Source organism: Ischnura elegans, chromosome 12 (genome assembly GCF_921293095.1).
Source record: "Ischnura elegans chromosome 12, ioIscEleg1.1, whole genome shotgun sequence".
Classification (NCBI taxonomy): Eukaryota; Metazoa; Arthropoda; class Insecta; order Odonata; family Coenagrionidae; genus Ischnura; species Ischnura elegans.
In genome coordinates this window covers 81,946,491-82,234,848 of record NC_060257.1, presented here as the reverse complement: position 1 = coordinate 82,234,848, position 288,358 = coordinate 81,946,491, and the positions used below count along the sequence as shown (strand labels likewise).

Here is a 288,358-nt window from a genome sequence, read left to right as displayed (position 1 = left end):
TCTGGTGGGGTCACCAATGACAGATGAGTTGGAAGTGAAGGAGCCATATGAAAGGTAGTCTAAATGATGGCTTCATCTTAATAACACTTAAAATGGATATGGGAAACATCACCTACGATCTCTTCTATAAACGCATGGAGCATACTCAAATGAGCCTTGAAAACTAATGAATTGGCTGTTAATGGGTGGATGTTCAAAGAATTGAGGCAAGCGATGTCCTTGAGGTCCATATCATGCTGAACCTTTCAGAAGACTTATTAGCAGCTACCAAGAAAGAAGTTGGGGAGAAGAAGCCAGTAATGAATGTAAGGAAATGGCAGTGGCACAGCGAGGGGGGGTTTTTGGGGGATACCCCCCAGAGCTCAGAAACGTTTTTAAGTTTAATCCATTTTACTTAATTGGATTCATATTACTTACAGGATAGTGTAAATATTATCAATATATTATAAAATATCCCTCCGAAAGTCTTAAAAACTCACCATTTTGAACTATTTATCTCTAAAATTTTCTGAAGGAATGTCCCCGCACCTCCCGCTTACCCTAGCGGGTATTCCACACCCCCAGACACCCCAGTATTAGTTGTGCCTAAAACCTCCCCTAGCCTTAATTTCTAGCTGCGCCCCAGGGACATGGTATGTTATGTTCACAAATATTACAATGGAAGATTCCCTAGTCCACCTCTAAACCTGTGTTGTTACGCACAGGGGCGGATCCAGGATTTCTTTCTGGGAGGGGCACAAGCAAGGCCGTATCCAGGATTTTGTTCAGGGGGGGGCACAAGGATACCTTGTTATACAAAACGAACGAAATTATAATGGGACCGTATTAAAAATCTATCATATTTTTAAGGGTCTGGGGGGGGCACGTGCCCCCGTGCCCCCCCCCTGGATCCGCCTATGGTTACGCACAGCACATTAAAATGGGTCAACGAAAGACGCCACTCACATCGCTCAAAGGCAGAGTGATCCAAGTTTTTTCTCTGAGAAATGAACTATAATTAGTGCTACTAACCAAAATTAACTCTCATGATGATATGATCGAACAAATCCATAACTTTTTGATGCTAAACCTTATAATTGTAACTTTATGTAGTAAATTTTGCGAATATGTGAATTTCACTGCACTCAACACCTCACTGTTATTATTTTTGAAAAATGCAGCTGAAGTGGCAACAAAAACCAAGCCTCAAAGGGGCGGACTGGTGTTGGAGGTTCAGGTTTACATGGTGACTAGCAACCATTTAGATGAAGTAGTAGATATAAGTAGGGTATAAGAGAAAGTATTTACGGTAATGCCTAGTAAAAAAAATTAAAATTGAAGAGGAATTGAACACCCAAGAAGGAAAAATGAGGAATAGAAAAGGAATGGGGGGCTTAGAATGTGAAATTAATGGGAATTACATGTAAAACAGCAAAATTTAGCCGCAGGAAGAGTTATATTTGTAAAGACACACATGGTGCAATAGTGACTATGGATAGAGATCCACTCGGAAAAGTCGCGGGGATGCAGTGAGATTACATCATGGTGAGACAGAGGCTTAGGAATTGTGTAAAAACTTCACTTGCCATTTCTTGCATAAGTTGCAGATTCAGACCATAGCCTAGTCATAATGGTATATAACTCGCATAGGTGGATTTACGGTGGTGCATGGGGGCACTAGCCCCCCCCTCCCAGACACTTAAAAATGGGCGAAAATACAGTCCCTTTATCATGGCGTTTGTTTTGTTTTGTGCATCATGGGGTACCCTTGTGCCCCCCCAAAAAAAATCCTGGATCCGGCCTTGGTAACAAGTATCAAAAGAGACAGTAAATTAGAGGAGAGGGATGCAGAGTTGATGCTCTATAGGGGATAAAGTAGAAGGAATAACAGCATAGGTGGATCCAGGGGGGGGGGGGCACGGGGGCACATGCCCCCCCTCAAGACTTGAGAGAAAAAACTTGAGCAGCCTCATGAAAACCTTAACAAGAATACGGAACAACCTTATAGGCCACATCTTGAGACATGATGGCTTGATGAAGACCATCATCGAGGGACAAGTGGAAGGCAAGAACGGAAAAGGAAGACCTCGAACAAAATATATGGAACAAGTAAAGAAGGAAGTGAAAGAGAAGAAATACGTAGGTGTGAAAAGATTAGCTGATAGGAGAACTGAGTGGAGAGCTGCGTCTAACCAATCCCATACGCAATCTACGCCCTACTCTATGTTGAGGTTTCATTGTGACGATTAAAATTTTAATGTTGGCATAAATGGGTAATTGTATGTTCGTTTATTTCGAGACAACAACTTTATGATATCGTAGCATTTCATAAATTTTAATCCCGGATATGATGATTTTAAGTTAATTCATATTTTTGTTTCACTGAAACCAGAATTCTCTTCTTTGGATTCCTGTCATACTCGGGTACACCCACGAAGCTGCAAGATTGACTTCAAGTTAGGCAAAAATACCATACTACTAGGCGAAATTTACAAATCCTGATGGATCGAGGCGATATCGCGATATATATTAGGCACCTACCCCTGACGCCACTACCAGTAGCTTCTTGAGGGCGATAAGAGATCAGCGACAAGTTTTGTACGGGTGGCAATCTTGGTGAAAAAATCTTTCAGCTGGTTTGCGCTATATACGTCTTGTTTTGTTTAGATTCAAGCACAACATTGGTGGGCGAGTGTTGTTTTGAACTGTACACGATTTAGTATTGAGTCGTGTGTTTATTTTCCTCTCATTGCCAATGAATTCGGATTGAGCTCATACTATGGACTTTATATGTTTTTATAATTAATATATTTGAGAAGTATAAAATGATCAGGATGAAGGGTGGTTTGGGTGTCATAATCATCTTGCTATTTTTTAAGCTTCGAGTCTTGGGTGAAGAAGTAAACGTTGAAGGTAACAACGGGTAACTCACGGTAGTAGCTGTATTAAGTATGGAAAATTTTTTGACTCCCTTCCTTTCAGGTGAAGATGAAGTTGATCTGAAAGACTCAAGGGAGAAAAATGGAAGTGATATCCTGTCGTCTTCTCTCTCAAGTGTGAGCTGGAATATACTTCTGTGAATTCTATTTGTTTAAAGGTGTATTAAGTTAGGGCCATTTCAATATAAATCTTATTTTCGTTCCAGGCCGAAGAGCATAACTGTCCTACGGATGTGGAGTGTTATAAACTTGGTGATCAGTGTGTTAGCTGTGATTATAATTACAGTTGTGTTTATGGGGAGAAGATGAATGTTACTTGTCATGCTCGAGTCGACTGTATTGTAAGTGCTGACATTAAATAGTATCCACTGGTGACTTGGAATAAAAGATAGGTATGCATATGTAATTAATCGCCTTTTTGCAGGGAAACAAGAAGTTCCAGGTTCCTATGATGTGCCGATATTGCTACCAAACTGATCCGTGGGAGCACAGATGTGTTATGAAGACGAATTGTGTGTCGGTTGACACCCCTCTGGCGTATTATAAGTGAGTATTATCCATTTAACATTTTTTACTAGCGATTGGAAAACCGTTGTTGCTTTGAGTACTTTATGAGAAATGAAGATCTTTTAAGATTTAAGAGGAACCAAAGGTGGGAATTTGGCCCTTCACGTCGCAAGGTGTGTCCCTCCAAGCATGTTCTCGACTCTACTAATACTAATAATTTATTGGTATTGAGACAATGGCGTGGGGGGGGGGGGGGGGGTCAAAAACTAGGAGGGGAAAATTTTGAAAAACAGGGTTCTAAGTACAGGGTTTTAAACTAATTTTTACTCTTTTCATAATCGAATAAACTTCATTTGTCAAAGTGTTGTCGACACCATAAGAAGGGGTCCAGCTCGGGCCTAATAATGTCATATTGCATCATGAAAGGAAACCAAGTAGTGGAACCCGGGCCGGAACGGGGTAAGCGATTTTTAAGTGCGTATAAAAGCGGCAATAACTATAACTAGTCCAGATTGGTGTTGTTTAACTTATAAGCAACACCAATCTGGATTAGATATAGTTATTGCTGCTTGCGCAGCATCTTTATTTGCACTTTAAAAAATTGCTTACCCCATTCCGCCCCACCACCCCGGGTTCCCATGTAGTACATGTGTCTTGTAAAAATGCTTTGAGTTGTGAAATGGACATAGCATCTTTCAAAGTAGGCTTCAATGTGAAAGAAATGGGAAAACAATAAACATGGAATTTTTTTCCATGAAGAAATTATGGAGAGTAGCAGGCCTATGTTAAAGAAGATAAATAGAAAGAATTTAAGAAGAAAAAATGCCGCCAACAAAATTTGATCCAGGGACGTTGGAAGTTGTCATCACTGGACTACAGCTCACATGTCATGACTAGGCTTCTATTTGGGAATAAATTTAACCTGTAAATGTTTAACCTTTTCCCTACTAAAGATGTATATATATGTGGGGATGTTTCGTGACGAAAGCCGTATATTTCTGTCTGAGATTTTCCTGGCCAGGAGAACGAAAGCCGTGTATATACGTTTTCTAGCTCTCCCCCTTTTATGACGGTCGCGGGTTTACGTCGTCTTTGTCTCAGGACCCAACGCTGTGGGGGTTTAGAGTTTACCCTCGGAATCTGGGAGCAGGAACCCTGACCCCTCGTCTTTTATTACCCCTCAAAGCGGTCATACAATTGTTTATCCAGTCAGTTTTCGAAATAAATATTTGTTCATTTCTCAAGAAATGTAAACCAAGAATTGAATTATTTGTCTTTTGAGCAGCGTTATCAATTTTTAAACGAAATTCTACGATAAATATCAACTTATATCTCGATTTCAATCTAAATATCATATTACAATTGATAATGCATACCCGAATTAGATTTTTCAATATGTTGTTGCAAAATTTGTTGAATTTTATTAAAGTATTCTTCAAAAATACTTCCTATAAAGTTTATTTCCATTTTGTTGTTCCACCATTTGCCACCACTAAATAATATTTCCCATCCTTCTTTCATATCCGGGCTTTGGACCGGCATTGGCGAAGTTAAAAATATTTTTTTTTGTTTTATATATTTTTTAACTTTTTTTTTCATTATTTTATATTTTGCTGTGGAGGGGATATTTTTATTGTGAATGAACCAATCCATTACCAACTAATAGTTTAGTTTGTGTGAAATATCTTAAAGCAAGGTACATCACAAAATCCTACATCACATATACAGTAGAAGATCGATAATCCGGAATGCGTGGGACCAGACCCTTTCCGGATTAAAGATATTTCCGGTAAATAGATCTGTTCCCTGGATGCAGGCAACACTGCAATACGGAAAATATTTTTTTCCGGAACGTGCATTGGCATCAACAGAAATGATGTATTGCTGAGTAAGGGATCAAGAAAAACTCAATAAAATTCATGATGAAAGGCGTGAGAATCTTGGATATTTATTGAATATATATTATGGTGAGAATCTTGGATATCTATTTGCCATCTGTGATTAAAAAAAGGTTCAAAACATTTGAAAATATTCTTCGTCCGTAAATCGCAGAGGTACTCTTGATAAGGCCAACTGTAAATGAAATAAATATGACAAATAATATTTTTACAATCCGACTGGAATATCAACATTTTGCCTCTCCGTATTTTTCAACATGCAGCTATCGCAAATTCCATGTCGTTTTCACGACTACTAGCATACATTTATCGGTAATTATCAAATCCTCCGATCGGAGGTAATCCCACTTCGAGTACGTTACCGTAAATAACAATCGAATTTGAATGTTAATTCTTCAATTTAATATTAATAGTCGCAGCTAATCTTTTAAGGGCGGAAAACGCGAGTATTTTGGAAAATCTACTTGGCATTAACTTCATAAACAACGCGTTCCCTAGCGGCATGAATCCCGAAAAATTGAAAAAATTGCTTACCATTACGTCCATTGGATATTTATTTGCCATGGGTGGAGTGGCACGCAGTATCTGTGGCAGCAACATCCGCGCACTTGGTTGTTGGTGCGTTCTTCATGAGGTCGGTAAGTTTGACCTGTTTCCAGCGGCTGCGTCTCTCTTGTATTAAATTGTTTTTCAACCTATGCATGTGTAATACCTCCATATCGTTGGAAGAAGAGGGCCTCTGCTCCAAGTACTTTATGAGTTTTTCTGCATAAGTGATTGCGTCCGACGTAGTAATTTTCTCCTCATCAGAGCTGCAGTCACTGTCGGTCACGTCTTCATCAACTGTCGAACCCGTGACTGCATCCATTATCTCTGCATCGGTCAAGCTTTGGTACACTGGGGCATTATTGTCGCAGGCATTCCATTCTTTTAGATCTTCATCACTTATGTCGGCATCCAGCTCTTTCACAAAATTTATAAAATGAGAAACGGGATCATTTCTGTATATCTGGATTCGTGTCTTTTTCCATTCTTGCTGCAGACAACACACTTCCTAATGGGAGCTGTTTTTGTTGAAGTCCGGGAAATGTCTCTTCAAGTCTTCCTGGGTAATTTTCGCTTGAACTCCTTCCCATTGGTTTGTAAGTTTTTGTGTGGTATTTCCCTAGTAATAGTTGGATCAGTGTAAGTTGAAGTTTTTCAAGTGGTATGTCCTTTTTCTTAACTAGCTTGTACAATGAATGCACATTTAGCACTGAAACATCCAGTATATGAAAAAATTTTTTTATACCACTTCACCGATAGACTCAATTGAACTGAGCATCATGTCCACTCTGTCAACAGCACCCATGGAAGCATTGTAGTCAATGACACATCTTGGTTTTCTATTGACACTCCTGTTATACTGTCTTTCTTTCCTCTCTTAACTAACTTAGCAGTGTGGAATGAGGAGAGCATCCACACCTCTCTCTTGTCGCACCATTTCATCGCGAGCAGTTTTTCTGTAGACTTAAACTGCATCATGCCTTTTTTCAATTTTTCCTCCAGCTTCGGCATCTCTTTTCTGTTTTTTTCACAGGTTCCACGTACATTTGTTGTGTTGTCATGGAGCCAGGAAAATAACATAATAACAAATAACAGTGGGCTTGAATACCAATTATCAACAAACAATTTATGACCTTATCCTAAATATGGCCCATTAGGGTGCGAACAATATCCCCTGATTTCCCCAAAATCATCATTTTGCGGCAAAGTGTCAGTGCTTGCTCCCGTGTACACTAAAAAATCAAGGACATAGCCTGTTTCATAGTCACAAAGGATGAAAGACTTTATGCCGAACCGGCTTCTCTTGGAAGGAATATATTGTTTAAAAGATAGCCATCCTTTGAATAACAACAAGCTTTTGTCAATGCACAAATTAGAGAATGGGGGAAACACTTCCTTGAATGTCTTTCTAAGGCGATCCACGACAGGGTGAATTTTGGAGAGTCTGTCACCTTGACTTGATTGCCTGTTGTCTGAAAAATGCAACATTCGCAGGATCATCAGATATCTATTTCTAGACATTAATTTGCCAAATATTGGTGAACCAAGAAGAGTCTTTTGACTAGTACTCATGTATGTATTGCCAGTTTTTTATTGCGCGGCATAAGCAAGGTAATCGCCAAAAAACAATACATTTCTGCCACTTCGATGTCTTTCCAGCTCATCAGGTGATGAAAACGATCAGAGGAATTGTCTAGTCTATACCTCCAAAAGTTATTGGTTTCCAGACAAATTAACTGCACTAAATTTTCGGAAAAGAAAATTTCAAAAAATGCTAAAATTGGCGAGTTTTCAGATACATCTGCCTTACAGCCAGAGGAGGAAGAATCAAAATTGTATATCTTCGGCGATAAATCTTTGGCTCGCCAAACAGTGCCTTTTCCACTTATCTTCCTTTTCTTGGGAGGATTTTCCTCCGCATCGGATGACGAATCGTCAGACGTAGCCTCAGAGAAGCGCAGCTCCCGCGATATCCTGGATAGCGATATAGATGTCAATTCACCGGCAAACTCTGTTCCCAGATCATCGTCCTTGGAATCGAGGCACAGGTCTCCATCCTCACTACCACTCCGGGTCAAAATCTCCAATATCTGTTGATCCGATTTCAATCTCTTTGCCATGATTCCAGCTGCGGCAAACAGAGATTAAAACACTGGCGGTCCACTGCCAATTTCTCACGACGAATATAATAAAGTTATCACTTGCAGAATGAGAACGTCAAACGTCTGAACGACTTAGACAGAAGTGAAGGGAAACTTTATAATCAAAAAGAATTGTGGGTATGTGAACAAGAATGAACTTTACCCATTCTGAGAAATACGTTTCTATACTGATGGGTGGAATTCCAGAGAAGCTCTTCAGGAGTTATTTCAGCCCGTGGTGGAGTGTATTTTCCAAACAAAGTGAGGGATTTAAAAAATTCTGAGAAAAGCATAATTATACTGATGGATGCAATTCCAGAGAAGTTCCACAGGTGTTCTGAATGCCTGTGTGGAGCATACTTTCCATGCGATACCAAGGTTGCCCTGTGACAGACAAAGAGCTTTTCTTGCGAGGATTTTTTTATCATGAGTAATGCATTTTGAAGAAATAGTTAATGAGATTTTTGGAAGGGTTTGAATTCGATAAGAAAAATTTTAGGAGCATTTATTTGGGATTGAAATGATTGCTGCATTAATTCCGTTAATATTGACCTTAGAACTTCGTTTAAAATTTGACAGTGCACAGAAATAAATGAGGAATTTAATTTAAAGTCTGCAATTTACGTGCAAGCAACAATTATCCATGTGCCAAATACTTATAAGCAATCCATAAGTTGACCGCAAACCAATGCCGCAGGTATGGTTGTAAACGCGGAAAGAAGGGATCACATCCACCCTCGTAGTCCGAGATAATGTGGAATACCCGCTGTGAGGGGTCGAAAAGGGTTGGGGCTGAGAGGGTGTAATTATCCGAGAGACTCTTCTTAGCGAATGCCGTCCAATAATGCTCTGTACCACGAGAAAGAAGAGTCTCTTGTGGTTCAGTACAGCAGTCATGCTAAGACGAAAACTCCGCCATCTCGAAAGGGTTAAATGCATTTTTTGTTTAGGCAATTGGTTATGTAATCCCATATGGAAGGTTATTCGGGGACAGCTCCTGATGATCTATAGCACTACTAAGTTTGATTGAACCTTGAGACACGCTTTTCAGATGCTGCCCTTGTTAGTAATTATTGTTCTAGGCATTGAAGGCTGAAAGTATGACACAAAGCAAATGTGAACAAAGCTTGTATTACTTGCAGTGATTGTCAGCAAGGCGTATGTAAGCCACTAAATTGTGAGAATGGCTACCTTCATTTCAAAGAACGATATGAAGTAGTGGCGTAGCCACAGGGTTTCCCGGGTTGCAACCAACCAGACACCCAAAACTTTATATGCTTTATTTAACAAATACTTGAAAAAAAATTACTGCTTGTAGTCCGGAAAGTCACATTTTCAACATCAGAAATCCCAAACTTTTCTGGAGATTTTAAAATTTTAATACTGAATGGTATGAGGCATATCAGGGCAAAAGTTTTTATGAACAGAGTCTAAAATATTTTTTGCAACTGTTTCCAAAAACTGTGCAAATATGTATTTCATTATTTTCAGTGCAGTTGGATTAATTTTTTTCTTTTCCAGCTCTAAATTATTTGATGGCACAATAAGATCATCCCTTTTCAAATTTCTTGTGCAAAAACCATTTTGAATTTGAGTGTTAAATTTATTCCATTTTATGTACAGAACCAACTGCACAGTGAGAAGTGAGATCAGATGCCTAGGACGTAGAAGGTTTCTTAAAAAGTTACGTTGCAACTGGACTGGTGGCTACCGGTGGAGTACCGCCTTGATTCTAAGTGTCACCTTAGGAGGATTTGGTGCTGACAGGTATGGTTCTTTCATATTTTGTGCTCATGGTTTCTAATGTGCAAACTTGTGTTTTTTTAGTAACCTGATTTTTATTTCATATCAGGTTTTACCTTGGTCATTGGCAAGAAGGCATTGGTAAACTCTTCAGTTTCGGTGGTCTTGGGGTATGGACTCTGGTGGATGTGATGCTGATTTCAATACATTACTTGGGTCCTGCTGATGGGTCGTTGTATATTTAAAATGAAAAATCATCGATTTGGTGTTTTAATTAACTTCTGAGAAGTCATATTGTACAAAAAATAAACTTTATAAAATTATTTTGCATTCATGATGTCCTCCTCTATTTGGAGCAGTATTTCATCCTTGTGGCTTTCATAGTTGCTGGCATTTATCTGAAAGGAAGACGAAGAGCATTTATTAATTTTTTGACATTTAAAATGATGTTAAAATGCCATTTTTACTAAATTCTAAGGTGGCTCCAGGTAATACATTATCATTTTACAAAAAGAAATGTCTCACTTTAAACAAAATTGAAATATCATAATTAAAAAAAAAATATTGATGTGGTGTATTTATGAGTGTATTTTCATTTGGATAAAATCCATTTCAGTTTGTGTAATTATAAAGTTAAAATAATTGATTCTTTGATTCAATTCAATATTGATTCTTTGAATTACAAAGCTGCTTACCACCACAACTTTGCGTCCCAATTTTCTCAGCAGCCTCAGTTTTAACATCATCAAACCATTAGGTATTTCACTTTCATGGAGGCAGTTAGAGCCATCAAGAACTTCAATGTGCACCATATTCCTGAAAATGTCACAAAGTCAGTCAAGTACTAAGAGAGCCATGCCTTCCTTGGTATAAAAAAAATATGTTCTTCTTATTTTGAAAAGAATATGTATAATAAATGGTGGTCAGATGGGAATGGCAGCTAGTGTGTTGGCTCCCCATCCCATGGCCTGGAGTTCAACTCCAGCTGGCGGTGGAGAGTCATGAAGGTCAGCTGATTCTTGCTAGGGGTACTTCGTGGTGGGCAATTCAAGTTAAGTACTCAGTCAGTAAGATGGCACATGAGGCTGTGGTCTTCTCAGTGTGTTTTCTCAAGAGCAGGATGATTCCAGGCTTATTTCCCTTCCCTGTGGAGGAAGGAATATTAGCTGCTGGTTGCATCCCGCAAAAAAATGCCCTTGTCCAACAAAGACCCGGTACATTTATGAGCTATAAGCTTAACGCACTTAGCCACCATTCTCACCCAGAATATAACCAGAGCTCTATATTTCCTGAGCACACTAGATGGGAGATTGTTCTTGGGATAAGTATAGACTCAAATATACTGAGAGGAGATTACCTTTCATTACGAGAGGCTGACAGCACCACTCCTGGAATAGTTAGGAAGGGCAATGAGTTCCCACATTTAATGTTAATGCCACCAGGTAAGATTACAGCATTTTTCACATCTTGGATAACTCTCCTGAAGAAAGGTCTTTGCCTAAGTATTACTTCTTCATCAGGATTATATGGGCGCAGCAGAAAAAAATTTTTCAAGTCGACATCGTGCATAACTCTAGGAGTTTCTATGGATATACAAGTTGAAAGGAGCTGAAGACGTGCCTTATAGCGCACTTGGTGGGTCTCTGAAAAGAAAATTTCCCTTAAAAATAAGGTAATATGGCATACTTGAGCACAAAAGCATTACTTACCTAGTAAATACTTCTTAATTTCTTTAGTGAATACATGTGGAATTAGATTCACCGGTTTATAGCCCATTATCCAGAGAGATAATATAGTATCAATTAAAACATTTTGTTGGTTTTTGTACACTCCACTTTTTATCTTTTCTTCAATGGTTGGTATGATATTTCCTTCTATCACATTTTCACTAATTTGAATGCCAAGATAGCCAGCTGCCCACAGAAGCCTTGCTATATCTTTAGCTCTTCCTTTACCTTTTTCATTGAATGGGTTGTACGAATCAGGAGCATCAAAACTCACTATTGCACCATCAATCAGATAATTCAAAAAGTTTTGATCTGAATACAAAGCATCTGCATAAAGAGCTATAAGGTGGGTTAATCCAGCAAAGTTGTACCTACTAAGAATTTGATTATCTTCAATGAAGCACTTTTGCATGCTTCTGAGGAAGTTCCTATCATGGCTTCTATTGTGACGCAAGGCTTTCACCACCACCACTAAATGGGCTGGGTCTTTGACTAACTTAAGGATATCTTCTGAAACACTGCTGATCAGGTGATCAAGGAATACCGGATTGTTTATTTTCAAACCAGTTTTGAATGCTACTTCGGATATTAGGATCATTTCCGTGTCCGATAATTCGTTTATATGATTCTTGTCTTCGAAAATGTGGTTTAATCCCAGAGCAACAACCTCTTTGGCTCTTTGATGTTTCCGACCAACACCAGAGAGAAATAATATTGAAATGACAGTGGGAATTTGGACACTCTTCTTGAACACTTTCATAGAAATGTCTATGAGAGCTTTGTATGAGTTTAGAAACTTCAATTGGGGTCCAACCAAACCCAACCAGCAATAATTAACTCGTATTGCATCTTCGACGGAGATTCTTGGTATTTTTTCGCAACATACTCTATCTATGGCTCTCATCAGCACTTTACCACGATCTGAATGCTTACGCTTACCTTCTCCAAGGTAAACAATGAATTGCAATAGCTCGCTCAAAGGCAATGACTTTAGTTGGTTTACGAGCTGGCGACTATCATTGGCTTTAAAATTATTTTCCTCATCCTCTGACCACATGCCATAGTTCGCGATGGATTTCTCGCCTGGAACTTGAAAACTGGCGGGATCTACAGTCAGTTTTTTATATTTTTCACTAGATCCCAGAAATTTGTAAAATCTAAACATTAATGTATCAGGCACAATCCCTTGATGCACGGATAACACTTGCATAAAACTACATGACACTGAAATCCCATTAAAATATTTGATCAAGGCAGTATGAGGCCCACGCGTCCTTAATAACCACATATCTGCTTCAAATTTCCATGAGCATAAAGAGCTAAAAACAGGTAATATTTAACAAAACAAGTAGCCCTCCATCATCTCTCACCCCCCGCCATCTGAAAGAGTGACAAATGAATAACAAATTTCGTTGAGACGGAGGCGAGCGGGTCGTTTCTTCCCGTTGCTTTGAGGGCTTTGAGCAAAGAATGCCTCGAAGATGAGGAGTGCTGACAAAAGATTCCCACGAAAAACAAATCAAATTTTTAAACTATGGTTTATGGCTCTTCTACCGAATGGATGGCGAACGTGGGAGACTGGGTAAGAGAGGAATGAATGAGAACCTAATTCAATGAATCCTGTGCTAATATGTGTGTATACATCTGCACTATGCATCGTCATTTTCCAGTGCGTAAAATTAATTCTGTAGCTGGTCATGAGATTGTATGAACTGGTTATAGCGAGAGAGAGGTACATGGGGAACAAAATTTCTCTGTTGATGCATTTACACCCATTTATGAACTTTTTTCATAACCGTGTAAACTGGTATTAATAGCTACTGGGTATGTATATGAGTATTGGTATCAGGTTGACCTTTCCTGAGCTGGAGTTGATGCAGAGATTTAACATCTAAAGCTATTTGGAGATACTTGAACTGCGTTGAACTTTCATGTCTCGAACGCTATTGCAAGCTGTGGTTAAGGAACTGCAAAGCCAGTCTTGAAGTCTTAACCTCTCTCGATTTTGGATGTGTTGCACATCTTTGAATACCAAGGAATTAGTAACTGTCGCCGCGCAACGAAGCTTAAAGTGAAACAGGGTTGGAAATTCCGTTGCATGGATTTGCACCTGTATGTAATGCTGGATTCCACTGTTTTACACCTAAGATTTTGTTTTTCTCAGAGTTTTGTTATACAAAAGTCCTTTGGGGTCAGCTATCTGGACTTGTTATTTAATGCTGTTGACCTTTCAGTGTCTAACTCAGAGCTGAGAATAGTAGGAATAATGACCTGATACTGGTGTAAAACCTTGAATAGATTCATTCACTCAGAATGCTAGTATAGTATGTATATCAGTAAAGGGAAAGCTTCTACATATCTATTTAGGTCCATTGTGATGGAATCAACTTTACCAGTGTTTCTATATTTGGTTAAAATGACTGTCAACGTATGCCAATGAGTTAACGACGTTAGAATTAGTTCTTGAAGTAGTTTGAAAAAAATCATTTCAAGGCAGTTTTAACACCAATTCTTCATTTTGCTGTTAGAATTGCCGTGCATGTATAAATGTAACCCTGTCATATAGCATCATACAAGATCTGAGTCTTTAATGATGTTTGGTGAATTTATTCACTTGCCTCCATCTTATTTTGATTCTAGACAGCTCTTGCAATTGAGATTTGTTTTATTTTGCTCGTCTCAATGAAAATACACTCGGTCTGCCCTCCTTAGCAATTCTGGGAGCCACAGCACTTATGCTGGACATGCTTATGGAGTCCAGAGTCTCCCTGTTCATGTTAGACATAGCATTGCGAAGTCTAAAATGTGTTATGTGCTTAATGAGCACTTTGTGAGAGAAGGAGGAAAAGTGTGACCACTGTGAGTGGTGGTAGTTATTGGTGTTAATAGCAAATCCTACTTCCTCCTTGTGATTTCCAAAAGGTTTGTGCATGCTTTGGGCTCATGCAAATGTGTATCTGAGGGTTTTCTGGATTTGACTGTATGTATTTCATTATAAGTATGTCCTGAAAATGATGCCATTCCCTCGAAATTGTTTTTTAATGTCTCTTCATTTTAAGGTGTTTTGCTAGGTGAGTTTTTTTTTAACTTCATGTTGCGTATCTTCAATGGTTTGCAAGTTTGCTTTGCAGAACTTTGAGTTCATGGGTAAATAAATAAATATTGAAAACTTTGTCAATTCCTAACAGCTTAATTCTGTAAAGCCATTGCTTCTTTCAGCTTGTGCACATGTATTTCTTCTTGAGAATTATGTGGGAATGTTTTAACTGGTCAAAGTTTCACTGGATTGCATGGAATTGACAAAGTTTCCAATGCATGCTTATTTAGCCATTGACATATATGTATATACTAGTTGATTTGATAAGGGCGCTGCTAGGAATTAAGGCTTGGGGGGGTTTTAGGCGCAAAACAGTGGGGTCTGAGGGTGTGTGGAATACCCACCAGGGTAAGCAGGAGGTGCGAGAGGGCCCTCCCCTCGAAAATTTTTCAGATAAATGGTCTAATTGTAAAAATGGTGAGTTTTACAGCCTTCTGAGGGATATTTTATTAATATTTACACTTTTCTTCAAGTAATATTAATCCAATTAAGTGAAATGGATTAAACTTAAAAATTTTCTGAGCTCAGGGGGGATTTTATCCCCCATAAGCCCCCCTCGCTGCACCACTGGATTTGATAAGTGCATAAAGTATGTTGTTCATTTTTTCTTTGGTGTGTGTTGAATGATATTTATTGGAGTAAAACTGAGGAGGAACTGTCATGCGAGACAGAGAGTGCTCGGGTAATGTGGTTGCATGTTTTAAAAATAGGTTTCTCATTGGTCTCCTATTTTTATGGAATAGTCTTCTTTTATATGAATTCAATGAGCTAAAATTGAATGTATTGTATTTTCAAATAATTCTGGAAGGATTTCTCATTGCATTTTTGTCATTTCTTCAGAATTCATTCTTTTTAAGAATGGGTTATTGCTGTAATTATGCCGTAAATTTTCATTAATTTCACAAGTAGCAATTATTACAGTTTAATTTATTCCAACAAAGTTCGTACCCTGTGGGTGGCATCAGGGATGGCCCAGACAGTAACGACGGATACAGAATAAGCTCAGGGGGGGGGGGGGGGTGCAAAAAGATATTTTGAGCTACCTACCTTGTACTAGAATTGTAATGAAAATAATCAGTTACATGCAAAGTTTAAGAATTTTTTTTTTAAACTGATTATACATTTATGCAAGACTGTGTCATCTTATGATATGAAAAGTTTCAATTATGGTTTTGCAATGTCTGGCAATGCGGGTGGCCCCACAAGGGGGGGGGTCCCTTCCTATGCTCCTTCTGCAGCCCCCATTTGTATCTGGCACTCGGCCCAGGGTAGGCTTGGGTCCACCCAAAGAAGATAGACAAATTTCAGAATCGAATTCTATAGTTAAAATTTATTTTACAAAGAAAACGATTCTGAATCTGAGGCATAATTTTTTTTGTTGTATGGCTTGTCAGGAAAGAGGCGCCAATAAATAAATGTATTATACTATATTTTATCCTTTTGTAGATATCCACGTTAAGTCGAGGTTAGCCTCACTAATTTTATAATCTGGCCCACCCATGTGATACATGTGAGAGCCACTGCTGTATATAGTAAAATGTACACACTTTGCCTTTGTATTTTGATTAACATTTTACAGCCATGTAAACATACATGTTTAACTGCTCTCTGAGATTTCACTATTTGAGACAATTCAGCGCATCGACTCATAATAGTTAGATATGTTAAATAGCAAGGGCACAGCTAGGAATTAATGCTGGGTGGGAGGGTTTAGGTGCAACTAAATACCGGGGTGTGTGGGGGTATGGAATACCCACCAGGATAAGCGTTATGTGCAAGATTAATAAATTGCGGAATTTTAAGATAAATGGTTCAAAATGGTGAGTTCTATGGCTTTCTGAGGGATATTTTATTAATCCTTGCACTACTCTTTTAGTAATATCAATCCAAATAAGTAAAAGGGATTAAACTTATCAAGTTCTCTGAGCTCTGGGGGGGGAGGGATTATCCCTCAAAACCCCCCCTTTGCTGCGCCACTGTTAAATAGGTCAAATAGTTTTTAACTAATCATTAAGTTAATAATACCATATTATTAATTCTTTATGATATTTACGATTTTCATATTGAGTTTCTATTTCTAAAAATGTACCAGGAATAATACTGCATCTTTTTTTCGAGGAAACTGATACCCAAACTTATATTTACAGCTGTAAATTTAGCGCGTTGCTTTCATTTGCGTGTAAGTTTTGGAATCCGTCACTAGGTGGTGTGGGGATGCATTTGTGGCGTCAGATATGAAAAATGGTGTTGGATTCGATGTTTCTCATTCGTTAACGATAGGGGGCCTAAACAATTTCACTTCATCAGAGACAGTATTCGCGCGCTAGATAATTCAATGAGTAGATAACCTTATTTAAGTGTTTCGTACGTCTTGCGAGTCAAACTGGGTTCTGCGACGAGTGCATCTTCGAAGTAGAGCATGGCACACTTCACGCCACGGGAAAAGTTAAACTTGTCGTCGTAATTGATACTAGAAACATCGGATTCAAGGAATAAGAAAGGACATTCGTTTGATGCGGCTAAAACTAGAATACCATTTGTGAACCTGTGTCAGAGTTGGAATTCATCTGGAGAGGGAAGCTGCAGCCACTCCTGTTACTGGTGAGGCGAGATACTTTCTCTTAGCCCTTTTCTGAGTGCAAGGCATTCGTTGTCGTTGGAAATCTCACCAGCGTAACAATTTGAAATTTGATGTGTAACAAGTCCACGAATGCCTGACCTTTAATTACCTACAATTAACTAAGCGGCAGTATTGTGCGCCCTTGGATTAGTATGTGGTGTTAATTGAGAGGAAGGCATTGACTGCAGGTACAGGTTTGGTTGTCGCAGATCTTCGCATGAAGTCTCGCAATCAGCTCCCGTAGAAGATGTATGTTTATCCCACGGACTTTTTTCTTTATCTTTAATATCAACTCCACACTCTTCACATAAATGTCAGCTTAACTAAAAATTATTTTGTACCATCAGGGAAGTGATGATGTTGGGGCAGTGTTATCCTTCCCATTTGTTTACTTAAATTTGAGGTACCGAACAGTGCTGGTTTCGTCGACTAGAATTTTAATTTAATTATCCTTGTTGGTCTGCTAAGACCTCCAGATCTTGCGGCTGGGTAGGCTTTAAATTAATATTGGAGCTGAAAGTATTCGTAATTAAGTTATCGATCGCATTAATTCTTCACCGTGGCATTTTAGTGCGAGATGAAAAATTGCTTTTCTTGTCTGATTTAGTGAATATTCGTACTGTCATTGGTCAAGCATAGACGTTTAAATTGATTTTTTTTTATTTCCGCCAAATATTCGAGGAATGTAGAAAAGTAGTCGATTTTCTCTGAATTTCGCGGGCGTTCAGCGTTTGCCGTCGTAATGTTTGCGGTTGCAAGATATGTTCAAGCTAATTTTACTTACAAGAATCATCTTAAGGAAGTAGTAAATTGTCTTAAAAGGACGATAGCAACTCATCCGAAGTTTCATAACCGAATTCTTCTCTTAATTTTCTTAGTGGACGAGCTTATTAACAAGTTTTCTCTAATGAACTGTCAATCCTGATCGTCTACATGGGCCATGATTCTTATTTACCATGCCAGCGTTCACTTATCGTCATCAATATTACTTAACTCGGAGGTGATCATTGTCTCAGGTACACAGTCGTGGTATGCGTTAGTCGTGCTGGAAGTAGAGAAGGAACTTTTTATGTCAGAAGTTCTAGATTCGTGGTCTGGAGTTCTAAATTCGAAGTTGACCGGGTTCCTATTTCATCTAATCCACGGGTATAAGGCTATACCTTTGTAAACGATGTGTGTGTGTGCAACTGGTTAATAAATACAATTCATAAAACCTTGGTAACCATTCAACCATATTTTAAAACTCTTCATTTTGTCGTTCTAGCAGCTCTTCCGTTAGTCGCGGTGGGCGTAGCATATAGTTGCTTTCCATTTCAGTGGGAAGCTGTCTGTATCATTTATTTTTACACGTGACTTTCTGAATGAAAAGTTTCGGAGTGCCTCATTGATCTTGAATCTCATAAATTGGCGCTAACATTCGTATCCAATCTCTGAGACTCCTTTGGTCGTATAGTGATCCTTAGAAGTATTTCCTCGTATTTCAAGAAGATCGCCTTCGTTTGATCGCCCACTGTGGCGGTTATCGATCGTCGAGGATCGAACCGTCGGCCCAAGTGGATGCACTGACCCGGTGGACGACCCGAGTAATCTTCTCGAAGCAGATAGCACCAAATCCAAATGCCTTGTTCTCTTCGATTATGCTTGTGTTCAGGACCGGATAAAGGTCGAGTTGAGGTTATAGGTTCACTACTTTTCTCGGCGCCTGGGGGGTAAGCAACATACTTCATCGATAGCTACACTTTGAAGAATTACAATTGTAATGTTCACTTTTAAATTTACTTATCAAATGAGCACACTTTTCCAGGAGAAGTACTCTGGAAGAAAATCGGGAGCGACTGCGCGTACTGTTACTTCTTTTATTCAAATTACCACAAATATAGACAATAGGGTGGTTTCCTATCATTTTTTTATTTCCTAAATCGAAAGATTATCCCTCCTGGAGTACGCATTTCACGCTTTTAGATTTTTAAATGACGATTTCTATTTTTCGCGATTAAATGCTATTAGCCGCGGATTGCTTTGAAGGGGGCGTGGTCCCTCCCTTGATGGAGCTGGCTTCCGAACTGCGGCAAAGTGTGCAACTTTGCTACGAGTCGAATTGATCATTACGGCTTGGAATGCCACTGCTACACTAAAGCTTGATTCACTAGACCATTTGTTCCGTCCATTTAATGGAAGAACTACAGTTTCACGCAATCATTTTCCGCGATGGCTCCACGCATGGAAATCCCGCCCTTTTTCCATCGCCAATACCATCGCTGGGACTGTCTTTTAGCCAATCAGAACACACAGCCCCTAACAGTGATTGTAACTCCACGCTTTTAATTCAACGACAATAGGGTAGTTTCCTATTATTTTTTACTGCCTAAGTCGAAAGATTATTACTCCTGGAGTACGTATTTCACGCTTTTAGATTTTTAAATGACGATATCTATTTTTCGTGATAAAATGAAAAGTGAAAAATTTCAAGCACGCGAAAACGCGACGGCTAAGTGTGAATGCGGGGAAAATCGCGTGTGACGTCGTTCTGGTTCCCGATGCCGCCAAGTGAGGTGACCTTGGGGCGAGGCTTGAGCGCTGATACGACGCAGGCTGCAGAGTACCCTGCTAGCAGGTAGCGCTTGGCTTAAATAAGGATTATTGATACTTTATCAAACGAAGAAAACTTTCCGACCTTAGCCAGTTTTAATAGGTGATTATTAAGACATGTTTCCCTGATCTCTGTGCCTCATGCATGCATTGGTAACCTCAGACGATGTAAAACTCATATCTACTCGTATAGAAACTAGGTCCCTGTGACGTCACGTGGAGTGGCATCGCATGGGCGCCAATCTGGCCTTTTTCAAATGAGGATAAAATTGACCATTGCCATTCGTTTGAACTGAGGATTCTAAAACCAAATAGTTTGTTTATTATGAATAGAGTAATGGTGGGTAAGGAATCGCAATCAATGCCTTTCGTTTTCTTTGATGAAGGAAACTACCCTATTGTCGAGGGTTATTACTCACGAAAAAAATCCGGGAGCGACAACACTTACCTTGCTTCACAAATCAAATTACACACACATTGCGAACACAATTAATGAGTACTAATTTGGCGAAAAATCGGGAGTGACGTCGCGTACAGCCGAACGCCACTATTTTTATTACAATGCTTAGTGATGGGTCGATCATGAACGATTCGATCAAAAAGATTGAATCACTAGGTGAATCAAATGACTCATGATTCATTTCGTTAAACAAGTCGATCATCAATCATCAATCACTCCGACTTCCGGTTTCATATCAATCATCTCGGTTTCCGGTTTGATTCAAAATTTGGAACGACCGATGCTTAATCTCTTTTCGTCAGGGCAGAAATAGTTGTGATAAAATTAAATACTATGTTATGGAGAACTGAATACTTGTGTAATCTTTTTCTTAAATGTTTTCCAGCAGTTATCAGTATTAATAACACCAATACACGTAAAAGGAAAATATTAAGATGACTCCTGTAGGAGAACGTTAAGAAGTAGAAGTTAAAGCTGGTTATATTTTATTGTGCCGTTCATAAAATTATCCTGCAGATCAGATTCATGCATAGTGTGTGGTGTATTTTGTGTTATATTTTGATCAACTATAGTTAGAAATTATTTTATTAGTGTTAAGAAACTGTGGCAGTTTCGCCTTCCCAAATATTTTCATGACACTGCTTCCTTCATTTTTGCAATCTAATTTACTCATCTAGGAATTCACAATTAAAATAGTATATGAAATGATAATATGGATAGCAATCAGCGTTACCAATGCTCTTCGCAGATGAGGCAGTATTTATTCGATTATTCAAAGTGATTTATTACATCCATTGATTGAGTCTTTTCGATCTTGATTCCTTTTGAGTCTTTTCGATCATGATTCCTTTTGAGTCTTTTCAATCATGACTCCTTTGAGTCTTTTCGATCATAGTGATTGAATCTTGATTTGAGTCTTTTCGATCATAGTGATTGAATCTTGATTTGAGTCTTTTCGATCATAGTGATTGAATCAATTGATTGAATCACTTATGTGACTCGAGTCAAAATGATTGAATCACTAAAATGATCGACTTTGCCCATCACTAATAATGCTTCGTTTTTGTTTATTTCGCTCGTTTACAACGATTGTTGTCCATTATCTCGTGACTTATTGTTTCATCACATCATCAACAGGAATTGTTACACTTTACATACATAAATTCCCGAAAAGCTTAAATAAGTGTGTTGAATTAGTGAAGCATTAAGGGCCCCCGCGCACTGGCAACTTTTACAAAGCAACTATTTAGTTGCTTTGAGGAAGTCCCTATGGAACACACGGCAGTTGCGGCAACTAAAAAGTTGCCCGTGCGCGGGGCCACAGTCAATTTCGTCAATCTAAATAGTTGCTTTGTAAAAGTTGCCAGTGCGCGGGGGCCGTAACTAGCAGTGAGTACGTAAGTGGTTGCCAATTTTTTCGGTTCTTAATCCCTCTCATCTTCTGCCTCACGGAAATCTAGTATGCGAATATTGACGTTCACAGTTTGTATGGAAAGTGATGAATAAATGTACGATCTGACGTATTTGCTTCACGAGAAACAATTAAAAGATTCTTTCATTGTCTCATTTCCTTTTTGAATACATCTTACCGGAGTCCTCGTCATACTCGAGTGTATTCTTATTATGATGAAAAAATAAGTCTTAAAGTTTATTCCCATGGCAATGTTACTGAGGTTCTACGTTGCTGGATGTCACATCCATGCGGTCCATCAAGGATGACAGCGCAAGGCAATATGGGCTTCCGAGAAGCACTACCGAAAGGTGAACTCCATTCCATCGGTATCGCCGCGCTTGGCGGGTAATGTGGTTTATTTCGTAACCTGCCGCGTGAACGGCGGTGATTGCCATGAGAAAAAATCTCCTCACTGGGAATCGAACACCCAAAGCCAAAAGACCCTGGTTCGATTCCCGGTTCAGGGGAGTTTCTTCTCATGGCAATTAATTTGAATTTCTCCGCCGTTCACGCGGCTGGCATGAAATAAATCTCAGCCATTCGAGATGCAAGGGATGGCGTAATTTCTGTACGCTGGTGTGGAGGTGAGGGAGAGAAATTTCCCCCTACCTTCCAAATTTAAGAGAAGTATGAAAATGGCAAAATTACCTTAGTGGTCCCTGAAAAAATTAATTGTTGAAATTGCCTGGATTTATAAGAACATTTTTTTTCTAAGAAATAATTCATTATAATTTGAAATCTCTAAAGTTTCACCACATTCATGTATCTAAACCAATCGACGAGCGAAAGTATTAGAATTCCTTTACGGTCCACGGATTACGAGACTTGTTCTGAAATTGCTGCCATAAAGTTGGCGCTCGTGTATAAATGTCTATTATTAACGCCACCAACAGTCAGGTTCGGTCGTATGAGGTCAGTGACCCTTAATTGTTTACCGCGTATCATTCCACTCAACACGTGTGTGAATTTTTGTTTTTTCAAATCTTTTCAAATTACTCTTTTGCTGTAGGTAATGATTTGGTTGTGCGACATGTATGTTGTCATTTTTTGATTGAATGTATCCCAACACTAATGGCTATGATTGTGGGTTGATTTTTCTTATCGGAGGCGCGAAAAATGGCAAATGACTAACTATACCTTATCAGGAGAAGTCTAGTTGATTGCATTTGAGAAGCTATTTTTTGTACAGTTGACGCACTTGGGAGACAGGAAACACGGCGATTTTTAAAATCCCATGGTGGTAAACAATAGTTTTGCATCTCTTACATCGGATCAATGGAATAAGGCAGCTCGATAGGTTTGAGTATTGAGACGAGGGGAAAGTCAATCACTTTCACTGTATGTTTTCTGCCTCTTTCATTCCGCGGGCATGGTCGCTATTCCCGCCTAGCGTCCCGCTAACCAGTTCGTCATGTATACGTGAGAGGTCGTTTTTAACCTTTCTAAGTTCCATTCTTTGGATCCAGTTTTACTAACAGACGTTACTTGTTAGTTATGACTCAGGATTGCAATTCCAGTGAATTAAAAAAAAATACCCTTGGCGAATTTTTTACTCTCGGTCTAAGAGTAAAATATTAAGAATGTACACTTTTTTTCGGGATAATTTCAAAATATGCGATATTTATCTGTTGGATAACTTTTATCTAAAAGATTTTATGACCATAAAATTTGGTGTTGCTTCCCCCAGCCCTCGAGAAGATAAGGAGACTCTACCTTAATTCTCTAATTTAAATTTTATTTATTGCATGCATCAACTTATTTAATATCGCTGTGGAAGTCAGAAGCTGACTAATTGGAGGAGGAGGGGGAGCGTTGTCAGCATGAGAGCGACGTATACTTTTATGGGTTTTACAATATTTAATGAAGATTTTTTAAATGCTCATTGTATTAAAAAAAAATGTTTTTGGATTTTTTCATTGCCGTGGGAATTTTGGCGCGAACGTAGTTGGACCCCCTTGTCGGTGCACGATAAACTTTTCGAAAAATATGTAAAATTACTGCAAAAATACATAATTTTATTTGTACTTACACCAAAAAGAAATAATTAATAAGAAATTTATAATTTTACAGAAAAATCAATGAATTTGACTTCAATTTTGGACAATGAAACCTTCTTTCCCTTCTTTCATACACCAATCTAACACATACTTTTGACCTTATACATGCAACAATGCGAAATATCCGCTAGAATGTTTCTCCTCTTTCAAAAAATATTCATCCAAATTCTACTTATAATCCACAGATTCTATCGAAATCATGCTCGAACGTTTTATAATTGGGTCACTTCGATAATAAATCCGGGGTTTGTTGAAAAAAATGAGGTAACCATAACGCGCGGGATATGAAGCTTTAAAATTAGTCAATCACAGAGAAGAAAACTATCCAGAAAATAGTTCTAGAAACCGCCGCCAATCCGCCAATTGGCGAAAAAAGGGTTCCAACTCCGGTTCACCCGGGAATTTTTGCCTAAGTATTCAATTCTTGGCCCTGCAATTTATTTTTTAATTCCGAGAGAAATATTGCCGTATCTCGCCGGGATCTGCCTCAGATTGGATTAAATCAGAAATTGAAAGAATTTGGAGGTTTTTCGGCAGGATTGTCATCAGTCATCACACAGTACAGTAAAAGGTTCCTACTCAGAATCATATCTTATTATGATTCGTGGTTAATTAATTATGAAAACGCAACCGAAATAGTGTAAATATTTTTTGATAAAATTGGGGAATTAGATTATTGCGAGGGAGAGGTACCTCACTGAAATATTTTTCACACACTTCCGTACGTTTTCGGACTAACTTTTATTTCACTCGAGTTGTGCTCTTAGGGATTTGTTTATCTGTAATATATGTCGCTCACAGCTACCGGGGATTTTGCTGAAAATACCGGTGACACTTTTTACAAATTTCCAAAATCAGGGAAATATCCATTTATTTGAAAGAATGTCAATCCTTATTGTTATAGAATTCAAAATATGTTTCCAAAACTTACCAAATGCTATTGGTAGATGTTTACTTATCCTGACACTTCTTATCCTCGTCCATATTCAGCTGATAAATTTGTGGAACAATTATCTCGAGTCTGAAATGGCTCGAAGATTTGTTTGTGTTTGAACTTGAAGTAAATCGTACCTCAAAGTGCACGATATGCCACACGAATCAGTAATTATTAGGGATGGACGGATCCAGGACTTTTTTCGGATCGGATCCTTAATTTTTGGAGCCGAATCTTTCGGATCGGATATTGTCGGATCCAAATGCATTTTCAAATTCCTGACGCTGGGATTCCCCCGATGATTGTTCAATCTCTTGGGAAGAGTCACACTATGTGCCAGTCGTATTTTGCCTTTTTTTATTTTCCACGGGTGAAATTCTCCTACGTAACCTCTGCGAGAGCTTTCAAACAAAACGGTTCATGAGTAGGACAAGAATCGCATGCGACGGCGCATTCGAAGATAGAATCGGAACTCTTTCCACCCTTATGGGGCGTTGCATTCACTGGAGGTATTACTTTAAATTTCGGATCCAGATCCGATGTCTTCCGCGACATTTGATTCGATGTATCCGATGAAGGGCAATATCCGCGGATATTTGGATCCGAGGTATCCGATCCGAACATCCCTAGTAATTATCATAGCGATTTCGTACGAAGTTTAATCTAGAACACTGGATAGTATTTAAAAACAGTGATACTAAATTCTACAGCCTCACTTAGCCATTCTCTGGGTCTCATAACCGCTAATAACTAATCATAACAAAGTCGCGAATGATTATTTATTCCTGAAATTCTCGATGGCGATACGGTTTTGTTTCGTAGGCTAGACGACCGCTTGAAAACTTCTCCGTCAACTTTCCCCCGACAAAGATTACAACGACCCACCTGTTGCTAGGATCTCTGGTTTCCTTTTCACTCGGAAGTCACGTACGGAATTGTGGGAAAAGAGAGAAGGAAAAAATATTTCGTCACCCCAATAATATTTATACCACCACCGGCTCAGTCATTTTTGCGAAGAATATGCGAATTATAGCTCTTGCGGGGTAAATTTTTCATTATAGAATGCTGAACTCATGTTTCTCCTGTTATGGGAATGTGAGTGCAGCTCGTTTTCTTTAATTAGTGCACTGTTTTAATGTAGGCTTTACATTGTTGTCTTATTTTAACGGCTAAAAGTTAGGAGAGACCACCCGTTACGAAATTTGAGTGCAGTTTATTTTATTAGTGAATTGTTTTTTTTATGAATCTTTGTTGTTGGCTTATTTTAATCGGTAGACGCAGGTGCAAGTTAGTGTAGGGTCGTGATACATTAAAAAAATAAACGTTGTGTTATTGATTGATTTTTGAATCCATCATGTCACTAGCCACTGTGATTCTTTTACAACATAGAAAATGAAAAAATACAGTCATTGTCTATCATATGTCAGGTGTGTTGAAATTCACAATGTCATACTTATATTCCCCTGCTCGAATAATAGGATACATATGAGCAGTGATTAAGCAGGAAGTTATTGCTCGTTCAGAAGAAAAACCAGCTACAGATCTATCTTCACGACTATTATCCTCATAGCACAATAACAGTATCGCAAATAAACTTCTTTAAAAAAAAAATAAACGTTGCTTTATTGATTGATTTTTGAATCCATCATGTCACTATTTTCACGAAGTGAACTCGCGAACCATTGATTTGATGGTATAGTATCTTCCGTTTTAAAATTAAGGTAAATGATATTGTGAAATGCTTGGTGAGGCGGGCCTCGAAGTCCTTCAATCACCTCTTGAATCAAAAGTCATTTATGAAACAATAATGTGCGATTTAAATTATATATATTAAACTATAAGCCACATGCTATTGATATTTTTCGGATAATTTATTACTACGTTTATCCTGACTTTTTCCTTGCTTCAACATTTGTAAGACCGCGATCAAGAGCCTAGTTTGGGTCCTGGGATAAGCCGCCGTGATCTCCCTCTGGTCATTGCCTCGTATAATCTTCAGGTTGATTGACTGTAGCTTTCATTACTACCATCTGCCCTGCACACTTCTTAGAGTTTTTGTGACAATATCGTGTCATATCCCGTTACACCTGACCTTTCTCTTTATCTCTTGGTCTTCCCGTAGATTATAGGAGATGAGACACGAGATTATCTGTACGGCTTTATGAGAAGTTATTATTTTTTGGAGGTGGGGATGATGACATGATCGTATTTCGCCCCCCCCCCCTGGGAAGGTGTACCCTAGGGTATTGCGGGACTTAGGTAGGTTCTTCGACTATGCCGCGTTTAATAAAACCGTAGTTTTTGTACTTTCAGAAGTGCAGCTACCGGAAGGTTAAGTATTATCTCCAGGATTCACCACGCTTCATCATTTTGGTTGGAATTTTTTTTGTTTCTAATTAATTTGTACGACATTGACGCGGTCATCGACGGCATTGACGGCATCACTCAAGTTGTTTGGTTAAAATATTTCCTATTGCTTTTGTCCCGATAAATTTTCCACTTAATTCGTAAGGTTAAAGCGTGAACAATACCTCGTGCGTGAAAGTGTCCCGTACAAACAGCTGTAAGTGAATTTGTGACCCTCTTAGCTGGGGCGGATCCAGGATTTCTTTCTAGGGGTGGCACAAGCAAGGCCGTATTCAGGATTTTGATCCTGAGGGGGGGAGGGGGGGGGGGGCACAAGGATACCTCGTAATACAAAACAAACGCAATGATAATGGGACTGTATTACAAATCTTGCATATTTTTAAGGGTCTGCCTATGCCTCTTAGTATTCGCACTTAGAAAAAGCTTGGGGAGTTTGAAGACTCATGATATTGTATAAATGATTGAAGCTTTTGTGGATCATAGATTAAAAATGAACTAATTGTTTCGTTTATTTCCTGAGAAAGACGGAAGGCTGGGATAAATAAGAAACTGCGGGAGTTCTCCAGGTCGCTTGTAAAACTTGAAAGCGAAGTTATATCGGCGAAACGGGAAGAAACATAGAAGTCGGAATAGGAGAACACATACCGGCTACTAGCTTCAGAAATGTTATTCGCTCCGTCATCCCTGAACATGATGCTGAAGGTTATCATTTTCAGATGGAAATCAAACCATTTTATTCATAGAAAAACACTTAAACATCCGTATGGTCCGGGAGGTGATTGAAATCCTAAAACTAGCGAAACGTGGTGACCCTTAATTTCAAAATTATCCATTTTCGGAAATTATTTTAACTAAACTCCTTTAGAACCATCTCCCGTGACTACAATAAATGGGTAATCGTTACAATCCGGGGTAGCCGCTATTATGGAAAGGGGAACTGTGGTGAAAGTGATTTAAATACGCGGAGTTTCGGTCAGTCAACCTGAAGATTATACGAGGCAATGACCACAGGGAGATCACGGCGGCTTATCCCTTAGCGACCGCCGCTAAATACAGTCGAGAGAGCAGTTGGAAATTAAAAAAAATATCAATACCCATCATTTTCCCTTATTCTGGCATCCGTTTTAAAATTCATCTCCTCTTCCGTTACTTAACTGAGGTTACAACAACAAGACAAATATATAGTAATTTAAGCCTAAAGCCTGAATCACACGATCATTTTTTTTCGTCGCGAAAGTGATCACTATCGCGATCACTTTTCCCGTCGCGAAAAGCGATCGCTCTAGTGATCATTTTTCTGAATCACACGGTCACTCCCGCCGTCGCTTTTCGCATCATTTCCAATATCGTAGCTCGTTATCATAGGACCCACATCACGAAATTAAATAGCGTGTTTGTTTATTTATGTCGTTCCCACAATTGTCAAACGTTGCGCTGCAATCGCTCCATAGGGGAATGCGTTCCGATTGGCTGATATGGGGTTTTAGTGACGGTTTTAGCGATGGAAAAAGCGTGGGAAAAAGCGACCGGACGAGTGATGAAAAATAGCGATGGGAATCCTCATAGCGATCGCGATCGCGAAAAACAATTGCCGGCGACGATCATTTCGCGCAGTGATCGCGATAGTAATCACTTACGCGACGAAAAAAAATGATCGTGCGATCCAGGCTTTATTGATAATGATTATTAATACAAATCCGGGTGTCTTTGTTAAAAAAGTGGTATAAGTATTAATTATCCATCCTATAAACACTGTAAGATCTCGTGATTTTGATTTTCCCTCGCGAAGTTAATGGGAGGAAAAATTAATCTTCAAGGATGAAATGAGAGGGAGGGATTAAAGTATAAGAAAGTTTTATTGAAGTGAAGGTTAAAGTTTGTTGGGTACGAAGAAAGTCTGACGAAAGCTGATAAAATGTCGAATGTGAGAAAACGAAGGATAAATATCGGCAATGGAAAAATAAATGCCTTAGAACACAATTATTAGGGAATTGAGATTGCTAAAATAGATGGTAAAGAGCAGGCGTGATTCTTGTTAGTTGACGACTCTAGTTGGGTTTAGCTCGAAATAAATGGTTTCAATATTATTTTAATACTTTTAGTATGTTTTAACGATTAAAACATTTTACATATTTTACAAAGCTCAGTCAATTGGTAAAAACAACAAATCATCTAGTTTTGACCGACTTGACAGCTTTTTCAGTGTTACCAACTCATGTAACAATACTCCCATGGTCTAAATTAATTTTTTCGTGAACTTAGATGTTTTAATATTAATTCTGTCATCCGGGACTGAGACGAATCCAAAAAACCAAATGTCATTAAAATCGGTGCAGTCGCACTCGAGTTATAATTGGTGTAACTAACAGGATTTTCGACTTAGTTTTTTATTTGTATTGTAAAGTTTTTATTATCACACCTTAAAACACAAACGTTACTGACACAAATTTAAAACATTTTTATAAGCTTCCACGGCAAAACTCTCGGCAGCGAAGAGACACCCGCACGCCACAACTTTTACAACCATACTCTCCTCCGCCGTCCGCAACAATCTCCGTCCCCCATCATTTGCCTCATTGTTCCTCTCCCACCAATAGGGTTGTTCAAGCCTATCAGAACGGTCTAAAAAAACGAATGTATATCACTTCTGATGTAATTTCATTTTGATTGGGATGAATGACAGATGCGTTGAAAAATTAATGATGGAATTATTAGCAATCAAAATTCGAACAATTTTAAACGCCGCCAAAAACGGTCCGCCATCTTGAAATAGAGGTGATGACGAAACAAGCCTGTACGGCTGGCCTGTACCCTCGATTGCTCGATGCCAAGCTGAGCACTCTGCATGCCGACTGGGCATTTGCCAAGGTTATTCCTTATTTTGAAATGGCCTATGTTGTGCATGAAACTTCCGGATAGATCAAGGCGACATGAAATCCATTCTTCAAGTTAGGCAGGCAACGTATGTAGTGTAATTGTTGACAGGAATTGAAAGTTTTGTATAGCTGCATTTGCAAGGAAACTACCTACGTGCAGTGAACTTTCATTTTGCCGCTAGTGAAAGTGAACAAAATTTGTGCCCTTAATGTACCCCTGAGTGAATTGATTGCATATAGACGATGAAGTAAAGAGTGAAGCGACAAGTGAAGTGAGTTGTGAATGTAACATCTTCGACGAAATTATTTATTTCTTCCATGCTGGTTCAATCAACCCTATACATTTCGATCTAAGGTATCTAACTATTGCGAAGGATATGTTTCATATTTGAGCTAGTTGTACTTAGAGGATACATCGAACGTATATTAATTTTCATTCGTTTGTTCGCCTCTAAGTTCTGTTTGATTTTAATACCTATTGCCAATTCATTTGGAGCATTCGTCAGTGTTTACATTTCACGAATTTCGTTGCGCTGTTGTTTGTTTTGGTCATATTTTGGTTACGGTCATAGTGAAAGTGAAATTCGAAGTTTTTTGATGTTACAATAACTGGTTTAGCTAGTTTAATAATTTGTTTCAGCCTATTCATTTCATTGTCTTCGTAATGTCAATGTAAAATAACGTAAACTGATTCTAAGTCGTTAGTGATGAGTGGTAAGTGAGGTGTGGAGAATCCTTTCGAACTTCAAGGAGTGCAAATTCTTTTGTGTGTGCAGAGTGATTGGAAAACCGATTGTCATGTTTTATTAGTGTTACATAATAGTGTTTTATATTTATTGTGAGCCAAATTTTTTATTGAATCAGTTGATTTGGAATATACTGATTATACGTATCAAAAAGACAGCTCGTGAAATGTGTGCGTTGTAGTGCTATTTGTGATATGATGAGCAATAAATATGTACAAGTAAGGGTAATTTTGCTTATTATTACTCTTATTAAAGGATAAATTTGGATTTTCTTTAAACACTGATCTGGCGGCAGACGCTGGAGATCTTAAAAAAAAAAAGTGGAATAACCCTGCTGAGCCACTTCAAACACTGCAGTAGGGCATCTACAGGCTTGTGACGTCACACATCAATTCAAGATGGAAGTAGGACTTTTTGGCGTAACGTAAAATTTGTCACTGTTTAAAGCCTTCTCTAAACATGTACAATGAAGAAAATAGCGTAATATAATTGTCATTGCTCCTTCTGAAGCACGATCTTTCAATTTCTTAAATAAAAAAAATATGGTGAACAACCCTATTGTCACATCAACACTTAACTCACACATAACTCAAAATTAATTGTTACAATATAGATATATTGGTGTAAACATTATAACTTAAATTACATATTCAAATAAATAAAATTGAATTTCATAAATGAATAAAATACTGGCAAGAATTTGGCTCCACATTATACCCCTGAAGATGACGGCAGATTGAGCCTTCGAAATGTTGGGACCAATTTCCCAAAACCACACCTGGTGGGAAACCCGATAATTAATCCTTCATACGTATGGATAAAAAGGCCGCAAAAAGCACTTCATGGGGAAAATCAATAATTTTCTCTGGTTAAGTGTAAATGGGGATGTTTAGTTGTTCTTGGAAATAGGGCCTTTTTTTCCCGTTACTCAAAATCAAATGCTCCTCACCCTCTCGATGAGCGCCTATCCTGAAACCCCATTAAACTTGAAACGTTGTTAGATATTCCTTATCCTACCCTATTACATCCCTTGAAATACCTTTTCTCTGTTCTCAATCCTTGGCGGTTTGCATTCAATTACCTCTCAATTTCAGTCAGCTTTTGTATGACTGAAGTGCCGAAGCAGGGAAAAGATAAAAAATATGGTTGTAAAAGTACCAGTTCCTCTAGCTTTTACGAGGGCAGGCCACCACACTGCGAAGCTATAAATCATATGAATAATAATAATATAATTATTGAATATTTTTATGAATTTTTGCTTATAAAACGTCTCATTCATTCGTGACAATCGAGTGTTTCCTGCCATGATTGATGTGTGAATTTATTTTTAAAAATCTTTGAAATTAAAGCATACTACAATGCAATAAGTGCTATAAAATGTATGGTACAATAAATATTCTATCATATAAATTTATGCTATTGGAAATATTTACCCTGATTTTGTGCAGTTTCGTGCAAAACTTACTCACTAATTGAAGAACATAATTAATCCATGCCAACTCAGGTTTGCGAACTAATATAAGCGTTACTCAAATGTCATAATTGCGTCCGTCACTTGGCTGAAATGTTAATTTTCTCTCGTTTTGAATGCAATGCTGTTAAGTTATGATCCGCTTAAATGTAGAACATAATACAAAACATTAAAAATTGAACCTAACTCGGTTTTTGTAGGTCGAAGTGGTTTTAAGGATACTCGGGTTAAAATCTAACGGTATAAAAATTTCAATAAATAATGGATTGGCGTCTTAAAAATTAATGTTATTGATGGAACGGTTGGAAGAAAATAATGAGGTGTGTCTATCGTGGTGATATCTCGTCGAAGATAATATGATCGGCGAGTAAATGAGAAATTGAGCTTTCGTTCATGAATTAACTAAAATAATCTTAGTAAATGCATTTTAAGTGATAAATTTGAGGTTATTTTCTATTGTTAAAATTATTTTATCATGTGATCATCTGAAATCAGCATGAGAGAGCATAAAAAATATAAGGAGAGAGATCAATACGAATGATTTTTGTTATGTTTTAGGGTACTACTATTTTATTAATTAGTAAGTTTTTCAGTCGTCACATTGGATACGAGGTTTGACGAATCTTGAAACTAATGTTGTTATTATGGCATAAAAAATAAGTGCCAGTTTGTTGACAAGGTTTTTTTTTACGTATTTCCATAATGCAAGTTAGAATGTGACAGTTTTCGCGTATCCACTAACATAACGGCCTCGGAGGCGGCGGGGTAAAGTTCTCCCATTCCAAACGAGAGGTCGCTGGTGCGTGTTCCGCCTCCGCCGTCGGCAGGTTGCTCCTATTGACAGCGTGGTTTTTTGTGTCTTGAAAGTCTAAGGTTGACCCCCTCTAAAATTGTCTGAAACCTTAGGAAAAATTGTCGAAACACAAAATTTCCTATTTTTTAAATGTATCTATTCATTTAAAATTCAGTATGAGGATTAGTTCAAACAATAGCCACCAATATCTGGTGGCGGCGCTGCGATCAGATCGTCATATTGACAAAATTGTTTATGCAAAAAAAAGAGCAGAATTGAAAAATGAAAAGTGGAAAAGAAGAAGCAGGAGCTACAACGAAAAGATAAAAAAATACATGAGGCAGAAAATTTACAAAGCAATTTTTGAGAAGTCAAATTCTCCATGGCTTGTTACCATATGAACAAAAATGTGTTTACATCAAAGAGTATTCGAACGAGAAAAGGAGAAATATAAGGTAGGAAATTACATACCATTTTTTATAAATTAAATTATATTTCTAAAATTTCGGTGTGATCAAAATGGAGAGTGTGGTTGTTATTAATTGCAAGATTAACAAGTGCAAATAACTTGTTATGTCATTTTTAAAAGGTGATATTATGTGATGTGACTGTAGTTCCTGTCTTGTTGCCGATGTACGAATGCAGTTGAAAGGTTCCTAAACAAACTGTCCTTATAAGAGAGGTAGGAACAATGATTTTATTTTCATTGTTTGTGATGGCGAGACCGTTTTAATTTTGTTAACGTTCATTTATCTGCTACTTTCCGTTTTTTGTATACAATGCTATTCGTAAGCTGGTGCGTAAAAGACAATGAATACTGGAAATAATTGCAATTATAGGTATTTCATTCAGATCACTTCTTTAAATTACGAATATCCCGTTCCACTCACAATCAGTGACTAATTTTAAAATATTTAGCAGTTAACATATTCGAAATCATAACTTTTGTATGGTTGAAGTAAAATCTGATGCTTTCCCGGCGAATATATTCAAAAAAGGCTATTCGGGCTTACAGCCGGGTGGTCTCCCTCCATTCTGCCGACGTTTCGGAACACGAGTCGGGTTCCATCCTCAGGGCTAATGGTGAGTGGATGAAGTTTGCCAGCTTATATACTCTTCAATTGGTTGTCAATTGTCAATTGTTGGACATGCAATCAGGGAATGAGTTTGGCGAGGAAATTCTCAAATCATTAAACATCGAGGAAAATAACTAATGTCATGGAACACCCATTACGTTACAGTTAGTCCCCTCATCGAGTATTTTTGTAGGAAATTAATCTTGTAAAAATATTTGCCTATAGGTACTCACGTACGTTACATATATATTCATTATGCTCTCTAATTCTTAAAACAATTCCATATTTGTACATAAAAATTTTATACCATTCACCATGCACAATCACTATGTGCATTTCATACTATTTTCATTTTTGGTTGTCAATTCCCGTTGATAATAATTCTAGAATACTTTCAACGTGTTATTTTTATTTATTCGTGATGCCTACACGTTATCTTAGAAGTTCCGTACACATGATGTCTCTTTTAGAGAACGTATTACATTTTTTATACTTCATAGATTTAAAAAAATATTTTTGTCTGCTTATGTTTTCTTTCTTTGTTTTAGTCATGGATTTAAAGGGTTTTTAACCTTTTTTTGAATTGATGAATAAAAAAAATGTGTGGAGTCGATATACTTCGAGCGAGTAATCGAAATGGAAAAATCGAAACTTTTAAGCGAAATTAATGGCATATAGTGAAATTTGAGATTTTATTTTTCGTCAGAAGCCGGTGATTCAACGTTTAAAATGATACCTCATTTATCACTTTAGGTGTAGTGTTAACGGAGCATGTAGGGGATGACAGAAAAATATCTCTCTGTAATAAAGTATATGATGATAAAGTATTTGCATATAGCGTAACCGAAGATTCTGCTGCATTGTTGATGTAAGGCAGCCGGTGTCTTAAAGGAAAAAGGGGAGCGTTGAAGAAGGAAATAGCGTGTCTTCTCTATTGTTTCACTGCCTCTTAAAAATTCGGGACGAATGAGTTTCTGTCCTCTTGTTTCCGGCCGGAGATTGATCCCTAGAAATGCTTTTCGTCGAGTAGCGGGACAAGCGTACTCTCTCCAGACACAATGACTGATTTTTCGAGTTTTCACCCGTCTTCTCTTGTTAGTTACCTACTCTTTTTTTAAGATGCGGGGGATCAGATTTTGTTGACAGATGTTTTACAAAAAATTTTGGTGATTTACTCGGAATATTATGAGAATTTCTTGCTTCTTGTATTAAATTTATGTACCAAATTAACTTTAATTTCATTTCCCCTCTTCACTCACAATTTGATATCACTTCGTTAATAAAAAACGTATTAATTTACGATGCATTTTTTTTCTTTTACTAGGTTTTCATTTACGCCTTAAAATGTAATAATGCTCTAAATTAGGTAAAAAATAGCGTCGTGTTCTTTACGGTTTCTTCGTCACGAAGATATCTTATCATGCTCAAGTGCGTGGTTACTCGATTCCGTGGAAAATTGTAATGTTTAAAATGATCCATATGAGATTCATTTAGCTCTGAGGACGTGGAAACTGCTTGGCACTCCGTTTGGGTAATTTACAATTGTATATTCCATTTTTTGGTATAATTTCTATTGTCTTGGTAGTGGAAGAAGTGACGATCCTTTACCTAAGAAGTGTATTGGTATCCTTTAAATTCATTTTTTGTCGGTCACTCAATTTCGCAGTATTTCTCCTACTTCTTTGAGTTGCAAAAAACCCTTGAAAATATATTACAATCATTGGCTTATTTTTCCGTCCCGTTAAAAATTATAACCCATTAAAATATTGTGATAAATCATTTAGTTGAATATAATTTGTCATCTTCGGCGGTAGTGAGGTATAGTCCTTGCTGTCTAATGTGTAGGCCGCGAGTTCATGGCCAGCCGGGTAGGAAAGGGCCTTCTCAAAGATTGGGTGTTTGAGGTCGTCCTTTATTTTTTCATTTAAGTAAAACCAGATGGGGATCACTATATTCAAATCGAATGCATATTTAACTCAGACATTTAAGGAATCTTATGAGGAAGGATAGGTGATGGATCGAAACGTTACAAAGCGGTTGTTCATAGGTATTAAAAGAGACCATTTTTATGCGTACAGCCCCTTCGAATCGTTCCTCAAACTTGGTCGGATTCGCAGTGGTGCTTGGACCCTTGCCATCCTCGCGTTGGTGGCCTGCTGGGTGTCCATTAACGTCGGTGTCGTTGAGTGTTGATGGGTGGCCATTTGACGCTGTCCTTGGGCAATTTCCTCGCTCGGGCCTCTTTACGACTACGTACGAGGTTTATAGGTGTCAATTACGGCAAGATTTTTATTTCACGCCACTGAATATACCTATATTTATCCCATTTATTAACCATGGAAATAAATGGAGTAAGTGGCGAGTATTATCCGATAAAAGACTGACATTATGAAGTAGGCAATGGGCGATTTTTCGAAATGGTAGATGAATTACTTTGATTTGATTAGAATTATTGACTGAAGCTTCTGTAAATATTTACGGATTTATATTGCATTATAAATATGTATACGTCATCAGCCTTCTTTTCAGCCAATATTTACCTTTTAAATTTAACGAAAAAAAAAGAATATTAGCATCTTTTAGCAAATACTAGGTAAATTAAGAGTTTTGCGACTAATTATTTAAATTCTGTTTTTTTCCACGACATAAAATAGGTGGACATTTATAACAAAATCAGAACTATTTTACCGAGAAATAAAATTATGTATTAATAATGATCTATTCATAGCATTTCAGTATTTAAAAATATAATGAATCATTCTATGGTTTGTATATGTACTAATAACCCAATCATTATTATATTGTGAAGTTTATATAAAATTTTCATAAGTTAACATCTTACAGTATGAGACCGCACCATAAAAATAATTTTAAATTGTGCTTTGTATTTTTTCGTGCCCGCTACGTATTGATATCCATTAAAATAAGGCCAAAAGTTGAAGTCGAACCAGTGAATCACAGATGTTGGGAGACTAATATTCATGGCAAATATCATTTTTCGTCAGAACTGGTCAAAAAAAGAAGTGTTGGTATAGTGGTGGTCGGATTTCATTGGCTGCCAATTTATTAGTGATCATAAACAATATCCAACAGTAGTACGTGCTTATTCAAAACGTAACGGATTCAATTTGTGAAAAGCCACATTGTTGTCTTAAGGGGGTTTCACACTGTCAAATTCTCGTCAAATTACGTTCGAGACTCGTTGAACAATCTTTATCGAATCTATATGACGTCATGTCAATCGTCATGACTGCGGACATTTGGTCTTGAATGCTCTTGAATCACTTCGTTTCCATCAAATTCGTCTTGTCTTGAACGGTTCTAATTTCTATTGAATCTCGAATGGTATTGAAGCGTTTCGACCAATCAGTGAACGATACATAACTTTCCGAGCCTTGCCAACGCGACCTTGGAGATAACTATTGACATCATGGCCGTTTGGGAGAGGAACGCTGTGGAAGCCCTCATTAGTTTTTACGAGGAAAAAAGGTGTTTGTACGAAGTAAGCTCCCCAGATTATCACTTGAAGCAGAAGAGAAGTTCGGCGCTGCAAGACATAGCCACTAATCTGTTGCCTGTAAGTAAAATTATAATTATAATTGTTTTGGTTAACCTTGACCTATACCTACCTCGTGAAGATATTAACTAATGCAATATTTATATAAATATATATCACGTATATATTATATGTGATATCGGAATGCTTCGATAATTGTCGTGATAATATTTTGTACGTTTATTTCCTTAAAATTATAATTTCATTCACAAATATACATTTCTGGAGCTAGGGCTTGTTTCGTTCAAATGGTGTTGGATATGCTTTTATTTAGATAAGTGGTGGTCCCGTAGTGGCCTTTATATTGAGTTTTTTGTAATACGAGGTTTCAATGAATCCTACAAAGAATTATTTTGTGGTTACCGCCGATATGGTCTTTTAAAATATATGTGTACTCGATACTCCCAACAGTTTCGACCTGGTACCACATCGGAGGACGTGAAAACGAAGATAAATGGCCTCCGCACACAATACATGGCTGAAAAAAACAAATTAATCAGGTCGAAGAAGAGTGGAGCAGGAGTGGAAGAGGTTTTAAGGCCAAAATTGTGGTGCTACAACAATTTAAGTTTCCTTGAAAGGCATACGGCACCCAGGAAGAGCGTATCAAACTTGGATCCCGTGGAGCTTAACAAGGTATGCCGATGACACTTGCAAATAAATTCGTCTTTATTACGTATAATTTGTTTTGCTGGAATGTGCATTGTTTGCTTCTGGCATGAAGTAATAACATGAAAAGTCAAATTCAAGGGGCATGTTTGGAACGAGTCTATTGTTTGAGATCGTCCATTGACTCCGTTATTTACCATTGTTGATCATCTATTTTGGTTTACTGTTTACGGAAATTTGTGATCTTACGTTGAGTGCCCACTTCAACGCAGTTACTTCTGCGATATTTATGTTTTAGCTACACTTGAATTCACGAAGGGACTTCTTTGCACTTCTGAACATTACATTATTTTTTTTTGTCTGTAGGAAACGCCCATTGAAATACAATCAGGAGAGTTATCAGATGTCATGGCAGAAGAGCAGCATGAAATTGGTACCATCCCAGTCCCCTTACTCAGTGAAGAGTCCACCTCTGCCAGCGCTGACCACTGCAACATCTCCTCAAGAAGCGGGTCATCAAGAGGAGTACCGACCCCCAAGAGGAGAAGGACTGAGGAAGCAGACATAACTACCTTCCTCTCAAAGGCTTCGTCAGCCCTTGAGCAAGGGACACTGCGGAAAAACACAAAATTTGAAAATTTCGGCCTATTTGTAGGGCAAGAAATTGCCGATATTAGTGACGAAAAAAAACAGAAAGCTGCAATGCAGAAAATTTTTGATATAGTAATGAAAGCTAAAGATGATGAGAATGAAAGTTAACTATTTTGTATGTTTTTTATTTTATAATTTTAATTTACATTTTGTTACATTGAATTTGATTGTAAAATAATTGTTAATTATATAATTTGCTTGGTGGAATCACTGTTGTTTGGTCATTTCTTCAACCCTCAATGGCCATTAGTTAAAAAATCTTGAGTATATTGCATGATTTAAGAATTTGTTTCTACTATCATACCAAATAATCGTATAACATCAGGTAGTACGTAAGCTATATTAGTTGTTCAATTATTATTATTATTCAATTTCTGACAAGGTTGCAAACTAACTTAATTTGAAGAAGTTCTGGAATAAACTTTGGTTTCTGAATCTTAACTTATTATAGCATTTTAGCCAATAATCCTTCTATTTCCATGCGATGCAAGGACGCAAATGAGTGCTCTCCTTCTTAACACGATTCATTCCAGCAATTTCCTATTTATTAACCATAGGTAGATAAACCATCATCATAGATTTTTTAATATTGGTTCATTATGGCATAGTAGGCCACTATCACACAAAAAAGTCTTGATTTGGTTCAAATATAAAAAGCTTTATAGCGCAAGAAGGTTGTGAGTCATCAATAAAGCCAATAGCACAAATGAAAAGTGGAATAATTTTTCATAGAACTGCAGAAATATTACAATCTTTACTACCACAAAAATCACCAATAACAAAAGGGGGAATGAAATAGAGGAATTCATTAACACTACCACAACCTACATGCCATTTCCCAATGGTAGTATTCCATCAGTCACAAAATATTCGCAAAATTCATCCCTAATAGCTCTCGCATCGTTATTGTGCCTATTTCCACCCTGTCTTACCAATTGACCGTCAAGTATTGGGCCCTCCCTCCACACTCCAGGAATTACCCTTCCATCACTCATCACTCTATCTACCAGACCTTGAGGCAAGTAATTAGCGTCCTTCTTTGATCTCAAAAAGTTGTGTAGTACTATACAGGCTAGTGTCACAATTTCCACTTTTTCAACAGAGAGATTGATACAGTTTAATAGTATTCTGAAGCGGTTCGCTAAAATACCGAAAGCATTCTCTGATGTCCGCCTTGCCCGGCTAAGGCGATAATTAAAATTTCTCTTCTGCAAACTCAGTCCCCTATCTGGATATGGTTTCATTATGTTATATTGTAGAGGAAAAGCATCATCTGCCACAATCACATGAGGGACACCGAGTACACGGCCAGGCAAAGCTATGTTCGGGGGTATATGCAAAGAATTTTGGCGCAGTGCCTCAGCAAGGGTGCTCTCACGAAAAACACCGTCATCACTCACTCTACCATTCACCCCGACATCGATGTATAAAAATTTATATCTGGCATCTACTAATGCTAACAGCACAATACTGTGTGAGCCTTTATAATTGAAATAGAAAGACCCGTCTGCTCTTGAGGATCTAAAATGTATATGCTTCCCATCAAGAGCACCAATGCAATTGGGAAAATTCCATTTTTCCTGAAATTCCCTTGCTATTTCCTCCCATTCGTCAACACTTCTCGGCATCTGAAATGAAAGATAATACATTAAAAATTCAAATCGAGGAATGCTATACTTATGTTCATATTAAATGGAGTATATTGTACAAATTTTATCTAATTGGCTCGTTTCAAACAACTTACCTTCAAGAAATTCTGTTTCAGAACTTCATAAATAGCTCTGCATACTTGAGGTACAAAGAGAGAAATAGTATTGTGAGCAATCCTCGTGGAGTACTGTAGACTTTTGTAAGACTCCCCAGTGGCTAAAAATCTCAGAGTCACCGCCAACCTATGTTTTGCCGAGATACATTCCCGTAAAATTGTGTCTCTTTTAGATATGAGAGGCGACACCAACTCCAGTAACTCTCTAAAATTGTTGTTATCCATCCGGAGGAAGTTGGTGAAAGATTCCGGATCCTCCGTTTCCAATTCCCGGTACAGCAAGTTCATGCTACCAGCGGCATACCTCCGGCTTAGCCATTCTCTTGACCAAAGCCTTCGACGATTTCTCCTCCGACCTTGCAGTACTGCTGCCACTACTCCTACGCAAAATGCCACTCTTGCTATATTTGCGTTGTCATTATCCATCGTCGGACGCAAAACCAGATTTAATAATTGTAATGATGTATCAAATGATGATATCAAAACGTTGTTATGAGTACGGGTTTCTACGCGCTTTATCAGAGAATAGAACGCTATACGTTTTTCCTTTGTCGATCATGTTGACTATCGGTATTCAAGTCAATTCAAGCTTTCTGGAACAGTCTGAAAGAACGTTCAACTCGATTCAATGTGTGTTGAACAATCACTCTTGAAAGACCGTCTCGAATGGTCTTGAATCTTCATTTAGCGTTCAAGACGACTTGTTCAACGTTCCTTGTTCAAGACATCTCGAATAGTGTGAAAGAGGCTTTATAATAATTTGTTGTAAGAAATATCTAAATGTTCTTTTTTGGTGGTGAATATCTTCAATTTGTCTTTAATGATGGTTTTGGGGTCACAGGAGTTTTTATTTGATTAATTTTTCGCCATTGTCGCGTTCGAACCATTTAATCTTCTTTGAGTAACTACCGAAATTTTTTTTGAGTTAGTTACAAAGGATATGGTGGATGAAGATTAAATACAGTGCAAGAATATTTTTAGGGTTTGATTCCTACCCGGCGAATCTGCTTCAAGAAGTTTTCCCGGGGAGGGGAGTCTCTTTCGGTCAACTTTTTGATCCTTGAGTCATGTCCAATTTTGGATTCATTCTTTTGTTAGACGAACTCTCTGCCTTGATCATCTTATCCTTATTCGCTGTCCTCTCCCATCAGAAATATGCGGAAAGAGAGAGTTCGGCAGAACTTTTCCGACAGGTGAACAGTGTAAGTAGATTGTTCCGTCGGAGCAGTAGTTCGGGCCACTCATCAGACTCGTTTTGGGATCTAAACTGAACCGATTCCAGGCTCCTCTGCTCCTCTGCATACTCGTTCATCTTCCCATGCTACTTCACTCGTGTTGAGATTTAAGAATCAAAATATCCCTTACATTATTATTTACTTCGTGGATATAAAGAAATAGTTACAAACACTTTGAGAAATTTGATATTTTAAATTTAATATTGACAATAATGTAAGGCAATATAATAGCTCATAAATTTGACGTATGTTATAAATGATAGAGATATCCCTCAATAACTTATCAAATCACGTATCAAAGTTGCCACTGAAAAAACAATAATGAGTTGTTGATTTTGACAGGAAAACATAGAACACGGAAGTTCATAATTTTTGTTCATCAAATATGAAGAGGACATTAAAGAAAGAAAAATAATAAACTGTAAGCAGTGGTAAAAAAAATTGATTATATTGCTGCATTACGATAAATTACATAATAAAAAATTATAGTGTATTCAAAAATTTGATTGAAAATTTAATTGAAAACAGAGTAGGTAGTATAACGAGCAAAAATACAACTATGTATTTAAGTATCCCAAAAATATGTGTGTTTGCGTTCAAAAAACCATTTGTTGTACATATGTTTTGATGACATAAAGTGTTAAACAGGGACAACCTTTGGAGTCGCAATCGCTGGAGTTGTTGGATTCTTGTTACTAGAGTACAATACCTCAGCATACCGGCCGCTCCATTAAGAGTCGGAAGAGCTATTTGTCGCAAGTTTTTCCGGAGCGGAGCTGCTCCGCTCGCGAACTAGATCCGATTAGATTGTTCCTTTATTTCGGGCACATCTCCCATCAATCTGTCCGCTTACCGAACACACTTTTAGTGCTCTCCGCGTGTGTAATTTTCATTTTAAATGAACCGTCTCTAATATACTTTATAAACATCGACTCGAAACAAAAGGTAGATGGTAAAAATTGTCCCAAAATTTTCATCACCCAAAGCAATCGCATAAGTTTTTGAATTCTATTTGGACGATCCTATAGCTGTTTCTGATCATCTACTCAGTGGTCTATTTACGGCTGTACATATATTTGGTGGACTGCTGTACAGGGTGGAGAAAAATGGTGTCACGAAATTTTAACCCTGAATAGCTGATTCTATTAGGAACCAAAATTACGTATGATGTTTAGGTCAAAAATGAACCATTTTTAAAACACAGAAACTTTGAACCGAGTACTTTGATTGGCCATGAGTTTGCCCTGTTGCCGGATGCTCTGGAAAACTCATGACTTCGAATGCTTTTCCTGCCGGAGATCGCGATGTATCCAAGGGATCTGGCAACAGAGCAAACTCGCGGTCAATTGGAGCGCTTTACTCATAGTTTCTGTAGTTTAAAAATCGTGCGTTTTCGACCTAAAAATCATCAGTAATATTGGATCCCACTGGCATCAGCTTGACGGAGTTGAATTTTTTTGACACAATTTTTCTCCACCCTGTATATTTGTTAGCCGCCTAATATTGCAGGGGAATTATCTGATCCTCATGAGTCAGTCGTGTAAATACATTACATCTTATGGAGAAGATCGGAAAGACTTCGATGGAATATTAGGTGTATCAGTTTGAAATAAGGACACACTGTGATATTTTATATTAAAAATTAATTGAAATTAAAAATAGAATGATGATAGTCCTAATAGACGGATAGGAAGTTCTATTATTACTCTAAGCGGTGTGCGGTAGACTTCTAAATATTTTCCTCATTTCGGGGGGTGAAGGTGGGGGTGAACCTCCCCCATTACATACACTCCTATGGTTGAATTGAAAGAATATTCGTAAATACTTGCAATTTTCAGCGATTTTAAAATTATTCCGACCTAGATTTCCATAATACTAAACCATCTTCAAAGTATTTCGATGTAGTTACATCGAAACTTAGGTCGGAATAAATTTTATAATCGTGGAAATTTGCAGGTGTTTATTTCAATATTTAAATATTCCACTCCATCACGCTTGGATGTTAATAGAGTTAAAAGATTTTATATAATGCTTTGGATGGAAATAGTACATTTTCAGTGCTCAGACGATTCTACGCTTGCTATTTTGGGTGTCAGTGGGGAATTTTCGTGTATCAGCAGATGGAAGTTGTGTGATCGATAAGTATGAGGTGAATATCTGTTCGTTGGCCAGCCTAAAGGTCATAAATGGGCCATAAAAGATTTTGGTTGCTGGTGGTCTCGTTTAGGTTGGGGTGGTGTGATGGCTCCATTGTAAACCTTGATGTTGTGGTCGGGAGATGTGCTTTAGTCTTGCTGTGGGCAAGGTGGCGTTTGTTACGCGCAGTTGAGGCGATCAAAGCTGGTGTTTTACACCTCGTTTTAGTGGCTACTTCCGTGGGCACATTAAGCGGTTTTTTGACCTCCATTAATGGTCCAACCCCGTGTTCATCTTCCACATCGCGCCTACTCAGTCTGTTCATCGTTTCTTCCCCTCGAAAGCCCGCACGAAATTCACTTAAGGTATGAGTTCATCACCTTCCATCTTCCAACCCTGATGATCATCCATACACCCTCGCCAACATGTGCGTCCATACTATATTTTATTCTTATGCAAAGAATGGAATTAGGAAGATTTGAGATCCCCTTTCCAAATTATATTAATCGTTAACTCAGCCTTCAATCCAATATTTCTTGGAAAGGTTTGTAAATTTTAGGTCACAAAATATCTATGAAAAGGTAAATGGTGGAATTATAACTAAAATTCATTCACTTATCTCACGCTCCTTGAAATATGCAACAAGTTGCGCCGTATATTTTAATATTATCCGGCTAATATCATCGCTGTAAATGATTTAATTTAAATTTGACATATTATTGGGAACAATATTTTAAAATGTTCACGAAATTAATCAGTAATTATTCTTGGCATTAGCAAGTTTGAATAAAAATATTAATATTAATTAGGAAGAGTGGTAATAGTTTTTGATCATATTTGACATATATAAATATGTATTGTTGGTAATTTTGAAGTAATTACGGCGTGTTTTCGAATTTTTCTGATGACTAATACGTCTATTGGGTATAAAAAATGTATGTTTTTCTACGCGGTGATGTCAGGGCGAAAAGTTTCGATTTCTTCACGAAAATTGGGTTATTAAATAACAATTGGGGTGAACAAAAATTGGATTTAATAATTCGAAACTACAATAATTGGGTTTTGACAATTGGAAAGCACAACAATTGTTGAATGTAACAATGTCAATTTAAAAATACCATATAGCAAGAAGTTGGTGCATGTTCATTCACGTTTTATAATAACCAATGGTCAGATTCTTCCTATCCTTTATGATGCATCTAGACCCTTCATTAGAGGAATTGCCCTTCCAGATTCCTTAAAATTTTAAAATTTCGTGGCACAATGTTTCTCCACCTTGTATGGAACACACCTTTTTTAATATTTACCTCTACCTCAAATGTATAACTTTTACCTTAGTTTTTCTCGTATATGAAATTTTCGTATTTGCGACAAATGTCTTTATAAACCGTCTGAAATTTTCAAGTTGATATTTCAACTTAGAGAAAAGTATTTCTTCTCTAGTAAAGAAAATATGTGACCTGTTGATGCGCCCTCTGAATCAAAATATTTCGTATGCTTAAAAAAGTATAGTTACAAGTTAGACTAATATGGCTTTTTGATCCTGCATAAGCATGTGCATTTTCAAAAACTATTGCGTGGCAGGTTAGCATGAAACGCCTATTTTTAAATTAGACGTTGCCATTAATTTTAACTCCCCCCTCATCGTTCCGCATATCATACAACAGGAAAATGCTATCAATGAATAAAAATTTTGAGTTAACCCGCGTCTTATGTCTAAAAAGTCAACTTTTCTTCTCCTCGGGCGGGACCTCTTCAGGATTAATGAGGCACGATTCCACATTGGTCTTGAAGAAATCCCCGGCGGAGGGGATGAAATGTTGACCCTTGAGCAATAAGGCGTGGGTTAACCCAAAATTTTTATTCATTGACAACATAATGTGACCGTGAAGGTTTAAGCAACTGCGGGAAAAGCCTTATTCATTGGCAGTTAGTGGATGAAGTAGAATTAGAGGAGCGTGTTTTGATACTTTAATGAAAAAGACAATGTGGCGACCGTAAGTGGTGCCATCATGTTTCGTGTCGTTGCCAAGGAGGCCGGAATGTTTGTTTAAGTGTATAACAAGGGAAGTCCCTTAAGTGTAACCATAAGATCTTGTTCAAATTTTGCTTGGAGATAGAAAATGGATACCCATGAGGTGTAGTTTTTGTTTCAGCCGCCAACACTCAATACTTTTCGAGAAATTTGCGACGAAAGTACCAGAAAAAAGGCCTTCCCTGATACTCCGTTGCTATGACGAAGAGCTTGTACAATGTACAGTGTATTGTTGTGACGTGAGTTGCATAAATTTAGGCGTTTGCCCTTTCCATCGCTAATATCTATATTGATGGCTAATTGTAAGTTCTAACAACACGTATATGAAATTCGGCCGGTTTTAGCCAGGCATATTAAACAAATTGTAATAAAATTTAAAAAAATGCAAACAAATAACAACTCTTTGTTTGTTAATGAGTCCTTATTTATCAGCATTATTAACTTTTGGTTTTTAATTTCAGTGTAGGTACAATTAAAAATATTAATCGTTTTTTTGCTCTCCGAAAAAGTTGCAATTTTTTGAGATACGTGTTGTTAGAAGTTAACCATCGATATAAGTATTAAAGCCTAAATTACACGATAATTTTTTTCGTCGCGAAAAGTGATCACTATCGCGATAACTTTTCCCGTCGCCAAAAGCGATCGCTCTAGTGATCATTTTTCTGAATCACACGATCCCTCCCGCCGTCGCTTTTCGCATCATTTCCGATATCACAGCTCGTTGTCATGGGACCCGCATAACGAAAATATACAGCGTGTTTGTTTATCAATGTCGTTCCCACGATTGTCAAACATTGCGCTGCAATCGCTACATACGGGCATGCGTTCTGATTGGCTGATATGGGGTTTTATTGACGGTTTTAGCGACGGAAAAAGCGACCGGACGAGTGATGAAAAATAGCGATGGGAATCCTCATCGCGATCGCGAAAAACAAATGCCGACGACGATCATTTGCGAGTGATCACTCTAGCGATCGCGATAGTGATCACTTTTCGCGACGAAAAAAATGATCGTATGATTCAGGCTTAAGCGTTGGCGGCCGAAGCAAAGGGTACATTTCATGGGTATCCATTTTATGTCACCTATCAATATTATATTTGGACGAGATCTAGTGGTGACACCTGGGGGGCTTTCATTGTAAATCAGAGGACTGTGAATTTAAAGGTCCTTGCTTAACTCTCCGTTGGTCGCGTGGCGTCTACCAGGCTCATTGTTATTTTTTCATAGTTATGAAACTCATATTCCTTGTATCTTATTATTTTATGATTCTGAAATAGGCACCAATATAATCATAAGTTTTGTCTTACTTATGGAATAAAATTTGATATTTTGTTATTTTTGGAGTCTGGTCGACGCCACGTGACGACTTAAGTTACAATACGTTACATGGTAATAGCTTCCTGATATTTATCGATATGTTTTTAAATACGTTTATAATTTAAACTAATAACTTTCTAAAGCATAACCAATTTTAATTCCTCGAATTTGCTATAGAAATCAATTTGATATAATTTATATGAAAGAAAAACTGCAAGAGACGTCAAAATAAGTAGTATTCAGTGTTATATTAATATAAATATCTCCATCAATAATATGCATAATTTTGTTGTCCATTCCTGAAATTTAGTATTCAATGAATGACGTATTGTAGTTAAAACAGGTATTTCAACTTTCATGCATTTTGCTTGACATTTCCAAAATGGCGTCTGTGAGACGCCGCGCGACAAATAGCGGTCCAAAATGTGACGCCAAAGGTTTGTCTTGTTTTTGGCAAATAAAACACACCTGTAAATCACAAATTCAATTCTATATTTCTACCACAAAAAGCAAAGTTGATTACATAAGTTATTTTATATCGCACGGATACTTTCAGGAAATTACTAACATTCAATGCATCAACAGAATCTGGAGGTACACATCATATAAACATAGTAGGCAAAGTCTTAACGGAACCTGAATCTATTAACATTGTCATTATATTATCACATTTCGTATCTGATGTCAAATAATTGACATTTTTAAAATACTTTTTTGAACCTGGTAAAAGAATAATTTTACCACTCACAGATCTACTATATATAGAATTATCAATGTCACTATACGACCCAACAGCGATAGCAGGAGGGACCTTATCAGAATCATAGTCTTCGGCATTATTTTCTCTCGAAATGAATTTCATGAAGACAGCTTTCGCATCTTTTTCAATAAGACGGATGCTAGCGTTTGGATCCGGAACGGGCAATTTATTGCCGCTCGCAAGATGTGACGCCACTGACGCGGCACCAATTTAATTGGTTAAAGGTTAACGAGCACCAATAATGAATTATATAAACGCGGAGAAGTTCCGATTTATCCCTCTCCACAACCTTTCCTTAATTTCTCGGACTCCTCACAATCCCTTTTGCTAACTGTTTTGTAGGTCACCTTGGTCCACGTCGTCGGAGGATCTTTCGTCGTGGGACGGAGAGAGAGGCCGCCGGCGACCCCCCTGGGGGCCTCGGGGGGAAGGGGGTCATGCGAGTGATTGCCCCGGGGGACGGCTGAGCCTTGCGCCCGGGGCCTGGCATGGGCTGCGCCAACAGCCTCCGACCGGTGTCCGTCTCCTCGTGGGGGGCGGTGCCGCGGGGGGGCGAAGAGGGGGCCGGGGGCAAGGAGGGCTCGCGGGGGCGGAACGGAGGGGCGGAGGAGGAGGAGAGGTGGTGGCGGAAGACAGGTGAGTGTCGCCCCCACCTCCCGCCAATCCCACGGCGCCAACTTTCCTCTTCAACGCGTGTGCCGTTGCTAAATATACGCACACAAACACACACACACTCGGCGTTTGGAAGTCGGCTTCGAAAGTCCGTCGCTTGGATTCTGTGTTTCCGAATTAAAATGACCACAATGGAAGAGCTGTCGGATCCTCAAGTGGACCGTTCGATTAGTAATGCATTGCTAGGCTCAACAGCAATTGAAAAATAATCCTCAAATTTGGTGTATCGAAGAGACAAGTTGACGCTTTGTTTCTAGATTTTAAGAAAGCTTTCGACATGGTGCCCAATAACGAACTTTTATACTGGGTTAAACGAAGCAGTTGCAAACTGGATACCCGACTTTCTGAGTGGTTGTAATCAAAAAGTAGTTTTGCGCGGAATAAGCTCTGATGTAGTTTAAGTGACATCAGGTGTCCCACTAGGAAGCGCAATCGGCCCCCTTTAGTTCATTATATTCATAAATGACCAATTGTCTCGAATTAGCTGTAAAATACGCTTATTTGCTGACAACGCTGTCATCTATCTAAAAATTAGTGATCACTGTGAACAATCAACTTTCCTCTTCAACGCTTGTGCCGTTGCTTAATATTATATATATGCACACACACAGCGTTTGATAGTCGGCTTCAAAAGCTCGTCACTTGGATTCTGTTTCCGAATGAAAGTGGCCACAATCGGAGGGCTTTCGGGACTTTAATGAACTCCAGTTAAAAATTGTATAAATTGAGTGGTCTATACACAATTTTTGCCTTGAATATGATGTTGTAACATCGAAATCTTGGTCGTAATAATTTTTATTATCGTGGAAAATCACAAATATTTATTACAATATGGAAAAATTCCACTCCATCTCGCTTGAGTCTTCGTATTAAAACGAAGAGACAAGATGACGCCCACCGGTACAGCGGAGTAAACGCGCCTTCTGCGCGGACAATCAGTGAATGGTTTGTTTCAAGATTTAAGAAAACTATCGACACAGTACCTAATAACGAACTTTTATACCAATTGCAGTCATGCTGGTTAAACGAAACAGTTGTAAACTGGATACGCGACTTTCTGAGTGATCATAAGCAACAGGTAGTCTTGACGGAATTAGCTCTGGCATAGTTAACGTGTCATCAATCGTCCCACAGGCCCCATATTGTTCACTATATACGTTAATGACTAGGGATGGAGGGATCCAGGATTTTTTTCGGATCCGGATTCGGATCGGATCCTTGATTTTCGGAGCCGGATCGGATATTTTCGCATCCAAATGTATTTTCCTGCAATTCCTGCTATTAAACGAAGTAATTATTCAAGTTTATTCTGGGTACGTACAATCGAAGGAATGCATTTCATATTTTCATACACATTTTAATATTTATATAAATTAAAAATAATTTTTATAGGCTTTCAAGTTGTTTTTTGAACATCTTTACATGCTCAGGACCTAAACTGTTACGCTTGGGTTTGGAAATGAAAATAGGAAAAATCTTCGAATAAACCACTGACCAGTGGCGTAGGATAAGAATCGGATGCGACAGCACATTCGAAGAGAGAATCGGAACTCTTTCCACCATTATCGGGTGTTGCATTCACTGAAGCTATTATTTAAAATTTCGGATCCAGATCCGATGTCTTCCGCGACCTTGGATCCGATGTATCCGATGAAGGGCAATATCCGCGGATATTTGGATCCGAGGTATTCGATCCGACCATCCCGATATTAATGACCCCTGCTCCCGATTTAGCAGCAAATTACGTTGATTTGCTGTCAACGCTGTCATCCATAGCGAAATTGGTTATCACTCTGACTATGAAATTCAATCCTCGGACTTAAAAACGTTCGTCTGTGGAGCCAAAAATTGATGTTTGCAATAGAGCATTTGCACGAAGAATTTTGAAAGCCGATTAAAAGCGCTCTATAGTTGCATCATTTAAGTTTCTATTTGGCGGATTGGGACCTACTGTAGTTAATAGTTTTTCTGTCTTCTTTCCCCGATCCAACTTAATTAATGAGCAATAGGGGGCCTATTACGCTACCTTGTGGGACACCTGATGACAGTTAAACTTCATGAGAGCTAATTCCTCCTAGAACTACTTGTTGCTTACGATCTCTCAGAAAATCACGTATCAAGCTTAACAACTGCTTCGTTTAACCCGCATATTCGAATCCAATATCAATCGAATAGTTTTCCTGTCGTCTGCCTCCGATACAGCTTTTCAGTTAATTTATAAAGTTAACAGAAGACGCAGTTAATCGAGGGCCCAAATGCCACGAATTCGCACAGACGAATACGTACTGACAGTTGGGGACCTTGCTTTCGTAGCAAACCATGATCGGCTGTCACACTGCTGTTCAGGTTCACTGGTGATTAAAAACTCCGCGGTCTTCGATATTTATGTGTGAAACTTCTCTATATTTAGTGTGTTCGGTGACCGGGAGAATCCATAGCAATGCGTGAATTTGTAGTCCCTCCAATAATGCAGGAATTATCCATGAATTTTTATTTCCACACAATGGAATGCTGGAATTTCAAAATCTTTTATTTCAAACATTTCACGTAAAATGTTGCCAATTTAACACCCAATTTCTGGCTTAAAATGCGTTTTTCGTAATTTTAAGCTCATTTTCTAGTTGAATTTTCACTTAGTATGAAAAGATATGTATATGTATCGACATAGTTCGGGTATTGTATTGTGTATTCGTATTGTGACGAATATCTTGAGGTGCCAAGTTAGCCATTCATAATTTAGGTGTGCAATTTTTATTCCTAAGTGTAAGTATTTGAGTTAGGAACGTAAAATAAAAGATGAATATAATATTATTTAAAAGTATTGAAGTAGTTTTGGCTGTTTTAAAATTCTCATCAATCGCTTGTGCTATCGCTGTAATCGCGTAAGATTAATCTGGAATTTTGTAAATTTTCCCTTGAAAACCAGGAGTTATGCATGAATTTTTCTGTTTTGATTGTTTGGAACTCTGGATATTACATTTGCACGTCTCAAGGCATAGCATTTTCCATCCCTTCCGTCTGTTATTTCTTGCTTCTGGACCGTTTCTCTTCAGAGAGGTGTCATGTTCCCTAGAAACCACATCGCGGTTTCTTTCTCCGCATAACCTTGTTCCGCCATATATCCATCTATATTTAATCTCGCCTTTTGCCAATCGATGTTCTCTTCGAAGATCAAGGGCGATAATGAACATCCGTCCCGTGATTCTCTCTGTCTTCCATTCAACTCATTCCTGCGTTGGTTTCCTCGATTTCGATTGACCTTTGATGTCCGCTCGCTTCGTGGATCTTTTAATGGTGTCCGACGGTTTGATTGTTCTTTTCATTCTCTCAGACTGCATTCAATTAAGCTCCTTTTCATTTCATTTTATATTCTATAGACTCGAGAGACAATGAAGGATTTCAAGATCGACTTCGTTGTAGTTGCTCATGGGTAATCCACGGAGGCGTATTTAGGGGAGCACCAAGTATAAATATTAGTTTTCTATAAATAAGTTTAAATGGTAAAATTGATGGTTTGAGGCGTAACTTGGTGAAAGCGATTCATTATTAAAATTAAAAAGAAGAACTTTGTGCTTTCACATTAATATGTATTCACAAATTTACGACCATGGTTTCAACGTTAGACGTCATCATCAACGTTAAACGTCATCATCAACGTTAGACGTCATCATCATCAACAACCTGATGATGACGTCTAACGTAGAAACCATGGTCGTAAATTTGTGAATAAATATGAATGTGAAAGCACAAATTTCTTTAATTTAAAATGGTAATTACAGCTTGTCAAGACATTAACTCCTCACGATTAAAAAGATTCAACTCGTTTTAACGTAAGTTAAAAATACCTGCAATACAATGGAATCATCATCGTCATCATTGGTCAACAATCCTAAGGTTCATTTGAAGCAGCTCTCCGCTCAATTCTCATGTTGCCTAATATTTGCCACCTGCCACCTTAATTCATCTCTGTCAGTTTAAGGGGCATCCATTAATTACGTGAGGCGTTTAGGGGAGTGGAGGGGGTCTAGCGGATTCTCACCCTGTCTCCCGTGGTGAAGAGGGGAGGTCCTGGCAAATATCGCGTAATTTTTTCCGCAAGAAACAAATGTAAAATATTATTTTAGACTACAATCTTAGTACCTAATATTAAAATGCTTGTATGAACTATTCTTTAATAAAAATAATTTTAAAAAATGTTGTTTTAATAAACCCAACGCAATGAAGCATAAGTTAACGTATTTACACTGAAAATACGTATTTTGAATCATTCGCGTGAGATTAGAGATAGGGGGGTCGAGCTAAATCTCAAGACATCTTACTAAGCGGGAAGGGGGATCCAAAAATCGCGAAAATCACCTCTCGTAATTAATGGACGCCCCCTTACGACAAAATATGCTATTATCAAACTGTTATACCATGATGATGACATAACTCGTCGATACTTAGGTCGGTTAGCTCTATTACTGCCCGTCTAACAGAATATCACTAAGTATTTTTCTTTTCTGCCGGACCAATAAATATAATAATAATGATATGCCTTTATTCGGGCGAGGTTGAGACTAAAAAGTGCCCTCTTCCACCTAACCCCTCGAAAGTGTCAATGCAAACATTAAAAAATGGTAAATAAACCTTTACAATACAAAAGATATACAATATAAACTATCAGTGAAATGTCAAAAAAGATAAAAAAGTATGTGTGAAATTTTTGTGTAAAAAAAGATTTCTATTTGTGGGAAAAAAACATGAGGATATCCTTCAGCGAAAAAACCCACCGCAGGAAAACGCCCACACATGTAAATATGTAGACGCTGGGATGGCAATCCACACTAAACGCAAGTCAAAACCAGTAAAATTTCATTACGTATAAAATCGTTTCATGCTTGATTTTGTGGAAGTATTGCTATATCCATGATGAAGAACACAAATGGTAATTTCCACACTTTTTCATTCAACACTAAAAAACCGAGCATTGTGTCATTTTCAAGGTGGCAAAAAATGGAAAATGAAACCTCCTTGAAAATGACACATTGTGTTGAAACTATGGTCGGTTGTTGAGTGTTGAATTAAAAAGTGTGGAAATTACCATTTGTGTTCTTCATCATGAAAATTTCAACAGTTTCGTTCCTGGGAGCGAAATGTAGAAACGGGTATGGTGCGAAATGGATTTAATCCCGAGGAACTAAACTGAGGATCGAAATGAAATCGGCGTCAAAACTACTTAGGGTCGAAACTAAACTAAACCTCTGGGACAAAGCGATACAAAAATTATGTTTCGCACCAGAGGGACTACGTGCTTCACCATCGAAGAATTTAGTTTCGACCCACACACTGAGTAACAAGTATGGTTGAATGAAGTAGAGGTCCGGCCTACCCCCATTAGATAGATGGGGCACTCATATTTTGACCGCTAACAGGAGAACGGCGAACGAAAACACTCTGTCATGAAATGGGTCGAAACTATTCCCTATTATCCCCTCCACATATTTTCTGGGATCGAAACTTAACAATGAGCAGCGAAGTTTCAATTAATTTAGTTTCGTTCCCGGGAGTAAAGTTTCGTCTTGGGTCGAAAAAAACTCCTTTGTGATTTTAATTTCGTGCTGGAACGAAACTAAACGTAGGCCTTGTATTTTCGTTTCCCTCCAGGTCGAAAGGAAATATTTTCGTCGAAAGGAAATATTTTCGTTTCGACCTGCTCAACACCTGACGGGGCACGGTGACAGAATTTGGGATACTAATTGCGCAGCATAGTAGAGTCATTAGTTGTTTCAACCTCTCTGCGCGTATGTCAAACGTAATAGGTGGAAACTATTCCCTCTTATCCCCCTCCACTCAACTTCTGGGATCGAAACTTAATTATGAGCAGCGGAGTTTCGATTAATTTAGTTTCGTTCCCGGGAGTAAAGTTTCGTCCCGGGTCGAAACTAAACTCCTTTGTGATTTTAATTTCGTGCTGGAACGAAACTAAACTTAGGCCTTGTATTTTCGTTTCCCTTCGGGTCGAAACGAAGCATTTTCGTTTCGTTTTAATTGCGATCCTTGGTTCTAAAGGCCGTTTTACACGGTACACGGAATTGCGCAATCTCACGTACGTGCGAAGGCGCAATCAAAATTGCGTCGTGTAAAGCGGGGTATTGCTTGAACACATGCGAGAATGCGTGGATGCGAGACGGCAAAATAGCCCCTGTTCTAATTTCGTTCATGCATTCGCGCAATTCCACGCCATTTTAGAAATTAATGCAGCTCTAACCTGCGCAATTCCGTGCCCCGTGTAAAACGGCCCTAAGATTATGTTCTGCGTTTCGCTTCCTATCTCTGCGGGCAGGCCCATGACGCATTCACTCCTCACGACCGAAACGCGAGCTTGCGAGGTGCTTGGCATTCCGCATGACGACAAGGCGTTTGGGGCATCAAAAATTCATCTCCGTTCGTCATCGTCACTTTTCCCGCGACTAATCACGAATGCGTCGCTCCCCGTGGTGCTGGCTTATAACGGCCTAGTTGGCTCGCGGCTGCGATATCCACAAGGCCCCGTGCCGAGAGAGTTGCTCGCCTAGGTGAGGCCAGCATCGCATTTGCCGACTCGATCTCTTCAGCGCTAAATGCGGCCTCTGTGAGGAACGCGTCTCTTTGACTGCCGACGGATTCCGCGAGCCAAGAGCGAAAGCGACCTCCGGAGAAAAAAAGTGACTCGCGTCGATGCGAGATCAAGAAGCGATTTGAAAAAGCATAGATTAGTAATGCGTTCGATGGCGCTTTCCATTGCCTGTAAATCTACGTGATACCGCGTGCTATTTGGCAAGTATGTTGCTCGGCGTTCCAAGTCTTGAAATTGTCGAGCTCTCATTTTTATTTTTCTGTGAATATCTCCGAGTGAATGTTACCGTAATAATCAAGTCGGCCGCGCTGTAGACAAAATCTGAGGATTATATTATGCATCCAGGTTTAATATCACCATGGGGAATGGTAAAATTTAGTAAAATGAATAATTATAAATAGATTTTTAAAATCCTACCTCTCTTTCTTCATGAGTGTTTAATTGTATGGTCATTAGGTTTAATATCACTCTAGAGAATGGTAAAATTTAGTAAAACAAATACAAATAAATAGATACTACTGCTACCTTTGTTTTTTTATGAGCGTTAAATTTTATGGAAATTATATTTTCAATCGAAATTAAGTAGGTACATATGAGCAAATTCTGTCTTCGAAATCTGCCATCTTCCCAGACACAAAGGGTAAGGTATTGGCAGAGAGGAGTATCGGGGATCACGTGCTCTCGTATTTTGCCATTTCAATATTGGTTGCATGCGCAGAAGACAGAAATCAGTGGTGAAGCGCACCTTGCTAGTCGTGTTCCGCGGCGCGACTGCAATGATGAACGCAACGGAAAGGTTATTGAGCATGCCCATTTCACCGGTGAAATCTCCACCCAAGAGGGTGACCCATCCCGTCTTCTCTTTCATGTCGTCGTACTCCCTCTATTTGTTCACGGTCTATGAACGAATGAAATTTATTAATTGCCCTTAGGCTATGCCCTTGAAGAACAAAAATTCTTAAAAAATGCGACGTAAATAGAAAAATCAAAAATTTAGAATTAACGTGGTGAAATAATCCTATGTAATTCAATAGAAAATTCACAAATTAAAGGGCTGAATGCTAAGTATTTAGGAAATTATTCTACAAAATTCATGTGCATACTTTTAAAAGTTGACAATAGGAGAGCTGCACTAAAATAATATTATTAAATATGCAAGCACAACTACTACAAGCAAAATAATAACAAAATTGAGTTGTCAGAAATAAATATTTCATCTTAAAACTAGCAACAGAAGAAATTTATTCTATGTTTTTGGGTAGGGTGTTCCAGAGATGACACTCAGTTACCAAGAAAGAATGTTGGAACTTCGTTGTGCGATGATTAGGAAAATAAGATACCCATTGGATCACATCGAGTGCACGTATCCATAGTGGAAGGTTTCACAGAAAACATGTCGTATAAATAGTCTATTGCCGAAAGCGCACGGCGATGGATCGCGGATCCGTGCTGGAGTTGGGAAATTCGTAAAATTTTCACGGTCATATGCGTTTCTTTCTTTCTGTTCCATTGCGGAGTTTTCCATGATTTGTGGTCGTGAAAATTTAAGATGCCATAAAGTGGAGAGTGGTGTCTGATTAAGAGATTCCACCCTGAAACAAAGTAATTGCTATTTTCGCGAAATATTCCTAGTTTGCTCTAATGGTGGTGTTGTATCGATTGTTAACCATGCAGCTCAAGGGGTTACCTCACTTTAGTTTCTGTACTTTGATTTAGAATGTACCTGTTTGGAGTGCTAGTATTTGGTATCATTTCTTGCCAGTATGTGCTAAACGTTTTGGATTGGTATTCTTCACTTTTCAAAATATATGATAAGTGTGATTTTTCAAACATCTTAATGGGAGAAGTTCTTGATAGTCGCTGTTGTTAACAGATGAAGAAAAGCGTCACCAATTTTGTTTTGAACTGCTGTTCAAAATTAAGTTCATATTCTCTTGGAGTCATTTAAAATATTTTGCTTTGCTCACTCAATATCGTGGAAGTTGAAATTTTATACAGGCTATGGTGGTGAAGATTATCTGTGCGTAGTAAAAATGTTGATTGCAACATTAGTATGAATATCATATCGATAAAAATGATAGTATATAATAATAGCATCATAATAATGTATTGTTTATCATCAAAGCATCTTAAATCCCTATAGCATCATAGTATACTCATAATATTAGATAAATGATAAAACGGAAAAGTGTGTAACTAAAAATTCTCTTTTTTGCACTCTTTGCGAATTAATGCTCAGAAAGGAGTCAAAATATTTTCATATATCGATATCGTCCAAGAGACTCATGAAATGGAAGGCAAGTTTATTTCAACAAAATTTTCAGAATATAACCGCATATTGTGATTGTGATTACAATCGTTTTGACGCATAGAAATCGATCAACACTGGGGAATTCTGGTTGGTATTGAAAGGCGGTATAGGCATGCCCATTGCACCGGTGAAATCTTCCTCCAAGTGGGTGACCCATCCCGTCTTCTCGGTATGAGGATGACATTATGATATTTTTAGCTGAAAATCAATTAATTTCTCGCTCAATCAGGAAATTTCCTCCTTTTATCTTATTATTGTCTGTTTGTCCAGCCACCTCGATCTTTCCGACCATTTTTCTGCGTCGACGTACTTGCTCTTTACGTAAAATGGCTTGAGGAAAGCGGTTTATCATCTCATCCTAAAGCCTGAGTAGTGTGCATAGTTGCTTGCGGTGCTCTCCACATCGTACCCTGGTCTGAATCATATCCTCAGTAAAATGTAAGCTTTTGTTGGGGTTTATTCGCTGGGCGACCCAAGTGTGGTAGGGTAATAGGAGGAGGCGACCGACAGCTGTGGGCATTTACGCCATAAGGGAAGGGTATGGTAAGAAGTAGGGATGGTCGGATCGGATATCCAAATATCCTCGGATATTACCCTTCATCGGATACATCGGATCCAAAGTCGCGGAAGACATCGGATCTGGATCCGAAATTTTAAATAATAGCTTCAGTGATTGAAACGCCCCATAAGGGTGGAAAGTAGGGCGGATCGCAAAAATCGATTTTTTTCAAATCCATCTGGCCCAATGAAAAAAAAGTTGTGGGACCGATCAAAAATAAGGCCTGAAAAATTTGAGACCTGTACGTGAACCCCTGACCCTCGCTCAAATGCAATTTAGGGGGGGAGGGTCAAAATTCGAAAAATATAATATTTTATGGTCATTTCCTATAGATTTTGCCGAGTTACTGGCCTTTTCGGGCAAAAATGTCGTGCATTTTGACGTATCTGCCACCGTTTAGCCACAAAATGCCTACTTTGAGTCCGCGTCCGCGAAGAAAATATTCCAACGCCCACGCAGCGTCGCGGATACAAGAGCCGCAGGCCGATCCCCTCCCCTCCCCGATCGCTTCTACCCCTCCCACGCCTCCAATACAGCAAAATTCATCCCGCGCATGTTGTTAGGAGGTCGTTTATCTTTGATAATATAAATCAGAAGATGGTAGAAGGTAAAAAACGATGCGTAGTGAGATGACTTGTCCCGTATTTGGCGCCTCGTCAGCGTTAAACAAATCGATGTTACCAACTTTCAGAGAAGTGATGAAATATTTTTAGATCTGCGCACGCAGGAAAGGAGACTACGGTCTATGAAGACGCCTCTCGAGTGGCTATGAAGGTGTACGAACTATGGTGACGCGCTTCTCTTCCATTATGAATGTAACTAAATGGATTTAGCGGTACCACAGGAAGTACTAAAACTTACGGAAAATCGTAATAGGCCAAAAGTAGGGTTTTACGTATTGAAGTATAAGACTCAAACAATTTTAAAGGAACCTTTTAAATTATGCGATATTTTTGCGTGCATTTTTTAAGTGCATGGAGGAGCATAAGGTTCCCCCAATGAAGAAATATTTTGAGAAATAATCTGACGAAAAGAAAGATGGTGGCTGCTGGATTGAACCCTAAAGAAACTCGACAACTGAGGAAAAAAGGGAATCGTAGGAGAGCTTTGAATCATCATCGTCAAAACTCTTACGGGAAAATAGTATCAAATATTTTCTTCATCAATTCATCCGAAGAAAATTAAACTAGCGAGAAATTAGCCGATTTGTATCTCTACTTTCCGCATGAAATAAACATTAAGGAATATAAACTCAAATTGGAACTTCTTCGGGGAAAATGCGTCTGCCAACTGTGATAGAGGTATACGCAAGAACCAAGAAACAGCTATGACCTTTCCCGCAACTTTAGCTGACGCAAAAGTCATAACTTCGTAAGATATATCAAAGCTAGTGTACCAGAATTACTTACGTACCCAGGCGAAACGGAAGTGTTGAGGAAGTGTTGGGGAAGCGTCGGACGGAGTGTTCGGGAAGTGGCGGGCAAGTGTTGGGGTAGCGTTGAGGAGGTGTCGCGGAAGTGTTCGGGAAGCAGATTATGGCCCACTTGGAACGCTTCCGCGGAAGTGTTTCGGAAGCGTTCGGGGAGTGTCGACAACGGTCGCGGTCGAGTGTCGGGGAAACGTCCAGCGAGCGTCGAGGAAGTGTTTCCCACGCTTCGGAAGCGTTCCGGGAGTGTCGGGGAAACGTCCGGGAAGTGTTTCAACCACGAAGTGGCGAGGAAGTGTTCGGCAAGCGAAGGGTCGACAGTCAGGTAGTGTTGAGGAAGTGTTCGGGAAGCTGCCGGGAAGCGTTCACGTACCGTTAAACGCTTCCTGAACACTCCCGCAACACTACCCGGACACTTCCCCGAACGCTTCCTTTTCGACAGGGTAGACAGAAAAAGATTCTAATTACTGTGAATAAGAAAAGAGAGGTGTCATCAAAGGGCCTTATTTTATTGGAATGAAAGAAGGGAGGGAAAGAATTTACTCTTGTCTGATGAAAAAAGGGAAGAGGACTTATCAATACAAGTTTAGAGGGGAATGTGTGGTGTTAGTTGAAGAAACAGGGTCCCCTTTTTGGAGATTTGCCTCCCCCGTCGGAGGATTAGCAAAAGTTATAAAATCTGCGATTATCGATTCCTTTCCGAGTGAAAATTAGATGCACAGAATCAAAAAGGATTTGATTATGATGGTACCAAGCGAATACCGCCCAAAAAGGAGGCATCATACCTTTGCTATAAGCATAATTCCAGCACCCCTTGCAGTGTGGGTAGACTCTTCTCGGGATTCCCACCGGGTTAATTTTTCCATAATGACCAAAATTTCAAGCTCCGACGGAGCTCATCATAACGGATAAATTTTGTTGAACCCGAAAAGAGTTTACCCACATCATTCACCGGGAAAGCATCAAGTCGTATTTCATCCCTTACAGTGGTCTATTTGCTAATTGCACTATGTTGACTTGGATTTGCGACATAAACGTTGGGAGGGTAATATAGGGACCCAATTTGCGTTTCTTCAAGGATGCGTTTGGCGACCAATCCGAGATTTTTTTAATTGCTGGATTTTAATATCGTCGTAAAGGACTACCCGCTGATGATATATTAGAGAGAGACTCCGGTTCCTTCGGCTATATCTGAGCTTAGCGCTATGGAATTAAAAACTCTATTGATGAAAGTTCAAATTTGAATTTCAATATTCCTTTTATTATACATACGGACGAGAGATTCGAGAATAAATTTACCAAAACTTTGTTGACAGCAGCAATAGACGAGGAATGACACTTACATAAGAAATACAGACTGGAAAGCAGGTAATTGAGTAATTCTTTCGTGATTGTTCCTCACTGGACGATGCTGATACATCAAATATAAGTAAGACTAACGAAGAAAGACGCACTTGGTGTGAATTTTGGTGCATCTGGGGCGTTCGAGAGGGGGGCGAGGAGGGTACGCCGGCGGCCTTCACCCTTATTCATCCATTTAGTCACAGCTGTCGGACAATACCGGAATAGAAGTGCATAACCTAAGTTCGTACACCTTCATAGCCACTCGAGAGGCGTCTTCATAGACCGTAGTCTCCTTTCCTGCGTGCGCAGATCTAAAAATATTTCATCACTTCTCTGAAAGTTGGTAACATCGATTTGTTTAACGCCGACGAGGCGCCAAATACGGGACAAGTCATCTCACTACGCATCGTTTTTTACCTTCTACCATCTTCTGATTTATATTATCAAAGATAAACGACCTCCTAACAACATGCGCGGGATGAATTTTGCTGTATTGGAGGCGTGGGAGGGGTAGAAGCGATCGGGGAGGGGAGGGGATCAGCCTGCGGCTCTTGTATCCGCGACGCTGCGTGGGCGTTGGAATATTTTCTTCGCGGACGCGGACTCAAAGTAGGCATTTTGTGGCTAAACGGTGGCAGATACGTCAAAATGCACGACATTTTTGCCCGTAAAGGCCAGTAACTCGGCAAAATCTATAGGAAATGACCATAAAATATTATATTTTTCGAATTTTGACCCTCCCCCCCTAAATTGCATTTGAGCGAGGGTCAGGGGTTCACGTACAGGTCTCAAATTTTTCAGGCCTTATTTTTGATCGGTCCCACAACTTTTTTTCATTGGGCCAGATGGATTTGAAAAAAATCGATTTTTGCGATCCGCCCTAGTGGAAAGGGTTCCGATTCTCTCTTCAAATGCGCCGTCGCATGCGATTCTTGTCCTACTCATGAACCGTTTCGTTTGAAAGCTCTCGCAGAGGTTACGTAGGAGAATTTCAGCCGTGGAAAATAAAAATGGCAAAATACGACTAGCAGATAGTTGACTTTTCCCAAGAGATTGAACAATCATCGGGAGAATCTTAGCGTCAGGAATTTGAAAATGCATTTGGATCCGAAAATATCCGATCCGAAAGATCCGGCTCCGAAAATCAAGGATCCGATCCGGATCAGGGGCCGTATTCTGTAACTCCAAACCGATCGGTGCGGCACCGATTCGTCGGGTGCGACGTCACACCGACTCCCGGTAAGAAGTCGTGCGATTCTGTACGAACCCGGTCGGTGCGGCACCGACGAGAGGACGGGAGATCGTCGGTAGCCGTACCGACAGCAAAGAGGTGTCGGTACGGCCACCGACTAGTGGGTTTCATGAATTCCCCGGTGCGCATTGTACGTTTTATTTTGTTTTTACCTCATCACCGAGTAAATAATGAGGTTTTCTCCAATGTTATCTTTTTCTGCCCCTTCGAATACGCCTCTATAATTCATTGTGTCATCATCTATATTAATTACCTTGACATAAATATAAGATAATGGTTAATAAAAATGAGGTTTGCTAACATATAATGACTTTCTCTCATTTATATTACCGCACTTTCACTCGCTTGTAATAGGCTTTATTTCTCTCTATCATCATTTATTTGCTCCTTTGACATAAAAAAGATATTTTTGATTAAATATGAGTTTTGCCGCTATGTTATCACTTTATATTACTCTGAATAGGCGACTGTTATTTCACTCAATCATCAATTTGGCGTTTCTCTCGGCATAGAAATAAGATCTTTTTATTTAAGTATGAAGTTTGCCACAACGGTATCAGTTTCTTTCATTTGTAACGGGCAACTATATTTCATTTCATCGTTAGCCATTGATTCCCTTGACGATAAAAGAAGATATTTGTTAATAAGTATGAGGTTTACCGCAATATTATCATTTTCTCTCACTTGGAATGCGCAACTTATACATATATATTTCACCCAATCACAATTTATTTATTTCCTCGTGATTACACTTCTTTTAATTGCACCCAGATCCATATTTTTATAACAATTTCCTAACTTGTTCCTCTAATATTACATTTGCATTTGAATCCTACGTTCACGTTCCATGGTATGCTATTTTCGTCTGCTACGGTGCCAATGGCATAACCTTCCGTTGATAACATTTATACGGAACTTACTTAATGACAACTATATTACCAAATCATGAATAAATAGCATTATATGGAACCAATATTTAAAAAAAGAAACTACGATCTCAAGGATAGTTTCAATAATTCATTCCAGCAACAACAATCTCCATCACATACAAACTTTATTGTGATGATGTAATATTGTTTCCTTCGATTCTGTAGGTACAGCATTACTACCACACATTATATAAGCATTGTTAACAACTTATCCAATATCGTTTATCTTAATCTAGCAATAAGTCGTAATTTCCGCAAATAAAAAGATTGAGAATGACGACAACAAACTGTGCTAATGAGTCTTCCCTTGTTTTTACCCTTCTTTCATTGGTGGAGAAACGTGAAACTTCGGATATATTCGGATTTTCCCTGTTTGGGAAGGAAGGGGAACCGTACCGACTGGTTTGAAACCGACGACCTTACAGAATCGCTGAAAGTGTCGTTGTCGGTGCGGAATCCGTTGTTGGTACGGTTTGATGTCCAGTCGGTAGGCTTGAAAGGGAAACCGACCGGTGCGGCACCGACGAAATACAGAATACGGCCCCAGGATCCGAAAAAAATCCTGGATCCGTTCATCCCTAGTAAGAAGGGTGGAGAGAAACCCGGCATCGGCATTAGTCTACTTTTAACGGAAGGGGACCACGGCTTAGCGACCCATCCGACGGACGGAGTGCTACGCTTGAAATGTCCTTAACAAAACACTGTAGCAGGGATCTGGCAGTCTCTGAAAATACTCTGCTACCCCCTGGGAGTTGAACCCGAGCCCACGGGGTAGGAAGCCAACACTCTAGCCACCGCTTCAACCCGATTCCCTTTCATCAAATCAATTCGATCCTAGTGGGTTATTTCTCCCGTCTTTGCTCATTGGAATGCACTATGTTCTATCTCTACAGGGTTGGAAAGACCTGTGCTCCGCCGGCACAGACAACTTACGCACACCGCTATGCCAAAGCAGAGTCGGCTCAAAACAAAATCATGAATCTTCCAAAATTTACTTAGTTAAGGGTGCATAACCAATATTTTTACGTTGCCTTTAATAACGATTAGACCTTAATTTTCAGTCGTCAGTGACCATTTCTTGCCCCAGAGACTGTCCGCGTGGACATAGAGAAAATTAACTCCGGACACCACTGACAGCGAATTTCATACTAATCGCAGAGGTCTAGCTGGAACGAATCTTGGAAGTTAAGTCATCATCATCGCTGGCCAACAAGCCTAAGATTGGTTTGACGCAGCTCTCCACTAAATGCTCCTATCAGCTAATATTTTCACATCTAGGTATTTCCTCTCTTTCACATCCTTCTTTACCTGATCCATATATTTCATTCGAGGTCTTCCTTTTCCGTTCTTGCCTTCCACTTGTCCCTCGACGATTGTCTTCATCAGGCCATCATGCCTCAAAATATGGCCTTTAAGGTTATTCAGTCTTCTAATCAAGGTTTTCATCAGACTTCTCTTCTACTCTTCTTTACTTATTCGGTCGAAAGTGAGGTTGCTGAAAACTTACGAAGGAAAAAATGATGCGCAATGAATTTTGGCTTGCTGTTCATCCTTTACAATTGACCTTCTTCGACCGGTTGACAACCCGAGAAAATTTAATGAGCTCAGTTTTTACTGAATAGCAGAGAATCTCTCTTGCAGGTTGTTGCAACCTTTCCTGCGGTTCATAGGAAACGCTTGGCATCTAGCTACTAGTAGTAGTGGCGCTGGTCGCGTGCGATAGCTTTCATGGATGGTCGAGGTCTCCGCTGACGGTGGACGCTTCGACGTGATCCTGTGTCGTAGGGACGTGCCCAATCGGACAAATTGGAAAACGGAGACGGGGGAATTCCTGTGCGTCGACCACGACGCGCTCTGGCGTCAACGCTTCCTCTCTATGCGATTGGCAGCCGTAGATAACCGCGAAATCAATGGAGAGACAATCGGAAGGACGCCCCGTACTACTTTTCTAAATAAATACAATGTACGCATTGATAACTAACAAGCATGGACATTGATACGCCTTCCTTGGGTCTTCAGCACGAGGAGATTTAATTCCCGGGATTTACCACTTTAAGACAAAAAAATAGTGATGTAATGAAGCGGTTGATTATTGATGTATGTGAAACTACACATTTAAAACCGGTACTGTCAAAATTGTGTGGTGCAAAGCTGTGCTTGTTAGAAATATTTGTAAAATCAGGAAGCTGTTCTACCTCCAATGCGTCACATGTGAATATATATTCCTTGTTATAACTTATTTTTGGCAACGCATGTTATTAGTGTCGCAGTATGGTTACTATTCAATGTAATGCATCGTTTTGTTTACGGGAGGATAATGACTCGTGTATTAGTAATTTTATAGCAGAATTTTCACCTGTAGCATCAAAAGAGGGGACATAGGAATGAAGCAATTGCAATGATGCAGAATAACTAATGTAATCTCGGAAACAATTCTTGGAAAAGATGGAATTAAATGAATTATCCACAACATATTATTAGCATAATAGTCTGTGCAAAATTAAAGTTGGTTTTATGATTTCAAAATGAAAATAGATGAATATCCTTTGGAATTGTCGCATGCCATGCATTTTTCTGTTCGTAGTGCTCGAATATAAGTATAGGGTATAGTATCAAAATAAAAAACCCTCTTTTATCCTCGCCTTCGCTTCCAATTTCTCTATATTCATCGACGGAGCCACTATTAAACACGTTATCTTTTAAATGACATCAATTTGCTATTATATTTTCAAATGTGCTTCACAAAAGTTACCTTGATGCAAGGAGTCGCTTCATGGGGAAAATTGTAGAATTAAGTGCTGTTAATATTTCATTTAGTACATAAATGCACCGGTCATTAACCCCAAGTTCTAACATAGACAGCGATGATATGATACACTTAGTTAAATTTTTCTGCGATTTTAACGAGAATATGTGCAGTAACATAGTCTCGAGCTCATAATGGAATGGGTAAAATATTCTAATGAATGTGTCATCGTGTTAATTTTTTATGGGGTGTTCCCCCCTGGAAAATAATTAATTAGAATTTTTTTCGTCAGATTTCTCCAGAAAGTGATTGATCGGCTAAGTTAACTTTTTCCTTTTCAAGAGACATTCCCCTTCTCTGGCAATGGGAGCATTTACAAGCGATGACTAAAAGCTAAGGTTTTTAAGGCTAGTACATGCATCGACATCCATTTATGTCCTCGCTTCCAACGTATAGGGATATTAATGGAGTGGGAACTGCGTGCAGTTCATCATGTAACAGTTTTGGTCTGATTGAGCCACCACGGTGATCAGCAGTCACGATTTGATGATGGAAGCTTGTCGCGCATAATAAAATAATGGGGCATTCATTTTTTCTATTACGTCACAGCGTCGGACGTCAGTCGGGTTAAGTTCACCTGTGATGGCTCCGTTACCAAGTGTAGCTGTTGGAATCCCATTAACTGGTCATCGGTTAATTTATGCAGCTTCAATCTTGAGTGTGCGAATTAGCCTAGATTTTGCGGCGACTATTTAACCTTTCCTTTCCAAACTTAAGCTTTTTTACCCTTATTATTCGACTTGTTGTATCTTTACCGACGATAATTCTTTTTTCTTTCTATCATATGCCTGAAATGCGAGAAAAAATTCTCTTTATTAAAATTTTATTTTAAGTAAGCTATCTAAACCATTTTGAGGACATTCCCTCAAGGCTTAGGGTTATTCATTCAACGACATGCGTTGCATGAAGCATCATGAAGTGCTTTTATACAATGATTTTTTTATATACAGACTTGCTTTCAGACCAATTTACACCGACCCATTACGTTCAGGCAGAAGGGTGCCGAGTCCGCCTGAGCCTGTTGACTCGTCAGGGTGTGCTTTATGAAGTTAAATTTTACATAACCCGTATTTTACATAAAAATAAACATCGTGTAAAAATTAAAAATGAGAAGAATAGGTAAATATCTTAACGTATTAGTTAACTTACAAGGTTATGATATTAAAGTCACTAACTTGCCACCGTAATTTTCAGTAAAAATGAAAACATTAGTTAACAATTAAAGTTCGAACAATAGGTAAAAGTTTAAATTTATCACAAAACTTAAGAAGTCAAGGAAAATTAAAATCACCATCAAAACCGCAATCGATAAAAATACAATTAAAAAGTCTGAACATTTCACACATTGATTGATTTACGCTTCTTACAAATTTCCTTTATAATACCCTTCACTTAACGCCGTTTTACACGGTACACGGAATTGCGCAGTCTGACGTACGTGTAATGGCGCAATGAAAATTGCGTCGTGTAAGGCGGTGAATTGCTAGAACACATGCGAGAATGCGTGGATGCGAGACGGCAAAATAGCCCCTGTTCTAATTTCGTTCATGCATTCGCGCAATTCCACGCCATTTTAGAAATTAATGCAGCTCTAACCTGCGCAATTCCGTGTACCGTGTAAAACGGCCTTTAGACAACTTCTCACATGCAATTTTAATCATGAAACCTTTTCCATCCAATGTTATATAGCGGTAATTGGTTTAAAAGTCTCAGATCAGACAGTAATATAGGGTTTCCATTATTGTATTTCGGAACAAAATATTTTTATACATGTAAAATTCCTATATTATGCTCTATTTTCCTCTCGGTCTTAAACTTTTGGCTAAATTAACTGTCACAGATTCATTTATATTTAAATAGTTACGTACTTGGTAGTGAATTTAGTGTCGATTAGATAGTATACACATTCTTATCGGATGGATCCAAATACTCTATCGTTACCCGGGAACTCGGGACTCCTCGAACAGGAGCCAAACGCTCTACCCACTATGCTACCACTCCGTTTATCATGCTATCATGAATATTAATGTCGGTTTAGAGCCCATGGAAAGTTTTTTCCTCGTGGATCGGATCGCTTTGGCTGTCAGCGACGCGAGTGGCGACTTAGGTAAACCCGTTTTAACGCGCGGTGAGTGACAGTACATCTCGAGGTCGACTGGTGAATCCTCTCCTGTGATATTCGTGGGCTAACCGTCGCTTCTAGAAATCTTTACGAGTAATATTGCCGAGATGCGAGGGGCATACTGAGGCAGAGACTTCAACGACCGACACACTCTTATGGGATTGTAAGGTGCCCGCTATGCCCAACAGAAATAATTTTAATTTGAATATTATTCTTCTTATTTGTGTTTTGTACTTACCCTTTCTCGCCAAATTATCGCATTCGTGACGAATATTTCTTGGGTTCTCAGCCAGGTCAATGCTTTTATATAAGCCGACGTTTCGGGAGACGACTTGTCTCCAATCCTCAAGGCCGTGTTACTTTATGGAAGTCCAGTTTCTCACTGAACCGGATCGACCGTTTACCGAGAACAACAATGCGGCTCAGGTGTCGTCCGATTGGCTGTAGGTCTTTTGAAATTCTTCACCTTCAACCCTTATAAGACATAATACATTTACAGCTGATTACTGGTCTCTATGTATTGATAAGATGAAAGCCGGTGTCCCGATTGAAATTTTTGGGATTGAGGCGGATCTCTATTGATTCCTTAATTATGCGGTCCCAGTAACGTTGTGCGTGGCAAAGGATTTTTGTATCTTCCCATCTGATAGTATGGTCTTCATTAATGCTGTGTTCCGCTACGGCCGATTTTCTCTGAATACGCCTGGAACGAGACACCAGGGCGGGATCGCAGGGTTACACTCCCGGGACGGGTCTTCAAGTTTTCGTTTTTCACTCCTTCACCGCGGATGGGGGGAGGACAAGGAAGGAAAAAAGATGAAGGCGCCGCCGCGATAGGAGCCCGACGACTCCTCCAAGGAGTGGATAGGGACGGAAGGGAAGAGATGAGGAATCCCATACCGTGAGGCGAAGGGACCCACTACTAGCGAAACCATTTCTTGCTGTTTCTACAGAAAAGAAAACAATGAGGAAGGTAATAGGGTGGTTTCCTATTATTTTTTTATTGCCTAAATCGAAATATTATTACTCCTGGAGTACGCATTTCACGCTTTTAGATTTTTAAATGACGATATCTATTTTTCGCGATTAAATGAAAAGTGAAAATTTTCAAGCGCGCGAAAACGCGACGGCTAAGCATGAATGCTGGGAAATCTCCGCGTGACGTCGTTCTGGTTCCCGCTGCCGCAAGTGAGGTGACCTTGGGGCGAGGATATTGTGCGCCGCTGCGATGCTGGCTGCTAGCAGGTAGCGCTTGGCTTAAATAAGGATTATTAATACCTTATCAAACGAAGGAAACTTACCGACCTTAGGCAGTTATAATAGGTGATTATGAAGACATGTTTCCCTGAGCTCTGTGCCTCATGCATGCATTGTGCATCAAACGATGCAAAAATCCTATCAGTCCTTTCTTCTCGTATTGAAACTAGGTCCCTGTGACGTCACGTGGAGTGGCATCGTATGGGCGCCAATCTGGCCTTTTTCAAATGCAGTTAAAATTGACCATTGCCATTCGTCTAAACTTAGAATTCTAAAACCAAATAATTTGTATATTATGAATACACTAATGGTGGGTAACGAATCGCAATCGATGCCTTTCGTTTTCTTTGATGAAGGAAACTACCCTATTTCTATGATTTTCTGTTGGTAGCCCATCGAAGACAGTGTCTATTCGTCGATATAAGCCTGCGGTTACCAATCGGTGTTACGCGTACTCCTTGGGGGTATGCGACGAACCAGTTGGGAACGCCGAAAATAATCGGTAATGACGGACGCCAGGAACTTTTAATCAGGAAACATGTAAACATATTATATGGGGTATTTAAAATAAAGTATCTTAAACTTCCATACTCTTCCTGCTGTACATGCACTGGCGTAAACATGTAACTTCTTGCACATATTGGTATTCTCACTCGAGCGCTTACATTTTATATCTCATTATCCTGTGTCCTGTCGCAGTTCAAAATTATGTCCTAGTCTTTGATAAGTATCGAAGCTGAAGTTTATATTTTAAGCTCCATTTTTTTACTTCAGCAGTCGTGAAGGAAATATGAGACAGAAACGGAGTATAACCAAGAAAATCCTCAATAACATAAACCACTGTCAGAATCATAACCCTGCCGTGTCCTAAATATTGGTGCAAAATTTACGAACATAACCTTGGTACTTGACGTACGATGTCTGATTTAAAAAAAATGGTAGAGGATTCTTAGATTCGTGTTAAATTCTTTAAGAGCGCAACAGAGAACATCTTATTAAAGCCGCACTAAAGTTCCAGGTCCGACAGAAGCGATAAATTAAGAGAGATGTTTTGTCGCACGGGTAGATATGGGAATTCGTTTTTCTCCCAAACAGTAAAGGACTAATAAATGCCAGTCGCAATTTTGTTTGATAATTTCCTTTTTATTTGTTAAGGCTGGTGTCTTAACACCCCCTGCCACACGCCTTTTTAGGCAGTTTGCGGGGTAGTATGTAGAAGAAGATTTTTCCCTTCAATGATAAGGTTGTTGCAACTGAGTCATGAATGAGCGGTTGTTTTTCCGAGTTTTACTTGTGAAATTATTTCAAATTCATTCATATGCATACAGAAGTCACATATGCCATTTCTCACCTTTCGTAATGACAGTAAAAGTAGGCTACAGCATTGCGTATACTGCAGTATTACTCTTTCTATTTTTCTGCTGTTCCTGCTCATACCTCAAAAGTCGAATCCGTCCTATTCTGTCAACGAGATTTACGAAAAGAAGCCCGTATATTATTTCCTAAGAGATTGTATTACAGGTAGTATAGTAGCGTTCAAAAAACTGTGCACCATTTTCCATAATAGGTAACTTCGGATAATATACGGAAATTATTAGCTTATGCAGTTTTATTCTCTTATATTAACTGCGTTGACTCTATAGCCGCAGTAGGGTGGTTTCCTATTATTTTTTTATTGCCTAAATTGAGAGATTATTACTCCTGGAGTACGCATTTCACGCTTTTAGATTTTTAAATGACGATATCTATTTTTCGCGATTAAATGAAAAGTGAAAAATTTCAAGCGCGCTAAAACGCGACGGCTAAGTATGAAAAAGCCCGTGTGACGTCAGTCTGGTTCCCGCTGCCGCATTGTAAGGTGACCTTGGTGCGAGGATGTGTGCACTGCTGGTTGCTAGCAGGTAGCAGAGAATCCTGCTAGCAGGTAGTGCTTGGCTTAAATAAGGATTATGAATACCCTATCAAACGAAGGAAACTTACCGACCTTAGGCAGTTTTAATAGGTGATTATGAAGACATGTTTCCCTGAGCTCTGTGCCTCATGCATGCATTGGTAATCTCAGACGATGTAAAACTCTTATCTACTCGTATAGAAACTAGGTCCCTGTGACGTCACGTGGAGTGGCATCGCATGGGCGCCAATCTGGCCTTTTTCAAATGCAGTTAAAATTGACCATTGCCATTCGTTTAAACTGGAAATTCTAAAATCAAATAATTCGTATATTATGAATACACTAATGGTGGGTGACGAATCGCAATCAATGCCTTTCTTTTTCTTTGATGAAGGAAACTACCTTGTTATGGTCGCCACCCTCGAGTTGTACAATCCCTAGATAGTGCCTTCAGGCGAAATTGAATGCTAGAATGATAGTTGCCTATCAACATGGGGAATATGAGTATCCAGTTTCAGTTGTTCCTGTTTAGTGTGTATTTGAATTGTGTCATTTATAAACATGAGGTACTTCCCGTATGGAATAGCGTCCCAGGCCCCCTATAGAGTTGGTAATACGCCTCGACAGGTAATGCCACATTTTACCTCATATAGAACCCCTTCCCGTCCCCTACTCTTAGCAGGAGACGCCAGAATTTTATTTATAGAACAAATTAGTCGAAAATTAATGTCTTATTGTGACGCTCAGGCATTAATTATGATTTTTTGCCCCTCTGTAGCTCATTAAGGGTATCAGTTGTCATCAAATTCTTTGTTTTAATTAGGTAGATAATGAAGGGTATACATCTCCTGCTAAGTGTGAAGGAGGATGAGGCTTCCAGGAGGAAGATGATGATTTTTTCTCTGTGGACGATGAGGGGGTTTAGGAATTTAGTCTATTTAAGTTTTATATTTACTGTGTAGAATATTCACATTCTTTTACATTATTGGTATTTTCTGGCGTAAGGATATTCAAGCAGCCTGGATTCCACGTAATAAATGTCCCTGCACTGCTCGAATGTTCTTAAAGATTTCGTAAGAAAAAAATTCTTTCGCGTTTTAATCGATTCTCCATTAGTGTGTCTTCAACTTAATACTTTATTCGTGTGGTATTCTTTTAAGAGAGATTTATTTTTACGAATGCTTTTTGGAAAACTTATGGAATCTGTAAATTCTATAGGATATTCATGGGAACAGATCGATCCCCTCAGGCTGCTACCGGAAATAATTCTAAGGAATGGAGGCCTTCGTAGATTCTCCGAGTGCTAGTTTTCAAGGAATTCCATTTAACATGTATTTACTTATATTTCTCTAATTCCTGCAAAGTTATGAAAGAAGTTCTAGGGAAAGTCTTGGGAAGAGTGATGCCACATTTTACTCGATATAGAACCCCTTCCCGAGAACCCCTTACCCAAGAGGGTAGAGAGTTGGGCTGTTGACGTGAGTCCCGCGTTCGTATCTCGGTTGAAACCTGATCGAAAAAAATCTTCGCTGTGCGAACTTGCCCTGGAAAATTCAATGCCCCCTCTCTTATTGAGTAATATTAACGTTTGTGTGGGTTAATTTTAGGGGAGATCTTCCCTCGCCTATTCAAAAATGTCTTAGGTTGTTGGACTGAGTCGGTGAGGAAGATAGGGTATGATGGTAGTGGGTTTCATGGTGTGAAAATACCACGGAGAAAAAAATCAATCGCTTTGACCGGGAGCCCGGGCAAGGCGAATGAGTTTTTCTCTGTGTATTTTCGTAAATTTTTTGCATTTCGGGTGAATCCGTAAGGCTATCACCGTGTGCTAGTCCTGGTTTACTTAAATTGTGGTAAGTAAAGAAAGATCTGAGGTTTTCCCGGCGTATGATGATGTTGAAGTTGTTGCGGGATTCCCACCGGATGAGGTTCTCCATATCTGCCGACGCACAGTGGGCTGAAATCGAAAAAAGCTGGCCAAAAATGATTTTTTTCACTTTTTAATTTGGAAAAAACTATTACATTTTCAAATTATAGAATGATCAGTGACCACATTACTGAAATAATTTTATTTATAACTAATTTTTTAAAAGTAGGAGACATCTGTCAAATTAATGAAAAATGATCGCAAAATTTTTTCCCCATTTTTTGAAAAAATTGACTGAAGTTTTTTTTCTACTGTTGCGTTAAGTTTAAAAATGCCTAAATTTTAATCATTACATAATATAAATTAACATTTTTAGAATCCATTTTAGTGAAAGTTTTAATTTTAGCGATAATATTCATAAGTTTTTTTTAAACAATTAAAATGTCCTATTTTTCACGTATTTTTAACATAATGTAGAGAAAAACTTGATGTTTTTCACTTTGCTTCACGAAGTGTTTAGCACCACATTATAAAATGAAGTGTCAACTTTAGTTATCAATTGAAAAATCCTGCCCCAATTTGCCACCCCGCCTCTCCCATCAAGTTACGTGCATGAATGTCCAACCGCCCGACGCGGTGGTTAGATGCTAACCTTTGTTCAGACTTAGCTGTAGTCGACGATAATTCGCCAAAAGTGAGGCGAAATTACAGTTGTCTACAATTATATACTCTGTATACATTAAGCATGCCATATTAGTCTTATTGTTCCAATTTTTCCAAGGGCACATTACGATTTCCTTCATAAGTCATATAATGGACTCAACGATTGCGCCGGTAAGTCAGATTCTTGTCCCGGGAAGCAGGCGGCTGCAAAGAATTATATATTAATTCTTGGAAAGCCCAATTCTTAACACTATACACTTGCATATTCTGCTATCCGTACTCTTCTAGACCTTTTATAACTCCCATCAGCTCAAAGACTGGAAAGGGCACACGTGTGGCGGAGCGCCGCCCGCGCAGTGGTGGCGGGCACTATCCTGCCGACCGCGTTAATCCCTATTGTACCCGAAAACCCAACCACCGTGTTATGATTCTTATCTGGCGTTAAAGAAGTTCTGTACTCGTTTCATAACTGTCCCTTTGTAGAAATGCCGCTTATTGCTTTATTGCCTCGATCTATGAAAGGGTTATTGCACTGTTGAGGATCGCTTCCCTTCGCACGGGATTTTCCACAAATGCTTCTCCCCAATTGGTTGAAAACTATTCTCTTCCACAATTTTACCGAGAAAATTAGTCAGTTTGTCTTCATGAGTGCGAAAGGATGTGCGTGCTTGTGCTATGGAAGCGAAGAACGAGGATTTTTTTCCCTATATCGTGAAATTTCACAGTTGAGGCCGAACTGCCACTAGTGAAGGATATCTCGGAACGATAAAAAGGTACGTTTTCCAAGTAAAATATCTCTGTGATCGTGAGTATTATTTAGGGAAATATGTTCTAATTTCGCTTTCCTAACGCGGTGATTTAGATTGCTAATATTTCGGGTGACAGAAAATGGAGTGCTTGAAAGTAACCCGCAAAGAAATACATGACGTTATTGTTAATGAAAGTGGAAATTCGCTGTCGTCAAAACGTGAATTGGCCCTTCAATATCTTTAAGATAAGTTAAAATTGGGGAAACACGAGAAGACAAAGGAAATGTTAAAGAATATCATGGATAAATACGTTTTCAATGGGTACATCCAGATATGGAAATAATGCAAGAGAACCAGTGTCAGGTTTGTAGTAAAATTTCGATGTTGTTTAGAGAAGTATAAACCGCTCCCAACAGATATGCATGAATCTCCTCTTGAGACTCCTTGTTAAAGCATGGTCAAGACACGACTAATGATGGGAACACTACCCGACGTTTTTTTCTGAACCTAAGCTAACATCAGAAATTACCGGTATGTTTACCATCAAAAAGTCATATTATATAGATTTTTATTTATTTATTCCAAAATTTGTTATGAATATTTAAAATTTTTTGGAAGAAAGATTTGGTGAGGACTTTTTTTCCTTTTTAAATAGGCATTAGCGAGGAACTCATCTCAAGGTTTGCCTCTATTTTAAAAGGTCTGACATCTGGACTTGAGATAGATTACGCCAATTTCAGCGAGTACTGCTCAGAAACCTCATCCCTTTTTGTGGATATGTATCCGTGATACTACATGCCTCCCACGGTGCACAAAGTGCAGTTTCATGCAGCATCACTTGCCAAGGCAGCAGTGCTTCCAATTGGCCAATTTTCTTAGGAGGGCTTTGGAATCTCTCCACAAATATATCAGAAGATTCGGAGCGCGCCACACGCGAAAAATTTTGCGCTTAGAAGAAATGGGAGATCTTTTCCGAAGGCTCCTCCTTACTTCGGATTATCTAATATCCAATAGTTATGCATGTATAAATGCTAAAAGAAATGTTACAAAGGATATACGAAACTTACTTGTATTAGAGGAATCAACTTCTGATGAGGACAGTGACGGCTGGGAATCCGATGAAAACTGGTAGTGGGCTGGTAAATTTATCCCTAATGTTTTCTTATGTTTTATATATTTATGTTAATATATTATGGTTCATAAATAATTTTATGTGGCATTTTGGTTTATGGTATAAATGTTTTGCCAGGTGATTTCTTATGTGTGTCCTTTCAAAGTGTTAACGCAAAATTAGTTGACTAAATCATAAATAATGTTTAAAAAATAATTTATGTATTTTATATGAACATTTTTATTTAAATTATTAAATTTCATGTTAAACTACTTACTTTTTTATTCCTAACTATTAATTTCAATTAAAAGTTCCCTCTTAACTGAAGCCGTCCAAATAGTCGATTTTTGGTTTTTTTCCGTCTCCGCGAATTTGTTTAAAAAATTTCCCAGGATCAATTTTTCGTCAAAATATCTTTATATTCATGTTATATAACCCAAATATGAATAGTAGGAAAAATTTCCTCGAGCTAATTATAAAAATATGGAAGATATGATTTTTGGCCAGCTTTTTTCGATTTCAGCCCACTGTGCGACGTTTCGATGGTCATGTCGTCCATCGTCATCAGGGCTTGATGCCGATGACAATGCCCTGATGATGATGGACGACACGACCATCGAAACGTCGGCTGAGATGGAGAACCTCATCTTGTGGTACAGTACTTTTTGCTCGCTTAACACTGGAAGGACAGGACCCATAATTTTGACGGGTAACCTCTACTTACTGAATAATAGTGCCTAGAATTTTTTCTGTCAAGAGTGAACACCTCTGTGTTCAAAGTTCACGCTTTGCTCTCCGGTTGTTGCGCAGTGCGCACGGCTTGGACTTCTTGTCACATCATATGCTCAATAGCCCACACTATCTTGTCCGGTATCGTCCACTGAGGGGAATGGCGCCTCTGCAGCTTAACGGGCTGAAGCAAACGACCGGAAATCGGGGGATTCGGGTTCGTATCCCGGTTAAGGTGAATGATTTTTTTCTCTTTGGAATATACGCACATTTTGTGCATTGCTGGTGGCTCTGTTAAGTTATCACCGTGGCCAATCCCGGTACTTTTGAATTGGTTTCATGATGGTTGAAATGCCACTGTCATTTTAAGGTGCCGAATAGGTGCTGGATGGATTAAAGATTCTTTTCGCTCAATAAGTACGAAGAGAATATAGAGAATAAAGAAAATTATAACCATTAGATGCACGAGGCACTCATATTTTTACCACTAACAGAAAAACGGTGAACGCAAACTTGCCATTCGATTTTTAAGCTCGATGCTTTAATTTCTCTACGTTCTGTCATGAAATGGGTCAAAATTATTCCCTCTTATGCCCCTCCACTTAACTTCTGGGATCGAAACTTAACTATGAGCAGCGGAGTTTCGATTGTTTCGTCCCGTGTCGATTCCAAATTCCTTGGTGATTTTAATTTCGTACAGGAACGAAACTAAACCTATGCCTCGTATTTTCGTTTCCCTCCGGGTCGAAACGAAACAATTTCGTTTCGTTTCACTTGCCATCCCTGGTCAGAAGGCCGCAATACAAGGATCTCAAAATAGTTGAAAATTGAAGATTTAGCTCTTCTCCTACCTTTTAAAAATTATTTTTTTAACGTTATTTCATGTGAAGACTGCATCCGAAACTAAAAGATAACATTCAAAGGTATGGGGTGATATAAAAATATGCAGTGATGGGACGAACATTGGATCAGGACGTGGATGGAGGCGTGGGAGTGATGTGATCATGTAGGGTGGATGTGGGGCGGGGCGATAAGGTGGCTTCAGATCAGAAGTGCGGGCGTAATGAGGAAAGGCGGGGATTTGGAAGATTGGGTTGAGGGAAAAGGGCAAACGGCACAGCAGTAGGTCAAGTTTTGGGAGTGAGATGATAAAGCCGTTGGAAACGGTGTGGACTGTTAAGTAAAATCTGATGCTTTCCCGGCGAATATATTCGAAAAAGGCTATTCGGGCTTCCAGCCGGGTGGTCTCCCTCCATTCTGCCGACGTTTCGGAACACGAGTCGGGTTCCATCATGAGGGCTAATGGTGAGTGGATGAAGTTTGCCAGCTTATATACTCTTCAATTGGTTGTAAGGTCTTACGGAATTGGCCAGGAGGCAGCTAATCTTATTTTCCTAAATGCCGGTTTCCATACATAACTTATTGTTAGTGAATTCCCGGCGTCACGGTTGAGGGTGTTACTTGTCAGCCTCATGTCACTTGTTATGGTGTGGACTGTTGTTCACGCTCAACGTTTTTCTGACTCTTTCATTTTGATGATTTTGTTTGTTAATAAGTTTTTATTTTAAGTTTTTTTTCGGGGTTGACGTTGGTATACTACCCTTTTATTTTCAAAAATTACGTAAAAAGTGTAGGTGTAAATGTGTGGGAAGGTGCAAGGGGAGAGAATGCAATGGTTCGGTCATATTTTAAGAGGGGATGAGGAGTTTTGCGGGGAACAGAATTCGAAATTTATTATGTAGAAGGGAAGAAAGTGAGGAGCAGACCAAAGAGAACATTGTGTTGAGATCGATTTGAAGGAGAAGAGTTTCACTGAAAGGGATGCATGCTCATAATATCACAATGATTCTTGGTGACGACTAATCAGGAACAGTAACAAAAAACGGGAATAACTGCAGGCTAAGGAAAAGAAAAAGACGTAGAGTGTAATTGCGCTGAGGTCCTCGTAAAAGTTAGGCTTCCGTTGTAGAAAAATTGCGGTTATTTTCGGCTATGCTTTGCAGAAAGTTTTTCTTTTTTAATGGATGAATGGTTTTATTAATACTTAGGGAAACCCTTAAGAGCAAAAAACGTAAGTACAGGTAACATTGTGTTCAAATTACAGTAATTATGAAATAAGAATAACATAAAGACAAAAGTAATTGAATGCAAAGGTTAGAAAAATCAGTGCAAACGTATTTAAATTTCAAAACAATAATGCTAATTTTTTTAATATTCGTTCAATTTCCTCTTCAAATATTCCGGGGTGGAGGCGCATTTTATTGAGGGGGTAATGAATTCCGAAACTTGAATGCTATAATCGGGAAGGAATTTAGGTACTGGTTGGATAGTGCTAAGGGTATGTGGAGTAGGTTTACGTCTGCCAGGGTTCTACTGAAGGAAACAGTAGTTCTGAGGGCGAGTAGGTTGTAGATGTATTGTAGATGTACATATATGTAGAGGTATTCTGAAATATTAGTTTGAAAAATGGGGTACAGAGTACTTTTTGACCGTTACTAACATGTTTATACCAATTATTAAATACGTGATTATTTTCCAATATTAAAGTGGATATCTATTAAACTCACGGTCGTTAGAGGAGGCGAGGGAGTTTTAAACTACCAGCGGTACCCAAATCAGCTAATTTGAACGATTAATTGAAAGTTTTTTTCTTACTTGTGACTACGTATCCATTCTTCACTGGACAGCCCATGATTGCTTCTATTATCATAAAGCATGCTTAGTGATATTGAAAAAATAACTCATTACACAAGTTGACGTGCTTTAATAATTGGGTAAACAAATGGTGAATCTTGAAAGCCATTAGAAAGAAATTTGGGCAGTATCTTTATTTATTCCAAAAGAATTGTGATCGACTGTGTAAGTGCGACTCTGCAATAATTGTACCTTTGTCCGCAATAACCATGTGATTTCAATTTTGGAGTGTTTTCCATCATTGTTTTTCCAGTCATAGCATCTGGGAAATATATCTATATATTTTCCTTTCGGTCAGTATTTGTACGTTATAAGAACCCATTATTTTAATATCTTGTTCTTGCCGTGCATATGATATATAGTATCTTTGACATTATTAAAGTCTCATGTACTGTCTCTGGGTTTTCCCTAATTACTGCGAGAAGTGATTGTGCTCGATTACTATTTTAAGTCAAAATGCAAATGATGTTTAGAAGGTCAAATGTGGAGTTATTTTTTAATTCTGCGCAAAATTATTTATTCTAATTTTTCAATGTTCCACTTTAACGTTAATACTGCGGTTTAGTTGGCATGAGCATAGCATTAATTTTGTCCATAAATACGTGGGATTTCTCTTGATGTACTCTATCAATGACGTTCTGGGAAAATGAAATCCCTCCGATGCCAATGATAGTGAGCGAAAAGTCAGTTGCCGACAAAATTAACGATTACATTGATGTAGCGATTTCTCACAGACGTCGATGAAAACCACTTACTCATGAAAAGTACCGATTCATAATAAGAGTATCTCCGATCGGTAATCCCAAGAGAAATACATAGAGGAGGCCCAATTCCATACCATAGAAGGCTGATTTCTGTTATCGCCACTTCGGTCGAATTTTCATCGGTTTTCAAAAATATCCGCGGCGCTGTGAGAAGTGCTATGCGATGCACTTTTCCCCCCAATATTATGCAGTATAATGCTTAGATAATTAGTTTTTTTCTTCTTATATTGACCTTCTTTAATTAATAGTTAAATAGGTCTTGGAGTATAGGTCCAGTATATATGGTGCAAAAAAGTTGTAGCCAACCTTTCAGTTTATTTTAAACTATCATCAGGGCTAAGAATGAAAAAATGAAAACAATTTAAAATGCAATGATATAAAATATTTTTACATCAATAAATGTTACGATAGTTTTTTACAATAATCTCATTAAAAAAATATGAATGAATAAAAACAAAGTACACAAATTTTTTTGGACATACCTTAGCTTTACGCATATTTACTGATATTACGTCACTAAGCTATTACCAAACCTGATTACCATTAATTTTGATTTAAAAAACTATCGTAACATTTATTTATGTAAAAATATTGTATATATCTTTGTAGTTTATATTTTTCTCATGTTTTCATGCATAGCCTAGATGATAGTTTAAAATAAACTGAGACGTTGGCTACAACTTTTTTGTTTCATATATAATGGACCTATACTCCAAGAACTATTTAACCATTAGTATAATGTATGATCTTAGGTTTTCCCGGCGTATCAGTTGCAGAAAAGTTTCTCGGGTTTTCCACCGTTTGATGTCGTCCATGTCTCCCGACGTTTCGATCCTCGACCTGCTGATCATCCTCTGGGGATCTTCCGAATGGGAGATTCGGAGATGGGGTTCGGAAGATCCCCTGAGGATGATCAGCAAGTCGCGGATCGAAACGTCGGGAGACATGGACGACATCAACCGGTGGAAAACCCGAGAAACTTTTCTGCATTATTATTATGTTTGTAATTGCGTGTAACAGCATTGAAGAGTTATGAATTTGATAAATCACATCGCCATGAATTTAAATTTCAGTCGGCACCCCTAATTATTCCTAATTTCCTCGTGAAACTCGGATCAACTTGACCGTCATCGACGCGAGTGGCGACCTCTGTAAACCCATTTAAATGCGCGGTGGGCGACTGCACATCATGTGGCCGACTCTTAATTGTAATATGTGGGTAATCCGATTACCTGAGCTCGTTTACCAACCATTACAGATTTCCTCTTATCGTTCTTGGTGTAATCGTTCAGTGTTAGGTTTGCAAGGGTTCGTGTTCACGAAGCAGTGCAATGCACGTGCGCTAAATTTTACTTCAAGTTAATGCAAACATATGCAGATAAATACGCTTGTTTTTTTTTCGTGAACGCGCATAATAATAAATCCCTGCTAGCATACTGTCATTTTTTTAATTTTTGTTGTTTATTTTTCTCCTTTCCAGGTGGTGTAGTTTGTGTTCCCGGATTTCCCGAGCAGTCGCAGGGTGAGGAATCTTCGGACAACAGACAGGTAAGCCCCGGATCTAATATTCTGTTCACGAAATCCTGTTTTTATCCCTGGCGTGAGATAAAACTGTCTGATTGGGGAGTGACACAGCATTCGTTGCTCAGCTGTGGATTTCAGTGCCGGAACTGTCGTGGAGATACAGCTTGAACCTATCTTAATCTCCTGAAGTCCGTGATTAAGACGGAATGATTGGTGTGCACGATATTTAGAGTTGAATCATCATTGTCATAGCCATTTTGTTTAATTCGTCATTGTTTTCCAAGTTTATTTCTTTTTTACCTGCAGAGCAGGTCGGTCGGGGGTCACGTGTGGAAAAACTATTTTCTCGTAAACGAGGTGTTTCAAATGGCCAGAATCGCGTATTTTTTGTTTAAAACTGATAGAATAATGTGTGACATGATAGAGGGTAACAATTTTTTTATGTTATTATCTCATTTATCCTTGAGTATTTATATTATCTCTTAGTTTTATTGCTCACTTCAAGAAAAACTTATCCGCGTAGCTAATCCCATTTCCATTCTGCAGGATCTCTTCATATTATTTATCGCAATCTCATTTCCTATTCGTGCATGTTGAAGGAGAAATACTCGTTGGATTGCATAATGGTGCATAATAGTTTCCCAAACTACCAATGTGGGCTGTTGTTTATGTTAAATCATCGTGTTAGGTATCCTTTAGACGAAAACTATGATATTAGAATAGAAATAAAAAACCTTGCATGACCAATATTTATTTTGTTTGACTTCTTGTGTAGATTGATAACAATTGTCATGGGAAGCATTGCTAACGTCAATCCATATATGTTCAGTTGCTAATCTATTTTGTCATTCAAGGTGAAACTAACTTTTTTTAAAGTGTAGGTAAAACACCTACATTTAATTTGGCTTTCTACTCATGATTTGATCAGCTTAGCGGATTAAAATTATCAGACACATTCACAAGAATTTTATTTTCTAAGCTTAAAAACGGACGAAATTATACTCATGCATGTGTTTCAATGGTTACGGAGGAATCTAAATCTGCAGGAAAAATCATAGGGTGGTAAAAGTGCGCGGTAATAGTATGGAAAAGAAATTAAAGATGGATTGGTAGCGTTAGCTAATCTTTGAAGGGTTGGTGCTGGTAGAATGAAGTCGGGGGTGAAGCAAGATATCAGGTGAGCTTGAGAAGGATTTTAGGTTGGAAAGATAAATAGTTTTATGAGGGAGGTATAAATGTTAGTAAATCCTCAATGTTGAGTTTAGACACCGAGGTGATACGTGCCAGCAATCAATCATTGAATGCTCAATGATAAATCTAACACAGCTGTTTTTATGTTTATCTGAGGCTGTTTTTACCAAGTGGGTTGAGTATCAGGCGGTAGACGCGCGAGTCCGGAGTTCAACACCTGGGAGGCTTTTGGAGCCTATCACAATTGAATTTTCCTTGCGGTTGTCTGCTTGTTAGAACATCGTGGTCGATGGTGGCTCAGGGAAAGGAACCCTTACCCTGTGTGTTATTCACTCATCAACACTAGATATCGGGTTAAGGTTTACCTTTATGTACCAAAACCAATCTTTGAGTTGAAGCAGTGAGCGAGTTTATTTACTTATTATTTCACACACCTTATTTACCTAATAATACTATTACTATTTTGTGAGTCTTTTTGGCTCGCACCTTTTGGCTCCCCACTTCTCTGTTATCGTGCGAACCACCTATAGGTTTTTTTTAATAGTTTCATTTACCCAGAATGAACTTCGCCACATGCTACATATGTTTAGGAGCCACCTCAAAGACACGTGCACGTATGTGATAGGGGTAAAGGCTCTCCGAGCGTGAACCATTCATTGCGCTACTGAAGCATTTAGATCCAGTGATACTTGAATCCCAATCTAAGGGCATACTAGAAAAGTTGTGTACCTATTTTAGAGAAGACTATGCGGTATTTAGAGTTTAGAATGGACTAAGTAGATAGACTGCCTAGACGAAACACCAGGTTTTGAATCGCGGTGAAACCTGTTGTTATATTTTATCGCTAGCGGAAAAAATAAAAATTTTATACTCTACGTTCTGGATGTGCTTTCCTAAATTTGTTGTCTTCATTCCATCTACCATAGGTAGGTTAAGTATCTAATAATGCCATTTCTATTTTCTTACTTCCGTTAATTCGAGTTAACACTCGGCAAACCTTTCTTCCATGGCAATCATGAAAGAATCGACCTCGGACTAGAATTAAAATCACGTCATGTGAGTGACATAGTTCCAGCCACCGTACATCCGGCCAAAACTTCCGTTGCGCTATCGCAATACTGTTCATGAATCACTGTTGCCAAAGAATCTTCAGTTGTTAAGTCTCTCGATTATACGCGTGTTGTTCACACTGTGGTGGCCAGGAATTTCGTTCGGAGGGGGAGTCCATAATCAGGCGGAATTTTTTTGAAAAACAGGGTGCTAACTAGAGGGTTTTAAACTAATTTTAACATTTTTCATAATCAAAAAACTTTTATTTGTCAAAGAAATCTTTTGTGAATTCATGATTTTTTAATATTATGTTTTCTTGTATGAAACTAAGTAATTGTGTTTCTATATTTCGGGGTGAGGGTTTCGGACCCCCGCACCTCCCTCCTGGCTACGGCACTGGTTACATTGTTGAATTAACATGGCTTGCCTGCCCACCGAGGGCCGCTGGTTTCAAATCCCGCTTGAAGCCTTCGGACACTTTCTAATAAACTTCTCTCAGTGCGAGTTGACACAGGGAAAGGAACTGCCCTCTCTACCATGAATGTATGGAATTCATACGCCTTTGACTTAGTTAGGGGTGAGCTCTACCCTCACTTATTTAAATCAATCTTCGGGAAAGACTCGCTGAGTGATTCATAACTCATATTTCAGTCGGACTATACGACGTCCCCGCAACGTTGTATGGATATCTGTCAAATATCCAGAGGACCCCCAAAGAACGTTGAAGTGATGTCCAACAGTGAATATGGAGGTCCATATTACAATATCTCTTCGATATCTTCGCAACATCTAATGAGTAGTGTAGGTATTTGGTGCTTCCCCGGCTAATCTTACTGATGAAGTCTTCTCGGGAAATCAGCCGGGTAGGGATGGACATTGCTGCCAACGTTTTGACGGCCTTCTCTGCCGTCGTCATCAGGGAGAATGATGGGCGTGGTTTGGTGCCGGGCTTATATACACATTTGGGGCGGTCAAGTCTTCTCCGATTGATCCGTTTTTGCTGTCCTTCTTCCTCTTAGCTTACTCATTCGTTTAATGATGGGATTCCATTATTTGCTCAGCTTGAGACCCGCGTCTCTATTCATTGTATTATTTGCGAGTCTAATTTCCATCGCCTACTTTGTAAGTAGTATCTAATGGGTGTGCTTATTAAGGATGTTTTTTTTTAATCCCCAGACGTATAAATAAACATCTGTGATCTTCAATTCTATTCATACGCTGCACCAGCATGGATTGGTGTTACAAGCAAATCTGCTAAGCATATCCTGGAAGTAGCAGAGAGAAAATCGCTTCGGGTTGCTCTTTGTCTCGGATGGACACCACATAACGACGCCCTATGGCCGTTAGCGCGGATGGAGCCACTGGAGGAGACTATTCGTTCCCACACACAGAAATTTTTCCAGTAAGTCGCGGAATCTAAGTTTCCGGAGCTGCGACGGATAGCAGAATTCCCTGTCCGGCCCTGGGACAAATGCAGAAGACCCTGCGCATGAACCGGTCACACTGAACATCTTCCTCCGAGGGAACGAAAGAACGCGGTCCCGTAACGGGATTTACCGCCTCAACACTAGAGGCTTTACAGGGAATAAGTCCCTTGACGATTTGGAACACGAAACGAATCATAATCTTAAGAGCCCAGGAGTGCTGAGCAGATTAATACCAATATAAGATCGGTATGAAGTACCACTCGTCTATTCTATTCAGAACATATGCTACCAATGGATACTGTTTGGATCAACAATTTCTCAATATCAAGGATATCACAATTTGGATGTCTATGTAAAGTTATTTTTACAACTCGTCGTGAACGTTACATTTTGTTTATCTCTGTACCGTTGTCAAAATATCAATCGTGTAATAAAAACGTGTTATGGATGTATCAACCTTATTTAGATATCCGATAGATATCGCCTGCTGCTTGGGCATATTATCGATATTATCCGGTTTACGGTGGGCTAAAAATTTGACGGCCATTGATCCCGGATCTTCACGACTCGCGACTGTTATCTCCTCGGCTAGATAAGGGAAAAGGTGGCGCTCCGTAATTCCTATGCCGACTCCCCCCCATTATGAGTTTTCTGTAATTGTGCCATTAGCCAATTAGCAAACTAAAAGAAGTCGGAACCAGAGTTCTCGAAGAGACATGATTCACCGCTTGGAAGAAGATGGCGACAGCTTAGCGGAAGGTTGGCCGGATGCGGGGTGGCTGGGATTATGTCTTATCACTAGAGATGCGTGAAAATCGCAAATGCGATATAGATGCGATGTGCGCAAATAAATGCGACATTGATGCGATGACTGGAATTTTATGATGTTTTTACGCGAATTTGCCTTTTCGACGGCGAAATTCGTACATTTTGTGCCGAGCGCAGTTTAAATGCTCCGCCGACACTCATCGCTTAAAGCATGTGAGCGACTGGCCAGCTGCTAGTTGGCTCGGACTCTACGTGGCCGCGAACTACAAGTGGGCGCGGGCAAACTACACCTCCGCCACTTTGTCTTATACCTTAATTTATTATTGTTCTACAACATAATTATTTAAAATATTCTGTATTTTGTCATATAACTGTGTTTCACTACATTTTATCGTCATCTAACTCATTATGAAAATAAAAAATAGACGCTACAAAATGCGGTGAACTGTTATTGAAAGTGCGATAGAGTAAAAATGAAAGAGCGATTTTCACGTATCTCTACTTATCACTCCTGTGACGCCATTTAAATTCTCGGTCGAGCTCTATTTTTCAGCTGAATTCTCATTTCTTCATATGTGGCGTGTTGAAAGCACCTTCTTATTCGTTCCCTGCGGCTTTTCTGTCATTTTTTTCGATTTCGACATGCTTTCTGATTACAGAAGCAATCACGGGCTGTCCAGCGGAGAACGGATACGTAGTCACCAGCAAGTACAAAAATTTCAACACCGATCACTCACACTAGCTCAGTTGGATGCCACAGGTAGTTTAAAATTCATCCACCTCCGCAAAAGACTGTGCGTTTAATAAATATCCACTTTAATATTTGAAAATAAACACGTATTCAATTATTGGTGTACGCGTGTTAATTACGGTAAAAAATAAATCTTTTCTGTCAAGCGCCACCGGAAATAACAGCATTTTTTTACAACGGAAGCCTAATTTTCACGGGCACCTCAGCGAAATCACTTCTACACTCTTCTTTCTCTGCAGCTATTCCCGTTAAGGGTCGCTGTTCCTGACTAGGTGCCTCCAAGAATCACTCTAATATCCTGGGCATGTATTTCTTTTAGTGAGACCTTTCTCCCTCAAATCATTCTCGACACAATCTTCTCTTTGGTTTACCTCGTTCTCTTCCCTTCTACATTCTAAATTTCGAATTCTGTTCCCCACGAAACGTCTCTTCCCTTCTTAAGATAGGACCGGAGCATTGCGTCTTGCCCTCTTAATATTTCCTTAAGATTTCAACCACTCCCATATTGTCTTAATCTTAATCCTAATTTTCTGCGTGTTTTCCCCATAACCTATTTCAGCCCTCTCATCTCTGCCACATACAATTTCTTTTCGTGGGCTTTTTCGGCCAGTGCCATACGACAGTGCTGGCCGCACAACGATTTTACATATTTTTCCCTTGTCCCTGATCCCAATCCTGCTATCACACAACATCCCTGATACTTTTTTGTAGTTTCTCCTCGCTTCATGCATTCTGTGGTTGGCCTTTTTTTCCAAGCTCTGCAGGAACAAGAGACTTTGTACGCAGTCACGCGCACGGTTGCAAAGTTAAATACACGAAAGGATTAAGTTCGCCATGAAAAAATATTTGACTCAGCCGGGATTCGAACCCGGATCTCCCGATTACCGGTCAGGCGTGTTAACCAGTTCCACCACCAAGCCATTTCCTCAGAGCGAAATTCGGGATGGGTTTTACCGAACAAGATGTTGACATCACTTGTTCCTGCAGTGCTTTGAAATCCGTCATCGCAGACCAACGACAAAATGAAGGGTTTTTCACCCCGACAGTGGCTTAGTACGCACGACCCTCGCCACATATGCCACAGTGTGGACTTGTGACGTCTTGTTCGTTAAAACCCATCCCGAAGTTCGCTCTGAATAAATGGCTTGGTGGTGGAAATGGTTAACACGCCTGACCGGCAATCGGTAGATCCGGGTTCGAATCCCGACTGAGTCAAATATTTTTTCATGGCAAACTTCATCCTTTGGTGTATTTAACTTTTTTTTCCAGTCCACCACCGTCAGTTTGATGGGAGCCAAGATATTTAAACTACCCCAGCGTCGGTCCAGGATGAGTACAAAGGGGGAGCTAGGTAGGGGGTACCTTGGGGGGTAACTTCCCAGCAATAGTGGGGTTTCGAACAAAATTACTATTTTATCTAGTGTAAATAGGATACCCATGGTGGGGGAGGAGGCTATAGACCTCCCTAGCTCCTCTCTGGATCCGCCAATGAATTACCCTACTGTCTTCAACCTCTCTCGTAATATCTCCACATCCCCGATGTTTCCTTTTCCTCCAAACTACTGGTACTTGGTCTTCAATCTGCTAATCTTGAGCCATCCACCTTCATTACATATTAAGAGGCGCTTAAGTGTAGTATTCCTACCGCCAGAGATCATCATTAGGTAGTCCATTTGGCATCTTTCTTTGAGGAAAGACTTACTTAATTTCGCAGTCTTCGTTATCCTTACTAGATATTTCCCAGTTTTACAGAAAAACTAAGCAATTTTCAATTTCATGAAACTCTCAAAGATAAACCACCGCCAATGAACTACCCTACTGTCTTCAACCTCTCTCGTAATATCTTCACATCCCCGATGTTTCCTTTTCCTCCAAACTACAGGCACTTAGTCTTCAATCTGCTAATCTTGAGCCATCCACCTTCAATACATATTAAGAGGCGCTTAAGTGTAGTATTCCTACCGCCAGAGATCATTATTAGGTAGTGAAAAATGGGGTGTCATGTCGTGAAAAATGGGGTTTTCTCGTTATGTAATCGACGAATAGCATTTTAAAATATGATTACTGCAGTGGACTTCTAATACTGTGTACGTGTATTCGTTGAAAAAGTTTACTCTGAACGTAATGCTGATATTGTTTGGAAAAAAATGTATTAGGTGCATCTTCATGTGAGATACATGATTATAATAAAGCGTGGGTACGTTATCATACCAAATTTTGAGTATTCAGCAATATAATACTATCCCAAATTTTCAGTGTGAAAAGCTCTCATTTATATGAAGATGTCTCGTAATAATGCTTATATTTGGCGGAGAGACTTTCATGGTTTAAAAAATCATAATTCAAATACCCTTAGAAACTCATATTTTCTGAATAAAACTCAAGTAAATTTCATTCAATTTTTAACACAAATATGAATACAGTTTTTTCATCTTAGAAGGTGCCACATAAATGCTGCTGATTCCAATGCGAATGTCTTTCACTGTTTCCTTGAGGTTATCTTGCGTTCACGATTTTGTAAACTAACCGTCTATTCCTTGGGAAAAAAGTATTCATCAAGAAGAAGAGTAAGAGTGTTGAAGGACCTGCAGCTAACTAGTGTTCTCTAAGGAAGTGTAGCGACTCACCATACGTGTGGTAATTTAGTATCGCATTGACGGATTGGTAAATTCTCAGCAGAATATCCTAGACGAAGAGATCATTCCACCAGAAGAAACTTCTACTCGCAGCGGGAAATTTAAGCATAGAAGTAGGGAAACAATTTATCAGAACTTATGTTTGGAGTATGCTTCTCGACGGAAGGGAGACATGAAAAATGACAGCAGCGGAGAAATCGAGGGATGAGGCCTTCGAAATGTGGTGCTACAGAAGAATGATGAGGATCAAATGGATCTGCTGAGTTTGTAATGCGGAAGTGCTAAGAGGAGTGGGAGAGAAGAGATGCTTCATGAAAACCTTAATAAGAAGACAAAACAACCTTAGAGGTCACATCTTGAGACATGATGGCCTGATGAAGACAATCGTCGAGGGACAAGTGGAAGGCAAGAACGGAAAAGGAAGACCTCGAACACACTATATGGAACAGGTAAAGACAGATGCGAAAGAATTACGCAGATGTGAAAAGATTAGCTGATAGGAGAACTGAGTGGAGAGCTGCATCAAACCAATCTTAGGAATAAAAATCACTAACTCTTGATTAACTTTGTGGTATTCGATTATAAGTTTTCCTGGATATCACACAATTACTTATACCACTTATTTTTTACATAGCGCGACCCGGGTTTCAATGAATTATCATCATCTTCAGGCGCAAATTATGATATGTTAACAAATTTAAGGAAAGTGTACTTAATTTTGCGTTATTTTTGTTAATACATTGTTAACAAATCATAATTTGCGCCTGAAGATGATTGTAATTAATTGAAACCCGGGTCGCGCTTTGTAAAAAAGATGTGAATAGGCAATTGTGTGATATCCAAGAAAACTTAATCTTGGGATTATTTACCAGTGGTGGTAATGATGATTGACGAACGAATGTCATTACAGTTTAAATTTGTAGTATCTCTAGGTTATGACTTACATGATTATACTGTGATTATGATAAATTTTACCCTAGACTGGTCTTTTATTTACGGAACATAAAGTTAAATTTTTTGCTTTGCCATATAAATAATTTCTTTTCTTTTCGGACGCTATGTGGAACCAGGATGTATATCTATCTTTGAGTAGGAGCTTATCATTTAACTTTATCTTCACCCAAAATTCCGGGTAGAACCTTCACAATCGAATCTTGCGATGTGGTGCGGAATGCTTTGGCGTCATCCTTCACCCATTACCGCCCACTGTGGCCATATTATGGCTACGTCCTATCAATCTGAGCATATGAGGATATTGAAGAAAACCCGCATTCTTTTTTTACTGTCGAATTGTCAGCAAAGCTTTGTCTTTTGTCGAAGCTTGCAAAAAGTTGATCTACTTGGGTTATTTTTTGTCGAAAATCTTATGCCTCCATTCCTGGTTAAACGTGCCAGCAACTCGATATGTTTCGCAGGAATAGAAGGATCAACAACTTTGCTATTTCCACATAGTAATTTATTGACACCGACCATGGTTTCGTTACATAGTAACATTAGTTCACCTTGATAATCTTACTCTGTAACGAAACCATGGTCGGTATCAATAAATTACTATGTGGAAATAGCAAAGTTGTTGATCCTTCTATTCCTGCGATTATGGATTTCCACCAAGTTACGCCCGCTACTTTTAATCGATATGTTTCGTTGGAAGCGTCCCATGGAGAAACCTACTTTAGCACATTGCTTAGACATCCGATACAAGGATGCATAGCTATGGGCGTGTCAAGCCACATTATTTCTAGTTTGGCCATGGGCATATGGGTGGGTCATTCTGCAGTGCTCTTTCCACATTGCGCAATCCCTTACCGCTCTAGAGAAACTCAGAGGTGTTCACTGGACCCAATCCCCACACACGTTCTGTTCCGGCAATGGTATACGGTATTATTGTAATTTTAATTATTTAACCTCTTCCACTTCGATTTATTTTCCGAATGTCGCGCACCTATTCTCTATTTATTTTTTCTGTGGTTTCTTTTTCAAATGGTAGGTAATGAAATGATATTTTATAATTTGTAATCAACGTAGAACCGTGAAATAAAACATGATTACTAAACATGGAGAACACAGCTATCGCTACTCGAATAAAATCATTTTAACCCTTCCAATGCCTCATGTTTCATGAAATATGAATTATTTATGTATACTAGGTATGTTTTAACATTGTTAAGCTTTCAAAATAACTATATTGTTCCTCTAAATAGTGCTCTAATTATGAAAATCCGATGACGAGATACACTTGTCACTGCGCGGTTTGGCATCGCAAGTTCATGACGAGCTACACTCGTCCCTACAGCGCAAAGGTTTAAGCAGCTGTCTTGCTGTCATGTAATTGATACGCTGCCTTTTTTCTCATGCATTACCTTAAAATAATTTATTTATTTATTCATTCTTATGCCACAAAATACAGCTCATATTGGCCATTTTACATAGGGGTTTTCAACAAATTTAACAGTTACACGTGCACGAAATAATCATGTCCCGAATAGGAACAACCTATCCTAGCGGTACTTGAACCGCGACCTCTTGTTTGGCTGGCGAGAATTTTACCCCGCCTCCAGCAGGCCGGTAATAATTCCATATCCCATTTAGCATTAGTACCATAAGATCACCATCATCAACAGTTATCAAATCGAAGATTGGTTTTACGCAGCTCTCCACTCAAATTTCCCGTCATCTAGCACCTTTTAGCACTTGAATTAGTCCTGCTTCATCTTCTTTTCATATCTCACCCGAGACCTTTCTATGCGGTTCTTCCCTCCCAACCATACTTCAACAAAAATTTATATCAGATCATCTTGTCTCATGACGTGCCCGATTAAATTGTTCCGTAAAAGACTTTTCTCTTATTATCTTCATAGAACTTTCACATTAATAGCACGATCTATTCGTTTAGATAAAATTGTTGTTGGCAACCGAAGTATAAATTCCGTGACTATAATTTAACATAAAGTTCGTTGTGGTGAATAAATTATGATGAATATTATTTGTGAGCGTATAACCATACTAATTAATTCATTATCAGCTAACAATTGTTCCGTAAAAGACTTTTCTCTTATTATCTTCATAGAACTTTCACATTAATAGCACGATCTATTCGTTTAGATAAAATTGTTGATGGCAACCGAAGTATAAATTCCGTGACTATAATTTAACATAAAGTTCGTTGTGGTGAATAAATTATGATGAATATTATTTGTGAGCGTATAAACATACTAATTAATTCATTATCAGCTAACAATTGTTGTAATCGAAGTGAAATACCTTTAGTTACATTATAATACTGCTCCTGTTAGCTCATAGATTTTGATTTAGCATAATTTTATTAGTAATCGTTGAATTGTCCGCTTTATTTTTATATAATTTGGATTTTGAATACCAACGGATCTATGAAAGAAACGCATTTTTTTTTCTTTTACAAAAGATGCGAAATGTTTTAGCTTGAGTCGTTCAGCCATGGTACGTAAAATAATTCTTACAATAGTTGAATACACATATTACAAGGGGTCGCGTTTTTATTTTTATATTCATGTACTGCTCAGTTAAGTCACCAAGGGTCTTCAATCGAGGCCAGAAAACTCTGAACACCAAGTATGAATATCACTTGTTCATACCGAAATATTAGATCGTCAAGAAATTCTCCTCGTGTCAAATTAGAATGGACATCTTATTAATGTAACCAACAACCGTGTGTGTTGTGGCCCTATTCGTTTTCCCAGCCGTATACATTGAGCGAGTTGGCTGGCCTTACGAGCGGAGAATTTTTGATGGGCTGTCAGAATAGTTTTGAAGTGTGAGCCTATTAATAAAACTTGAATGGAAACCGCTTTGATGTGTGAGGATATTCTCTGGGTAGGAGATGGATGTGAAGTCCAGAATGCTACCTCGCAAAATTTATAGTTCGGCGTTCTGAATTTTTTTGCGGGTATAACAATCAATCCAGGTATATAATCTGTTTTTGTTGGTGATAGGTGGTGGTAATACAGCTGACTGATATCAAACAATTTTCATGCGTAATGAGTGTTAGCCAAGGGAAATCAATTGTCTTAATGATTTTCCTAACGCAGTGAAAGGAGATGGCTTTTCCTCACGGATTATATTCTGTCGTCGCTGAAATAATTGTTACATCTCAGATATAGTGGCGAATTGTTAAAATGAAAAAAATACAGAAACATATCTTATGAACTCATGATTTATGTTCCTGTTCAGGCTAAATTTTTATTTAAGAAATTCATTCTTTTTTTAAATGAAGTACTTGCTCGTTTTTGTGGACGCTTCAGAAAAGCACTGACTTTGATAATATAATACAAGAAAACTCGTCATTTTGTTTCTCTACCAAAGTTTAAAATCTGTTAGCTTGGTATCTCTGTAAGATGTATGATACATCTTTTACTCGCATCTGATTCTTAAATAGAGCTAACATTCATTTTGATAAATGTGAGAAGATCAAAACTACGGCGGAGGTGGGTTTTATAAAACCGAAGTTTACTATGGTGCATGTTACATTTTGTTGCCGTTTCCACTATAACTTGTTCATTTTCATACGTATGGAAAGGCCTGGCTCTCATCAAGAATGCACCGTAATTTTTTATGGAAAAGCATTCTAGACTACAGGATAACGTTTCATCGTCATCTATTGTCATCGTATTCAGTGAACTACTTGGCCATCATACCGACCGGAAGGCTTAATTTTATGCCCAGGCAATATAGGTGATCTGTTAGCGCTTGTGGGTAATGGAAATGCTTATTTTTATTGTGACTTTATTTTTCTGTTATTTTGTTTCTATCCTACACGAGGGGTGTTGCAGTATTTACTTATCTGTGGTTGACTTTTAATTTTTGTATTGATATTCTTGTACCATTATAATTTATTCGAATATATTTTAGTTTTATTTTTTTACTTTTGGTCACTTCTCTTTTGGTTAGTGGAATTGGGTGATTTTTCTCGTAAGCGCAGAATTTTCTTTTACTAAGTATAAAGGTTTTGGAGATATGTATAAGCATCGTCTTCTATTTGTACTGGTGCAATCGGTAGCGAACACGGTATCGATTATTTTATTTCTGTTTTATATAAGTTATTTAAGGTTTTGTTTAAAGTATTTTCTTAAATGGTTAAATTTTAGCGTTCATAAGTTATTATTATTGAATACGTTTCTCTTGGGCGGTCACAAACATCGAATTAGCAATAGCGTTTTTGCTAGTATTTTAAAATTATAATTGCTGTGTTCTGCATGAAAATACTCTATTCAATGGATTTTACCAATGACTGTTAATGTTGATAACGATTTAGCTCTCGATGAGTTTACTCAGAACTAATGGGAAATTTTGTGATTCCCTTGGTGGCCAAATTTTTGAATCACTCGATATGAAAGGGAGAGTATGTTTTGTACTGCTGCTGATATGCCATGCGATCTAGCGGCCGGAGGACGAATTCCTCGAAGTGTTTTTTTTTCACCATGACGCTCCTTTGCCTTTTTTCAACTTTTCATTTGTACTTATCGCAAACGAATGCTTTTTACCGTGGAACGCACGCAATTGGGAACAGAAATGAGATTGCTCACCGATACGATAAGGCGTGCAATGCCGGAATGATAAGACAAGTTGATGATGTTATGTGGAAGAACGAAGGTTTTGATTGCGACTATTACTCGATATTCTCTTGCTCGACAGCAATTTATTCAATCAGACACTTCAAATGTCGATATCGTGAAACTGGAAACGACGGGATCGTGGACATTGCTGTTTAGATTTAATCGTGTGAGGACGTTGATCATATTTGTGATCGAATTCCTCCAAAAAGTCGCAATGAAAATTATTTTTGCCATTTTATACGATTTTAGTGCCCTCAACTTGTTTGAATGCGAGAATAATATTAGTTATCTAACCCTGAAAATGTGGTATATATTTTCAACTATCCCATCACAGGACGACTAAAATCCATTAAGCGATTTTCAATTGTTATTTCAATTACTTCAATCAAATACGTCCCGTGATTTTATAATGAATCGATTGATGTAGGTATCAATGGCGACTATTTTAATGGAATATTTCGCTCATTTTGGATTGATAATGTTCGGGACTGTTATTTTGTATTTTTATACATTAACTGATTTAATATCAATTATGCTTGGACACTTTAAGTCAGTGCTGTTTTCACCTTTTTCGTGGTGCATGTGTTGGAAAATCTTTCATTGAATCGGTCGTGAAGAGTGAATGGGTATTTCTTTTTCCGGAAAGTACAGAAACTTTATAAATACCTATAGCAGTGGCTGTACAATACTCAATTTTTTTCTGGATGCATGTAATGTTCATCTTGAATCCTCGGTCCGTGATTTGGCGTGATGAATTATCGGGGTATATCGCTAGAAACCTGGCAAATTCCGCGATTAAAGTTACAAATTACTTCGTTATTTATTTTTTCATCACCGATGGAATCACTTTATTCCTAAGTGAAAGTGTAATCAGAAGTGAATAGGCGACCAAAAATACGTAACCCGCCTCTATTTCCGTTGATCATTTTAAATTAAATTTAGATAGTCAAAATACCGAATAACAATTTTTAAAGGAAACTATTTGCAGGTAAATGTAGTTAGAAAATAAGAAAGAAAACGTGCGATTAAATATAAATCGAAGATGGACTACATTAATATAGTATTTTATAGATTTATTCACTCTTAGTCTTTTCCTTAATTTCCTGTGAAAAAAATCGTTTCGGGGCTGTTCGGATTAAGCATATGTTCGGATTAAAAGTGTTCAGATTATCGGGACTCCTCTGTTCAATGCTTTGCAACCTCGGGTGTACGCGATAACAGAGGCCCTTTTATACCCATGATGGAAGAAAACAAATGGTAATTTCCACATTTCAATGGTAGTTTGTGTCATTTTCAAGGATGGACCTTGAAAATGACACAAAGTGTTGAAACCATGGTCGGTCGTTGAGTGTTAAATTAAATAGTGTGGAAATTACCATTTGTCTTCTGTCATCATGGATGTATCGAACTTCCTCCAAATCAAGCCAGAAACGATGTTGTACGCCCTTTTATACACTTCAATATTGAGGCATGTAGTTCCAACCTCTACCCGGAATACAGACGTTACGTTGCTTATATTTTCACCTGAGGAATCCACTGGCGACGTTTTCATTCGTATGTGCATTGTTCATGCATCTAATGAGTCTCGCTGGTCCAGATGAAGCTTCTCATGATCCTCGTGAATTAGTTTTGGTGGTGAAACCAATTTTAAGCCCTAGCAATCCATTTGTCATTTGCACGGTCGAAGGCTTGCTCAATAAACCAACGAAATACGTAAGGCGTTCCCAGATTTAAATGTAAAAGTCAATTTTAGTGCTACATGTATTGAAGGACTGTAATTTGACTCAATTGTTAATTTATTTTGACGGAAATATCCCCAGAAATCACCGATATCGTTGGCTCAGTCACCGTTAAGACGATATTCTCAATCTGTGATTCGAAATTACGCTCGTATCCGAGTCTACCCGGCCAATAACTACCCAATATATATCGACATTGGTTGATCTCATTGGTGTTGCCTGCCTCTTAAAACGTTTCTGATCGAAGCAGTTGGGAAACTCGATCTATCGAGCCAGCTCCGAAGGTTTCTAACCTCTATTATTTTAGTGACCCAAATATCCGCCCCGGGTTTATACAACACTCGCTTATCCGGTCTTCGGCCAGGTTCTCCGTCGATTGCGTCCTGCTGCTCGTGAGAAGTGGAAAGAGAGGCTAGCTCACTGCCTCTACCGCTTAAGTTTTTCATTCCGAAGGTTTTTTTAAGGTTAGGGTAGAGCTCACCCGAACTAAGCAGTTGGTGTGTGAATCGTATACATTTTTAGGACTTGTCTCTTGAGACTAATGTTGGCATTATTATGGCATAATCTTGTATACATCGGGAGTTAATCAACTCGATCGATTCTTAAATTTTAATGCTAGAAGGACCGGGGTTGTATGGCTACCTAAAAGGACCATTTTGAAGGGCAGTAATTATTATAAGTATTTCTTCGTTTATGTTAAAATTATTTGATAACTTCATTAAATATGACCTTTTTATTTACTTATTAATGCCACTGAGTATTTTTTCAAATCATTTTACGATGTTTAAAAAAAAAATGAACTGCGATCACGTGACTCCTGCTTCCCCTGCCCTGTTATACCTCACGCCACTCGGTATGGTAGATATGCTGCTTATTTCCATGCAAAGTGTAATAAATAATGTTAAATGCATAAATGTGCTAACTGAAACATCAAAATGGCCAGACGCAATAAAAAGTAGTGATTTCCTGGATAAAACACGCGATACCGCTACAAATAAAATTGAAACGCTTAACCCGTCATTGTGATGGGTGTTGATCTTTTAAGATAAATAATTCTCTAATAAAACTCAATCTCTATGAGGAAACATTTAATTAATTTGGAACAGAATACGTACCATAAAAGTAAAAAAATCATAAAAAACTAAGACGAAAGAAGAAATTCTAGGTACTATGATTAAGTAAGTAGAAGTTATCTGTCAAAATGACGATTCTGGTCCTTCTAGTGTTAAGTGAGCAAAAAGTACTGTATCACAATTAAAGATACCGGAATTAGCCACGGTGATAACTTTTACGGGAGTCACCCGCAATGCACAGATTGTGCGAAAAATCCACAGAGAAAAAATCATTCACCATGACCAGGATCCTGATCAAGGCGAATGATTTTTTCTCTGTGGATTTTTAGCACTACTGTATCACAATTCTTAAGGTTGGTTTATCGAATAAGTAACGATATATTCAGGGCCGTTTTAAGGTCATTGCATGCCCTAGGCACTTTCAAAGTCGGAGGCCCTCCCCGACTTCATTTTTAATTTTTCAAGAATGCACCCACACTTATTTGCGATTTGAAATCTAAATAAAATTTCCGCATTGTTAATTTTTCTATGCCGACTCTATGCAGTGATGATGTAGTAATTCCGGCGTTACATCATGCGCTTCGCATTCGTTGTTTATCGTTAATCGTGTACTACAGAATAGGTTGGTGACAACTTATCCAAATGTAAATATTGCAGTCCGGATCTATCTTTCAATTTTTGGAACAAGTGCTGAAGGGGAACGTTCCTTTTCTAAACTCAAATTGATAAAAACGTATCTTCGGTCAACGATGGGACAAACACGACTATCCTCCCTGGCATTACTTTAAATTGAAAAGGATTTGATGAGGGAAATGACATTTGAGGACGTCATATGTGACTTTGCTATGACAAAGAGCCGAAAAGTTAACATACTGTAATTCACAGATCTACACCACTGCAGCTTGACTTTTTCAGGTGCTCATCTCACGCGGTTATATATAGTTACTTTCATACAAACACTATTAAATTTTACTGGCATTCTGAACTTGTTTTCACTTTATGTTCTGGCTTTCGTAGGCCCTTGAAAAATCCGTAGGCCCTAGGCACAGTGCCTACTGTGCGTAGTTGATAAAGCGACCCTGGATATATTAAACGAAGACTTTGCACGAAACAAAAATACCCTAAGGTCGGTGGCGTTTTCTTAGGGAAAAATGTCGTGAAATTGGGATAAATTAACGCCGTTGCCATAAAGATTCTCCAATTTCATATTAAAGGGGTCATTTCCTTTCCTAGCTCCTTCCCCAAGTTCGTACGAAGTGATATTTCTCACGATATTAAATCGAAACTTGAAGCTTTTACGTGGTGGAAGGGCTCCATATTAATAATGAAAAACACTTTGTTCCAAGTGACTTCCACAAAATTCTTCAGAATTCAGAATTTTGTGGAAGTACAAAGTGTTTTTCATTATTAATATTCTCACGATATGATTATGTTGTTGCTTTTTAATACATGATTTTCTCATTGCCATCTGGCCTTAAAATGTTGAATGAGTGACACTAATGCGGCCCGTACCCTATAGACTTTACCATGGGCCTCTTAACTTTTAGCTGTGGATGCGTATTTAAATTTATGTTGAATCATCATTCATGGTAATGTGCATCTCAGGTTGGTTGATAGTTTTAATGTTGAACGGCAATTCTTAATCACTCCGTTGTTCAGCGTAAAGATTGGTGTGGAATCAACCCACATAGTCAGTTGTAATTTGGGAACGAAGCTACATATTTCGTGTGACTATATTATTAAGGATAGGGGACCTGTTTCTTTCCTCGGGACACTTGTGGTTAATCTTGGAGTCATGGATCGCTGAAAGCCACATCGTGAGAGCTTTTATAATCCTGGATTTCTAAGGTTTCACCCGGGTTTGTGAACCCGGGACTTACCGGTTCGCTGCTCAAGTCTCTACCCGCTAGGCCACAAGACCTTCAGAAAATGGCGTGTGCTAGAATCAAACACACGTCCCTTACTTCTTTAGCCCATTAACTTCGTAGCCCCTTGTTAATTAGGAGGATGTGAAAGACAAGACTTTGTGTTCGAAATCAAGGTCTGTATTCATCGAGGATTTATCGTGATGGAGCTGCGAAATTGTCATGTGGTATCTCTCCGTTGGATAAACCTCAGCTTCTGATATAATTTAAAGAAATGTAGAGCCTCTGATATCAAAGTTAAGCCTTTTCGTGACTCATAGTAATGTATCTACTTAATACTTCCGAGCCATGTTAAGGATGTTAAATAGAAGGTGTGCTTTCTTTCCACACGCTACGCTATACAGTTCATCGACATAACGGGAAATATTATCGTGCTCATGAATTTATTTCGGCTACTATAATCACTCATCAAGCTTGCATGTTTCCGTGTATAAACCTCAAAGAACTGATGGATGAACTGCTGTGTACATAAAAGGTAAGACAAAAACTAAAAAGGGCAATTTTCGCAAGGCTAGTGATGTGTGTTCACGTTCATAGAATGAAAAGAAAAAATTGAAAGCATATGATGGATTACTGACTGGCGAATGGTATTCAGATTGACGTTTATGTGTTAAGCCTCCATTATATCTCTTTACCTCGGTATTTTTGTGAGCGTGACGACTTCAATTTGATGAATATCATCTTTTTGAGTAGCATTATCTGATTTTATCGAGATGATGTCGTCAGAACCTCGTCATTATTCTGCCAAAAAAATTGAGGACTCAATGATTAGGCCCCATAGCCGAAATCAGGTATAGAGTGAGGACTTAACTTGGCAGAGTCACGATATTTTTTTGAGCTTAACGTCTTAATTCGATGATTTGCAACATTTGCATTGTCATATTTGAAAATATCGCGGTCGTGGCGTATCATGTTAAATTGGCTCAAAAGCCGTGGCCTTACCAAATTGGATCCCGGAGACGTGTCAGCTTAGATATTTTGCCTTGGCGTAGTCGAGAAATTTTATTGAGCTTGAATTCTCTACGTTTGAGAATCCGTTCTTAATATTCTTTGAATTTTAGAAGCCTGGACTTCAACATTATATCACTTTCGTGGGTCGCTACGTCCGCGAAAAATCATAAGCGTTGCCAAATAGGTCCTCGAAGCCGTATTCATGAAGATATTTTATCTTTGAGCGGTGTTGAAATTTTCGTGAGCTTGGCGTCTCGTCGTCTAAGAATCTATCCTTGATATTCTTTGAACATAAAGGTATGAATTTCAAGATGCCGCTGTTGTGACTGGAAGTTTTCGCGAAATTATTCTTACGGAATCTCAGAGTAAATATGAAGAAGAGCGGTCAAGGTGACTGCGCATTTAGTAAAAGCGAAGGCTAAACATGGGAACCCATAAATAGGGTAGTTTCCTTCATCAAAGAAAACGAAAGGCATTGATTGCGATTCGTCACCCACCATTAGTGTATTCATAATATACAAATTATTTGGTTTTACAAATCCCAGTTTAGACGAATGGCAATGGTCAATTTTATCCTCATTTGAAAAAGGCCAGATTGGCCCCCATGCGATGCCACTCCACGTGACGTCACAGGAACCTAGTTTCTATATGAGTAGATAGGAGTTTTACATCGTCTGAGATTACCAATGCATGCATGAGGCACAGAGCTCAGGGAAACATCTCTTGATAATCACCTATTAAAACTGCCTATGGTCGAAAAGTTTTCTTCGTTTGATAAGGTATAAATAATCCTTATTTAACCCAAGCGCTACCTGCTAGCTGGGTACTCTGCTACATGCTGGCAGCCAGCATCGCAGCGGCGCACAATATCCTCGCCTCAAGGTCACCTCACACGGCGAAAGCGGGATCCAGAATGACGTCACACGGGCTTTTACCAGCAATCATACCAATTCATACTTAGCCGTCGCGTTTTCGCGCGCTTGAAAATTTTCACTTTTCAATTAATCGCGAAAAATAGATATCTTCATTTAAAAATCTAAAAGAGTGAAATGCGTACTCCAGGAGTAATAATCTTTCGATTTAGACAATGAAATAATAATGGGAAACCACCCTATTGATAAGGCAGGCATTAACTTGGAAAATCGAGACGCCATTGAAGAACTGGTAAATAGATTTTATTTAGGTCCTTATACTTCTTCTTCTTTTATTAATCCTTATATTTCATCTACGTCTACATCTACACAATACCCCGAAAGCCGCCTAAAAGGCGTGTGGCAGGGGGTGTTAGGACACTAGCCGTCTACGCATAAAAAATGAAGTGCTCTACGAAGTTGGGACTAGCATTTATTAAAGTCCTTTATGGTTCGGGGGAAAAACGAATTCTCATATCCATCCGTTCGGCAAAAACATCTCTCTTAATTTATCGCTTCTATCGGGCCTGGAAATATAATGTGGCTCTAATATTATGTTCTCCGTATCGCTCTTAAAGGTATCCATTCTCAATTGTTCAAGCAGTCTAAGCCTAGCGCGACTTCTCCCTGTTCGAATTATTGGAAAATAAATTTCCATTCGAAATGAACAACATTTATACAAACGATATCATCGGAATCAGCCTATCAGTCCAATCAGGGATGGCTTGATCTGGGACTTTACCATTTAAACCACTGTCGCATGCGCAAAGCCAAGTATTGCGGTAATCGGGTTGGTGGGCGTAGCTTATATAATGCCTTCCCACATCGTAATCCTGGGTTCAAATCCCAGTGATGGCCGAGATTTTTCACAGACCTACCGAGCCCTAATGGAATGCCTCGTTACAATCTGCTTCGTGGAAAACTTCAAGGAAATGTAAAACTTCGCGCGGCGGATGGGACGTCAAGCCGTGGTGACTCGTGCGTCTTTCGTTAAGAGCAAGCTATTGCCTGCACCAGGTTTCTCTCCATCCTGCCTTCCCTACCTTTCCCCCATGGCGCTAATGTCTTGAACTCTCATTCGCAAATTCGAAAATCAAGGATCCGATCCGAATCCGGAACAAAAAAAAACCCTGGATCCGTCCATCCCTAGTTACTTTTCTTCCTCTTGTTGTAGTAGAGCTGTGAGTATTATTTTCTTCAACCCATGACCTCTTCTGTGGGTTGGTTAACGCATCTTCAGTGGTGAATGGGGTATATTTATTTGTAATTTTCAGTTGTGTTCTATATTCACTTCTTTATGGCTCATGTTTTGTTCTCGTTGGTTGGCGACCAAACATATTTATTTATGTACTCTCATCAGCAATGCCTTTATATTTGATGTTCTTTAAATAAAGTGTCAATCGATCTCAGTTGAAGTAATATTATTCATTTACGCTATAACCAGTGTCTTCCGGCGGGAATATAAGTTTACGTTAAGAAACTAAGATCTCGTCTCCGAGTAACTGCCTCCATACCCCGAAAATCGTTCTTGTTTTTATTTGATCCAAGGACCACATAGGTCGTCCGAACCCGAAAAATGGCTGTTGCTAAGTCAGTGGCGCCGACTCCATGTGGCCTGAGGGGGCCCGAGCCCCCTCGAAAATTCGTTATGGGTGAGAGGAAAAAATGTGTCTGGCTTGTCGATTTTCCCCGAAGTGTCCAGATATCGAGATTCGAGTTATCAGGATTCTAATGATGATCATATGGCTCTTCTAAAATGCTTAAAAAACTTAAAACTCACTACGTATAAAATTTGCCGGGGCAAGATTCCCGGTTTGGGCCTCCCCAATATTATTTGTAAGTCGGCATCCCTGTGCTAAGTACATATTAAGTTGCGTATTCTTCTGGTTCATGTGCGACGACGTCCTTCCTTTCATTACACCCGGGACTTATCTTTCTTTTCCTCTCCTGCCGCCCACCTTTCTTATCTGATCGGAGGCGGGAGAGAGGGGGTGATCCCGATAGTTCCCTCCCCACCTTTCCCCCACCCCTAGCGTCGCTTGCTCCCGATAGCGCGAGCGGCCGGCCTCGGGAAAGTCCGACGCGTCGCCCGCCAGCTCCTCGTGGTCGGCCGCCACCCCACTCGAGCGGGGAGCCTTCGTTCGGATGGGCCGAGGTAGTCGCGCTCCGACTTCGTCCCGCGGCGGCAGCGGCACCGGCATGAGCGGGGACTCTGCCGGTCAGCTGTGGCGCTGCCTCCGGCGCGTGCTGGTATGCGGCGCAGAGGAGCCCGGCGGCGAGGAATACTGCCGGAAGAGGTGCTCGTGCGACGCCGACACCGAAGTGGAAGAGGGCGTGGCGAGGTGCGGCGGCGCCGGCGGGTGGACGGCCAACTCAAGGGAAGCGACGACGGTAGGTGACGCCAAAGCAGCTGTTTGTGCCCGGTTCAACCGCGAGCAGTTGTGACTTGGTCCCTATCCTCAGTGCTGTCAAAAGAGGTTCGAAGCAAATTGACGGGGTCACGTAGGCAACTGTGAAGCTGGAATGCCCGATAAGTCTCTCAGTGTTGTCAAAGTATGTGGCAAGTAAATGCCCGGTGCGACCGTGACGTCAGGGCGAGGTGTTGGTCCCTATCCTCAGTGCTGTCAAAAGAGGTTCGAAGCAAATTGATGGGGTCACGTAGGCAACTGTGAAGCTGGAATTCCCGATAAGTCTCTCAGTGTTGTCAACGTAGGTGGAAAGTAAATGCCCGGTTCGACCGTGACGTCAGGGCAAGGTGTTGGTCCCTGTCTTCAGTGCAGTCAAAGGAGGTTCGAAGCAAATTGACGGGGTCTTGTTGGCCACCTTGAAATAGGAATGCTGGATAGGTCTCTCAGTGTTGTCAAAGTAGGGTGCAAGTAAATGCCCGGTTCGACCGTGACGTCAGGGTGAGGTGTTGGTCCCTATCGTCAGTGCTGTCAAAAGAGGTTTGAAGCAAATTGACGGGGTCTCGTAAGCGACTATGAAGTAGGGCTGCCCGATAGGTGTCTTACGGTCTCGTCTGTGGCTCTCTCCGCAGTGCTGTCAAAGTAGGTGGCAAGTAAATAGATGGGGCATGACCCTTGGTCTAGTATGCGACTGTGAAGCAGGCGTGGGGTGAATGTGAAGGAATTACCGATGACCTCCTACACATCATTCCACATTCATAATTACACATCCACATTATTAACCCTACCTCACATTATGATAATGAAACTGACTGTCCCTTATCGTTTTTCGGTTTAACCTCTGTCTCGCTGTCCACCTATTCCGCAAGAAAACCGAAGCAGCTGGCCAACGAAGGATTCAGATATTGGTTTGAAGCATCGGCGAATCCTTTTTTTTTTTTTACTTTGAACATCCTTGGTACTGTTATATCGCCCCTCATCGTAATCTCTGTTTCGGTTTTCTTTAGTATTCTGTTGGAAACGTTCGGGAAGGTATCCTTATCCTGAATGGGTGGACTGAGTTAGAAGTCATGGAAACAAGGGATTGTCTATTCACTTGCGGATGTCAAATCTCAATTCCATCTCAACGGTGTTGTGGTCATGTTGAAGAGCCTAATGGATTAGTGCATAATTGGAGCAGCGTCTCATAACGCGAGTTATTTTCTTTAAAGACCCATTCAGAGCATGGCAAAACCAGGATTATGAACGCCCCTAAGAAAATGCCAAATCGCGCGTGGTTTCTGGTTGGTTTGGTTGGCTACCTATGATCGCGCATTGGAAAAAAGCGCCATTTTACATATGTCCGATGTATGTATGTCATCGGATCGGTGACAGCCTTTGTGCCCTGTTAGTGCCGAGTCGTCAGTGACGTCAGGACTGACTGTTATTCTTTTCTCATTCCTGTTAGGTCAGTGGCGAATACAGGAGAACACAATACCCCTCATAACCTCCGAGATATGGAGCCCCATGCTCCTGAGGCTTGGAAGAAAGCGAGTCCTTTGTGTTAACATTAGGAGAAACGCATTCATTGTTTTTTGTTTTTCTGTTACATATTTCTAACGTGTGTTACCCTAGCAGTTTCGAAAAATTGAATCACTCTAAAGATGCATCGATAGATTTCTCTCGTTATGGGAGGGGATGAAATTCAATGAAAGACATTCAATGAAATTCGTCCCCGATCCTTCTTTGACTGGGATTTTCAGCACTTACATTGTTTGTGCTGCTCCTGTGCGACTTAAGACCACATCTTCAGCATTTTTTACTGTGCCCATGGCACTAAGAAAGCATTGGAGAAAATAAAATTCTCGACATAGGGGTCATGCCATTTCAAGCGTGTAAGGGACCATTGTATACGTTTCCAGTGTAAGTGAAGGGGAAATGGAAAGAAAGCCTACTAGTGAACGTCTAAATTGCACTCTACATTGCAAGGTTTAGGAAGAATAAAACTAAAATACATGGTAAAAATGAAATTATTCCCTTAGATATTCTAATTCTAAAAAACAAAAAAAAACTTAAATCTAAGCGGCTATACACGGCGCTGGCATGTGGCCAAATATCGATCCACTGCAGTTACCTATTGTTATTATTAGTATAATATATATTTTTTGTTATGAAAGGATTTACTTTATTTCTGATTTTGTCTTCTTTCTTTGGTTGGGAAGCAATTTAAATATATAAAAGAAGTTGACCCTCTGCCAGAAATACACACTACATGTGGCTTGTTTGGGTAACATTCCATTTCTTGGTAAAATAGTTCTCGGAGTATAGGTCAATGTATGTGATGCAAAAATGTTTTAGCCAACGTTTCAGTTTATTTTAAACTATCATCAGGGCTACGAAAGAAAGCATGAGAACAATATAAAATACAATGATATACAATATTTTACATAAATAAATGCTCCGATAGAGTTTTTTACAATAATATAATTAAAAAAATATGTATATATAAGAACAGAATGCACAAAAAATTGTGACATACCTTAGCTTTGACCTATGCTCCGAGAACTATTTTACCATTAATTAAACGAGGTCAAGATAAGGAGGTAAAAAATCAATTATTCCGTTTCATTTCACTCATATTTTAAAACTTACAAGAAAATGGCAAGCACTTGACTTCGCGGCCCGGGTTTAAAGGCATTTGAGATCCGGTTAGTGAGGATGTTTACCTTTCTTTTGCGGCTTATGTAATCTACATTGTGTATAATAAAAATGGTCACCCCCCCCCCTCCGTAAGCCCGACGTTTGGATCTGCGTCTGCAGCGAGATGCCCCTCCTCCATGTTTTGGTTTTCTCTCTCGCACAAACGCCCGGGGAGGGAAGGTTCGACCACACCGTGGCTTTTCTCGATGTGCCTCTAATTAGTGGCGAGCAGCGTTGTCGTCATGGAGCCAGTGACGTCTCAGCCGTCTGCCGGCCAAGAGGGAGGCGTGGGGTCGTCCTAAGCTGAAATTATTTCGCGCCAGGATGTGCCGGGTCGGGTGAATCACGTGGTCTCATCAAGATGGGTTGTCTGATGTCGAAGCTGGTAGGTAGTTGAAAGGAGCAGTGGAACAGGGCGTGGGCCTTGGTCAACCTTTTGTACTTCTCGATGCATTTCTATACTTATCGTATCTCCTTCTGTAAGGTTCCAAAGTCTTGACTTCCTCGGATCGTGACGTCAATATGTTACCTAACAAGCCACCTGTGGTGTGTATGTTTGGCAGAGGGTCGACTTCGATTATTTATTCAAGCGTATCAAGCTTAACTTTTGCGAAGATTGATCATTTGTGTACCCCACATCGTACTCTGTTATGCGTGACTCAGTGTTGTGTTTTATAATTTATATAATCAGTTATTTGTGGCGTCACTTGGTGAAGTTGCGTCCTTTTACATAGAAAACTTTGTAAATTTCTCTTAAAAACTTTGTAAATAAAAGTTGATGCCACAATAATACTTGCACAAGTACGAAAGAGATCAGATCTTACCAAGATTGGACATAGTCGCCAGAATACATTTTATCGTCGGCAAAGCTGCCTTCTGGGCGGCTCTGTGCGCACAGAATGCATTCTGTGACAAAAGTATTACGGATTGAGTTAATCGGATAGAGCTGTACACTATAGGAAGCCACGGATAAGCAAAACATTCGTGAGGGACCGTGCGAAACATGGACCGATTCGATCGCTTGACGGTTTGTCGAGACTTGTAAAAAAATTGCTATACATTCGGCTTAGCATTGTCCAATGAAGTGGTCGTTGAAGTGCAAGTGTGTTATGCGTATAAGTGAGCGAGAGATTCCAGCAGCTGCTTTCGCACCACCGAATGAAACGACTTGCGAAGGGAAAGAGATATCCTGTTTTGCCCGCGAGGTGAGTTCCCGCGAGATAAGAAGAGTTTATTTTTGTCCCGTAAAAAACGTGTGCCCACATTATAAGAGAACATGATTTTAGGATTGCGTAGTTCTTGGCGTCGGGTACCTTGTATCGTATAAAAGTTTCTGAATCCTGTTATTCATATTTCCGTAAATTAAGCGTATTTTAAACTTATTTGTGAATTAGTGAAAAGTAATGTACGTTTTTAGTGACCTAATTGACGTAAATGGTTGGCGCTGAAGATATCGCCTTGTTATAGCGTACCATTTTAGCTGTAGTGTATTAATTTTCGGGTTAAATGCATCGAACTACATTTTAGTTTATCGTGAGTTATTAAGAATTTGAGTATTTTATTGCCTGTGCCTCGTTTTCATCGTTCGGTATGTAATTGAATAATCATCAGAGCTCTTAAATGGTAGACTCAGTATTATTGACCTCTGAAATCGAATGTTTCTTCATCGTCTTGGGCTCATAATCTTTTGCATTCACGTCATTCCTTCATACTTCTTTCCGTTCACGTCGGACCCCACCGTTGTCCTCGACACTTTATCGTGCGTTGCGATTTGCCCCGTGCATTTATGCCATCTCCCCTTTAAGTTTAGTCAATCGACGCGATTCTTCGCCTTCTCGTTGGACTCCATCATGTCCAGTCACTTGAGTTTGAGGAATAAATTCGCTTAATTTTGTCGGAACATTAATTATTTTATACGTTAATGATCTTACCTATTCTATTAGGTGTTTTTGAACATTATTTCATGTGAGAAAAAACTGCCTTTAGTATTCTGAGCTTGCATTTCGCTACCTTGGTTTGACAAGGTTCTAACTGACCATCAGCTGGTTTTGAGAAAAACCTTGCCAAAGTTTTAAACTGCTCTATTTCTATTATTAATAGGAATTTATTTTTGATTCTTGGCACATACACTAGTGATCCACTAGATACACTAGTAATTATTACTTTAAGAAAATATGTTATTTATTTTATTTTTTTACATGTTTATATGAGTAATAAAATAATTAAAATGCAGTTAGAACCTTGTCACACCAAATATTAGTTTTTTCTCCTTGCAGTGGGAACTTTGTCACTGTTCTAAATCTGTTATTATTTTACATAGAGGAATAAAAACCGGTGCAGCACACAGAGAAACATAAACTTAGTTATCTTGAGTGAAAACACCAAATTTTGCAAAAATGTCAGTTTGAACCTTGTCAAACCAAGGTAGCGATTTGTTCAACTGTTAGATGCGTCGAAAGTTGACCCAGCGGGTCAAGTCTGTAAATGTCAAAGGTAATCAAAATCTATTGTTGTAATGAAGCGGTCGTCGAACCAGTTGGCGATTGAGGAATTAGAGTACATATAAGACTCTTTTGAGTGACGATTGAGGCGTATCACGACTACTAAATTCATGTACTAACTTACAGGTAGTTCTTAGCGTCCTGTGTTTTTTTTACTGTGTGGAGCTTACTTATAAACCGAGTGTTATCTTCATTCGTTAATAATACATTTAAATCCGAAATAATTTTGTGCTGGGAGTTGTCATTCCTGGTAGTAATTTTCTTAGGCATACACATTTTACTGATCTGTCCGTTTTAATCTCGCATGTTAGCATTTTTTTGTCCTAGTATCCCAGGAATTTTAACCATTTATCCAGTAATCAATGCTAAACTCTTCCAATCAAGGCTCTCGCGTTGATTTCTGGGTTGACATGAGTCATTCTACGTCACACTATTATCTAGAATTTTATAATCTTCGGATGTGTGATCTTTATCGGCGCATGTGAATCACTTTTATGTTTCCATTTTAACGGATTGTCGATTTCACCTTTTTTACTTCTTTGAAATACATTTTCTTACAACTTAATCTTGTATTTTTCCATTATTGTAGAACGATATTCCGGCATAAAAAATAAATTGTAATCGGGGTTACTCGATTTCCTTCATACTTTACTCACGGATCTTAATTTCCAGCTGCTTTTATGAAATTGTATCTATTCCTTCGTCAAAATTACGTCATCAGATTGCTGATGATAATGCAGATTCAGCGGAGAAGGGATAACTATATCTAATCTTTGTTTTAGTAAAACGAAAAAGCATGACGGCTGGTACATCATACCACCTATATTTGACATTAGACATGTCTTGATAATGACGTGTAAATGTTGAAACCGGTGGAGTAAACTGAAATAGTGTGCAAAATTACTACAGATGTTTGTATCATTACTATCGATGAATTTCCTCCGAGTGAACTCGTCAATAATCGATCACGCCTGTATTGATCGATTGTAAAAATTCAAAGTGCATGCATAGTTTCGTAGTTGAGGCAGAACGTTATTGTGAGAATGGAAAATCATGCAATGACTTTTCATGATGCGATATACTTCCACGGATTGACGTCGGATATCTGCGCCGCCCTTGTCTTGTTCAGCATTCAATGTATCCCTTTGCGGGCTCCTCTTATCTCTCTTTGTGGGTCCTTTTGAGAGCGAGAAGAAAAGACCAAAATTTACGGCACAGAATCCGCGTCCCTAGACAGCGGCGGCGGCGGGTTTTGAGCGCACGACCAATGAGTTGGCCGGTGATACCTCGGGACTTGCGAGCTCGCTGCTCACGACCAGATCGCGCGCGGCCTTGACCCATTGGGAACTAGTATTGGAGTGTCCCGCAGACGTGTCAGACCTCTACCGGTGGTGGGCGAATATTATCCTCCGTGGTTCGGTTGAAAACTCTTCGACTCCTTCAGTTGCAGGTAGTCATTCGAAGAGAATGATGCTAAAACTATACTCGGCGTTATTTGTACACTGCGATCTCGGTAATGCGACACTTATGCAGCCCTGGCATAGCCGGATTATTGGAAACGTGCAGGAAACAGGCACAATGCATAATAAAATTTTTAAGGTATAATTTTGCAATTAAATAGTAGTGTATAACACAGTAGCACATAAAACACATAGCTACAATAATATACTGAAGTTAACTCTTCCTACTGCTTAGTGCGCGTGTCATGATAGATAGAACAAATTGATAATAACGATTATGGTCGATAAAGGTAGAATAAACCCTGGACACCGCTGTGACTCTGCAATGAACACCCACATTCCAGTGGCGTATCTAAGGGAGGGGGGGCAAAGGGGTATACCCCCCATTTGGTCGAAAAACACACCAGATAAAATCGAAATTTTTGGAGAAATGCTACTTTGTACATGAGTATTTAATTATGTTTTCCGATATGTTTACGCACTTTAACGAGTAGAAATACAAATTAGCTCTATTATACACGGGGTTATAGTACCACTTGGGTATCCAAATTACGCTAGGTTGAAAGGTAAATTTTTTCGGACCCCCAGGACTGCTGGGAGGTTAACTCCTACTTAGCCCTCTCATTGTCTGCATCCTGGATTCTCCACACATACATGCATAATAATAAAACAAATACTAAGTATCGAAAAATCTTTTATTTAAAAATTACGAAATTATATTAGCCGGAGGGAGGTCGCCAGCCCTGCACGCCGGATTACTGGACGTGTCGGAATACCTCAATGCCGGATTACAGAGATTGTACTGTGTTTTAGTACACTTCGTTGTACGCACTTAATTTCTGCTGCTTTCTGCACTCGCTGCTTATTTTCGGCCCTTTTGGTCATTTAACAGTGGATACCATTAAATACTATTTTACCAAACTACTATGAAACGATATTTTCAATAAAATTGCCTGAATCTTTCGTTTATTTCCTTGGCTAACATTTAGCGGTGAACTTTTTTTAAGGTCAATTTATGGCTTCATAGGTATTTCCCCTATATATTAGTCTCAAGTTTTCTAAAATGATTTATACGAATGCATGCCTTAATATTTCTCAATTCAAATTTGCTGTGTGTTAAAAAACAGTTTTTAAGATAAAAAGATTTAAGATAAAAAACCATCCTTGGATAGAATGTCTTCCCATTCCATCATTAATTGAAGTTCCCTAATTTCTGAGATATGCATTATTAAACAATGTAGAAAGTAATAAAATATTGGAAATGTGATATCATTATACTATTTTTAGTGAGTTACAAAGTGCCAGTCGTTGCTTGCACAATTAATTTATAGAAAAACACAGCTAGACTATGGTCACTTTCAAGTTAGAACTCGCCATCTAAGGCATAAGCGACAATGGCTTAGGGTAATCCGATATTTGCTAAATCTGACAAATTGATCATTTTCTCTAGGGTTATGTTTCCATCCAGTCAACTCGTCGACTTTTCATTTCATGTAAGATTACTGTAGTATTAGAGCGATGGATCGTTCCTTAATACACAATCCTTTAATTTCGATTACGTTTCCGATCAAATCGACTTCAAAAATAGTACATTTTATTCCCAGTCCTCTAGATATCTACGAATGACGGCTCGCTGTGTGGAGGAATCACTTTGCACAAAGAATTATGATAAATATTCGATTAAACTACGAATAAATACTCATTTCCACGACAGAGAATTCTTAAACGGAGTATTAATCGCATAAATCAACATAAGTATCACAAATATTTCATCACAAATATATTTTTTCATAGATATTTCCTCAATAGATTTCCTTTAGTTTTCTAATGAGATTTTTGTGATTGCATGCCTTAATTTTAGACAATAAACGCGTATTGCATATCGTAGATAGAAAACGTGTTATGCATCTCGTATCCTTCATGCATGCAACTAAGGCGTTTTATACATTTGTGTCTCTATGTAGATTATGTGGCGCTGAAGTGTAAGTGAAGGCGAGCACAGTTCATGGTTTCCATAATGAACGATATCGATGTTATGCCTTTTGAAGTGCTCCATTACTCATGTTGGCGGGAAATCGATTGGAATTCGATAAATTATTATAAATAATAACTATGATGACCTCTCTATGCTAGGAATCAATAGTTGCACAATTTCTGAGAAATAATCTTTGGTAGCCTCGAAGAAATGGAATGTTTTACGGTATTAGGCCTCTAATGAGATAGCACCCTAACACCGTACCATAGCTTTTAGTTACCTTAGTTTCCCTCGGTATTGATTTTGTCAATTAATATCACCATGCTCATAGGCTAAGTCTCCGCTTCTATGAATGAATGTCACTCAGTCAGTGATTCAACTCGACGGTTAGCTTATATCGTTGAGGGTAGAACTCATCCCAAACTAAGCCTCAGACATGTGGATTACATGTAGGGTTTCATAAAATTGGTAGAAATGCGAGCTATTAAATTCTGTATCTCTTGTTTTTAACAAAATTTCAGTGAATAAAATCTCGCATATCTAGTCGTATCCGTAATTTACTAATAACTAATGGGTGTTATTGAGTGCACTATAAACATATCGAGAAGACGCTTTGGACTATTTATTTCCATGCTCATTAGTTTCAACGTTTACTTTCCAATTTCGGCGTATTAATTCATGGTGAACCTTATTCAAAGGGTGTAAACATTTGTTCTACGTATTTGCAGCCATAAGTTCACGGATTTTTCCTCCAAAGAAATTATTTTGAATAGAAAAAATATTCTGCTTAACTCACTCCTCCTAACGCATTGAATAAATTTAAATCTACTTTCCAGAGCATGAGTATGGCCGCATGCAATCTATTGTGTTGCATTGATTACTCGTAGTTTCCTCAGAAATCATTGCGTGCACGTACAAGGAAATTTTGCCAGCTGACACCGAATTTTTTCCAATTACCTCTGCCTTAAAACATGCTTGAGGCCTGCTGGACACGATGAAATTTCGTTTCAATATGTAAGAAAAGAGCACTAATGTTTTTCAATTGATATTCTGATTGTAACTCGTCTAAAGAGCTCTTTGAGTTTCCCTCGAGTCGATCGTAATCGAATAAGACCGCAATGCCGTGACATTTTAACTGTCTTTGTTTTGAAGAAATGGTTACTTTCATTGAAATTCTTCTCTGATAAGATTACCGCTTGTGATAGCATGTTGAGGAAGTAGCGTTAATCTCAGTCCATGTGTGAACCTTATTTTATCTGCCGTAATCTTTGCTCCTTTCGTATATAACCGACGACTCGGGTGCAGAATGATGATAAGAAAAGCAGTGGTGAAGGCTATTAATCATTCCACCAACCTAAGGAGTCTTATTGCTCAAGTTTTTATCGAAACCTGGAATGATTGAAGAGTCGTTGATATGAGCGTTGTCGGTAGGAAGGCAATTTTTCCTCATGACGTTACGAATATTAAATGCATACCCTAATAGCTTGATAAAATTCGAAGGTTAAGGTTGAGTGTGAAATCATTTATGACCCATGCTATTCTAACTTTGTTCGGATTGAAATCAGCGTGAGTGATTAATCATGGGGCATTTTCCTTGGGCCTTAATAATTAGCCATGGAAACTCTTCTTATTATGCTTGCATTTTTGGGCAGTTTTTGTTTTATTTTAATATTTGTTGCCAGTTTCAAATCTCGTAACTGATGAAACGAGAGTAAAATATAAATTCTTCCTTTATATTCACTTCATCCATCAAGTAGCTGGAATCTCCACATTTTATTAATATTCTTATCAAAGATTTTATCCACAACAGTTTAATTTAAATTTAATTTGAAATTGGAAACTTGGAAATTGAAATTAAGAACTTGGAATCCATTGGATACTAATGTTGTTATTTTGAAGTTATTTAAATGCGCGATAGCTGTGTAACCATTGTGATTAATATTGATTGAAAAGGTAATTATATCATTCCTGTCGTTGTTATTGATGGTGAATGGGGTAATAACTCCTAACATGCATTCATAAATTCGAAGATATTATTGCCTCGTCCCCAAATAAACAATTGTTGATCTACTTCTGTGTACTACCTCGTAAAAAATTATTTGCAAGCAATTAGAGGAATGTGCAAACATGTTTCTTTCTTACTTTTACAAAAACATTTGTACTATGCACAGATATGGGCTACTTTATTGTTGTCAACTTTTTACCTGCATTTTAGCACGCCGACATTTACTGCCTTTTCTGTCTAAATCTACTCTTCATGTGCGAAGAGTACTCGTAACTGGTACAAGTGAATGTAGCATCTATATAGGATTCGAGTCGTCGGTTAATGATTTAGGATCTAATCACAATTGATATATACTCTGCTATTAAAGAATATTCCCAAACCTGTTATTTTCAAAAGTATAATATAAGCTCAATATGAATCTGCGATTTTCCCTGGGGAGCACAATTTTACAATGGAGAGGTTAAGCCTATGGAACACGTTGTCTGTGAAATCAAGTCTGAATTCCCGAAAGAGTGGTACAAATTACGTAAAATTTTCTCGGGATTGCCACCGGGTCAGGGCTGTGAGTGCCTCACAGCCTTGAGGACGATGGCCGAGTCGGACATCGAAACGTCGGCAGTTATGCAGTTCCTGACCCGGTGGCGATCCCGAGAACATTTTACGAAGTATATTCGCCGGGATAGCACTAAATCTTTCGTGGTACAAAGTAGTTTTGTCATTTGGTTGATTTAATCCTTTTCATAAAAAAATAATGGCAGATACAATAATGAATAGTTAGATTATTCGTAAGAAAAGCCGTTTAAGAAAACAGTTGGCACTCGCGAAAACGTAATATTTATGATTAGTATCGGTAAATTATACTAGTTTTTTTTGCACTCGGGCTAACGCCTTATCATTGAAAACCAAGAGCTTGCTTATTTTTGGATGGATACGCAAATAAAGCGTACATGTTGGTGTTAAAAAATTTGAGCAATTGCTTTACTTTATGCCGTAAGCATTCCAATAGATCTGTGAAGGCTTCAATCATTTTCCGTTTGGTGAAATGAATATGCATTCATGTAGATAGTGTACATACGAGCGTGATTGACATTTGAACGTCATTCTTATCTCCAGGACTTTGTTTAATTTAATGAAATCACTAAAGAAAATTTTATGCCAGCCGTAATATGTTTTGATACGTTTTTCAATATTGTTGTAGATGTTTCGGCATGAATTGGAGTTTGAATGTGCTGAAAATAGATTTTCGGTGGAGCTCGGAATGTGTGGATGAAGCTAATTCTTATTGGCAATTGTGGTTTTATTTTCTTGATATGATATAGGAAGCTGAGACCAATATTTTTTTTTAGCAAATGATTAATATTCTTTTTCCAAGAAAAATATCCGTTGCTTTTCCACCGTGAAACCGGCATGAAAGTTGAAAATTAACTAAATGTCGGCCAGACTAATGACTTGTGGAATGCTGAGTGGATCTGCTGCCTCAAGATTGATGATAAGAAAATCACAAATGAATGCTTGACGAATAGCCTGGTTGATAATTACATTTCCCACTCAATGAATCATATTCTGGTCCGCATGGAGGATGATTTTTCTCTCAATTAAAGCGCGGTTAAATATCTATTACGCCCGGTTCATCGACTGGCAGGGCTTCTGGTCTGTGACCTCGAAAATAAATTACGCTTTCGAATTCAATATTGGAATAGCTTAATGGCCCCTATAAGGGCGTCGATTGGGTGATTATAAATTAGACCGTTCTGGTTTGATTCGTGATGATTAACGTGTTATTGTAACCTATTATTGGTATGGTTTATCGATGATTTTTTCTAGTTATAAGTTGCTGGGCTTTAACAATTACTCACGGCGAGGTAGATTTGTCATAAAATAAAATAAATTACTTTGTTCTATTCCACACTTTATTTTGAATAGCACGACCCGGATTTCTGCATTTTATGCTATCATCTGATGATTTACTCTACTCGTATTTTCGTTGAAGGGTTAAATCCGGAGTGAATTTAATGTGGGGAACGGTTGATGCTATTATCTCGCATTGCTCCAGGTATCGTGGTTTCATACGGGAAGTTATTATTTCACATTTAATATTTGTAACTATTTTTAAGTGTTATTTTTAATATCAATGCTACTTATATCACTCGCCAGAAATGGGGAGTATCTTAGCGTCGGAATATTTCCTTCTTTTCTTTTGCGGGTTGTATTCAAAGGAAATTCGTTTATGGTGCTTAACTGGAGTGTTTGAAAGATTTTGCAATGGGAGTAACGTCCTCTGTTATTTATATTTTTCTGAAGATTTCAATCTTTCGTTTCACGTCGGCCTGTGACACGCTCCTGTCTAATTTAGTTTTGCCTGCTTTTTTCATGAATGGTATTTGTACCTCGATCCAAGAAGGTGCTCACAACCTTTCCTCCTTTTCATCTCTAAGCAATCATCCTATATTCTGGTTCTGCCTCGCCCTGGGAGCAAGGGGTGTAAAAGTGCACCCTACGAAATTGATTTTTCTCTCTAGATCTCGATAGAATGTTGTTTAATTTAGGAAAACTTCGAGATTCTCTTAAAACACTGTTTCAGAAACGGACTTAATGACACTGCATTAAAACTGTTCATGTATTGCAGTTTTTTATAAAATCAAATTTCTTTTTACTGCTGAGGTTTTATTCGATGAATACTTCTTTTCTTTCTCTAGCTATCTATTCTTACTAAGATATTGTCGTTGTCTTTTTACAGAAATAATTCGTATTTGGGCTACTTATTGAGGTGAATTGACAATGGCGTAGCCAGGAATTTCTTTTGGGGTGGGGGGGGTCCTAAACAGGTGGGAGGAAATTTTTGAAAAACAGGGTACTAAATAGAAGGTTTTATACTAAATTTAGCACTTTTCGTAATGGAAAAAAATTATTTGTTTGAGAAATATTTTGGAAATTCATGATTTCTCAACAATATTTTCTTTCGTGAAGGAAAATAATTGTGTTTTTATTTTTATACATCGGGGGTAGGGGTCCGGACCCCCTCCTGGAACCCCCCCCCCCCTGGCTACGCCACTGTGAGTAGATCGTTTTTATGGCCTTAAATATAATTTTGACGAAAATTTGCCCATGATTATTGGGATAATGGAAGCAATCAGCCCGTGCGGTACCCTCTTACTTGTTGACACTTATCGACTATTTATGAACTTGTTTTCTCGCATTCGCGCAGGTTGGGGTGTTAACGAGATTTTATTTCAATGGTAGGTTGAGTAGGTGGGCGTTATGTGTTCAGTCGAACTTTCGCCGTACAATATCAATGTTGCGCTCTGCTTGGCGGGTTACCGCGTTACACTTGATGTCCTTCTTTAGTGGTTTCCGCCGCGAATTGTCGAGAATCAAAGCTCAACACATATTGGAATAATGAGAGAATTGAGTGATGTAGCACTCTTTTCTTAACTTTAATAATTTTTAAAATGGCTCGGTACTCGACCTTGATGATATAAACAGGTTTATGTGACATGAAATCAAAAGAATGAATTTGAAGAACGGATAGTAATTGTAGGTTACCTGGTATTTGCCTATTAGTACTAATAGGCTTGTTGTCATTTGATTGCCTTGTATTACCTTGCAAGTTCCTGAAACCCTTGGTGTTCATAAATTCTTCAAAATATGATAGGATTCCTAAGCTGTGATTATATTTCACAAAAGTGTCTTTTTTCCTGAGACTCTCTTACTAGAATGAATGTTACGTATGGAAATTCTTAGAATTTATGACACTCACTCCGATTCTGCAGAACATGAGTGGGTGGGTATAGGTCGCTCTTTACTAAATTCCAAATAAGGGCTCAATAAAAGATTAGCAGAAACTCCCATGAGCCTACAGAAATGTCAAGTACTGTTTTAAGTATTTTAAAGGTTGTTCCAAGGGGTTTAGGATGTCACTCATTCATGTAGAATTTTAACTTTCGTGATTAATATTTTATTCTACTCTATTAGTTTTCACTGGTTTCGTTGGGATTTACTATATTATCTACTTTCTTCAGAATGCAGGATTCATCAGAACGATCAGAAATATCAGATTCATCGAAGTCCGAAGTTACTAATGAGGAAGTTCCGCAGCAACTTTGTTACAAATAATGTGTAATTCTAATTTTCAATACACCGATATTGCTTACTGTATTTATTGATGTAATCCTTCTCCGTTGAAGAGTAAAATACGCGTGAATGAGACAAGTGATTGAACTTATACCTCTATTAGCTATTTTTATCTATTTTAGATGGCCAATGGTGGCAAAATTCTCATTTAACTAATTTTAACTGGTATTGGTTTCATTCTTAGCGTTATTTTGAATCAATGAAAAAATTTATAAAATTTAAACCCTATATACAGCCTTAGATTTATTAAGAACGCAAATTTTCTCAAATTGATCGATGTTCCAATGGTTAGATGAGGCCATAAACTTGGATTTTCAGTGGTACCCTGCTGTTCTTTTCCAGTGACTGTTTTTCTAGTGGAACAGTTCTTCTTTTCCTATGTGAGTCTTGAAATTGAGTAAGATTCTTCTCCCAGATCTTCTTGTTCCTTTCATTAGTAGTTCCACTTACCTTATGAGACATTACGATTTCAAATTGCAGTTGGAGACTTGGAACAATTTAATAAGAAATTAAGGATAAGAAATAATAAGAAGATCACAAACGCATACAGTTAAATAATAAAAAAATGGAGAATTTTCTAGAACTTTCTGGACACTTATATTAAGTAATATAAAATACTATACTGTCATAGAAGACTTCAGAGAGTCTTACAAACATCCAGACAACTCTATAGAGTTCCATCATACAGATTGAGATCTTTGAAGAACGTTTGATAAGACTAGAAAGAAAAGGAATGAACCCTTTATATGGCTGAAATTCTAATTAGCAATTTCTTTTTGGGGGTGACTTTTTTATAAAATAGAACAAAACTAAGACTTCTGACGTTATTTTTGGGCAAAAGTTCATCCTTTTGTGGCACAGGAAATCAAATTTTGTACAAAAAGTCATAACCCTAGTGGGCATACATCTTGTTGTCACCTCTAGCAACGTTGTTGTTTACTGATGGGGAACTTTGGAGCTCGTGACGCAGCCACCTTTTCTCAGTGATTTATTATTAAAACGATAACTCTTTTTCACGGTTGTTTAGTACTCCTGTCTTCTTTTCTTTATTGGATTTCCTTCTTCAACTCAGCATTAGGTCTATTCGTGGGAGATGTTAAGTTTTATTTTTGGGGGGCAGCTATCTTGCCGGTGAGGGCTATGGAACAACTTCCAGTGAAAATGTTCCATAGCCCCTAAGTGTTCCTAGAAAATTTGTGTAAATTAGCCTCTGATAACAGAATTTTAAACAATATCTAGTGCTAAATTTTATTGAAAATTTTGATGTTTTTTATTGCACTTGCATTTACAGGTTGCGTGCTTTCTTCGGACAACTTACCATTTAAGTTTGGGGGAGGGCTGGCCTCTTTGGGCCCCCCAAAACTCAGCCCATGGGTCTATTCTTCTTCATTATAGCCATGGACCCATTTCTCTTTCGTTCTTTTGAAAAGCAGTTCGCACACCTTTGCACTGGCTCTTCTTTCCTCTATCGAAATTTTAAACTTAGAGTCAGTTGCGGGATATGGACTCGTTAACCCGCTGCTTTTTTAATGGATTGCGGCTGTTAAAGAAATCCGAGGGTCTATTATTTCTTAACTTTAACTCCGAGTTTTAGGCCAGTTAAGTTTAAAAACAGCTCCTTGTAAGACACCGTGACTCTTTCAAATCTTGAAGTAATTCTCTTGAAAATCAATTTATCGTATAGTTTATTATTTCAATGGGATATCATTAAGTTGTATGTATATGATGCCTTATTAATGGGACAGTTAAGTCCTCATCGCGGCTGATTTGAGATTGTAAACCTTGTTTTCGACGTAATGGACCTGTTGGCAACGTTCTTTTTGAATGAAGACGCAATCCGTAGAAAACCCTACTACGTGCAATCATTTGGCTTTCTTAAGACTTAAGCTTCGGTGAAGTTCATAGGCGATCCGTTTTGTTGCCTCAGCTAGCAATCTTGTCGTCTTCTAAATGAATTTTCTATTATCGCAAGTCGAAGTCTGGGCGAAATGTAGACTCCGCCAAAGGCAATCTATGTAACTGATACCAAGGGGACTCCATTTGGGAGGTCCAAGAACATGGCGGACATGCGTTATTTCTGATGCCGTTTCGCGCGCATTTTATTCGGCGGCGCCACTAGTCAGCTGTATCTCGTTCAGTTTGACTTTCGCCATTAACCGTTGTGGATGGAGTCTTTTTTGGTTGAAAATCGTCTTGCTTGCGTTAAATGTGTTGTTTATATGATTTATTGGATCAATTTCATATCGTTGCCGTGTATTTCCTCGTGAAAAGTGGTTAAAGTTGACAGTGCTGTGTGCGACGATTTTGAAATCTGATATTTAATGCGCGCTGAGGACAGCAGTTCTAGCGGCGGACTTGAGAATCCTCTAATGTGTGGAGATAATCCATAGAAAGCTCTATTTACTAAATGTGATCATTTGGCTTACTTAAGACTTTCGCTTGGGCGAAGTTCATCGGCCATGCGTCTTGTTGCCGTAGCTAGCAATCTTGTTGTCTAACTGACAGGGAATTTAGGAGCACGTGCCGCGACCACTTTCTCTCAATGATTACCAATTTAAATAATTTCGTCGTCGTCATCGGGAGCCAAAGCGGAGTCGACCACGCCTCTCGGCGAGGCATGTCTTGCGCCGGAGGTCAGACCCCCGCTATCCCCCTCCTGCCCCCCCCCCAAACCCCCAGTCCACCTCCGCTATACATTGTGTGGGGGGGGGGGGGAGAGGAGGGGGTTATATACCAATGGAGGAGGTCCGCTTGTGAGGCACGTCGCGTGGTGTCATCGGGTGACGATGCTCATTTGTTCCACTTACTCGACGTTCCCCGTCTCGTGAATTGCTCCAGCGAATTGTTTATCGGCGTCAAAAAGAGATCCTCGACCGTTCGCGAGCTAACTCCGCTGTGGGCATAAGAAACCGTCTCTGCCGTTGTTTGGAGGAAATCCTTTCCACGAGTCGCAATGGAAACTAGACTTAATTTATTTTCGCACTTCATTAGCGAAACAAAGCGACCCAGGTTTGGGAAGTTCATCCATTACTATCAAGTTGGCCTTGGTAATGGTTTAAGTATTGAAACCTGGGTCGGTATGCCATGTCAATACATTGCTATTACGCTCTTTCTTAGTATATATTGCTATGAAAAATATCGTGCATCTGTTCTGTTTTTGATATAAGTCCGTCTCTATGTTTCCTCTTTCTTTTTCATTCTATTCTTATTATTAATTACTATTATAATTTTTTCACACTGCTACGCCTACATCTTTGACTCTCTTTTTTCAACTTAATTTAAATAGCAAATTTCTTAATGCAATTTCTAATGAAAATCCAACCCACTATATAACTAATATAACATAACATTCGAATGTAAAATTAAATTTAAAATTGTACAAAAATAATATTTTATACTAAAAACTTCTCTCACTACAATGTTCGAAATCATATTACATATCGTTGTGTGTTAAATAGCAAAGATACAATATGCGATGGGATGCGGGCAGCAAATCTATTGTTTCGTGTTATGAATGGAAAGGAGTGATATGGCGGCTGAAATAACGTCAATTTTCGACCGAAGGCCTTTCCAGGGACAGTATTACTATTCGGGGTCAACTACGAACTGTGTGAAGTATGAACTATTGACAATGGTTTCTTATTTCCCATGGTGAAATTCGCATGAATTGCCATGAGAAAAAATTCTCCGACTGCGCATCGAACCGCGGAAATTTGGCTATCCATGGGAAATTAGGAACCTGGATAGCGTAGTGGTATGCATAATGGCCCAGAAAGCTGAAGGTACGTGGTTCATTCCCGATTCAGGGGAATCTTGTCTCATGGCAACTCATGTGATTTTCAGCGTTCGTGGAGCGGGGTATTGAAATATTACGAAATATTTTCTTTGTTTTTAAACTGCTGGGGTTTGACTTGCATGCCTGCTTGGTATCGTCTTGATAACTTAGCCACTTCTAAACCTGCCGAAGGTCACAATAAAAGTTACTGATAAAGTTCTGCAGTTGCTATTGATTACGTGTAATGACCTAATAATTAAAAAGATGTGAAGAAAAATCTGTTTGTATTGGTTACGGTGGTCCCGAAAAGGCCTTATTTTTGTGTTTTGACAATCGTGGGCTGGTGTGTGATTGCAGATATCATTTAACGGTATGCATGGGTTTATTTTAATTTAATTCGGTTGTTGGACGTTAAACGTTTTTGAGCGCTTCTTTTCGCAGAAGGGTAGGGGGAGTTTCTCGCTATGTGACATCTGAAGTAGAGGCCGATTGCATTTATCAGCGTAAGAATTGAGTAGGTTGGAAAGTAATTACTGGACCAAGCACATCTTTGTGATGAAAGTGTGCTATAACGCGTATTTTTTATTACGCCTCGCTTATTAGGATTCTCATCATATCGTGATATTCACGGCGAAGCTAATTTAAATGGATATTAATGAATACGTGAGTAGGTTCATTCGTTCAAATAGCCAATAACTCGCTCCCCATTCCACCGGAGAAGCCTATTGAATATTCATTGATGCGTTGAAATCATTGAATAAGTAAGACAAACATCTCTGGAATAAATAATATTTGTTTTGTGACAAAAAAGCATCGATCCCGTAAGACCTGGTGAGATCTATCAAGTCAAGAAAGCTTTCATGGCAACCTCTACGGGTATTGATCAACATCTGGTCTCCCAATTGCGGTCTTATTTGTCGATTAAAATATATTTTTTGTGTTCCAGTGAAAATATATATATTAGTTTAACCTAACTGTTTTAAGACTAATAGGGTGGTTTCCTTCATCAAAGAAAACGAAAGGCATTGATTTCGATTCGTTACCCATCATTATAGTATATTCATAATATACAAATTATTTGATTACGGAGGCTTCCGCGGTGAGTTGATTGGTGATGGTTTTCCGGGTTTACACCGCGTTGATTCATGTTTTTGCGCCCGAAACTGTCGTCCGCAAAAACATGAATCAACGCGGTGTAAACCCGGAAAACCATCACCTACAAATTATTTGGTTTTAGAAATCCCAGTTCAGACCAATGGCAGTGATAAATTTTAACTGCATTTAAAAAAGGCCAGATTGGCTCCCATGCGATGCCACTCCATGTGACGTCGCAGGGACCTAGATTCTATACGAGTAGATAGGAGTTTTACATCGCGTGAGATTACCAATGCATGCATGAGGCACAGAGCTCAGGGAAACATCTCTTAATAATCACCTATTAAAACTGCTTAAGGTTGGAAAGTTTTCTTCGTTTGATAAGGTATTAATAATCCTTATTTTAGCCAAGCGCTACCTAGCGTGGTACTCGGCTACCTGCTAGCATCCTGCGTCGTATCAGCCCTCAAAGCCTCGCCCCAAGGTCACCTCACTTCTAGGCAGCGGGAACCAGAACAACGTCACACGGAGTTTTCCTAGCATTGCTACTTAGCCGTCGCGTTTTCGCGCGCTAGAAAATGTTCACTTTTCGTTTGATCACGGAAATACGTACTCCAGGAGTAATAATCTTTCGATTTAGGCAATAAAAAATAATAGGAAACCACCCTTTTCACCCAAGAGTGACGATTAAATACTAAAGTTACACCGAGTGTCGTGAAGATTTTTACCCGAATTCTAGAGGATTAAACCTATCGTTTTCTGGTTCTTAATTATTTATTTGTAATCTACGTCACTTATCTCTATCATAAAAAAATTATCGTTATTTCTCTCATATATTCCATTACGACAATATTATGAAAAGACAATTTAATTTATTTTGAATGGAAGTGTGCATTTAATCTGATCATGTAATTGATGAAGATACATTAATTTATCATAAGTATTTTTGCCGATAATGACGCGATATCTCATGAACACTCAAAGCTTCGAACTTCGTACCTTTGGTTGGAGAAGCGGCTGAATTTGGCAGTCGGTTAGTTTTTCCTTGTGGATATCTTTTATATCAGAAGTGGTGAGGAAAAAGTCATTATCGCTTAATTATCGATTTTTTTCATTTTTAGGCCATCGTCTAGGCTGGGAAAATGGAAGTGAATCACATTTCCTACTGATTACTTGTTATCTCACATGTTAACAAATTTACGTAACGAGAAAACTTCATGATGTTGGAAGTGGGCTTTTTTATTTTAATGCAGTGGGAAAGTTAATTGGAGTCCAGTTGCTTGGCTCATACGATTGATGATAGGGATGATTTTCAATCTTAAAGAAAAAGGTAGTTAAGTCTCACATTTTGTATTCCTTTCGTCTCACAATCGTTTCGTTAGTCATCTCACAATTCGTTAGTTAGATTTGTTCTTTGTGTTTTGGTTTCCATGCCTATTTAATGATATTTTCATTTTCACATTTTTTTTCGTTTTACAATCGTACTGGTTCTAATTAGAAAACTATTTGATCCCTAAGTATTTTCTGAGAAGTAAGGCTGCTCTAAAGATCCATAGTGCCAGAGGTATCTAGGTATTTACACCTCAAGCTTCGAAGTTTTGACAAAGGTGTTACTATTTGGTTGGATTACATTGCATGTATTTATTTTTTTCGGATGATTAACCTATAATGTTTCTAGCCATTTCGATGCATCTCGCATTTATTGCTGATAGCGTAGCAGATTCTCTATTTCTTGTAGAGAAATTCCTTTCGTTATTCGCTTTCGTGAACGTTTCTGAAAACACTCGCGCTGTAAGTGCTGTTCTTGCAAAACGTAGAAATATCCGTTAGGTAATATATGTACGAGTAGTATGGACATAAAAACTAATGTTGGTAATGCATTGTTTGAAAATAAATTAAATCAAAGGAATTTTATTTCTAAGTTTAACTGATATGATAAGCTGCGTTTAAAAAATTAAGCAATATTTAACGGATATTTATAAAAAATATCAATTTTGACAGTTATTTAAAGTGGCAGAACTGCCACTTTAAGTCATAGCGAAAAATACCCTCATTTATCGGTAGAGGAATGTATTAAATATGAATTCTAATTATTCAAGTTCTTTAACTTGAACAGAACTTCTTAATCATTAAATTAGTCCCCGCATTCTATTATTGATGATAACCTAGGTATTTTCGTTTTCATAGCCTTAAGAGAAAGTAAACCATTAAATTTATATAGTCTGTGAAATGTTAAGGTATAATGGTTTATAAAAATCACCTTCAGTAGTCCATACTAGGGACAGGGATCTAATTAGGGACCGTAGGAGACTTATTAGTTTTTCAGGTTGGCTACCATGAAGTAAGCAGTTTGTGTGCTCAAGAGTGGTATCTATTTTTGAATTATCATACTGTCTTCAAAGAGTAGTGTTGTGTTGTTATATTTTTTTTTAAGGTCATGTGTTTTTGTGCTAAGTATGGTAAGTTTTATTGCTGTCGAATGTAAAGAAAAACCTACTTCAGTGTCCTAAGTTAGGGTATTTTAGTTTTATCATGCTACAGGCTACAGAAAATAAAGGTGTCCCAAATAAGGGGGAGGTATTACTAACTTCGGACAACCCGAAAAACAAAATAAAAATAAAACAACGGATGGTGGGTTTAAAATTCCTTATTTCCAAAGTGCTTTGTCTCTTCAGAGCTTTGGTTAAGATTTAAGGATTGTGGTTATTTAAAAAATAAAAAATAAAAATGTTTGAACACAAATTCTGACCCAATTATGGGTTACTGACTGTACGATAAATATTTCTTCAATATTGTATCGATTGTAACTCGTTCATAGTTTTTGTAATAAATAAGTTATTGCTAGGTTTTAAACCCCTAGTAAACTTTAGCGCATTCGACTTGTTTGTTTTCGTATGTCGCATCTCGGAGGTTATTTTTTTTAAGTCAATCATTTTTGTGTTATCGCTCGATTTTATGCAAATGGGGAGATCTGTAAATGGGTCGTTTTTAATGATTTTCTGGCAAAACCCGTCGTCGCGGCTGGACCTCAAGGGCAGGCAGGGCGGCCGGCATAACCCACGGCGGCCGAAATCTCACGCACGGGAAAAACTTTCACTTATTGGAGAATTATTAACTTCTTTGCGTAGTCTCTCTCGGCCGAGGTCATCTAATGCGTTCCTTCGATTGGATCGCGTCTCGCTCCAATGATTGCTTACCTTCCGATGGCCTATATTTTTGCATTCTCTGGTTCTTTCTTTATTCATAAATTCACAAGCTCCTGCGGGTGAGTTTTACAATGGCTTCTAAAGATGAATCCATCGTCGTTAGTTTGGAGAAGCACTCTTTTTTATGTTACTCTTTGTTACTAGCTTGTTGACATTGTGGAGTATTTCGTTAAGAGGGGGCTAATGCCGACGCCGGGTTTCTCTCCACCCTTCCTTCCCTTGCCCTTCCCTCATGGCGCAAATGACCTCGGCTGTCGGTCGCCTCCTCCAAATACCATACCATACCTTGTTGATATTTTGTTACTAAAATTAGTTCCCCTGTATTATTAATGTATAGATAATGCGATTTATACGGTAAAAGATTAGCTAAATACAATGTACCAGGCATGTTTTATTCCTAAACACCACCTAGAGATCTTAAAGGAATGGCAGAAGTAAAGAAAGACGTAATATATGCATGGTTACTGGAGGAAAATAAAATTTGTAACTAGTTATGTTCAATACATTTGGTATAAATGCTTGTCTTCGAATGTTGGAATGCCTAAATTTATTCTCTATATTTAATGTTCGCTATTTTTATTAATGTGATTTTTTGTTTATTGTATTGTATATCATTCTGCAGTTTGACGCATGGTATGCGTTTAAATGTGGAACCCTCTGAAAAGCCTTGTAGCTTAGAGGGACCGTGTATGCTAAACGCAATAAATGGTTATACTTATAATTGACTGAAAATAAATGTATACACTACTCGCACATCACTTACTATTGTACGTTGGTGTTAATTTCCCCGTGATGATGTTTTCATTGTAGAGGAATGACTGAGGTGTGGTTAGCGATCACTTTTTTCGTACGTCCCAAGATTGGTTTAATGCAGCTCTCCATTCCTCTCTCCTATCTGCAGACTGTCCGATGTAACTCATTCGGGGCCATCCCTTGCCCTTCTACCCTTCCACCTGTCCTTCTACGATCGTTTCCATCTGGCCATCATGTCTCATAATGTGAAGAACTAAGTTGTCCTGTCTTCTGCTTTTTGGAAGACTTCTCTTTTCTCCCACCCTTCTTAATGCTTCCTCATTTAATGAACTAAATAAATTCTTTACGAATTTTTCGGTAGCACTATATTTTACTTCAGTTGACGGCTCCAAAATATCGGATCACATCTTTAAGTGGCGACTTTTGGAAGCCCACTTAAGTGCGCGGTTGGTGGCAGCACACTTAGTGGCCGAATGTAGAATCTCCTGTTGCAGTATTCGTGCCACATGACCTTAATGAATGAAATTCACATGCCAATACCTTATTCAGTGAGCACTACTCCAAACTTTTTAACTCAACCTTGCGGTTGATTCTCTGAATGAACATATTTTATTGGAATCAATACAGTTATTTTCAACCTATTTGTTTGTCCCTCAATTTAATTTCTGCTTTCTCATTTGGTACATATCGCTAAATGACTTTTCTGTTTCTATTGTTTCAAGCCCACATAATGAATTGAATTGCCTATTGAGAATTTTTCACATTTTGCTAGAATAAAAAAAGTTTTATTTACTGTGTCATAGCTTGAAGGTGGTTTTCGTGATAGAAAAATCCCGTGGACGAAATGGTTTTTCGGTCCATACCTTATTAATATTTTTGATCGTGAAAACGTCTGGGTTTAGTCGTAATAAAATTTTCCAAACTATTAATTAAATTTATTTTTATTGTTTATTTTGTAATAATTGTAAGTATCAAACTAGAAAATTGCAAAGGTTACCGGGTATTTTCCCAACCTACCTCAGAGTATGCATTATCTGTGTTACTGTACATGTAACTCGCCCAAAGTTCTATTTATTCAACGGGAAAATCTTGAAATTTATTAGCATGCATTTTCATGGTCTAATAGTGCTGGTTATGAGGCGAAATGTGATTGAATAGATTGACGTATGAGCGTGAAATATGTCATTTGTTTTACATATTTCAATTTCAAATGCATTTTATGAGAACTCTTTCAAAAAATTATTTGTTGCAGGCGTCTCAATAAGCCATTTATTCAAGAATGAAATTCGCAGTGAAGAAATCATTTTGCATAACCGGGATTCGAACCCGAATCTCCCACTTGCTGATCAGATATACTAACAGTTACACCACCAAGCTATTTTCTAAGGCGAAACCCGTGTAGAACAAAGGATTTTTTCATTACTAATTTCATCCTTGGTGTCTTTGCGCCGTGCACGTGACTGCGAACAAAGTTACTTCTCCCATCGAATGCTTTACTTCATCAGCTATTCGATACATTGTTGACTTTGAAATGGGAAATTTTAGTTGTGAATTGGATGACGTAGCTCCTTTGACCATTCTGTTTGTAAAATATGTATGCTATAATTCTCATTTATCGTTTACTGGGAAATGAATTTTTATGATTTTGTGCGTTATCTGTGATAACTCATATTCAGGGAGGTATCCCTAACTTGGACAACCCAAAAAGCAAACTAAAAAAATAGGGGACCGGGTTGGTGTAGTAGCTAGAGTGTTGGCTTCCCACCCCGTGGGCTCGGGTTCAAATCCCGGCGGTGGCAGAGAATTTTCGGAGACCCTGCTTGGATGTTGAGTGGAGGACATTTTAAGTGCAACACTCAGTCCGTCGGATGGGACGTAATGCCGTGGTCCCCTTGGCGCCTTTCGTTAAGAGCAGGCTAATGCCGACGCCGGGTTTCTCTCCACCCTTCCATACCTACCCTTCCCTCATGGCGCAAATGACCTAAGCTGTCGGTCGCCTCCTCCAAACACTATACCACCAACTAAAAAAAAAACGAATGGTGGGTTTAAAATTCCTTCTTTCCAAAGTGCTTGTGCAAAAAGCTATCTCATATTCATGTGGTTTTGATTTGTAAGTTGATTTTTCCTAGGAAACGAATTTTCTCCTTTTTCAATAGTTTCTTTCCCGAACGAGAAGGTCCTCCTTTCCAACGTCTGTCTGCTTGTCTTGCTGTCTTCACAGGCTTAAATCAAATTGATCGTGGGTTTCTTCGCAATTAGTAGACCAACAGGGACCTATGACGGCTCCAACACGTTCCATCTTTCAGAGCGAGCGGCTCTGTTTTCCTGTTTTTGATTCGGAAAATTATTTTGACGGTTAAAATATCAAATCCCTGTGTCAGGAAAATATCTTGCTGGCCGGAAATATTTTCCTCGTTCAATCCGTTAAAATTAGACCCATCTTCTCCTTCGGTGATCTATCACTGAATTTGGTTGGGGGCGAATTTGCGATTCATTGCTCATCGTGGGAAACTATAAGCCCGGCGATAGTGAGTTATTCGTTCTACTTGGGTTGAACCTTGCCAGCACTGTCTCTAGTAGCTAACCTGTGTTTTAACTAGCTTCCTTTGACCTTTGCCATTCTTCGTTTTGTGGTGCATTGAGAGTGTTCATTGTTGAAAGAGTGAAACGTATTCGCGAGTCATTTATTGCTGAGAGAGAACAAAAGAAGTTTTATCCGCCATTTTGTCCCGCTTCGATGGCGAATATTTCATAAATGCTCTTGTAAGTAATTATTTCATTCACAAAAGCCGTATTTTGCCGATATTTATCAGCTTTTGTTCCAAATTTCTTTCATTTAATTAGCATCAACGGTATCGATCCTGCCTGAAAGGAGCTTTTGAACTGTAATGGGAAAATAAGTAATCTCTTAAAAAAAAGCTTCTATATTCCGCCCAGTGGCGTAGCCAGGGGGGAGGTCCGGGGGGTCCGGACCCCCCTGAAATATAAAATCACAATAACTTTGCTTCATAAAAGAAAACAAAATATTGAAAAATCATTAATTTACGAAAGATTTTTTTAAGAAATGAAGTTTATTCGATTATGGAAAGTGTTAAAATTAGTTTAAAACCTTCTACTTAGTACTCTTGTTTTTCAAAAAATTTCCCCCTAATTTTTGGCCCCTCTCCCCCCCGAACGAAATTCCTGGCTACGCCACTGATTCTGCCGCTCACTCGTTAATTCAAATAAAAAATCCGCAAAAATATATTCCTCCAGAAAATTTTTGGACCCAACCCACGGTGTCTACCAACCTTGGAGTACGAGAAAATTTTTTAGGGAATTCATTCGGACCGGGAATAATCTGGAAAAAAATCAACTTTTTTCTTACGTCGGATTTCTTGCAATTAACATGAATTCCTCGATTAACGCCATTTATAGGTTCTAGAAAACTATGGGGCCATTTGTAACAGTGATACAAAAACTGTGTGAGAAAAGTTGCGATAAGCTCGAAATATGATCTCCAGAGTGACAGTTGAATGATTTGAAATCGCTTGAGGACTATTACAATTTGCGCATGAATTACCTGACCATCATCACCTCTTGTCTTCATTTCCTTCCGATCTCTTCCAACCCGCCTAAGTTTACTGCGGCTGCGTTAAAGTTGCCCTCACGGAATATTTTCTAGTAGCTAGCAATTACGCAACACTCATTGATAGAAAGGATAGGAAATGTGTACAATGTACATTTCTTATTAAGACCTAAAAAAAATCGGAAAAAAGGCTGAATTTAATTGTTCAAAATTAGAAGACACCATTTATCAGTGGCTTAAGTAATTTCCAAATACATTTAAGTGATAGGGTTGGGAGCTTCGATGTTTGGTCGCTAATCCGTCCATATAATAGCGTTAAATCGTATGGAAAGTGGAAAAAGGTATTCTTATTGAAAAATTAAATGGGAAAGAGCAGTAAAACATTTGGCCTCCATACACGGTATTAGTTTTATGGAAAAGGTTTAGATGAGCGATGTTAAAATGATTGCAGTCAAAGCAGCTTCTTGGCTTGCATTGAATAAATATAAATAATGTCTTTAAATTAGGAGGGTAAAATGGTACATAAATATAAATATTGAAGTAATTTGGTGCTTTAAAATTCTGACGTATCGCCGTAATCACGTAAGACTTACCTGGAATTTTTGTAAAATTTCCCAGGGAAACCGGAAATTAAGCATGAATTTTTTGCTTTGATCGGCTGATTACCCGGAACTTATTTGGAAAAACTTTTCATTTGTAATGTTCCTCAGAAATTTCATTCATCGTCCGACCTAGATGTAAGCTTTTTAAAAGCCGTCGAAGACAATGCCATTGATTATGACTTGTAAACAGTTGAAATCCTTTTCTGTAATCAATACAATCTGTGGAACATTGCATAGAAGTTATTTCCAAATTCCATGTTGAGATTTCATTCTTCGAGGCCTGAAAAGGGAGTAATTTGAAAGTAAACTTGTTGGTCATTAAACTCGTCAATTTTGAATGCGGTCAGTATGGTTTAATGCTTTGTGTACCAATTTATGTGGAACATTGTATTGAAATCTTACTTTGTGTCGTAAAAATTGTTATAAACCATTCATTTAGCATTTTCTTCTGAAGTGAAGTTGGAGAAAACAATAATGCGTGTATAATTCTCATTATACCGTAGTTATAATAGCATGACAATCGGGGTATGGTATGCGATTGAGTTGGCGGGAATGCGACAATGGAATTTGGAGCCATGACAAACAAATGTATACAAATAATGTTTAAATGCCCCGATTACCTCGTTAAAGGTTCTGCGAATTTTTAAAAGTGGATGAAGTGGGTGGCTGTTTCGCTTAGCTTCATCTTTCTTCCTCGCCTTATGGAACCATAACTGCATACGTATTGTCGTAAGGCTGCTTTTGTGGAGGTACGCGAGGCAGCTGAAGACCCTAGTAAATTGTTATTCCGGTATGATATTATGTGATTCAGAAGAGGTAATTTTTATTTTTGTGTGCCAAAAGAGGTGTGGAGGAATTTTTGATCCTTCATTTATTTTTTTCTTTTTCCTTACAGTCTATTCCTGCTCAACCTACGAGAACACCCCGGGCACAATGTGGCCCTCTCCCCTACCTCCCAACGGGTCCTTTAAGGGTAAGCACAAGTTATTTTGTTCCAATGAAGTTCACATTTAATTATCTCCCATTGACATTTGAACAGAGAAGATTAGAGGACCACATAATAATATTGATACATTGATTACAATATTAATTATTTTCAGTGATGCGATATAATATGTGTATGTGGACCAAATGCATGAATGTGGGTCATTCCTTAACTTCATTACTCAATTTAAGGTCGCTTTGGCGAGTACAATAATTTCAATTCTTCTAATGTTACAAGGGCTAATTATTGTGTAAAATAATCCCATATCACTAATGCCTTGTTCAGATTACGATTTTTTGAGCGAACGTCCTAACGATAGTTGGCAGAACTAGCTGTGTGAATGCATATCCCGACAATAGTTGACGTAGTTCCGAACGTTGCCACTTTACGATGGTTAGGCGAAGGGAGAACGGAGAAAGAAGCGACAAGAAAAAGACGATAAGTTCGTGAAGCTCTCTTCGCTCTATTTTTTCATGGATTTGTCCAAGCAAGGAAGATTATTGGCGGAAGAAAAATTGTTTGTTAAATACACGTTGAACACAGTAATATCTTGATCCTGCATACCTCAACAGCTTTGCTAACCGTCGATTTCTCGTTCACTTTAGATGTCAGCCCTAGAGGGCAGCACAGGTTTTAACCATGCTTCGTTGTGTGAATGCACTATAGTTTCAACGATTGCTGGAACAATCGTCATCTGAACGAGGGATTAGCTGCTTGTTGATTCGTTCGTTTGTTGCCATCTGTTATGGACGCCGATGTAAACGATGTTCCCATTCCCTCGTTAAGGTGAAGTAAGTAATGAAGTGTAGGAATGGCCCACATCCATGTCTTATATCTCATCACTGAAAATAATAAATTTTGTTATCTGTGCATCAATATTTTAATATCTCATGTCATCTTTCTAATCACAACCGTCATGCACTCTTTTTTATTCCATTGTGTCTCTTGAGTTTTGTGTACTATTGTTTTATTAGTCTTGATGCTTTTGTCTTTTTGATCATTATTGTGAATGTTGTTATCCGTTGGAAATTAATAACTAAGTACATGAATGGCTGGAGGGGAGGGTGGAAGTACAGTTTTATCGAATGGACAATTTTTGTCGGATTTACACCAAATTTAGGATATTTCACTCATTTCACTTTGTAAAAAAATACTAGATTTGGACGAAAGACGGACCAATATTAAATCAATCCCGCGCATGTTCTCATTATAATAAGGGAATGGTACTTCGTTTACATCGGCTTCTGTAACAGACGATCGAATCAACAGGCGGCTCAGCGACATGACAGAAAATATGAGTAAATGTGCATTTAGGGGTACCATCTGAGGAAAATAAATCATATCGAGCTGAGAAGATGATTTTTCAAGTGTACACTGTGTAACGACGAAGAAAATAGTTTACTTTGCACCAACACCATGCCCCGACCCAACCCTAGCGTAATCCGACCCGCCCACATCGAAATTTCGATATCCATTCTCTCGGGTTTTTATAAATTTAGAAGGGCGAATTATTGTATAAATTAATGTCGTAGCACTTAAGCTGCTTGTTGATTCCGTCGTTTATTATCATATTTAATGGACGCCAATGTGAACGATGCATCATTTTATCATCCCCTCATTAAGATAAATCCCATATATAGAATGATTGTAATTCTATTTTCCGTCCCTGTGTCGATCCAAAATTCTCTCTTCATAAAGACCACCAACAGACAACCACCACAACGTAAGGGTATACAGTAAGTGGACCTCAATGTATGGATCCATTTTCGGACAAGAAAATAATTAATCCGTATTTTACCGCTTAAGGCATTTTTAAATTAAGTATTTTACGTATCCCCCAGATATGTATGTCCCTTCAACTTAACAAATTATGAATTTGTAGTCGAAGCTCCTTCTTACATATCTAGGGTTGTTTAGAGTGTGAAGTATGTAAAAAATCATAAATTTGGTGAAAATCCGACAAGAATTGGCCATTCGATGAAACTCGACTGCTAATATGGGGAGATTTATATTGAATGTTACGCTAGTGCACGGCGCGGAAACGTGGACGCTGAGGAATGGCGAAGGAAGACTGAAGGCGTTCGATATGTGGATATGGCGGGGAATGGAGACGATGAAATGAAATAAGGGGGATAAGGTGCTAGGAAGTGGTAGAAATGGTTGGCGATTAGAGGTAACATTTGGATGAGATAGGAGGAAACATTATTTGAGTGGAGCGTGTACTACCCTGGGAAGAGATAGTGAACATTATGTTGGAGGGAAGAGTATTGGGGGGAGGGGGCGGAAGGCAAGGACTCATTGAAAGGGAGTTTGTCTTACTGCGGAATAAAGAGGTAAGTTGAAAAGGAGTGATTCGTAAAGTGCTTCTTTTGAAACTGCCTTCCGCGGTAAGAACATTCATTAGTTTCTTGTCCGGAAATGGATCCATAAATAGAGGCAATCGGTTACTGTATAAGCCATTGTTGTGTCGGCTGTCTGCTGATGGCTTTTATAACGAGAGAACTTTGGATCAACGTAGGGACGGGGAATGGAAATTAAGCCCCTTTGATAAATTATTCACAATTATTGTGAGTGGGAGGTAAATTTTTCATTCCTGTTCACTTTCCGATTATCTTTTATATCTCGCGTATTTTTCCTAGAAGGGCCTTTGTAGCCCGGTAACTGCCATAACATCCACTGCTTCCGTTGTGGTTTATTTGTTTATTCATTCATTTCCAACTGATAAAACCATTTTATAAAGCTGATCAAATGAAGATAGCGACAACAACCATGCAAGACAAATGAGTGAAGGATGGTGTTGATTTGATAGATAACATGAAATACAAAAATTTTGATACATAGATTAATATCTTACTGATTTTAAGTGATGAGATATTGTGCATGAATGTGGACCAATTTCTGGAAGCATCCCAACTTTTCTTCTGAATGAAGCTGCATAATCATGGAATATATAAAGGTGCGTAGCAACAGCACCAGCTGTTTTGAGAAGACGGGAGACCCCGCTGAAATAGGGGTAGTTCGTAGAAGAGAGCCGGCTAAAGATGGCTGTAGATCGAAGACCCCTGACACGGACAAGTCAATACCATTATCTTTATCCATTCTATGACCCAGGGGCGCAACTAGGAATTAATGCTAGGGGGGGGGGGGGGGGTTACAGGCGCAACTATTACTGGGGTGCTTGGGGTATTGCATAACCGCCGGGGTAAGCGGGAGGTGCGGAGGCCTTCTGCCGGAAAAAATTAAGATAAATGGTTCAGAATGGTGATTTTTACGGCCTTCTGAGGGATATTTTATTAATCCTCACAATATTCCATAAGTAATATTAATCCAATTAAGTGAAATAGATTTAACTTAAAAATTTCTGTGTGCTCTGGGGGGGTTTTATCCCCCTAAACCCCTCGCTGCGCCACTGCTACGACCTCTTGATTCATTTTGCAAGTACCGCGGAAACAAGTAGTATAGCATTCCACGGCCCTGTTTTCCTTCTGAATCTGATAATTTGAATTTTATTTATTGTGAATATGACGTGAAATCAGTCGCAATCTCGTTGGAGAAGTGTGGGAAAACGTTTCCTCGAAATATTTGTATTTACGTCATTCTCGACCAGTTCCTTCGCCCTTAATTCCCATAATTTTCCTCAATTATCTCCTTTGTATGAAAGACTCCACATTTTCCTTTATTATTGCTACAGCGAAAAAATGCCTGGAAACGGCTGTTTTCGAGCGAAATCACTTTCGCCGCGGTTCTTTTCGCTCATGATTGCCAAAAATAAGCCTGGTTATTATTTTTGTGAATAAATATTGAAGTGAAGGTCAGTGTAGTCGTGGAAACGCCTCAGTGTCGTGATTCTGCCGGCGTAAACGTTAGTCACACTTTTTTATTGAGGCCTTTGTTTAATAACGCGCCTGTGACAGATTCTGCTTCTCATTGTTAATTCCCATGTGCTGAATTTGTTAGGTCATTGGGTTAGAAATATTACACCACGATTTATACGAACAATGGAGCACTTTAAGTATGCGTAATTTATTATTTTTCAGAGTTAAGCAATAGCCACCACACTGCCAACCGCAGCACAACACAAAACTCACTGTGTTTACAAAATATGGCCAACTTATTTCAGCAGCTATGCTTCAAAGTTGCTTCAAGCCCTAAAAACAGCATTAGAGAGGATACTTACGGTAATTCGCAGTAGACGATTTGGAGTCTTGAAAAGTCTATGATCCAAAAACTGACTGTCGCGGATGGAAGGGTTGCACTGGCGGGCTCTTTTGTTCACGGTTTTTATGACCTTTTTGAATTTGAACTTCTTGAATTTGTCGCATTCCTTCGATGAATTTCAATTCATCCAGCTATTTTCCGCGTATTGCTTTGAAGGGGGCGTGGTCCCTCCCTTGGTGGTGCTGGCTTCCAAACTGCGGCAAAGTGTGCACCATTGCCACGAGTCGAATTGATCATTACGGCTTGGAATGTCACTGCTACACTAAAGCTTGAATCACTAGATCATTTGTTCCGTCCATTTCATGGAAAAACTACCCTTTCACGCAATAATTTTCAGAGATTGCTCCACGCATGGAAATCCCACCCTTTTTCCATCGCCAAAACCATCGCTGGTACTGTCTTTTAGCCAATCAGAACACACAGCCCCTAACGCTGATTGTAACGCCACGCTTTTAATTCAACGACAATCGGGTGGTTTCCTATTATTTTTTATTGCCTAAATCGAAAGATTATTACTCCTGGAGTACGTATTTCACGCTTTCAGATTTTTAAATGACGATATCTATTTTTCGCAATTAAATGAAAAGTGAAAAATTGCAAGAGCGCGAAAACGCGACGGCTAAGTATGAATGATGGGAAAACCCCGTGTGACGTCATTCTGGTTCCCGTTGCCGCGAAGTGAGGCGACCTTGAGGCGGGAATGTGTGCGCTGCTGCGATGCAGGCTGCTAGCAGGTAGCAGAGTACCCTGCTAGCCGGTATCGCTTGGCTTAAGTAAGGATTATTAATATCTTATCAAGCGAAGGAAACTTTCCGACCATAGGCATTTTTAATAGGTGATTATTAAGGCATGTTTCCCTGAGCTATGCGCCTCATGCATGCATTGGTAATCTTAGACGATGTGAAACTCCTATCTACTCGTATAGAAACTAGGTCCCTGTGACGTCACGTGGAGTGGCATCGCATGGGCGCCAATCTGGCCTTTTGCAAATGAGGATAAAATTGACTATTGCCATTCGTCTAAACTGGGATTTGTAAAACCAAATAATTTGTATATTATGAATACACTAATGGTGGGTAACGAATCGCAATCATTGACTTTCGTTGTCTTTGATGAAGGAAACTACCCTATTACAAATACGGAAAGTGACGGAATAAGCGATGGAAAAAGGGACGGTTAGAGTGACCATGTGATTGATAAAATGATGGGTCAAGCCAGGGGCGTTGGGAAGGGAATGGTTTCGGGGTCTGGAGCCTCCCCCCCCCCCCCCGAAATATAGGAACGCTATTATTTTCCTTCATTAAAGGAAACAAAATATTGAAAAACCCTGAATTTACAAAAGATTTCTTTGAAAAATGAAGTTTTTTCGATTACGGAAAGTGTTAAAATTAGTTTAAAACCCTCTGCTTTGTAACTTGTTTTTGAAAAAAATTCCCCCCCCCAGTTTTTGGACCCCCCCGCCCCGTCGGGACGAATTTCCTGGTTACGGCACTGGGTCGAGTGATGGGACTCTTTTGGTCCCTAAAAACCTATCGCTGCCAGAGCTATCACTCAGTAGGGACGGAAAAATGTTCATTCGGAAAACTATGTTGGTAATTCTGCTTTCCATGTATTTTTTATCTCTACAGCCGGGGTTAACGGTGGTCGCAGTGTGTATATTGCTGCTATTATCAGCACAGAGGTGTTCATTAGAGTGCCATTGCACTTCTTAATGGCAGATGTTGGAAAACAAAAGAATTGTCGGTTTGCCAAAGGAAATTAAAATCATCTCCTTTTCATTATGAGAACATTCAAATAAATTTTGGCTTACCATTGATCTCGTAACAACTGATAAATTGAAAAAAGTATTTTGTAACTATATTCCATGCCTGGGTAGTATTTTCGGCTTACGATATATCCATATTCATCGGCACATATTCAACTGCTTCGACTTTGTTAATAGATCGAATCAATGCCTCAGTCCCTGTCCACACGTACGGGTCAGGCCTTAACTGCTTTAGCGGTAACTTCTAAGTGTAAAACCAGTGTTAACCTTATCTCTCTCACTTTTTTACACTTACCTTGATCTGCAAATTTGCGAGTTTAGAGGACGTAGGCTTTCATGATAATTGAGTTTACACTCTTCTAGGAGACCTGGTCAGTCGAGGGGGAGCGGTGTCAGTATGTTCGGAAAATCATAGGATGCCCTGGAACATAACGAAAAACTAAAAGATGAATACTGTTTAAGTCAAATACAGATTTTCTCCTCATCCCTTACGCTTTTCTAAACTCGATATTTGAACATCGCATTAATTATGCTTCATTCGGGCGATACTTCATCCATTAATTACTGTTATGTTGTAATTTTTTTTCTGGGTCGTACGTATAACTAACACATTAATCGCACATTTATCTAATTGTAAGAAATGAATATTCGGTATAATACTATTTGGGACCGTGAAAAAGTCTGGAAATTCAGGGAAAGTTCAGGTTGATATTTGTGTTTATACACTGTGAGATGCTTTGGCGCTTCGTATAAACTTAACATTAAGGAAAATTTGTTTCTGCAGAAAATTGCCGTAAAAGCAGTCATTCCCTTGATAAGTTAAAGCCGCGTGTTTTCTAAGTTTATTGAATAATTTTTGTCGAAAGAAACCGGTTTTTCTCTCATGCGCTATCTGTTATCTTCATCAATCCACTGTGTTGGTGAAAAAATCAGGTGAACGAGCTGCATTGGTTGTTTTAAGTAATGCATATTTATTTATCTTAGCCGTGGAGTATCAGTAATCTGTATTTTCCATTGAGGTGGATTAAGACATGAATTATTGGAAGTTGACTCACGTAGGCATTATGTAACACAAAAGTAAGTGTTAACCAAAGATACCTAATTCCTCCTTGTGAAATAATCCTTTACTGTTGTTTTTGTATCCGATGTAGGTTCTCTACTTGAGAATAAACTCGGCGCGTCGTTTATGTATGACGCTAGGCTTCAAAGTGTTAACTTCTTGCCTCTAAGGCAGTTTTTCTCCTGGATTTGGAGGTAAAATTATCTCCCCGGTACCATAAATCCTTCATAGGTTTTCCGTGTACTCAGAATAAGTTGAATTTCGCCTGGCAGTGGTGATGATTTAATCGCTCTCCTCGAAAGAAACCAGTTTAGCAATTTTTATATCAATTGTAATCGTTTATGGATTGTGTTTGCCTCATGTGCGATAGCGTCAATGGGTGCTATTTTTATTACGATTGCGCCTTATAGTTGTCTCATTTGAATTTTTATCGAGATGCTTTTGTTGCTAATGTAACCTCAAGGAAAAACATTTATATTGGAACATAATTATGATAGCAGTTATAGCTGTGATAAAAGTTTAATTTCTCGCAGTAGCCATATTGATTGAATCAATATTCTAGAAAGTTACCAGCGCTACTACCGATCTGTTATCTCCGTAAATCCGATGTATTAGCGGAAAAAATAATTTGGCCAGCGTTGGTGAGTGTTGTTACCAATATGCATTGGCTCTTTATTTATCTTAGTCGCAGAGAGTCGAGAACCTCTAACTAAGAATCTTTGATCTTCATTCTCCGGGATTTTAACATAACAATTTAAATTCGGATGTCGTGTTGATTTAGCCTTTTTTATCTAAAGAAACCAGATGCACTATTGTGCCTGATTTATTCTCTTTGTTAATCTATCATTTGCGAAATTATTAATCAAGTGAGCGCCAATGACTACTGCTGTTTTCTTTTCAATCGTTACAGCTTTAGCTCTCGAGTTGATTTGGCAGGTTATGTAAACTTCAGGAAGAGCAGAATCATAAGAGGGCATCCATTAATTAATTTCGTGAGGGGATTTTTGCGGTTTTTGGACCCCCTTAGGGAGATATCGTGAGATTTGGCTTGTCCCCCCTCCATTTAATCTCACGTGAGATTGTTTAAAATGCGTATTTTTAATGTAAATACTTAAATATGGCGTTTAATTATTCATTGTGTTGGATTTATTAAAAAACAATTCCTTTAATTATTTTTACATAAGATTTGTTGAGACTAGTATTTAAGATTACTAAGGTCGTGGTATTATAGATATGAAATCAAATTTTCCTCTGTTTCTTGCGGAAAAAAATCACGTGATTCTTGGCAGGACCCTTTTTCTTTAAACTGGCCATACGATGTGCTCCGAGACTTGGAGCGTAGGCTCGCATGTTCTCTGAATGACAATCTAATTTCACATGCGAGAATTTTGATTTGATCATATTCGTCGAAATTAACTAGCTTTACCTTCGACCGAGGTCTATTTTATACATTTATCCAATTTTTTTTCTCCGGAAAGTTAATTAAAGTACCGTAAATGTGTAATGCGATTTACGGTTTCGCAGCTTGAGTTTAAGTGGTTCGAAGTTCTTTGCTTGTTGAGGATAGTTTGCGTAAATAAATTTAGGGAAATATATTTATTTAAGATGATTATCATAGGTGGAGCAAATTTGTTCGAAAATGAAAAGGAGACTTCGTTGATTTCCACTTTAAAAGACTTCGTTGATTTACTATTAAAAGTATTAACTTCCACATAGTTGAGCCTAATACAATTGAACGGACAAATTTGTTCTACACTTCGCATTTTTTCTCGAGAATTTTTTTTTAGCGAGTCGAAATGCTTCACGGTACGGTAGCATCATCTGGCCGTATTGTAGAAGCATGTAGACTTGTCACAAAAAATTTTAGGAAAAAAAATACGAAGTATAGAACGTTTGTTTCTAAAATGAAATTTCAAAATGTATCGTTTACCGCTATTAGTTTCGCTTTCATTATGGCGATAGTAATTTTTATTAAAGCTCAATGTTATCGGAAACCATAAACATAATCCTCTATTCTCTGGCTAACCGGTTGTGATAACATTGATTAAGCTAGGGTGAAGTCTGTGAGGACTATTAGGATTACGGTTCTGTGCTTAGAGGTCTTGGCTAGCGTGGCGCACTCATTAGGCAATTAAATCAAGAAACAGCTATGGTAAAAGTCGAATTTAACTCGGTAGCTATTCATTGAGTTCCTCTCCGTTCTCATGATTTGAAGTAATATTTCGAGCGTTAGCTATGTTGATTTGTTCAATGCGATATGTCAGTGATTTATGCTTGATATTTATCAAATGGCAATTAATATCAAGGAAACAGCTATGGTAAAAGTCAAATTTCACTCGGTAGCTATGTTTATTCATTAGGTTCCCCTCTCATGATTTGTAGTACTTGGTGTAATATTCGTATGTAACCATGTCATTTCGCGCGGTAACGATGTTGATTCATTAGAATGTGTCTCTATTTCAAGCAGTGTGTTTCTTTCAAGGTAAATAATGAATGAATTTTCTGGTTTCGGATTGCTTTTATATTAATGTCGTCCAAAATCCGCGTTCAAAATCAATTTTCTCGAAAGTAACCGGCTTCGCCCCCGTGCGAAATATAAATTCTCTTCATTAATCCTGCCCGTTAGCGATAACATCAATTAGTCGGGCGTCAATGGGTTTTTGTAAGCATTGGAGTTGGCCATTCTCTTGTCGACGGATCGTGAGAGATGCGCCTTTGGAGCGTTGGTCCGCGTGACGCACTGGCCAGGCGATTCATCTCACAGACACATCGTTTGTCCCAAAATACCTCTCCAGGGAGCGCGAAGATCGAAGTGCGCAGACGATCACTTTGGCCTCTTTTGAGGCTCGCGGACGTCACATGCACTTGCCCGAATCGATTCATCTCTTACCCTCCGGGGAAAGACAGGATGGAAAGAAAACAAGCGAGCCATTCATAAATAACATGACGCTGTTTCCCATCCGAGCTGCTTCATCTGGCCCCTCATTTATTTACCCTCGCGCGGCTGCCTTGCGTTTCCGATTGTCTGGACTACCTACTCGATCTCCACCCAAGAAATCGATTTGCTGCGTAAATATTCGTTTTATATTTTCCAAGTACCGCTTCTTCACGTGGTAGGCCAACAGAAACTTAAACGAGAGCTATTGCCAGTGGCGCCGACTCCATGGGGCCTGAGGGGGCCCGAGCCAAGGCCGTAGCCAGGGGAGGGATCAAGGGGGATTGATCCCCCCCCAGAAATGAAAAAAATTAAATAGATACCTTATGCTCGCTTGGTGCTCACACGACGATATTATATAGCGGCGCAGGGACATCTAGCAGTCCAATGCGACTTAAGTCAATAATTATCTAAGCGAATTTGTAGGTGCAGTGTGTGAAATAATAGTGCTGTGAATTAGTGATTCATTTGGTCGATGCAAAAAAAAAAAACTAGAAGGCTAAATTCAATTTTGTAATAATATTTTTATATTTTCCTTTAAGGGTTGATAATAAATATGTATATTTAACCGTATACGCTATTTTATTTATCTTATAAAAATAATTTTATGCTTGTCTACTATTCCATAAACCCCCCCCGAAAATATTTTCTGGCTACGGCCTTGGCCTGAGCCCCCTCAAAAATTCGTTGTGGAAAAAATGTGTCAGGCTTGTCGATTTTCCCCACAGTGTCCAGATGTCGAGATTCGAGTTATCAGGATTCTAATGTTGATCGTATGACTCTTCTAAAATGCTTAAAAAACTTAAAACTCACTACTTATAAAATTTCTCGGGGCAAGATCCCCGGTTTTGGCCCCCCCTATATTTTTTGCAAATTGGCATCCCTGGCTAATGCATGAAAGTAATTCATGTATCTATGATTCTTTGGTCAGTTGATAGCCAAGCAGCTATCGGAGATGTAAGCTGGATTTGCAAGTAAAAAAATCCTGTAAGACCCCGCATGTGTATTAAGAAAAAATAGCATTTTTTCGCAAACCCCCGAAACTAATTATTGCGGGAAAAATGTAAAAAAAAGAATTCGCCGGCCTCGGTGGCGGCGGGGTTAAGTCCTCGCCAGCCAAACCGAAGGTCGCGGGTTCGAGTCCCGCCTGGGTAGGTAGCCCCTATACCCAGGGAATGTTTGTGTGTGATAGTCGTAGTTATATGTTATTTCCCCAGTTGTAAAAGGCGTCAAATGGGCTGTTTTCGGGGAGATGAAAATAAAAATAAATAAATAAAAGAAGTTGCAAATATCTTGCCCCCTCCCCTCGTTAGGTCCCACGGGTATTATGGAGCTACAGATAAGGATTTTTACTACAACCATTTTTCCCAATCATGCCGAAAATCTGAACTGTGTGAATTAATGGATGAAGTACCCCATTTTAATGCATATATCGACTGGTCCATCATGGAAGACGAACTTTGATCTAAGAGGGAGTCCATTAATTACGTGATTAGGTGATTTTGGCGATTTTTGGACGCATTCTCCGCCCTTGGTGAGACATCGTGAGATTTCCCTCTGATGAACAATCTCACGAGATTGAATAATCTCACTAGATTGAACAATCTCGTGAGATTGTTCAAATGCGATTTTTCAGTGTAAATATGTTAATCTATGCTTCATTGCATTGGAATTATATAAAAAACAAGTTTTTAAATTAGTTATAACTAGGATTTAAGATTAATAAGATCGCAATTTTACACTGTTTCTTGCGGAAAAGTTAAGTATCACGTAAAACTTAATTATCACGTAATTTTTTCCAAAATTGGCACTTGCCAGGAACCTCGTGAGATTGGGTGAGAATCGGCTCGACCCCAACCCCTCCAAAGCCTCACGTAATTAATGGACTAACTTATTTTTAAGCTCCACGTTGGAATAGGTAGTTCGTAGAACACGTATTTCCATAGGAAGTTTAGTCAATACTCAATGCAGACGGAGAATGCCATGAAGTACTTAACATTATAAATGTGGCGTGGCTGAATGGATTTCGTCTCTTACTAAAAATGCATCCTTATGCAGATGAGTAATCGGAGTTGCCTACTCGCAGGGGTAAAAACCTTGACGAAGAAGCTACTTACAAATATGAACCTTTGAATTATTTAAAAAATAATATCTATTGCATAATCTAGACCTCCTTTCTTCATAGTTTCACTTCGCTAAATAGTTTTTCTTATGCTTATACGTTGTTTGTGCTAGTTGGTTGTTGTTTATGTTTATGTGGTGTCAGTCACAGTTGCTTAGCTAGCTGGTACTTTTACCCTTTTTTACGCTTGTGTTTGAATTTTGTCCTGGCTTATTCAATATCAAATATTTAAAAATAACATTTCGTTTGTTGTCAGATTTGTGTATGATTGTAAAATTTTCCATTCTGATTCCATACACTCTGGAGGGACTAGTCAATTAAATCTTCTTTGATTAATGATTTTATGCCTTTTATTTGACAGTTTTAGTTTAAATTGCAGCTGTTATTAGTTACTTTGCATACATAGTAGCCCTACACACATTTTCCCTTGCCTTGGGGCTTGACTCAGGTAATAACTCTTTGCATGTAATGCTGGAGGATCTTAGAACTTAAAGGATCGAATTTCCATAGGGCTAGGGAGGCCTGTGGGACCAGCGTAATTTGTTCATTTGCTCTAATTTCCAACTTGTAGTGGGCTAAATGTAATTGTGACTTAACAAGAAAATGACCAGAATCATTTGACAGCTAACCTCTACTAACTCAATCGTACTGCATAGAATATTTTCTCTGTCGTCTTCACTCTCTCTGACTTTTATTTTTATGGTACCTATTTTGTTAAAATATAATTAAATTTTTTTCTCGTAGAAATGGAGTTATACCTCTTATCTTCCTTAAAAGATCAACACCTGTCAAAATAACAGTTTAAGCGTTTTCAATTTATTTGTTATGCATGCTTGCATGCATAACAAATAAATTGCATGTTTTATTTCGGAAATCACTGAACTATATTACGTGTGGCCATTTTGATGTATCAGCTAGCACATCTATGATTCAACATTCCTTATTCATATTTAAATAAATGAAAGGTCGTAGCACTTTTCCACAAGAATTTTTAATTCGTACATTTACGTACATTTTTCATTTATTTACATACGTAATTTTTTAATTGGTACGAATTAAAAATTCTTGTGGAAAAGTGCTACGACCTTTCATTTATTTAAATATGTCTAACTTCCACCAATTGAAGCCTGAATCTGTTGAACTTATTCCTTATTCAAGTTTGAATGGAAATATGCGGCATATCTGCCATACCAAGTGGTGTGTGGTAGGGCAGGGGAGGCAGGAGCCGCGTGACTGGTTCATTTGAAGTTTTTTATAGTAAAAAATTACTCAGTTATCTTGATACACCAAGGAATAGGTTATTTTGAGTGAAATTATCCATTTATTTTCTCATGAAGGTATGAAAATTTCAAATAATTACTACCCGTCAAAATGATAAATAATGGTCCTTCTAGGTAGCCATGCAACCCTGGTCCTTCTAATATTAAGTGTTGCAGTAGTTTTTCATGCTGAAAAAAACACTCTTGAATTTTTGTAGTGACGAGGTCATTTTGGAGGATGGAATGGGGAGAGTTGAGGGGGCTTGTATACTGTGTGTGCACGTGAGCCCATAATTTCTCTCAGCAGGCCCACCCTCATTGCGTTCATTTCACTCCTGTTTCACTTGTTTCAAATGGCCTTTGTAATTGTTGTTCAGCTGTTGCTGGTCTTCAGCCGGGAGGATGCGGTGGGTGAAGCACTGCGATCGGCTGCATCCCGGCTTGGCTGGGATTGCCGTGTTGAGAGGAAAACGGCTCCTGCTCTTCAGGCTTACAAGGAATTACAGCCACACCTTGTGATCATCGACAGGCGCCATACAAAGGGACTCGACGGTGACGAACTGTGCAGGTAATGAGGACAAAGGGAATAGTGTCGTTGTTGTGAAATTTACAGCATGTACTTGCAGAAAAGAGGCCAATTTGACACTGTTAATTAATTATCAATTGACTATTAGGGCTTCAGGGTATCAGTACATATATCCTTGGAAATGGTGCTCCATAGGGATCATTAGGAATAAATTGTAAAATCTCATGTGGAGAGAGCCAATATGTGATGCCTTCTAACATCTCTATTATGATAGATTTGTCTTGTCACATCCTCTGCTATTTTGTTCATTATTGCTCTAGCTTTGCAAGAAAGTGTAATAATTTCATAATATATTGATTCATAACTTAAATGATTAGTTTATAATGCAGGATTTAAAAATTGTAAAGTGAACTTCTGTCTTAAATTCATTTTCCTGTTGATGGCAATTTGCTATCGCCTTCTAGGGCTTTACTCTGTCTCATTATTGTTAGCATAATTTAGGGGCCTGAAAAAACTGAAGCTCCTTCATTAGAGTATTGCATTGTTTTTATTTTGAATTATGGACTGAAATAATTTTCTGTAGTGCTTTTTGTCATGAATTCTTAGTGACTCCTAATAAGCTGATTTTTTTCTCCCAGGTCAATCCGAAAATGTAAAGGTGGCCAGTTTGCAGTAATATTTGCCGTAGTTAGAAGAAGGTGAGTGAAATTACATTATCACTTCTGAAGGAAGTGTATGTTGAGAATTGATTAAAAGAAGTTGAGTTTTGGGACTCTGGCCTCTCCCCAGTGCTCCCTCATAATGGCCTGTTGGCGAATGCCGTTTCCCTAGGACCTTCCCACGGTAAAGGAGGTTGACCGTGGTGTTTTGAAGGCACCATGGACCATCATATTTATCACTTTTGCAAATGTGAAATATTTAAAGTATTTTTGAATACTTTAACTATCCTATCTACAGTCCGGCCACCAAGAGTTGTCGGATGATATTTAGATGGGTCTAGTTCGGGGTAGGTGGCAAAGTTGCCAGGTAAGAAAGGGAAATGCCCACCTCACTGGTAAACGGAAAGGCTCCGTGAAGAATGGAGCCGGAAGGGACGACGAACGCAAAGGATCCAAAGGAAGAATCCTTTGTTTTGGCGATTTGCAGAAAGGGCTTGTTTTGGTGGTTCAGGCTTATTTCGGTGCACCAAATGCATGTGACAACATCTTATGACAAGGCGAAGGTGTGAGGTGCATTTGGGGGACAGCGATTGGCTGAAAACCATGTTGGCGCAGGGTTCTTCGCCACTCGTTTTGCGCTTTCATCGGACAACTCTCACCGGCTGGACTGTACAGAAAGACCTTTATGTGGTAAAAACTAATGGAAATTCTGATTTGATCCCATTTGACTTTCTTTTCCCAATGGTGTGTGGTTATTATTATTGTACAATTAACTGTGATTTTGCTCACATACCTTTTCTGTGATTCCTTCTTTAAGGCATCGAATAGTAGGGTGTGGTGACAGAGGTAATGATTTACTTTGACATTATCATTTTGGTGCAGAATTTTGAGGCTAACTCTTAACCGAGCTTGATGGTCAATATAATATCACCGTGTATCGGTGGTTCTCTCTTCTTCATCTCATATATATATATTTTGTGGCATTCAGTATATTTTTGATGTATGAGTCTCATCTCAAAGTTGCAGTGTTGGGGGAATCTAAGAAATCAGTTGCTTAACTCATTTAGGTAGTTATTTATACGTACTGCATGTAAGTGAGAATGCTCTTTTAAAATGGGTCAACATCTTGGACATAATAATTAATTGGTATTAGATTTTTATGGAGTACTGTTTTGACCATTTGCTCTTGATACTTTCTTCTAAAATTTCATCAGGATTACTGTCAATGCCAGTTAAAAATTAGATTCAATAAATTTGGCTGAAGCTGAGTCCTCTATTGTCATAGATTAATCTTTTCTAAAATTTATATTAATATGTCTTTTCCATTTTTTGTAGTTACGTGGATAAAGGTGATGACTTATCCATGCTGCAGATAATAAATGTTGGCTACGATCGGGTGAGTCATGTAACTCCTGTCTGCTAACTTTAAGTGTCCTTCTGCAACACTATGTATGCTTTGAAGGATAATAGCCATTTTATATCTTTTCTACGTTTAGTTCACAATTTTCGGTCAAATAGTACAACACTCTAAATATTGAACTCAACTAAGGTTTTCGCTATCTTCAAATGTAAGTTATATTTTAATGATGGTTGTGCGTCTTCTCATTGAATGCTATTTTTGGTGAGGCGATTTTGCATTCTGTGTGCTTGTCTTTTGCTTCTTCCAAAGAGTAGCATTTTTAATTTTTTTTTACCAGAACTGTGGGATGAATTTCACATTTTTATCATTTTAAAATCAATTGTAAACATTCAAGACACACAATACAAATATAAGTAGTAGTTTAGAAATATTTTACCAAATAACTAAAATACCCTGAATGTTGTTAAAAATATTTGGTACCTCATGGATTTAATAGTTATTTTTTTGATTTCTTTGAAATTAAAATGTATGTATTTTTTTCTATTTAAAGAAGCACTTGCAATTTTCCACGATTATAAAGTTTTATTCTGACCTCAGCTTTGATGTTACTATATTGAAACCTAGGTCGGAATAAAAGTTAATAATTGTGGAAAATTGCAAGTGTTTCTTTCAATATTTTGAGAGTTTCTTTCAATATGGAAAAATTCCACTCCTTCACGCCTATTTCTTCTGATGTTATTCTTTTTCTCTACTTCAGTGGCTTGTTGAGACAACTAGTGTTGGTGCTTGCATGGCGGAAATTACTCAGGCAGAACACTGTGATGTATCATTAAAGCAACAACTTGCAACAGCCAATACTCTCTTGGTGGCTCTGAATAAATGCCGAGAAATAATTCATGTCACCGATGCATCTCACCAAATTCAGGTAGGTCGAAGGGATGGTGTGGGACCTTGCTAAATAATCATTAATAAGGGCTGCTCTTGGTAATCTGGGCCCAGAATTCATATAAACATGCAAAGATTGTGGTAAGTGGTTCATGCATCGCTCGTAAAATGGATGATATACCACTAAAAAAAAGGCTTTAAAACATTAATAATTCAAAACTCACTGCTGAATTGCACGAGGTTGTGTGGTAGTGGATAAGTAGTTTAACAAGTATGTAGTTGGCCCAGTCCAGTGTGAAAGTATTTTTTTCAATAATTTTTTTGAGATTTTAGATAGCAGTATAATAAAGTATATTCAGTAGATTTGCATATATCGTACATTCATTTCCACTCAGTAACTCTTTTAATTTATGCCAAATTGATAGTTTCAGTACTTTTAATATGCAAGCCATGGGCCTAAAATAATTAGAAGGCTGAATTTGCTTAAAAATTCTTTATGCCAGTGTCGCAAATAAAAATATCCTTGAACATAAATATGGTTGTTATGGAAAAGAACATGTTGCAGTGTAAGATAGACCACGAAAATATAGAAAATATATCTCCATTTTGGTCTCAACCTTGAGCAATCTGATTGTAAGGAGAAACCTTTACCCACAGATTTGCCCACTCATTCTCCTGATGTGCCATCAGAAGTAATTTTGAGATTTTAATTGTTAAAGCCCTTTTTAATTTAAAGTATTGGATATAAAACCCTGTATTTTTAAGTGATTCATGATTCATGTCTCTCAAACTGTAGGTCTGTGTAATGTTTGAATGAATTTCAAGGTCTGGTTTCCTGTAATGAAAAAAAAATAATTTTCCAGTGTTTAGTGATAATGGGCGAGATCTGAACAACATGCCAGTTGCAACGCAAGAAAGAGACTTGCACAAGTGGGGGTTAATTCGAGGAGGGGAATTTGGTTCTCTGTGAGTCATGAAATAGGAGTGGTGTTGCTGCCTAGGGGGTCAACCAAGTGGGCTGGGATTTTTATGCATAATAATTGGCTCTTGTCAGCTGATTTATAGATAATTCTTCTCGGCATGACTATCAGCAAAACTCTATGAAGATATACACGTTTTTCTTCAACAGAGTGGGCATTTCAGAAAAAGTTGGTCCATTCAGAGTGTGGGATAATTGCCATTCTTGTCAATTGTCATAGGTTTGTTTTATAGGTCAGCTGAATCTCCTCTACCTTTTTGATTTAGTATTTTTTCTGTTCATCTATTTTGAGCAATTACATATTTATTATTTATTCTTATGTCTTGTTTAATTATTGACTACACCGGTGCACACAGTTTTAATAATACTTTCCTTAAGAAATTTATCAATCATAACAACACTTTGCAGCATGTTTATGTGATGTTATTTATGTATTTAAATTAGTTTAATTAAACTGAAGGTGAAAATTTGTATTTCAACCTTGACTAAGCTTCAATTAATTTGTTGTATTTCTTTTGTTTAGTATGTGAACAGGGCTAGCGAACGTTTAATAGGATATCGGCTGGAAGAAGCGAGGGGAAAGTGTTTGTTGCAGCGGGGCAGTGAGGATGAAGTGATGACGCAGCAGTTGTTGAAGGGACACTCTTGGGAAGGCTCTGTTGCGTGCTCTAGGCAGACTGGAGATTCCGTGACACTTAATTGCCGAATTGTACCAGTTGCCGTTTCTAGCAGGTTTGAAACTTCTCACTTATCGTCTTCCAATCAAATATTTTTTACAGGCTTTCAGATTGGTGAAATAAGATTCGTTGATTTCCCACGAATAATGTGGGTAAACTCTTCTCGGGATTCCCACCGGGTTAAATTCTTCATTTTAACCTATGTTTCAAGCTCCAACTCAGGGCTCATCCTCAGGGCTGCTGAATGTCGTTTTATGAACAAAAAAAAACAAATAAAATCACATTCTGCTGCCCTGAGGATGAGCCTTGACTCAGAGCTGAAAACGTTGGTTAAAATGGAGAATTTAACCCAATGGGAATCCTGAGAAGAGTTTACCGACTGTCTTTCAGATTATCAAACAAAGTATCCAGGGCTGTTTGGCTTCCTTTACTCTTCCACCTGTTCCAGCCTTAGCTCAGTGAAATTTTGAAGTTTTGGTTTGTGCTAGCTCAAAAGTGCAATGCATTTTGCTTCTTTTCTCCATTCTGTCTTTAACTGCGTATAACGTTCAATTATTTGTGGGTCAGCATTTTATCTACCGATTTTTACTGGATTGAAAAAACATATTTAATTGGTCGGTGCAATCTGTGCACTATCACTGTTTGTCAAAAGTAGTGCTCCTCGTAGAAATGAGTGGCCTCCTGTCAGTTACTATAAAAAGGATGTGATTGTATAATAGTATTTGCATCAGAAAACAGTCATTCCTTTGGCTGCCCTGCTGCTGCCCTTATTATTAGCTTTAATTCAATGTAAAATGGCCTTGTTAAACCAATTTATACCAACCAGTAATGGAGAGCAAAATTTATGCATATCCTAGTGTTTCTTTTTCCACAGCTTTCTTCTTTTTGTAGCCAGCATTTAATTTTTTATTTCCAATTCTAATTGCAGTTGTATTTATTATTCACTTTATCAACTTTTACTTTGCGATTTGATGATATTTTATCTGTTGGATGGACTTATTTTCAGTAATACCTACAAACAAATTTTTTTTCTAATTTTCAATAGATGGAAATGAAGCCAAGAAAAGAGTAACTTGGATTTTCATTAATTTTGATAGCATTATTGTTTTTGTATTTGAAACAAGTTTAATCATAAATGTCTGATTTCTAATTTTATTTTTTTTCCAATTATGTACCATAAAAACTGAATTTCACTACCAAGTATTTTATGCCAATAAAAATAGTACTCCTAGATGTTACTTATTCGTTAATGTACATTACATTTTTGGTGTAGGGTAGGCATATTACATCTGGTTGATACACTAATTTTTGTCGCTTGTATATCAGTAGAAAGCACTTGTATACTTTTTGCATGCTTCTGTACTTTTATTGCTACATTATCAGGAGGTAGTGTTGCACCCTTTGTATGTGTTATTAATAATGCACCTATCATATGTGAACAGGTCACCAACGCACCTAGTTTGGGTTCATGATCCACCTCTACTTTTAGCCGAAAAGACATTGAGTGATACTACGCCAGATGGAATGTATCCTCTACCCCGAGGAAGTTTACGGTCAATCAGGAAAGCTTCATACGATATCAAATCTCTCAATAGTGATGGTTTGTAGACTTTTTAAGTGTATTTTTTGGTGTGTTTTAGCATTAATTCTCGGGATTTTGGTGATCAATATGGTGGTTGCACAAGTTGATTTTACTGTCAGAGATTTTAAGCAGTACTTCATGGAAGTTGTGGGTATTCATATGTAAATGTAATTTGTACTTATGTAAAGCCTTCAGTTCTATGTTATAATGTATTTAATGAGCTTAGAGGAGGACTTTTAACATTAGCAATGAAGAATTATTTCTGGTAAGCAACCCTATACTCTTTATTTTCTGAAATTACTATAGAATCACTCACAAAATTTCTTAGACCATGGCACTATAAATTAGTCGCACTTGTCATCTTAACTTAACATAAAGTTAGAATTTGCGATGTGGTTATGTGCTATTTGGCTGGGAATTCTTTTTTTCTAAAAAAATTCACCCCATAGTGTAATTGCATTTTAATCATCGGTTTAAATGTTAGCACATGTATGTGATTCAGAGTTAATGATTTTTCTTAAAATATATGTTTGGAATTTCATAAGGAGATCACGACCCCACGCCTTAGTATTCAGTGATTATAGAGCATGAATTAAGATATTATAAGCTGGGAGAATCTAGAATTAAAACAAACTAGGAAATGCCTTGACAATAAACATTTCGATATAAAGCCTATACTTCCTGCCTCCTTTGTTAAATTTTTTGTGCTTTTTCGATTGTGGTAATGCTATCAGATTGGTGGTTATTGTGGTTCTCTCAGTGCTCCCAATACAGAGAATGAGGTGGCAAAGACTGTACAATATGGTCTTGTGACGTCACTCCTCATACATCGCAGGGGTAGGCTGTTTCAGCGTAGCTTGAAAATTTGCCTTTTTCTGAAAGATTTTATATGTATAAATAGGGCTTACAAATGAAACTCGGCACAGATATAGTTCCTTAGTTAGATTTAACTTTCAAGTACAAAAATTAAAAAAATGGTAGACAACTGTTGCCAAGTTCTCCAAAACACACCCTTCGTGTCCTTCAGTTCTGGTCCATTTACTTTAGTGGCACAAAATCATGAATATTACCTTTTGACACTGCTAGGATGTGAAATATATTGTACTGCAGTAATCAAAACTGAGCAAAAGCATGTATTAATGTATGTGATTTTAATATGAATAGTTGACTTATAGTTCTTTGGCTTCTTAGCAGCAAATTGTCGGGTGTTGATCAAGGATTGAGGGTAAACATCCTATATGCTGCTCCTTTGTAATAGCTTATGGATTGGTGAATGAATTATTTCTTGGTTTCCATCTATTCAGGTTCAGGTTTATTTATTCTCCCTGAAAATACAAGGTAGCATGGTAATACTGGTGATGACAGTAATTCTTTTTATGTTTTACTTCCAGTTAATGAATCACTCAGGCATGCAAAAATCATAAAGAATTTTGGAAATATGTAGCTTTTTTTGGTTCAACAATTGATATAGAAAATTAATATTTGTCCTCACATTTAAGTTAGCATCAATTTATCGTTCTTTTAAATTCTTGGTGGTATCCTTGAATGTCACAATTTCACCTCTGGTTGAAAATGTGGGTGAATATTCATTTGAATTTTGTTGGAAGTGCACTCTTATACTTGTCATCAGAAGTTCTTTGACTAAGCTATAATTCCGATTTGGCAACCAATGATTAATTCATCACAATATTTAACCATAAATCTAGTTTTGAAATAAATGCAGTGTTGTGTGTAGCATGTTACCTCAACATGTAACTTTTGCATTGTGAAAATCAGCTGCCTTGATTCAGAGTAAAATTTGAATCATGCAATCCTTTCAGTTCCTGTTTATTCTTGAAAAGTCCCCAGACAAGAAGGAATATAAGATGGTTTCATTAGTTAAACTATGTAACTCTTAAGCTGGGGATATAGGTTCAAGCATTGTTCTTAGCAGAAGATTTTTTATGGTGTAAAGGCATTGGTATAACGTGTAGTTGTTGAATATCTTATGGTTAATGATTGGCTGGTTCATGCAGCCACTAAATGTTTCTCGGGGTTCCATTTGGGTCAAAAAACTCCATCGTTGCCAGCGTTTCGAAGAGAATGTTGCTCATCATCTTTAGGGTATTCTGATGCAGGATTGAGCAACCAGGCTTGTATATGATTGCCCAGGAGTCAAGCTCAATGTGATTGATGGATGCCTCCAATGATTGGGTTCCATGATTGGCTAAGGTGGAAACCTTGGACTTGGCTGATACTTTTTCTTTTTGTTGGCCGGATCTCGTCTGCTTCCTTCACCACTCTGTCTCAGAAGCTTTGGGTGTGGCAGAGCAATTTCATGTCTTCCCATTTGATGGTATAGTCATTGTTGATGGTGTGCCTTGCAACTGCTGACTTCTCAGGTTGTGCCTGCTTGAGGTGCCATTGATGCTCCTTCATCCTGATTTCTATAGTCCTGCACGTTTCCCCAATATGTTTACACTTCACTGCACTCGCATGGGATTCTATACACGCCGGGAACCTTGAGACCGGCAGTGTCCTTGGTGTGGAATTGTCTGCTCAGAATCTTTTGTGTCGGGAGATGGGCGGTCTTGATGCTGTGTTTGTCCAGTATACGTGAAATCTCGCCCAAAACAGTGGAAACATAGGGTAGTTATGCCATGGCAGTAGGTCTTTCCTTCTCTTCCTTCTTTTCTGTAGTTTGGACATAGGCCCTTTTGGTGGCCATAGAGATTTCTTGTTGTCCATACAGGTTCTGAAGGAAGGTTTTCCTCTGATACCAAAATTCTCTTGGAAAATTCTTTTTGTCTGAGATGGCTGTTGCTCTGTGGATAAGAGATGATGGTACCGCCTATCTTTATGTAAGGCGGTGATGGCTCCTTCTGTTCAGATACAAATTTACGTGTGTTGCTTTGCAGTAAACTTTGTGTCCAAGCCTGCCACACTCTTGTAGATGAGAATTTCAAGAGAGGGTTTTCATCAATTCTTCTTGATTTTTGTGGTGAAGCATATGTTGGGATGGAGTCAGTCCATTCACATGCTTCAAAAATGGTCCCAGGGCATCCATCCCATGTAGCCAAATGACAAAGGTGTCATCCAAATGTCTAGAAAAGAATTTGGTCCAGAGTGGAGCTGAGTCTAGAGCACGTACTTCAAACTCCTCCGTATAAAAATTAGCAATGGCTGGTGATAGTGGTGACCCCATGTCTGTTAACTGTTTGTAGATCCTCCCCTAAAACATAAAGTATGTGGAGGTCTGCTCATAGTGTGGTAACTTCTCTGTGTGAGGGTCAAATTTCTTTCTCAGCATTGCAAGGGTGTCAACAATAGGCACTCCGGTGAAAAGTGAAACCACATGCACCCCCAGTATGATGTCTACAGGCACAAGTTGGATACCTTGCATTGTTTTGATGAACTCAGCAGAGTTTTTAACATGGTGGCAACAGAGACCCAGCTGAGGTGCCAGAACCATCAGGTAGCAAGCTATTTACATAGCTGGTCAAGGAACTTATAGCACTGGCTATTGGTCTTTGTTGTATTCCCCTCTCTTTGGACTTTTGGGACTCCATCTATTGTTGGTGGGGCTGTTGCTTGTGGCCGTAATGCACTCAATTGGTTAGTTCATGGTTTATAAGATTTTATTAGATTGACTCTAGGCCAGATTTTCAGCAAAATTGTGCATAAATTGTTTTTTAAGCATATAATCCTGCCTTATCTCATTTAACCCCATAATTTATATGATTATCGGCAGTTGTTATGTGTACCAAAGTTCTTGACTCGTTGTTGATTTTAATGGATAACCATTGCAAAATTATTATGATTATTGCAAAAATTTATTTCTACTGACTTTGTGATGATTCTTTAAGGGATGAGATCAATTATTTGTAATTGGGACAAATAGATATGCAGTGTTTTCTGTGCATGTATTATGTCACAAGTTCTATTAGATGTAGAAAAATTCAAATTCACTTTTGTATTACTTAAAATTATTAGGAAAATGTTTTCAGTTAGAATTACAATTATTTGTAATTGAAATCATCTTTGAATCAAAGCGACTAATGCCAATGAGTGAAGTGCATGTATCTCCCATTTTATGGTAAATATGTACATACATACTGCAGTAGATATTGTCTTTAATTTTCTATGTTAATGTCCCTTCTAGACATATTTAGGATGCAAGTTCAATTTTGTTACTTATTCATAGCATATTTCCATTTATCATCTTCTTGTTTTTAAAATTTTTATTCCTATACTTTTCATAGTATTATCTCTCACCTCTATAAAATGTTGATTTTTCAGGGTCTCAGTTCATTAGACGGCAGAGCTTAGCAAAACTCCATGCGCTGACAATGGAAGCACCAATCACTCGTGTCATGTCCCTTATATATGCAGCCCAAGAAAATTGTCCACCGGGCTTAGCTCCAATGCTTGACAAGGTTAGATCACACAAATATTTTTTGTTTCATCTTTCCCTTAATCCTTGCATTCAGCTCAGAAAAATCTGGTTCAAAATTCAAGGTACCAAAGGAAGTTGGACTTAAATATTATGGGTTGAAATTTATGGTACGTACTTCAAGTGTTTGTATGTACAAAAAAATCACTGTAGTTTTATGCACTATATTTTACTGCTAAAAAACTAAGAATGTGGCGTTAACATCAGAGTTACATCTCCAAAATTAGTGGATAAAAGTTTGGGAAACGTTAATTTTAATGTGTTGAGTTGCATCCATTACTAATGAAATAAAAAAACTGAAATTTTTAAATAGGCTATACTCTCTTTAATTTTGAAACACTAGTTTAAATTATCAGTGGGGTGTGATCATGAACAAATGAATAAAATTCAACCAAAACGTCACATCATTGGTAGAAAATTTTGGAGCACACAGGAAGTATACATGCAATTAAAAGATTAAATGATTTATTCCTTGTATGAGGCTTTGAAATATCAGTGCATTATGTTTAAAAGTCATTTTAATCTGAAAATGTAGCTTATGTTGTTTAAATAACATTTTAAAAACAAATAATATGATCATACATTTTGCCTGTGCTCGCTCGCTGATTTTTTAAAGAAAGTGATCTATTCTAGAAATAAATTACCTTTCATGTCTTGTGTGTTGCATTGAAATTGATTACTTCCGTTAGATGTAGGACCTCCCCAAGCTCGGGTGTCTTGCTTTTTTTACTGGCAGTAAGTGAATTCTTGAACTAAACAGTTAATCATTATCACTTTTATGACTAGCAGTTTAACAGAATGATCTTAATTCTCTAATTGATCAAAAGAGTTGTTGTAGTATTACAGCCCTGAGTCAAAGATTCCATCGTCACTTATCTGTACCATATATTATTTTAATAGTTGCGTAATAATATGCGTTATTTTGGATTGCAATAAGTGGTAGAGAAATACTTTCTGGTTGTATAAAATTCTTGATGACATCATTCCTTGATTATCCTATTTCTTTGGTGCCTATGAAATTGTTTAGGAACAATAATGTTTTCAAATTTAACTGGAGGATAAATGATTTTGTTTTCATTTTGAAACTCAACCAGGAGTATAATATTTCATATGAAAAAAATCACAAGTATTTTATAGTAGGTAAAATGGAGGGTAATAATTTATGTAGTATTCAGGTATTTTATGTGAATTTCAATTGTTTCTTCAGGTAATGGATATTTTACGTAGCAGTGAGCTGTACTCCCCAAGGCTAACTGAAGAAAGTGTTCGTCCGGATGATCCTGTAACCAGTGATCTTATTGGTGCTTTGTTATCAGTATGTATGTTTCCTACATTTATATAAATACCTGTCTTTCAATTGTAGTTTTCCTATGCATATTTTATTGTTCTCTCCTCTTATTGTACCACTTATGTATATTCCTTTGGACATATGCTGTCACATCTGAATTTTTAGGTTCAGTGAGTCCTTGTTTAACGTCACCTACCGTTCCTGAAAAATGTGACGATAAATGAAATGACGTTAATCGAAGCATAATATCCTATTAAAAACAATGTAAAAAGTGAATATCGGCTTCTAGACCTCACAATTCCTACGCGAAAGAAATGTTAGCGTATCATATCTGGGGCATTTTTTACGGTGGAATGCCAAACTATCGCATAAATACGAGTTCCTGTCTTCATCGACGACAACAGCAGCAGTGACGTAAATCCTTCTCCATTATTGTATCTTCCAGCATTTGCTTTTCGGCTTCGCTATGGTGGTCGCCCGGGCGAGCGTCGCCTGGGCATCATCATCGCTGAAACATCGTCGCAGTTACAGGAACCAAAATTATTGTGAACTCAGCAAAAAAAGTGACGACAAAAACTCCTGGTTCTACACGGAAAAATGCCTTGAAATCACTTTTTAGGTTCCTGAAAACCATTAAGTCAAGTAAAACCTTGCGCACCTATGCAAGAATTCATTTTTCAGAAATTTTTGATAAAACCGTAATCACAATTAAGAAAAAATACACCGTTTTACACTTTGCTTACACTGACTGTATCACTGCCCACAAAACGAACAACCTGCAACGCCCGCCGCTTCGCCTTTTTTTCCCGTGCGAAATTTAAAAGACTTGACGTTATCGCGAAGCGTAGGTGTGATAAACGAATGACGGTCTCAAAATTTTCATGACGTTATCGTGAAATGACGTTAAACGGGGTGATGTAGAACGAGGACTCACTGTATTTGTCTATTGTTTAAAAATAGCCAATAATGGGATTTCTCAAAGATCAGTGAGTCTAGCAAGGAGTTTTGAACCATGTATGTTTTACAAAAGCAAAAGATGTCCAGTTCACTGCCGTTATATGAAATTGAAATTTTTAATATGAAGCAGAAATACCTTTAAACAATAACTCAGTTGAGAAAAATCGGTACTTATCAGTTCTTGCGGAACATTAAAAAGAAATTCTTTAGATGAGAAATTTGTGGAAAAAAATATTGAGCATAATTATGTGGTCTCCATGGGAATGGTACCAAAAACAAATAACACTTGTAGCCAAATTCTACGGTGAAGTACGAACCCCTTAGACTCTTTGCCAAGAAACGAAGAAGAGACAATCATATTGCTGAAGGAGAAAGGACTACTACCAGAGAAAAAATTTGTAATGGCCACAAAATGAAGATGTTAATGAGGCATTGTCGAGTTGATTTCAAATGCTCTAAAAGAAGTGCTGCCCTACATCTGTGAACATTTTGTCGAGAGCACCAGTGACGCTAAAAGAAGCAGTGTGGAATAAAGCGTGGTCTAATATCTAGCAGAGTTTATGGCGCACAGAAGATGGAAGGGTGAAAATCCATTCGATTCATTGTTGGAAATATTTGTCAAGATTTGGCCATCAGTTAAGAATATTTGAGTTTAAAGTTGATAAATGAATTAGTTGCCCTCATTTTTGAATTGTTTTGATGATTTTAAAAATGTTCAGGGATATCCATTTATGTTCTGAGAAATCTAATTTTAGCAGTTTGAAAGTATTCATAAAGCAGTTTTACTTTTTGAGTGTGCAATTTGTTTGTGCCTTAAAAATGTTAATCAGCTGCAAAGTCCATAAAAAATGATAAAGAACAGTTGCTTTATTGCTCTCAGTTCTGATTCTTCCCCATTCAGACATTTGACCTTTTTGCACACTATTATCAGTGTACAACCGAAACATTCAGTATAAAACGCTTGTGGTATTATGTAATGTTAGGTAGAAAGAGAAATTGCAAGCAAAGTACAGTAGTACCTCGAGATACGAGTGCCCTTACATACGAGATACTTCAGATACGAGCCGTCTAGCGAGCGAAAATGTGCTTTGAAATACAAGTGAAATTTGATATATGAGTGAAAATTCAGATCGTAGGAATGGCAGACTGCAGCACGGCAAAAAAAGTAAAGACTAGTGGAGTGAGAAAAACTAAGAGTGACTAAAATTAAGCATACAGTAGCATTTAAGTTGTATGTAAGTTGCATTTAAGTGACAAAATAAGTAATTCTTTTTATAAAATTAGTTTTTTTGCTTTGAATTCTCTTTTGGTATGCTTTTATAAAATATTTGTCATTTATAAATATATTTTTCTCACTCGAAAACACGTAACAAAAACAGTTGTGGTAGTATATTTGGGGCTGGATCGGATTAATGGCATTTCAATCAATTTCAACTGGGAAAATGGCTTTGAGATAAGAGCAAGGTTATGGAACGAAATAAACTCGTATGTTGAGGTATCAGTGTACTCACTAATTTTGCATATATGCATATGCAATTATCAACACATTTGGATACGGTGTGTTGCATAACGTATAGGATAAAACTGATGGTTATTTATCATGCAAAGCAGATTGGGATCAGTCTTTTCGTGGGTAGTGGCATCCTGCATATAGACAATAATTGGATTTCTTATGGGGAAAACATTATTTTTGTAGGAAAGAATATTATTATTTTGGAGGATCTTCATCCAACAATTCTCAAAAAAATTGGATAGCCAACTTCATCCGTGGATTGTCCTTTTTAGACTCTATTTCACTCACCACTAAATCCTACCTGTTTTCTTAGGTTCTTCAAGCAACCATTGATATGTTGAATTGAATGGAATTTTTCAGCTAAGAGCATATATTGATACTTTCTTGTTAAAAATACTTATTGTTAGTTTTGATTATTGGCTTATTACGCATTTGAAACATAATTGGCTATTACGAAACATTTGAATGGATTTGGGTTGCACTGAATGGCAGAACAACATCAGTACAAAATGGGAATTCATTAAAGTACATATTCAATTCTGTACCTGGAAAATGATGTGATAAACTTAATCAAAATCATTAAAGGCCTTCAGTTTTCCATGGTGTTTGAATTCTGTTCAGCCGAATTATTTCCATAGCTAGTGATAAAATTTCAAAGGTCATCAAACAAGGATATGTGAATAATTATTTAAGTTTTTTCTAGGGATGGAGGGATGATTTGAGGGAGGATTTTTTTCGCATCCGTATCTGGATCGGATATTTGATTTCAGTTGTTGGATGTTTGCATATTTTTGGATCCAAATGCATTTTTAATTGCCTGCTTTAAAACGAAAAAATTGTTCAAGTTTCTTGCGGGTGCATGCGATCAAATGAATGCTTTATAGATTTTCATACACATTTAAATATCTTAACTGATTAAAAATCATTTGAAAAACTTTCAAGTTATTTGACAGCATTCAAATTTTCCTCACGCACGTTTCCCCCAAATTTTTAAAATTTCTCAATACATGCTGACTTGTGTTTCACCCACAAATATTTCAGTACTAATGAGGTGGATTTTGCACTTAATCAGGATAGTTTCATGCTACACATACATTGAGCTCTCTTTATCTCAATAAAAATGTTTCCATACATTGAAATACATTTTTATTTGTATATCATTGAATTAAACTGCAACTGCACAATCTGCCACATAATTGACAATGTTTAGAACAAAATGGACTTCATGTGAAACGATGTGCGGGAACAGAACAAGACAACCACTCTAGCAATCTCGAGAGGAAGGGATGGGTAGCAGAAAAATGGTTCATGAGTAGGTCAGTTGTCGTTGTATTGCTTAAGCGTCGCTGTGCCACGGCATATGCAAAGAGAGGATAAGAACTCTTTCCATTCACGCTGCATCCACTGAAGCATTAATTTAAAATTTTGGATCCAGATCCGATGCCTTCAGCAAATTTGGATCCGAAGTATCTGGTGAGGGGCAATATCAGTGGATATTTTGATCCTAGGTATCCGATCCGACCATCTATAGTTTTTTCTTAAATACAAAACTAATTTTCTTTTCTTTCACAATGATGTTGACTTGGGGATGGAAGAGCCAGCCCATTTCAGGTGGGATGTACGAAGGCTATTTTCCGGAATTAGCAAAATTTCAGATTAAAAAATTTTTCAGCTACTTAATATTATTTAATACGTCTAGATTTTTTTCCCAATTCTTAGGATATATTTATATCTTATAACCATAGACAGATTATGGGGGTTTACATAAATCACAGCTGTTGAAAAGGCCACAATCACGAGAAAAAAGTGAAATAATTCGGGCCGATAAATAGGCCCCTGGCAGTTTTCGCTTAACCAGCGAGGGCCGACATATCGGCCCGGTGGCAGTAAAAGGGTTATATATGTAAAATTCAAGATGCATTTGAACTCATTTGTTTATTCATTCATGAGGAGTATACATCCATTGCTCATTTTAAGAGACGTATGTGTTTCAAGTTGTATAATATTTATTTTTCCTCTGGTTGATTTTGATTCAGCAAGGTCCAAAACCACTCTCAACACGGCGGAGTTCTAGTGAATCAACAGTAAAGAGTCACCGGGGATCGGTTCTCCCTCGAGGTTCTCTACCAGCCATTGCAGTTGTACCTGCCAATCTCCAAGAGTTGCTCGAGTCGGATGTTATGTGGGAATTTGATATTTTTAAGTTGGAGAGACTATCTCAGTACAAGTATGACTCTTTTCTACATAATTCTAAAGATGGTATTTTTATATTCTGTTCTAGGGTGGAATGAAAAATTAACTCATTTAACCGTTAGATGCTCATGGTGCCGATGAATCGACTTTCAGTTTTTGCCTTAAAACACTTGAGTTGCAGATGTATCAGCTCCGTGTTTAATCTCATGTAAAAATGTTGTACTTGCTTTGGGAGAACATATATTTTATACTGGAGATTATGTAAATGTTTATCACTCCTGATGAAATTAGGATCTTCTACAGTATTTAGTGTTGTATATAAACAAAAGAATTTTTCTCTTCTTCCAAATGCCTGAAGCACTCTTTAATCAGGCTTGAGCTGCCTGGGGGTGGAAACAGAAATTGCTGTGAGAGCGAAAGGGTTAAGACTTGTTTTATGTATTATTTCTAGTTTCAGTCATGCTAAATATGGTCCTTGCAAATAAAAATGTAACACCTACCGATGAAATTTGAAATATAATAGGGCACAGAAATTTAAATACCATCCGGGGTAAGAGTTCCTCCTCGGCTGGAAGCTATGGAGATGTTTTCAAAGTCCAAAATATAAAGGGATTATCCTCCTCTTTACTGTGAGTTTTCAGGCAGTAAGTTCAAGATTCAAGGTTGAATGGTGATGCTCTTACGTTTCTTCTGCAGTCTTTGAACAATATAGGCTATTAAATGTACTGTGTTTTCAACCATCATAGGGGCTTGAGGCATTCCTGTTTGTGGCCGCTGACGATAAAACATGCCAAGGGCATGACATTTGCTTTACATAAATTCTCTCATTCTTACTTACCCGAAGCCCTGTTATATGCTTCATTCACTTACCACATTTTACAGCTTATAAGATGCACCTTTTATCCAAAATAACAGCTAAAAAAATCGCCTCATTTTATACAGGTTGGTCCGAAATTTACTGATACACTACCATGGTAATTGCGGAGTAAGTTATTCTTAACAGCATATTACTTAAAAAGTTTTTGCTCATTTCTGAGCTGTTTGCAATTGAAGTTAGCCAATCAGAGCACAGTACGGGTGAATATGAATATCCTTAGAGAGGCGTTGTTGTAAAACCGTAAGTGGTTTCGAAGCACCAGCCAAACAAAGCAAAGGATTGAATTTTACTCTCGAACCAATTCAAACATCGGTGTTTCAGCTGCGAAACAATGCTGGTGTTTCAGTGGTGCAGGTGGCTAGAAGCGAGTCTTTCAGTCGGAACATTTTTTATTCGAATGGCTTTTGATGTTTAAGAAGTTAAGTTTGCTCTAGTACTGTAGAGGCCAATGATTGGCAGAAAAAAGTGGTGTTTAGTTTTGGAAGTTTCTTCAATGGATTACCAATCGGAAATTAAGAAAATGTTATCTACAATCTTTAAGTCAATAAATATTTCATATCAAATTTATGCAATTATTGCATGCAGCTGAACACTGCCCAGGGGAGCATTAGATTTTTGTTGCACTCAGGCATGTTTACACAGTGACCCATCAATGTCAAATGGGAGAGGAGGGGATAAGTGGAAGTGAGGGGGCTGGAGGAAGTGGAAGCAAGTAGAGACAAAGAGAGTCGCTACAAATCGATGGCTAAGTTCTGACAACACGTATCTCAAATTCAGCTGGTTTGAGACAGATATCTTAAACAAAGTATAATGACATTAAAAAAATAAAATACAAACAAAAAACAACTCTTTGTTTGCAAATGAATGCTTCTTTCTCAACTTTATGAACTTTTGGTCTTTAATTTCATTGTGCAAGTAAAAAATATTAATCGTTTTTTTGTCCTCCTGAAAATCTGCTATTTTTGAGATGCATTTTGTTAGAACTTAGCCATCGATATGTATTGTATGAGCCACAGCCAGGCACTGGCCTGCTGTTCACTGGAGTACATGGAACAGTGGAAATATGAGTACAATGACATTGTCTCCACTAAAAAGATTTGAGGGCGGGTGAAGAAAGCTCTCAATGAGTCCGTTTATAAATCTAAAATAACAGACAATTTGCATAAATAATCATAATTGAGTAGACTTTTCTCAGGTTTTTGTGAGGGTAAGAAAATTTTTCTTGAATGAATTAATTTAAGGCAGCCGGCGTTTCAGGTTCCTTCTCGTCTCCCATTCTGAAGGCTACATAATTATGTGGTGTGGTGTCATTCTGGGAAAGTATTAAATCATACGTAATTACTCATTGTATGATTTAGGTAAAGTATGAACGTTGCAAGATATAAAAGTAAAATTTTGGATTATCCATGTTTTACAATTATTCGTGCTGCCCTTCCCCATCATTAGCCTGTATATTTAGGAGTTTACCGTTTGCCCACCATACATAGGTCCTCATTATAACAACTTGTCATTTCAGGCCTCTTGTATGGCTGGGTTTAAAAATTTTCTGCCGTTTTGAAGTGCCTCAAGTTCTCAACATTGATGAAACAACACTGCAGAATTGGCTAAATTTAGTGGAAGCCAATTATCATGGTAGCAATTCTTACCATAATTCAACCCATGCAGCTGATGTTCTTCAAGCTACGGCAGTGTTTCTGGAGCAAGAATGCCTCAAAGAAATGTTAGAACCATTAGATGAGGCAGCTTGCTTGATAGCAGCAACAGTCCATGACATAGATCACCCTGGAAAATCAAGGTAATCGGTGTTAGTCAATTTCTTCTCAAAATCCATTATACATTTCTCACCACCTAGGTTATATCATGGTAGATTGGTAGACTTGATGAGGTAATTGCCAGGGATAGACGTAGCCTCAACTGTTGATGTTGACCTTATATAATCAACTAAAGGTCATTTATTTTTATTTAAATTTAATAGTTTAATGATATCTAATAGTATTAAAACTTATAAAATTTAATATCTATTTCAAGGGTTTTTTAAAATACTTCCTCCATACCACTTTGCCCCTTAAAAACTACTGCTGACAGCTTCTAACTTTGCACATAGATGCTATATTCATTTGTGTATGTTGTCCCTTGATTTTTATTGCAATTTCACCTCCCTAAACAGTTGTTGCTTATTTGCATAAGAATTTTCTGAGTTTAATGACTTCTCAGTTGCACTGGACTGCTTTTTGGATGGGTTCTTTGCATTATGAACGTTAAATTACTTTAAAGTCCCTCCCTCTCAAATGTAAATTTAAAATTTAAGTGATCTGGCATAATATTTTGGTGAGTAGTTCTGTTATTGTGCTCAGAATCTTTGTGTCTCCCAATAATAGCACTCGTGCATAATTTAAGAAATGGCTGTCTACTCACTCATTTGACTAATTTTGATGATTGAAAAATTTATCAAGATCTCAAAAGAACTCATTGCTGTACTGGTTACAGAACTGTGTGAATTCGTGTGATACTCTTGATTTTGATTCAGTTATTTTCCTTTTGATTCCAGTGCATTCCTTATCAACTCTAGTAATGAGCTAGCAATTCTCTATAATGACCTATGTGTGCTTGAATCACACCATTCAGCATTGACCTTCAAATTAACATTGTCAGATGACCGGGTCAACATTTTCAAAGGTAGAGATAGTGGCATATATTGAGTAGTGAAATTATTTTAACACTTTTATAACTATATGCTTCATTGTTGTAGGTTTAGAGAGTGACAAATATAAAATCCTCCGTCAGAGTGTCATTGATATGGTTTTGGCTACGGAAATGACAAAACATTTTGAGCACATGACAAAGTTTGTAAATGCTTTTACAAAACCAGCATCTAGAGAAGAAGATGGATTCTCTATGGAGGCAAGTTAGGAATTTTTAACTTTTTTCATCGGAAAATAGCGATGTTCTTCACCTCTTTTGCTTGAAATGCAAATTAAAAATTTAATTAGCACTTTTCTTTTTGTGTACACTCCATATTACATTCCTTATTATTTACTGAAAGTGAGTGTTTACAATTTCAGTCAGTCAAAACTTAAAAAAAAATTGTTTTTCCATTTGCTAAATGCAGGAAATGTGTTGGAAGCTCAGTCAAAATTGTTTTGAAGACTTCTACAGTAATTAATATTTCTGAGAGTCAAGAGATAATTCCTTAAAATGTTATCCAAAAGTTATGAGAAGACATTTGGATTGGGAAATGCAATTGCTACTTACATTTCCTGAATTGAATAACACAATGGAAAATTGTTAAATGAATTATCTAATGGAACATTTTGAGGAAAAATAAGTACATGAACTATTTACTCTAGGAAAGCCAACATTTTAATCAGTATTTCATGTTTCAATTATAAATTTGGGGTTCTTTTATTGTCATTGCTTGATAATCTCTCTAATTTCTGATTTTAAAACCAATTTGGCCTTGTGTTACCTCTGATGCAATTTATAATTAAACAGCTGCATTCTATCTATTTGGGTCATTTGAAGTAAAGTCACTTAATTGGTGCTGTTAAATGTACATAAACTTTGTTTTATAATGTGTTACTTATGTATGAACACTTGGATTTGGTTTTCTAGGTTTCCTGTGATGCTTCTGAGTGTGGTTATTTAAACTCACCTGAAAATGTGGCATTGGTTAAACGAATGCTCATAAAGTGTGCTGATGTTTCAAATCCCACCCGACCCTTGAAGTTGTGCGTTGAATGGACAAAGAGAATAGCCGACGAATATTTCAACCAGGTATTCCAATGTGTGATGCTTATAATAATTTAATAATTAGTATTGATAGGAGAGAAAAGTGTTCTTATGATTCTATTTTCTTTGTTGGAGATATGGACATCATTTTCATTTAACCTGACCCTCTTCTTTATCCTCTTTATTGCTTATTTCCTTGGAGAAAAAAATGGAAAATTATCTTGATTAGGGATGGACGGATCCAGGATTTTTTTCAGATCCGGATTGGATCCTTAATTTTCGGAGCTGGATCTTTTGGATCGAATATTTTCGGATCCAAATGCATTTTCAAATTCCTGATGCTGAGATTCCCCCGATGATTGTTCGATCTCTTGGGAAGAGTCACACTATGTGCCAGTCGTATTTTGTCTTTTTTATTCTCCATGGCTGAAATTCTCCTACGTAACCTCTGCGAGAGCTTTCAAACAAAACAGTTCATGAGTAGGACAAGAATCGCATGCGACGATGCATTCAAAGATAGAAACGGAACTCTTTCCACCTTTATGGGGCGTTGCATTCACTGAAGCTATTATTTAAAATTTCGGATCCAGATCCGATGTCTTCCGCGACTTTGGATCCGATGTATCCAATGAAGGTCAATATCCGCGGATATTTGGATCCGAGGTATCCGATCCGACCATCCCCAATCTTGATACTTATACTCAGAAGAACCCCTAATTATTTTATTTGTGAAAATACTTCATTTTTGGTTGCAAAAAGATAATGGACAAAATGCTGAACTTTATGGATGAATCTTCTACATATATTATTTCTACTGTATAGATACCTTTTTCTCAACTTAGACGCAACCAAACTCTACAAATGAGGTTCCAAAATGCACAGAATTTATCAGAGAACATGCAACGGCATATCTTACTTCCTAAATATTGCTATTGTTTCCTAAAATTGGTTTTTAAATTATTTAAAAAAAACCAAAAACAACAGTAAATATTCCTGCCATTAACGGCGCACAAACTGATACATTTGTTCATTTGCAACAATATCTCGCATTCTTTAAATAACTTTTATCAAAATGAGGCTGATTCCACTTTCAAGTCTCCTGTTCATACATAAGTATGAGTCATCATGTGCATTTAACAGAGGATAGTGTAATTACTTCCATTGTTATGTTTAAAGAGGTCTTCTGACCTCAATTTGTACATGAACATTCCAATTAAATTTGTACATAGGACCCTGCCTTTTTTTCTACATTTTAAAATTAGAAACGCGCCTATCCCTCCGTGGACCTGCATTGAAAAGAGCGGGGGAAGCCCGCTGGCAGCGGGCGCATCACGCTCGTAATTTTTTATTGAGATTATCCATGAATTTGCAACCATAGTTAAAGGCATAATTAAAAATCCTTTTTTGATTTGTAGAATGGAGTGTTTAGTTATTTATAATCTGTATTAGTGGCTCTGCGAGGGGGGGCTTTGGGGGATAAACCCCCCCCCCCCCCCCCAAAGTTCAGAATTTTGAAAAGTTTAATCCATTTCACTTAATTGGATTAATATTACTTATAGAAAAGACTAAATATTTATAAAATATCCCTCAGAAGGTCGTAAAACTCACCATTTTCAACCATTTATCTCAAAACTTTTAGAGGGGAGGGCCCCCACACCTCCTGCTAGTCCTGGTGGGTAATCCACACCCTCAGACACCCCAGTGTTTTGCACCTTAAAACCCCCCCCCCCAGCCTTAATTCCTAGCTGCACCCCTGATCTGCATGTATTAATTTTCATGTCAATCTGTGGAATAATGCACTGATTCTATTTTCTCTTTTTATGGTTTAGACGGATGAAGAGAAAAAGAATAACTTACCTGTGGTAATGCCAATGTTTGATCGTGCAACATGCTCAATACCAAAATCACAAATTGGATTTGTGGAATATATTATAAATGACATGTTTGAAGCTTGGTCAGGTATGTGTTACACCAAGTTTGACTATTTTTATGATGATAAAAATGTGTTTTTAGTGCTTGATGCTTTTAATTATGAACATTTCATTATTTTCTGTTCATGAATCATAGCAGCCTAGTTAAAAGTTGGAGATTAGTTAAGTATTTATATTATTTTGATTCCTTACCTTTCGTGTATGATTTTATTTTCCCAAGTCTTTAATTTTGTAACATTTTACAAAAAGTAATATGAAGAAGCACTTTTACTGTTTTCTGATGTAATACATATCTGAATAAATAGTTTTGGAGTCTGCCATAAATAGTTTTTAATCTGGAAGGTAATAGTGGATGTAAAAAATGGGATGACAATGTTGAGACAGATTGTAAGGTTGTTCTAAAAATGTTGAAGTTGAAGAAACTTGGGAAGTTATTCTAGTGTACTTAACTTCTCAGGGGGCATTCTATTGAGTTTGGCATCGAAGGCTTTGAAATTAAAGGAAATTAATTCAATGCTCTGGATGCATACCCTTGAGAACAACAAATGTATGAGGTAACGTGAGATTTTGAGTTAATGATAGGTAAAAAAAACCTCTGAATTTGGGGAGAGACACGCCAACTTAAGCATCAGCAAAATGTGAGAATGGAGATTTTTACTGTGTGAATTGAATTTCTTCATTTCCAGATACTTCCGCATTGGTTACTGTGGTGATGACAATTGTTTGGACCTGAAGGTACTGGCAGTGGTGCCAGCAAAACAGTTGTCATTGCCACAGCAACCGACTCGGTAGTATCCAGAAATGAAGAATATCAACAAAATGAATTTGCTAGCTAATCGCTATTGTATTTACCAAAGTTGGCTTAAGTAATTGAAAAGCATCAGGGGCCAAAATAATGAAATAACCCCCAATGATATTTAAATGAGTTATGCAATAGGGTGGTTTCCTATAATTTTTTTATTGCCTAAATTGAAAGATTATCACTCTGGGAGTATGCATTTCACGCTCTTAGATTTTCGAATGATGATATCTATTTTTCGCGATTAATCAAAAAGTGAAAATTTTCAGTGGAATCGCATGGGTGCCAATCTGGCCTTTTTCACATGAGGTTAAAATAGACCATTGCCATTCGTCTAACCTGAGATTTGTAATACCAAATAATTTGAATACTATGAAAACACTAATGGTGGGTAAGGAATCGCAATCAATGCATTTCGTTTTCTTTGATGAATTAAACTACTCTATTGTTAATGACAGCCCCTGAATGGCGTACTTAGCCAGTTGTGGTGAATTGTTTTTTCAACTCAACTTTTGCAATTGTATAATAATGATTTTTGAAAATTTTCTATTGCAAGTTATTTTAGCTACAATATATTTTTCTGAATTAAAATTAGTTTCTTCCTTTTGAAAAATTAATATTAGTTTCTTCCTTTTGTTGCAGCCTTCATTGACATGCCTGAATTGATTCAGTATTTGAAGGCCAACTACCAGTATTGGAAAGAGAAAGAGCAATTAGGAATAACGAACATTGAAGAGCTAAATGAAATTGAGAAAGAATAAGTCCTTGGTTGACAGTACAAATTAACGAAATGTTTTAAAAATTCAGTTTTTATGTGATATTTATAAAATCAGGTTGTAAGTATTTTTTTGTTTAATCAAAGCTATTTATAAAATATACTATTACTTGAGCTTCTTTCATTGCTAATATATTTATTTTACAATGTAATTTTTTACGTGCATACTAAATAGCTAATACATTTCAATAGTACACCTTGATTTCTACCTTTTCCATTGTGATTATCTTGTCATGACTATAGACTCTTACACTTCTCAATGACTGGGGACTTTATTACTATTTATTTATCTTTGATGTTTGAGTGGACTATTTGTGTGGGTACTATAAACCCTTATTGTAAGTACATACATGAGGCCCAAATTTTTAAATAATTATTTAGTGTTTGGTTATGAAAGCAGTTTTATTCCAAACATTAGTTGTTGATCTAAAATATCAGTTTAAGATTTTGTTGAATATTCTGCTGTGTAAAATTTCGCTAGCCACAATTTTTATGTGGGTGCATGATCACCCCCCCCCCCATATCCACGGGTGTCGCTACCATAGGGGACATGGGGGATGCGTCCCCCCCCAATATTTAAAATTTTCCGGGGGGGAGGACCCCCAGACATTTGTCCGCCCCAAAGTGTTGATGCTGATGATGCCACTACCCCTATCGTACAGCACCAAAGTAATCCATTGTATCTGCCTTCATTGCTTAGTGTAGCTGTTTAATTTTAGTCATTTAGTGACCTGCATGACTGTGTAGCTGTAGACCTTCTGTAGGAGTATATTTTTGTTCCAGTAACTTCAATATGTTGACTTACATTTGGTGAAATGGCATGTCCATCCACTTTGGTAGATAACATTTGATTCTCAATAGTATGTTCACCTTTATTCTACAATAAATACAAATATGTGCCTCATGCTTGCTTTAGGTGCCAACTGTGTCGCTTTTTTATATGGTTTCTGACTACGTTATTAGAACATGATCATTATACTGTCTAAATCATTTACATAATAGTTTTAGCCATCATGATTGCATGGATATCTGCAATATATTGATGTATTTAAAAAATGGAGAGGGAAGTAAGGGAAGTAAGAAAAATAAGGTTATACCATATTATTCATTTATTTGTCTACTCGTGTTTAATATTATTCTAATTAAGAACTAACCTATGGTGATCCTATACAGATTTATTCAAGTAGTGTGTTATAGTACCAGAGATGTCTACAATTGTACTTGAAGTGTGACAATTCCACTGAGGAAAAATGATTTTTCTTGCCCTCCACTTAAGGCAGGAACCCTCGAATTCTCGCTCAGTGTACTGACCATTCAAGCTCTTGAGGCCTCATCTTCCTTGCTGAATTTGGTGGCTCTAAATTACTTCACGGAAGCACTCAAAATTATCACTGGCCTGTCCAGTGATAATTTTAATGGCCGCGGTATATTGACCGTGCAAAGGTAGCATAATCATTAGTCTTTTAATAGGAGGCTGGAATGAAAGGTTTAACGAGAAATTAACTGTCTTAATGCAATCTTGAATTTATCAAAAGACTTAAATTTAATTGGTGGACGAGAAGACCCTATAGAGCTTGACAACTTTCTTTCTATATTTATTTAGATTAATATTATTTATTTATATTGATTAAATTGTTTTGTTGGGGTGATAATAAATATATATTTAACTTTTATCATAATATTAACATTAATTTATGATTTTTGGATCCAAAATTTTTTATCATTAGACTAAGTTACCTTAGGGATAACAGTGTAATCTTCCGTCAGAGTTCATATTTACGGGAAGGGTTGCGCCCTCGATGTTGGATCAAGATAATAATTAGGTGCAGTAGCTTAATTAATAGGTCTGTTCGACCTTTAAATTCATACATGGTCTGAGTTCAGATCGGTTTAAGCCAGGTCGGTTTCTATCCCCAATTTAATATCAGTTAATAGTACGAAAGGACCATTGATTGGATAAATTGGATTCCTATTAAGATCCTATATCTTCCCCAGAATTTGAAACCAATCCCTTGCATGGTAAGCCAGGACATTAGGCACCACAATGGTTGAACACTAGGTGCAGGCTGTTGTCTTGTTTCATTCAGACAATAGTGCAAAAATCCAATTGCTGTGAAAAGGATGGTATGCAAAGAGTTTGATAAAAGAGCTTAATACTCCCTAGGCCTACACAGTAAAACGAGTCCAGCTTCTATGAAGGCATTGAAACGTACTTGGAGGCCCGGGGGGGGGGGGGGGGGATATGCGGAGGAGTGTAAAGCTCAAAAAATTAAAAGGCACGGTTGAACAGAGTATCAACAATTTAATAACAAACAAAAGCGGTCGAATAACAAAAAAAATCACCTTACTGAACTGTGGTGGTGATGATATCAATTAATGACTCGGGGAAAAGGCGAGGTAGGAAACAGGGATGTTATCATGGCAGCAAGAGGTAGTGGTGGTAAAAAAAAAAGAAGGTGCCGTTGATAGCCTCCCGGGAGCAGCTCTCCTCACGGCCAAACACTCGACAAGAGCTCTTGCAAAATAATGCTCACCGCTCGTGGAAAAGCATTCCTTTATATAGGTTTGGGCCCATTTGCCACCACCAATGTTAGGCCCCTACTGACTGGAGGCCATTTTCTTTTGGTGGAGGATTTCACCACCCTCCAAGCTGCTCGAATGATAGCGTAGAGTGAGGCACGGCTCAGCATCATACTCGTGGTGACTAACTCGCCCCACCTAACTTCCATCGTTGTTTATGTAAACATAGTAAATACCAGTCACATACATAGATATTTACTGGAATTTCAATGGGATTCCAACTATGTGTTTAAATCCGTGAGCTTAATAGGCAATATGTGCTCTTTCAAGCTAAAATGCTGCATAAAATTGCCAATCTTGATAAACTTAAATTATTGCACTCCAAGAATAATATGAACTAGAAACTCAGGAAAATTATGGATTATTTGAAAATTACTAATCCACTGGCATCAATTTTGGCATTCCTTTAATTTGTGGCTAAAGTAAGCAATGAGGCTATATGCAGATTGGATGAGAAAAACAATAATTTCAATGAGAAATACGCAGAGTGGAAATCGTTTGGCTATAGCCCTGTTATTTGATGATAAATAATAAAAAATATTTACCATCGCTATAGGAAAGGTTTTTTTTTTAAGGTGAATTAAGCAAGATTGGGAAATTTACTCCACTTGCATCCTAAAGCACACGGAACACTAGGATATCCCTGCGACGACGCAACCTGCATATCACCTCTATATGACGAGAGAGACTACAGCAAAGTCACAGTTTTTCCGGTCCCAACAAATTTGCTGTATGGAGGTTTTACTGTGTATGTCCAGTGGGTTAAGCGTTAAATAGTTGGGCTGTCAGTGGAAGAAGAGAAATTAGACAGACTTGGTCCTCCCTTTTGCCTATGCATATTCTCTAATTTTTGGTTGTTTTTTTGTTTGTAGTTGATGCACGTGTAGCTTTGTTGATGCTTTAAGTATGCTTTTTGTGCCATTTCAAGGTGTCTTCTTAAGTTGGCCTTGAGCATGCATTTATAGAGTATAGTGAAGACTCAGTTTAAATGTCTTTACAAGTCAGCCCGTGCCGCATTGAAGTGCTCTTTGAAACTTCCTCGTCGGAGGCTGTGTGACTCAAAGAAAGAGGAGTACAACTTCTCCAAAGGTCTAAGAATACTTTCTATCTGAGGCAATGGTTAAAGGGTTATCTGGAGGCCTGAGGATTCTCAAAATGATTTTGGTAAACATTTTATCATTTATATAAACATAATCACTGACTTATATGTTTCGAAGATGGAAGGGGATAAATACATATAGCTAATATTTTCATGCTTATATGATGCTCTGAAAATGATTGGATGGTTTAAGAGCAAATACCAAACTGCTGCTCTGCACTAGCTTTTGATGCTATGTTGCTCTTGAGCTCAAGGAGCCTAGTCTCTAGCAAACTTCTTGGTGAGTTACTCATGGAGAGGAGACTGGGGCTGGAACTCAGGAGGCTTGGTTTAGAGTTGAGAATGAGTATTTCTTTTAATGGGTGGATCATTACCTACATTTTGAATGTAAGTGAGTGCATAGTAATTTTACTCATGCAATCGACAGCCCTTAGTGATTTAGGATGTAAATGTTTAAATTTAATATTCATACTTCAGGAAGTCGACAATTACTTTGATTTTTTCCTGTTCAGGGAATACAACTTTATCTTTTGCAAGTAATCCATTCTATAAATGCTTTCAATTGTGGTCGAGGGTGGTGGTGGTGAAGTTGAATTGAAAGAGGACAAGGTCACAAGTTTTCATCTGCTGAGGATGTAAATGAAGTTTTTAGAGATTCAGATTTGAGTTGAAACCCAATGGAAACTAAATTTTGACAGAATAAGTGTTTTTTGAGAGATTTGTGGATTTAAATATGGGTATGTTACTGGCTGAGAGAGAGGGGACTGTGGAATACCCCTCTAATTTTTTGTGCAATTAAAAATTTTTGGCTCCCCCTTCTGTAACCCTCCTGGATCCACTCCTGGGGATAATCTAGACTGCTCTGGGTGCTGGAAAAGGCTCATTACTCAGCAGGAAAGGTAAATTAGTAAAGTCAATTAAGATCTATAGCAGTTCCTCAAAGGATGAAAGTGATGAAACTTCTAATTTTTTAAGAAAATAATGCATCTGGCTTGATAAAAGAAGCCATGTTAATTTTAAGTCCACAGGAGTATGAATGCCTGAAATAAGCCTCTTTTACCATGCAAGAGCTCTTCTGCTCAGCATGTTTGGCTAGGTGTGAGGAGGAAGGCTCCTATTCTCCTCCCCAACGGAAGCTGACCAATCATGATCACTGGCCATGTATAGAAATGGAGACATAATGCGGTAGATTGGAAGCTAATGTGGAAGTCCTTTTCTATATCTGTTTATGCATGAAAAATATTGTGCTGAGTCAAGTCATTTGTAAATTGAGAGGGTGAAACATCTTGGCTGCAGGAGGACAAATAAATTTAGTGGAATGCCAAGTTCACAACTTGTATCACTATATTACTGTCCGGTTTAAAATCAACTTTCCTCTTCCCATTTAAAATGCCATAGCTGCCACTGCTTTGGGAGTCAAATTTTTTTCTGAATTTACCAGCTGCACCAAGCCAGTTATTGAAGCTTGGACAAGCATTCTTAAAACGATGAAGTGGATACCTCCGTTCTTCAGCCAATGACTAGGCAATTCTTCAAAAAATGGAGTCCCTCTCCACTCCTGTGTACATCCTCCAAAAGGGAGTTGAGGTTGAAGAAGTGGCACTTGTGCTGATTACTTGAGTGATGAGGGTTCACCATCACCTTAGGATCAGAGTTCTATTTAAAAGAAAATCTGGCCCTGAACACATTCTGTCTTCTACCAAATTTCTATTTGTATTGAAAAAATCAAAGCTCAATTGATATTAGATATTTATTTCTCTCACAATTAATCAACCTGTTGGTGATATCCAATATTTTAGGTTAAGTTCCATGGCATTTCTTATTTTTTCTATCACAATTGTGTTTTGGCTATTGTGCATACATTCATTAACCCATTCAATTTGTGAAAGAAATATAACCTCATTTATACAATTTGATTGAAGATACCTTATGAACAATATTCGTCTTGATTTGATATGAGTACATACAAACTTCATACTTTATTTTTCAACTTTATCTAAAAACAATTTTGAACAATGTTAACGCTGAGACAAATTGTGGTGATAGAAGTAGAAGCACCTCCAATACTGCAATGTCCCCACATACATTTCCTTGAGTACCCGATTATTTTTAAAAATTGGGACTGAGAGAATATTGTTTCTCACTTACTGTACTGGATGACTTTATTCTCTTATATGTGTATACCTTTCTTAAATTTTTAGTCGTAAGATTTATGCCATCAAGGACAGTATGGTGCTTGCTGGGATGAGCACTTTGTTATTGATTGAAAAATCCCTGGGTCAAATCTGGGGTAAGTCCTTAGGACACCACCGCATGAAAATATTGGAAGTATTAGGTGGCTCAACGAAAGAAATAGGCCCCCTTACTAAAGAGAGCTTAATTGTTGTTCATATTAGTGCCTAAGGCTTTCCACCCTCGCCTATCTGGACCAAACTTTTCAGCATTTAGTGCGTATGTTATCCATTCTGAGTAATATTTTCATAAAACTTACTCAAGGAACATGAATCCGTCCTGGTATGAGTGCATGGAAAACTTTTTCTTTTGTGCATTCTTGTAATGGGTTGAGTTGTGAAAGTTGAATTGGCTGGAATGGGTAATTAGTGATGTTCAATCGTGTATGACCCCCTACAATTGCCCCTTGACATGCATTGCTCCTTGTTTGAAGCAATATTGTACCACAAGGGGTGCAGCTCAAAAGTGTACAGTTGCCTCATGATAAGGGGCTCTAAGATCAGTTGGCTATGGTCACGTTAGTAAATGTAGTTGAGTTCTCCTCTTTTGAGGGCATTGAGAGAACAATGAAACCTCAAAGGCTTGAAGGAGGGAGTGACGAGAGACGTACCAGGTGTGAGCCTTTATTATGTTAAGTAAAGGCACAATAGCAGTAGGTTCAAAAGTGGGAAAATTCAGTGAAAAAAGTGATAGAATTGGACATGTCTTTTCTCAGAAATCAATTATTATGATAAGCATTTGGAAAAGCCTAGGATGATACCATCAAGTGACAAACATATGCCTCGATTTATGCCATCCTCATTTGAGGAAGATCTGTTGTTTTCTTTGTTCAGCAAAATTCATGAAGTGTTTTTAAAAGCGTGAGTGGCTACATTTTTGGTGATTCACACAAGTATAGGATCCTTTATTTTCTTTATTGCCCCATTAATTGAAAATATTGGCCTTCTCTTTGCTGCATATGCAAATAATCCTGCTTTTACAAGAAGTAATGTTTGTTGAATATTTTTTCCTGTGGTCATGTAATATATTTTGAGAGCATATAAGGTCTCTCCTTTTTTCCCAAGAAGTTAAATACATACATAATATGTTGAGTCTAATTCACATCTCAAATGGCATATTCATTATTTTATGGTGATATGAGAGCTCTGTTTTAATGTTACTTTTTTTGAGATTGTGTTAATTACTTTTCAAAAGGAATGTGGCAAAAGTAATGTTCCTCTAGGGTCTTTTTTTCACATTTCTAAAGTTATCATGCCTTCTAGGAAATAAAATTCCAATAGAAATTAAATCCTGAATGTAGGTGCTTCAACATAAAATTTGTAATCTACAAGAGATTTAAGTTATATATTTCATTTTTAATTCAAGCAGTGGCAGGATTAGTGCAAGGTGGACAGTAGCAAAATAAGGTAGATTTTATGCTGTACAGTTTAGTTTTGGTTTATTCTATTAAGTGCTTGAATTTCAGTGAAATTGAGCTATTTGCATTATGAAGCTGTGGAGTATATCCCAGCAATGCTTGTTAGTGTTTAAATATTTTAAATGCATCCCTGTGTATGCAGCAAAGCTTTAAGGATTGTATTAATTGATTCATTATTCTATTCCAAAGTTTTATTGAAGCTTTTATGCGTATGCATAAATTTGTTGGAATTTATTTATGACTATTAAGTGTCCCATGTTTTCATATACTTCATTGATTGTGTAGTTGATTTAGGTGACTGTGCCTGTTAATAGCCTGAAATCACTAATGGCCTGATCAGCAGTGGCCATATTGTCTTAGTGGCCTTAAATAGCAATAGATTCCTTGGTCTTAGATTCCAGAAATGTCCGTGCCTATTCAGCTTCTGTGGGAATGAATTAACTACTCTCCCTATGAATTTGTATTATAGCAAAATATCCATTTCTGGTTATTTCAAAATGCCAACAAATGGCATGGCCTCTCCCTGTGGCAGGAATAGATCTGTTTTTGGGCCAGGGTGATCCAGGAAGGTTTTTGTTATCTACGAGGCTCCGAGCAAAAATTAGACCCTGTCCTCCTTTTGCTAAAGTATAGCAAACTGGCAATAATAAATATTCTGTCTCACCCTACTCTCACACAGCTCCTGTTAGCCTCAGTGCATGCCATATGACAGAAATGGTGTAGATATGCTGCAATGGTGAAAAAACGGTAGTATTACAACATAGGTGTAAAATATAATCTTCCTTGTCCCTGATGGGCACCTTTTATGGCACATGGTAATAGTGGCTGTGCCCTACAATCCCTAACAAGACAGATAGACAGAAATGTGAATATTTTGATCTCAAAAGCCATGATTTCAAATTAATTGCCATAGGCATGTCTTAAACCCACCCATGAGAGACATATTGGAAATTACAGTGCCCGTAATTGGTCTCAAATGACTTCAGATGGTCATTTTCAACCTGAATACAATTGATATTAGTTGCATGAATGAGAAACAGGAATATCGGATATGCATCCTACGAGGAACATGGGTGTCGGATAGGCTTGCAAACAGCTAGTTGTTTTCTTCAGGATTTTTCTCCCATAAGGAACTCATTTAGGTTTCTAAGCATCACATTAGCATGCATGGTAGGAAAATAATTCTTCAAGAGAAAACTCTGTCTTGTAGGAGATGTCAGCCTTCAAGCTGTGACAGAGTTAACCATTGAAGGCTATTAATTCTTCCATGGATGTGTGGTGGTTCATGCTATATTCTTAAGTGGATGGTTAAAAAATCTTTTTCTATCATCATGGAACTTCACTTACCATTACTAATGAACGAGAATTTTTTCGACAGATTCCATGAAAGGTCAATTGGTGTCCAGTGTGCACCCTTTGAGCATTTAGTCAGAACATTGCTCTCTTAGCTAGGGAAAAGTGATATATGTTACCATAAGTAGGTAGGTAGTGAGTAGAGATTTATACACTTGCATTTATCATGCATTGCCAACTTTTACATAATCGATAAAGCATTATATTACAGCTATTTTGCTATGTTATTCAAACACATGCATTACTCACTGAAAAAATCTTTTAGGATTTATTTATGGAAAGTTCTTTACAAAATTGTTATATTCATATTGTAAAGGTTATGAAGCACTTCTGATGAATGCAGGAATTCTGTAAAATTGCACTTGAGTTTAACTCCTGTGAAACATAGGATTAGGTTTTAATAAATTATTATTAGGTGGGTTTTTAAGTGGTATATCATGCAATGGAGTTATGATGAAAGTAATATAATAATGATATCTTTTCACATGGAGTTGTGGCTTGATGAGATGTACTGATGATTTAAAAAAACAATTGACATGTCTTAAATAGGGTGCAAACATTTAGCATTTACAAGTCATTTATAAAAATATGTCATAAATCAAAACACAAGATTTATTTAACAAACATTTCAATATTAAAAGTTCATTTACACAATCTCAATATCCCATAATGTATTAAAATCTTTGATACAAAGTATTAAATTTTATTGTCATAAAATTATAATTCTTGCATTTACACTTAATACATATTTGACACTATTAAATGTATTTATGGTTTTCTGTTTTCATGGTGTATGATTGTATTTTATGGGCATGAGTAAGTGGTAACATTTTTACCATTTTAATGTTTAATAATAGTAATGATAAAAATCAATCTGTTTTTAACTGCTGGTAAAAAATTAACAAACTGTTGTAACAAGGGCTTTTATTACATTTGAAAATTTCACTTACATTGTAAGAATGTTACATCATTTTCCCGCGGCAAGCTAGTAACAAATGATTTATTCTTGAATAGGTATTTTTATCTTTCATTGCTTTTATGCACTAATTCACTTATCAGTATTCCTGTATGAAATGATTTTTATCAGGAATGCTTGCATTTCAATTGGCATATTCTCAAAGAATGGAGCTTTAAGAACTCATGGTATTACTTGAGCATAAACATCTTATAGCAGTTCAAAAATAGGAAAATCTGGGAATTTTTTTCAATCTACTCTGGTGTGTGCTACTTATTGCCCAGAGGATCTTTTATAAATTAAATTATAATATAGTCAGTATCTTCTCCATGTGAAAATTTTCAATCTGATGGATCTGCATTGAGTATCATCACAGGAAATAATTTCATCTAACACAACCAATACCATTGGTTAAATGTTCACTGATCACCCCATTCCTATTTTGCTGTTATTAAAAATACTTATCATAACCTTTGTTGAGAACTACCATTTATTGCCAGTACTGTTCTTTATAAAATGTCGTAGTAGTTGATACCATAAATGGCAATTCTTTACAAAATAAGTTCAAGATACAGTTGAAAAATTTCTGATCATCAAAGTTGCTGGCCTGCACCTTTCTGCTCAGAAATTTTAAACTACACTTTTCAAATTAAAACAACATCTTAAACCAAAAGCCATCTAGACATAAACGTGCCTTATTGATGAGATGTTTGTTAGTAAAAATTTATATCTGCATGCATTTTACCTGGTTGAATTGGACCTTTTGTAATTCTCAGAAAGCTGAAGATGGGAAACTAAGAAAATTTTCAATAAAAATATGAGGAAAAAATTCAGTTTTGAGTTAGTCGAACCAAATACTTCTGGTGTAGAAGCTTGGTAGGTACAGAGGAACTCCTATACAAGAATATATTCCATATACTATTATGTTTTATAAATAGGTTTAATTCCTTAAAAAATCCCTGTAAATGATAAACTTCAAAGAAGTGTTTAACAAGCTTAAGTACCCCTTTTTATTTGAAGATTTAGCTGGTTTCTAGCATTAAATAGAGGAATGAAATTTTTTTAAGTATTAACTCAACCATTGTTATCTCTCATTTATGTCTCATTCATTTAAATTTGCATCACTAGCAGAGCAACTTAACAAAATTATTTCTTTTATTTTTTATGAAATATGTACCTGAGTTGTAAGCCATGCTCTGATTTGAGTTATGTTTCATTTGAGTATTCATAATTTTGATCAACTTTTTATTCTATATCAAGCATTGAAAATATTCACCGAATTCCAATTAGGTAAGATAAATATGCAAATGATAGAAATTGAAAATCCTAAGATTGTCATTCATGTTTTATAATTTATGCATGGGTGTTTCATTAATGGAACAAATTATGACTTTGTGTTTCGTGGAAATATTATTTTCTTTTTAACTAATAAATTAAGTTTGTATTTTTGTAATTCAAGATTTTTATCTTTCCAAAATTTTAAGCAGTGTTTGCAGTTATTGTGCTGGTTGAGGCTGTAATTTAGAGCAACAACTTTACAATTATTTTAATGAAAAAAGAAAAATCTTGATTACCTTTCAAAATTAATTCTACACATGTAAAATGTGGAAAAGAGCAATAATCGAATGCAATAAAATTGGCTTATAGTAGTTAAAAACAACATCATGCAGTATTCAACTTTTACCTATGAACTTGAGCCATTTGGAATATCAAATTCTTGGTATTGTGAGGCATATAAGATAACTCGTGACACTTTCAGTTCTTGGCTTCCATTCATCAAAAATTCTAGTCGATTTCTAAAACATTATTTCCTTATAATTAGCAATTCAATCACACATAAAAATAAGGTTATTAATAATAGGTCAACATTTTGCATCATTGAAAAACGTTTGTGCATTGATGTAGGTGTTGGGAAGTTGGTCTTCAGCGTGACGTGTGTTCTTATACTCGGGTGGTGGGCATTTCCATTACCTTTCCCAAATTGCTTCCATACGTGCCCAGGCATATTTGTAAATTCAGATAAACAGACATACACCATAAATTTACAAACACTCATTGTGAGAGAGGTATAGGGGTGTATGGTGCTTTTTTATGAAAGATAATCCTCCAATTGTTCTGAATGGTAAGAATTTGTTAAGGGGATGAAAAATTTTGGTACATTACGGATTAATCCCCACCAAATACCATATTTTTCATCCTTCCAAATTTTGTTTATCCATTGTGAAAACCTTGCTTCAGTCACTCGTGTCATCAACATTGCTTGAGAATTATCCTATGGTTCACAACACAGAATGAATTATTGTTACCGGGAAGATAATTATAAAACCTACCTGTCTGAAGATATATCGACTAATTCGTGTTTAACATGGAAGGATGTCACTCGGAAGAAGTTAACAGGCTTCCTTCATTTGTAACAATATAACTTTGTACATTGGTCCTACAACCAAAATGCAACATATCCCACATTTAAAACAGACTAATTTAGCCTGAATATCATCCTATGCTTTTAATCTATGTGTGTATTATGGGACAGCTATGATTTCAATCTTCAGGAATCATTAACAATTAACTTTCACTCCTTAAACAGAAAGATTGAGCGATGAGACATACCACAAGTGTTATAAAATTGATATATAGCAACCAATTCAGTCTATTGAATTTCCATATATATAAAAATGTCATTAGTTTTGTCACAACAACATGCAGTTAAGAGACCAGCCCTAACAGCAATTTCTTGTCCCTGGTGTTCTCCGAATCTCCACCAAGAACAATATAGGGTGTAACCAACACATTTGACTTTTCACTTTTTGCTAATAGTGAGAGTTTTTCTCGGCGATGTTATTAGGGAATCATTTGTAGAATTTGATTGCCTCTAAAGGTGCAGGATAATATCTTTGATCTACTGATTTTCCATCATAGAAAAAAGCTCATCATTCCCAAATTACCTGAAGAGGTGCTCTGGGGTTAGTGCCAAAAAAGATACAGGCCTGAAAAAGCCTATAATGCAGGCTGAACCTTTGTTACTGGACAATGATGTGTGGTGCAGAGAGGAGGACTGCAACTGTGGCAATGACTGTAAACAATGTAAAGACAATGAGGCAAAACCGGTCGACTACCATCGCAGCAAACTTCCAGTCACTTATCAATTCAGCTTCTTCGTCCGCCTTTCGCATGCGATTGGTAATGAACTGAAGCTCACGAAGGATTGCTTGCAGCTCCCTTTGGGTGAGGGCACAAGGTGGGGGAGACAGCCTCCGGGAAGCTGCAGAGGCAGCGGCTGCAGCAGCCACTGCGGCTGCTGCCGCCGCCGCAGATGCGGCATCGTCGGGAGTTGCAGTGAAAGCACCAGGTCCGGGAATAGTTCCGCTCCCCGCGGCAGAAACAGCGAGTCCAGATCCGGAAGAGGAAACACCACGAAACAAGGAAGTAGCTGGGGCAGAGGCTACTGCAGCAGAGGCGGCAGCACTGTTGGATTGTAATGTGCCACCATGGCGGAAGTCATCGTCAATGTCTAGTACGTTGGCTAGTAGGGACTTGGATGACCGCTCTTTTAATTCTAACTCTTTCATCCGGTTGCTCATGAGTATTGTTTTTCTGGTGATCTTCTTTCCTGGACGACTCATACCCAAGATCCATGGCAACCACTGGAGGAAGACACACTTGATCTGTAAAATAAACATCATTCAAAATGAGAAATTGGTGTTGAGGTGATTATGCGACTCTCCACTTCAAGATAAGGAAACAGCTCCTCATGAATCTGGCAGGATAAGCTTTTTTTGGGATTAACATTATCGGGACATAGCATTTAACTGTAGAAAACATATAGAAGCTGTGAAAAGATGTATCTATTTATATTTCCTAATAAAATTTTGATTACAAACATGTCGCTTTAAGTTTTAGCCCCATGTTTGTATGGTTAATGATGGAATAGGTCTCCTTAATATTTACTTTTGCTGTAGACTCGATGCTTGTCATATGGCATTCAGGCAACCTGCATTCTGGGTAATAAAAATAGACCTTTTTGTGAATATTTATCTGTGGAGACATGCATTGAATAATATTAATTAATTAATGCCGGCCTCGGTGGCGGCGGGGTAACGTTCTTGCCTGCCAAACAAGGGGTCGCAGGTTCGAATCCCGCCTGGGTAGGTTTCCCCGGTCCAGGGCATGGTCGTTTGTGTACGTTTACTTGTTACATTTGTTGAACACCCCGGTGTAAAATGGCCAATAAGAGCTGTATCCGGTGGTTTGAGAATAAAATAAAAATAAAATTACTGATGCATGTATTAGATAGTACCTATATTTTTTGTTGTTGCATGACCTTTCTTCTTGTGACTAAAACCTTTTCTTGTGAAAAGATGAGCTGCTATTAATGATGTTGAAATCTGATCTAAGCATATTTTTGGTAGTCGTTGGTGGGTAGATGTTGTGACGTATTTAGATTTTTAGAACTTCTATTATTGGTGCATCTTCTAGACATACCTATTAATTTCTTTAAATTATGAGTGAGTGGCTTATGTGCTATTTTTTTGATTGGTGTTTACTTCCAAATTCTATTGCTGAATCCATGAATTAAATTGTAATTTTTGCTATGGTGTACATCTTCAATAGTTAATCATCCTAATTATACAGGCTCTCATTGGAATGATTCGGGGACTTCAGTTGCTCTATTGATGAAATACTAATTCTTCTATTTTAAAAGCATTCAAATATGTATGTATTTTCTGAATGTTTTATTTTAATTGTTGTTATTGCTCAGAAAAGACATTATCAAATGCGAGCTATTTTGATCCTAATTTTTTTCAACGTCTTTGGCTGTTGAGTAGCAGGCCCTGTAACTTTTGTATCACATCAAAATGCTTTAATTATATCTTTTCCAATGCTACAAAAGACTAATGATGAAATTTGTTGTGTACATGCTGTATGTTGTTATATACATATGTATGTTTAGGTAGTCCCAAGGCTATGGAAAATTCCCTAAAAATGTTACCATAGGTATGTTATGGTGGTTTAAGGGTATGAAGAGTTAATAACTAGCAAGAGCTAAATGGGACATAGTATTTAGAAAGAAAAAAATATTAGTTTTCATTTTCTCTTATGGAGCCTCAGCAGCTGTCTATAAGTTTAAAAAAATCCATGAGTCAGGTAGTCTTCAACCTGGGAACTGCCTCTACATGTATTGGTATTACATATGAGGGGGTGAGAAGCAAAGGTGTACAATTGATCATTTTTCTAAACAGAGTTAGGTACAGAAATTGACAGAAGAAACATATAAAAGCTTGGCAGCCAAGGAATGAGAGTGAGTTTCTGTTTTGTGCTGACATGGGATGAAAAATCAAATGCACCACTAAATATCTAGTTTTTCTTTGCTTAATTTCTCTACCTAACTCTGTTTAGAACACAATATCACTTGTACCACTTGGCTTCTCAGCCCCTCATATATGTCCTTATATTCAGCATGATTCAGAACTCTCTTCATACCATATAATTATCTTGTCCTTTTCCTTCCTCTTTCCTGCTGTCCTAGTACTTGACCTTCAAAAGAAGTCATCAATGAGCCAAAGCCATGAAAGAATGTAGAACACTATTATCAGTGTCAAAATGCAGGACTACATGTGGATAACCAAGTATTTGAATATGGAATAGTTCAGCTTTAAGGTAATTCCTTTGGAAAAAGTTAAAATTATGTTTAATGTGTACTGTACTAATGAGAAATGAAAATAATTCAATGGACTCCTCAATGAGATTTCTTTCAACTCTTCATGCCATCAATCGGTCCGAAACGTTCAGACCTTGAGATGATAAGAAGAGTACAAAATACAGGTTGTGCAAAGTGGTTGAGTTCACCAAGCTATTTAAATTTTCTGTGTTTGATAATATCCACCACATCATGTTATGGAGTATTTTCTCTGTTGACAATTGGATTATTCTTGGCAAAAATTATGATGCTAAAATTTAGTACGGTTGGATTCTTGTCGCTGCTTTAGCCTGACCGTTTTTCAAAGTCACTTGTTATATGTTTTAAATAGCCCAGTGCTATGAATATAAAATGTTGATTTCATCTGAATTCTTGACCTCAAAGCAATCTGGATGAATGGCAGTCTGAGTACAGCACACTCCCGATTATCCTAATGGCTAATGATGGGAAGAGACTGCATGGATAATCGGAAAATACGGATGACAGAAATTTTCACTTTGATGTCTTGCAATGTTCATAATTTACGTAAAACAAACAGTATATTATTATTTATTCCGTTATTCTGTTATTTTAGAGTACTTTCCGGACTCATTGGGGGCTTTCTTTGTCAGTTCGCGATCTTTTATTGGCGATAACATGGTTGTATTTGTATTATTAAATCCAAATTTAAGGCCTGATTTCGAAAACCACACATCCGTGGCTTTGTGATCACGGATACGGAAAAGTGGTCTGCACGAATGCTTCAAAACCATTGCTCAACATCGGAAACAACACTGTCAGGCATCGCGCCACGTAGTCGCCTCTTGCAGAAGTTTCGCGGGTTGCAACTGCTGCAGCACGTGTATCTGTGAGCACGGAGTGCAGTCGTGGGCTGCGAGGCTTGGAAAAATGGAACATGGTGCTCCTGTGAACAGTGGCACAGGGAGGGGGGGTTTTTGGGGTTAAAACCCCCCAGAGCTCAGAGAAATTTTAAGTTTAATCCATTTTACGTAATTGGTTAAATATTACTAATAGAATAGTGTAAGGAGTATATCTCAGAAAGCCGTAAAACTCACCATTTTGAACCTTTTATCTTAAAATTCCGCAATTTATTAATCTTGCACCTACTGATTATCCTGGGGGGTATTCCATACCCCCACACACCCCAGTATTAGTTGCACCTAAACCCCCCCAGCCTTAATTCCTAGCTGTGCCCCTGCCTGTGAATGCAGCTAGCGGGTGATTGCTTCCATTCTACGAAGCGGATTCTAACAGAAATAATAAGCCCAGTGTATCCTAGCATTAATGAAGTAATTCCGGTGATTTTGTGTCCGATTTTACTTTTTGATAAAGATCACGGAAAATATTGAGCGAGAGCAAAAATCATGCACGGATAATCCGCAACATGGATATACCGCAGCCGGATAATCGGGAGTCTGCTGTATGTGGATTGCTTGGAGTTAGGGTGTATGTAGTTTTTTTCCATGCACTTATGATGCCCAATTACATTCTCCGTTATTATGCTGAAAATGAATCGTTAAGGGCACATTCCCAATTGCCAATTGAGGTAGAGAGTGGAAGGTAAAGAGACCCATAATTTTCTGTTTTTTGATCTGTTGCCTAGTTCTTGAGCTGGTAGTGGTGGAAAATTGTGAGCCTTAACCCTTTCGTAGATAAGTTGACAATGTCATGCACTCCGGCTGGTAGGATCACTACTTCTCAGCTGCTCCTTTCCTCCTTGCATTGAACTCACATAGCTGTAAACACTCTTCAGAGCAATTCATTCCCTCTTTGAGTGGTTCCTCGTGAACAAGTTAATTATCAACTGTAACTCTCTCTATAACCGAATGACATCATCAACTCATGAAAAGTGGGTGACAACTTTCATGTCTTAAAATTTTAAATTAGGGGAGAATTGCTGAATGAAGAGCATTCTTTGCAGTTATTTATCTTTCCCTTCCATTCACCAAATTCTTTTAATGAATTGCAATTTTTGATCTGAGTGATCAATTGTTTGTGCTTGCATTGCACTGTCCCTCATGATAGTAACATTTCTGTATGTATAGGCTTGACTGACCATGTTTACAGCTGCATTAGAACTTGCTTGAGTCATATTAATGGTATTGAAAATGTTAAGGCTTTACTTGAACATTTGATCCAATTGGCCAAACAGTGGAGAACAGACATGTGTCAATTTGCCTTCAACTTCATCTTCCCAGGCAAGGGAAAATTTGGCTAAAATACAGAAAGTATGCAGTGGGGAAAAAGGTTGTGAGCCTGCATCAATGCTCATTAAAATTATTTTTCTGGAATATGTGGAGAAGAGAGGGAAAGATTATTTGTAGAATAGCAAATCGTGGCTGAAAGTGAGGACATCAACTTTCCGTCTTCGTAAACTGTTTAAAGCTCTGTCCTATGGAAAAGGAAAAGAACAGTACATGATGCAATACTTTTTACTTAAACAGCATTCTTGTGCTAATTTCAATTGATCCCTAATGTAACCAAGACTGCAATTAAATATATTCAATCCTTTAAATAGCATTGTCAAAAGCTTTGTATCCAGTCGATTCTTGAAATTGAATGGTGTCTTCATGTGCTTTGCTTTAAATTTTGTTTTGGTTTTACATTATAGAATTCTGTTTCTTAGCATGAATGCTGCTACCATTTTTAACATTTGATATTTTCATGGAAAAATTAGAAATAAGTGGCTCCATACTTGCTGAGCAATTAAACTCCATCGATTCACCTATAAAAAATATCTAAATTATTAAAAAGAGATAATCATTTCATGGATTCTGCTTCCTATTTAATTGAATCTGTTGTGAATGATGTAAAATCTCATTACACAGAGCCCTGAAGCAGCCTAGAAGATCTTGGCAGGGCATAGTCTCCCAGTCACTATATTGATTCGATTTGCCAACAAGAAATTTAAAATGTGTAACCAAACGAGGGCCCAAATAAATTCAGCTTTCTCTGGGTAGAGGCTTTTAAAATTTCTTTGCATGGATCCTAACTTTGATAGGGGAGTAAAGAATGCCTTGCATCAGCTTTACATAGCCTAGTTCATGGAGGCTATTAGATGGTGCTCTAAATAGTACATAGAGGCAATTGCCAAGGAGCAATGAAGTAGCACAAGCAAGAAACTTTGATGGGAAAAGTGGAAATATGTATATGAATACCTGAAAGTAAATTAGTTGATTTTAAGGAAATTGATTCCTTTTGTTTTCTTCATTGTTGCAGCTCTGTAGAAATGGCTGATGCATTAGAGCATGTGAATGAATGCCTCACGTGAAACACCCTTTAAAATATTCCAATAATGGTATGTAAGAAGAATTTTTTAAGGTTTGCCACTCACATGCAGTCTTAAAACTGAATGTTTTGTTGGCACTCAAAATTATCATTAAAAAATTAAGCCGTGAGAGTTCGTTCCATTCCACGTAATTTCGGTGAAACAGGATCTGGTGCCCAAATGCTGCAATTCAGAGAAACGTAACGTATCTATACTAAGAAAGAGAGTAGAGTACATGAGGCTCCATTATCTTCACCCATGGATACATTGTGACTCAATCTTTTAATGCTCTATGGAATTTCAGAGAAGAGGAATTAGATGATCACTTGGAGCTGGAATAACATTATTAGTTTTAATGGCTGGGGTGTTAATTTCCTTTTCCTGAATGTGAGAGCCAAAAGAAGTAAACATTATCACTCACCCTCTGCCTCCAAATTACTCACCCAATGTGGCATCTCGTGTATATCGGCTGTTCGGTGATGATAGTTCAAGACGACTACTGTAAGCACCACCGAGGATGCCACCATGAACATGATGCAGTTGAAGTATGTTCCTGGAATTCACCATTGATGAAGACATGAATGGTTCCATTCCTTCTTCAACAATCATAAGCCAAAGAAGTTACACTCTGATAGTTTGTTATCTAGCATTTTTTAATCGTGAAATTTAAGAAATTGGGTAAAGAAATCAAAAAATATTTGCTAGTCTTTTGCCTCCCACTTTACAATAAAATTTCAAACCCCAGAAATTATGCCCAATAAATAGAATCAATTCACCTACAGGCTTTATAGCCATATAAAACCACGTAAAGTGTTTAAATTAATTGAAATTTCCATTATGAATGGTAAGTAATACTTCATATCTTAAATTTAAAATACATAAAAAACTAATTTACAAATAACTAGGACTAAAACGTGTCGTAGCCTCCTCAAAATAAATTTAAATTTAAAATAGGTGCAAAAATCTACTGAAATGTGTTTGAATACCAACACTTAATAAGCAGAAAATCAGTTAATTTGAATGTAAGCATACCAGAATTAGAAGCAGAGTTTATTAAATAAAAAGCATTATGTTTAACTTGGAGGTGAAGTTCTGCTTTAATGCAATAATTTAAAATAATTTAATAATTTGATGGCAGACCATCTATTGTTTTCATGGAGGTTCTCTAGGTACGCGGGTTTGAGAGTTATTCATTTATTCAGTGATTTTCTACTTTAGCCATTTGACATGCATGCCACCGGGTCACTCTGCTAGCCCCTTTTATGATAAAAATTATGTAGAGTCCACGATGCAAAATAATCATCAGTCATCTACGTTAGGATGGTTAAATTTTGGTAAGGTATTTTATTTTTAAGGAATAAGCAGCATGATATTAACATTGAGTTCGAGGAGCATCACTTTAGTTTCACTGGATTTCATTCAGTTCAAATAGCTGCAAAGGACTCTTTTTTTTTTTTTTTGGTAACAGGATTTAAGAAATGGATTTTATTTCTGACGTTAATTTACCTTCAGGTGCTTACCAAACTCCAAAGGCATTCCAGGGGATTAGAGAGATGGTTGTTTATAAGTCCTGCTGTTAGGTGACGTTCTGCTCCTTGCGTGAACTTCGCACTGAATGCACGACAAAATAGATTTTAGGAACAAAGTGTTTTGTTCTTTTGCTTTATAACAGGAGTGTTTAGATTTTATAAATTTAATTTTCATATCGTTGCACTTCTTGGTATTTACATGCTTAGGAAATTGCCCTTTCAATATGAAATGGTGAGGAGGAAACGAATCCATAATAACAAACAATAATAATAATGAAAAATAGAACAACAACTAAATATATAAAAAGTACGCCTTTTTTTTGTGAATGGGACAGAGTCAGTTGATACTTGGAGGTGGAGGGTGGCTTTATATCCTTCGATTGATAACAGTTCTCATGATCAAGAAAGTAAGAAATCTGAAATTAAGTAAGTTAGTTGTTCATTGATAGGTATCGTGATGAGATAATACCAGACTTTATACGTGGGTTTAAGGTTTGGTTGTAGAAAATTAAATAAAAGAGGGCTATGGATTAAAGGCAAGTTGGCAGAAAAGGGTCTCCATTGAGCAATTCCTTTGACTTGATTGCTTTCCTCCCACTATTCATAAGTGGAGAAAATATTGGGCAATAAAAATGGTTAAGAGGCATTCTACTTCCTTGGCACATACATATCCATTGGGTCATGATAGCAGCAGGCACAAGAGCCAGGAATATCAAAAGGCAGTAAAAGATAGCAAATGGAGACAAATGTTCAAAAAGGGGGCTATACGTATACAGGAGCAAGGCGTACATTAAAATGGTAGCAGCTTCAGTATGAGTGGAACATTCTTTTGGATAAATAAAATTTGAGGCAAGGTAGGGTATCAACTCATGGATATTGCCTTTAAAATGGTTATTATAATGCTGGTCTGAAGTTTGTATTAGCAAGGGATTTAAGAGGAAATATTAAAGGAGTGGATAGAAAGAAAGAGAAGGAAGGAATAACAAAGGCATAAGCAAAATTTGGTGCAATTCTTACTTTGGGATGCTAAAAGGTGATTAAGCCATGCTGGGTTATAGGTGAAAGCGTCACTAAAAGCATATTTCACCACCAAAAGTCAGAACACAAGCAGAGTCTCATTCCTATGTTCTACAATAAAGTGATTGGGACCTACAAATCTATGTGTCGATACATTTGATGTAATTTATAACCAATAGCTGTTATGTGGTGTAGGAAAAACGGCCCAAAAGCTACCATTTTTTTATGAGCTTCTTATTATGCATACATCAGAAAATATAATGATTATTGGGGCTTTAAATTTGTTGCATTTGAAAAAAATTATACATTGGGGTTATAATTTTAATTACAGGAATTGATAGTTGGTTTATAGTTTCCTAGTTAAGAACTTAATTATGAATATGGTGAGCATCAACTCATGCAGCGGTACTTCAATACAACCGAAACAGGATTATGAAAACCGATCTAACCTATAAGGGGGACAGCATCGGAAGTCTGGGGCAATACGTCGGCCACAAGAAGGGAGAATACTGTTAAAGACAGCAGGATAGTGACACCTGGAATGTAAGAGACACTCTTCAACGAATGGCAGTGTGAGAAATGGCCAAAGATTGGCTCTTCTCTGACTGTCCACTGCCGAGTGCACGGGAAAATTAAATCAACCGAGGCCCGAGGGATTAAGGCCAAAATTCATTCCACGTCGTGAATAAAACCATCCAAAGAATGAAATAATGGGATCGAGGAGAGTTAGGGGCATTACTTAACAGGTTTAAAGATGGACCAATAACGAAAGTGGGGCAAGGGGTTTTAATTTTTTTTTATTTTTTGTGTGGTTTAACGTCTTTCTAATGTGATGTGAACGGCGAAAAAAACGACCGTGGTATCTAGCTGATTATGGAAGTTTGCATCAAAATCCCCCTCCTCCAACTATCCAAGTATCACGAAGCAAACAACTGTCACACACAGTTATCACCACCAGCTCTAAAAAACCAAGAAAAGGCTCCAAAAAATTTACGACATATGCAAACATGTATATGGCCACACTTCCAGACACGCATAATCAAACACCCTCACACACTCACACGCACGCACAGAATTATGGCTGTACGGACACAGAGGCGAGAGTGAACCCGAGCTACCTAACAGGGGGATGGCATCGGAGACTTGGGGGAGGGTCTCGGCCACGAGGTTCAGGAAGACAGTCAACGAGAGCAAGATGGTCACTCCTGAAATAGAACAAGGCGTTTAGTATCCCTTAGTCCTTGAAAATGGCACAGCATGCTATGCGCACATTTTTTTTGTCACTAACGATGTAATATCAAAGAATGGAAATCAAAGACTTTCATATATTCTGACACCATAAATGTTTTGTTCTTGGAAATACAGTTTCCATTTCGTAGGCTATGTGAAAAATTGCATCGACTTTACATTCTTGGTATACATGTGGGGTTCTGTTTAAAAAGTTGAGAGGAATGATCACAAAATAATGTTTTTTTTTTATTTAAAAATCCAGTTACTATCAATCCTGAGCATGAATATTGTGCAAGTATGACAGAATTATGAAAGCTGAAAATTTTTAAGATTACACATTATGTTTATGTTAAAGAGGTGACTTTAAATGCGGATTGTAGTTCTTTGTGATAGTCTTGAAAAGAGCCGGTGAAACCATAAAAAGTGACAGTTTTAAGTCTCTGATGAATTATTTAATGGAGTTAAAATCTGGATGAATGAGATGAATTCTGTGTAAGTACAATATTTTTGTTGATGGCATCTGTGAATTTGATGATGGATTTCCTAGTCAAGTGAATAGTGGGGTTTTATAGTAATAATTTTATTTAGTGTAACTACTATCATGATCTATTCAATTGTAGAAATATTATCTGCCCACAATAAGTCTATATCTAATCAGATCCACTACATAATGATTCATCCCATGTCATAAACTAAACTGGAAACATTTATGTTATTTATGCGTGAGCATGGTTAAACACTATTCTTTCATGAGACTCAGGACACGGTGAGACAGTTATTGACAGTCACAAGGTAGCCTGAGAAGTTGAATGTGCACTATGAGTGCTGTTTTTGGCATATCAATGGTTTGAGGCCTTGGAAAATGGTTGATTGAGTGGATAATTGCCAGCTATTGGTGGCTCCACTTTGGATCATATCCTCACCTATCCGAGCAAAGCGTTAGATTTAAACAGCACTCGTAAAGACATTCACTTCTGCATAGCAGACACAAGAAGTGGGGTTCTTGCGTGTCTAAATGGTGGCATTGGACTGAGTGGGTAGCCCATGGGGCAGGGTAATGAGGGGTGTCACATTGATGCCAATTCCACCAGTAGGCACAAACCCTTTGAAATGCTGGAGGTGAAAGGGGAAGGGGCTACAAAATGGCTGCATCTATATCTAATTGAAGGCTCACATATTGTCACACGCTTAGCACAACATTTAGCAGCGGAGCTATTGGCTGGGTGGATGCTGTTGGTGAATTATGTATGGAAAAAGGTTTGGTGGGATGGAACACAGAAGGATTACTCAAAATGCACATAAATATTGGTCGGTAACATTCATTAAAGTTGCACATTGACAATGGTTGTATTTCATTGGCTTTTTCATCATACTGAAGTCAATAAAATGTCAATATCAGCTGCTTGTTGCTGGGATAGTATGGAGAAACATTGAACAATGTAAAAATACTTCATGTTTGGGATCACATATGGTGGTCAGTGGTGTAAACCATGGAACTGCTGAAAATAATCATTCATTGGCTTTGGAGAAGTGGAAATGAGAATGATTGTAGGACTTGCAAATATGAGCATGATGCCTATAACGAGCCCTCCAAGTATCAGAGTGACCTTGCCTTCGTTCAGACATCCGAGGTCAGAGGTCAGAGGTCATACCTATCAGTGGAACTGCATCGGAGGTTGAGGGCATCTTTTCAGCGACTAAGTTGAGAAATACAGTCAACGAAAGAAGTATGGTGACTCCTGGAATCAGATTTCAGAGTTGATATTTAGTGATGAATTTAATTTTTTACTATTGTCAAACTCACAGAACACAGTGAAAGCATACGTGAAATAAAAGTAACTCAGGTCAAAATTATCAAAAATAAAAATGAATCCTTTCCTTTATTCACTGCTTTCTGGAAATTATCCAATGTGAGAAGAGATGAAGAAAAAATATACTATGTAGTAGCCCAGTGAAAAAAATTGTCCTGTATTATTGAAACTGTGGATACAGTTAGTGACCTCATAAAAACGTTTAATGTGAACTAGTTTCTTTAAACTCTAAAGAATTTTCAATTCTGAGAATTGTATTCAATCAAGAAAAGTAGACTCAAAAATCAAATACAGAATTTTTTCCCCTTTTTAAGGACCATTTATTTAATTGGAAAAAAATATGATGCTTAAAAAATCTGGATGACCTTAATTCGTCATGCTTAGATGTCTTCAGTGCTGGTGTAGGAAACATGAAGGCAACTAAATTCTCATTTATAATCATAAAATTAGCATTGATTGAAAATTTCATTGCATTAATTGCTTTGAAGCTGTCTTGGTAGAGTTAATTTCATGTATGAAATGTTGCTGAGGCCTCAAATGTTAACAAAAATTCATGATGATTAATGATGTAAGTTTATCGATTTGATTTTGATTTTTTTGATGGATGATTTTACAAACTGCTGAGTATGTATCTCATGTTCTGTATTTTCTTTCACTATGCATTTAATTTATTTGAAAAATGGATGTAGAAAATGTTATGGATGTAGAATTTGGTATTTTTTCATATTTAATGACTGTTTTGCTGAAATAGGGTAGTTTGATCTGAAGACCATTGGGTAAATTCCTGGAAAGTATCAGAATTCTTGGTAGATAAGTGATGGCTGAAATATAGAGTATATTGGCTAATATATTTATGTAGAGTATTGCTATTCTGTATTTTACATGGTTTTTCTATTATAAGTAAGTTACTCAGTTATGTGGTGCACTAAACTATTGATTATCAAATGAGGTATTTGATGTTTTTTTAAGGCAGTGAGTGTGGATGAAGAGAATGAAAATCAGTCGCCATGCTTAATTAATCTGTTGAAGTGACTCAATTATTATTAGTAAACTGCCGGCATTTATTACGATGATGAGGTATGTCAGGCTCCTGATTTCACCAGCATTGAAATTTGCTACAGTTACACCTTTCATCAAAACTCAATTATTTCTCCACAAATACTTTTGTTGGAAAAGAGAAGCGGTTTTAATTTAGTTCCCATTGTATGTTAGCTTCAAGATGTATAAATCCCTTTATTAAAAAGTAGTTTAGCCCCTACACTTGGCTGAAGCCCACTATGGAGTGTAGGGAATGCAATGGAATTCTTTACAGCTGATATTTATGAAGATACCCTGAAGTCCACTGATACTCCTTTCCATGAAGTGACTCTTTTTGGGAAATTAAGGCTATTCCCACGAAGATGTAATGATATTTTCATCGTCAGAAATATCATGTAGTTCCCAAAAAGTGTAATGAAACCCTAACGAATGCTGCTGCCGGATCTTTATGTGCATGCATGACTTAGTTTTATCTTGTGATTTTATCCTCCTTTCACCTCTTGCAATGATGGTGTGGGCTTTTTTCTCTTGTGTCCCACTGTTAAATAGAGTATCCCTCACCATTGGCATGAAATGCCTTCTGACCGCTTAATTCTGATTTGAGTTTAGTTTTTTATAGCTCTCTCCATGGTGTAGAAGTAACGCTAATACCTTGTTACCCCAAACAGCAATGGGTCATCGTAGGATTTTCTATTTTACCAACCTCTTTTCCCTCTACCTCTGTGCACCATGTTAATTTGCTAATTTAGTTATTTAGTTCCCGCTCAGACTTTTTACTTTGGTTGAAGTCAATATATGCACCTTATTCAGAGGATTATGAAGGCTATAGAAAAGATTTATTGATTTCAAACTTAAACAGATATATACTAAAAAAAGAGAAGCTGATATCACCATGGGAGAGCTTCATAGTAACTGCATTAATGGATTGTGAATGGATTGTATGAAGGGATGTTATACCATTACTTATTTTTAAAATTTCAACCATGTATCAATGCTTGTGAGAGAAAACCACAATTAAGGTGGCAGATGTTTCTCTGTCCAACTTTTTCCATTGTTTGATCTTGATTACTAATATTTGGCTTAATCTGTGTTCCCAATATAAAAATCCTCAGTAATCGACAAGTTGCAAATTTATCTCTACCAATATAGAAATTTCAACTAGCTTTTTTCAGTGTTTGCACTCCGAGTATTATGCTGGTTGGCTTTTAACACTCGAATAGCTACTCGAGGGAGCAAATACATAATACATCGGCTTTTGAGAGAGGTTTACGGAGAGAGAAGAAGATTTTGGAATTGCATAGATGCTAAATTTGGAAAAATATCTGGAACAATAAAATCAAAGGTAAATAGTAAGGCCGGTTGGTAATGCCTCCATGAAAAAATTCAAGAAACTCGTGTTCTAATTAATGCATAATGCAAAGTAAGATGAATATTTAAATGGTTTGAAAGAGTACACTCTTTGCAGGCAATATTAATTTTTTCATAATAGGTGATGCATATTAAATTTTTAATCTGCATGCTGGTGATAGCTATTGTGTAAAAGCTTTCAACCTAGATCAATTTCTCATTTTGAACTTACACTTATAAATCGCAATTGCAGATCGTTTTCTGTGTATACTGAATGATTTTTTTAATTGAAAATATTTTCTTTTCCTATAATATCTTTGGAATCACGGCATAGGAACACTCCTTGCTGATAAAGTTTACATATAAGATAAACTGTGAATTTTGTGGATAGACCATTTATAGATAGTCTTATTCTCAGTGCTTTAACATTGCTACGTGTTTCCAAAAAATGTGTTTGATAAGGTTTGTTGGTAGTGAAAATTTTAATTATTATTTATATTAAGGTGACTATATTTTCCTTCATTAAGAAATTTAAAACTGTTCGTAAACGTCAAGGTTAATCAAGAAAGATTACACCTTACATAAGTTTTAAAATATTTTTGGTACATAGACATGGTCTTCCATTATGAACTATAATCATTGCTGTGTTAAGGGCAAGGGAATGATTCTATTAGAGAATACATGGTGTATGGATGTTCTTGTTTTTGGCGGAGAGTTATTTCATGAGATGAAGTTATGATTGATTTGAATTGATGAGGTGAATGATACAATGAATGGAAGAGAGATGAATCTTAATCATCTGGAAATCTTATGCATTTGGCATAAAGCTTCTCTAGATTTAGTGGGCTTTTCATGTGAAATGAAATGGTGGGTTAATCAATTGATACCCAATTTAACTTCCTGATCACCTCTCAGGTTAGATGATCAGGCAAATTTGATATGCCATGTATAAAATGTGCCATAACTCTTAATTTGACGGAAATACTCCTATACAGTCCTGATATAATGGTGTTAATAATATTGAATAGGTTTGCTGTCAAATCATTCAATATCCTTGTTATGGCTGTGAAATGGTTATACTATGGAGATGACGAAGCTTTTGTCAGAGATAATTTTAGGAGAATAAAACAATCTCGATGGTAATTTTCCACGAAATCTATGAATATTTGAAATATAAAATGAATTAATAGTATATTATGGAGAATGATACACCAGATCATTGGCAAGTTTGTGTTACTATGGTTGCCAACCAAGGTCGTAGTGAGCAGGGGGATTCAGACCCCATGAAATGTTTGGTCTTGAGTGTGCCACATCCAAGTGAACCACAAAAAGGTACGTATCTACTCTCAAAATAACTCCTCCCTACAAATTATTTTTCTGGCTTCGCCCTTGTTTCATACTTAAACAAAAAGTGAGAACAAGGGCACAACTAAATTGCCAATGAAATAAAGCTGCCGCAAGAGTCAATTAACCTGATTGGTATTGTATTTTTCATATTGTTCAACTGGTTTGTTATTCAATTATGAGGTAGGGGTTAATTTTTACCGAGGCAAATAATGTTACTTTCAATATTGCTCACGTACATAGTCTAATTTAAACAAACATGATTAGCATTTATATTCGTGAAAACGGATTATTAGTGAATTAATTGTGGAAATGGACAAAACTGTATGAAGAGGAGAGATGAAGACTTAGGTACATCTATCTAATCATTAAATATTTTAAAACATTTGAATTTGTTTCATGATCTCTAATTCTTTGTTCCTATTTTCTATATCATTAGCGGAGACCTTTTTCATTCTCCCCAATGAATATTTTACTGTTGATCAAAACATTTTACCTACAAATGGAGTGGCATTTCATGTGTCTATGGACAATTTTTGATCTCTTGAGTGACGTTATGTTTTTCCTGAGCCAGGCCCATGAAGATCTAGATTCATACACTATTATGCCATGCACTCTTAGCTGTGATCACTGACATGTCGAGCTTATGGAAAAGCTTGTAAAAAATGAAATTTCAATAAAAGATGGAGTAGGCTCATGGAGTATGAAAAGTACAGGCATTATACCCTATATTCAGAGATTTAAAAAATTCACCTACTGCTATGTAATTGGAGTATGTAAACAAACTTATGGAAAACCCATTGATAAATTATCATAAGTGAGCAAGTGTGGGTATTTTGGTGGTTTCATTTTATACTAGTTTTGTGAAGTGAATGAATAGATTACATTCACATATGATTCTGTGTTAAATTTTAGCAAGACTTTGGAATAGTATATCTCGAGAGATGGAGGTGAATTTTCAATGATAGTGGTGCCACTCCATTTGGTTGGAAAATTTTTGTACTTGATCCAGTTTCCTACCTCTCCTCTGCAATATATACATCCACTTGGAAACTTGGCTGGACCAATCAGTCTCTACCTCATTCAGACATTTGTATGTTAAAATATGCTGTGGATCATTAATGTATCTGTGGAAAATAATCATTGAGATCATAATCATTAATTATCACAATCATGATCATATAATAATCATAATCATTGATTTTATTTTGACTGCCAATTTCCACAGGAAAACGTTTTTCGCGTCGAAGCATTGTATATCCTCAACATTTTTCGGTTTCACGACTTAAGATAGGAGCCAACGATTTGTCCTTTGAGTCATGGCCCATTTCATGACCCTTGCTAACGAAGCCTCGATTCTTCCAATCTGATGAATATGTACTGAGGTGACTCCACCCCGAAGGATTGCAGTCAGTCAGATGCGGTTGCCATACCTAGGGTCAGCTTTTCACCAGAGTCCGGTGGAAGAGTAAACCCAAGCAGTGCCATTGATGAGATGAGGACGCAGGGAACGATGAGGTTGAAGAAGTAGTATAGGGTCCTTCGGCGGATTTGAATTGTAAAGGTGACGTCCACGTAGGGCTCTGGGCAGCATTGGTATGTTATTGTGTTTTTCTTTCCGGGCATCCCTGAAAAATTACACCCGATCGGATATGTTTACATCAGCAATATTTATAATTTTTTGATGACATATTTTTTTATTTATGTATCAGATGGTGAATCCAAATACTGCATGTAACAAGTTAACTTTGTACACACTCATGCTGACCAGTGCTAAGTTAATTAAACTGAAGTTGAAATTTGGCAGGAAAAAATCATTTGGATTTTCTGGGTTGCAAACATGGATGTCCCAATTGCCGCTCAGATATGCTACTTGTCACGCTACCAAACCATCTACCTCCCAGGAAAATTTCAGACTAAATTTTCCTTATTAGAAATCTAAAATGATTTTATCATGGCGAAATTTCATTCAAGGCAGAGATAGGTGGAGGTGAATGCCACTTATTGTTGTTGCGTATTTTCTCAAGGGAAATGATGCATCGTATTATTATCTATGCTCATTTAAGTATTCCGTTAAAATAGAATGAATATTATCTGCAAGTTCTACTACGCAACAAATACGCTTTAAAGGCATTGGCTGCTTAGCATATCTACATATCAGCATATTCCGGTCCTCTGTTAGAGGCAGAAATGTGCTTGATTACTACTGCTGTAACTTGCGTAAATTAAATTGTAAGTGGAAATATTGATTGAAGGTCTAAACCAAGTTAATACTAATAGCTAAACCAAGTTTCTGCACTTCAAATACCATTTTTAAACATTGAGGGAGAGAAAAAATTGTATTTTTAGTTTTATGCCTTGTAAAAATCAGCAGTGTTAAGTCATTGATCCATTTTTCATCAATATCATGAATGTTCCAAGTGCATGGGGAGGGACGAGAAAACACTGCATCTAGAGGGTACCAAAAACTCAGTTGAGAGATTGTGAAATTGGTGCAAATCTATGTTGGGAAACCTCTTTCTTATGAACAGTGTGTATTTATTTTAGAAAATATTCCTGTTTAGGATTGATGTTGTAAGTCAGGGAACCTTAGCAAAGATAGTAATTTTAATCCTGCGAAATTCAATACTTTATACCAACAAAGGTGTCTGTTAGTAAGAGGTACTAGTTAACACTTGTTGTCTACTCAGGACTGAACCTGAGAGTAATAAAATCCTTAGTAAATCTGATAAAGTATCAGATTCACTGTTTAGCACACTAAATGCTGAGCATTAATTCTTTCTCTCTGATTGCTTTTGTAGGTTGAGACTATAATCACAGAGTTGGATATTTCGTCAGATTGATGACCCTTGGAATTTATGTATGCATCCAGCGGCTATTATTATTTGAAAAAATTAAACAAATCAATTTCATTGAATAAATGTGCAGATTATATTAATCAAAATTGGTTATTTACTAATTGTTTCCTTAAATTATGAAAGGTTAGGGATTAATTGTTCGCTTACCTAGCAAGTGCCATTCTCCGTTGGTGATGAAATCTGACAGATCACCTCCTTCCTCAGAATTGAGTACTAGGTCAAGCTGGAAATGGGTATTGTCAGTCAGCTATCTTGAAAATTAGCCTCAAATAAATTATGCTGTTAGCCCCAGGGCATAGCAAAGAGATGCGCATGCGTAGAGTATTATGCATTCCATATTCAATGAAGTACAGTTATTAGAAGCGTCAAAAAATGTAAATCTACGATAACTATCATCATAGTTAAAAGATATATTCTATGAATATCATTCTCAAGTCTACTGCTAAGAGGAAATCATGCATTTCCTTTGCATCTCATTAAACAAGTATGGTATTAAAAGTTACACATTCCTAATATTAAAATGCACAAACGAAAGCAATTAAAATATTCTTGTTTTTTGTTATCAAATTCCACCAATACCAGATGATACCACCTAGAAAATTAATTTGCCACAAAGACTTAAGCAGAAGAAGCTTCACATTCACATTCACCAAAATAAATTTTGGGATGAGATGAATCTTCGTGGCGTAGGAAAGATTGCCTTGCAGTTTTTCAGGCCTGCCCAGTGTATTCTGTCATCTTATCCTCGCAATCGATTTCATTATATTTAAATAGCCGCCAAATCACCACATTATGAGAGAGTTTAGTCATTAATGAAGGTTGCTTTCAGTGTGAGCTATTTTCGGTCTTTCTTTGGAGAAAAAAAAGTGGATAACCATTTCATTGCAAATTTTCTGTGGTAAGGTCTCTTTGGTCAATATATGATGACTGGATATGTGCTTACATTTTAATTTATTTACTTAAGAGAGCTTTAAAGTAATCATCAGTATAACAATTCAACACAGACTGCAAGGTGTAATTTTGTACGCCCTCTTTGAGGATGAATTTTTACTTGATGGTAGTGTTCCAAAATCTTCAAACTGCCAACAATTAATTCACCTAAATTTTCTGATGGGCTAGTAGCATCATAAATGAAAGTAACAATAATTTTAGAGCAAAATGGACTTCCAAACTTGTTGCTAATAACATTGATACACTTCATTATTGACATCATAATATTTCTCCTCCTTGGATCGCCTATTTAAACATGATAATGAAATCAATCGGAGGACAGGGGAAAAACACTTGGCTCCATGCAAAATGGAGTCGACAATGTAGTTGCTTCCCCATATGATGATCAACTGATGTTGAAAACTAAATTGCACCTGTATAAGCTTGTTGGTTGTTTGGCGTACCTTACTTTTTAGCTGGAATTCCTAGTTGAGCGATTTGACTATGCTTTAGTTGCTGTATCGAGGAGGAATTTATGTGGTGGAAACTATGATGGATGAATTGTGTTTGAAACTCTTACAGAATACCAAAAGAAATGTACTGAAAAAGATGAACATAACTTATTCAAAGAGAATAGGTTAATTTTGAAGGTCTTCCAGTAATGAAAGAATAGTTAGATAGAAAAGAAGCTTTGGTTACTATATGCTCATGAATGTTCATTTTAGGTAACATATTACACCTGTATACTTCTCATTATTTCATGTAGCTCTGTGTGTTTTGATGAGGTTTTAATTATCATTGTATGGTAAAAATATGAAAATGAAATAAATTGTGATCGGTAATTACATTTACATTAGACCGCAGATGGTTACATTTAGACCGCAAATGCGAGTACACTTAGGTATTCACCATATCATGGATTTATGTTTGCCCATATGATGCATATTGCTGAAATAATGGTGGAACTCATGAATGCTCGATTTGATCATATGCTCAACATTGCCTTACTATTGCGTTTACATGATGCACACCTTTACTTCATATTAATATCCTCACGTATAGAATACGAGGAACCTGTACAAAATTTGTTAGCCAAATCAGTATTGTACATTTATTTTATTTCGTTAATGAATAGATATTGGTTTTAAAATGTGCATCTCCTTTTATAAGCAATATAATTAATCTTAACTGAACTTTTGAATCAAATAAATTCATACTAAAATTTAAGTTTTACATTTGAGAGTGATTCTTATCAACAGGCTTATTATATGTACTCTCGTAGCAAAGATTTCTACTGAACATAGTTATCCTTTGAGCATTTGTAAAAGATGCATATTATTGAAGAAGTTAATAGTTTAAAAACAGGGAAATAATCGAAATGAAATAATGAGGATAAAGTTGCTGTGTTAGCTTGTCAATTGACATTAAATTCATTGATAGTAAATCAAAAGTCATTACCAAAATTTGTATTTATGAAGTTACTCCAGCATCATAATGTCTAGTAATAGGTAATCATCTTCAAAGTTATCGTGGAATGATTCAAATCTCTGAACTTAATATACTTTTGGATTTCATTACACTTTTAATAATTACTTAGAAGTTTCCCATCCTAAATGCTATCTAGCAACTGGGTGTGTAATCTTCTTTTTCATGAAGGGTTTTCACTGTTAATTGAGATTTCATTTTTAAATCAATGCAATGATTCACAACTTTAGCAAAAGATCGATTGTATCATCATATGCAATATTATTGCCTTTGAAGAAGGGATATTTTGTTTGTAAATAGCAAATAGAAGACTGGCATTGGAATCCAACCATGGTGCTTGTAATATTATTACCCCTAATCCTTCCTAAGATATTGTGGGAAGCATTCTTATCAAAGCATATACATATTTGCATTCTCATCATAGCTTTAAAGCTGTGTATTTAGGGTTGATCCCAGGTCTATATAGATTTTTCTCATTGGAAATCCCATTTGCTATGTGGATGATGATTTTAAGAGTTTGTTTAAACAAGTACCTATTTATTACCAAATCATGATTTCGATCAAATATAGTGCAGTAATATGAATGGGATTACAGATTTCTCTTTGAAAAAAATGCTGTTGACTTATTCCTGCTTTTCAGGTTTAAGTTTTGTGAAGAAAAACCTTACTTGTGAACTGAATTTTCTGTTTTTAAATTTTAAACTCATTATATGTGTATTTTGTCTGATTAATTTCTTTTCCCTCTGAGGAAAATGAGAAAATAACAAAAAGCCAAAGCACAGGTAACATGAATCAATGTAAGCCATTTGACCATGGCAATGCTCTCTTGCAGTCATCGATAAAGATTTCATGCATACACAGCAATTGATCATTGGGTTATCTTAGCAAAAATCAATTTTCATATGAAATTTTTATCCTTCTTTAATTGAAATCTTCTAAAAATAGTAACACTTCAGCAATTTTGAAATGCATTTTTAACTCACTTTAAAGCTCAATCATTAGATACCAGAGCCTCTTATTTCATCAGACCTTGGAATATTTTGTTATATTTGATTTAGCATAGGGTTTGGGGCTTTGAGAGAAAAAAAAACTTGCCATGAGTTCTTATTTTATAAATGAAAAGTCAATGAATAGGCAAACAAAGTGGAAGCAAAAGCAAATTCCAGCGTACAGAGGATGTTACCCCTCTTCCATTACTGAGCACAGAAAGAGGTTCTCTATGCTAATAAATATGCTTAGAAGTTCAGCACATTATTTGATTCAAAATAATTCAGTATGTGAAAGTACAAACTAAATATAATAATGAACCTACATACTTACGTAGCCAATCAACCTAATGGTTAATAGAACTATAGTGAATGATAAGAATTAGCTTCTTTCAAGAACTTTCCAATGATTGACCAGGCTCCTCCCAAATGATGATGCTGAGAGGGCATTATCTGAAGGTATTTTGTTGTGAGGAGGATGCAAGTAGTTTTATAATAAATAAATTAATAATAATTGTGATAATAATTGCAATAGTGTCATCGTATTTGATTTCAAAAGACATTGAAAGGTAGTGAAAGTATGGAATTGCTCTAATGAATAAATGGTGTATTGCTAGTACATACTTTTGTTTTACTCTTTTTTCAGAAAGAAAATGGATTTTTCATAAAATCATGGCTTAATTTGAAGGATTAATGTTTAATAACAAAGATATTTCACATTCGAGTGCATATTTGTGGCTTCCTTCTGCTAATAACCATGTTGTTTAACCTCTATCGCATAATCCTTGTGCTGCCTTTTGGTAATTGTAAGAAAAATATCAAAAAATAAAAATGCGTGCTTGAAATTTGGCACTCCTTCTCTTGTCTTAGGTGTTAAATATGCTGAAAATTTACTTTCATAGGAAGATAGTATATTAGCCAATTTACCAGGGGTGAAATCCCTTAAAGTTTCATTTTTGAGATTTTTAAGATGAACATAAGTCCATAGCCTGGGATTTGAGGCTCAGAATGTGCTAAGTGTCAGAAACTATTAGGTATTTTATTAGCATTTGTGGAAGATAGCCTTATTATTTTTGGTATTTGCAGTCAGGCATGCTTCCTTTCTTGCAGCTTCAAGAGTGTCTTCGATGAATTATTACAAATTATTGGTAAAAATAAATAAAAAATTGCAATTATTTACTCCAAGAATAAAGTTTTTGTGTCAGATAATTCTCGTAACTGAAATGAAGATTTTGCTTTGGTCTCCTGGGGAAAGGAATTCAAAATAAAATTGAGCGTCGAAAGGAGAAGATATTTTAAAACGCAATGGTAATATTTTCTGGAACTTAGAAAACTATGATGGGAGCCTTATTTTGGCTTTAAATTAAAACTGAAGTAGGCACTTACATTATTTTGTCGATTGGCCTTATTTCAGAGATACTTATCTATGAACATTAATGAGTGACTAAATAAAAACTCTTTTCTTGATACCTGATTGCCGTCATAGGTCCAGCTACCAAACTTCATGTCACAGTGTTGGTCATCAAAGGGGAACCAAGTAATGTCTATCTTGCATGTGCTCTTGAAGATGCCAGGAGGAACATACAGGCAGCTGCCGTTATGTCTCACCACCACGTTCGTGTGGTATGTCCCGTCGAAACCTTCATCGGCACTTCACAAAAAAGGGTACATAGAAAGGCGATATTATTTTATTTATTCATCGGCTGCTTCATGAATTACAAGGTAAGTAGAAAAGAAGGCACTAATATGAAAAAGACGGAATGATTAATACATTTTGAAATAAAATGCATTAATATAATCCCATTAGGGAGATATAAATATATATTGATACATTCTGTATTTCAAGGAATTATTTTGAAACATTATTGTTAATCAGGATCATATTAAAAGTTTATAGTTTTAGCTGTTTATCATAAGTTGTTCGAATTAGTGGAATTTAATTTATTGAATAAGCATTTAATTAAAGGGTGATTTCTACGTAAACAAAAGGTGATCTATTCAAATTTTTAAAATGCGCAACTTCATGTAAATATGAATTTTATTTAACATAAAATAATAAGTACTTAGGTCCATGCTAATGTTATAGGTATATGAGTGTTGTAAATAAATTATTTAATTATGTACAACTACAGAGTGGAGGTAAGGGTGCGATATTATTTACCTATGCTAAGCCTCGTTAGCGAGTGAAACAAATCGAATAAGCTTTTTACTTGCAAATTCAAGACATGCAACTTCTCAATGATAAGGTCACTCATGCATATCTCGATGAGCTCTGTCTAAATGAGGCCAAGCATTATTGAATAGTTTAATTTATATAAGTGCGAATGAAAAAGTTGTCATTGAATGTACTCATACATACATTGGTTAACGTAACAAGCGGCCAGTGTCATCTTCATTGCATGAAAAGAAATTAAATTAGTGGCCGAGTGTGTCTTGCTTTAGGCACGTAAGAAAATTTATTTAAAAATTTATGTTTTTGTCATATGAATAATGATTATGTGCAAATTTAAGCATATGCCTTGAAAGTAAGTAATAGTAATGAGAGTAATGTTGCGGTAAGAGAGTTTATAGTTAGCATTATGTGACTTACACTCATATTAAAATTTGTATTAATAAGGTATTATTTAGTTGCATATTAGTTTTTTATTTCCTTCTCTTTACATGATAGTTTTGTAATTTTACATCTAGTGCGATGATTAAGCTGTATAAAAAATCCACTTGATCAGAAGTTTTGTCGAGAGATAAAGTAGTCGAGAATAAGAATATGGTTCGATGTAAGATTTCGTCGGGGACTATTTTGTCATTAGATCAGGGAAATCCACGACCGCCTTTCTGGGAATGAGTAATTGCAAATATCCTCGCAATCTGAATAAAAAAAAAGAGACATTCGTCGTCAAGCCTATGTGACCATTGTTTCGGGTGGGAACACAATGATCGCATGCCTTGGTCGTTGATTGATGTGGCTTGGTTCGACTGAACGAGAAAGGCAAGCGAGGAGATCCCTCTCTCTCTTTGCCAAGAGAGGAGAATATGAAGTGGCCCACAACAACTGCTGCCTGTTGGGCGTTTGGGGGAGGACGTTGTCCCGGGAGGGGTTGGGCTGATAGGGTGGGATGGGAGGGTGGCGTTTGAGGATCGACCTTTCCCTCTGCCCCCCAACACTCTGAGGAACACTTTCTTCTGAGCACGGAAACTGGATTTTCATCGGGACCGCAGAGGGAGTAACTCAAGTAGTAATCACCATCTTCGATTTATGTACATAAATCGCTTCTTTAATAATCAATATAAATTGATATTTTGGTACATTGTTGTGTATCTATATTCACCACATTGATATTACTTGGCTCTGTGAATTGCCTCATCCATAATTTTGAAGAGGAAAACATTGAGCTGGCTGCCAACCTTCAACTTTTGTTAAGCATGATTCGATGCTTTCATACTGGTGGAATAAATTGGCATGGTGTTGATAAAAAAAATAAATAATAGGCATGGTGTGATCAATGTAGTAGCTGTAATTTTGATAGTTCGACTCTCCTTTTGATAGTTCGATAGAACCTCTCCTGGGAAAGTCTGACTAAAAGTAAGAGAGCTATATGTGCATTTGCCATCCATTACCAGTGAACACTGTCATGAATTGAAAGCACCCTCATTAGGCTGACGTGTGAAATATTTGATGGCTAAGTTTTTTGATATCTCAATTGTCTCTTCGAGGCATTGAATCGCTGAAATTAGATTGATTCAATAGATCCCGTTTTTACACCATCTGCTGTTCCCTGCTTTGGTACCATGGAAAATCCAGTTTCTGTCTTCATTTTCTTGAGGTTCCTTTGAGAGTGTTTGGGGTGACTACTGGAATAGGTGGGCAGAGGGTGTCGGTCGGTGATCTTTGGGGGACGAGGTCGAAGAAGGGCAGGCCATGGAGCAAGAAGTTCACATACCATAATTTATATAGATATATATATATATTAATATGTACACACATACACATAAAAAATCGAGTTATTAGGCAGTACGAACGCTCCTAAAGAGATAGAGCGAGCGGTAAAGAGTAGAGATATATATATATCATAAACAGTAGCAAACCCAAGGGTCAAGGGTGACGCAAGACAAGTGCTCTACTGTGGATGCTTCTAGTTATAAGGTGTTTCTATGGAGGTGAAAAGGGGTTATTATTCTATCGAGGTTTTTTTTTAGATAAAATCTAATTACGAGAAATGCACCTGCATGCTTTGTAGCAAAGTTTTCCGATGGGATAAATGGTAAAATTGAAAGTTTTGAAATGGATTTGAGCTGTGGCTGAAAATATTCTCAGAATATTGTGAGTGGTACCCATGTTTGCACTATTTTCATTTGATATCTAATGGTTTCTCTTTCACAGCCATTAATTTTGTACTTTCTAATGACTCTTGAAAGGAAAATCTCTCTCTGAAGCATGTTGTAGTTGTTGCTGGAACGAGTGGAAAACTTAACTAAATATTGACAATGCAGGATCATTTCGTATAATGTTAATGACAATCAAAATGCATTAAAGAGAAGAAACGACAAAATCAGAAGGCTTTTTTCAAATGTTAATGTGAGGATTGTATTCACACTTCTGATTATGTACGATGCGATGCTTGTAATTTAAGAGTTAATGATATTGGAATAAAAATAGCAAGGCCATGACAGAAATTATCTGTAATATCATCATAATGCCACACAGAGTAAGTGGGTTGAGTTCAATTGAAATACTAGTAAAATACGTAATTAAGAGAGAAATTTGATGTTAGGTAAAATTGAATGAAGAGAAACAAGAGAAAAACTCGTGGATGACTACATTTTCCCTCATGAATGAGGAAGGAGGTAAGAGAATAGGAAAAAAGCATCTAATAATGTACAAAAAATGATAATTGAGACACTTATAACTTAAACTAAGTAATATGCAGATCACGCTAGCACAAGTTGTGTCGAACACTATTGAAAAAGCTAATAAGGAAGGAAGAAAAACTACATCACCTAAGGAGATAGAAATACTTAGGAAACTGAGGAATTATTGAATTACTGAGAGAGACTAAGATAATATAAAAAATAGATAAATAGAGAATCATTATTACCTGAGCACAGAGTATGGGTCAATGAGGGCAGTGACAGGGGCCTAATGGAATTCCCAGCTTGAGCGTTCGTTACAAGTAGCGATAATGTTCAGAATGAAGCATGATTTTAAGTCGCGTGATATTTAAAAAAATGCGTGGAATATGAATTTAAATTAAGCGCTTTATACTTGGGAGTAGCTAGGGGAGCCGGGTATTTTGCTTCATATATAGAGCACACGTTGGTGAAAAGAGATTAACAGGCTAAATTAGCAGAGTAATTAAGCGATAGGGGGAGAGAAGGGAGATGATAAATGATCGAGGTGGTTCCATTGTGTTGCCTTGACTGTAATATGTTCTTATTCAGACTACCAATAGAAATATGTATCTTCTACTTGATATGACTCGCACATTTCAGGTTATTTTTTTCTTGGTAAAAACTTGCGAATAAATGGCGTTTTATGTATTAAAGAGAATTGCTGGGGAGAATGTTAATTTTGTGTCAATTGCTAATCAAATTTCCATGAAAAAATGTATTGATGGGGTAAATAAGAAATTTTACATGAAAACGTTTGGAGCTGGAAAATTATGTATGATAGAACTAAGGTTGAAATGCATATTAACGAAACAATTATTGTGCTGCAAGTGGGGTCAAAATGATGTAAAAAAATGTTTATTTAAAAATGTATTCACAGAATAACGTCAATGATGCATAGGTTTGTGGTAAACTAGCTTTAAATATCATTCGTGAAAGGGGGATTTTCTTGATTAATCAAATGCAAGAGAAGTTGAGGTGGTTTGGGTACCTGTTTGTTTTGAATGTCGGAAGCGCTGCGGAACCTTCAGCGAGGGTGGAGAGGGGGGAGGGAGTTGTGAAGACGCGGAGAAAACGGGTGGGGGGGGGGGGGGCGTGCGAGTTGGCGCGAAGGAAGACGTGAGGGTAAGTGGGACGTGATAGGAGGCTGAATGGGAGTCAGTGGAGAGGAGGAGGGTCGGGTCCTTTTCGAGAATGCATGAGGTGGCGGTAAATTATTTAGAGCGACGGGCGAAGGCGCTGGAGAAGACCAAGGAGGAAGATGGGGAGACGTGAAAGACACGCGGAGGGAGGTTGGATGATGTTGGAAAGGGGCAAGTGCGCTTTTAAGTCACAAATAAAAGTATTCGTCGTCTCGAGCGTTTTGCATAGAGCGAACGGACGCTCTCTCGAAAAGATGAAAACTTTTTGGAGAAAAATATGCATAATGTTTGATGTCGTCAATTTATTCGAATTTTACGCAATTTCTCGAAAAGACGAAATTGCCAAAAAAATGCATAAAATATTTGATATCTTTATTTTTATTCGATTTTTTTTATGCGCTCTCTCGAAAAGATGAAAACTTTTGGACAAAAATATACACGATGTTTGATCTCGTTAATTTATTTGAATTTTACGTGATTTCCCGAAAGTATGAATTTGGACAAAATATACATAATGTTTTGATCTCGTTAATTTTTTTCGAATTTTATGAAATTTACTTTAGGAAAGTTGAACTTTCCCGCGGAGAATATTCAGCTTGAAGTCGACTCGTTTATTGTTTTGACGTCGTTGTCCTCCATACGAAAAAAATGACGCTTATGGCTGCGCCATCTTTTGGGAGGACGTCATCTTAATATTATGGTAGGTACTATGATACAATTTCCCAGGTATTACGGCAGCAGTGTTCATATTTATGATAATAAGTTAGTTATCGATGTGAAGTAATTGGTAAATGAAATGTGCAAACTTTTAATTTTATTTAAATGGTATTTCTTTATTTTCATTCAAAATTTATATATTCTTTTGTTTTTTCATTGGTCTTAATTTTATTTACACACCAACATGCATTTGCGATAATAAAAATAGGTTACTTTTATAGTTTATAGCTCCAGTCTTGCAGTTTACAGGATTTTAAGGGAAGGTTATTCGGTCGTTTGCAAAAAATGCAGCTATTGAAAGAAATAGTTTTTGATTTCCATTTCGGACACAAGAAATATTAATTTTAAAAAAGGATTTTGCTGCACTACCTTCGAGTAAATGAACAAGTGGATTTCGAACTCTTTTACACATGGATGCCCTTAAGCGTTGAAATTTATGACATAATAGATTATTAAATTCAAAGAAATTTACATAATTAAATAATACATCTGGAAATGAAGTAATATCACATTAACATAAAAACATCTCAACACATCTAAAAACATTTGTCAAAGAATTACGAAAAATACCTCATAGTAACACACAATAGTAACTTATGAATAGAAACTAGAGGTTAGTTTTCACAAATTCTATAACTTTATGAATTACTTTACATTAATGCTAGGGCATAGAAGTTCAGTGAAGTAGTGGAATCTTAATTTGATCTAGTCTCATTTCTTTCAATTTGAGTTATAGCTTGGATTGTCGCGGTATGCTAGTGAGCAGTGACACTCTTGTAGTATGAAGAAGGATCATTCTCTTTTTTCAAGGAGCCAACAGGTATTGATAGTTGAAAAATATATATTCGCGGTCGTTAAGGCCGCGATGCAACACAGCACAAAAGAGTTCCCTTGTGTGTGGGTCCGGGGAACTCAGAGGAAGAGATTGACGTGACTTCTTTGGGTTGCGGTGGTTGGGGGACGGGCGGTCGAGACCGGGTCTCTGCTTTACCTGTTGTACATGAGCACGTCCGGCCTCCATATCTTGTTCGGTGTGATGCGAAGGTCCCTCACGCCGCCATATTCCGAATCGTTCCACCTCAGATTGTAGTCATTCCACTCCTGGATGGGGGATAAGAATGGTCGGATGGGGTCGTGCGGGAGGAGTCAAATGGGGCAAGGAAAGGCGGGAAAAAAGGTCGAATGGGGAGGGAAAGAAAATAATAGTGGGTATTGTTGTGCGGGTTAGAAAAAGGGTGATAGGGAGGGCAATAGGGACCAGGTGGAGTGGGCGAAATAGGGTTTGAGGGGTCGGGAAATTGGGTGGGGGAGGAATGATTTGATGTTTGACGGGTTGCAGGCGAGAAAGGGGTACGTGGTGAATCGGAGACGAGAGAAGGGTGGTTAGTGGCCCAAACTAAAGCAAACTGGGAGCTGTTTAACCCTGGAGAATCCATTTGTGTGCAAAAATTGCTTCTTTGGTGGACTGGAAATTTGATGATAGCTTTTAATTTTAGGAAAAAATCCGAAAATACAGAGCAATGAGAGATTGTTTTGAGATTTTTTTCTCCAAATTTTCAGTTTGAAAAGCATTTGCTTATTATATCGCGATCCATCTACCGGCAGATATCAAGTTATTTGCCATTCAAGATTTGGCGTATAACTTTTCTCTAACACATAGTACGATTGTTTGAAGAATTATTACGGTTACTGAATTAAACGTGGAAAAGTCGTATCAATCAAGTAATATCATTTTCATGCCATCAGAAGACTTCTAAATGTCTTAGCATTAAGAATGAATATTTTGATTGTGCGAGTTGTAATGCTCATCAGCTCATGAAAGTACATTACTATAGAAAATTTTAAGCTGACGTTAGCTGTTGAGAAAATAGAGTAAAATCCGTAAGTCTTTTAGATTTGATGGCAAATGCGGCTATTTGTTTTTCATTAAAATTCCTTTCTATTGACTCAATCCACCCATTAGTAACTAACCTCATGGGGGTCTAAATTCCCTTTTTATTACTTATGATGTATCTTTAAAATGTAATTCAACCTAATTTAGTTAATAAATTAATTTTTGAGCCGCGCCATTAATCGATTTTTTTTTAGGATTTCGAATTATATGTACTTTGTGAAGTTTTTTTTTGCCTTAAAAAGCCGTGTTTTTAATTTCATTCATCATTTTTAGATTCCTCTTATATGCGCGCTTCATCTCAATGCTTCATTTACTGTCTATTATTCTAGCCCACCATAGCAGCACGGAGGACAATATCGATCCGAGACCTCTTTCCTGAATTATTTTAGGGAGTGAAAAACTCGGTAAATGTGAAAATAATTGGACAAATTTATTGTAAATATTCGGATTTTAGTCCTTACCGTTAGTTATGTTTTGCCTCCAACATATAGTGCCACGTAAAAGGGTGCACTGAATAACTTGTAAAATAGACTATTTCATATATTTATTTTGTTCTTTTACGAATTTTGACGATAAAAATAGTTTTATTCATACAAAGATATCGAGTCTGGTCATGAACATAAACTAACATTGAAAAATGTCTATTGGCCTTTCAGTAGTATGCCTTGAAACTATTCCCATGATTGGCATAATTTATTTAACAAGTAAATCTCAATGTACGCAGATATAAAGCATTTAACTCCAGAATGAATTCCACGAATCAGTTTGGATTCCAGTTCAATGCCTAATCCATTGCCAGCATTCTATCCTGTGCAGGGAGTGCTCAGGTCTACATCGATCTTGGATCTCTTTACCGACTTAACTGCTTTCAGGGAACGAAAACTTTCTCGTTTCCAGGGAATTGCTTACTTTCGCCGGAATCCGTGGCAGCGGTCGATGAACGCACGCCGATAAACTTCACTCCCCAGTTCTTGGAGCGTTCCTCCGCCCACGCCTCCGTCGTTACAACCGCCTTTTACCTCTTGTGGTCGGGGCCAAAGCCTCAAGTCCTGTCCAAAACCCTCCCTTCCAGTCCCCGTGCAACCCTTCGCCTACAATAGGGTGGTTTCCTTTTATTTTTTTATTGCCTAAATCGAAAGATTATTACTACTGGAGTACGCATTTCACGCTTTTAGATTTTTAAATGACGGTATCTATTTTTCGCGATTAAATGAAAAGTGAATATTTTCAAGCGCGCAAAAACGCGACGGCTAAGTATGAATGCTGGGAAAACCCCGTGCGACGTCATTCTGGTTCCCGCTGCTGCCGAGTGAGGTGACCTTGGGGCGGGGCTTTGCAGGCTGCTAGCATGTAGCTGAGTACCCTGCTAGCAGGTAGCGCTTGGCTTAAATAAGAATTATTTATACCTTATCAAACGAAAGAATCTTTCCGACCATAGGCAATTTTAATAGGTGATTATTAAGAAATGTTTCCCTGAAGTCTGTGCCTCATGCGTACATTGGTAATCTCAGACAATGTAAAACTCCTATCTACTCGCATAGAAACTAGGTCCCTCTGACGTTACGTGGAGTGGCATCGCGTGGGCGCCAATCTGGCCTTTTTCAAATGCGGTTAAAATTGAACATTGCCATTCGTCTAAAGTGGGATTTCTAAAACCAAATAATTTGTATATTATGAATACACTAATGGTGGGTAACGAATCGCAATCAATGCCTTTCGTTTTCTTTGATGAAGGAAACTACTCTATTCAACCCTCTCAGCTCGCTCGTGGTGACTTGCATCCCTTGTGGACGAAAACTCAGGGTCCCTTAACATTCCGTCGGGCGCAGCTGAGGCATTATTCGAGTTGTAAGAACAAAAGTAGTGTATATAAAAAATAATCTTATTCGATGAATATGAAGTTAAAAAGCATTCCTTTCAGTTGCCTGCGTCGACTTTGACCCCGTTGAATTTCATGAACGTATTTTGACTTCATTTATAGTAGAAATTTGTTGTTGACTCAAAACATGAACTTTTAATGCATAATTATTACGGTTTCATCAACCTTGTATCAAGAATAATTTATATTAGATTCATATCAAACTAACATCATATTATAGCTAATAAATTAGCCCGAAAGTGAAAAAAATATTTCTTATTCACTTAGCGATATAGTCCCACAGCTTTCTTACTAGCTTTGATTTGATAATGTTCTAACGGATAGTTTAGCCGACTAAAACGTTATGTGGTAAATCTATTTGAAACATGACCTGACGATAGGCAAACTTCCCTGTGTAATGGCGGTATACATAGGGACTAGTTATGTATCTAATTCGAAATATAGTTATCCTATTCCAAAAATAGTAGGTATCTTAGTAATATGATAAAAATCCAAATTTGTCTTCGCTTAGTGCGGTGGAAAGGGATTTTTATAGGCTTCCTCAAGGATGATATGCCGGGACTAATTGCTTCAAATGAAATACTGTATTACAAAATTTTGTATGCTTTGATTTTTTCATTCTTCCTACATTTGTAAGGAGCTTGATCATTTGGTGGATGGAGGGTTTGATTATAGACCAAAGTGTCCTGATTTCAAATCCAGGTTGAACTCTTTGGACACTTCCAAAAATAAATCCTCTCCGACTGTGGCAGTGCAGGCAAAGCATAATGCTTTATACTTGATATTAATATGTATCTGTTCATTCTATCTTTGCAGGTGAGCTGGTGTGGCCAAAGCAAGTGGAGATGAGGGGAGGGAAAGTTTCTCGACATGTGACTTTGCCTTTGCCAATCAGCAAACAGTAGGCGTGGCCTCAGTGAGTCGCTCTCAGACCTCCGCCCAGCGAACACTGTGAATCTGCTCGTGGAGCAGTGTTGCCAAACCTCACGCGTTCTTCTTGTATGTGACTAACAATAAGTATGCCTTCCACCAACGGAGTCTCATTCAGCGTGGTGGCTGACAATGTCACGGTCTTCTGTGAAAGGATTATCTCCAATGCCTTCCAAATGAGGAGGTATATTGTCTCGGCGCCAGGGACGAAAGACCTGTGGCCACCCATGACTTACACGTTTTCAATGAGAAAGTAGGGCGGCTATGTACATTTGGCAACGTTATGTTCGCTCCTTCTCTCTCTCTCTCTCTCGGTACTACCCCTTCCCCATCAGCGAAGCCATCCGAGAATGACCGGGCTCACACGAAAGCGCACCCGCAGACATAAAGTGAACAGATTATAACTCTCTTGTAGATTGCCTGTGAGTGTTGGTGAGATATAAACTTTCAATACCAAATAAAAAGTGAACGAGAGTAATTTTAAAAAATCGCTTTTGCATGTTAGTACGTCTGACATTAATCAAAAAGCGAAATTTTGCCAAAGGAAAAGTGGCCGAGTCGTGTATTTTTAAATTAGCTAGAATATGAAGTTTGTGTAGTGTGAATCTGATAAAAATTATTCTTGATACAAGTTTTATGAAACTGCAACTATTATGTATTAAAAATTATTATTTTTTGAGTCAACAACAAATTTATACTATGAAAATTGAAGCCAAAATGCGTTAATAGCATTTAAAGGGGTCAAAGTCGACGCAGAAAGCTGAAAAGAATGTTTATAAAAATTTGTATTCATTGAGTAAGATTCTTATTATACTTATTTCCTAATTTTGCTTTTTCTCCTCGAATAATGTCGGAAAAATAAGCTGTTATAATTTTTGAAATCGTGTATTTGTTTTGAAATGCTTAGATGCAGAGGGATGTAATTATTGTTATGCCCCTGAAATAATATTTTCTCCTCTCAAAGACGTAGTAGGTTACTCTTCCACTGTTATTAGTATTGAATATTCAAAATGTCTACTTTTCTTTTCAAGTTGCGGCTATGGTCTAACTTTTTCATTGAAGCACTATTATTATCTGTATGTTATGAGTGAGGGCCAGTTTGCTGATCGTATTCCTTTTTGGCATATCTCATGTTTATTACGTGCCAGCAGTGATATGAAAAACCCTGCATGCTTGGAAAAAAGGCACTGCAGAATACTTCATAGCACAGTCAAATGAGCAGCAGTTAGAAAAATAAACAAAAATTATTATCGCACTTCACCCAGTAGAAGAATTACTTCCATATTTGATAAACACTCTAAAATGTTTGATATGACAATTGATCCAAATGGATTGAAAATTATTGTCTCCAGGGTCACAGCCTTATTCATAGTTGGTGCAAAATATATGGGTATTAAATTTATGGACAGTTTAAACAATAAAAATAGCATAAAATTACGATGAAACCATCAAAACAAGCATGGGCAGAATAATAGCATGCATTTCAAGGCACAAGATATTATCTATCCCTAGAAATACATAGCAGTTCAAAATAAATACATGCAGCAAAGATTATACCGCTGAAAGTGATACACTTACTACTGAAATAACTATATCAAATGACTCTAGCTCAGGGAGGATTCAGAAATCATTACTTAACGTTAATCTGACTTTTTAATTCAAACTATTTACGCTTGCAAAGTTTCTTTTTATACACGAAGAACCAATCGTAAAATAATATCACCTTTTTCACGTAGAGTCCATAGGTTTTACAGTAGTTGATATTATCGAATGAAGTTAGCAGCCAATCATTCTATACATACATTCGAACACATTCTCCTACATTCCAACATTGAATCAACGATTGATGGGGGAATGCCACAAAGTATTGCGAAACTTTATGTCACGTTAGAGGATTGACAATCAACAATTACCTACTTGTGGTCAATGGAAACAAAGAAATGAATTACGGAACATCGTTTCTCCTCATGAATCAAGGATGGAGCTGAGAAAGATATCGTGCCCCGAAAGAAACATACACACATATACTTTGAGAGCTGCGTTATCATTGTAAGAATTTTGATTTTAAATGGCCTTCAAAAATATAAGAGTTTAATACGATCGTTTATTCTGAACGTTATCATTGTTATCTGAACATTGAAGGTCATAAATATGAAGACCCTTTCAACCATTAAGATTAAGAAAATTTTGGAAATATTACACTATGGGAAATAGTGTTGTCTGGTAAATTAAACTAATTCTGAAGTTATGGTGTACATTAATATACAGAGGGTGGAGGAGGAGAAATATTGCAATCATTATCTCTTTCAGCTCCTTAGATCCTTTCTTCGATCTAATTAGTTTGTGATTATGATGTTATACCCACTACCCAAAATATCATCGTTTATTCAACATTATAAGTTTCACAACTGCATCGCAGTACTTGCTCAAGTACTTACCCATCTTAAATCAAGAAAGGAAGAGAGATTTTCCTAATTAAAAAGTCGAAAGGACATCATTTAGATTTTTCTCGTTAAATTTGCAGTTGTATCCTCTGCTTTTTCGCCCTTGAAAAATCTTAGCTACCTCGGGTAAACATTGATTTGTGGTAGGTGAAAAGTCTCGTGCTTTGATTGGCTTGTTGGACATGACTCATGATGATATCTATTTAAGTGATATATATTGTGCCATGTCAGTTTGAGTATTATATATTCCAATTTTTCACTGTTGTGTGAACTTGATTGAGCATGATTTCAAGCAAAATTCTCACCTCATGAAAAGCTAAAATTCAATGTAGCAGTAGGTAAATGGATTTAGGAATTTTGCGGGATCTACTAAAGAATGTTTTGGATTATGTCAAACAGGCAAACAGTACAGGTAGTGTGCGGATGTTTTTCTAAGAAAAAGATTTCCAAGTTACTTGGTCTAAGTTTGCAAATTGAAGGAAAGTTAAAGAGAAAGTATTTTAGGAAATGGCTCATACATGGCAGCCTCCTTAGGACTTTGGGTTTGGTAATGAAGAGGAAAAATGATTGAAGAGGTGTGAACATGTGTTTTTAGTACTTCTTTTCACATCATTTGCCTGGGGAAATTATTCTAAACTTCGGGGTTCACTAAACCACCGAAGTACCTCAATTCCCACGACAACCTTCCGCAATAAGTCGAAGGCCTATGGTTCCATTTCCAATGCTGAGAAGTATCTTCCTTCGGCAATTAATGAGAAATTCACCGCCGTTCTGGGGCTGGTCTCAAATCAATTACAGTGTTTTTTTCGTTCGATTTTTGTTAAAAATTTGATTTACTCTTTCCTGATCATCCGAACTTAATCTTTTCATCATCCGAGTAGTATTTTACCAATTAAATATCTATAAACCGGAATCTATTTCTAAAAAATTCTTTTGAAGTGTTTTTTATGACTATAGGGCGTCTGAATTCCAGTCGAGAGAAACAGATTTGCTATTTAGCCATCTTTAATTAATATTCAGAGCACCACGAGTGAAGAACGTCTCCTTTAAAGGAAAATGAAGTATTTTCTGACTCATTGAGCCAAACATTACATTCATGAGTAATACGTAGGGGAGAAAATTGAATTCTTGTCTATTATGTGAAATAAATTTTAATATTTTTAATTGTTATGCGCAGTATTTTTGGGAAAGCGTCTAAGTATTTCAGATTCGCGTTGGCTTGGTTCAGATTATCGTGTTTTATTCAGGGTCCTATTATGTATTTTCTCATACAAACCGAACGTATGATTGACCATCCTGGATAAGGCTAATTATTATCTCCACCCAGGCCCTGGAATACTAAATAAACTTGCGTATGAACGTCATATTTTGCCATCTGCTAAACCTTGGCCAGAAATCAAACCTTATATCTTGCTTTAAAAGGCAATATTCAGGGTACCTGCTTGTTGTGTCTGGTTATACCTGGTTGGGACCTGAATTCCTTAACCAGAACTATTTGGTAGACATTATTGAGTAGGTATTCTGACAAAATCTATTTCGCCAACTTTTGATGATCGTATCCAGAGTGATTGACTTCTGTGTAGTGAAATTGAATGAGGTGATTGATTTAACCGTTATTTAATGAAATAAAACTGGCAGAAGTAGAGTGTGCATGTGGTTTCTGATATTCTTGTGACTAGATGGTGAAGATATTTCATTCCGCCTTTTTCATTTTGCGTATATATCGTAATCTTTCCAAAAAATAATACTTTTAACTCTTTCACCCGCAGCATTCTAGGTTATCTTTATAAGTCATTCTGAAGTGGCTTTCATAATAGGAAATCGTCAATTGCTTCTCAGTGCAACTTTTATGTCAATAGTATTCTCCCCCTTCAGTGAATTATTCGTATAGCCATTTCGCATTTGGTTTATCTCCGATGATTCCCATTTTCCTATTTTTGAGCCCTTTGGTCAAATTGACGTTTTAGGTAGATCCACCAGGCCATTTAGTCAATCTCAAAACGCCATGTAGAAAGTTACTTATCTCCTCGTAGACTACTCGACCATGCCGTGCATGGCTACTAGTAGGAAAATTAGACTCATGTTATTGGAAAGGTGGAAATTTCATCTGGGTCATATTTAACGTTCGTGTTTTGAATCCGTGCGAAGTCTTTATTGCTTCAACAGGAATACTGTTGTTTGAGTAACCTTGCCAACCGTCGATAACTTCGCATTTGCGGATAATATGTGGTAATATGTATTGAGGTAGGGTTAATTGGAGGCTGCCTCGTACGGAGTGCTTGTGTTCGTGTAGAGAGGAGCAACTGCTGTTATGATTTTTATAAGACTTACCAAGGAAAGCCAAATATTTGTTATTAGGAGTTGGTTCTTCTCGTCCTATAGTAAGACACAACAAAAAAGGGAAAACAACGAGTGTTAGTGACGTCACGAGACACATGCAAACAGCAAACATACGAAGGCGGAGAAGAGTGTCGGGGCTTGCGGCATTTGGAACATCCAAGAGGGACAGCGGTGGAGGGGCAGCCCGTGGGATGATGGGATATAGGGGCAAAGGGTTGGACAAAGACCGATGGGACAAGCAGAGGAAGAAGAGACAATGCCTCGTTCACAACTGTTTTCATTTTCTAATTTGATAGAATTAAAAAAAAAATCAAAAGAGCCACATTTAATTTGGTTTTGATCCCGTGTTTCCTTATCCAGCTATCGCCGACGAGAAATCGGAATTCTTTATATTTTCTCTGTAAGGTGTGGAAATTTAAAAACGTCTCAAATTTACTTATTGGCACATCGGTGGCGGTGGGGTAAAGTCCTCGCCTGCCAAACCGTAGGTCGTGGGTTCGAATCCCGCCTGGGTAGGTGATCCCTATCCAGGGCATGGATGTTTGTGTTGTACTTTGTTAATGTTGGAAACCCTCGTTGTAAAAGGCCGTCATGTGCTGTTTACGGGGGATAAATAAATAAATACTCTACGTATATGATATTTGGAGGAGGCGAACGACAGCTGAGGTCATTTGGGCCATGAGTGAAGGGTGGAGAGAAACCCGGCGTCGGCATTAGCCTGCTCTTAACGAAAAGCGCAAAGGGGACCACGGCTTTACGTCCCATATGATGGACAGAGTGAGGCGCTTGAAAAGTCCTCCAAATATCATTCAAGCAGGGATCGGGTAGTCACCGAGAATTCTCTGCCACGGTCGGGATTCGAACCCTGGTCCACGCGGTGGGAGGCCGACACTCTAGATACCACCCAACCCGATCTCTTCGCTACGTTTATGGTGTGCCAAATCGTCCATGAAATACTTAGGAAAATTTCATTTGAATGTGGGGTTGGATTGAATATTAATTTTTAGATTGAGTACTCCCTATCTGTTGGACTATTTCTTCTAGTGGTCATTCAGATATCTTAGTCAATGTACGATGAGGAAAATTATGTATTTCCGTAGTAGCTGTGGAAAAAAAGTATGTAGTGAATTAAATGCATCTGTACTATGATGTTGATAACTTTGATTGATTTTATCATAACAAGGTTCAATCAAGGATTGAATCTTAATAATATTGTTTTATATAAATGAGGTTTAAAGTCCAGAGTATATGATACGTGGTAATTAAGGTATTGAACGGTATAATGTGTCAAAAAAGAAAATTATCCACATTTTTATAAATTATATATAACTTTATGCTGAAAAACTACTTTCACTAAGGTTTGGCTTCTAGCCACATGAAAAAGCACTTCTTGAAATTATTTTTATAAAAAAATGGGGCCATTTATTCCTGACATATCTCCTGCTTTTCTGAATTCGTAACTTAACCTCGGAAACTCTCATTTGTTAAAATGAGTTACATTGTATAAGCATTAATTTTTCCGTCTAAAATGATATTCTGAAATCGTAGAGTAATGAAAAGGCGATTGATTAAAAGAAAGTATTGAAAATTGATATATTTTGTATTTTTCTCGGAAGAAAATCGGTAAAAAGAAACAATTTCAAATATAGTATGATTTTCATTCTGCAGCCAAAGAATGAATTAAATCGGCTTCTATTAAAACAATTCATAACGAATGGCTTGATGAAGTGATGATTTAATCGGTGAATTTCAGCGAGGACAAGACCCCCATTTTCCATAAAGCACCCGCGGCCCCTGAGGGGAGGTTTCAGCGCACAAAACGATTCCCAATTTTCACGTCACTGCTCCTCAGACTTGGGCATTAATGAATTTCCCGCCGCACTTTGTCTGCCAAACCAGATCGAGGGAGTTTGGGGGGGCCGACGCGAGCCGTATGCCGCGGCGGTAACGGTTTTATCTATTCACCGCCTCTCGCTACCTATCCCAACGGCGGCTTTGATGTTAAATTTCAGATATGCCCCCCTCAGGGCTGTGCCTCGCGATGAATTTTGAGTGGGTGGCGGATGAATACCTAAGGGGTTAAGGGGAGCGGGGGAGGCTGAAGGGAAAGGAAAGCGGGCGGGCTTTCTCCTCACTGCAGTCACCTCGAGGAGAATTTCTCCGGCCCCTTATCGTCTTCTCCGCCTTCACCAATCGTCGCCAGCATAACCAGCAGCCGCTCAGCAGGACGCCCCCTTGAGAACGTTAGCCTTCCTCGTGTGAAAGCAGCCAGCCAAATTAGCCAACGGGACACAGAGGGGAAGGGGCGGGCGTTTGAGGACCCCGGAGTCCGCTTTTTTTTTCACCTATCCCCTCAACTCCGAGGCCACTTCTGCTCCTTCCCCACCGCTCCCGCACCCTCCCTCCGTTCCCGCAGGGGAGGGCGCAGGTGTGGGGGAAAGGGTTTGTCCCTCAAGGCGGACGTTTGGGCAGGGGAGTTGGTGGGCAGAGAGGGCGGTGTCCGGCGTCCCTCACCGCCGGGGAACACACAAAAGAAAAAGAGACACACATAAGGGACCACAGAGAACGACACCTTCCGCCGACGGGGAGTGTCTCCGCGGTCTACCGCGTACTTCCACGGCCACCGCCCAATATGCGGCATTTGAACGTCAAAAATTAGTCTTTTCTGATCGTCAAATGGCCTCGTGGGTATGCACGCGGTGGTTAGACACTTCCTCGTCGGCGGTGAAGACGTCGGCTGCCTCCTGAGTACCTCCCAGACATACATACGACTCCGGTCAGGATTTATTTTAAGGCGGAGGAAGCGGCCGGCGACTGTCTATTGTTAATTATTTTATTCTCTCAGGTATTATATTTAGCACACAACACGCACGTACGAACCGTGTCAACGTGACATGGTCTAAGATCCACTTACCAAATTCAACCAAGCGTTTGTCGTCAGAATTTGGTTCTTTTCGTCCTGGAGGAGGAAAGAGGGGGATGTTGAGAGGGGGTTGGGTGAGGGGAAGGGGGTGAAAGTAGGGGATACGGGGATGCGGGGGAGAAAGAGAGATAGAGAGAGAGAAAGAGAGGGGAAGGCAGTTAATAAGTGAAAGAAATCGCCAGACACATACACTTAAACAAATCAATGTGTGCAAAAGACACCTGCGGATTCCTGGTCGTAATGAAAAAAGCGAAAAACGGAAGTAAGAACCAGAGAGAGAGATAGACAGAGAGAGAGAGAGAGACAGACAGAAAAATAAGACAATACGTAGAGAAAGACAGGAATGCTGCGAAAGGTTAGCAAATGAAGAGAGACTTTGGAGATTGCATGCCGAAAAACAGATTAAATCAAAGAAGGAAGTTTTGATTTTTCTTTACTCTGGCTTAAAAGTCTCAGTATTATCAGCATTCGGTGGAAAAATTAATAAACTGCATTCCGAACTTTGTACTATGCTTACAAATAGCGCGGTATGGAAGCATCCTATGAAAGAAATCACTGGAGGAATCAACAAAAAATTGAAAGGAATAGCTATGTTCTTTGAAATCAAAATTCTGTTTTGAATCACAAGAAAATAACCATAAAGCAGCGCTAAGTGAAGTAATCAGAATACTTGTCTCTGAAAGTTGTCATATTAAATGGCATGGAGTTGTTGAGACGTAGAATTGAATCGGTTTTTCTGCAGGGGAATGAATTCGAAGGAAACATCTTGTTATTAATAATTTTGGCTAAATGAAAGAATAAAGGGGTAATAAAAAAAGTTTTTTTTTTGGGTTGGTTATTAGAACAATGAATGCGAGAATAAGCCAAAATGTTCTATATACAACGGAAGAAGAAATAGAAATAGATGAAAGATCGTAACTACTAGAGAGATCTGAGAGGTAGTTGGGATATAGAGTTAAGGAAGCTGTGTTTGGGAGGGAAAAAAAGTTTAAGTATAGGATAGGAAGGGCGCGAGTGAAGGATCTGGTCTGAATCAGAGAAAATATAAGACGAGGCGAAGGAAGTTATTCAGGAAGGAGGGATGAGGATATTGGGAAGGCATACCAAAGGTCGATAGGATGGGATGGAAAAGAAAAACAGCGAGAGATTTCTTTTATGTGAGTGTGCTAAGGATCTTTTAATAGATTTTATTCTCATGCTGTATTTACACCCGATTACATATGCAATCAGAGATTTTTTTAGTAAACCAGATAATTCAAGGAAAAAATGCAAATAATTTTGGTTATCGTGTTTATAGTTAAAAATTCTTGTTACCACTACCAATGGTGCTGAATTTAGATTAGCACGATTCCTTTTCCGTAGCATTAAAATCTATCTTAAAATTAGGCATTTTTCTTATTTTTAAATATTTTTAGCTTTTAATAGGCGACAAAAATCGAGCGTTACGTAACAATGATGGATATAATTGCCAGGATAATTAATGTATCGACTTATTGAATAGTTTGATTCTACTTGTGTGCTGAATTTTTGGCGTTTGGAATGAAACCACGGTGTTCTACTTGATTCTCAGCTGCTTATTCTCTGAGGATGTATATTTTTTGCTATCCAAATAAAATGTAAATTGATTTATAAAATAGATTTTCAGCTTCTACTGGAAGGAATATGACCTCTTATCATTAGTTATAGTGTTAATTAAGTTAAAAATGTGTTTACAATGTTTGCGTTGAATTTTTTATGTATTTTAAACTTTGAAGAATTTTTATGCAACAAACAATGAGTATCTTAGCCCTATTGGCCTTAGCGTTACGGCTGCGATCCTATTCCAAGTTCTTCAAGTTAAGAATATTTTATTTTCTTACCTTGAGTTGGCAATTCTATCTACTTATAAAAATCAATGCTTTGATATACATTATATTGTTTTGTATTTTAAAGCCTTTGAAAAGAGAATGAATTTACAGCTTGCCGAATCTATGTGTTAAATACGATCGCTTAAAATTATAAAAAAACTGGTAATGGTAGCTGACCTTTCTTTTTCTGTATTAACTTCATGTATTTGTCCATAAATCTGGAAGCATAGACTAAAAATGTATAATCAATTTTGAAGGTGTTCTAGCGGTTTTTGAGCTCACTCCAATTATATATGCAAGTTTTAGACCTGAATTGGAGCGGTCATGAATTGAATTTGAGCTTTTGCGTTGGCGTAATCAATAATGTATATTCGTCATTCCATCTTCATCAGTATTCCTTCCTTTGACACCCTCAAAAAAGTTCTTTTTATTGCTATCACAAAATTAGTTGAAGTTGACAAAATAAAGGATCAGAATGATAAATAATTTCATAAATTCTGAAGAAATTAATTTGGCGAGTTGAGCATAAAAATGGGTATTCTGGTGGACCTGTTCTCAGTATTTTTTTCGAATTCCATCTACCACTATTACCTGATAGAGATGTTCACTTCAACGTACAAAGGCGTATTAAGGATTTTTGAGATTTCGATGCTGAGGTACTGATATATTGGTGGCAATGGAGCAAGATAGTGTATTTTATATTTAAAACTGGGCAATATTAAAGGCGTTACAGGAATTGTTATAGTTGTTACTTTTACGACCCCATTGTACAGTGCTCGGCGTGCTTTGAAGTCAGCTTTCTAATAAGGTGAAGCCATCGTCATATTATGAAGAGCTCCTATTTTATGCTAGACCGTTTAAATTGTTTAGAGGAAATAAAGGCACAAATACGGCTGTTCATAACGTTTGGAATGAAAAAAAATGCGAAGCGAAGTTCACATGCTTCTGAAAACCGACACAAACAGCATAATATTTTGAAAAGATATAACATTGGTCTTTTCCCCTCATATTTTGCAAACCTGCTTGAGTTTAATAATCTGATTTGATTTGTCGATTGAACTTCATTTCACAACGTGTTATAATTATAAAAGGGCATTACTGATATTGAAGATGGAAAATTTATGCATAATTTCCATGTTTATTGTTCACACAAAATGACTTTTTTCTTATGCGATGCTAGAGGTAAAGGAAATCGTTAAAATTATTACTTCAGTAATTAATACTGCCATTTTGAGTGTCAAATTCTAGCATTATTGATTCACTTGATGTTACTTATGAAAAGGAGTCATATTTACTTGCCGGAGAGAATTATTTTAGCCATTTATTCGAAGGATTACTTTTATAGCAAATCAGAGTAAAAAAGATATTGAGACAATAAATGGTGATGATTGGAAGAAGAGGTGAAAATATATGACACCAACGGGATTAAAAGAAGCGAGAAATGAAGGAATAACAGGATAATGTGTAGTAAGTCATAGAAGTCGTTTTGGAAGAGTGTTAAGGAGAATGAGACTAATTCAGGAACAACTAAGAGGAATGAATTTGGCGATATTGGTTGGGAGTAACGTGGAAAATATAGGTGTTCATTTCTAAGAGATTTTAAAAAAAGGAATGCAGTTTAATAATTAATGTAAACCTGTGAAACAGTCTGAGATTCGTGTGTGGAAAGTTCCAGTCTGTAAAATAGATGTGATAAGAAAGAGCTGATATAAGTCTATTTTGAGTCTTACATCCATGCAATACACTATTCCATCATGTGAAATTTTTGCATATTTGATGAATTTTTCGATTGCCTGTTAGTTGAATAAATATATAAAATACTGATTTCTGACATGCAGGGACATTTTATCGACGGCTTAAAGATGTAAGTATTCAGATCATTTCATAGAAGAAACAGAAATATAATATTTGCAAAATGGAAATACATGAAAAATCCAGTTGTTTTGATTAGCTAGCAAATAATTTTAAATTATATGACCATCCACATAGCATAGGTGTGCAGTGCGAGAACTAAAATTTGATAAATTCACTCTTTTTGTTGAATATCTGTGCGATTTTTAAGTAACACAAAATAAACGTTTTCACGCGTTATAATCGAATCTGACAATTGATCGAATTATATGCTTTTCTAATAAACCTAAAAATGTCGAATATTTTTCTATCTGTCCCAGGATATAGCTTAATCTAGGGATGAATCGATTTTCAATACAAAGTGTTTGCCGCTTTTATTAGTTTGAGGTTGCATTTTTCTTTCAAAAGTTGCCTTCATTCATGTGCCTTTTCGCGATGATAAAAACGGAGACGGATTTTCAAACCAATTTTAACGTCAAAAATGTCTATTTCGCTTAATTTCTAATTTTATTTTGGGAGTCTAAGCGGTGAATTTTTTATGCATATTTGAGCGTTGAGTAGAGTAATAGAAAATCACTGCACTTATATTTTGATGCCTTATAATAATACTCTAAGGATAGTAACTGCTAAGGCATGTTTATATTTATTCTTACTTACTATTTACTACATTCGAAGTTTCAAATAAATAATTCTTTTGGGAAAGATGCACAATTTTTAGAGGGTGTAAGAATACGCTCATCAAAACATTTAAAAAAGTGCACAATCAGTGTCACAGATAATTTTTTACGACTATTTTTAGCAAAATTCTATCAAATTAATTTATGCCCAAAAGAAGCTAATCTTAGGTATGGCGTAGAGCATAAATTTGTTTGTCTTTTTATCTCTCTGTGACGAATAAAACTGTTATCAAATGGCTTTTTTGAATTAAATATCTATGAAATCTACGCAACTTTTATGTAAGTATGAGCGTAAGCTCTACGTCGATTTAGAAAGAACGATGTGTATGCAGAACTGATTTTAGTTTGGGTTACTTCATTTCTTCATTTGCATTCATATTTGGCATTCTTGCGTTTTTCGATAAGTGCGGTTGAAAATTTTCAGTGAGTCCCAGTGCGTCAAAATGAAGGGAAGTGCGCGACCTTGATGATTTTCAGTGTCCCATGTGGCTATAATTAATAATTTTAAGGCGAGATAAATAATTATATCCAATTGTGATTTTCTCTGGAGGGAAAGCCAAGTCCTCTCGTGGAGATAATATATTGCAAATATTAAATTTTTCTCTTTTTTAATCAATTAAAATTAAGGCCATATCTGATAGACATTATAATCAGCGAAATTCGCGAAAAATTTCATGATTGTCTTTCCACCTCATCTGAAAAGGGATAATTTAAGATCTCTAGTTTGGTTTTGCAAAACTTACTGCATTTGGTTTATGTTCGTGATGCTATAAAGTTCCAAGTTCTCATTTCAAAAAAAAAGAACAGTAAGTGGTTTATGCCTTGAGAATTTAGAGAAGTTAAGTCACACTCGGAGAAATATTTGGTGACAAATTTTCAATCCTTCAACAATTTTTTATCTCCAAATAACGTAATTTCGTTAATCTCTATTTGTTCATTTTGTGCTGTGTCGAAGTACAAAGGTATTCTCCGAGGCTGCCTATCTTCAGAACTAACAAAAAGTCTTTGATGTGCAGTTATAACTAATCATTGTACTGGAGTTAATATGAACTTCTGAAGCTCGACAACCACCAGGAACGAAAGAAGATACAAGGTATTCTGGACAGAATTTTTCTATCAATCGAAAATTGTGTGAAACCAGGCTTATAGTTTTCCATGTACAACATTCAGGTGGGAAGAGAAATTTTCACCTCTCGCCAGCCAAATTTGTGTAGCCTAATATATCAGGTTGACAGATAAACCAGGTTCTTTTACATTTCAACCTTGAATTTTATCCTTCTATACCACTCCGTAGTATGTTATGAGTAATCGTTATTAACTTCTCCGTCAAAATATTTTATTTTGAAATCGAACGATGTATATTGAATAGAATTAGGTAGATAGAGAATGTTAGGCAATGGATATTTACGGAAAATAACTTCCTAAAGCCTCATGAGCCACAAATTTAACCGGAGTAAGAACAACTCTGTAACTCTCCTTTTCCTGGTGGGTACCAAGACGTAACGGTTTTCCTTGCAACATTCTGTTAAAAAGAACATGCAAATATATTACATCCTGTATGATCCAGATACAAGCTTAAAGTAATTCTTAGCGTATGATTTATTATCTAGGAGAGGATGCGAATGATGCAACCGTTAATCTCCTTGGAAGAAATGAAGTTCTGTTACTCTTACCAGCTCACACGTAAGGTTATTTTTGGCACAAGCGTGTGACATAAGAAAGTAATAAGCTTACAGTAATTCCTAGCGTATGGTTTATTACCTTAGTAATGCAAGGAGAGTATGTGAATCATATTGATGCAACCGTTTATCTGCTCGGAAGAAACGAAGTTTAGATATTATCACTAGCTGACAAATAAGGTTATTTTTGGCACAATAGTGTAGCATAAGAACTAGGTATCTTTTTTCCGATCATCATGGTTTAAAATCCCTTGTGTTTTTTTCCCTCCAAAAGAAAGACACCTCTTAATAATCACCCGAAAGGATCGCTGCCTTGTTTATACTCACCACATCTATTATTTGCTGCAGGGTGAGACCAAACTTGACCTCCAGCGGTTCCGACTCGTTCGAGACAGGCCGTTCAAGAGTGTTGTACGTGGAGAGGAGGTAGTTGAGCAGCCTTTTCTCGTGAGGGCCCTGGATCGATCCTGTTTTGCGTTCGTTCGGGGGTGGAGAGAGTTGGGTAGAGGCATGGGCGTTGAAGGGTGGGAGGTGGGAGAGAAAAAGAGAGAGAGAGAGAGAAAGAGAGAAGAAAAGCGAGCGTGAGATATGAGGAGACACATGAACACACACACATATACACGCATGCAAACACAAGAGGGAATCAATCGATGGCATTTTATATCTAGGCCTCGCCGCCGAACGGAGGCTGGCGAAAGGGATGGGAGTGTTTTCGGGGGCAGAGAATGGACCGAATGGCCCATAATGGGATGGAATTAGTCATGTTCGATTAATCGAAACCGTTGGCCATGGTCTCGATCAGTGGAAAGATGGATTAGAGTGAGTTATTATGATTCACTATTTTACTATAACAATAGGGTGGTTTCCCATTATTTTTCTATTGCCTAAATCGAAAGATTATTACTCCTGGAGTACGCATTTCACGCTTTCAGATTTTTAAATGACGACATCTATTTTTCGCGATTAATTGAAAAGTGAAAAATTTCAAGCGCGCGAAAACGCGACGGCTAAGTATGAATGCTGGGAAAAGCTCGTGTGACATCATTCTGGATCCCGCTTTCGCCGTGTGAGGTGACCTTGGGGTGAGGATGTTGTACGCCGCTGCAATGCTGACTGCTAGCAGAGTACCCTGCTAGCAGGTAGCGCTTACCTTAAATATGGATTATTAATACCTTATCAAATGAAGGAAACTTTTAGACCATAGGCAGTTTTAATAGGTGATTATTAAGATGTGTTTCCCTGAAGTCGGTGCCACAAACATGCATTGGTAATGTCAGACGATGTAAAACTCCTATCTACTCGTACAGAAACTAGGTCCCTGTGACGTCACGTGGAGTGGCATCGCATGGGCGCCAAATCTGGCCTTCTTCAAATGCAGTTAAAATTGACCATTGCCACTCGTCTAAACTGGGAATTCTTACACCAAATAATTTGTATATTATGAATACACTAATGGTGGGTAACGAATCGCAATCAATGCCTTTCGTTTTCTTTAATGAAGGAAACTACCCTACTCACGACTATTATTATTCACTAGCAGGCCACCCGGCGTTGGTCGGGAAGGATAGTACCCATGGAAGTGGGATACTTGGAACTCCACACCCCAATCTATCCCACGGTTGACTCAAACTCAAAGTAAGACGGTGAGCGGAAAACACTGAATAGTAAACAATGGAAGAACGATTGCCGTACACCGCGCACCAGATCATCTTACATCCCGCTCCGCAACATTGCTCATTATTTATGTCCGTACGTGCGTAGACCAAAAACGTTCTGTGAACGCACACCTCAGCAAAAAGGTTTGCATCGAGGGAATTAACAGTGAAATGTAATATCCTTTGACTTATGTTCTCCCTTTGAGCGTGTCAGAAGGTGTGCCTACCCGGCAGGATGTCCAATCGCAGAAGTTGTATGATGTGGCGTAACGAATGGTAATGTTAAAACGACGCACAAGATGTATCGCACGCAACCAAAAGTAGCTCTACGCGGCTCGAGAGCATGAGATGAGCCTATGCACTAACTTTGGTTGTAATCCGTGCAGCCGTATGGAAACGCATTGCGGACAGACAAACAGACATCCTCTTTTATGTGTGCGTATAGATTTCGTCTATTGGAAAGCGACTGCGAAGCACTGGGAAAGCCTATTTTCTACGTCGAAATTGATTGCAGTCGAATATTATACTCGACTTGCACGTGTTGACAGTGAGTGCGATGAGAATATTGCCCGGATAGTGCTACACTGTGACTGTCCCTACGTTGAGTCGAGCGTGATTGCTATAGCAGGCAACTTCGACGTACGGACCAATGCTAGAGAGAGTATCTATGAATCGACTAAGGACGTGGTCAATCTATATTAAATGTATTAGCGAAGTTGAAACACCTCAACTTTGAACGCAGTTGGAATAGATTGTAGATATGTAGCAAGCGGCAACTTTGATTTGGCTAAGCATGCACCTTAGAACAGGGGTCTCCAATTAACTAGGCCACGAGGGCCACATTCCAAGTTCCAAATCGCCCCGTGGGCCGGATAGCAAATTTGCCGATGACTGAAGTATTCGATTCCAACGTCTACTGAAGTATCCAGTGGCTTATTTCTTATTTACGAACAGTTGAAGGCGACTTTGACGTGTAGTACAGCGCTGCAATGCTCCTAGCGGCGTCTCACAGAGTTAAACAAGCGAGAATCGCGCGCTACTTGAAACGAGTGCGCGGGCCGGATCCGGCCCGTGAGGCGTATTTGGGAGACCCTTGCCTTAGAGTATGGACAAGTAGGAGGCGGGTGACGTCACTTCCTTGGTTCCAACATGACTCAAGCGTCTCAGTGGTAACGTGGGTATTGTTTCATCGTAACTTCCGATTGGTGAAAAAGTGCAGTTTCTGTGCGCTTGGGTGCCGAGAAAAATCATTAATGGGAAGCTCAATGACCTTTCATAGATGAGTAAAGTTGAAAATATTTCGATATATTGTATTTCATTTTTGAGACCCCATTGCTCTATTGATGCGTGTATTCCCTTCGTCGCGTGATACATATGATGGATACACGTAATTACTGTAAAGAGTGCTAGCTCTCCGCCCTCCTGTAATCCAAGTTAGTAAGATCGATTTGATTGCAAACTGACGGCGGAGATCTGTTATCGAGTACGGAGATCGTAGAGGAGGAGAACTTGTGACAAAATAGAATTGTCTCGTTCGAAATGAATTTGGTTGACTTAGCTTACGGTGACTTAACAATTGAGAAGGGCGTTCGCTAATTTGCAACATCTTGAAGCGGCATTATCTAACTTAAACGTGGCCATTAGTTAAGAGAAAATAATTTTTTCTTCATTTTAGACTATACTAAGAACACAACTTGTCTTCAGCAGTTGTAATATTTCATAATAATCTCTTCCCTGCAGCATGAACGGGTAATACAGATGATTGTATGGATAGATCTCCTCCCGTTTTTTTCACGCAGCATTCCCCGCGAAATGCAATGCAGACATTTTACACCAGCCAAAATTCCGGCTGCCGTTTATCTTCCCTTTTTAATTCTCTCTCGAATATTTCTTCCCTTTATCTCTTTTCCTCCTGCACCACTTTCAACAGCCAACTGCAAAGCTTTTCATTCTGATACCCACCCACCTTTTTGTATATATTGCATTTATTAAACATCACTGTTATTTATGAGATAATTTTTGTACTTGGTTTTATCATATTTACATAATTTATTATTTTTTATATGCACCAATAATAAGGCCTGAGTGCTGTATTTGGTGTTAAATAAATATACAAATAAATAATAACCTCTGAATACCTCAAAACGGACTTTAAGATTGGTGATAGGCTGGGCCTATGATTGGTGGAATATTTCACTCATCAATGCAGACTAGAATGAGCCAAGTTATCCCAAATACCTTTAGTCAGGATAATTTGATTTACCGAAATATTGATCGTGGTTTGATTCACCCATTTGCTTTAAAGTTTAAATCAATTGTCCAAGTGAGAGATTGTGTCTCTATTTTCCAGCATGGAGAACAGAGAGGACTCGTTACAGATTGGAATTAGGGAGACCAAGTTGCAATTTCATTTATTCGAATTTTCTCACTAACGAGTTTAGACTTTTTGGGTGTGGAAGGTGGAAAATGGAAGAGCACATAAGAGGGTGAAATTACTCAATTAAGATGGTTTTGTATGTCCTAGTTATTGATGACTAAAATTAATCGAATTTTCGGTAATTGTTTGCTTTTGATTTAGAACCATAATGAATGATTATTTACTGTTGTTGATGGCGATTTGCCTAACTACCGATATAAATGTAACAACTCTGAGTACACACAACGTATATCCTGTCTAGTTAGCCTCAGCAAGATTGAGGTAAAAGTGTTCACAATGCTCTTTATTTGGTCAACTATCCTCGCAGCAAAACACTGCTGTGGATCGTCGGTATAGGGTTATTCCAATCAGTCTATACCATTGTAAGGATATGGCCGCAGACGTTTAATTACATTATGAAAGTATTCTCTATAATGCGAGGTTAACTTCCCATTACAAGCTATTGGACAGAAAATTACGATTGACAACCTTAATTATTTAAATTATCATAGAAATTGTAGCACATCGGTTGATTTTTAGCCATCAGAGTGCACCATTAAAAACAATAGATGGCTAACCCTTATGTATTTAATCATATATAGCCACATAGTTTGCGTCCCATGCATTGAATTTTGCAATTTATATTCGATTAAACAATAGAATTCCATGCATGAATTTTTTTGTACTCGACTCTTTCTGAACTGGAAATTGTAGCGGAGACAATAATAACCGATGGAAAGCGAATCTTTCACCTTCGACCATCAGTGATCTATTTATAGATAATATTATCCAAATCGGAATGATTGGTTACATTATACAATGTGTTCTTTTGGTGTTAATAGTAAGCCATTGATGGCCATTGAAGCGAGGGAATATTGAGTAAAGTAAGAGTTCGGAAATCAATGGATAATATAGACCATCGTGAGAGACTGGAAAGAATTAAAATTTCATACATTTTATTTTATTGTTTCTATCGAATTTAAATTGCTAAATTTTATAAATGGGCCACAAGGTCAGTGGGTATAGATAAATTGAGCACATAAGGGATGGCCACCTCTGGCTTATAACGCCACAATCTAAATATGATGGCTAACATCAACCATTATGCTAATATTTCGATGATGATTCCTCTAATAAATGCCAGTAATCGCTATTTATTGTCTGTATGGCTTATAATAGGGTGGTAACTTCGAGTAGTCCTCCACCAACAATCAACAGTCCGGTGTTCTGTTGCTAGGATAGTTGAAAAAAGAGGAATGGGATGACCATCGATTTCGAATTTGATTTATCGATTTGGTACCCCAATCAAAATCGGAGCAAATCGTTTCATTTTAGAAGCCTCCTGAATTCGATAGCGATTATCGGGGATGGAGCTAGTCCAGAGGGAAGGAATTAAACGTGGAAGCAAGGATTACTGTGCGAGGGGAGCAAATTCTTTATTATGTTTTCGATATATCGATACCCCGCATCGAAACCGTGGGAATTCGTAAAACTTTTAGTCGAAAGTCAACGGGGAATATCGATAATCGAGAGAGCCAGGATGGAATGATGAAAGTGGGGATTCAAGGGGTTGGAAATGGTAATTGGGGTTGCGCAATGACCCCCACTTTCGAGTATCTATTATCTATACCCACAATTTAGGGGATTAAAAGCCAAGGGGTACAAGTGATTTTTTTCTAAACAATGTTATGTACAGATATTAAGATAGAGTAAATAACAGAGTAAAGAAATCAAACGAGATCAACTAGGTATTTAGTGGTGCATTTAATTTCCACTCGATGTCAGCACAAAACAGAGACTCACTCGCATCCGTTGGTCACCAAGTTTTTGCATATTTCTTCTAGCAATTTCTGTACCTAACTCTGTTTAGAAAATAAACCACTTCTACCCTTTGGCTTCTCACCCCCTCAATTGAAATCGGAGCTCATAGATTACTTTTAGAGTCGTTTGGTGAATATGGAGGATTGAGAAAGCCCGGATTGACCTGCCGAGTGAAGGAATTAAACGTGCAAGCAAATATTTCTGTGGGAGGGGAGCAAAGACTTTATATTAAGACTTTATTTTTATATACTTTAGACTTAAAGCGAGTTGGTACCCGAAACGTCGGCGCTCTCATATAATCTTACACGCGCGGTATCCCGAGAAGAGTTTTTACATGTTGTTCGCCGGGAAAGTGTTAAATCTTACAAAGACTTTATGTTTTCGATATCCCTCATCGAAATAGGGAAACATCTTCAAACTTTAAATCGAACGTCAACGGTGAATAACGACCATCAAGAAATTGACGGAAGTAATAATAATAAGCTTTTACTTCCGTGGACCTTAAAGATGCTAAATACTTTACATAATTAAAATTTTAGCTTGATTTAACAATCAGAAAACTATTATAAATAATAAAATCCAAAGAACATTACAAGACACATTAAATTCAATAAAAAATAGCCTTGTATATTGCAATAACAAATTCTACCTTCCATATGGCAATAACAACTTCAACTCAATAGATAAATAGACATGAAACAAGAAATTATGTTTATACGAAGCAGAATGGAATTTTGTAAAAATATAATGAGGATTTTACAATGAAAATAGGGATTGACGGGGGTGCAAAGGTTTTTTTTTGGGGTTACGGAATGACCCCCACTTTGGAATTTCTGTTATCGATAGCCACTCTAATTGAAATCGGGACACTTATCGATTAATTTTAGAGGCGTTTGGGGAATAGCGATGGGATGGAGTAAGCTCAGATGGACCTACCGAGGGAAGAGATTGAAGGGGGAAGCAAGGATATCTGGGGGAGAGAGGATTTATGTTTTCGATGCATCGATTCCTCCTTATCGAAACCGAGGGAAATCGCAAATCGAATATCGACCATCGAGAGAGGGTGGATAGAACGGCGATAGTATGTGCAGGTATCAATAGATATATCTTTATTCGGGCGAGGTTGAAACTAAAAGACATTGCATACATAAATGTAAAGATAAATAATCATTTTTAATAGAAAAATATACATTTAGAACAGAAAAATATATAGGCTAGCAGAAGAGAATCAATGTGGTGGAAAGGGTTTTCGGGTATAACCCCCACTTTCGAATTTCAGTTATCGATGCCCTCAATAATTGGAATCGCATCGATTAATTTTAGAGTCGTTTGGTGAATATCGAGCAAGCCCGGATGGACCTGCCGAGAGAAGGGATTAAGGGGGGGATTTCTGGTGGGGAGGGAGGGGTAAAGGGTATGGTAGGGGAGGGGACCAATCCGAGGGGATTGGAGGGGGCGCCGTGCGAGGATGCGTTTATGGCGCTGACCTAAATCTGCTGGCGTCGGTGGGGCATCGATAAGATGTCAATGGATCACATGGGCGGAGCACAACATCCCGCGGCCGCCCCTGGGCCATTATCTGGCCGACGACTCGTCCCCCGCCATTCCGAGTGCCGGCCTTTCTCCATTGTGGCGGCGAAATGCGCTTGACGGACGTCCGCGGTAATCTCCTCGGGCCATACTCCAGCGGGCCCGGGAGGCAGGCGGTCTCCTGCCCGGGGTCCTGATGATGCATCCCTATCTGTCCGTGGATTAGCAGACGAACGATATGCGCATAGAGGACAGGGGCCGCTGGAGGCTGGAATTACTCTCAGTGATAAGAGAGGGGAGAAGAATTGTGCCACGAAATTTTAATCCTGGATTGCTGATTCCAGTGCGAACCAAAATTACTGATGATGTTTGGTTCGAAAACGTATATTTTTTTAAGCTACATTAATTTCTATCCTAGCGCTCCAATTGGCTGCGAGTTTGCCCTGTTGCTCTGGACGACTCATGACCTCTAATGGTTTGTTCACCGAATGCATCGAAGGCAGCTCGCTAGCACTGTGGTCAGCCGGCCTTTCAACCGGGGGGCCTGGGTTAATAGATTTATTTCTTTTTACGTATTGATATTGTAATGGCAATGAAGTTGGAGTGTCGAGACCTCGGCAGATTCGAACCCAGGCTCCCAGAATCGAAGGCTGGCGTGGTAGCACTGTGTGAGCGAGCTGTCTTGGATACAGCGCGATCTCCAACAGGCAAACTATTCGAAGTCATGTGTTTTCCCAACCATCATGCAACAGAACAAACTCGCAGTTAATCGGAGCGCTGGACTAAGTTCCTGTGGTTTAAAACTTGTGCGTTTTCGACCTAAATATCAATAGTTATTTTGATTCCTTCTGACATTAGCTATTCGGGGTAACATTTCGTGAAAAAAATTTCTCCACCCTGTATAATGTGCGGGATTTCTGGGTAATTGTGCAGTCGTTGTCAAAGCATTATTGCAAAATTATGCATCTTTCAAGATTCAGTAGGCTCCTGCCCTAGGTAGCGTGTTTAGTATTCCTTGTTTCATTCAGTACTTGAAGCATCTTTATCTGTCCGTGGATTAGTCGAGCAAGGGAATGCATGAAGTGCTGAGGACACTGAAGGCTGTAATTACTCATAATTTTATGAGGTACGGTGTTTAAGGGGGATACGTGGAGGCCTGGACAGACCATTTTCTTAAATTTATGTATTTCGTAGGGTTCGTTGCCCCTGTCTTTAGGTTATCTCACGCACCCTCTCCTGGATATGTGTGTATGTATTTATTCCCGTGGAATTTTTGCGAAGTACGAGGAGCTTTTAAACCAATGAGTTAAAAGTGATAAAAAAATTAGTTTGAAATAAAAATTACGGGATAGTTTTTGATTATAAGCATTTATTTTTATTTTTAAAGGTCTAAATGAATATTCTTCTTGGTTTTAATGACATAGGTACTCATGAAAATCATCCATGTGCATTGAAATACGCAGTTTCTGATAAATTTTCACCTAAATTAAAAGAAATCGAAAAAGTCATTTAAGACCCATGGATTTTAGAGTCCTTTTATTAAATAAAACATCATAATTCACGGAAACTACGGCAAGGTCGGAGTATTTCATTGCGTGCATAATAGTATCCCGTAAAAGTAAACGCTTTGGAAATATTTCTATGAAGGAGGGAACGGGATATGGATTGCAATGGATTCGACGCTTATTTTTTTCCATTTCCAATACAAGGCGGCATTTCAAGAACACAATGGTAAAGCCTCTAATGGTTTTGTGTGCGTGTATACCCGTGGTCTGTGGGGAAGCCTGTAGCTATTTGGTATCGCGTAGCACTCAGCGATCTGCCGTTGGATTGAACGTGGGATCGGCAGATAGGATACTATTTGCGTCAAGTCCTTAGGAATTAACGTCGGGAAGAGATTGCCAATCGGGATACCCTCTATTAATCCTTTGCGATTGTTTCGCGTGACAGCAGCGTTGGATTCCCTTCATCCGCGGACATTGGTTCGGAGAAGAAGTGAATGGGCTTTGAGGGCCTTAGGCGCTGATGCATGGTTTCCCTTTTGAGATCACAGGCAGTACTGATTGTAGGCTGGGTAAATATCCAGTGGATGGGATAGTTATAGATCGGTATCGACCATCGCCCAAAATGACGATGTTTATGATCTGACAAGTTTGAACGCCGAGAAGCATTCGGTGGTTTACCATCACAAAAGGATTTTTATATTTACCGTAGATGGTCTTCAAAAAGCATTTTCAAACTGTAAACATGTCATTTGATCAATCATAACCGACCCTTTGCGATTATTACGAAGGCAAATTTTTAATTCGATCCGAACTTAACAATTAAGCGTAATAATTAAGGGGTTGCTCCAATTAGAGTTTTTCTTGCTACGGAGTTAGTCATAATTCGTGGAAATTTATGAATTTTGATTATTGACTGATTTTTACCACGATTGCTCTATTTTCCTTTGGAGTGGTGTGTAAAAAATAAAGTCTTTTATCTGCTTGTCAGATCAAGCAAATTTTCGTATATTTTATGATATGGATTTTTTGAAACCTAACTTCTGCGAAATGAAACAAGAGGCATTTATTTCATTGTGTGGATTCCAAAGAAAATGGGTTCGACCAGGCTGCAATGTATTATTTCCTACTGACATCATTCACAAACAAATATTCAAAGCTGGAAAATGAGGCTCTTGTGTTAATATGTTTACGGTTAATACCATTCTGTATCTTATAAATATTTCTCGGGTTTCTAGCCGAGTGAGACTTTTTTGTTCTAACGTTTCGACGGAACACTCTTCCATCGTCCTCAGAGAATGAATGTGCTGCAGGCCCGCCTTCCTGCGCTTATATAGCCGTTCAAACCGCGGGGCATTGTTGTCGCCTTCTGTCCGTTATCTTTTTGATTAACGGTTTCCATTCCGTGCTTATCGTGTACCCAGAATCGCGATTTACTTTATTCCTCTCCAGCCGGATCTCAATGGCTTCTTTAAGGAGACGATCCCAAAACAAAGGTGCCTTAGAGATCACTCGAGCCTCATCAAAAGATATTATATGATCTTCCGTTAGGCTGTGTTCAGCGAGGGCCGATTTCTCCGGATGGAACAGTCTTATACACCTCTTGTGCTCTTTAATTCGTGTCTCTACCGTGCGCCCAGTCTCTCCGATGTACACTTTCCCACACTGACATGGGATACGGTAAACTCCAGGTGTTCTGAGTCCCAAGTTGTCCTTCACACGCACTAAATCCCCACGCAGTTTTTGCGGTGGTTTGTGTATAGTTTCAATATTCCGCTTTGCTAGAATCCTCGATATTTTCCCGGCCACAGTTGAGACATAAGGCAGACAAGCTCTTGCTATGGGTTTCTTATCTCTGGAAGGCATATCTGGAACGAGGAAGCTTTCAACGCGGTTATTCTTGTGCTCTGTGTTAGCTCTTAACAGGGCGAGCGAAATCTCTTTCTTCGTATACCCATTTCGGAGGAATGTTTCCCGTAGGTGATCTAATTCTTGTGGGAGGCTTTCTTTGTCTGCTATAATATTTGCACGATGCAGGAGGGTAGAGAGAACAGCTCTTTTTTGAGATGGATGGTGGTGACTTAAGCCATTTAGGTACAGGTCAGTGTGTGTTGGCTTCCGATAAACTCGGTGACCTAAAGTTCCGTCCTCCTTTCTTTGGATTAATCCAAAGAAAGGAGGACGGAACTTTAGGTCACCGAGTTTATCGGAAGCCAACACACACTGACCTGTACCTAAATGGCTTAAGTCACCACCATCCATCTCAAAAAAGAGCTGTTCTCTCTACCCTCCTGCATCGTGCAAATATTATAGCAGACAAAGAAAGCCTCCCACAAGAATTAGATCACCTACGGGAAACATTCCTCCGAAATGGGTATACGAAGAAAGAGATTTCGCTCGCCCTGTTAAGAGCTAACACAGAGCACAAGAATAACCGCGTTGAAAGCTTCCTCGTTCCAGATATGCCTTCCAGAGATAAGAAACCCATAGCAAGAGCTTGTCTGCCTTATGTCTCAACTGTGGCCGGGAAAATATCGAGGATTCTAGCAAAGCGGAATATTGAAACTATACACAAACCACCGCAAAAACTGCGTGGGGATTTAGTGCGTGTGAAGGACAACTTGGGACTCAGAACACCTGGAGTTTACCGTATCCCATGTCAGTGTGGGAAAGTGTACATCGGAGAGACTGGGCGCACGGTAGAGACACGAATTAAAGAGCACAAGAGGTGTATAAGACTGTTCCATCCGGAGAAATCGGCCCTCGCTGAACACAGCCTAACGGAAGATCATATAATATCTTTTGATGAGGCTCGAGTGATCTCTAAGGCACCTTTGTTTTGGGATCGTCTCCTTAAAGAAGCCATTGAGATCCGGCTGGAGAGGAATAAAGTAAATCGCGATTCTGGGTACACGATAAGCACGGAATGGAAACCGTTAATCAAAAAGATAACGGACAGAAGGCGACAACAATGCCCCGCGGTTTGAACGGCTATATAAGCGCAGGAAGGCGGGCCTGCAGCACATTCATTCTCTGAGGACGATGGAAGAGTGTTCCGTCGAAACGTTAGAACAAAAAAGTCTCACTCGGCTAGAAACCCGAGAAATATTTATAAGAAATATTCGCCGAGAAAAAACAAGATCATATATACCATTCTGTATGTTTGTAATGAATATCTGACTGGCATTAACTCTATTTAAGAGGCACTAATATAGATAAATTCACATTAATTGCCACGCGGAAAATGAGTAGGTACGTACTAATGAACAATGAGTGCTAACATGGATAAATGTTTCTCCAGTCACCCTCGAACATTCTTCCTCTTCACTTTCGTTCACGCAGCAGGTTTAAAACACCACATGTCTCGAGTGACAAGCTATAATCAATAGCAGGTTTCTGTCTTTTAGTTATCTAAGGGCTTCGGTTTTCATTTTGGAGGAATCGAAGTCAATGGAATCAGTACTAAATAGAATATTTATTCTAATAGAAGAATAGTTTCAATGGACAGACCTATGATACCACTGGAAAAATATTGCAAGAGCCTCCCATCCGAGCGAGGAAAAAAACGATGAAAAAGGTGTGTCAGTTAATCATTATTCAACACAGGGGATTGTATTTGTTAAAATATTTTATCGGTTAGTCATGCTCACAAAAATCTCATTTTTGAAGTAAAATATCGACTAACGCAAAATTTTTTTTACTAAAAGTGTAGATTACGTTGGTACCTGTAAATTAAAAAAAGATAAGCCCGAAATGGGATTTACGATATTCGTGTTTTGAAAGGAGTAGCCTATTCTGATGAAAATTGAACCGCATGATGAAAGCAGACGAAATTTTGTGGGGATATAATATGAACAATAATATTTTATAGTTATATTTAATTATTAATAAAGATAATATCAATCATAGTTATGCAAAAGTTTCTCGAGTATGCGTTTTATTTTTTATATTTATCCTAGTGTTATTTAAGTTTGAGAGGAAGGATTTAGCCAATGTGTTTGTGGAAAAATGTATTTTTATGGTTATCCCTCGGTTGAAAACCTTGAAACATTCCAAGTGTTGAAGGAAGAGCGTGAAATTTATTCGTATAGTCTATTTTTACTATCTGACCACAAATGACTGGAGCTTTCGGCTAGTATCTCATTTGAAAATGTTCAGTCTCATCCTTTCCTACTGTCTGTGAGCATATGGCAGCTGCCAGCCGAGTCCAAGATAATTGCTTTTTTAAGCAAGATGGCATTTTTTGGAATTCAGCTTACTCAATATATTCGTAGGGCATGTGTTAGCAATTACTATGATAATATCAAGGCACAGAGTTCCTCTTAATATTGTTTTTGTAAAAGAAATGGAGTCCCTAATTAATCTTCATGCTAATGGAAATTCATAAAAACGTTTCATTTCATATCTTCTTTTCCATCTTCAAGGACATTTTCATATTCATACACCGTTTCAAAAGGTTTCAAGGGTTTGCCAAAAGGGGAAACATCTGCAACCAATTATAGTAGCTTGATTCAAGTCGATAGCAGCCTACATTCAAGTTTATGATGATATGCTGCTTGAAATGTAAGCTTATTGAATAATTTGAATAGCAATGAAGTATTATTATGATCTCAGATTCTTAGAAAGTAACATATAATGGTAAAATGTTTACTTATTTCGTAAGCTCAGTTTTCGGTATTAAACGTCTTGAGTTGAGAGCACAAAGTAGTAATTTTCATGCTTAAAATTTTGGTGCTAGTGAAATTTATAAGTTCAACGTTTTTAAAATATTTTTTTCAAAACGCATATTTCTATGAAGTTAAAGGCTTTAAATGCTTTCGTAATTCATTCCAAGGCTTTGATGTCTCCTGAAATTTAAAATTTTTTTTTTTACTTACTACTCATTGAAGTGTAGATTTTTCTGTATTGCCAAGCTATTGTTTATTTTTTGTATTGAGAAAAATAACATAAATCGTTCTTTACTGTTCTCAATTTTTATAAATTCATACGAAAATAATAGATTTTTTGTATGCAATAGGTTTGCAAAAGAATGTAGTGATAGTTTACATGCAAGCTCTCAAAAAATGTCTCAAATATTGTTAAATGTTACCATTATTAATGTCAATATGCATTGTCTTAACGCATATAAGCTCATAGCAAAGAGGCATGGCAACGTATGAATTATGATCTAATTTGAGAAGTAAAGTAATTAGCAATAAAAGACACTTTGTTACTTCCACAATATAGTTAAAAATACGGACCGGTTTCGGATGTTACACCATTATCAAGTATATAAAATGTGTAGTGAGTAATAAAACATGTAAAATGAGTAGTGTCATAAATGAAATTAAATCCTCGTGGGGGAAAGTCATTCCCTTTGACCTTAAAAAGACTTCTGTGGCCTAATTGGTTGGAGAACTCGGCGCGATTGAATTCTCTTAGAAAACTATGCTATCTTTCATTGCCATTTCTTAATTTTGAATTACATTGACGCTCGTGAAGAGTAAATTAAGTCAGGCACTTTGGAAAGCTTTTGGTATGTTTTATTGGAAAGGTCATAATTTTAGCAAACTAAATTTTCGTTTGAAATCATTGCAGTTGTTTTAGGTGAAGGTTTGCTTCAGGTACGTAAACATTAATTTTCACATTTTTCAATGCTAATGTTATTTTTGTTGGTTTGCATTGCTCGGGCAGGATTTTTATGTGGGTTCATCTTTAGGAATTTTAGTCATTTAATAATAAATTAGTTTGGTATTTCACTATTTTGGCATATCTGAGGTCCATGTGTATTTTTGAGATGAGTTTATACGAAGCATTTTACCTGCAGCTTTCCTTTACTCGCTTCGTTGATTATGGTGAATTTTATTTGGAGATGTATTTCAAGACTTCAAGTCAAGAAGAGGCAAAGAAAATTCTGAAAATATGACGATGTTCAAGCACTTGAAAGCCTTTTCAAAAAAACAAAATCAAAACAATCTACGATGGAGCAAATTAAATTGTAACTCACTCCGCTTTGTAATTTCATTGATCGCTTTTAGCAAGTTCAAGTGGTATATATATATACACCTATAAAGGACGAGATATTTTACTGAAAATTCAGCATAGCGATGAATATTAAAAATAAACAACTCCGTTTGATATTATTGTAATTCACTCACTCGCGAATGTGTTTTTATTGTGCTCGCATGCGCTGCTACGTTATTATATTATCTATCGAGTATACCGAATCTTGCCGCTTGCTGTCCGGTCTTTGTTTTTTGTTGGCAAAACAAACGCACGTGGCGCCAGGACCTTTGGCAATGACACGTGCCGGAGGCTAGGGCGACGGCACGCGAGGCTATAGTTAAGAGAAAAAAAAATACCCTTGAGAGTGGCAGGGCCTCTCCAGATCACCCCTCACCCCATCCCCCTTTATCCACGAGGCAGACCCTTTTCCAGGGTCAGGGGGAGGGGAGATGAATAGAGCTGTTTGGGACACGCAAGCGGCTTTATACCCTACTCTTATCCACGCCCAACCATCCAGGATGTGCTCATTCTCACAAAAATTCAGAAAGCGAGGGCACGACGCCAGCCAGTCATGAATGACCGAGGTGTTGCCGGGAAATAGTTACGCCCCGTGAATTGTCTCTATTTTATCTTTTGAAATCGGACATCGTTTGTGCCCTATTTGTCATTATTCAACAAAACAAATTCATTGTTATTATTATTATTTAATAATCAAATTACAAAAATCCCCGATGAAAATATTCCGAGATTTTATTATTATCTAATAAACAAATCAAATCTATTGCAAAAAAAGCCCTGAAGAAGGTGAAAATATTCCGAAACGTTTGAAAAAAATGCATTTAATTCTTAAAGACCTACACTCCAAGGCACTAATTAACATTATTTATCGAAGGATTTCAAAGTTAATATATGCATATCAAAATTAGTTTGAAATGCTTGATGGAGATTATGATTATCAAGTAGCAAATGTCGTGAATCATGGATTGATCAAATTTTTTAACTAAATTGTATCATTTTATTTTATCGCTCTGTCATATGTTATCATTGTTATCCATATTTGAACATTTCTAATATTTTGCTAACCCAGTGTAATTGTATTTGTTTATAATATTACGGTGTTTATAATTAGGAAATGTGCTCGTTGCACGCATAAAACATTTTTTCCTATCTAGAATTCCCTCGTCGGCTCAATTTTCTCAGTGATCGTTAAATAGGTCGCTAAGATGAACGGATAATGATGGGGTGAAAAAATATGAAGAATAGTCGTAAGCTTAATATGCATCGTTGAGTTTTCGGGGGGATTGGCTCTAATAATGAATACCGATGCTAAATACGGATTGTGACTGTACTGGGTGAATGTGCCAATTTCGTAATCTGGCCTTGGCCTGTCACCGTGTGCGACTTAATCTTACCGTGGGATTTGAACATCTAGCTGGAATCAGAGGCAAGGACAGTCTACAAGGTAGGAGATGCGAAATAGTCGCTTCACGTTTAATCGATTCGGAGGTCACAATGATTAAGAGGATCTAGTTTGAGCTTCCCGATCATTCTAAGTTGTATAGAATTTACTGGATCAGTGAAATATGGATTTCCCTCTAGTAAAAGAATTACCGTGATTGTGAAGTATTGAATTTTATAACTGATAACTTCAGGATTTACTTTGTGAAACCTCTCCATATTGGAAATAAAGAAATAAAAATTTGTAAGGTTCAGTATTACTTTAATATGGGCACTGCCCGGGTTTCGTAAAGTTACGAAACCCGGGTCGTGCCCATATTAAAATAATAGTGAACCTTACAAAGTTTTATTTATTTATTTCCAATATTGAATTTTAGCCGGGAAAGGAAGCTACAAGCATATCTCCCTCATATACCTTCTTATTATGCGTTGTTTACATTTTGAAAAACTATATTTGGCAGCAAAACTTCATATGATTATATCTTCAGGTTTATATTATATTATTTACTTTTTCCTGAGCTTTTTAGGCGTTAATTACGTTCGCCGATTCGTTGGAGAAATTAAAGAACACAGTATAATGATTATTATCGATATTTTAGTCCTACTTTCAATCTCACAGAAGTCTTCCAAATTGCATTTATTGCACTCAATGAGGCATTAATGAAAATATTTCCTTCGCTTTACCGTAAGACCCTTTTAACGCGTATTCTAGTGATCCCCGCGACTACATCCGAAGTATCGACAAAGCAAATGGGATTCTTATCGTAAAGAGATCGCAAGCAAGTACCGCTTATAGTCCACTGTTCAAAGAGGCGAGAAATGTCCACGGAAAACTGAGAAATTTGGTCAAGAAATAATATGACTGAATCAGCAATGGGAAAGAGAGCTTAGGAGAAGTGAAATATTTTCTCCTTGGTCGTTCAAAATTTGGAAACTTAAATTATCCCTCCAAAGCTCATAATATACCTCTCCTCTGTGACTGCGGTATCTAATCTGCTTGTATTCTTTGCGTTTAGCCAAAGTTTTCTTCTGGCCGGAACTGGATTGAGTTCTCCTGGAAACTATGGGACCTAGAGCTCAAGAATCTTATGCATGTTTTAATGCTTTGAAGAAATGATCATCACGCAGGTTAATATAAATGAAAATGATATATCGTTCGTTCGTTTTGTGGTAGGAACGTCTCAAACATATGAACTGGTCTAAATGAAAAGAGAAAAATTTCAAGCGCGCGAAAACGCGACGGCTAAGTATGAATGCTGGGAAAACCCCGTGTGACGTCGTTCTGGTTCCCGCTGCCGCAAGTGAGGTGACCTTGGGGCGAGGTTTTGAGCGCTGATACGACACAGGATGCTAGCAGGTAGCAGATTACCCTGCTAGCGCTAAAAAATACGCTATCCTATTGAAATTTTCAGGATGTATATAGTGGTAAAATCCTTGTCAAAATTTATATGTAAATATTTATGAAATCAATGGTTTGCGAGTTCACTTCGTGGAATGGTGATATGATAGATTAATAAAGTAAACTTCAAGTAATCACAATAAAATCTGTGGACACACAGCATATATACTTGATGTATACACTTGATGCAAGTATATATACCTGTCTATCAATTTGTTCTTTTACCTCCAAATAGATACCTGGAAAAGTCGAAAACCATAGAGTTTATTTTTTAATGAAATACTGTGTGGAATATAACAAAGTTTATTTTCGAATATATCATGTAAATATTTAGCTGAGATACTAATTGGTTTTTGAATTTTTAATTGTTTGGGCATTAAAATGTACCTCCATCTCAACCATGGAAATCTTTGTACATGCAAGTGTTCAAAATTTGAGGTGAATTTTAGTTTTAAACTGCAACTAATTCGTAAAATCAGAAACGGTAGCGTTGTGCCCAACTTTGCCGCTTGGATCCGAATGGTGACATGATAGATTCATAAAGTAAACTTCAAGTAATCACAATAAAGTCTGTTGACACACAGCATATATACTTGATGTATACACTTGATACAAGTGTATATACCACCCTCTCTGTCTATCGATTTGTTCTTTTACCTCTTGATAGCGACGTGGCAAAGTCGAAAACGGTAGAGTTTATTTTTTGAAATAAATATTGTGTGGAATATAACAAAGTTTACTTTTGAATATATCGTGTAATTTAGCTGAGATACTTATTTACTAATTGGCTTTTTAATTTCCAATTATTTGGACATTAAAATTTACCTCTATCTCAACCATGGAAAACTTTGTATATGTAAGTGTTCTAAATTTTAGTTTTAAGCTGTAACTAATTTGAAAAATCAGAAACTGTAGTGTTTCGCTCTCTTAGCCGCTTGAATCCGTCAAAGCTACGCCCCGAGTATTGATAAAACAATTAGGATTCTTGTCCTAAAAGAAGAGATTGCAGCCGAGCGCCACCGTCGCCCGCCCACCGTTAAACGGGGCATTAAAGTTTGAGCGGCGAAAAAATTACGATCGCATCTCCATGGGGATGGGGGGGGGGCGAGAGGAATGCCACCTGCTTCTCCTCGCCCCTCCCGCCCCGCATATGTTTCGCGACGCGTTGTCGTCAATACTTACTCAAAAACTTTATGGCGAGTGCTCTCTCTCTCTAGAGCGGGGAGAAGCCCAAACTTTGCGTCAATGGGGACGACTGGATTTTGAGAGGCTAGGGGGTGGAACAGGTCCACGGAATTACTGGTGAGATTGTTCGCGTTAAGTTCCCCCTTTAACGTATCTCCCAACCTTCCTTCCCACTCCCCACTTTTATCGACGGCTGGGTGACGGAATGGAACAGAGGAAAATGGTGGTTTGTGGCGCGAGGCATATATGAGGGCGGATTTTATTCCATATTAACCTTTAACTGCATGAATTTCTAAATATATGCCAAAAATTTTTTTTCTTCATAAAATGTATATAGAAACGCTTCAGTCACTACATTTTTCTGCTTTTTTTTAATTATTAAGGAAAAAAATTAATATTTTTTAAATGCGATACATTATGATTATAGACAACTTTTACATTAAATGGATATGTATCACATATTTGGAACTTTTCCACAAAAGACTTTCATTTCACATGCTCATCAAATAGTTCTCATTTGCGCCCGTATCTTTACTAATTAGATAAATAGATATCACTCGGGTAAATCCTCTTATTCATTTCTCGTACGGGGAGCTGACTCTCTTCAACATAATCAGAAGCTTATCGCCTTTGACACCAACTGACTGCTTCGAGAACCACATAGTATAACGATTTATCATGTCTGATACAGTATGCATTAGAGAGGAATAATTGAGCCCTTCAGAAATAAACGGCAATGAGTCTATTGGATCATATAGGGGAGGATCCAGAATTTTTTTCACGGCGGCGGGGGGGGGGGGGAGGGAGAGGAGCACAAGGGTCTGACAGTTTATCTCATATTTGAAATAGAAAAAAATACAGAAATTACCGTAGAAAATATTCTCTTTCTTTTGATATGAAAGTTATTAATATTCAATTTAATTATTGAGTCACCTTAATACACGAAAAAAAACCAACGTAATTATTACCGTATTAAAATCTTGTATATTTTTGAAGCGTCTGGGGGGGGGCACGTGTCCCCGTGCCCCCCTAAATCCGTCTGTGGGATCATATATCAACAAAATGCAGTGAAGGGCTAAGATTGTGAGAATAAGGCATCGGCTGAAGTCAAATGATGTGCTTGGGCTACCTATTATTTACGCAAAATTCTCCAAAATATTTTAGCAAAATAATTAAAATTAAGCACCCAATTACAATTAAAACGTCAAAAGTGATTTTAAAAGGTATTTACAGTGTTCAACTTGACTAGTTTCCACGATGCTTCGAACCTTTGCACACTGAACTGTTGACGACACGCCTTAACTTAATATTCACAATTCAAGTGATGTATCCTAAATAAATATATTTATTTATAAACAAAATATATGTAAGACGTGCGTAAAAGCCGAGAACCTGAATATATTTGCGTTATTTAGGCGAAGTCGGTGTAGTGGTTTTCGTTTTACGAAGTTGGCACCGCTTGATCTTGTTAGTTTCAGGCAGTTTTTCGCAATTTTCTTTCTTATTTCATCATGAACTTATACTTTACCTTATGTATTTAGATTATTAACCAAATTTTGCTTCTAATGAATGCCATACCGACAACTTTTTGTTACAAACAGCTTCGCTAGCCCGAAAAACTGCATTTCTCCATAAGAGCCAATGTTAAAATATCCTAATTTTACTATCAAATATTTCAAAAACGGAAGAATAGGAATTTCTTTTTTTTCGATCGTTGGTAGTGCGCCTTTCAAAAAATATGCGATCAAAGTTTTATCAAATTCTTGTTACTTTTACCGATGCGTTCTAACTACGTTAAGTTCCTCTTTTAACGTATCTCCCAACTCTAACCCCTTCCCCACCCCGCTCCCCTTTTATCGACGGCTGGGTGACGGAATGGAACAGAGGAAAATGGAGGTTTGTGGCGAGGCAGAGATATGAGGGTGGATTTTATTCCATATTAAATTTTGGTGAGATTTGAATCTGGGGAAAATTGTTGAGGTTGGTTTTTATGGCATTCCCTTCCCCGCCCCCACAGAGAGAGAGAGAGGCGGGCCATATTATTTTCTTCTTTAATGCGGGCCCCGTAGATGGAGGAAGGAGATCGATTCTCCTCGCCGGGCATCCCCGCTCACCACTCCGGGACGGTCTCTCTCGCCTCCGATGATAGCCTACGATGTCTCCGCCTGCCACGTTTTTCCGCGAGCAAATTTTAATACCCTGCACAAGTTACTTTTCACCACTCATATTACAGAAATGATTTTTCAAATCTATTTGTAACTTCACTCAGAAATGTACCATACTTTAAGCTTTCACTCATTAGGTTTTCGCAGGTTTTTCACGCCCCCCTTCTTGTGTGGGCGTTTTCCTGCAGTGGGTTTTTTCGCTGAAGGATATTACATCCTTACCCTCATGTTTTTTTCCCACAAACAGAAATATTATTTACACTAAATTTTAACACATACTTGTTTATATTTTTTTGAGATTTCTCTAATAGTGTACACTGTATATTTTTTGTATTGTAAAGGTTTATATATCAGTTTTTAATATGTTTGCATTGACGCTATCGAGGGGTTAGGTGGAAGAGGGGAATTCATAGTCTCAACCTCGCCCAAATAAAGGCATATTATTATTACTTTCGTAATTTCGGCGAAGAATTGCAAAACGAAGTTAGATGGAGGTGGTGGTGGTAATTGGAGGAGACTACCGACAATTTCGCCATGAGGAAAGGGTAGGTAATTATGCGTGGAGAGAAACCCGGCGTCGGCATTTGCCCCTTAACGTCCCATCCGCCGGACGGAGTGTTGCGCTTGAAATGTCTTCCACACAACATTCGAGCCGGGATCGGTCTGTCTCTGAAAATTCTCTGCCACAGCCGGGATTTGAAATCGGACCATCTGGGTGGGAAGCCACCACAACAACCCGATCTCCGGCTTCCACTTTGTCTCAACGGCGAGGAGACCGGCATTCCATAAGTAATAATTCGAGATAGAGGTAGACGTGAAGAAAGACTTGGAAAACTTGTTCTCATCCAAGCAAAACCAATTTTATCGTTTGTAATGATCATGTTTTACAAAAAGTAATAAGGGCAATGATATCATGGGAATGTCGATGTACCAATTATATTTCCTTATTTTTTCAATAAAATGGCTTAATTGGTGCTCCATAGGGTCATGCTTTCATAATTTAGTCACTCCGAAGGACATTTTAGTATTTTTCCCCTTTTCTACTGGAAACAACCTGGAGAAGGCGCTTTTTCCAGTAGATACTATCGATGTTCCGTCAGTAAATTTAGGAGATAGGTCAATGAGGTGGGGTGATTATGCTGTAGCTATTTCAGAAATGTAAAGTTAGTAATTCAGTAAAACTCCATATGCCGTCATGTTGATAAAAACGTAAGAATCAGTAGCAATTGGCTAACCAGCAACGCCATAATATTCTTTAAACTAAACCTTCCTATTTTGTGGTATTTTCTTTTCAGTTTCTCGCATGAGATATTTGGCATTTACTGGAAACATTTCTCATTAAAGAAGTGGATCATGAGCAGGAAGGAGAGAAGAAATTTGGGCGAATATATATTGTGGATCACGAACCATCTTCATAGTAATGGTGTGCGCCGTTTTAAGTAATTACAACAGTGATAAATGGGAATTTAGTGGTTATATTAAGAGTTTTAATGCCATTATTTCTATATATTAATGCCCTTTTACCCAAGTAGTCACTAGGGTCGGAAAAAATAATGAAGTTTCTTTTGTTTTCGCGACAAAAGCAAACCACGAGGCGAAAACCCTCGCTGAAAATACCTACCGATTTGAAAAAAATAACACATCTTAAATATCGATAGTCTTTGGAAGCCTTTTTTTTCCGGGTATTGGAATGCCCTCCAAGAAAATATGTGGCCGAACGAGGCATCGTATTGCTAACTCGATAAACGAGGTGATAAAACGAGACACCCGTGGGGGATACCTCGGCTACCCATCTCGTTCATCCTTGTCGGATGTCCTTTTTACGACAGCGCCCAGCCGGCTGGATGCTCTCGTTTCCACCCTAAAGTCGGCTGCCGTCCTCGCATAGAGCCGTCGTACACGCTGGCTGGCTTCCCATCACCGCACGCTCCGCCGCCATATTCCTCCACCCAAGCGCCCGTCTCGCCACCCGCGGAATCTCGAAACACCTGTTTATTCCGAAACTGTAATTTTCCCCTTCTCGTCTCTCTTCCATTGTTACGGTCTCTGGACACGCCTCTCCTACTCCTTGTAAACGGGCCCCCCAGCCGGTGGTGGGAGAAATTGGCTGGCTATAATACGAGCTGCTTGCTTCGCCTGTTGCACTGCTTCGGGCGGCGAAAATGCTTCCGGTCTGTTTCGTGAATCTGAATTCCGTGCTTGAAGTTTCCGCTTTATGGTTTGGCTTTTGGTTTTAGAGCTGCAGAGGGAAATTTAAGGCGGTTATGCTGTGATTTCAAAATTAAGAAAAAAAATATTCTCCGCTGTTATGTTTCAAGTTAAATTTTCTGTGGTAGATATTAAATACTAAATCAGGTGTACAGATTGTGGGGTATTAAATTCGTTCATGGTTAACTAAAGATATTTTAATAATTTCTGAGCGGGCCTTCGGACCATTTTACTCAGGGTATTACTCACTTATTTTACTTGTATTATTGCATTCATTTGCTATTAGCACGATAAGTAGTAAAGAGATGGGTCTGAGTTTGATAAATATCGTGTTATCGTGTTATGAGGTGTCTTTGACTAATTTTTTTTATCGAAACTGTTCATTCATTCGAGCTTATATGATCATTTTGCCGATTTATATGATCGCGTATGTAATAATTTAGGTTTTTAATTTGATGCCAAAAATAGTTTGGGAAGCCCAATTTTTAGATCATCATCCGCTTATGGAAGATTGTTTTTGAAAGTCTATGCCATTGACGTTAACATCATTTCTAACCGGAATTTACTTCAACAAAGACGTCTTACTACTTACCAGCTACATAAATATTTTACATTTAGCGAATTAATGAAGCCGTTTCAATGGATTCAACATTTACGGGTTCCGTTGCAGTATGCTGACAAAGATTCACAACGATTTCGCCAGCTTGTTACTTCGCCAGAAGGATAGCTGGCGAAACTGTTGTAAATCTTTGCTATCGGATTTTCCAGACGGAGCCTAAAAATGGTAAATTCAACCATTTAACGGCGGGGATGCATGTGAATGAACAAAACCACTTCTAATTTATGCGACATGACATAGCTTACACCTGCTGATTTCATATGCTCTATGGCTGGTTTGAAGCACAGGCTAAGAAGGCTACTAGTTAAACTATTTATATTTCATGCGACATAAAAATTACTGTATGTATCAAATGTAAGCTTGTTTAAATTCTTTTTTCTAAAAATATACATTTTCATACATTCTATATGGCATTAAAACGTATTATTATTCGAGTATTATGAAGAGAATTCGAATATCATGACGAGCAATGGAAGTTTATTTAAAGTAGGATATATTTTGTGTTTGCTCGTGTTTTTCTCAAGGTTAATTCTGTAAATAATGTAAAGGGGTTTACTTCTGGTCGCCGTTGACAGAGGCTATACTCCAACTGTTCAGTACTCGTTGGGATCGCACCCTAGGCCTTAGGGCCTACAATTCCTAAATCCGGTCCTGTCGTTCTGTACACATGAGTTTCCGCGTTAAAAAGACCACAATACTTGTATTTATTGTTTTTATTAGCGTTCGGGGGTATTTGGGACTTTTTTTATTAGGTTTAGTGACTGCAAGGAACGAGAGAAAAATTTGTCCTCGTGTATCGAAACGAGTGAAATTTCCCTCGTTCATTGCCTTGGGCCGGGTCCAACCCGTGCACTTTGCGCTTATTTTGCGGTCACGGAGAGTTCAGCATTTTTATCGAACAAGTGCAGAGGAATTTATCAGTGAAGGACGACGAAATGCTGTTTCGACAAAGGCCATCGAGAAAATGTCTACAATGTGTATCACTCGAAACATTTCGGAGATCAGCACGTTGGTATTGCGAAGGGAGGCATGTCGTTTTCATAGAAACGATAGTGGTTTCACGAATTTTAAGTAGTGTTTTGAATGTTTTTCGCAGCAAAAATAATGAAAAATTTAAAATATTAAGGGAAGGGTAATCATTTGATATAATATGGAGGGACACTGATTTATAAAGTAATATATTAGAATGGAATAGAAAAGAAATTCATTGTTCAAGGCAAAGCCTATGGAACATGCATCCAATACAAAAAAAAGAACAAGCTCTGTGGTATTACAAGAGATATATGAAAGTCACCTTGCTATAACAACAGGATCATTGAAACACAAACATAATATAAAATCAAATACAATGTCAGAATTTACCAAGAAAATATCAAGCCAATTCAATAGAATAAACAAAAAAAACATACAAAAACCTTTAATGAAATTAACGTAGATTCTTTGAAAGGAAGAAAAAAAATTAATAGATGATTAAACGGTTGAGGTACACGATCAATCACCATAACATTCATTAATCAGGTACGCAAGCATTTTATTTTGAATTGAATTATAGTTTTAGCTTTCGATATGTAGTCAGGAATATCATTTCACACCCTTATACGTGAATTAATGGTGGACAATTGGTATACAGTTGTTCTACATTTAGCATCTTTGAATCGTCTTCTGACTCTAATAGATCTATTTAATATATTAGTAAAGAATAGAGAGATAAAAAAATACGACAGCGTAAATTCTCCTATTCACAATATTTCACGACTCGGATGTACCTATTTAGATGTTACTAACAAAAAACGATCTCTAGACAAAATGATTTACTGATATTTATTCACCGCCGGAAAGATTGCAGGAATAAGTTTTGGATTGAGATTAGTGAGGAAAATAAAAATGTGATCATAATTTACAAATGCATGCCCACAAAACAGGTGATATCAATAGAATCTCCTGAAAAATATGTTTTTGTGATGATTGGTGCTCCTCATATTTTAAATAATAATTAATTTTAATGACACTAAGAAATTTATGAGATGAAAAATGTTTCTTATTTATGCGATGGCCTTTCTGTGCATAGAAACGGGAGATATTTATAAGGAAACGATGTTTCTATGGGATGGGGTCAACCGTAAATATGCACCCTGCATATTAAAATCCTTTTTTTCAGTCTTCAAATGTGGGGAAGGTTGAGGTCAGAGTTTACCAGTAGGAAGCCATATGATTTTTGAAATGCACCCATTCAGGACTAAGGGAGATAATACCTTTTTTTTCCTCACCGACTGTGGTTTGCCCGAGGGTTCACAAGTCCAGAAAATAGGCTTTCAAAGGCTTCGAGGTGATTTAAATCTCCTGAACAGGATGTAAATTAGTGTGCTACGATGGAGAAGTAGGTACTTTGTTGTCACAGAAAAAATAAGTAGATTCGGTTTACCTAGCTTGTTTAAAGATATCACTCTATCCATAATTGTGGAAAAGTTTTTAGCTTAGTCATATTTGTCACTCGGATGGATCAAGTAGCTTAGATTAAATATCTTTTTAGCTTATACTTTTGTGAAATATTTCTAAACCTGCCGCGTGAACGGCGGTGAAATATACAAGAATTGCCATGAGAAAAAATTCCCCTGGACCGGGAAACGAACCACGGACCTTTGGCTTTCCGGGCCACTGCGCAGACCACTACGCTATCCAGGTTCCTTAATTCTCATGGCAATTATACCGAGGCTCATGGTACTAGGTGTTAGGCCCTCGCGGTCCATCAAGGATGGCAACGCGAGGGAGAAAGGACTTCCAAGAAGCCACAACCGGTTGAGAGCCTCAAACCTGCGCTAAAGCCGCGCAAAGCGGTATGTGAAATATTTCTAAACCTGCCGCGTGAACGGCGGTGAAATATACAAGAATTGCCATGAGAAAAAATTCCCCTGGACCGGGAATTTTTTCTCATGGCATTTCCCGGTCCAGGGGAATTTTTTCTCATGGCAATTCTTGTTTATACTTTTGTAATTAGATCTTTTCAGTTGATATTTCTTGTAAGTTAGTGCAGCTTCTCTATGAGAATATTTCGAATTGTGTATTGTTACATTGTTAATTGTAATGTGTTATTTCTGTCTTCCATGGTTATTCGTTACATTTCCATCAAAATAGAAATTTATTATACCTACATTTCCATCGAAATAGAAAATACTAGGGTCCATCACGTTAGGTCCCAGCGTGTCGGATAGTTTTCACGGTATACATGTTTTGTAATATGAAAAATCTCCTTATAATAGAGCTGATAGTGGTTGTTTGTCTTGTGATTAAGGACTTAACTTCTCATTAACCATATTAAAATTTTACGAGCTCAAATATTTTAATTATGCCTCAATTGTTATCACTGAAACCATCAAATCTGTGTTTTCACCATATTTATCCTCGCTAGCTAATATATTCCCTGCTCTAGTGCCGGTTTCTCTTAGTTGTTCGTTTCCTTCCTATCAGTAAACTTGAAGTGTAGGTGTAAATTATTACTAGTGTGTCTCATTAATGACTGATGGGCTGCATTCTATGCCCACAAAGTTATTTTAGTCAAAAGGTGATGAAAGGTAATGTAACCTTGATAAAAGCATAAGTATAAATCATTTCAGGCTTGATTTTTGTGGAATATTACTATATCCATGATGAAAACACAAATGGTAATTTCCACACTATTTAATTTAACAATCAACAACCGACCATGGTATCAACACTTTGTGTAATTTTCAAGGAATGAAAATTGACACCTTGAAAATGACTCAGCGTTGAAACCATGGTCGGTCGTTGATTGTTAAATTAAACAGTGTGAAATTACCATTTATGTTTTTATCATGAAAGGCATAAGTGTCATCAAGTCACATCACGTAACTGGTCAAAAACATGATCAGAAACAAATTGTCAATGTGGAACGCATAAAGTGAATTTTATTTTTTAATACCTTGACCCCACAATGTTGAGCCGGGAACGTTAAACATTTTTTATAGTCCTCCTCAGTAATAGAGCTAAAACAGCGGGATGATATGCACGTAAAAAATTGTATTCAATTTGTATACTGGATTTTTATTTTCAAGAACATAATACGGAGGATTTATTTTTTGATAAATGCGGCATTATTGCATCGGAATCGTCGGGAAAAGCAAGCGGTATGATTTCAGTTAGTGTTTATATTAATTTACTTTCAGAAAGATTGATTGACTTACAGGCAATAAATAAAAGTGGAAAATAGGAACTGATGAGGATTAAAATAAATACATTTGTCCAGGTTGCCATCAAACGAAATTTAACTGACTGGTGGCAGAAAAAAGTTCTAACTGCACTTTGTTATTATAAGCGCTATGAAACTTGTCTGCAATGGTGTGTTCAGTAAAAAAATATCACGTGAAATTCCATTGGTGCTCTCAGTCAAAATTTTTGTAATTAAAACTCATGGAAATGGAACCAAACTTCTCAGAAACAAGAGCAAAAATAGCAATACAGCAAGACTATGTAATATATACACTTAAGACACAATAAATCTTCAGTATTGCCTGTGGTAAATCTTAACATCCCGAAGTAATAACCCAATAGACTTTAATGATGCGATTTGGCGTGGCTGGCGACTGCAAATCATTGGGGTAAACTACATTCATTCAAACATAATTCGCAGTGTCCGGCGATATCTGGTGGAAATGTTTTATATCCATTAGAATAAAATGAAATGGCAACCTTCCACACAATTTTATTTACTAAAGTACCGACCCAGTTTCGACACATAGTGTCATTATCAAGGTACAAAGTTGGCTTTCCAAGGTACAAAGTTTCTCTTGCTGGACGGTATAAATATAGAACTTGGAAGGCCAAATTTGTACCTTGATAATGACACTACGTGTCGAAACCGGGTCGGTACTTTAGTAAATGAAATTGCGTGGAAGGTTAACATTTTAGTTTCTTCTCATACATTCATTCAGACCGATCGCGGGAAACACATTATAGAAATATTTGTGGCAGACCCCTCGAGAAGCTAGGATTCGCCAAGCGTGTTATGACAGATTTTTGGTTGAAAAAGTGCCGAGATCTCTCATCCAGCCACACCTGGAATATGCAGCTATCATATGGGATCCGACTCAGAAAGACTAATCCATGAACTTAATGAAATTCTAATGAAGCACCCGCGGGTGTACAGAAAGGCGTTTAACAAATTGGGCTGGGGGCCGCCGGAGACTCGGATCTTGCGCGCTAGGTCTAGATTGCTTGAACGATTGAGATTAGATATCTTTAAGAGCGACACGGAGAACATAATATTATAGCCCCACCATATTCCTTGGTCCAGCAGAAACTATGAATCAAAAGAGACATTTTACCGAACGGATAGGAATGGAAATCCGTTTATCCCCCGAACAATATAGGAAATAAATAATTGCTCGGTTGAACTTTTTTTGAAGAGCATTTAATTTTTACTTCTAAATGGCTGGTGTCCTAATACTCACGCCACACGCCTATTTAGGCGGATTCAGTCGTAGAATGTAGATTAAGGTGTAGTCAAAATCTCTTGAAAGCTTGATCATTTGGTTTCGGAACAGATATTACTTTCCTCCATGTTCTGTCACAAAAATTTGTAAAGAATTCGACGGCAGAGAGTAGCAAAAATGAAATAGATATTCGAGGAAGGGCAACAAGCAATGCTTTGACGTGAATCCAAGAAGCCATGTGAATCAGACGAAAGAAAAACTACTAGTCATGCGGTGAAGAAGCTTGAAGGAGCTTGGGGGTGAAGGCAGTGGGGGAGGTTGAGTAGTGATGAGGGGTTGGGGCGGCGTGAGGGGTGTTTGAGGCCAGGAGGGAATGACCGCGGAAGAGACAAAAGAGAAAAAAATGATCTCGCTGTGGATGTCGGCTCCGATAAAGAGCCTCGAGGAATACACCAATCAATGAAGCCATAAATAGTCCCTCAGGATGAGCGCGAAAACGGATTTTGCCGAGTCCTAGGGCGGAGGGTAATGTGTGATTCTTTTGTGTGACTGATAATAATTCACGTTCGGCAACAATGAATAAAGAAACACGCTCATCAATCGGAAATTGATCTCTTTCTTTGGTTCCGGTGAGTCGCTTCATTTAATTTTTTAGACACTTTTGATGCTGAGGAAAGACTAAATGTAGGCATGTTTACATTTCTTTCATTGATATTGAAATAGGACGTTCTGGATTAGATAGTAATGGAGGAGTATTTACCTGTGTATTCACAGTTTAATGAGCTTTATCCTGTTTGTTTTAAAGTTAACTTGACAACTTGATTGAAAAACGACTTCTAATTAACCAAGAGCCTCTCTAATAGGTATTTATTATAGGAGTATTCAAAGTAATATATCGATGGCTAAGTTCTAACAACACGTATCTCAAATTCGGCCGGTTTGAGACGGGTATTTTTAACAAAGTGTAATAACATTAAAAAATAAAATGAAGGCCAAAAAACCACTGTTTGTTTACAAATGAATACTTCTTTTTTAGGTCTATGTACTTTTGGTTTTTAATTTCAGGCGACAAGTAAAGAAAATTAAACGGTTTTTTGCTCACCTGAAAAGTTGCTATATTTGAGTTACGTGTTGTTAGAACTTAGCCATCGATATATATCTTTCAAGAAAGAAATGAAATCCTAGGTTGTTAATTTCGCAACAAGATATATTTTATCGCTACATGTTGGGAATTTGACTATTAAGACTATTTCTTGTGCAACCTATAGATATCCATCTTCGATGAATTTTTACTAAAACTAGCCGCATTAATTCTTTAGTTACATTTCGGATTTTTGTCGTCCTTTAGACTGGTAATTTAGTGCAAAATTACAGAGACTGGAAAATCTCCCCTTCAGTATCCATTTCAGATCAAAATAATAATTTATGTGTATAAGCAACGTTTTCAAATTCCATCAATAAAACTGAAAAATAATCAGCATTCGTGACATTTAACCTACTTCCTAATTTTTCTAATTGGTTAAGAATGTGTCTTTCTCTATGATATTCATCTATACTAACATGTATAAGTGTATATGTTATTTAACTCCTTCACTAAAATTATATACATTTAGTCTTTTCCGTTCTTGTGAGGTTATGGGTACTCTGCGCTGAGGAAGTTTTATCTTCATGCTCGTTAAACTAACGTATTTTTACTTCAATGTTAGCATAGCATTAGTCTGCCAGTAAATGAAATAGTTGGGTATGGAGAAAGTAAGTTGTGCTTAATAATATGGCTATTGTATGTTGGATGTTATGTTTGTTTTTGGCATATGTTGATTTTAAAATGATTTATAACTACTCATTAGTCTTCGCGTGATGTGGTCCAGCTACAGCTGCTTTGTATCACTCTTCATAAGCCACTGATTGGCTAAGTCTTACAGATGAGATTCATTCAGTTGGTAAACCTGCCCAAAAATTTTTCGCTAATATATTCAGCACTTAATAATATTCTTTCGGTGGGAGGCTCTCTAGGATGCAGCGTAAATAGGAAATGGAGGTAGCATCTTTATTTCATACATTTATTCGAATGTAGCATTTTTACAATTTATTTGAATATTTAATGTAGATATACATTTCAATCGCTTCAGGTTGGTTAGAATATATTTGTATAGCTAATGAAAAATGCAAATCAAGTTTGTGTTTACAAAAGAATAGATCCCTGGAGGAAGGACTTCAGAAAAAGTAATTTTTAATTCAAGGACGAAGGATGAAAGTTCAATGAACGTCTCAATTTTAATATATTGGTAGGAAAAATGAAATCGTGGATGAACTAATATTTCGTATTTCTGGATAGCTTAGATTCATAGAGTTATAGTTGTAAACAATGGATGCAATAGATTGGTGGCAATAGATGGCTGGCTTATAGTCTTAGAAGGGAGGCTCAGAGAAAGAATTGAAATTTTGCCAAGTATCTCTATTAATTGCGCGTCCTTTCAGTGTAGAAACAAAGAAAGGGGTCTGAAATCGTTTTATATTGTATAATGTGACTGCGTAAAATATTTAGGTAACAAATAATGTAGTGAAATGAAATACATTTGCATAAATGCAAAATACGTAATCACGAAACCGTTCATTTCGCGTACGACTGTATTCAATCACTAATGCACTCTTCATAATCGAACTCTCAAATCTCACACGCGCGAAAGAACATCAATAGACTTTGAAAATAAAAAGGTCTGGCGAAGGTTAGCCTGCGGGGAGGGGATATTTTATTTTTAAATCCCGTCGGCTGTTTCCGTTTTTCCCAAAGTAACGAAATGAGGTTGTGAGCTTTTAGCGTTCGGCGGCTCGCCGATTCTTCCCGCTAGCTCATCACTTATTTCACGAACCTCCCTCTCCCCTTTGTCCCGGGCCGATCTGCATTGGAATTTGGGCGCTACCTTTGAGCTTGCCCCCCCCCACCCTGATCACTCCCTGACGCGGTTATGCACGAAGTTTCCGAGCGCGCGGTCACAATGGAAATGCCCGAAAGGCTGGATAGCTTCCTTTCGCCCGGTCCTTTCTATGCGAGAGGCCTGAGGTCACCTAGACGAGACCATAGCGCTGCGGTCGACGCTTTTGACGCTATGCGGTAGATCCTATTTCTCCTACCCTCCCTCACCCCCCTTCCCTCCCCTATTTAGTGCGCATTTTCTCCCGCAGGGCGGCGTTGTTTTCGCATTGAAGTGCACCATCTTTCCCCTTTGTGACGACGATTAACGAAATTTTCATCAGCGTCTTCATTGAGCGTAATTGAAAACGCGAACTGTTGACTTGAAGGCAGAGCTCCGCTCGGATTAGATTGGTGTGGAGGGTAGCTGCAAGGAGTCGACCGGAAACATGGAATTATGGGAAAGGGGCTGGAGCGTTGGCAATATCCAACGCGAGCAGCGGTATATACAAAGCCGTTCATTCATGAAATTTTACTCGGATGCGGTATGGATCCAAAACCCGCCTCCAAGGCAACGAAAATTCCTCCGTTGGTCTTGTGGGACGGAGGCCGACGTTGATAAGCAAGGCCTTGGGGAGGAGTTTTCGGGCATGTTGACAGCCTAATATCGTTGAATTTTGGAAGAAAATTCACATTGGATCAGCTGGGGAAAACTTTGGGAGGATTCCAAAATTCAGGTCAACTCTATGTGGACAGTTATCGATCAAATGTGAATGAAAATGCATGCATCGGAACGTAAAATAGAACCATACAAGAGGTATTTATATTACGACGCAGTTATTACTCATGAAACGTTCGAATTGAAATAATTATTATAAAAAAGGTTTTGTGTGAGGGAATGTTTAAACTACCAATCATTTAAGAAAGTATCTTACGAAACATATTCATTCATTAACACATTTCCTGCCTCTTTAATAGGAATACAATAACACTAAAGTTGTGGATAAATACATCGCAGTTTTCATATAAATAATTTGGATACCAACATCGCACATATTGGAATTTAAACACAGGGCTTTTTCTGCAAAGGGAGTTTTGGTTTAGTTCACCCGTTTAACTATTTTCTAACAATTTTATATAATTTTGATATGTTTTGTATTGAATTGCATGGGTGGATTTTGAATGACCTATCTTCATAATATTTTGTATTGTTTTTTTGTTGCATTTACAGTCAGTTAAATATTTTTAGCGCACCTATTTTGAGGAAACAACATATTTGTTTTCGGTGTCCTAAATTATCACATAAAATATGAAATTATTGAGTTGGCACAAATGTAAATTTGAAGCGTGGATTTTCGTTAAATTATTATCTTATTATCATTCGATGATAATTGTAGTATGTTTTGGGTATTAATATTATGGTGACTTTTTTTCTACTTGCAGCATGCGTTTCTAGTCATTATTGACTTTCTCAGCGTTGTGTTGGTCGCATTATTTTTTAATGGACTTTTAATTTGTTCATCGCCCTAGCCTTTTAGTTAATAATATTTTAGGTACAAATTGCCTTCTAATATCGAAGTTGTGAATGATTAATGGAATATTAGTTGAATTGAGGCTATTGAAAATTACATGATATTTTGTGCGGCGACTTTAATCTTATTAAGGTGGGAAGGGGAAATAATTAATTAGCACATTGTATGGTAACTTCTCTCGTTTAGAAAAAGTTACAAAAAGCAACTTCCATTATGCCAAAAATGGCGAAATACATTTATTTTATTACTATAGTATGTAGTGTGTAAGGCGTATGCATTTCGTATTATTTCCTATTTTTGATCGATCGTGGTAGATTTTTGCATGCTATTATTTAACTTATCATGATAATTATATTAACAACTAAATTTTTAATATATATTACATTAGAAATTCAGGTGATTATAGAAAAAGTTGATCTACTTTCCCTAGTCATCCCAATTAGTGTTCAAAAATAGCTAAACCGAAATGGCATCTTATAAACTGGTGGTTTAATTCATGACAGCTAAATTCACTGTAATGAATGAGGTACCATTTTATTTCATGAAATAAAAATTGCTTGTCATATTCGTGGTTTTTGAATATGGAACTCATGGTTAGCAATATTTGTCAATACCTTTTGCAGAATGTGTTTCTAAAAATTTGTTTCTTTTTCCCGTATAATTCTTATTCAAAGTTCAAATTTCCTTAAGTTTAGCTGTGTGTGAGTGAAATATTACCATGATATTGTTTGGTTATCTTGAGTAGGGAAAGAAACAGATATTGCTTACTAAATGAGAAATAAAGTATATGGCAATGTCTGATTTTGATCCATCATCACATATTATATACTCAGAGATGATGTATTTTCCTTTAGAATGTTTTTAGAAGTGATTAGAGTGCATTCATATGATCGTTTAGCGTCAATTTATGTAATGTAATCTATACATGAATATAAACCTAGAGTAAAGTAAGGAAATGCAACGTGTCGCTTAAATTATATTCATATTAAATATATGTATTTCTGAGTATTGAGAAATCTTTTTACATGATAATCCAATGTTTTTATCTGTCAATAATAGAATTTAATGGCTCCAAGTCGTTGATTTATTAAGTATTATATTTTGTTTTAGAAAGCTTAAAGAAATACAGTTTTATTTTCACGTTCAATCAACAATTGTTCATACTCAGGAAGGTATTCGTACATAAGAGGTGTTATTTGAAAAGCCGTGGTTCAGTCATGCTTCTCTTATGATAGTACGAGTATAAAAGCTTGAGGAAATGACTTGTATTTCACGAATTTTATTTTATGATATGGATGATACTCAAAACAAAAAAAAATGATTCTTAACCAACCTATCCCACCGTCGACTTTCTCAGGAACTGACCATTAACCGTAAATAATAATGAAGGCTCATTGGATAAAAGTGAAGGATAAAATTGATTATGTGGATTGTTTCTATCCTTTACCTTTAAGGCACTGGGTATCACAGAGTAGTTTTAAATGATATAAAATGGGAACGATGATTAGCTACTCTTCTTCTTTGGTAATCGTTTGTTTTAAATCGCTGCAAAAAACCTGGCTAGCCAGTAATGAATTTGAGAAGCTCTAGGTTATCAGATCATAAGATATTCATTGATCGATAACTCATAAAAAATATCTTGTCGTTAATTTTAATGATATTTTTTCACGTTTAGATTCAGATCATCAGGCAAACATGGCTGCTGAGAGCAATATCATTACATTCTCCAGAATTTGAAAGTTAATTTTAATTTATTTTTCTAAGGATAATTTTTGATAACCTTAATTCAATTTTACGCACGTGTTAAAAAAATCTTCTGAAGAATTAGTATAATTTGTTAGCTATGAGCCACAATTACTGTAAACTATCTATTAAAGTCATTTAAAATTGTATTTCTTCCTGATCGTCATGGCTTTATGAAAAGCTGCTGTAAATAATTTTTAAATTTCATATGAACCATAAAAACCGATTGATGCATTGCGAAATCTCTTGTACTAGTAACGGTTACCAAAGTGTTGTTTTTATAATTCCCTCCCTCACCTGCGGTTGATTTTCGTGTGCGAGGGTAAATAAATTTAACTCTAGACTCACAAAGGCTTGTAAAGTTCATACAAATAATTTTTAAAATGTATTGTTGAGTAAAAATCGAAAGCATGGTGTCTTGTGTTGAGAAGTTGGTAAAATAAGTTCTTTGAAAGAAAATTTAGATATTTTCTGGATAAGATAAAAATTTATCGTTGTGTGAACATTTCCTAATGTTTTCTAAAGTTGGTTGTTCAGTAGAGTATTCTCCCCGTAAAATTAGCTCTATGTAAATTTTTGCTGGTTATGTCGGGTGATTATCTCTAGTTGTCTTATTAGGGCCTGGTTAAGGTGCAATAATGACTTTGGAAAATGCTATTGAAACTTGTTATCTAATTTTTCCTTATTATTGTTTTCCCTATGTAGTATATTAGTTTCCTTAGTGAAAGATATTTAAGATTACTTAGTGTAACAACAGACACTTTTTCCTTCTAAAACCTGTTTTATTTCTTTTCTAATACAATTTATTTCCTCGTCTACTTCCTTGCAGATCTTTTTTTAATGGCATCTCACCTAACAATCTTCTTCCTCCACCAAAAACCCGTTAGCTATCTGCTATCCCTCTTCAATACACACAGCCATCAATTTTATCATAAACATGAAATCAATTGAAGTAACAATTAAACATAAAAATACATATTAAATGCTACATAAGGGAAAATTAATGAAAATAATTTTAATATGTCGTTATGGAAAGTATTATTTTATCCAATTAACTATAAATTTATAGCTTCTTCAAGGAAATAAATTGGTGCCTTTTTTACGTTGATTAAAGTGTTGTACATTTCATTTGGTTTGAGATTCCCAGTGCAGTGGAGATGAAGGCTTAAAATACTCAATATAATTCCTTTACCTATATTTACCTTTGGATATTTAAGCACTTAGTGATGATATTAGATGAAGTGGAATATACTCAGTTAAGAATGCTTTGAAAAAAATTGAAAAATGATGAAACAATGACGCATTGCGGTGCGAAAATGACATCGATAGGCTTGCATGAACTCATCTATTCCTGTCAGACTTCTAAAATAGACATTTTTCTTGCGCTAAATATTTCAGCGGAAAACCTCAAACGCGAGAGATCCGTGAGGAGTGTTGGCTATTAAAAAAAAAAAATTCGTACGAATTATGATAAAATGCGAAACCGCCGGAATCTAGGCATAAAATTGAAACTCTTGCCTTATTCATGAGCTCTTCTGCCGTCCTTTGCCTCTCTTCTTCCTTCTCTCTCCACGTATTTTTTTCTTTTTTAAAATCCCCTCCCGCTCAATACCCCGGTGCCATTATGCCGCCTTGTAACACAATTTTCCGCAGAAAGTATCCCGAAAAGCCGGGCATTGCACGGGATATATGTGATGGGGAGCCAGCCTTGCAAAAACTAACCGCACGCAGTTTAAGTCTCTTCAAAAAAATTAATGAATGACGAAAATAAAAAAAATGGTCCATAGAGAGGGAAAGAGAGAGAGAGAGAGAGCGACACACGTCCTGTGGTAGTAGCACCACCATACGTCGAGAGTCCAATTAAAAGGGAAGGGATGAAGAATATAAAAAAATGACACACTCCTCGCGCAGGGGAGACAGAGAAAAGAGGGAATGGAGGAGAAGAATAAGAGGTAGGCACGAGAAGGACGATCCTTTAATTTAAAGGATGAAAGGAAGTGGATGTAGGGACAGGAGGCAAGAGGAGGACACACGAAAGGAGACGACAACGGCGCTGGAAAGGGTTCGCAGGGTGCATGTGAAACGGTGTGTTCGTGCGCGCATGTGGCGAGGGAAGGGTTTTTTTTTCATGGGGGGGTAAGGATTGTGGAAGGACGAGAAGGGGTAAGGAAGGGTGTGTGCAGGGGGATTGAGAGAAGGGGTTAGGAGGGGTGTGGAGTAGTCGCGGGGCCCGAGGGGGTGGGAGGGGAGGAAGGGGAGGGGGGGGGGGGTGAGGAGATAGGGGCGGAGTTGGAGGGCGGAGCCAAAGGGTGGTTGGGACTTTGTGCTGTGGGGATGAAGGATCAAGAGTGGGGGGGAGATTGTGGAGGAGGGTGCGGGGTGGAGTTTAAGGGCGGGCGGGGAGGAAAAGTGTTGAAAAAGGATTTCTCGGAAGGGTGCAGTCGAAAGAAAATAAACGAAGGAATAAAAATAAAAAATAAAATGAAGTTTGCGGAAATGGATACAGGGTTGTCGGTGAAAGGTGGAAGGACAATGTGTTTTGGGGATGTACAAAAGCATACAGCGGGGATGCCGGAGGGAAAGAAAATATGAAAAAAATTGACAATCGGAATCTCTCTCTTTTCCTCTTGGACGACCCCAGCCCCTCGTGATACGGCAATGCAAACAACTTACCTGTCATGCGGGTCATTGCATCTCAAGGATAGAAAATAAGAAGCTAGGGTTCTCGGGATGTGGAACTTTTGAGACGATTGAGAATTGATCTCTCAAGGACCGGTCCAATGTGTCCTTCCACAGGTTTTGGGGAGGGGAAGGAAGGCTAGACGTTGGAATAAAAGTTTCATTTTTGAGATGCCGAGAGCAGAATAGTTATACGCTTGAAGCAAAGTAGTTACGAGGTTATTTCATTTTATAATCCTTTATTAACGGAGTTATTTTATCTGTACCCCTTAGGGTCGTAATTACATGCCAACGGAATAGTAACCATAATGATTTTACCTCTAGGTTTTATAAATTAAAATAAGACGATACAAAGGTGTGGACTTATATTTTGATTCTGGTCGGCTTCATTGAATGAACTACGTTCAATAGTGATGCACATGATGCAGGATCGATGAAGACTCGATACCAAAGTCTTGGTTCCAATGAAATAGGTATTTAATCTCCCATTAAAGGTGATTTATGATATATTATAGTGAAAATTTCCATATTAGTATGCATGGGAGAATGTTGATTTGACTGATAGATGTGTTCACACTTTGATTGACTACAAATTAAAAATCATTTTACCTAGCCTATATGAAAAGTTCAGTATCGCAGGGATCATGATGAGTTTTGGAGTGTAAATACGATACACAATAGTTCTCTAAGCTATGAACTTCAAGGAAGAATTGGGTTCGGAGGCAGAGAAATAGGGATGACTTATAAGTAGGTCAGCTGATCTCCGCATGGTGCCATGACCCAGTTGGACCCACTGACGTATGAAATTGAGCTACATCCAAAAAAGATGCAGCAGAATGGGAGGGAAACAAAGAAGAATAAAAGAATCCGAATGACATTGCGCTCTATACTGACGCGGGTGTTCAGGATACGAAAATGTTAGAAATATGTACGCGGATACTCGTTCAGATATTATTTTTGCCCGAGAGATTTGTGTCAGTTCGGACGAATTAAGAAATGCTATTACTTGGTAATTTAAAACTTAACTCAACTGTTTGATTTTAGGTGGTAAATTGGTAAATTATTATGGAACTCATTAACTTTATATTATTTATATCAAGAGTTATATGAGCTAAGGAATTTCAATGTTTATGCATATTCCGATTTTACGGTTAAATTTTCATGCATGAACAAATCATTGCTATGCCAATGAGTTTCCCTAATTTTATTCGCAGGAAGATGAACATGAAATATTAGGTACAAATTCCAAAAAGAAACAGGTAAATCTATCGGTTTATGGAATCGTATCTTTTATTTTTTACCAGCACCTTCTGGAACTTAATGATATATATGATATACTTTCATGATAAGAATAATGTATTAAAAGATTTTCCTATTGTTTATTGTTTATTGATTTTCTCATTTATATTAAATGGTTGTATTTCCGTCAAATATGATCCATTGAATATTTTTGGCAGTTTTGTGATCGGTAATTGCGAAAAATTTAATAATAATACCTATTTTTTCATGATTAGATATCATGATATCATAATTTTGTCATTATTTTATTTACGATCTCTTTTACCCCTAAATATTTGCAAGTTGTAGAAAGTTACACTTTTTTCTTATTAGAGTAAGGTATTATGCTTTGATGTGTTTTTTTTCGAACTATCTCGATATGTCTTGGTATGGGTTTATAATTTTGCTATAATATTTTATAGCTTTCTATTCAACTGTTATAATGTCTATAGCTTTTAATCGAGACAATTTAATTTTTTTGAAATCAGTATCAGTATATTTGAAGACTTCGATAAATTAATATTTAAATACGTTTCAAATATTGTAACATATTTTTATGTTTTCCTCAATGCGGTAATGCGGATTAGGGATATTTAGTCGATTAACAATGTTTTATTTACCAAAATGGCATTTTGCAATCGAATACATTAGCAGTTCCGAAGCTAATCTCTTTCGACGGGATATCTCTCGCCCAAATATTCCGAGAATCTTATGTGGGTCGTAATGTTCCGCGAACATTTCAGAGAAATATCGATCTTGTGTGCGAAGCTCCGCTATACGTCCGCCAGCAAGAAGCTCACCGCTCGTGCGCTGAGGAAATGGAGTGATGGTGGAACAGGAGGGAATATATATATGCATAATGTATATATGCACCCACTTTTTAATTCTCAATATATATATGCATGATATATATATATGAAAGAAGTGCAGCAGGCAAGAGTGAAGAGGAGTCGAGAGATTCTTGGCTTCTACTTCATTTGCAGCGAGTTGTTGCTCTTCGTCGACCCACTCATAGTCCAGCGCCTCCTCCCACCCCTGACGCGTCTCGCCCTATCACACTCACAGTACTCGTGCACTCCGCGTTCTGTATCCAAATACTCAGGTGGGTGTGTCCCTCCTCGATATGCCCTATCGATTTTTTCGCATCAAGTGCACCATAACGTCGGGATTCACCCCTTTGAACGAACGGATGTTTTTTGAAGGTAGGAGTAGAGGGAGTAGACTTATCAACCCCCGCGCAAAACAACGGCGTTGAGCTGATTTTCCCGAGGTCACTTGGCCGCAAAATATGCGTGGATATATGAGGTGCACCGTTTGTTTTGCGTGGAGAGCTGTTTTTATTTTATAAATTACCCTTATGTGTATGCGCTCCAAAAAAAAGACGAACGATAGAATTTTTCGGCCTGCTCTTCTCTTGCGCGTCTTCGCCATTAGCGATCTCGTACGGAAATGCTACGCCCCCAGTGAGGATTGCCAAAAAGATGGTCGTGTTTTCGCATTTAATTTAGATTGCGGTCGGCTCTTAGGTTGTCGCTTTGAGGAGAGGGTTTACGTGAGTAGTGCGTGGAAGGTTTTATATGGGGCTTGCCAAAAATATGGATGTTTACGTATTATTTTCGATTGCCGCATTCTGCCATTTGGATTTAGAGGGTGTCGCGATGTTACATTGCGGATAGATTTTTAAATGAACTACTCCTAAACGATGGTAACATTACTTAGGTCCGTTGAATGAGGCTTTTAGATCATGGTTTCAGGCTTAAATTGAGGAGAGTTTTGATAAGGTTGCATGCGTAATTATTCATATGCTGTGTTCGGCCCGAAAAGGTTGGCTTAGAATTTTGATAGGTTTATCAATATGGCACTCATAAAAAAGATGGTGTGTAATTATTTTTTTGGAGACTGCGTTCGGTCCGTAATTAAAGGGAATTTGGAGAAGGGTTGCCGAGCGGAAAGGGTTTTTATGGAGCACTGTGAATGGTGTGTAATTATTTTTTTCGGTCCTTAATTTAAGGGTTTCAGGAGAGACTTTTCAGGGTTTACGGATGGTTTTTTTTAACACATATTTACGTAAATTTCTCGGGTAAATTTAAGTGAAAATACACCTTAATGGAAGTCTCATTTAAAACGTCTCGTTCTTGTGATCGCGAACAGCGATTTTAAAGCCCGTTTTTTAAAGTTTCATAGGGGAGAGTTTTTTAAAAATAGATTCAGCGCGTGGTAGGTAGTTATTCCATATATTTACGTACACATTGTTAGCCATTTTTTTCGGGGGTGATTATATTTTTTTAAAGCGAGACTTACCTTGAGGAAGCAGGAGAAGCAGGACGAAGATGGGTATGAGCTGCTCGGCGCGGGCCCTGGGGTGTCCCGGCCACCCGGAGGGCACCCTGGCAGCACCCATGGGGCCCCCCTCCTCCTCTGCCCCCGGGGGCGAAGGTCCGCCACCAGCCCTACCGCTGCCCCCAGAGAGCGACGCTTCGGCCTCCGCCGCCAGACACCGCCCCCGGCCCCCTTGCTGAGCGCTCTCCTGGTGCACCACCGCCTCGGCCTGGCTTATTCGTCATGTCTCCGCGCACCATGCACCCGCTGCGAGCACCATCAGCGCGCGGCCCTGTCTCCGCTTCCCGGGGATGCTAGAACCGGCTGCCTCCGTCTTCTGCCTGGACAGGCGACCTCTCTCTCTACCTCGTCCCCTCTCTCTCTCTCTCTCACCCTCCCCTCCGCACCTCCCCTCCCCTCCTTTCCCTCCGCCGCTGCGCGCCCCTCGCCTCCCCTCCCGCGCGAGTGGTTCGCGCCACACGCCGCCAGGCGCGCGGCAGTCGCGCGGGGTGTGCGCAGTCGGCGGAGTGTCACCGGGTGTTGTCGGGGCCTCGTTCCGGCAGACGGCGACATCTGGGCGAGGGATGGAGACGTTTCTTTCCGCGGATGAGGACAAAACGGGTGAAGGGGTGGGTGGGTGTGTGTGTGTGGAAGTTGTGGAGGAAGGAAGGAAGCTGGATCCGAGAGGAGAATGGAATGGGGGATCGGAGTTTTCGTTAAGGAGGCGAGGGTGAAGAAGGGATATTCGCCCCCCACTCCCCCCTTTTCCTTTAAGGAGGGCGAATGCGAAAAAAACGACAATGGCGGAGCGTGGCTCGAACAACCGCCCTCCGCCCCACCTTTGTCGCCCCCCCCTTCCGCCTGGCCAAAGAACAGGTGCATGGCGGGAGTTCGCAGGGCAGGAGGGAGGGGGGGGGGTGGCAGAAAAGCATGCCGCTGCAGTAATTTCCATCGGCCTCGCGGTAAAGAGACTACGGACCCGGGCCAACTATGAAGCAATTATTTCCGCCGGAGTTGAGTTTCAAAAAATTCCCCTTCATTTTTTTTTTCATTTTTCGAGATTCAGAGTGAGGCAATTCTTTTCCGCGGATGGAAAATTATTATTAATTTTTTTATTACCTTTTCACTCCGCTACCAGTCGATCCGAAAGAATTACCATAATTATATTTTTAAAATTTTTTTTTCGCGGGCGAAGGAAATATTATCGCGGATAATATTTTGAGGGAGCCGAATGGCAAACATTGTAATCTTGCCCCGGGTGGGACCCGAACCGGCAATCAGCGGAATGGCTGGCAGGCCCCTGGCGGCGACCGGCCTAATTCGACGGCTTAATCAAACACTATGAGAGAGTACGGCGAGAGGATACGGTCATCATTAATTAGCCGTATGATGAGAGCGGAAGGAAATATGAATCCGAAAAAAAGGGAAAGAGGTTTTAATTTCCTCCCCACTGATAAATACGTTCCTCGCATGTCATATATCGAGCAATAACGCAATCAGAAACATTCCAGTGGTAGCCTAGAATATTTCCCTGTGAGACTAATAGCAGAACGTGATCCGCATACCATTACTTCATGTTTGATGAAGGCTTTAATATTGATGCATGTCGAAATGGGTTTAGATGCGTTTTTATGTTCATTATACGTTTTATTTTGATAAGTATTAGTATATGATCATTATTAATTAGTATGGCCGTAACAAAATTATAAAATAAAAATATCTCCATTTTGGTGAAGTTCAAATTTAATTTTCCATAAAAATTTCATTTTAGAATAAAAAATATTACTACGTGACAATTAAAAAAAAATATTTTGCAGATAGAATATGATCTTTATTAATTGATATTGCCGTAATCGAATTGAATGATTCAAAGTGCTCGAATTCGTTGAAGTAGCAACAGAATATTTTATATAAATTATAATTGAAAGTAAAAGAATAGCACCAGCTCCCAATTTAAATTTAAAAATTACATTTTCTTGGTACGAGTAATTTTTTTTCAACATTCTCTGCTAAAGAAACTATATTGCACTCATTACTGATTTTATTTACTATGGCCCAAATATGCCTTGCTTACAATAGTGTTAGGAATTTTTAATGTATACAGATATCCTATGGCATAGTTCAAATAAATTAATTCCTATGAAGTACATCTTAAGACTAGACTTTTACTTTGCAAATAATTCTTGATAAAACAATTGAATAATATATTCATATTTATGAGTTTTAATCGTAGTCACTCTCTATCAGAATTTGGCAATTTGAATTGATCTTTTGCAGTGAAGTAGAATGTTTAGCTAATTAAGTTATGACTTTCCACTGTCTTGGAAGTTTTAATTTTTATATAAAATATGCTATCCCCGATGAAAATTGCTGTAAGCAATTCGTAAATTAATATGGAAATACTTGAATATAGGTTCTGAGAAAGTAACGATTTTATATAAACGAACACGCGAGATTTATAGACACTTATAATGAGCTAGCGTTTATATGGTGATAGAATGAAAGTTCAGACAAATAGGAAGTGATTAGATCATGCGTCAGTAGCGAGATTATCAACTTTAAAATATTACGCGAGATATTTTAATTCCATGAAATTCATATATAATTCTTATTGCTTACTGAACGCATTTTCACTGCATGAAGTCCTTCTTTTTCTTACTGCTCTGGATTTCTTAATTTAGAGTTACAATTAAGATATCTCCACCGGTTGGTAATAAAATGAGCATTCGGGTTGCCTTATTAACAGACCTAAGTAAATCGCAATCTATGTCGCAATATCTAAAATTTCATTATGGCTTTTATTTTTTTTTAAATTATACCCGGAGAAAAAGTTTATTTACATTGTAGGGTTGCTCGATGGAAATGAGATTTTGGGAATTAATATCATCGAGCTGTTTTTTGTCGCAGATATTTCCCTACCGGCTGCGAGAACAATGAATTATATTTATAAAGTTGTTTTACATTCCACTCCTGCTTTAACAGTATGGAAGAATGATCGCGATTTTAACCCTATGAATCAGTTCACGTGTATATATTTCCAAGACTACCAACGCGTTTGTCTATATATAATTATCGGCATTTTGTGTGAATGCAATGCAATTAATAATCACGAAAATAGTCTTATATTTAACTCTTAGTTAGCTGCAACTTATTGACAGGGTAAATTTTATGCTCTTCTTATGAGGACTGTTTCCACATTTTTTTAATTATTCTACAATTTTTTAAGAAAAATTTAAAAAATATGCGAGTTAACAGTAACATACTTTGAAAATGCTGACTTCAAACATACAGATGGACTTCTCGTGAAAGGTAATAAAAGTATTCTGAAATCAGTGTTAATAACATGTAACACTCATTCATAGTACTTTTATGTTAAGGACAGCGTGTTAATTAAACCGTGTATCACGCGGTTTCTGTCGCAATAATATATTGTTTAACACTTGAAAAGGTATGGGCCATTCCTTGGTTTGCTTTGATTGCGTATAATCTACTCTGCGCTATCCTGCGGTCCAAAATACTTCATTTGGGTTCCCGGAAAAAATAAAAGTTGCGGCTTCGTATATATGGGGACATTTCCGGTATTAAACGAGAAACCCAATCGCAGTACCGTTGGATAGCACGTTGAGAGGAGGGAATGAACATTCATTACATCACCCCCAGAGGCAAAAATTTCATTACCACTGGAACAAACTACGCGGAATGACTCCTGTATACACGATATGCCTTAGGTTAGGTGGTCAGTCATTTCAAATAAGTTATGATGGCATGGGAAGAAGAAGCATGAAAGATAAAATTCGCGCGCCTACGGGCGTACATCATGGTGAAGTAATGTGGCTTTTGAATTCGCAGAATAAAAATGGGTCCATGTTATTAATTGAGATATTCGCGAAAAGCCTTTTTTAAAAGTTGAGGTCGAAATGTTGTCATTTTCACGAAGGATTTACTTTCCATTGCTCTTCCATCAATGCTAAATGCTTTTTGAAAAGTTTACTAAAATAGAAGTGGAAATTTGTTTTTTCTCTTGTATTTTTTCTTGACCATATTTCTTATTTTAACTATTGCGAAAAATTCTTGAAGTTCGATCATTTTAGCAAAAAAAACCTTTATTTGATATCTTCTTCTTAAAATGCGATGTGAGGTAAATGGGTTTGAAAATGTTTCCTGAAAAATTATGAGTTATGATATTCAAACCAACAAATAATTAAACGCGACACACACCAATTAAACATCAAATCCACGTAATTTAATGTTAACACATCGTCTAACATTGCGAGGTCCAAAAGCAGTTGGATCCATGTCTTCGCAAATTCAATAAATGAAGGTGCCGATATTTTCTTACATTTAGTAGTAACTATTGCTGATAATTTATACTATGTGAAATATTGTATTTTTCCTACTGCTTTGTTACCATTTTCTATATTTTATGTAGTTTCAATTGAGTTCTCCTATCATAAGAGTTAATGTTCCTAGTGCTATTTCATTATAACGTTTTCATAAACTCTCTTCGTTGTTTGTCATCTTGTACGGGCCAAATTTTGCAATTCATTTTTAACCAAGTTTCCGATTAGCTAACGAGCATCTTTTTCGTGATAACTTAGAACCAGATGACAATGCAATTTGAAACACTTTTGTATGATTTTAAATGTATCTCTATTGTTCAGAATTTAAAATTAAATACGGTGATTAGTTCAAAAAATGGCCACCAAAAACCTATGTCAGCGCTGCGATCGTTTAAAAGGAACGATAATATAAAGATTTATAGCAACAAATTTGTTTGCATCAAAGTTGGTTGATATATATTGATTGAACAATATTGATTACTTGTATTCTTTTTAGTGCACGATTAAAACGTTGTTTTTTGTAAAAATTTCTTTTTTATTTCGTATCATTTCACATTATATTAAGAGATGATTTATTTTTACGGGGGACCAAAACCTTGAATAATTTCGTTCCTAATTTCCGAATTTCAGGTCACATACAATGCGCATTATATCTTGCGAATATTTGGATGATTGCGTCCTACATATAGATGTAAATTTGAGTATAGGAATCCAGGAATCCAAATACTTCCGACCCCTGCTGTAAAGGATCTAAAAGCGACGTTCTACTTGTCTGTTCGAAGTGCCGGCCCTTGCGGAACTACCGGTTTAGGCCACGGAGAAAAGTTCCGCTGACCAATGGTGGGACCTAGACCCTTGACGGGTTTTGGGGGAATAACTCCGTCTACCACACTACTGTTTACCTTCGGAATCTCAACCGCAACGGGAAGGGGGCGTCCTCCGCCCTCTAGTGATTGGCTCCAAATTCATGAGCGAAATTTATTTCAGTTGGGAGGCTGCTTCATGGTCACCCGGCCAACCTATTCACCGCATAATTCCGTAGGAGTGCGCCCTCACCCGGCTGCAGGAATTAGTTTACTCGAAGGTATTCCTCTTGGAGTTAATTTTAAGGGACGTCCAATACGGTTTTCACGGAATGGGAAGGGCCTCGTTGGAAATGAATCCCTGTGGATTGGTGGGACCTAAGTGGGTCCAACAGAGTGGCCACTCACTGAAAGGTGCAAATATTCCCGAATTTTTCCCGAGTGCGTATATACGAGGTGCGTTCGGAAAGTTACGTTTTGAAATTAAAACAAATATCAAGCGCAGATAATTCAAAGAAATGTATTGCACAAAAATAACGCTATTTCACTATTTTTCGACGTAGATCCCGTGGTTTTTCAGGCATTCGTCATAGCGTGGCGCTAGTTTTTGTATACCCTCTTCGTAGAATGCGACATCTATGAGGTAACATGTTCTTTCAGCTATTCATCAGTGTTGTAATGCTGACTTTCACTGATTGATTTTTCGCCGCGAGGTGAAATAATTATTAATGATGTTTATTGGGAGACGCATAAGAAAAAATACGCCGCGCGGTACAAAATAAGCGTCGAGGAATGCTCACAAAATGCGTGGTTTTCATTCACTGCAATTTCCGACCATACACTGCGAATGTGAAAAAAAATCATGTAGGAATTTTTGCTGGGATGTTTTTGACCCTTCTCCGTACAGCCCCGAACTTGCTCCAAGCAATTTTCACTATTTTCTGCATCTTCAGTCTTTCCTTGGCGGTCAGCGATGCGAGAGCGACGAAGAACTGTAAGAACATGTCACCTGACGGGTGACTACGCAGGCGGAATCATTCTATGAAGAGGGTATACAAAAACTTGTACCACTCTATAATAAATGCCTGGAAAATCACGGGATCTACGCCGAAAAATAGTGTAATAGTGGTAGTGTTTCGTGCAATAAATTACTTTAACGTATATGTACTTGCTCTTTTTTGTTTCAACACGGAACTTACTTTCCGAAAATACCTCGAACATTATTCTCCAAATTATTTTCAGTTTAGTTTTATGTGACGTGAGAACAGGCTACATTGGTCCCATTGTTATGAATTTTAAGCCTTCCATTCAATGGCGTTAGCGAGGAATATTGTTCCAAAACCAGGAGGACTTGGGGGAAAATTGTTAAAGAACAGGGCACTAAGTAAAGGGTTTGAAACTAATTTTAACCCTTTTCAAAATGGAATAACTTCAATTTTCGAAGAAATATTTTACAAATCATGAGTTTTCAATATTTCTTTTTCTTTTATGATGAAGCCAAGTAATTGTTTTTTTATATTTTGAGGGCGAGAGGGGTGGGGAAGGAGCAGAATCACCCTAACCCCCTCGTTACGCCACTGCTTGCTTCCACCATCATATGCTGTTGTTAACACTGGTTTTAATATCTCTAATATGTACTCCTGGGGGCCAAATACAAGTGTAATAAATTTCGATTATTATAGAGATTTTGATACATTTTATGCTGTTTATGAACAAATTAATGATTAAGATTGTGCCAATATAACCTTTATGCTTCGGTATCTTTGGCCGTATTCCAACTTGCTTACTTAACGACATTGTGCAAATTAGTTTTTTCACAACTACGTATTTCTTCTCTGTCACATCCTTCTTTACTTGTTCCATGTATTTTTTCGAGGTCTTCCTTTTCCGTTCTTGCCATCCACTTGTCCCTAGACCATTGTCTTCATCGCGCCATTATGTCTCTAGATGTGGCCTTTTAGTTTGTTCCGTCTTCTTATTGATGTTTTCATGAAGCTTCTCTTCTCTCCTACTTTTTCTAGGACCTTCTCAATAGTTACTTGGTCGATCTATTTGATCCTCATCATTATTCTGTAGCACCACATTTCAAAGGCCTATATCCTTGCGTTCTTTGCTGCTGTCATTGTCCACGCCTCACTTCCATATAGGAACATACTCCAAGTGTAATTTAGCTAAACTGTTTCCTTCCTTCAATGTTTAAATTTCCCACTATAAGTAGATCTTTCTTTTGGTGGAGTGATCTCTTCGCCTGGGCTATTCTGCTAATGATTTCTGTCTTGCTTTGATGATGATAACATCTTTATTCGTTCCAATAATTCCTCAAATTTCAAGATTGTCACCTTGAATAATTTGCAGTACATCATAGTAAATCAGAAAATTGCAATGTAATACTCATTTACTCACAGAACGTTTCCCAATAGATTGTGACGATTCCCGGGCTTTCTCGTTGCTCCAAAATTCCGTGTTATTCCCAGTTTTCGCTAGCGTGTGGTCACCCTAGAGGCAGGGGGTGGGGAGAAGGGTCCAATTTGATTGGACGAAGGAATGGGGGTGATTTCCCGGTAGCTAGGGGAAGTACATGAGGAAGGGTGCGGTTTAGGTCATCCTCTGCTGCCACTGGGAGATCGGAAGGTTGCGCAGCCGATGGCGAATTAAATTGCGGCAATCCATAACTTTCCCTTCAGAGGAGAACCACTCAATCCGCATTCGCTCTTTTGCGCCCACCGGAAATTGATATAAACTGGTCCCTAACTTCTGTCTTTCCGTTTCGAAGCGCCGCCGAGACCAAAATCATCTCAGATACGTTTTTGATAGTTTGGATTCAGCTCACTGCAGAACGAAAATTTTCCTCCCTAGGAAATATATATTTACAAAAAGCGGTTTAATGTACTATCTAAGTTACGTTTGGTAATCAAAGAATCGCATGAAAAAATATAATATTAGGGGTTGAGATGCCAAGTTGATTTTTTTCGCAACAGAGTTAGGTAAAGTTAATTGTTGGAGGAAATACACAAAAACTTGGTTTCCAAGGTATACGAGTGTGTGTCTGTTCTGTGTTCACATCGAGTGGCATATCAATTGCACTATCAAAAATGTAATTGATCTCGTTTGCTTTCTATACCTAATTTCTGTTCCTAACTCTGTATATAAAAAAAGAAATCACTTATACCCTTTGGCTTCTCACCCATTCATACATCATCTTTATATTATAAAAACAAAATACCCAACTAGCAAAAAATCCACAGGGAAAATATCATTCGCCTAATGATTTTTTCCTTGTGGATTTTTGCGCACAATTTGTGCGTTGCGGGTGACGCCCGTAAAAGTTGTCACCGTGGCTACTCCCGGTATACTTAAATTATACAACTAGCAGACAACCCGGCATTGCTCAGGAATGATGGATAGAATAAAGCCGAGAGGATAGGGTGGTTTCCTATTATTTTTTTAATGCCTAAATTGAAAGATTATTGCTCCTGGAGTTTGCATTTCACGCTTATAGATTTTTAAATGACGATATCTATTTTTAGCGATTAAACGAAAAGTGAAAATTTTCAAGCGCGCGGAAACGCGACGGCTAAGTATGAATGCTTGGAAAACCCCATGTGGCGTCATTCTGATTCCCGCTGTCGGCATGTGAGGTGACCTTGGGGCGAGTCTTGGAGCGTTGATACGATGGAGGCAGCTTGCAGGTAGCAGAGTACCCTGCTAGCAGGTAGCGCTTTGCTTAAATAAGGATTATTAATACCCTATCAAACGAAGGAAACTTTCCGACCATAGGCAGTTTTAATAGGTGATTATTAAGAAATGTTTCCCTGAAGTCTGTGTCGTGCATTGGTAATCTCAGACGATGTAACACTCCTATCTACTCGTATAGAAAATAGGTCCCTGTGACGTCACGTGGTGTGGCACCACATGGGCGCCAATCTGGCCATTTCAAATGAGGATAAAATTGACCATTGCCATTCGTCTAGACTGGGATTTCTAAAACCAAACAATTTGTATATTTTGAATACACTAATGGTGGGTAACAAATGGCAATCAATGCCTTTCGTTTTATTTGATGAAGGAAACTACCCTATCGGGAAACCTGGAATTCATGGTCACATACCAGGATTTTTTGGTACGCTGATCAGCAAACAATGGGGAAAATGAATTCCGTGTCCCGTACAAGGGATCAGCTTATACCCAGCTCCAGGAAATTGATCATTATGTTTGTCCTTATGTCGGTAAAGGTCGTGTGAGCGCATATGCATTTATATATGTCGTACTCCAAAAAAGAGAAATGTACCAAAAGGATTAATAATTGAGTGTCGATTCCTTTGAGTTATGATTTCCCTTTTGATGGTATCAAGAAGTGCGCCTACTCGGCAGATTTTCTAACCGCAGAAGTTGTATCACGCAACATAAAAAACGGTAATGAAAAAAGGACGCAAAGGATGCGTACCTAGTGCTGCTTTTGGTTGCGTTCGACGCGGGTTTGGGAGCGAAAAATGCACCAACATATTAACTTTGGTTGCAATACGTGCAGCCGTATAAAGACGCATATGGGACAGACAAACAGACATGCTCTTATATATATGTATATGGATGTTTGGTTTGTAAGCAAAATAATATCCGCATTGATAACGTCGAAAGCATAAATATACCAAAAATATGCTGGTAGTCAATTGTTAGAAGAAATACACAAAAACTTGGTTGCCAAGGGATTCGAGTGAGTCTCTGTTCTGTGCTGACATCGAGTGGAAAATCAAATGCACTACCAAATAAGTAATTGATATCATTTGTTTTGAGTCATAATTTTTGTTTGCGAATTGAAATATCTGTGGACCATTATGCTCATAATATAACATCAAAGCAGGTAAGCTATCATATTTCGAAGCTGAGACATAAGAGGTTTTGCCAAACATGGTGTTTGGGTGACGAAATCACATGGTTACGCAGAAAACGGAGTTGCTATTAATAAAACAAAGCCCTACTTTGGTGCCAAAGAATCGTGTACAACAATGTTTTAACCTGTGTTGCGCGTAGTTGCAAACAAATTTACACAAAGGATGAAATTTGCCTCGAAAAAAATCATTATACTTGACCGTGATACAAACCAGGATATCCCAATTGCCGATCGTGTATTGTTGCATAATATTTATTGTTTTCGGCGAAACCCCCACCTCTATACTCGGGAATGTAGCGCTTACGCCGGTGACTGCTTAAAAACTTTCCTCTTCAAGTTGTAGTTGAGTATGAAAGAATGTACGTATTTATAGGAACCTAAGTAAGTTTTTTTTGGATTAGAATGACTCCGTATACTGTTAAACTGTGCGATATCGTCATCCAAACGCCTTTTTTGGCAAACCCATATGGCTAAGCTTTGAAAGATTATAGCTTACCTGCTTCAGAGTTATATAATGGCTATAATGGTATATACTCATTACATTATATTAAGCAAAAATTATAACTTGCAGAATATATATAACATATTTTTGAAATTGATGGTTTGAGGCGTGAATTTGTGAAATTTTTCATTTTAAATAAAAAAATTAGTAAATTACATGTGTGACTTTACGAAAGACCAGTTTCGTCGCTGTGCAACATGAAAAAAAGAAAAAAAAGACATAATAATATTTTCCACATTTTTTCTGCGGGTTATATTTTGATAGGAAACCAAACATTGGGTATTTTATTTTGAACATTGAGAGATTTATGATTTTTTTTCTCCTTAGATGCCCATGGCGATGTGTATATGTTATTTTAATGTACTATTGAGACTTTGGATAGAGTATGAAGCTGAGGTTTCTTTCCAAAATATGATTTCCAGCACTTCTTTGATCAATTTTTGTAAATATGTTCTTTGTGACTCGATTTAAAATTCACAGTTCCCCTGGAGAGTACTCAGATTGATATCGAAACCAAACCGAAGAAATGAAATTGCCTCAATCAGGCTACCATTTCATGACTGATTAAATTTTGCTCGTACATGCTGTCCATAATGTCTACTCCGTCTTTGCTTTCATGGATAAGGTAGATGGTGTATGACTTAGTTTTAAAAGTGTTAGAAAACATAGTACCTGAGTGCATGATAATTAGCCAGCGAACATTATTCTCTTTTACTTGATAGTTTTTGAGAACTCAAGCTGAGATTAAAAAAAATGTAATTTTAATGAATTTCTTTGACTCATGAAGAAGCTTTGAAAGTAGGGTAGACAAGAAGAAGTTTCGGTGTAAGGAAAAAATAATATTTAAGTGCTTATCAAAATAACAAAGACAATAAAAGTTAATTTGATGAACACTTAATGTGTAACTGCCATAGGAGAGATATTTAAATGAATATTTTAATATTATGCGACGACCGACGCGAATTAGACTCCTGAGAGCAGTGAGAAATAAAAAAATGCAATAACCACGACAACATTCTCATATGCGAATGTCTTTACCCATCCTTTTCCCCTATTCTGGCGTCTGTTTCAAAATTCATATCATCTTCAGTTTCTTTCAGTTCTTGTACAATATTGTAACGGAATATAATGCAATATTCTAATGGAAGGAGATTATCAATATGAATTATTGATGAAAAATGATCAATTTAGCAATAACTAGGGTTACAATTATAATAATGGATTATAACTTACGCCTGATATGATGATTATTCATCGAAACCTGGGTCGCTTTATGTAAAAAAGAAGTGCTATAATTGTTATTCAACCAGGAAACCATAATTGGAAAGACTTTCATTATTCTTCCGGAGAGGAGAAGACGAATCTCGCCCGTTAGCCTTATTGTGACTACAAGAGCCTATGGAATATTAGGCCAAATAGGATAAAAACACTATTTATGGCACAAATATTCATTAATTCATTAAAAATATTTGTATTTATATAAATAGTATAATAAAAGTATTAAAATTGAAAAAAAAAAATTTAAGATCTATAAAGAAAATATTTTCCCCGTTGTACGACTTTGGATCACCGATGTGCACATATTTGCCTTAACTGTAATGTTAATCGTTGGTATGATTTTAATTGCATTTTCATAAGCCTGAAGCTAGTATTTTTGACTAACATTTTCTGAATTTTTAACAAAGAAATAATACGTTCCTTTCGATTATTATCGTTTGATTCGCCCTCTCATTCATGAGAAAATATGGGTGCTATTAACGGGAAGATGCGATGTTACTTCTCAACAGCGTAAAACCTTTACGTCCGTCGTTAAAGAACTGGATTCCTTTTCCGCTCTATTTCATTAAGGGCTGAATTAAGAGTTATTTTTATTGCAGAACGTAATGCTCAAATATGTAGTTGCTATTATATTCATAATTGGGGTGATAAAGTACATATTTATAACAGTTAAATCTTCAAAATTGAATTTACTCACTAGAAAAGCTGGAATGGAAGGATTGATATAAGTAATAAACTTTTGGGCCTGATAACATTATTTGATAAACCAGGATGATTGATGAAAAATTTCTCTGGATTCCCACCGGGTGCGGTATTGGGTTAATTCTCCCAACGTTTCAATGGCTGAGTCTGCCATCGTCTTAAGGGGTTTACTCTTAATGGTACTTTTTTACGGTACTTATTTATTTATTCATATCCCTGGTTGCCGTTATTGTTGTGTGCGGATTTAGCGATTAATTATGGCATTTCAGGCACTGCTCAGTTGGAAGCCTTTATCTTTGTTTAAGCTCTTCTCCTCAAGGCTAATAGCAATCGAGATGATGCTTCCACTATGAAGACATTGAATGTATCGAAAGAGAAATGAAGTGATGAATGTTTTAGTTGGATGAACTAATCACTTCGGAGGATATTTTTGTATCGACGTAGGAAATATGAAATTAAACTGTGTAGGCCGCGATCTTAGCGGCTGGTCACGCCTCTGAAGCTGGGGCGTAGGTTTGGCTGCATCGCCCGGAGTTCCAATAGGCGTGGGAGACTCTTTGGAACTTGTCCGCTGTCCATCACGTTCTTCATTGGATAGTATCCTACCATCAAGCGTTCATTCTCGGCGATCAGCCCCTTGAGTGACGCATGGCTGAGCGAGAGGAAAAAAAAGCGCCGATATCAAGACGCGATTAAAATTGCCGCAACGCAGGTGGCTGAAGCGAAACTTTGGCGAGGTTGCCACTGCCAAAGCGGTAATTGATCTTTGAGAGATGGCGTTGAGGCCTTTTCTTTTCTCACTTTTCTCGAAAGATGTGTGTCTTTCTAAAAAAAAGTAACGGTTTAGTGATATCTCCTCATCCATTCAAAATTGGCAGTTAATATAAAAGTTTACGGCAACGTAGAAAAGGGCCTTTCAAACTGATTAGTATGAGATTGATTTCCGATTATTGGCGGTGCCTGTCAGATGCATAGGGTGTGAAGGAGATCATTACAAATGGAAGTAAAAGGCAATTGACGGATTGATTTTTAATAGGCTAATTTTAAAACGCTTTATACTTCTTACTCACAATTCTCTTGCGTGATTAACAATAGTCTCTTGTCTTTTTCTTGACCTCAATTTTTTAGCGTTAATAATAATCTCGGAGTATATGTGTAAGAATGATATACAAAATTTTTGACTAAGGTTTCGATATATTTTTATACATCATCTTCAGGTCTATGAATGAAAATGATGACATTATATTAATACCTGAAGGTGAGAGATAATTGATATATATATATTTCTACAACAATAAAATTGCTCATAAATTAAAAGGAAGAGACCAGAATTTTGACATACCTTTGTTACAACGATTTGTTTATTGATTGTAGATAAGCTAGGACATATCATAGTTACCATCAATTTGGATTTATTAAATAAAATCAAATTAAAATATAATATATCCAAACGGTGGGCAAAATATTTTTTATTCATTGGCATCACTTCTTCTGAGATTAGACTTTATGCGAGGATAATTTGTATGAAATATCTCTTAACATGTATGTTCTTCCTTCATTAAAAAGCTACGGAGTATTCTCCCCATTGATTCAAAATTGAGAATTTATTTTAATAAGTTTATGACAGCCCTACTTTCATTACCTTATGGAGCATTTAAAGGATCTTTTTAACACATAAGCATAAAATTTATTTAAGGCTGCTCATAACGGGGCCTCATTTATTGAGGAAGTTATAGAGTGTATCTGTAAGAATTGATGAGGGTTTTTAATTATCTAAAACCGAAACAAATCAGCAATTACGAGTCATTGGATTTTGCTATTCCTTTGGCTATGTCATTAATTACTATAATTTTTAATATTTCCGTACACTGTACAAGATAGTAAGCATTATATCAGTATTGGAAATACTTCCTTGTCACAGTATTCGGTGTTGATTATGCATTGAAATGCATGAAAACATTCCTTGAAGATTCTGAATTCATTAGAATTACCTATGTTCGCCAATCATCCTTTAGATCTATTGCATTTATTTCTCGTAGAACTCAACCAGTATTTCTGAAGACAAACGTTCTGAGCCTTGTTAAGCGAGCCTTGCGATTACAACCTGCTATTACACGAGATATTGCAAAGTTATTCCTCATCTTTGCTAAATGAATATCGCCATCGTTAGGATACAACCTTCCCTTTCATCTGATCACAAGCTAGCATAGGTTCTTGCTTAGAGTTGTGCATTCTAACAATGGCCCATTTTTCTTCTAGCTGCAAATAATTTTCTTCAATATGCTGAATTTAGAAACTTAATGGAGATGCATTCATTTTTCGACGGTTATACGTCGTATAATATGGAAGATGATAAGATAAAAGCGTTTCCAGATACCTTTCAATCTACTATTATTATATATACTATTTTATCTTGATTGATATTTCCATTTATTAATTTTAATGAATGAAATCATTTCTGCCATTAAGATATTTTCATTTTAGCCAGCCGAAGGGGAAGGTGGACTTACTGCTCTTGGTGATAGCAATATCTTAACACGTGCTTGTGAATAGGTCTGAAAAGTAAATATCTGTGAAGCAAAGGCTTGGGTAGGAAATTTGATGGTGGAGAGCATTGTGGGAGAAATCGGTTTTGGTTTTTCAAGATAAAATTATACATGTGTCGATGAAATGCCGCCATAAGGCATTTCAGACCTTTTTTAGCCTCAGTCTTTTTTTAAATCGTCATTCGTAGTATTTGAACAGCTTGCTAAATTATTTGGCCCTGTGTCGGATTTTATTCTTTGGCATTCTATTGGCATTCAATTGATTTAGCTTGAAAGTTAACCACAAAATACTATGAAACATATTTATGGAAAAATTTGTTCCGCAATGTCCTGTTGTTACGTACAATAAAAATTTGGAGTGGAGTGATTTAGTCAGAGTAGATGCTTATTTATCATGATTATTAGTAGTCAGTTATGAACGTTTTTCTGATTGTATGAATTATAAAGTAATTCCCACTCCTTAGATTTAATTATTAGAGTAGATGCTTATTATCATGATTATTAGTTGTCAGTTATGAACGTTTTTCTGATTGCATGAATTACAAAGTAATTCTTACTCCTTAGATTTAAGTACAAGCTGAAGAAATAAATTTTTTTAAACAAAATTTATTAAATTAGAAATACTTAATGCGTCTAACCCTCAAACCGATCAATCTTTGATTATCGAAGGAATTTGTACAACATAAAATGTGAACAAGTTTTGCAATTACTTTCTAATGAAGTCGAAGGGTCATCAGGAGATACCTTTGAATCTATAACTTAGTGCCCTTTTTCATGTGCTTTTCACTGTTTGAAGGCATTTAAATGTGCTATTCTTGTGATTTTTTGCTGACCAAAGTAGTCACAATGCACAAAAACTGAAGTCATTAATGTTTAATATGTTGCGGATATAACTTGGAATACTTGTTATTTCAAAATTACCCTTTTTGATTTACCCGGCAAGAAAAAGTTTTTAAATTAAATCAAACTATGAGGTGTTATAGATGAATGTTTTCTGCGTCTATTTTCTCTTTCTGAAAGGATCATATCAGTACATGTAA

General features: G+C 37.7%; 5 protein-coding genes and 1 non-coding gene across 17 annotated transcripts; 3 read left to right on the top strand and 3 right to left on the bottom strand.

The window, feature by feature from the left end:
- Nucleotides 1-2,626: 2,626 nt before the first annotated feature.
- LOC124169023 (TM2 domain-containing protein almondex) lies at nucleotides 2,627-10,076 on the top strand. The gene is made up of 6 exons (XM_046547488.1): nucleotides 2,627-2,892; nucleotides 2,962-3,035; nucleotides 3,125-3,259; nucleotides 3,343-3,464; nucleotides 9,634-9,777; nucleotides 9,863-10,076. Exons 1-6 carry the CDS (start codon nucleotides 2,805-2,807, stop codon nucleotides 9,996-9,998), a joined length of 699 nt encoding a protein of 232 aa, XP_046403444.1. The 5' UTR covers nucleotides 2,627-2,804; the 3' UTR covers nucleotides 9,999-10,076.
- LOC124169022 lies at nucleotides 10,008-12,884 on the bottom strand. Of its 2 annotated transcripts, XM_046547486.1 has the most exons (4): nucleotides 11,463-12,883; nucleotides 11,111-11,396; nucleotides 10,449-10,569; nucleotides 10,008-10,151 (listed from the first exon to the last, which is right to left on the bottom strand). In XM_046547486.1, the coding sequence occupies exons 1-4, from the start codon at nucleotides 12,766-12,768 to the stop codon at nucleotides 10,074-10,076; spliced, it is 1,791 nt and encodes a 596-aa protein (XP_046403442.1). In that variant the 5' UTR covers nucleotides 12,769-12,883; the 3' UTR covers nucleotides 10,008-10,073. The 2 variants fall into 2 exon arrangements, with proteins under 2 accessions (XP_046403442.1, XP_046403443.1); XM_046547487.1 differs by lacking the exons at nucleotides 10,008-10,151; nucleotides 10,449-10,569 and adding an exon at nucleotides 10,715-10,898 and having other exon boundaries at nucleotides 11,463-12,884.
- Nucleotides 12,885-37,705: 24,821 nt separating this feature from the next.
- On the top strand, nucleotides 37,706-38,943 carry LOC124169024. Its single transcript, XM_046547489.1, has 2 exons — nucleotides 37,706-38,211; nucleotides 38,551-38,943. Exons 1-2 carry the CDS (start codon nucleotides 37,963-37,965, stop codon nucleotides 38,941-38,943), a joined length of 642 nt encoding a protein of 213 aa, XP_046403445.1. The 5' UTR covers nucleotides 37,706-37,962.
- Nucleotides 38,944-87,386: 48,443 nt separating this feature from the next.
- Trnat-ggu lies at nucleotides 87,387-87,459 on the bottom strand. The gene has a single exon. It is a non-coding gene; the product is annotated as a tRNA-Thr (tRNA).
- Nucleotides 87,460-103,469: 16,010 nt separating this feature from the next.
- Nucleotides 103,470-189,549, top strand: LOC124169347 (high affinity cAMP-specific and IBMX-insensitive 3',5'-cyclic phosphodiesterase 8-like). Of its 5 annotated transcripts, XR_006867098.1 has the most exons (19): nucleotides 103,470-103,753; nucleotides 132,413-132,490; nucleotides 146,239-146,429; nucleotides 147,026-147,085; nucleotides 148,382-148,442; nucleotides 149,164-149,331; nucleotides 150,794-151,002; nucleotides 152,390-152,547; nucleotides 156,808-156,944; nucleotides 158,169-158,276; nucleotides 162,756-162,946; nucleotides 165,306-165,584; nucleotides 166,338-166,465; nucleotides 166,539-166,690; nucleotides 167,402-167,563; nucleotides 169,348-169,477; nucleotides 170,891-171,084; nucleotides 186,187-186,317; nucleotides 189,186-189,549. XR_006867098.1 is itself a non-coding variant. In XM_046547933.1 (17 exons), exons 1-17 carry the CDS (start codon nucleotides 103,508-103,510, stop codon nucleotides 171,007-171,009), a joined length of 2,577 nt encoding a protein of 858 aa, XP_046403889.1. In that variant the 5' UTR covers nucleotides 103,470-103,507; the 3' UTR covers nucleotides 171,010-171,219. The 5 variants fall into 5 exon arrangements, 1 of the variants encoding a protein (XP_046403889.1); XR_006867097.1 differs by lacking the exon at nucleotides 189,186-189,549 and having other exon boundaries at nucleotides 186,187-186,392; XR_006867099.1 differs by lacking the exons at nucleotides 103,470-103,753; nucleotides 189,186-189,549 and adding an exon at nucleotides 106,728-106,831 and having other exon boundaries at nucleotides 186,187-186,392.
- LOC124169348 (neuronal acetylcholine receptor subunit alpha-7) lies at nucleotides 180,612-272,619 on the bottom strand. Of its 7 annotated transcripts, XM_046547941.1 has the most exons (11): nucleotides 272,242-272,619; nucleotides 230,735-230,874; nucleotides 224,345-224,389; nucleotides 212,935-213,044; nucleotides 206,671-206,851; nucleotides 201,947-202,022; nucleotides 200,375-200,569; nucleotides 195,054-195,140; nucleotides 193,290-193,376; nucleotides 190,069-190,178; nucleotides 180,612-184,324 (listed from the first exon to the last, which is right to left on the bottom strand). In XM_046547941.1, the coding sequence occupies exons 1-11, from the start codon at nucleotides 272,339-272,341 to the stop codon at nucleotides 183,680-183,682; spliced, it is 1,776 nt and encodes a 591-aa protein (XP_046403897.1). In that variant the 5' UTR covers nucleotides 272,342-272,619; the 3' UTR covers nucleotides 180,612-183,679. The 7 variants fall into 7 exon arrangements, with proteins under 7 accessions (XP_046403897.1, XP_046403895.1, XP_046403891.1 ...); XM_046547939.1 differs by lacking the exon at nucleotides 193,290-193,376; XM_046547935.1 differs by lacking the exon at nucleotides 195,054-195,140.
- Between the last annotated feature and the right edge of the window lie 15,739 nt (nucleotides 272,620-288,358).

Coding starts and splice junctions, on each gene's coding strand:
- LOC124169347 (XM_046547933.1), top strand. CDS start 103,508: ATGGGCCGAGGTAGTCGCGCTCCGACTTCGTCCCGCGGCGGCAGCGGC. Junction 146,430..147,025: donor GACGGTGACGAACTGTGCAG/GTAATGAGGACA, acceptor TTTTTCTCCCAG/GTCAATCCGAAAATGTAAAG. Junction 149,332..150,793: donor ATGCATCTCACCAAATTCAG/GTAGGTCGAAGG, acceptor TCTTTTGTTTAG/TATGTGAACAGGGCTAGCGA.
- LOC124169348 (XM_046547941.1), bottom strand. CDS start 272,341: ATGGGTGCTGCCAGGGTGCCCTCCGGGTGGCCGGGACACCCCAGGGCC. Junction 230,875..272,241: donor GCTTCTCCTGCTTCCTCAAG/GTAAGTCTCGCT, acceptor AACGCAAAACAG/GATCGATCCAGGGCCCTCAC. Junction 190,179..193,289: donor CGATGCCATCCCCCTGTTAG/GTAGCTCGGGTT, acceptor GGTGAATTCCAG/GAACATACTTCAACTGCATC.
- LOC124169022 (XM_046547486.1), bottom strand. CDS start 12,768: ATGTGGTTATTAAGGACGCGTGGGCCTCATACTGCCTTGATCAAATAT. Junction 10,570..11,110: donor TCAGCCTCTCGTAATGAAAG/GTAATCTCCTCT, acceptor TGACATTTTCAG/GAATATGGTGCACATTGAAG. Junction 10,152..10,448: donor TGGGACGCAAAGTTGTGGTG/GTAAGCAGCTTT, acceptor TCTTCCTTTCAG/ATAAATGCCAGCAACTATGA.
- LOC124169023 (XM_046547488.1), top strand. CDS start 2,805: ATGATCAGGATGAAGGGTGGTTTGGGTGTCATAATCATCTTGCTATTT. Junction 3,260..3,342: donor ATGCTCGAGTCGACTGTATT/GTAAGTGCTGAC, acceptor GCCTTTTTGCAG/GGAAACAAGAAGTTCCAGGT. Junction 9,778..9,862: donor GGAGGATTTGGTGCTGACAG/GTATGGTTCTTT, acceptor ATTTCATATCAG/GTTTTACCTTGGTCATTGGC.
- LOC124169024 (XM_046547489.1), top strand. CDS start 37,963: ATGTGTACTCGATACTCCCAACAGTTTCGACCTGGTACCACATCGGAG. Junction 38,212..38,550: donor ATCCCGTGGAGCTTAACAAG/GTATGCCGATGA, acceptor TTTTGTCTGTAG/GAAACGCCCATTGAAATACA.